Here is a 288,358-nt window from a genome sequence, read left to right as displayed (position 1 = left end):
CAACTGTTTCGTCCCCCCGCCTGTATTTTCAAGCTTGGGTCTTAGGTATCATATCTGCTTGTTTTCTACTTTTATAAAATAAGACTTCTTTTCAGTGATCAGTGAGAAAAAATTAAAATTCTAGTTTCAAAAGAATTATCTTCTTAGATAGTAAATGTCCTCTGAAACAGCTGTAGTTTTGTTTTCTATCACCCAGGTCTTAATGTTCTCAAAACATGGCTAGGATTTTTATTTTACCCACAGTTCCAAGTCAGAATTTCCACACTTTGTCCTTAAATCAGGCACACAGGAAACTTTCATTTAGTTCACAGGGATCTAAGCATTTTGTAAAGGTTCCCTGGCTCCAAAATGAGTTAAGATAAAATACTTTGTACTATCCTTTCCAAAATGCCTTTTGTGTAACATTCCAAATTAGACCTTGGAAATCTGCTGGGTAATTCTGAAAATGAAAATGTGCTTTGTGAGAGCAGAAACTGTAGATAAGGAACAATTATTACAATTCTAAGAAATCCTAAAAAGCTGAGAGTGTTTTTCTATTAACTTTTCTATTAAAAGCTAGAGTTGAAAAGGACATTTGCTGGCTAAACCTCCAAAGTCACTGTCCAAAACCTGAGCATGTGAACAAGGTGCTTTAATGTCCCCTGAGCAGCACTGAATACAGCGAACGCCCCACTGGGGGGCTCGAGAGAGAGTGAGCCTCAGCCACCCATAAGTTTGGAATAAGGCAGGGAAATGGTTTGGTTTGATCTGAGATTTTATTAAGGTCAACACAGTCTCTGAGTGCTGAGTTCAGAGTCTGGATATTATCTTTTAAGAATCCTTCCCTGAGCAATACAAAAATGTAATCATACACAAATGACTTTGCAGTACTCATAGTATCCAGGGCTTGTCTTGTTCCTTCGCAGTGTTGTAGGGAAGCGTGTTCAAAGACTTTTATGTGCATCACCTCTTCAATTTTCAAAGCTCTATGAGGTGGATAGGAAGGGGACTGTCACCTTTGCTTTACAGGTAAGGATGCTGAGATGCATGGGGTTGGGAAAGTAGCGCCAAGTGATGGGTAGACCCGCAAGCCCACCCAGGTCTCCTGTTCCCATCTCCAAACGCTCCTCACCCTGCTCCCCTGCTGCAGAACTTCTCAAAGGGGCCATCCTCATCTTCCTCAGCAAACAAAAAGCTCCAAAACAATCAAGTTCTCAAGTGGGACAAGATCTAAGACTCGGACATCCAAGAGTCTGACCCCCCCTCACATTCAAGCCGTTTGTCTAAGAAGTAACTTGGGCTGTCTTTCCATTGACCTGATTCCAAATAACAGGAGAATTGCAGCTCTGCTTCACAGCATCAGGGTTTATAATTTTTTCATTTTGAAAGCTTTTTTTTTTCCATGGTCAGGTACAAGCCATGGTGGTAAATACATTCTCTGTCTCTGTCTTCTTAAAGGGGGACCAATTCCATGCATTTCCCAGCGGCTCATGACCCAAGAGAGACTGGAGGGCTGGAGGCTGGTGTGACCTCATTTTCCAGATGCTCTGCAGTCGGGCTGACCCGTTAGCTATCTAAGCCACCTCATCATGAGACTAGCTCTGGGCACAGGGCGCGGGCAAGCCGGCTGTGCAGGTCACAAGGCCACCAGGTTGGCGCTGGGTGGGTCTGAGCAGATGGCACCTCCAGCAGAACCGAAGGCAGAAGCCTGGAACGTGCCTGGTAATTGTTTCCAGCAGGCTTTTCTGGGGTAGGTGTCTAAGGGTTGAAATAGCCAAGGCTTTCATTTTTCTGTGCTGGTTCCAGCAAGAGCCAGCACTGTCGGAATCAAAGCTTGCTCTGTTTCAAAGGATGCCCTGTCTTTTAGGAACTTATTTTTATCACTTGACATTAGTTTTCAAACAGCAGTTCCTTTCACCCTTAGCCTTCATATTCCTCCTTCGCTCTTGAAATCTGTTATGCTTTATACCTGAGGACAAAGCAGCTGGAAATACAAGTCCTTTCCACTCTCCCACATCCCTCCTTTTCAGGCATAAAACACAGAGAAAGAAGGCAGGCTCTGTGAGTGAATTGATGCTGCAGGAGTTTGAGGATGATGATTCCCTTGATCATAATTATAACCACACAAATAGGAATTTGATGGCAGGAAACTGTATACACACACACAACACACACAACTCCTGCAAATATATGTTACCTATAAGCAACTGTCCTCTAAAATCATTGCCAGTAGATCTTAGGTCACTTTTTCAAGGAGAAGAGGCTTTCTTAAACGGAGCCCTCTTCATAGCTGTTTGGCATCTCCGAAGCAGACGTTGTCAGAAATACAAGAGTCAGCCTGAAAGCCATACACACACACACACACACACACACACACACACACACACACACCCAAAGCCCAACTCGTTGTGTGGTGTTTATTCTCTTGCATATTCATAAAAAGCATTGTTGTCCTATTTCAGGGAATTTTGCTTGCTTCATCAAATCCCATATTCAGAGCTGAAAGGGGACAGAGTTACCATCTCGCTTTGCACACAGAAAACCACAGCCCGGGGGGTGGGGGCGTGACTTTGCCATGAAGGTGGCTTTGCATCTCAGCCCAGCCTATTCCTTGGGGAACAGAGTCCAAAATACTTCATTTCTTCCACAGAGAATTACTAGGAAATACTGTATGGCCCTAGACAAAGCCACGGGGAACATATAAAAAGAATAGGGTAAGAACTTGTCCTTGAAGATTGTTCAATTCTTAATGGTTTTTATAGTCAAAAAAGATACTCTAAGTACTATATATAAAATAGATATACAACAAGGTTCTTCTGTACAGCACAGGAAACTCTATCCAATATCTTGTAGTAACCTATAATGAAAAAGAATATGAAAAGGAATATATATCTGTATATGTATGACTGAAACATTATGCTATAAACCGGAAATTGACACAACATTGTATACTGACCATATTTCAATTAAAAAAAATTAAAATAGAGATACTAAGTAATAAATATGTTGTGTAAGATAAAAATGATAAGGTAATGTTTGTTCCTATGTTTGTTGATGTTAAATTAACATTTAATATCCATATAGATACTAGCCCTAGTGTAGACACTCTTGAAACAAAATCCATGTCTTTGAAGGCTAGAGAAGAGGTTGACAACCCCTTAGCGAGTTTTTCAGAAATTCAAAAAAGAATCATTGTATACATTCTATTTGTACACATTCATATAAATTTGATTCTAACACTAAATTTATAAACATTCAAACATCTTCCATTTTATAACCAAATTCCATCAGGAATATATGGACATAAAATATTCATGGGTTTAACTTCCCCAAGCTGCTTCCTGGTCTAATGTTTGGAAAGGCGGAGTGCATTGGGCCCATTCAGCTTTGGGGGAAAAAAATCTGTAGGTTACAAGTATCTGTCTCTCCCCTCTCCTTTTGCGTTTCTGAAGTCTGGTAGGAGTAGAGACATGCCTTTACCATTAGTGGGGACGCCCCGAGCCTTGAAAACAGAATCGTTTCCTCTCCTCCAGGTTTGAAAGACCCGTCTGATGACCTCCTCCCCTTTTCTTCTGTGTGCTCCACGTCTTGATCATCTGTAGTTTCAGCTTCACTTTTGAGTGGCCTCAGGTTCTGTGAGATAGACAGAGCATTAAATCCAGAACAGGAACAGAATCTGAATAGACCTTGGGTGACTGACACATCACCCGCAGATGCAATCTATTTCACTGCAAAAAAAAAAAAAAAAAAAAAAAAAAAAAATGCCACTTGCTCTGTCCCCAGGCTCTCTGAAGGTTTCCCCATGAATAAAATCTGGCTGCTGACTACCTGTGATAGCTGGTGACCCACAGCAAAAGCCAGCATCTAGATGCATTTTCCCCCAGACACACTTTGCTTTTTTTCTCCTGGTTATCATGGTCCTTTAACATCCCCACAGCTTTTCCTTTTTAATTAGAATAATAATAGTGACCAATTATGAAATATTTACTACAAGCCAGCACTCTGCTAACTGCTGCATTTCACTAAAACTGCACACCAGGTATACAAGGTAAATATTTGCATCCCAATTCAGACAAGTGCTTTAGGGACTTATCCAATGTTCCATAAATACCAAGCTGGAGGAGTCCAGATTCCAGTTTCTGTGCACATAATCACTATGCTCATCCAACAGTGATTGCTAAAGCTTTGTCTAGGTTTTTCACACCAATTTAAAATCCCAAGTTGGCTTTCCATGGTCACTGAGCTATGCCTGAAGGCGTCCTCATCCATCCAAGGGGCTCAGAGCACAGTCAAAAGGACTTTAGGAAAACCTGTTTAATTTTAGAGAAAATCCTGGGACACAGTTGTATTTGTTTGCCATTGCTGGGTAACAAATTACCACAAATGGGGCAGCTTACAACAATGCAGGTTTATTATCTCACCATCTCCAGGGGTCAGCAGCCTGGCACAACTTAGTTGTGTCCTCTGTTCAGGGGCTCATAAGGCTGAAATCAAGATGTCAGCTAGAACTATGGAGGATAGTATGGAGGTTCCTTAAAAAACCAGACATATTCTTACCATAGAATCCAGCAATCCCACTCCTGGGCATATATCCAGAGAAAACTCTAATTTGAAAAGACACATGCACCCCAATGTTCATAGCAGCACTATTTACAATAGCCAAGAAATGGAAGCAACCTAAATTGTCCATCAACAGATGACTGGATAAAGAAGTTGTAGTGCATATATATATAGGAATACTACTCAGCCATAAAAAATAATAAAATAATGCCATTTACTGCAGTATGGATGAACCTGGAGATCATCACTCTAAGTGAAGTTAGCCAGAAAGAGAAAGAAAAATGCCATATCACTTATATGTGGAATCTAAATTAAAAAAGACACAAATGAACCTATTTATAAAACAGACTCACAGAGAAAACAAAATTATGGTTACCAGAGGGAAAAGGGGGTAGGAAGGGATAAACTGGGAGTTTGAGATTTGCAAATACTAATTACTACATATAAAATAAATAAACCACAAGTTTCTACTGTATAGCACAGGGAACCATATTCAATATATTGGAATAATCTATAATGAAAAGGAACATATACATGCATATGTATGACTGAACACCAGAAATTGACACAACATTGTAAACTGACTATACTTCAATAAAAGAAAAAAGAAGCATCATCTCAAAAAAAAAAGTGTCACTTAGGACCTTTTAAAAAACAAAAGAAAATAAACAAAAAGATATCAGCTAGAGATGTCCTCATCTAGAGCCTGAAGTAGTTTCTTCCAAGCTCCCTCTGACTACTGGCAGAATTCGCTTCCTAGTGGCTGTAAGCCTGGGGTCCCAGTTGTCTGTTGGATGTCAACCAAGGAAGGCTCTCAGTTCTAGAGCTGCTCACAGGTCCCTGAATGTGCCTCCTCCATCTCAGCCATGGAGCACGTCCCTCCCAGAAATTCCATCTGCCATGGCAATCCCAGCTGACTCTTTTTAAAAAATTTTTTTAAATTAAAGTATTGTTGATTTACAATATTGTGTTAGTTTCTAGTGTACTGTATACTGATTCAGTTATATACATATATACACATATTCTTTTTCATATTCTTTTCCACTATGGTTTATTGTGGGATATTGAGTATGGTTCCTTGTGCTATACAGTGAGACCTTAATGTTGATTTATTTTATATATTGTTTTGTGTATCTGCTAATCCCAAACTCCTAATTTATCCCTCCCCTTTCCCTTTTAGTAACCATAAGTTTGTTTCCTATGTCTGTGAGTTTATTTCTGTTTTGTAAATAAGTTCATTTGTGCCATTTTCTTAGTCACTTTCTTATGGTAAGGATATTATATGATAATTGTCTTTGACTTACTTCACTTGGTATGATAATCTCTAGGTTCATCCAGGTTGCTGCAAATGGTACTATTTCACTCTTTTTTATGGCTGAGTAGTATTCCATTGTGTATATATATCACTACTTCTTTATCCAGTCATCTATCAGTGGACATTTAGGTTGCTTGCATGTCTTGGCTATTGTAAATAGACAAGCTTACTTCTTAACCTAATCTATTGTTCTTTTCCTTTATTTGAAGAGTTGATAAATATTAAAGATTGACATTCAGCTGAGTGGAACTTTTCACCCACAGACTGCAAAGAAAAGGATAGATTGGTGCCCATGCATGGTGGGGAGGGCCCTTCTCTCCTGGCTCTGTGGCCCTGGCCTCACTGTGTACCTCATCCAGCAGGATTTGATCTTGCTCTCTCTACCTCTAGACCCTCTACAAGGATCAGCCTCAGATGATGTTCCTGAATGTTCCTCGTGTGAAAGGCAATAAACTGTCTATGATGGGAACTCCATCAGGCCCCCCTCACTTGTCATCTGTCCGTGTTTTATATCAATCCCAGGACATACACACTGAGAAAGTCTTTATCAGTCACTCCCCTTTGTGGATAGAAGTGTTTTGTCAATGACCATACATGATTTTATAATAAAATAGCAAATTATTTTATCTATACTTAGTTATGGCTTTTATTTCAAGCTGAATTTCAAAGAATGAATTTTAGAGGGCTATCCTAGCAACGTACTTCATAAGTTTAAAGAAGGGGGCCATTGTCCTCTGATATATCTAAGACCCCAGTTATCCGAAAATCAATGCCAATGTATCATTTTTACTATTCTCCACAAGCTTCAAATATTGCATTTGTTTTTCTACATAGTATGAAATAAATTGGTAAGGTGTCCCTAAATAAATCTCTTTAAATAAGAAAAAATGGAAAATGCTTTGAAGACCTAAAGTCCCAAATGTATCTAGTGATCTAGATATATTCAGTTTGAGAACATGTTAGCAAAACTTAACTCAAAAATGCAAAGTGTATAGACAGGGAGGCAGGAAACCTGGATTTTCGTTCTGGTGCTTATTAGCTACCTCAGCTGTAAACTAAACAGGTTCATTTAGACATCCTCCAGGGGGTAAATGCAGGTTGTCTGTTTGGGGTGCACAGTGTGTGTGGTCCTGCTGGACACCAGATACCAGCCCCCAATACTCTTTCTAGTCTAGTCTTCTCTGTCAATGCGAATGATCTTCACTCAACAAAACAGAACAGTGTTAGGGGTTGGGGGCTTGAGGAAGGCGGAGAGACTGTCAAGATAGCTTCTATGTGCTCCAGATGGGTTTAAGCCTTGGGTCTTGATGAATTAGGTCCCAGAACATGAGAAGAATCTGCAGATGGGGTCCCTGACCCACTGCCTAGGCTGAATGCTTAAAGATGGGCAAACATTATTCTGTTTTTGTCCTAACTAGAAATTCTATAAACTGTGGACATTCATTCTATAAACTGAAGCTGGATTCTAAGATTAATTGTCAGAAGAATAGTTTGGGAAGGCTTAGGAAAGGATGCTGGGGTCACTAGGAACAAGTTTAGCATCACAATAAGGACATGTATTGACCAGGTGACCGTATTTCCTGTGCAGACCAGGTTACTAGACTGAGAAAGAAAGAAAGAAGATACAGTGCAAATCTTGCATCTGTGTAACCAGAGTCTTCAGAGAGAGGCGGGATAGTGGGCAGAGAGACAAAGGAAAAAACAGACTGAGAAAGACAGGGACAGGGAGGGGGAACCTCTGTAGAAGTAGAATAAGTGGAAGGTGAGAGGAGAGAAGCCTCAACCCTGGGGAAAGGGCAAAAGAGAAGCTCCCCTGGAGAAGAGACCCTGAGATGGTTCTCAGGCCCAGACCCAGAGGGTCTCAGTCGGGGAGACACAGGCAGAGTCCTCCTGGATGGAGGTGTCCATCCCGGGACCCTGGGTTCAGGGCATACAGGGCTGGGGGCCAGCCACGCTGCAGGGTCAGAGGATGCCAGGCACCTGGGCTTCCCAGGGATGACTCTGGGCACTAAGAGAAGAACACGGTGCCCTTTATTCTGTCAGTGTTAGGAAGACTGGCACCAGGAAGCCTGAAGCTACCCAGCAATGTGAGCAAAGATGAGGTTTTGGAAGTTTTCTGCCTGGGATTGAATCCCCCTCTTCCATGTGCTAGCTGACCTAGTGCGCCTTCCTCATCCCCACTGAGAGTGCCCCCTGCACGGGGATGCTTGGAGGAGTCAACGACCATTATCCAGGTAAAGTGCTTAATAAATATATAAATATATTTTTAGAAAGCATTACATGACTTTATTAACCTCACATATAATGTTGAATAAAAATGCAAAATTAAGTGGTGACCCTTAAATTTAAGTCTAATTCAAAGCATGGTCTCTTAGAATTAGGACAGTTACACATCATAAGAGGGAGGGGAACCAAAAAACCAAATCAAAAAAAAAAAAAAAACCACTGATTAATCTATGTATTGTAAAGTTCAAGTTGTAGCCCTTATATTCCTTTAAACGATATTTTCTTTTGACTTTCCATTCATCTCATCACTAATTGAATTTTCAACCAGACCCTCTAATCTATCAAGAGTCTTCCAACTATGAATTGAAAAGAAACACAGGCAGATATGCGCACCAGGTACTTCCTGAAATTTAGCACTCACAGCTGGACCCCACATACAAACTTCAAAAGTCAAAAGGCCTGTGGTATTCTTAAAACCCAAAGGCTAGATAAGGCCCACCCTTCCAATCTTCTCTACATTTTAAGAAGTGATCTAATCTAATGATGTTAATGTAGAAATAAATTCTATATTTTAATATCAATCAGATGACATTCAAGGGGAGAGCCAATAAACCTTTGCATTTCAAAACCAGAAGGAACATGTTTTGGACATCTTAAATTATAAAATTCAGTTCTAAGCAAGAATTGCTACTGTGTAACAAACACTGCTCGGATCAAAAGTGCTGGTGACTAAGGAGCCAATGTGCCCTCCTCACAGAATCTGTTCACACACACGCACATGTCCACAACTGTAATAAGTGCTTAATAAACAGTGGGTGTCGTTAATACATTCGCTCAAGCTGGTGGCGCTCAAGGAACCTCCAGCGAAGTCGCTCATGACCTATGGTGGACCAGATGGAAGAATAGGGAAGCGGCACCAACACCATTTTAGGGCTTGTAACTTGTTAAGTGACGAAGCAAAAGACTGCAAATTAATTCAAGAATATCAGTCTGGAGGACTGCTGTAAATTACGAAAGACCTCCTGAGAGTCTTCAAAGTGTTCCCAAACTGCAGGTCCCCGCGTTGACTCTTAGAGACAAATAAAATGACAGGTGATTCTGTAGCTCCCCCCCTTTTTATAATGAAGTCTCTAAAAAGTTCCTTACAGTAACTTGCTAAAGTAGTTATTGAAGGTTACTAAAATTTGATATTTGCGAACTAAAATTAGACCATTACTAGAATTACCAAGGAAGCGAATTCGCCAGTCTCTGGGAGACCTAGGCGCTGGCGAACACTAAGCTGGACTGAAGCACTGGTTACCCACCCCCACCCCACCCCACCTGCCAGACACATGTGCAAATCTCAGAAATGTTGCATCTTTATTCCTGCGGCATTCGGCGGATCCTGACTTGGTATAAGTTTTCAAGTGCTATTATATGTCGCATTCATTGACATACAACATCACATCACATCACTTACGAATAAATAGCCCTCCATCCACCATCACTCCATGAATGTGTTCTTTACGTCTTTATAGCCTGTCCCCCTGCCCCAGGAGAGCCCCCGAGTCCCAGGTGCTCACTTTCCATCCTCCCATGTACTGGGGGCGGTCAGAAGATAGGGTGGGCATTTTCTTTGCTCCAGGGTCTCTCCCAGACCATGGTTCATCCATCTTGAGTAAAGCTCCATGCAGATTCCATTGAGGTCTTGCCTTTTTGCTCTGCCACCTGGAACCCACTCCATCCTCCCAATCCCTACCTGCTACCTCCCTTCACTTCTCAGTAGCACCTGATTCTCAGTAATTCCTGCCATAACCCTGAGTTATTGCAATGACCATGTGCACAGCCCACCCAGAACCCTAGTCTCTCCCCTCCTTCAACTCCTCAACTCCACTTCAGAGCATCTTTGGTTACTGGGACCACACAGAGTGTCACCATTATGCTGCACGACTCAATCTCTGAAACTGAAACTCTCCTGAGCGCAACCATCTCTCCATCCAGATGTCTCACTCTTGCTCCCTGGTCCCCCAGGGACCCAGAAAGACCTCTGTTTCCTCCCTTTAAAGCATCTCTCCTCACCTGTGCCGTCTTCCCCACCTAAGCCAGGCTCCTTGTCCCCTACATTAACCACTCTCTCACCATCTCAGTTTCCCATGGCTGCTGTAACAATTTACCACAAAGTTGGAGGCGGAGAACAACAGGCATTTATTCCCTCACAGTTCTGGATGCAAAAGTCTGAAATCAAGACACCAGCAGGATCATGCTCCCTCCAAAGGCTCTGGGAGAGAGTAATTCAATGCCCCTCTCCTAGTTTCTGGCGGCTCCAGGCCTTCTTTGACTTGTAGCCACGTCCCTCCAATCTTTGCCTCGGTCTTCACCTGCCTCCTCTTCTGCATGTATCAGTCTCCTCGGCCCCTCTGCTAAGGATGCGTGTGAAGACACTTAAGGCCCACCTGGGTAATCCAGGATAAGTAACCCATTTCAAGACCCTTAACCACACCTTTTGCCATGTAAGGTAATATTCACAGATTTCAGGGATTGGGAAGTGAATGTATCTTTAGGGAACTATTTTTTTTTTCGGCCAACTACACTCCCTAATATCCTCAACCCCGTGGCCTCCCTGGTCATCCTCTGCTGTCCAGAAAAGCACCAGCCTTCTTCCCACCCACACCGGGGCTGCTGATTGCTGCTGGAGAAATCACACCCTCTTGTGGACAGCTGCCACTGCAAGTTCCCAGTCTCCAATCCGGGAAATCAGATTGGTCACCTCCCCTCCGGATTAGGCCACCCTGGGGGGTCAAGTTCAGGGTGGTAAATGGGCAAGAATGAGGACTTGGATTCAGTTTGATGTTATGTTTACTTTGATTTATTTCAACCAGTCGTGCAAAAGATACAGATAACGTCCACTGGTTGCGGGTGGACGTGGTCCCCATCGCCTTTCTTTTAGCTGGTGGGGGAATACCAGAAGTACCGTCGTCTTAACAGCTCACATTGAAGGGGAGGGCTAGATCACGGGGATACAGGACCAAAGAACTATGGGCTCAGGACCTTTCATATGCCAATTGAGGTCCACACCCAAAACGGCCTATGTTACCACGTAAAGCTGTGTAAAAGCTCCCCGGGAACCACGTCACTCAGGCCCAGTGTCTATGTTCTGGGTCTTGCAATGGCTGCACAAGGGTCCTGCAGTTTCCCATTTCTGCTCCGCTGGAGGCTTCCACACCTACTTAGGATAGTTCCCCTTATGCTCAGAATCAAATCTAACCCCCTTGGCATGACCACATTAGATCCTTTTCCAGCCGCTCCTTTCAGCACTCAGCACGCCCCACCCCAACACCTAAGTACTCGGAGTCCCAGGTGTTCATGTTCCTCTCTTGCCCCTGAGGCTTGGCATCTGCTAAACTTGCTGCCTGGACTGCCACGCCCCACCCCCACCCCCAGCCCGGTCCCCATCATCCATCAGGAATCAGGCCCAGCTCTGCATCTTCCCAGAAGCCTCGCCCTAGCCTCCTGGTTCTCCACCACTGCGGTCACCACAACGACTCCTGGCTGGTGTCTGTGTCCCTCCTCCGTGTGATCAAAGCCCTGAATTGTTCTCTGCCACAGCCCTTGTCATGCCGGTTTCTAATTAACCACATTTAGGGTCCTCTGACCTCTTATACCAGACTTTGTAGGCGGAAGGATACAGCCTCGGCAGCCGCCCAGCACCGGACACACAGCGAGTGCTCGATCGATATTGAACGAATAAATCAGTGCCATTTCATCAAATATAGGTCGCCTGTAGGGTTTAGAACTCTGAGTTGTTATCATTAACAACCCCGAGTTGTTAACCCTGAGTTGTGTGTCATTACCCACACGGAATGTAACATCAGGAACGGGGAAGGGGCCGGTGCCGCTGTACCCTGCGCTAGTGAGGTGACCACGACGTTCCTCGTGCCGGCATCGCCCTTCAAGACGGGAGCGGATCCCGGAGCACGTCTGGGGAGGCCCAGTCAAAACAGAGAAGGACGGGAAACCGTGACAGCCGAGGAACAGCTGGAGAAGCCAGGGGCTGTGTACCTGAAGGTGACCTTCAGATACTTGAGATGACGCCGGGTGGTTCCAACGGAGCTGAACCAGGTTTCAGAAATTCCTACCAGTCTGCGAGGAAAGGGTCTGCTTTCCTCAGAACAGGACGGGCTGCCCAGCGAGAGAGGGACTCAGAGGCCCGAGCGTGTGGGAATCCCTTGGAGTCGTAGCAGGGCTGTGAGCATCACAGGGGCAGTCAGACTCGGTTTTCGGCTGTCTCTCCAAGATTCAAGTTAATTAGCACATCAGGCAGTTTGCGCCGTAGCCGTTCTGGAACAGCCTCAGCTCTGTCGGGCTGCGCGGGTGCACCCGGCGCTGAGGCGGGCCCTCCCAGCCAGGCCCACCTCTGCTGGCAGAGGGGAGGCGATTCCAGCCAAATCTTTCAGCACGACTGAATTTCTTGTCCCTTCCAACTGTCTGTCAGTGATTACAAAATTGTATATTTTGCTTTGTAAGACTGTGACAAACTGCCTTAAAAGTGATGTACACACAGACACACACACACACACACACACAACCAGAACCCAAGAGCAACTGTTTGTTTTCCTTAGAATAAGCTTCTGGCCAATTCCTCAGCCTGTATCATGCATTCTTGTTTGTACATAACATTATCATTATTTTCCAGCTGACATGTTTGATTTATGGTTCTTAATATCTTTGAAGTAATGCACTCGGTAATGGTAGTCACTCTATTGATTTTCATAAAGCTGCTTTATTCACTGGGAAGCCACGTCTAAAGCCAGTGAGTCACAAACGCTGCATCTCCAGCTGCTTGGGTGGTCACATAAATACTCAAACAGGGCTTCCTGCCAGCTCTGGACACCATTCGCTCTGGGACTATATCTTTAAATTCCCTGGTGAATCTGCCCAGTAATAACTGTGTGTTGCCTACCATGCACACAGCCTTGCTTTGACTATCTCCAGTATCTTATGCGCCCAAATAAAAAAGTGATCCAATAAAAATGATCAACAGAGCAAAGAAGGAATTAGCTGACCTTCTGAAAAATGCATGCAGTTACTGACTATTATTTTATGAAAGGAAGGTCAAAACTGCCAAGAAAGGAAATGATAGAAACAGACTCGGACATTTAATCTCTGTCTGATAGAAGCCGTAGTCCTTGCTTGAGGTGAGTTTTCCTGGTGGCTTTCAAAGGCTGCGGGGTTGGTCTCCTTTTGTACATGCGTATGTTTCCTTGTAAAGCCCCTAAACAGCTCTTAGAAGTGCTCGTTCTCCCCGTGTTTAATGGGCCTGGGGTACTCGCTGCTCTCCACCCTGTGATTTACTTAGCTTGTCACCATCAATACTCAGAACACAGCTCTGAGGCCTGGGCTGTGCGGGTCATGATTGGTACCGCTAAAAAGAGGTGTCTGGACTCCCAAGCTGACGGTGAGGGAGTCCAGTCCAGGTCAGGCAGGTTCCAGTCTCCACAGTTTTGCTCCACACTTGCTGATCTGAACAGCCCTGCACCCAGAGTCAGAGGAACGGGTCTGCTTCCAGCTCTACCAGGGACCAGCTGGGTCATCGTAGTTAAGCCTCAACGTCTGCCTCCTTTCTCTAAACAAAGGAATGAGTCTTCTCTCTGCCTCACCAGACTGATCTGAGAATCCAGTAATACAGATAAGCAAGAGCACCTGATAAGTAATGTCACTGATTAAATGTAGGGTCATGGTGTTTATTGTCCAAGATGACTGTGGGGAGATATTTCATACTATGCATGGTAGGAAAAGGAGAATGATGGACAAGGAGGATGATATAAAGAGGGAACTGTCACATGTAAATAAGTAGAGGTCTGTGTTAGGTCTACAGGAATTTCATGTAAATTTCATGTAAAATTAAAAATGTGGAGCCTTCATGAGCCCAGAATTCGATGTCTCCTCCAGATTGTGCTAATGACAAACACAGGGACATGTACACAGCTACGTACAAGCAAAAACACTGAAGGGGCAGGTTTGAGATGGAACATTCTATAATATTCTAGAGATGGATGTACCAGCCTCATCTCGCTGCGGCAGGGACGATCTACTTGACCTTTTTCGCACTTGCAGTGGACTCTGCCAGGACAGTGACTGCGTCGGGCTTACTCATCCCCAGCCCCTCACGAGTGTAGTGTCCTGGGCTGGCTGTGAGCACAGCCACCTGCCACTGTGTCTCATGAACTAAGGAGTGTCCATAAGTCCAAGCTATCATCTCAAAGGAAGGGCGGCCAAATGCAGTGCAGGACAGACGGAGGGACAGGAAGATGCTGACAGACATCCAGGGACACGAAGATGGCAGAATCCTTTCTGCACCTCAGATGCTCTAAGAGTCCACATTTTAAAAGCTCCCTTGGTCATTCTTCTAGACCCGAGGGCTGAGCAGCATGGTGGAGAGTGTGTGTCAGAGGCTGTTGTGGTCAGTCTCCAAATGTCACAACAGTCAATTTAGAAAAGTGAGCACAGGAAAAAAAAGAAGACTTGGGTCTGAGAAGAGCTTTCACTTCTCACCAGTAGCATGACCTTGGGTGAGTCCTTTAGCTTAGATCTCATTCCTAAAGGGGGATGACAAAGCTCTGCTCATAGGGTTGTTAAAAGGGGCAAAGAGGAAAATGGACATCCAAGTGCTACATCAACCACAAGGGACACAGCCAACGTGGGTGGAGCTGCATTTCTCACTGTTGGCGTGGTGACTGCCTGAGCCCTCGACACTGGCTGGCAGAGAGGACCTCTGACTGCAGCACCAGGGCGCAGAGGGCCAGCCACAAGAGATGATCTATAGTCGCAGCTGTGAGGTGCCACCTGCAGGTCCTCCCACCCACACACTTTCTCTCCTAGGGTCTCAGCATCAAGAACTAGACCCTTCTTATTAGTATTTCATTATAAAGAAAGGATTCCTTCCTCCTACACTGTTGGTGAGAATGTAGTTTGGTGCAGCCACTATGAAGGACAGCATGCAGAGTCCTTAAAAAACTAAAAGTAGACTTAGCATATGATTCAGCAATCCCACTCCTGGGCACATACCCAGAGGGGACTCTAATTTGAAAAGACACATGCACCCCTATGTTCATAGCAGCACTATTTACAATAGCCGAGACATGGAAACAACCTAAATGTCCATCAACAGATGACTGTCTAAAGAAGATGTGGTACATATATACAATGGAATACTACTCTGCCATCAAAAATAATGAAATAGTGCCATTTGCAGCAACATGGATGGACCTAGACATGATCATACTAAGTGAAATAAGATGAGAAAGACAAATATCGTATGATATCACTTACATGTAGGATCTAAAAAAATGATACAGATGAACTTACTTACAAAACCGAAATAGACTCACTGACATAGAAAACAAATTTATGGTTATTGAAGGGGAAAGGGAGGGGGATAAATTAGGAATTTGAGATTAACAGACATTACTGTATAATATGGATAAACAGCAAGGACTTACTGTATAGCACAAGCAACTATATTCAATATCTTGTAATAACTTATAATGGGAAAGAATCTGAAAAAAAAAAAAATATATATATATATAACTGAATCACTATGCTGTGCACCAGAAACTAACACAACATTGTAAGTCTAATTATACTTCAATTAAAAAAAGATAGGATTCTGCCCTATCATAACATTAGTAAGATATATTTATTAAGTCCTACTTGCCAGACCCTTTGTGTACATTATCTGCTTTACTCCTCAAAAAACCTGCAGAGGGGCTGTTACTGCATCTTTAGCGCCTTTGACAGAAGAAGAAAGCAAGGCACAGAGAAATTAAGAACTTGCTCCAAATCACACTTTCCTTGGCGGCAGTGTCAGGGCTGGAATCCCGGCAGTCTGACCTCAGAGCCGGTGCTCAGAGCGCCGCATCACAGCTCATCATTCTGCAAAAAGCCTCCTGGCTGCCTCCCTCTCCCATCTCCTCTAAGACACACAGACAACCAAGGCACGGGGAAACGGGGGCTAGTCTCCTATCAGCCTGGCCAGCCTCCTTCCCACAGCACGGAGCTGACAGCTACAACGGTGCAACCCTTCTTCTATTTTTTTTTTCCTTTTAAAATGTAGACTGATTACATAAAAGAGTAATAAAATAAGGTCTTGATTGTCTTAGTCCCCATTTAGGAAACCACTGACACAAGAAAATGACTGGAGAACCCGTTACGAGTTCTGCCGTGAGAATGTCCTGCTTTGCCTGCAGGAAAGCACTGGAGGGTGAGCCTCCAGATGACGTGAGCTTGAAATCGAAAACCGATGGGACGTTTCTCAAGGATAAAGCCACAAGCTCTTCTATTGCTAGATATAAAAATACACAGCTTTCAGGTCCCATAGGAACAGTTTGGTATCTAATTAGTTTTCTCAAGAGTGACTGAAAGAACTGACACATTCTCTTTCCTTTAAAAGGGTAAGGCTTAGAGGGGAGGGTAGAGCTTAGTGGTAGAGTGTGCGATTAGCATGCACAAGGCCTGAGTTCAATCCCCAGTACCTCCGTTAAAATGAATAAATAAATAAATGAATAAAGAATAAACAAACCTAATTACCTCCCCACCCCAAAAGAAAACAAAAACAAAAAAAAAGTCATGAAAAAAAAGGGCAAGGTTTTATCCATCATCACTGATTAATACCGAGAGGCATCCTTCACAGCCCCATCCAGCAGGCAGTGTTGGCCACCCAGGTAGCAAGGGGCTGGGCGTGCCATCTTTCCTGAACCACAACAGTGGAGGCAAGCCTGAGAGGTGGGATGGAGCCGGAGACACAGACCCCAGATGAGACTGTTCCAACAACAAAGTTAGAAGCCCACAGAAAAGTTTTAAGTGGCCAAGTCAAAGTGGCAGCTTTTCTCTAAAATATCAACTCAAAGCCATAAGGAGTCTGAGAGACAGAAATGCAAATTCTGTCTTCAGTGAACCTGAGGTGTATCTAACCCCAAACTCTAGTATTGAAAGAGGAGCAGTTGGATGCAGTGACAGTCAGGATGGGCACTGGAAGACGCTCAGAGAGAATGCCTGTGGCTGCGAGCCCAAACCCAAGGAGAAAGCACAAGTAAGTGGCCCCATCTGAGGGGCAGAGTCAACGGGAAGGTGTGTATGGGAGCGCGACAGGCACTTACCGAGACCTGATTTGGCACAAAGGGAATGGGTAAAGAACCACACAGGGAGTCTGCGACTGTAGGACGCAGCGGGTCCGTGAGACAGGGCGGAGACAGATACCCCATCGGGAGGAGACTGCATCTGCCAATGTTTCTGCCAAGAGAAATCAGGACCAAAATAATCCACACAGAAGAATTTGCACTCTTGCTGGGTACTAAACCAATATTAAGAAGTCCACTGCTTTTTTATTCACCAGCCACAATTAGTCAGAAATGGGTTTTTAAAACACTATTTCTAATAGCAACAAAATATAAATTATCCAAGGAGAAATCTAAATATGTGAAAACCCATCATGAAAAATATTATGAATTTTAGTTTAAATCAGTAAAGAAAAAAAGCAGTACAGTAACAGACATACGTGTTACTGGGTAAGAAGACAATACTTTAATAATGATACCAGATCTTCCCCCCGTTGACTTATAGATTGATCGCAATTCCAGCCAAGACCCAAGGAGGATTTTTTGAAGCCTTGATAAACTCAAATTTATGTGAACGAGCAAAGCAGTGCAAGACGGATAAAGTGGAGGGACTGACTTCCCCTGAAATACGGAAACTTATGAAACTATAGTAATTAAGATAGTGTGGTACTGAGTTAGGTACAGACAAGTTGACCAGCAAGAAGGAATAGGGAGCCCAGAGCAAACCCGCACATGTACGATAACTTGTTTCACAATAGAAAGAAAACTGAAGAACAGTGGGAAAAGGAGGAACGATTCAATATGTTGCACAATCAAAAGTCATGGCCAATCGGTTATCCATAAAGTCAACACGAAATGGGATTCCTACCTCTCATTATGTAAAAATTTATTTTAAGTAGATTAAAGGCTTCAATATGAAAGACAGAACCATAAAACATTTAGACAATAGTGTAAGAGTCTACCTTTTTTATATTAAGGCAGAAAAGGATTTCATTAATCAGTATAAAAGATACAAGTCATAAAGTTCAGGATTGATACATTAAACAAATGTAAGATTAAGAACTTCAGTTCGTGGAAAGTTATCATAAGGAGAGTAGAAAGATAAGCCACAAAGTTAGGAATGATTTTTACAACACATGTAATTCACAAAGAGTTGGTATCAGAAGACTGAAAAAAATAAAAAGACAACCCAATAGAAATTGGACAAAAGACACAGCTGGCTTTTCACTGATGAAGAATGGCCCATGGGCACATGGAAACATAAAAAAGTTCAACATTATTAGCAATTAGGTAAATGCAAATTAAAACCACACTAACAGTTCTAAGCGTTGGCAAGGAGGAAGAAGCCCACCAAACAGATGGACACTACTTAGTGGATTCAGATAGGTCTGTGCTCCATGACCCTGCACATCCATGCATAGGAAAAGACCCAAGAAGAATTATCTGTTCCCCTGTTGGAGTGGCAAAGACATGCAGGGATATGCAGACTCCAGTGGCCAGCAGAGCACTTATGGCAAGGCGTCTTGAGGGGGAGGCAATCACCCAAAAAGTTACCAGCCATATCAAAGGAAGACATTGGAGAAAACAGGAGGAGACTGCTAAAGTAACTCATCTTGCAGGACAGCGTTGAAGACTGGTCTAAGGTGATAATTTTGTAAAAGACTTTTCAGGCTACCAGACAAAACTGTGCCCAACTGTTCATAGCCGCCAATTAGTTTTCTTTGTTTTTGCTTTGTCTTTTGCTATCTTTGTTATGACTCGATATGAATTTATGTTTATATATAAATTTTATTTGTATGGTTTCATGTTAAACCTCAAATAAATGCTTCCTTATGTGAAAAAAATCTAAAAACATTCACAAATGTGTGAAATCATGTGCAAGAAAGAAGTTCATTTTAGCATCGTCTGAAATATCAAAATAGTAGGAATAATCGAAATGTCTTTCAAAGAGGACAGTAAAACTACTGTGCGGCCCTTAAAAGGAATAATTGAGCCCAATATGTACTGATGTGGAAGAATCTCTAAGATTTATTCTTAGGTGAACAAATGGTGCATATGCTCCATTTATGGTTTTAAAAATATGAAAAGCATATATACGTGTGTGTGCTCATATTTACACACATGGGTATACGTGGCTACATGTGTACACACACACAGGCATAAAATGTCTCAATGTACGTATGAAAAGCCGATTAGAGAAACTGACTTCTGGGATTTATACAAGTGAGTCAGAGGCAAGGTTGAGAGGGAGTTCCACTTTTCACCGTGTACTCTTTTGCATCTTTTGAATTTTGTGCAAAGTGCATGTATGACCTATTCAAAAAATAATTATTAAAAATACAGCAGTCATTGGTTAAGGTGGACCTGGGGGTCTGGAATCAAGGGACCAGTCCAGAGGAGGAACGTGACTGCTTCTCAAGGTCAGACCCAGGAGGTAAGACAACAAAGGAGAAGACTCAGATAGCCCGCGTCAGAGCCCGCAGCCAGTTTACAACTGTGGGAGGCGACAAGGAAGGGGAACTCGAACTCCACCGCAGGGAGGAGTCAGAAGCCAGGTGATCTGACCCTGGGCCCCAGCATCATTCGAGTTCTTGATACTGAGCCAACATTTTGCCTTCATTGGGAAGCTTTCATGTGCTTTCAGGACTGCAGGGCAAGTCTCCATCTAGAGGTTGTCAAGATGAGCTGGTGGAGAAAGCTAGGAATGGCCAGCTGGAAAGGAAAGGGAAGGAGCGGGAAGCTGGCTGTTGCTAGTCAGCTGCGGAGATGGCTCCTCCCGACAGGGCCAGCTTCAGTTCGCAGAGCCCAGTGCAAAAGGAAAATGAGGCTCCTTGGTTCAAAAAGCAGGGAATGTGTGTCATGAAAGGTACTAAAACACAAAGCTTTTTCCTTCTGCACTCTCTGTCTTGATTTGTCATGCTGTTTTAGCTACGCCATGGAATGTCGTTCTAAGTAAAGAAAAATGAAAATTCTCGATTACATTTGTAGTGCATTACTACTACTACGTATTTTGTTCTCACCAGCTGTTTAATTTTGGATTTTTTAATTATTATTTTGGGGGGAGAGGTAATTAGATTTGTCTATTTATTTATTTTTAGTGGAGGTACCGGGGATTGAACCCAGGACCTTGTGCAGGCTAAGCACGTGCTCTACCCACTGAGCTATACCATTTGCCCCGTTTCGCTTTTTCATGTGCATATATCCTATCAAGGCTCTCAACCTTCAGCTTGTTGATGAGTAAAGATGCACTGAGAGGAGGGGAACGTGGGTTGCCCAGCATTTCCCTTTCCCTTAACATCACTGTAATGGTTAGTATGACTGTGAGTGATGAGCTGACACTGGAAGTGACCTGAGGCAAAGGGGCTGTTTGTTGGTCCTTCATGTACTTAGAATGCCCGTGCCTTCCTTCTGGGCTTGAAGCAAGTTCTGGTTCAACAAACTATGGCCACCATAGGAGAAAGAGTTGGGGGAGGGATAAATGAGGAATTTGGAACTTGCAGATACACACTACTGTACATAAAATAGATAAGCAACAAGGTCCTACTGTACAGCACAGGGAACTACATTCAATATCTCATAATAACCTATAATGGAAAAGAATCTGAAAAGAACATATATATGTATGTGTGTATGTATAACTGAATCACCTTGCTGTACACCAGAAACTAACACAAGATTGTAAATCAAATATACTTCAATTAAAAAAAAAAACATTTTTAAGTTCCTGTTCAAACGGAAAACTCAGCCTCTTGGGCCTGGCAGCACCCCGACATGCTCAGTCCTATACACACCACGCCCACCTGGTGTCCTTTTGAGACTCCCACAGTCCCAGGGACTCTGGGTCCCTGGAATTCCACGCTCCAGGGGGTCACCGGCACTGTGTACAGGTGGGCTCCGGAAATGTGAACATATACACTGGGCAGAGCTCCGCTCCACGCACGTCCCCATGTCCCATCGGACTTAACTGCCAAAAGGTAAGTTCAGAGATAAAATTATTAAGAAAATCCCTTGATGACAGCAGAGCTTTAAAGTGAATAGAGGGTCCTCCCTTGAGCAGGGCCAGGAGCAGCTGCACAGGTGGCAGGACCATGAAGCCAGCCCTCCATCCAGGAATTTGCTATTAAAGCAGAAAATTGGGAGAAGCGGAGCTGGCTCACTCTCACCGACATGCCTCTTGTCTGTTTAATATCATAATAAATGTTTAGGAGGTACATTATTAGAATCCTCATATTGAAAACACATCAGAATGACAAGTACTGTGTTGTAAATTTTCATTTCTCAAGGTCTTGTTTATCAGTTCATTATCAAGCTGTTTCTACGTGAGGAAACAGAATAATCTTCTAAGGGTTCTTCATGACAATGCTACTGAATTCTTATGATTATTAATGTAGGATGTGGAAATTTCCCCTAAAGCATTAAGAATGAATTCTTAAGTCTGGAGTTATTATTTGGGGAATAAATTCAAGCCTATCAGCTCTGGGCTGAGCCGGCAGTGGGACTGGAGGAGCGCTTGATCCTTGTCAATCTGCAGCTTGTGGGGAACATCTTTCTCTGCATCTTGTGTTTCGTCGTGTAACTGAGACCACACAGCTGCATGAAAATGCCTCCATCATTGTAATGTCTATTCTACTGGGAGCTTTTCAAAATACATGTGACTCCCAACTGCCCCAGAATCAATGTTGGCTCTATTATAGAAAGTGACCAGATGCCCAGGATAGGGAGGAGGGTCTCTTTGTTTCTGGTAAGCTGTATTGGGTGCAAGCATATCTGTAGAAAATACCTTTGTAAGTGACCTGAGGAGTGACTTAACTCCTCAAGTGTAGAGGGGCTGGTAGCAACAGTATTTAGTATGCGTGTGATTTAAAGAAGATATGAAATAGCAGCACTATTTACAATAGCTGAGACATGGAAACAACCTAAATGTCCATCAGCAGATGACTGGATAAGAAGTTATGGGGTGTGTGTATATATATATATATATAAAATATATAATGGAATACTACTCAGCCATAAAAAAGAATAAAATAATGCCATTTGTAGCAACATGGATGGACCTAGATATTATCATATTTAGTAAAGTAAGTCAGACAGAGAAAAACAAATATCATTTGATATTACTTATATGTGGAATCTAAAAAAATGATACAAATTTATTTACAACCCAAAAACAGACTCATGGACATAGAAAACAAACTATGGTTACCAAAGGGGAAAGGGCAGGAGGAGGGACAAATTAGGAGTTTGGGATTAACAGATACACATTGCTATGTATGAAATAGATAAACAGCAAGAACCTGCTGGATAGCACAGGGAGCTCTATTCAATATCTTATAATAACATTTAATGGAAAAGAATATGAAAAGAAATATATATGTATATATATAAAACTGAATTTCTTTGTTTTATATCTGAAACTAACATTGTAAATCAACTACACTTCAACAAAAAATGAAATTAAAATAAAGAAAGAAGATATGAAAGACTTAGCACAGTGCCTGTGCATCATAACTGTTCGCACTTACTATGAGCTGTCATTGCATTGGTAGTAAACTGCTCATGTTTGGCATGGTAGAGGACAAGATGATGACACAGCCCACGTGCTCCTCTTCTGCCACCCTCTGCTTTTATCCTGATGAGTTCCTAAGGGATATTTATAGCAGAATCCTCTAGGCAAGTCCCCCAGATGTTCACCAACATGTGTTCTCCACCCTTAGAGAAATGTCTCCTGGACTTTATCAGAAGGAGCAGATGACAGGGAGATTGAGCAGCCTGTCCTATGGCCTCTGGACCCACAACCTGTCCCCACCAGCAGAAATTCACTCTTCCAGTGGGACCAGTCCCACTGGTCCCTGTGGACTCCACATTGTCTTAAACCTGTATCAGAAGTTCTATACCTTAAGAGAAAGAAAGTAAAAATTTAGTCCCTCAAAATATCAGAATATACCTCACCCTACAGTAAAAATAATGCTAGAGATAAACAGTGTGTCAACAATATGGACCACAGAAATCCTTTCCCAGAGCATGATGCAGGTGCCTTCAGCCCTAGAAACTTGGAAACATTTACAATCAAGGAACCAGGAGCATCCTCTCTACCTCTAACTGTGATGCTAGTCCTGGAAGCTTTTGATAAGGAAGAAGATCACAACATTGAGCACATAGCAACTTCTAATCAATCATACTTCATCTGAATTGAAAAATCAGTCTAATCGTCATCCTCAAAGCATCAGCCTTGGCCTCATCTTTTCTTAAGATTTCAGTAAAGTTCTTTTTTATTTGGTATTTGTATATGTTGCAAAATGATAACCACACACACACACTAAGTCCAGTTAAAATCTGTCACCATACTTGGCTACAAAATTCTTTTTCTTGTGATGAGACCTCTCAAGATCCACCCTCTTAGCCATTTCAGATATGCACTACAATATGTTAACCATAGTCACCATGCTGTTTATTATATGCCCATGGCTTATTTGTTTTGCAGCTGGAAATCTGTACTTTTGACCCCCTCCACCCATTTCACCCACCCTACATCCCATCTCCTCTTATATAAATGCAAAAGGAACTGCAGAGGCAGAGGGGCCAGGAAGACAGCTTGAGGGGGGAGGCAAGGGCCTATAGGAAGAAAAATAATTGGAAATTAAGTAACACACTGTTAAATGACTCATAGATCAAAGAAATCATAAGATGTATTAGAAAATATTTTGAACTAAAAATACTTTGAGTAAAAATTAAAACACAACATATAAAAATGTGTGGGCTGCAGTTAAAACAGTGCTTAGAGGGAAATTTATAGCTTAATTTGCTTATATTTGAAACACAAAACGCCTAGACGTCAAAGATCTAAACTTCCAACTTAAACACTTAGAAAAAGAAAAGCTTAATATTAAACCCAAAGTAAAGAGAAGGAAGGAAATAATAAAGATAAAACAAGTATTACTACTTCAATGAAACAGATAAATAATAGAGAAAATCAACAAAGTAAAAATTTGTTTTTTTAAAGGTTAACAATACGTGTAAAGCCCTAACAAGGCCAATTAAGAAAAAAAAAAGAAGAAGAAAAGAAAAAATACCCCATAAATTACCAATACCCAGAATAAACAAGGGGCCTAACTACTATTTAAAAAAAAAAAAAAAAAAAATTAAGAAACCTCAATTAAATATAGTGGGAAGACCAGCAGGGGGAGCTCTCGCGCCCTGTGAAAATAGACGAGCCCAACAGGAAGGAGAAAGACTCCTCTTTCCTGGCAAGGACTCAGCCAATGAGAAGCCATGGACTCTTTTGTCACCGCAACTTTTCCACCCTCCTTTCCTCTCTGTAAAAGGGTTGTCCTCCCGTTACTGTGCGGGGACTTGCACCTGGCTCGCCATGATTGCAGACCCTGAGTTGCCCTTCTCTGCTGATCTCAAATAAACCCTTCTTTGCTAGAGAAATACCTGGCAGCCTATTTGTTTCAGGTCAACACTACAGAACCTATATACTTTTGAAAAGGCTGATAACCATTATAAAAATATTTATGCAAATAAATGTGACGTTGTGTTAAATGGAAAAAAAAAATCCTTGAAAGACTCAAATTAGCAAAATTGACAGAATAAGAAGTTTTTCTAACAAACATGAAGGGCCCAATATCTGTTAGAGAAATTGAACTTAAAATTAAAAACCTTCCCACAAAGAAAACACAGCCTCGTTAGTGAAGACTAGTCAAAACAACTTTGAAAAAGAACACTGGAGAATTTGTAATACCTGATTTCAAGACTTGATGCAAAGCTACAATAATCCAGATGGGATGGTATTGTTCTAAAAACAGACAAGTAAGTCAATAACATGAAAAGAGAATTCAGAAATAAACCTGCACTTCTATGATCAATCAACTTTTAACATACACTAAGCAGTTTAATATAATAATTTATTTCGTCCCCTGATGAGAAAGCTACTTGCTATTAGTATCTCCATTTGATAAATGAGGAAACAGAGAGGTTATATAACTAATCCAGGGTCACACAGCTGGCAAGTGGCAGGGCCAGGCTTCAAAGCCAGACAGTCTGGACCAAGATTTTGTCATCTTAACTCACTATGCTGTTCTGCTTCTATGACAAATGTTTCATTACTGAGTTCACATTATAAAACCCTGGGAAATTTTATAATGAAATGTATAAATGATGATATAAGTCAAACATATAGTATTAATATTTTGAGCTATGTTTAGGGGGAAAATGCATATTTGGTATTTTAATTATTTATACTATTTAATGACAGAGTAATCAATAGATAAGCCTAGAAGCAACTAGATTTGTTGTTTTTAATTGAAAAGTAAGAGAATTTGGCTAAGATTTTAAGTAGTTTTGGAACATTAGAGAGGAATTAAGATCAGGGCACAGACAGTAGGAGTGGCCCAGCCCAGCAGGGAGGAGTGTTTTATCAAGGTTATTGTTGGCATGTCTGTACATAGTGGTAATAAAAAGCAGACTAATAAACGTTTTATTGGTTTTATTATTGTTTTTAAATTCTCCTCACATAACGCGATGCACCTCTTTATTGTCTGTATGCAGAGCAGGCCACATTTATCAGTCCCATTGCTATGCCACTGCTTAGACTTTCTATGTTTGTAAGTCTAATGTTTTAGATTTATGGGAATTATTTAGGTACTTGATAGGGTTTGTTTTATAGACAGATGAATTCCTTAAAGAAAATAAGGAACGCTGGATTTATAAACACAATTTGGAGCATATAAGATAAAGTACGTTGTTGTGATATTGTGGTTATAATAAGAAATATATATTTGATCTTAGTCTCTATTTCTGGCAAGACCTCCTAAAGTCCTTGGAATTTCCTAAGTGAAGAGTGCTACAAAGCTGTCATTTTTCATCTTAGTGGCATAACTTCTGGAATGTCCCTAGGTCTCCTAAGGATGGGGTGCTGCTCACCAGAGGAACCATCCACAAGAGTAGAAGGTTGAAACTTTCAGTCCCACCCTGACCTCCTAGGAAAGGGATCATTGAGTTGGATTAGCAATGGCCAGTGATTTCATGAATCCTGCATGTGTAACAAATCCTCCATAAAAACCCAAAAGGATGGGGTTTGGAGAGCTTCTGGGTTGGTGAGCACGTGAAGGATTCTGGGAGAGTGACTCACCTGCAGAGAGCATGGAAGTTCCATGCCCCTCCCTGTGTCTTGTTCCAGGCCTCTCTTCCATCTGGCTGTTCCTGAGTTGTATTCTTTTATAATAAACAGGTGATCTAGTAAGTGAACTGTTTCTCTTAGTTCTGAGAGCCCTTGTAGCAAATTAATGGAAACCAAGGAGGGGGTCGTTGGAACCTCTGATCTATTAGTCACTGGTCAGAAGCACAGTGGGGAGGGGAGGGGGGTCTTGTGAAACTGAGCCTTTAACCTGAGGGGTTGGATGCTCCCTCCAGGTAGATGGTGTCAGGACGCGTGCTGGTGTAGGAGCATTGCTTGGCAGTTTGGGGAAATCTCTCACACGTCCTAATCAATGGTCAGAACCACCTTTAGTGGCAAATGCCACTTTACAAAAGGACTGCTAAAATTTGCTAAACTTATAAACAGAAAACAAAGACTTATCTATGAGTTGAACCCTGAGGCTTCACGAGCAGTGATAGTACACACTTTCTCACGTGCCAAGCCTTTTCTAAGTGCTTTTCACACATGAACTCACCTATTCCTGACAACCCCCTATTGGTATTCCCAGTTTAGTGAGGTGGAAAGTTGAGACCTCGCAGGTGGTAACCACGGCATTGCCTCAGGGTTGTTGTGAAGATCACGAGTTGACATACGCAAGGATAAGTCACTCGTCCAAGGCTGGAGTTAGTATGTGGTACAGCTGAGATTCAGACCAACATGAGCCTCCTGAGTCCAAGTGATCAAATTTTTGAAGTTGTAACTTTAGTTAAATTGAATATCAATGTTTAATACCAAAATGGCCCCTGAAAAATCTTCCCTGTGCATAAAAACCATCCTCAGAAACACCAAGGATGCCAGAAAGCACGTTGCTAATAGCAACCCCGTAAGTAAGATGTTATCGTAACAGAAGGAGAAACTTCGATGGAGGTGGAATAACTTAGCCAAGGTCAACCAGCCCCTAAATGACAGCCCAATATTCCGTCTCCAGTGCATGTAACTCTAAAGCCATTGTTTCAGCCAGTCTGACGGTGCCTTAGCAGCTTGCTGTCAGTGTGGTCCACAGCCCAGCAGCATGGAAGCATCTCTTGAGGACTTGCTAGAAATGCAGACTCCCAGGCCCCCAAGAGAATCAGAATCTGCCTTTTAACAAGGTCCTCAGGTGATTCCTGTGAACTTTGGACCTGAGAAGCTCTGCTTTCCTTAAGCTGACAGCCAGCTTCCACATGTTCAGAACGTCCTGGACTTCTGAACACAGCTGAGTTACATTCCAGTGCTATTTTCCAGTTATGCCCAGATGTACTAGCCAGAGGGCATAAGCAAAGGGGGAAAGAAAGCTGGTTGGTTGGTGTCAGAGAAAAGGGGCAGGGAATAAAGGAGGAGGAGAAGAGATTTCAAAGTTTCTGCAAATATTCTAAGTAGAAATCTCACCTTTATCTAAATCGCTCATTTGAAATGTACTTAAAGTCTCATTTCAGTTTCTTGTAATAACATATAATGGAAAAGAATCTGAAAAGAAAAAATATATATGTATGTGTATGTATAACTGAATTACTTTGGTACACCTGAAACTAACATAAATCAATTACACTTCAATAAAACATTAAAGAAAAAAAGAGAAAAAAGTCTGATTTTGTTATCATTTCAAGAGTCCTCATCTTATCTCCCCAGTCATATTCTAGGCATATCATAAATAGTGGGTATGTGAGCAGTGGCTTGAGTAATTTTTTTTCCAGTAGCCCTGAAGACATGAACTCTGGATCTCAATTGGCTCTGTTACAATAAAAGCAAAAGGGGAAACTGGAGTCCAACTTCTTAAGGCTCAATATTTAAAGGAGGAGGATACACTTCAGTCTCATCACCAATCCATGAGTTTCCTTCAATCTCATCACCAATCCATGAATTTCCTTCACTCTCATCACCAATCCATGAATTTCATTCTGTTTAACGTGAGGACTGTGTTACATTCATTCATTTCTCTTTTCTTTCTTTTTCTTTTTGCAATGCTTCAAATTTAATCTTTCCACAATTGGATTAGCCATTTTCCTTCCAAAATTCCCCTTATTGTACAGTATCTCTACTTATGCTAAGACTCTCCACTCAGGCAGCCAGCTCGTATTACATGCGCATTCCCTGTTCCTGCTCCTTCATCCTTTACACTCAGTCCTTTCCCTGCTGCCCTGGGTTGCAGTGGATTCTGCCCCCAAATCTTTCTCATTCACTCCCACCTTTCCATCTCCATCTAGGATGCTCAGAACCCTCTCCATCAGCCAGACTCCTAATGTTCATTGCATGTCCCTACACAGATGTCACAACCAGTGAAGTCTTTTTCCCTGCTCCTCTGCCTTCAAACGGGCAGTCCCCAGACAAACCAAATCAGCATGGAAACTTGGTAGAAAATGCAAATTCTCAGAACGCACTGCAGACCTGCTGAAGCAGAACGTCTGGCCACGGGGTGCACTGATCTGTAGTTTAACAAGGTGATTCAGATACATGTTCAAGTTTGGGATCTGCTCTAAGGCATCGTGTTCATACCACTGGCTCTCCTCACACTACGTTATAATTGCCCAGAGTTCTCTCTCCCCACTGCTTGGCAAGGAGTGCCTCTCATGCAGGGAAATTCACTCTGATTTTCTCAGCGTCTGGGACACAGAAGTCTATCAACCACTCCTGCAAATCAAACAAGAAATAAGTTCTCCTATTCCTGGATTTTTCTAGTCCAAACCATAACACTTTTTAAAAAGACCACTGTCACTTTTCTTCCTGCCACTTTTCAGTAAGAATGATCTCATTAAAGAGTGACATAGGAGAAAACTGTAACAGCTAAACAGAACGTGTTTGGTTATTGTTTCTCATTTAAGGCACACATCTTACACCACACTGGTATTTTAATGTCACTCTTAAGTGTGTTTATACGAAATGAGAGAAACACCGGCTCCCACCAGGGCGGCACCGCGGTGTCTGTATCGCACGACCCTTAGTATTAAATGCTAATAAGTAATCCAGGGCAGGGATTGTCGTGTCTGTTCCCTAGAGGAGCACCCAGACCTTGATAAATATTTGTTGATGACTGGTTTTTCCCTTGGTCCTAATAATTCCATTTGTATTGAAGTCAAAGAAGACACACGCCTTTACTGTGCAGTTTTCACCTTCTTTCTCTATAAAGAGAATTAATGACCAGCCTCCTTTTGGATGACAAGATGCAAATTCGTTTTGTGTTTTGTTTAGAATTCCTCAGGCGCCTCCGGCCATCACTCGGGAGACTTCACCATCTCCCATCTCTCAGGATCTGCTTGCTGAGGCCCCCGGGGGAATCGTTGCTCACGGGCAGCCGCCCAGCACCCTGGTTGTTCATAGTAACAGCCGATACACCGCTTCCTGGCTGGCTGGGAAATCAATAGTTCTTTGTTGATTAATAGCCGATTTCTCCACGGATCACGCCCGTTTGGCGGCAACCCACCCACCCCACCGTTTCGTGTCGCCAAAGCGCAGCAGCGGTGCCCGCCATCCTACTCAGACTACCACTGAGATTCTCCGCAAGGAGCAGGAAGCTTGGGCCCTCCCCAAAATACGGCTTGGGAATCTATGGCCTTTATCTGTGCCCTACCCCCCACTTCCTGCCCACCAGATGGCGCTGCAGACCCGTGTTTGTAACAGTTCGCTGGGCTTGAAGAGGAGTGAGAACACCGGTGAAAGGATGGGGCACGCTTACATTTAGGAAAACTAATCCGTTCAACATTCTGGTCTGTGCGTGTGTCTCGGCAGGCACCTGAACAAAAGGTCAGTCCGAATGAATGGAAATACACAACATGCCCATTTGTGTATTACACCCGCCAGCCCCGGCACACAGGTCTTCAGGACAAGTATCCCCTGGCACCTCTGTGTATAAAATAAAGCAGCTGTTTTCTTAGTGCATAACAACGTGCTCCCTAAAGAATATCACTCATGATGATGAATTTCTAAGAGAACGCTCTGTGATCTCCTGAGATGGGGAAAATCAACCGGTTGTCCTATCTCAGACTCATGAGTTGCTCCCGGATCCTAACACCCAGTAGAAAATTAGTAGGAATTTACTGAGAGGTGAGCCTTTGTATTTCCAAGAATCACCTTTTCCTTAGGACTGATGGTCAAATTCATGTTAGAACCCTAGCTATTCAAGGAAATCTCGGCATTTCTTTTGACTATGGTTGTTGTTGCTCACACTGCGCTGGGAGAGGAGGGGAAGGATAGCTGGTCAGTGCAGCTTATTTGGAGAGGAGTCTGAATGCTCCCCTGTAAAAAGGTTCATTTCTGTTGCTTGCTTTCCCTTTATGGCCCTGAGAACGTCTCTGTGATAACATAAATCAAGCAGATGTGGCTTGGAGGCAGCCATCAGCCTCCTGTCCACATGACAAAATGGACTGGACCTCGTTTGCAATTGACCACCCCGTTTCCAACGATTTTGAATTGTTTGGTTAACTCGCTTTGGGAAGGAGTATCAATAATTCAGCATTAGTGGGTTGGCATGTCAGCCTGACAGATGGAAACAGCGACAGGGCTATTGATCCCCTTACTCCCTCTTGGGGTGAGTAGAGAAACCCCTCCCCTCCCCATCTCTTTCTAGGGGATCCAGCACAGTCAGGAAAGCCTGTCCAGGACCCCCAGGCCACAGCCAAGTATGCAGATTTGCTGGGACGTGCTTTCACTTGCAGGAGAAGAAGAAGAGGAGATTAATGCACCTGAGGGCATGCATCAGTGCCTGAAGACCAGCCAGGGGCGCCCCCCAAAGAGCTCTGAGCCCAGGATCAGCCCTCTGCCTCGATCAGCCTCTCGCTGGCACCTGTGCAGTAAACAGCAGGAATGGGGTGGGGCTGTTGTTCCCCACTCCCCTGGTTTGCTCCTGCTGGGGAAGATGAGGAAGCAGTGGGCCCATCAGCCTCTCGCATCCCACTAGGGGCCAAAGACATTAGTCGAAAGATGCGCGCTACCATGCTTGCTTCCCGAATGTGGCTAAGATCACCCTTTTCCTACTTTTGGCTTTATGTCTCAGCCGTCTTTGGATTCACGCAAACTGACGACTCCACGAAGACTTTGATCAGACCCCCTAATGCTTCTATTCTTCATCATCCAAAATAGCGTCCTGGAAAGTGGTTAAAACAGATAAGGGTATGAATATATTTATGTTTCAAAAAAATCTAGATGGGGAGGGTATAGCTCAGTGGTAGAGCGTGTGCTTAACATGCATGAGGTCCTAGGTTCAATCCCCAGTACCTCCATTTAAAAAAGGTTCTAAAATAAATAAATAAAACTAATTACTTACCTCCCCCCCCCAAAAAAAAACCATTATTAGACCAAAGTGTCGTCCATTCTGTGCACCTGGAAACCCTTACCTTTGGTCAGCTCTTCCAGGTAACTGCTGCGTCCCCTCTGAATTCCTCCGGGAAGCACATCTCTTGTTTCTGTTATTGCTGGTGGGTCCTCCAGCATCCTGTCAATGAGCAGCGTGGCCCTATTGGTCAAGCCTTGATTCCACATGTCCCTTGCCCCTCCAGCCATCGTGCGTCCCAGCCTCCCCTCCCTCCAGACCTCCCTGTTGATTTAGGTAGCTGCCAGCATAACTTCACTCCCTGATGCCATTTCTCTCAGGTTATTGGGGACTTTACAGGTGGCACTGATAAAACTACTGTGGATGTGAGAACGAACAACAGTGCATCCATGTCTTGGGAGTGGGAACAAGAGGATATAATGAGTATTTAATCATTTCCTCTTAGCTGGAAACATCTCCTAGCCTCCTCCCAAACGATGTGATCAATTTCACTGACGATTTGCTCTGACAAACAGACTCACTAAACAGTCTTTGGCTTAATACTAATAACTAATTTTGGGCAGACTGTTTTTAAATTTGTAAGAACTCCTTGGTTAATGTTACTGCATTTATTCATCACAAAACCTTTTGATAACACATTGCCTTGAAAAATCAGGAAAACTGAGGTTCAGTGGAATTAGCAATTTGGCTAAAGTTTTAGGCTGATAAAATGCAGGGCCAGATCATTTAAGTCTAAGTCCCATATTCTTTTTCCTGCTTCTGTCTTAATAATGGAATTCACAGGCTTACTATTGCTAAGTTAATTACCTGCCTGTATTGGAATAATATTGGAAGTAAATTCCAAAAATGTTGCAAAAATATTGTACAACTCACAGCTCTGTGGACGTTCAGCAAGAATAAAGTGGCATGCTATTTACAACAACCAAGATGTGGAAGCAACCTAAATGTCCATCGACAGATGACTGGATAAAGAAGTTGCAGTATATTTATACAATGGAATGCTACTCAGCCATAAAAAAGAACAAAATAATGCCATTTGCTGCAACATGGGTGGACCTGGAGATCATCATTTAAGTGAAGTAAGCCAGACTATATGATACTATATGATATCACTTATATGTGGAATCTAAAAAAGAAAAAAGAGGACACTAATGAACTCATCTACAAAACAGATACTGACTAACAGACATAGAGAACAATCTTACAGTTATGGGGGAAGGGGGGTGAGATGAGATAAATTTGGGAGTTTGAGATTTACAAATGTTATCCACTATATATAAAAATAGATTAAAAATCAAGTTTCTTCTGTACAGCACAAGGAACTATATTCAATATCTTCTAATAACCTTTAATGAAAAAATATGAAAAAAATATGTATATGCATGACTGGAACATTGTGCTGTACACCAGAGAGTGACATGTTGTAACTGACTGTGCTTCAATTAAGAAAAAACAAGACAAGAGTGGGATGGTAGCAGAGTAGAAGTAGCGTGGGATTTAGGATACTGACAAGCCTAAGCTCCAATCCTCACCACCCATGGGTAGAGCATTCAGCAACCCTGGGCCGGTTTTTTCATATATAAAGTGGAGGTGGTCATTGCTACTGAATACATTTGTGAGGACTAGAAATTTTAATAAGTACAAAAGAATGCCTGTTATATGCATTGGCACCTAATAAATACTACCTTTTATTAGCCATTATGATTGTTTTTTTAACTTCAACATCATTATCATTGAAAATTAGGGACTTAATACAATTCCAGGATAATCGGTGAGCTTGGCATGGTGACTTTAGAAGGTGTGACTGCACAGAATAACAAGAAAACTAGCCTTTCATCTTTATGAGTGGTAAAGACTAGCTGATTGGATCTTAATTATGACTTAATGTTTTTCCACCCTCTGGACCCTGAAAACTATTTTATTTGTAAAGATAAGTTTGGCCAAGCTCTGCAACTAATTAGAGGTGTGACCTAAACGTTTCTGATCCTCAGTTTCTGTAGAACAAAGGGGCTGAGTTGGATGGAAAAGAAAAAAAGCTTTGCCCTAGAGACAATTATTTCCAGAAGTATGGAAACTCTGGAAGACACTGGGCAATTTGTTTTGTTAACCATCTGCCAGTGATACACGGAACTCTGGGTCTGCTTTCCCCCCCAGTCCCTGTCATTGTCAATTATCTTGTACTATGTCCGGATTTGGAAAACAGTTAATCAGGTTGGATCACTAGACAGCCTTGAGTCTGCCTTTGATTTAATCACAAACGCACGCGACTGCATTCATCAATTTTCCTGGTACGTCAGCCTCTTCATTATTGTGATGCCTTACCACTGTCTACCGCGACTGTGTTTGCTGATTTCCACGTCACAGAAAAGAAATGTGATATGAACAGAAGAACTCGTGGGAGAGGGCAGCCAAACTAAAGTGTGGGGCGCATTGAAAGATGTACCTCAGCAGGAAATCCAGCCAGTCCAGATCCATGACGTCTGTGTAAGAGACAGTGACCACAAAGCCAGCATTCCACCAGAGCAGAAGTGAGAGCACAAGGAAGCATCTCAAAGACGGGCTGAGGAAGTGGACCCAAATGCACAGCAAGACTTGCTTGGAGAACAGTAGATACTGTGCACTTGAAAATGTGTTCAGAGGGCCAATCTCATGTTGGGTGTCCTTACTGCAAAAAAAGGAAGGAGACAAGAGAACTTTTAGAGGTGATGGGTGTGTTTATGACCTTGACTGTGGTGATGGTAACATGAGGGTTACCTATGTCTAAACTCACCAAACTGTACACATTAATATGTGCAGTTTTTGTACAGCAGTTACATTTCAGTAACACTGGGGGAGGGGAGGACATTAATTGAGAACTGCAAAAAAAAAAAAAAGATTGCATGGAGACACTGAGGGTAAGAGGACCACGGCAATATTCTTTTATCGTGGCCTTATTTTTTAATTAAGGACTTCTGTTTTTTATAAGTGAATTTAATGATGGCAGCTTTGTAGAACATCTGTGTACAAACCAGGGAGACTCAGAGTCACTGACCCTTGCTGGCCGATGGCCACTTCCAGCTGGAAAAGTGGGAACATGAAGGCTGTGTCCCGTCTTCAGTGTAGCACTTATCTCTGGTGTTCATGAGGCTTTTCTAGGTCTCACTTTTTATGTTTACGGTGGCGCATTTAGACTTCTAAAGTCGTGTACAAATGTCGGAGCACTTTCTGTTAATTCCTTGGTGACCTCTTGTGATGCCCATTTAAGCTTTGGGAGGCAAGAGGGGAGAGTATAGCGATCTCTGTTTAGTCCAGGGAGGAATCACTTGCCGGAAGCCACTGCCAATCCGTTGCCCTAAATTGTGCTGCTAAACACTGCCCTGCTGGGCCAGTCACCCCGGTGAGGTGGACGGTGCTGCCCCAGCTCAGATGTTTTTTGCAAGAGTCTTGGGAAAAATTTTGCAAGACACACAAATCTTATCTCTTCATGGTCACACGGTGCACATAAAAGAGTGTGTCCATATGTGCCCGTGGCGGGTGGAGGGGGTGTGAGAGAGAGAGAGAGAGATGTCACTAACACACATTGACCCAAGCTTGAGCATTCCTCCCAGTCACAAGAATTGGCTCTGGGGGCTCATGGAAGTACCCAAAATCCAAACCCACCTTTAAAAGTAAAATCTGAGGTTATTCATGGGGAATGTGTTCAGTAGGTGCTACATGTCCAAACAGGGTTAATTGAAATAAATGTGAGAGGGGCTCAGGAGACAGTTACTAATTTCTCAATTCTCAGTCTCCCTCTCCCTCTTTCCCTTCTGCTCTTGCTGTTGTGTTTTGAGCCATTGCATCCTTACCCGGGAGAGGAGCAGAGAGCTGGTGTTTGCGGCATCCCAGAGGGTGCCTTAGGGCACGTCCACTTAGTCCTCGGTCCCCAAGAAGTAGGCATTATCATCACCACTAGTAATAATAATAACTAAGGCTGAGGTAGGCACTTTGGCTGGTGGTAAGTTGTGAAGCCAAAATAATGACCTACTGGTTTGGACTCAAAAGCCAGTAAGTATTCTTTTGATCCTGCCGCCACAATTCTGAAGGTGATAAAGCTCATTTTGGAAGTTTAAGTTCTGATACTGTTAGAACAGGCAGATAGCTAGATATGAGCGAGAAAGGGGGACAGGCCAAATGCAGGAAACCGCACATCATGTGAACAACGGGGGTCCCTGGGCAGACAAAGAAGAGCGGGAACCTCAGGACTGATATGAAACCACACATTTTGGGGTGACAGGTGTCCTGGAGGCCATCACAGAGAGGTAGGAGAAGTCAGGAATCTCCTGTGTCTGAACGTAACCTTTTGCTCATTATGCCCTAATTTCAATAAAATCAGCCTTGCAGATCAGAAGTACCCATCATGCATGGTCACCATGACACTTCTGATCCAGACAAAATAAGGGCAAAAATCCCTCCTCCCCTCAAGAAGGTGGAGCTGAGATGAAAATCAGGGAATGTGACCCCAAAACTTTCTCTCCCCAATGAATATTCCACCCATCCATTTTTACACCCTATGTAACCAACTTGCCAAAGAAACTCAGGGCAGCTGCTCACCTGAGCCTGCCCATCTCCCCTTGATAAATCCCCACTGTACTTTCTTAACCTCCATGTCTCATACCTGAATTCTTCCTGCAATGAGACAAGGACCTAATCGCCAGCAACAATACTATATATTTCTGAAATGAATGAAATTCCTCTATAATCATCCTTTCTATTTCAGAGATGTCATATTTATGGGGACTCTGGTGGGTATCTAGCTCTATTTCATTTCTTTTCACTGCAATACTTTCTTGGTTTCCATTTATCTTAAATGGTTTATGCAGTGTTATTTATATCCTTTCCTCTGAATTAGCTAACAGGAAAACCTCAAGTAATTCTTAGCGATCTAAGTGAGTTTTGTCATTTAAAAATGCAAGCTGTCAAATACTAGAGCCTATATCTGAGCAAACCCTGATAACTTCACAATTTCTCTAACTTCTGAGTTGCCACGATGCATTTATCCCATTAGGTTTTCCCAATGGGTGAGAAAAAAAGAGGGAGAACCTTTTTTTGCCTTTGCCATTATCAATGTTTCATTACATAAAAGGGAAAAATCAAACAGAGGTGGTAGGTTAGTAGCTTTTATAAAGGGAAGTAGGACATACAGTGTTTATCAGTCAGAACAGAGAACTTCTAACAAAGGTAGAGGATTTGGGGAACAAAGAGTTCATTCTGATTAAATACACATTATTCACCAGCTCGGCTCAAGTCTGTTATTAACCCCCGCCAAGGCCTTTCAAATGACACACCTGGAAAGGAGTGAAAAGAAACATTCTCCAAAGATGACATCAATTTTCTAAATCAAGGCAAATGCTTAAAACAAAATATTAAATTGTGCCAGGCATCAATCAGCGCTTTTTTTTTTTTTTTTAAGTGCTTTCCTACTCGATTTACTGTCTGCGCACGATGTGAACACTGTAACACCTCTTGGAGGGAAGCTGTGAAAAAAATGTTTCGGCGTGGTTTGATATGATTTGCTGCAAACACAGATGTGGTCACGGGTAATTGGCTCTAGAATTTACAGAATGTTAAGGCCTATTTTCACACATATTTGCTTCTTCCTTAAACATTAAAACAGTAATAAACAAGGAGGAATAAACAAGTAGTCAACATCTCAGTGGTGGAGCACGTGCCTAGCATGCACGAGGTCCTGGGTTCGATCCCCAGTACCTCCAGTAAAAAAATAAATAAGTAAAAATAAATAAACCTAATTACCTCCCCCTTCAAAAAAAAAAAAAAGACATAGTAGTAAACACTCTTTTCAGAGACTTAACCTCAGGTGTAGTAAACCTATCTTTTCCATACAGGCAGAAAAAAATTATACTCCTACAACACATGCACTATTTATCTTGGAAAATACCTAAATCCCGTGTATTTATTATCATTAGGTACGTTACGTTTGGGTAAATACAGTTTCAGGGAAACACAGATTACACCCGAGGTGATAAAACGTAAGCGCACACACAGCAGAGGCAGGCGCACTCAGTCCTGAAGGAGGTCTGCCCAGCAGGGACGTGCTGTCGTTAGAGACTTTGGTCTCGGTGTGTTGCCTTTGGGTCTCAGCAATGACCTGCAGAGCTGTCTCGTATCATTCCTGACTTTCTGTCTACTGGGATGTTTTGACATCTTAAAGAACCCATCTAGCTGGGGAGGGACTCAGAGACCAGGAAGGGTCCAGCTGCGAACTGGCCTTCGACATGCAAACTAACTAGTCCAGAGCCCACCTCCTCTCTCTGGCCCAAACATCCTCCCAGGGCCAGGTACCAGGCAACTTAGAGACACCCTTACAGCCCAAAGCCCACTCACATTATTCAAACTAGCCAGCCCTAGACTCTTTTCCTGCCCTGCCTCACCTTTCCCAAGGAAACTCCAATTAAGGTCCCTGGTCTAAGTGATCCCTTCTCCCGTCGTTGGCCTCCTGACCGCCCTGGTGTCCTTCCATGTGGCCCTGCCTGCGTGTGCCTCCTGCCTCTAGGATCCGTGCATATAATAAACTTAGTTTTCCTGAGCCTCTCTGTGTCTCTTCTTGGGGCCTCACCTGACTGATCATCTCATTAAAAAATTACAAAACAAGTGCTGATAAAGGATGTAAGTAAAGTCCCCTAAGTGACTCTATCTGTATAATTGAAGATTCTGCTCTTCTTGTGACTGAATGCGAGTTTGTGTGCCCAACACACTGTGAGGCCAAACAAACCAGAACATCAGGGTTTGGAGCAGAGAAAGATTTATTGTAGGGCCGAGCAAGGAGGACGGGGTGGCTCATGCCCCCAAAAAACCCCAACTCCCCAAAGGTTTCGGCTGCACATTTTTAAAGGCCAGTTGATGAAGGGGCGCCCCAGGGTCTGTGGTCAGCTGTGCACAATTCTCTGATTGGTGGATGGTGATCAATACTTAGGTGGCAGAAGGTCTAGGGGCTACGTGCTCATGATGATCAAGTAGTTAATTTCTTCCATTTGGTGGTGGTTTTTAGCATCTGAAAAACTCAGGAAATAAGCATAAGATACTGTTATCCAGGTACTTCAGAGAGGAGCTGAGGCAGTGGTTGTGGGGGAGGGGTCTGTCCCGGGAAGGCCCCACAGGTCCTGCTCAGTTACATCCTCTGTCACGAAGGTCACTATTTCTCAGTGTGTCGACTTCCCAGCCAAAGCCCCCCACACCACACCCTCCCACACGTGCCCACACCCGTGAGATCTCACACCCACACAACAAACGCATCATCCTCGTCCGTCTCACCCCTTTCTCTCTCCCTCATTAACAACTCATTCCCGGCCTTCTGAAACCCAGGAAGGATTGAAGATCGCCAGAGAAACCAATCAGGCTTGTTCAACCAAGTTTTGCATCACGCAAAGCGTATGGTGAGACAGCTTCCAATGCCTCCCACAGAAGGTCCTCGCTAATCAGAGGACCGTGTGGTGATGTGGCAAATCCTCAGGAATGTCGGGGGCTCAACCCCCAGAGAGAGGGAGTGTGACATTTTTACCTCCTTCCTGTAATTCAGTTGCAACGTCCTTCTTTATTAGAGATTAAGTATCACTGAGATCTAATTACCCTGTACATGGGCAAAACAGATTCCTCTTTTTTATTCTCTTTTGCACAATTGTAACATATCTTTTTAACTAAAAATACACGATTTGCTGAATTTAAAAATTCCCAAGCAGCATTTTACTGAATTTTCCAAATTTTGCTTTGGGGAGAGTCGTTCCAAGTTTTTCACTCCACTTTAGGAAATGGTGATCTCCTCCCTGGCTGTACCTCCACAGCCCCAAACTGCAAACAATACGATCTCCATCAAAGTAATTAATTAATCAGGTAAGTGACCTCAACAAGAAGGCTTTAATTAAACACTGTGTTTCTCTGTGAGGGGTCAGTGAGGGGGATTTGGTTTGCAATCAGTCATGACTGGGAAAAAGAAATGAATGACTGACAACCAAACTGAGAGAAGAAATTTAATTTTGTTTCAATCAACTTAGAGTCTGTCCTGGGGTCAGTACAAAGCCAGCCTCATCTCTTAAAACATGTTTATGGCCCCACCCACTGGATGCTCACAGAGGCATCCCCGGCCATTGTGAGAGCCTTCGTCACCTAAGAAACAGTCCACGATGCTCAGTACTTTCCATGAACTGGGTCAAACGGCAGTGAGATAACTTCGAGAAGCTTCTTAACAACTGTTGGGCTGCAGCAGTCTTCTGATTCGCTCTGACTTAACCCTGGGATGCACTTGGCCAGAATTGCCTCTTTGCCAAATTAGGATCAATCACAGCCTTATTATAGGTTTATTCCCTCCCCAAAAATATTTTCACATGGTTCTCAAATGTCAAATCTATCATATAGTTCTCAAATGTCCACTATATTATATTTGTGCTTTCTGAAATTTGTTTATATACACCCTACTGGGTACCAGAAAAGACTTGATTTCTTATGAGTCAAGTAATACAACCAAATATAATAAATTCAAAATAGGTTTAAAAAAACACAGGCAGAGATATAATAAAAGTAGGAAATTTAAGCAGGGACCAGGAGTCAGGTAGGCACAAAACTTTAGGCCATAAAGCCCTTCACATCTGAGAATACAGACTATAATTTTGTCTTTAGGCCTCTGGCTGCCAAGCATTTGCTCTGTAATTCTTCATTTCACAGAAAATCAAACAGACTTGTGCTCAAGGTAGTTAGCATCTACTAACACGGGCTAACAAACAGCCTCTGAGATTCCAACAGGCCAATTAAACAGACCAACAACTTTCCAATGATCTTCGTAGACCATAAAGTGCCAGAAGGCCCATGTAGGGATGGAGGGTGGGGTCTTACAGAAGGGAACTCGTGTCCCCAGAAGCCAGCCCGTTTCATCCACAAAGACACTAGTCTTAGCAAATCAGACACAAAGGGAAGTGACACCAACACCTGGCTTTGCCCACCAAGCACCATTTACCTTCCTCTGTCGCTGCAAAACCCTCTCATTGAGAAGATTCTATTTTGTCTGTTTTTCATAAAATCTAAGAAGGGGCCTAAGAGTGAAAACCCATCCAGCAGAAACTTAACTCGTGCAAAGTAAACAAATATCATAATAAGGCCCGTGGACGGAAATCAGCTTCACTTAGTTTTACTTAGAATATCATACGTACTGAGATAGTCATATTATTAATTTCAAAATTGATGGATGCCATTAATGTTATGTAGGCTATCACAGACATTTAGATTCCCTCCCTGATAAGCAGAGTCAGACTCTGGAGACCAGGGTGGGATCCTGGTGTGGCTGCCAGAAGGGGCTTCCGAAAAAAGTGACAGGTTGGATCCTGGCAGACAGTCTGAAATCTCATTCTGAACCTACGTGATGCAAGGCAGGGACTGGGGGGCAAAGCTTGGAGTCAGTCAAGTCAGCGACGGCGGAGAGGAGAGGACAGAAGTCTTGGAAGGCAGGAGAGCACTGTTCAGAGAGCAGCCTCTCTCTCCAGTTGGCCAAATGAGAGCCTTCAGGAGGAGCAAGCAATACGAGTGCTAAGAGGTTCTTGGTGCTACCTAGCACTCTCACACGCACACATCCAGCCACACGGAGTGGCCTCATAGCTACCATCTCGTCATGGTTTGGGGTTCCATACGTTTACATCAACTTCATGGGCACACAAGCTTCACTTTGTATCCAATCAACATTTTTGACCACCTTCTATGTGCAGACCCCTGGCCAAAATGCTCAAGACACGGCACTCCCCACCGGGAACTCATTGATGAGGAGGGACCTGGGAGCAGGCTGTGGGAAAGTGACAAATACAAATAAAGTGCAGAGGCAGCACAGGCCAATGCCCACTGCGCCCAAGTGCAGCCAGAAGGGGAAACCCTGCCACAGAGGAAGCAGAAAAGACCCCACAACTGTCCACACGGGATCCAGGGATCGAGTATTGGTTACGACTCCAACGGGAGGGTACAAGGTGGAGACAGAGGAAGGGCATTTCAAGGCAGTGAGCAAACTCGACAAGGCAGGAAGGTGACAGGTGTGTGCAGAACACAGTGATCTGATGTGTCTTGGTGGTTATCATGCAGTCAGGTGATCGCTGTTTTAACCAACTTAGTTTGTAAAAGACATATTCAATTGTCTTATAACTTACCCCCCAAAGATCAGTAAAACCTTAAGTAATTAGTTTTAATTTGTATGCTAAGGCCACCAAAGACTCAAGTGTTTCACACATAAATTTTCAGGGTTCTCAAGAACATTAAACTGGCAGAATTTGCAGCATTCGGTTGCTATGAATTTCTAGATACGCTGAGGACTGCCTAAGGGAAGAAACCACCCCAAAGCTGTTAAATGAATCCCTCCTATAGAAGAATCACATCTTAGCTTCCTGATGTAGGTGTGGCCAGCTGAGCAATGGCAGTCTCTGTTATGGTGAATTTTGCATTTAAATAGTTACAGCGGCTACCTTTTCATGAAATCATCAATTTCTGTACAGAGGAGTAAATTGGTTTTGCAGCCCAGAAGTAGTGCAGCAGGCAAATGAAGCAAAATGAAACTTGATTATAACAAAACTGATACAGTAGATGACATATTTAATAAAACTCATTGCTCTTCCTAGATAAAGGATCCCTTATACAGACATGTCAAATAAAGTATTAATTGTGCCATGGGAGGATTATATAATACCTCATCTTTAGTGGAAAAGATAGGAAGATGACATAATTGCTTCATTGAAAAATTAAGTAGTAGTATCTTCCTTGTAAAAAGTTCGGCCAAGGATCTTAATAAATTCTTAGCCTACCTTTTCAGAGAAAGTGTATTATTTTTAAGTAGTGCAATACAAAGCATTTGAAGTAGATGAAATAAGTTTCGCAGAACCATTTGATATATATATTTTTATATATATATATATATATATATATACAGTCAGTTTACAATGTGTCAATTTCTGGTGTACAGCATAATGTTTCAGTCATCCATATACATATATTCCTTTTAATATTCTTCTTCATTATAGGCTACTGTAAGATATTGAATATAGTTCCCTGTGCTATACACTAGGACCTTACTGTTTATCTATTTTATATATAGTAGTTGGTATCTGCAAATCTTGAACCCCCAATTTATCCCTTTCTATACCCTTTGCCCCCTGGTAACCATACATTTCCTTTCTATGTCTGTGAATCTGTTTCTATTTTGTAAATAAGTTCATTTGTGTCTTTTTTTTTTTTTTTTTTTTTTTTTAGATTCCACATACAAGTATTTTTCTTTCTCTTTCTGGCTTACTTCGCTTAGAATGACGGTCTCCAGGTCCATCCATGTTGCTGCAAATGGCATTATTTTATTCTTTTTTATCGCTGAATTGTATTCCGTTGTGTAAATATATCACAACTTCTTTATCCAGTCATCTCTCAATGGACATTCCATTTGAGATTCATATTTTCAAACTGCAGAACAGTTAAGAAATTAATTCACTTATTGAACATACTTTTCCAGTATGGTGAGTCAAAACCATTCCACTTGTAGGGATCAAACAATTGCTTTGAAAAGATGGATTACTCTCCTGGGTTTCCATTCTGAGTCAACGTTAAGTTGAGGTCAAAACTTAGATAACAGAGAGTATTTATTGGGATTTGATTCCTGAAATTCATGTTCTTATTTTCCAATTAATTTGGTACTTAGAAATATTTTTTTCTGGAGGTCCATTTTAGTTCATTTATATTTCAGTCTTCACTCAAAATTATTTGCAGTGATTTAGAAAGATACATAAAATGTTGCAAGATAAAGTAAAAGTTGATGAGGAGAATGAAGCAAAAGGAAATAAGGAGAGGAAAGCAGTATAAAAGAAAATTCATACTTTATGGCAAGACAAGAAAACCTTAAATGTAAAATTTTTCTCTGCCCTTTGGCCTCCTCTCTCCCCCTACTCTGCATTGTGTATCTTCCTTATGCATTGACCAAACCTCCCCATCGGCATAAATATCTGCTCAACCATAACAAGCAACATTCTCCTAGCATCAACAAGACAACTCTGTAGAAGACAACACTCCTTCTTGCTCTTGCAAAGGACCATGATGATGCTTAGATCTGGATTGTGTAAACTCTCAGTAACACATCATTTAATGTACAGCCCTCTGTCTCAAAAAACATATAACTGTGCCTTGACTTCTAAAGGGCAGAACAGTCCTTGGAGTCTTCTGAGATGTTGTTCCCAGGTTATAATCCTTAATTTGACTCAAATAAAATTTTCCATTTCTTTCTTAGATTCAGTGATTAATTTTTCATTGATAATAGTATGAAGCCAGAGTAAAGTGAGTATATATGATGCATGGCATGAAATCCTGGCCACAGATTTGCCTCTAGGGTTTCTAAGTAGTTAGTATATATGTTACCAAACTCAGGTTTGACTGCTCACTGTTCAAAAGCCAATAATTGAGAAGCAAGTGTCAGTAGAAAGGAAAGTTGCTTTATCAGAAAAGCCAGCAGTCTGGGGAGAAGGTGGACTCATGTCCCAAGACCGACTCTGAAGACTCTGCTCAGCTATGACAGTTTTTAAAGGGAAAAATAGGGGGAAGAATCTCAGTGAATCATCAAGGCAGGAGGTTGGTCTCTGCATTATTCCCCATTGTGAGTGGACTGGCTGATTCTCTCTTCAGAAGTTATCTTGTCCCCATGATCTGCCTGCAGGATTGCTCAGGGGGCTGTTGGGAGTAGAAAGCTAGTCATTCTTTAACTACTTAATTCTTCATTCTTCCTTCTTTTTATCTAGAAAAAGAATCAACAGGTTAGAAAAGGCATGGTGTGTATTCAGGAGAGCATAAGTTAGGTTAAATTGCTTAGTGATCTGATTCCTATAATTGGGTTCTTTTAAGGTTAGAGGGGGACAGAAATGGGCAAACAGAAAAGGGGCAAAAGAGCTGCTTTCACATAGAGTGGACCACGTGTCAGAGAGTCTTGTGGCCAATCATGCTTTCCCAAAGTGGACACAGCAACATTTCCCATCCCCCATGCTTCACTGGAAACTTGCTACACCCGATCAAGAGGTAGACCTTGTCTCCCTCCCCTTGAACCTATGGAATGACTCTGGCTGCCCTAACACCTAGAAAGCAATGGAGGTGATGCTATGTGATGTCCACGGCTAGGCCATAAAAGGTGATACAGCTCCTCCCCAGCTCTCTCTCTCTCTCCTTCCTCAATCTGGGGATGCTGTAACACTTGGAACCCAGCCACCAGGCCACACAGAGAGGCCACATGCAAGTGTCCCAGCCAACAGCACCAGCTAAGGTCTCAGCCAAAGCCAGCATCAGAGGGAATGACCTTAGAGAAGATTCTAACCCCCAGCCTTTGAGTGTTCCAGCTGGGACCCAGATATTGTGAAGTAGAGACAAGACACCCCACTGTGCCCTGTTGGAATTCCTGGCCTACAAAATTCATGAGCTTAATAAATGATCATTTTACACCACTGAGTTTTAGGGTAATTTCTTATGTGGCCATAGCAAGAGCAATAGTCCTTTAGATGCAAACAAATCTGGAGAAGTGCAACCATTCCCAGCTCTGAGAGACTAGACACACATTACTCTTGTGGGTCTTCACCCAGAGAACATGGTGAGGTAATGGATGAGGTTCTCAACAATATTTGTATGGAAAACGTGGTCATGGTTTCCTGGGTCTCACTTTGTAATAATTCTCTGATTATTAGGCTGATTGTGTCAGAGTAAAGGACAGAGTGGCAAAGCAAATACAGGAAGGAGCATAAATGCAGTTCACATTTAGAGCTCTCTGATGGGGCTGACCTGCTGCGAAGATAGGTTGTAATGGGTCAGATGTGATTCAAAGGCATTATTACCAGTGCTTAGTATGGAGGGGTGGAGATGCTAGCAGCTGGGGGAGGTAGGACAAAAGTGAAACAACAAGGAACTTTTTATTTCCTACTTCTTATTGTTTTTTGAAAAGTTTACCCTAATTATGTCCTTACTTTAAAAAAGATTTGAGAGCTAATGAGGTTTTGAGTCTTACATGAGAAATTCATAGTCTTCCAAATTTGTCCCTTTGGGGGGATTGTTTTAATAAGACTTACTAATATATTTTGCCCTTGTCATGTTCTCTCCCAAATACAGATATTTTGGGATGTATATAATCTTATTTTTTTTATTTGCCATAACCTTTTTAGTTGACCCATATCACTTATGTAGTGCTAAATTAATTGCCGCTATCCTTTGGTTACTGAATTCTGAGAGCTGGCATGACGAACAAGGGGGAGTCAGGGTATGTGGCGTTCTGACTGGTTCAATTCCCCAGTGTTCTAATTAGTACGAATCTCAATCTGTGATGCATGTTCCCAAACGAGCAGGTTGTGGTAACAGCACTTCCAGTGACACGATGTTGAGTTCATTTTCACTTCTATATGGCACATTAGAGTATTTCTTTGTTCTGAGTAGCTGGCTATATCTAGTTGCACAAATCCTAAAGATTAGTAACACAGTCTCTCCCTATAAGATAGCAGAGATGTATATTTTATAATGCATATATTTTATAATGTATGCACTCATGTGACTGAGACAGAAGTAGGCCATAGGAGGCCCCTGCCCATGCAACACCCCCAGGGGTGACACAGTTTGCTTCATGCTTTGTGTGAACCACACATCCATCTGACCACCCTTCATGCACATCCTTTCTCTCAGCAGAACTGTTGATTCATAGAAAATTTGGTCATAACCCTTGAGAAGTTACCTGAAATGCAATATCTCTCTCTTGCCAGTTAAGTTCAAAGACTAAGTTGGGGTGGTTTTGACATCTTCTCTGGGAAATTGGGATGGGATGAGGTGGGCAGGTGCCAACTATGTGTCTTGTCACTCCCAACACTGCCACTCCTGGTGGCAAACCATGACCCAGATGGAGAACTACAAAACATTGATTAAGGAAATTAAAGAAGACTTAAAAAATAGAAAGATACCCCATTCTCCTGGATTGGAGGAATCAATATTGTTAAAATGGCCATACTGCCCAAGGCAATCTACAGATTTAATGCAATCTCTATCAATTTACCCAGGACATACTTTACAGAACTAGAACAATACATATTAAAATCTATATGGAATTACAAAAGACCCAGAATTGCCAAAACATTACTGAAGAAAAAGAATGAGGCTGGAGGATTCACCCTCCCAGACTTCAGACAATACTACAGAGCTACAGTAATCAAAACAGCATGGTATTGGTACAAAAACAGACATATGGATCAATGGAACAGAATAGAGAGCCCAGAAATGAACCCACAAACTTTTGGTCAGTTAATCTTCGACAAAGGAGACAAGAACATACAAGACAGTCTCTTCAACAAATGGTGTTGGGAAAACTGGACAGCAGCATGCAAATCAATGACATTAGAATACTCTCACACACCATACACAAAAACAAACTCAAAATGGCTTAAAGACTTAAACAAAAGACAAGACACAATAAAACTCCTAGAAGAAAACATAGGCAAAACATTATCTCACATACATCTCAGCAATGTTCTCCAGGGGCAGTCTACCCAAGCAATAGAAATGAAAGCAAAAATAAACAAATGGGACCTAATTAAACTTACAAGCTTTTGCACAGCAAAGGAAACCATAAACAAAATTAAATGACAATCTAAGGAATAGGAGAAAACAGTTGCAAAAGATGAAACTGACAAGGGCTTGATCTCCAGAATATATAAAGAACTCATATGACTTAATAAGAAAAACAAAGAACCCAATCCAAAAGTGGGCAGAAGACCTAAACAAGTAATTCTCCAATGAAGTCATATAAATGACCAATAGGCACATGAAAAAAGTGCTCAATATCACTAATTATCAGATAAATGCAAATCAAAACTATGAGACCAGTTAGAATGGCCATCATTCAAAAATCCACAAATGATAAATGCTGGAGAAGATGTGGAGAAAAGGGAACCCTCCTACACTGTTAGTGGGAATGCAGTTTGGTGCAGCCACCGTGGAAAACAGTTTGGAGATTCCTCAAAAGACTAAAAACACACTTACCATATGACCCAGCAATCCCACTCCTGGGCATATATCCAGAGGGAACCCTAATTCAAAAAGACACCTGCACCCCAATGTTCATAGAAACACTATTTACAATAGCCAAGACATGGAAACAACCTAAATGTTCATTGACAGATGACTGGATAAAGAAGTTGTGGTATATTTATACAATGGAATACTACTCAGCAATAAAAAATGATAAAATAATGCCATTTGCAGCAATATGGATGTCCCTGGAGAATGTCATTCTAAGTGAAGTAAGCCAGAAAGAGAAAGAAAAATACCATATGAGATCGCTCATATGTGGAATCTAAAAAAAGACAAATGAACTTATATATAAAACAGATATATAGAATAGACATAGAATACAGACTTGTGGTTGCCAGGGGGCAGGGGGGTTGGAAGGGATAAACTGGGAGTTCAAGATTTGCAGATACTGACTGGCATGTGTAAAATAGATAAATAAGTTTATACTGTATAGCACAGGGAAATATATTCAATATCTTGTAGCAGCTCATGATGAAAAGGAATAAGAAAATGAATACATGTATATTCATGTATGACTGAAGCATTGTGCTGTACACCAGAAATTGACACAACATTGTAAACTAACTATACCTCAATAAAAAAAAAAATACCATGACCCAGATGGGTCTCAGTAACTGTGTTAGTAAAGGATTTAACTTTATCCAAGGATATGTTTGCCTTTGGACCTTGGAAGGTAATATGTAGACCCTTGGAATGTCCTCCCTGATGAACATGTCTTTGTTTACCTGTGGGCTTTGAGCCACACCAACAACTTGATGCTGGGGGGCCGGCAGAGGGATTTTGGTCACTGGTAGCAGCTCAACTTCCTGAGGGGCTGGAGGTGGAGCAGCCTTGACGGTGACCAACCAAGTATACATGATTGAGCCACTGTAAGATTCTGGACACAAAGACTTGAGTGAGTTTCCCTGTTGGCACTACTCTGGGTTTACTGTACCATGTCGACACTAGGAAAGGACTCCATGAGGAGAGGACAAGTGGAGAATCTGAATTTAAAATGTTCCAGACTCTGCCCTGTGAGCTTCCTCTCTGGCTAACTTTAACCTGTATCCTTTAGACCCTTCAGATCTAACAAACCAGGACCCTGAGTCTAATGGCTTTCAGAGAGTTTTGTGAATTCTTGTGAAATATTGGAACTAAGGGCAGTCTTGGGCACCACCCGCCACCGACATTTGCAGTTCACATGGGAAGTGGGGACAGTTCTGCGGACTGAGATCCTTCTAATGTTGCAACAACAGGGAATCCTGCAATCTTCTTGAATCACATCACTGGCACTGGGCAAATGGCAAAGATTATCAAGGATCATAGAGAAGATGAAAATAGAGAAGGAAATAGGAGGCAGCAATGGGCAAATATGAGCTGAAGAACAGTTCCTCAGTCAGAATTAATGGGACTTTCTGAGGCTGGGTGGGAGGTTTAAACAACCAGGTTAAACAGAAGGCAGTCAGACAGAACCCATCATTGGGAGGGTCTTGTGAAAGGACCCACAGATCTACTGGAAGAAAAATGGCCAAGTTGGAGACATGGTCTAATCTTAAAGGGACTTCGGGTGCTGTCAGCTTCAGTAGGCTGCCAAGGGTTGGGAAGACCCAGTCTCAGATGCCTCCCAGAATCCTAATGCATTTCCAAGAATTGCCGAGGCCCAAGGGTCAGAACTGCCTTGCCTTTCCACCATACCCCTAGTCTTCTGAGAAGGTCTGGGGAGGCCCAGTCTAGATCCTAAGTAGCTAAGCAAACCCCCGAGCAGAGAAGAGAACTGAGCTAGTCATTCAGATTTAACACCTGCTCAAGCCGTCTTCTCATGATGAGAAGAAACTGAGGGACCACATATCAAGAGCATCTGTTAATGATGACTCTGCCATTGCAGGAAGTGATCAGCGTGGAGGCAGGCCACTGTGGAAATAATGCCCAGAGTCAGGACCCACCGTAGTACCCAAGCCAGCCCTCCTCCATCTGTCCAGGTTCAAAATCAATTGGTCATCAAGGTCAGACCAGTCTGTGCATGGAAGTGTGACCTGTCCCCTGCCCATGTGGCCTTGAATTCTGGCTCATGACTTCAGTGACAGGATTTGTCCAGACTTCAGTAACTTTATGTACCAGAGACCAGGGGTTATTAAATACACAGTTGAGATGATTTTAGGAGCCATCACAGCTGCCTGAAAACAAAAGCCATCAATAGAGAGATGGGCACCTGTGGGTCTCCTGAGACTCGTGGGAGGCATTTTAGAGGACCTGCTCGGAGCATGGTGGGAACTCCACAGAGCAGTGCTTCCTGGACTGTGGCCCCTGGACAAGCAGCAGCAGCTTCACGTTGGAACCAGTTGGAAAAACCCCAGGCTACCCCTAGACCTGCTGAATTAGGAACTCTGGATGTGGGGACCAGCCACCTGCAGTTTAGCAAGCCATCCAGCCAGGTGGTTCTGATGCAAGCTCAAGTTTGAGCACTGCTGCACTGAGGGGACAGGAGGGCCAGTCCTGCAGTGAGGAAGGGGGGCTGGTGTGTGCCTTGACCACCGTCACCACATCTGTGTTTATACCACTGACCATTGTGAGTGAAAAATGTTGCCCACCATATCAGTAAACAAAGGGTGTTGCAGTTGTCAAACCATCAGCTACTGTAGGCACCCAGGATGGTGCACCCAGAGGGAACTCAGGCTGGGAAAGAAAAGGACACTGGCCCTAGAGAGCTAGGATGCATATCAAAGGAGTGATTTCAATGAGCCCAGACTTTTGCATCTTCACATACATAGAAAAGCACTAAACTCATTAACTTGAGATATCTGGCTTTCTTTAATTAACAGTAATCTTTTGATGTTCAAATGACCGGTTCTTCATTGCAAAATCTCCTATATAACCAGGCTCTTCCCCTACCTCTCTGGAGCAGTCTCTTAGAGCCATCTGAGAGGCTCTTCCTGGGCTTAAAAATCCTCAGAATGTCCCCTGAATAAAACCTATAACTCAACTTTTAGGTTGTGCTTTATTTTTCCCTCAGTCAATACCATTAAAGGCTACTTTTGTTCATTTTTGAACAAAAATGTAAGAGTAGGAGGAAGGGAAAATTTTAAATAAGCCAATAAAGAGAGGAGGTAAACTGAACAGAGAAATAAAGAATCAAGGACAAAGAGAAGGAAGGAGAAGAGAAAAGGAGTAAACATTTTAGAAAGGAAATGAAAGACGAGACGGAAGCAGGAAACTTGAGCTAGAAAGATACAGGCCAATTAAACAAGGTGCCGCTGCGAGAGCTTCAGATTGCGGGCAGAATTTAGGCAGCTTGTCCTCACAGCACTGCTCTGTTACTCACTGGGTTAATGACCTCTCTCGGCCTCAGTTTCTTTACCTGTAAAATGGGTAGCATTGTTGTGAGGAGCCAATGACATAAGACATGTTTGAAGTGCTTAGCATAGTGATCGATACATAATGAATACTGAATAAATCCTGATTCTTTTTTCTTAGAAATAAAAACCTATGGCTAAAACAATGGCATCCCTCAACTGCGGCAAATTCTGAGATATAGAAAAATGTATTTGTAATAAAACAAGTAAAAATCAGTAGGGAGGGGAAGAGGGAAAAACAAGAAGAGAAGTGAGGGGAAAATCAAACCCAGTTGAAACAAAAAATTGGGACCCTGATGAAGTCTTGGTTGGAGTTGGCCTTTGATACCCTGCTTGATCCAGACCCTTTTTTTTTTATCCTGTTTTTCTAAATTGAAGTATAATCAGTTTACAATGTTGTGTCAATTTCTGGTGTACAGCATCATGTTTTCGTTATCCATATACATACATATACCCCTTTTCATATTCTTTTTCATTGTAAGTTACTACAAGTTACTGAATATAGTTCCCTGTGCTCTACAGTAGAAACGTGTTATTTATCTATTTTATATATAGTAGTATCTGCAAATCTCGAACTCCCAATATATTTCTTCCCACCCCTTTTCCCCTCTAGTAACCGTAAGTTTGTTTTCTATGCCTGTGAGTCTGTTTCTGTTTTGTAAATATGTTCATTCGTGTCTTTTTTATAGATTCCATATATAAGTGATATCATATAGCATTTTTCTTTCTGTTTTTGGCTTACTTTGCTTAGAATGACATTCTTCAGGTCCATCCATATTGCTGCAAATGGCATTATTTCATTCTTTTTTATGCCTGAGTAGTATTCTGTATAAATATATCACATCTTCTTTATCCACTCATCTGTTGATGGACATTTAGATTGTTTCCACATCTTGGCTATTGTAAATAGTGCTGCTATGAATATTGGGGTGCATGTATCTTTATAAATTAGGGTTCCCTCTGGATTATGTGCCCAGGAGTGGGATTGCAGGATCCAGATCCTTTTCTGAGCACCTGAGGGGAGGCTGATAACCCCTCCAGCCATGTTTGGCTTCCTAGCTTGTTCCAGAAGAGAAACCTTATCTACTCTGCAGCACCTAGGGTGGCAGGTTTGGTCCAGCCCACCCTGTATGAGGGGCTCTGCTTTGATTGGTCTGAAACCGAAACATCATTGGGACCACCTTACTAATGATTACTACCACCAGAGCCCCTGCACCTCAGAGGCACAATTCAGCCCTGCCTCACCCCGTCTCTCCCGGTCCACTTCCTGCCCCAGAGGGAAATCCAGGTGGCCATCTCCCACTCTCTTGGGCACATAGCTGGTAGGGAAGGGACTAGATTCTTCTGGGAATACCACCTCTTTAGTCTTCTTCCTCCCTGCCTACCCTTCAACTGTGCCTGGGCTAACAGCCCTCAGATTTACATGGATGGGGTGAGGGTCCCTTCTCAAAACTCCCAACCTAGCTGTGTATCAGAGCTCAGCTCTGGAATATCAGTGGATGCCCGAGGCTCAACACGTGTGTGTTTTCATTCTGTGGCTTCTTATATGTACAATTCCCTTGGGAATCACTAAGGTAGGTGGGAGTCAAGCTTTCTTTTGGGGGGGGGGTCCCTTGACTTAACACTGACAACATTTCACCCTTAAGCCTAACTGCAGAGACTGGTCCTTTTTGAGGGACAGGGAGAGGGGATCTCTGTCAAGGAAGGTCCTGTCCCTTTCAGCAGACAGATCTCTACTGCAGCAGCCCAGGAATCAGAGCAGCGGGAGTCGGTCCTCTGTGTGCCTGTGAACTGGGGTTGTTCCTGAGTGCTTAGACTTTAGGGTTTAATTTTTTTTTACCATGATCCACTTTATCATTTTTTCTGTTCCTTGTGATTTTCTTTTTTTTAATTGAAGTATAGTTGATTTACAATGTTGTCTTAGTTTCTGGTATACAGCATAGTGATTCAGTTTTATATATATATATATATATATATATATATATATATATATGTATACACACACACACACATATATATATACACACACACACACATATACATATATATATATATATATTCCTTTTCACATCCTTTGTCATTATAGGTTATTACAAGGTATTGAATATAGTCCCCTGTGCTATACAGTAGGGCCTTCTTTATCTATTTTATATATAGTAATGAGTATAATAATCCCAACCTCCTAATTTATCCCTCCCCACTCCACTTTCCCCTTTGGTAACCATAAGTTTGTTTTCTGTGTCTGTGAGTCTGTTTTGTAAATGAGGTCATTTGTGCCATTTTTAGATTCCACATATAAATGATATCATGTATTTGTCTTTCTCTGAAGTAAGTCTGACTTACTTCACTTATTATGATAATCTCTAGATCCATTCATATTGCTCCAAGAGGCATTATTTTATTTTTTCATGTCTGAGTAGTATTCCACTATATAAATATATCACAGCTTCTTTATCCAGTTATTCTGTCAATGGACATTTAGATTGTTTCCACGTCTTGGCTATTGTAAATAGTGCGGCTATGAACACTGGGGTATATGTTAGGGTTTCATTTTCAATACTTACAGGATGCATTTATACAGTGGTTGAGTTAATCCTTGAATGTTTCCAAATATTCACTACTCAACAGACATTTATGGAGCACCGATAAAAGGTGCATAGTAGGCACAGGAAGCTGCCATCACAGTGATGAGTTGTGGAGACAGGAAACCAGTCATAGAGGGGCCTGATTCAAGACGACTTTGAGTGGATATAGCTTTGTTCACAGAGCCCTTGATGGCTTGAGTGGGGGTGTGGGGTAGATAACGAGAGAAGAACATAAGAATTTAGATTCAAATATTAGGAATTACTAGGAAGCTCTGATCTGTGGACGAGATCTGATGACCTGCTTTCATTTCAACCAGCTCCAGGCAGGCTGATGGCATTCCTGTTTACGGCCGCACTGGGGCTACAAAAAGACGCTCTATCATAAAACCTGGGCGCCTGGCTCCGGCTCCACGTGGATGTCCTGGGGATGGGTTCAGGTCTGGGGCTGTGACTCCATCCTCTCGTCCCACATCTGTTCATGCTCCCTTTCTACTTCCCTTTTTCTCTTGCCCAGTGCCATCCCGTAGCACTGTGATGCAAGCCATGTGTGTATTTTAAATTTTCTAGCAGATTAAAAAAGTAGAAAGGAACAAGTACGTTACATTTAAATGATACATTTTGTTTACCCCAGGATATCCAAAATGTCATCATTTCCACCCTTCACCAAGAAAAAATTAACGAGGTATTTTACTTTTTGTTTTTGTTTGTTTGTTTTTGCACTGAGACGTTACAATCCCGTGTGCGTTTTCCACTCACAGCCCATCTCAGTTCAGACGGGTGGCATTCTGGCGCCCAAGAGCCACGTGTGCTGGCCCGCGAACGCCCTGCTCGACTGCACCACCGTCTCCAGGTCTGTCCTTTCCTCCACCCCCTACTTTCTCTCTGCCCGGCCTTCTTCTCTTCCATAACTTACAAACATCTCTTCATAACTGTTCAAAACTTTAGGAAAGCATTGTTCTGGTTACTTGTGTCAGACACATACCATCTTCGTTCCCCAACACTATTTATAAAGCCTGTCTGCGGACATGTACAAGCATCGCCTTGCAACAGCCCTCTGGGGCCGGCAGAGCCGGCTGGGATGATTTGCTCCTGTCTCCATCCGCTCTGGCTGCTTTAACAAAGTACCGTAAAATGGTGGCTGACCAACCACAGACGGTTATTTCTCGCAGTTGCGGAGGCTGGAAGTGTAAGGCCAAGGGCAGGACGGTCGGACTGGTGAGGGCCCTCTGCAGGGCTGCAAACAGCTGGCTTCTCCTGGAATCTCTAAGTGTTGAAGCCAGCTCTTAGCCCTCGATCCCCTGGTAACAGCGCTAAGCCCCATCCTGAGGGCTCTCAGCCAAATCTCATCACTTCCCAAATCCCCTCCTCCAAATATCATCATGTTTGGGATTAGCTTTAACAGACGAGTTTGGAGGGGGACACAACATTCTGTCCATAGCGTCCCACTTGGTCAATTTCTCTAAAAACAGCAATAATAATACTGGCGAACACCTGGCACTTACCAATCGCAGGCACTATTTGAAGAACTCTGCTATATCAACAAAAAATACGCTAAATGAATTATTTTCATTTATATTATTGGTGACTTTTTTCTCCTGATAGTCAACTGCCCTTGTTAAGCGGGGGAAAGAAGTGCTATGTTTTGAACCCACGCTTTGTATGCCACATTACAAGAGTTAACAGACTGTTCCGTAAATATTGCTTCTTCTGTGGGCAGCAAGGAGAAAACAGAGTGTCAGTAAATCCTTACGCGCAAGGAGATTACCTTCTCTATATTGACATGCTTTTTTATAGTGTTGTGCTGATTTCTAGTAGAATCTCACACATTTGTAGTTACTCCTTATGAAAAGCCCAAGGTAGTTTTTCTTGTGAGGGACAAAAGAGGGGGGCAGAACTGGGACCCCAACCTTCTGACCTCAAATCCACATCTTTCTCCCATCAATTTGTGTTTTTGTGGAACAACGACTATTTGATTACTCATTTTTTTTTTAAATGTGTGTAATCAGTCCTATCTAACTGTCACTGATTCACTGCATATTCAGAGGCCCAAAGTGCACCGGACTGATGATCATCACGGTAAGAACATCAGCCAATGCTCACTGAGCGGTTAGCACGTTCTTGTTCTAAGGGTTTTATATCTCTCAACTCATTTAATCACAAGGGCATTAAATGCTCAAATAACTTACATTTACAAGTCTCCTATTGTCGGTTCAACTCTTACATTTGTGGAGAACAGCTATAGTGGAATAAAATGTTGGCTTTGGAATAAAAAAAAAAAAAGGAACTGGACTAAAATCTAGTCTCATACTGGCTGTACGACCTTAGAGAACTTTCTCACTCCGTGTTCTGGCTCTGCAGCATTGCCATGTTGAAGCAGGTTTAGTGCATTGAGCAGAATCTGGTTCGTGACAGTCCTGACATAGCATCTTAGTTTTAGGAGCAGCAGCAGGAGGCGAGTGTTGGTACCATATTCACCTGACAAGGGAGGACGAAGTTTGGTTGGGTAACCGGCGAGTGGATATCCAGGTTATGGACTCACATCTCATTCTGAGATAGCTCTTTTTTTCCCAGGTGCCATGTGTCACCTTCTTGACAAGGGTGACTTGGGTCTCAGGTCACTTGTAAGCACTGTAGCCACCAGAGCTACCAGTCAGCACTCCCATCCTTGGGTTTCTGCTCTTTATTTCTCCTGCCACCTTCTAAATAACCTAGTGCTGCAGAGTGACAGCACCTTGACCGCGACAGCACTTTGACACCGCACAGCTTGGAGATTACATTAGAACGTGGACTTCATCTGGAATTTGAGGGCTTTTGTTTTTGGCTAGTTGAAGTGAGATGCTAAGCAATTATACCATAGTTTGGGAATAATGATTGCACTGGCTTAATTGCCTTCTATTCTTGCCTTGGATAGAATTCCAAGCACTTTTTTTGAGAAATAATGGACTCAACTTTGCAACCCTTATGCTATTTCTGCTTCAGAACCAAGAGCTCTTAATGAGCTTCTTCTCTGACTAAATCTGTGTGGGTAAATTCATAGACTGAGGCTACAAACCCCTTATAGGCAGAGGACTACAGGCACAAACTCTGTTCATTTTGTCTAAAGGATTCACATTTCACTTAGCACCCTGAGTACATGTCCGAGCCGAATCATATTTAATTTGGCAGCCAAGAACCAGAAACTAATAAGTGTAGGCACTTGAGTTGTCTGACTACAGACTCACAAATTAATTTGTTATGAAAATAGAACAAACTAATTCCAGCCAATGGGCCACCATATTTAGGAGAAATTGCACTTAAAACATTGACAGTGTTCTGTTATTTTAATTCTTATATTTTGGAGAGGATATGCTCATATAGTGTGTTTTTACCCACAGGAACAAGATTTATCTTTGAGACAGACAAGAGATACTTTCTTATTTAAGAAGATACTGCAAATCCCCCTTGACCCTGTACAATGGATTAATGTTTGTGTCCCCCTAAAATTCATATGATGAAATCTAACCCCACAATGTGATGGTGTTAAGAAGTGGGGTCTTTGGGAGGTGACTAGGTCGTAAGAGTAGGGGTCTCAAGAAAGGGATGAGTTTAAATCTTGAAAGTTCTCGTTACAAGGGAAAAACTGGTAACTTTGTATAGGGATAGACATTCACTAAACTGATCATTTCACGATCTGTACAAATACCGAATCATGTTGTATACCTGAAACTAATTTAGTGTATATGTCAATTACACCTCAGCTAAAAGCAAAAAGAATGGGATTAGTGCCCTTATCAAAGGGACCCCAGAGAGCCCTCCCATCCTTTCTACCCTGTCAGGACACAGTGAGAAGTCAGCAGTCAGCAACCCAGAAGAAGTTTCTCACCAAACACCAAATCTGCTGGCACCTTGATCTTGGACTTCCCAGCCTCCAGAACTCTGACAAGTAAATGTTTGTTGTTTAAAACCACCCAGTGCCTACTACTTTGGTATAGTAACCTGAAGAGTGGCAGGGTACACTGCCCCAAAATGTACCACTTTGGTATAAAGATTATTTTGAGCTAAAGGCACTTGAAACACAAGGTAAAAGAAGGGCTCTCTGATCCTCCCATCTTCTTCTTAAAAGCAGAAGATAAAGTTCCCATGTGAAAGATGTCCTCCCCACACCAGAAGGAAGGAGAAACTGCCTACAGAGCAACTGACTCTGAGCATGACCTGAACACCAGCAGAAAAGATCTCCCACAACACAAGATGCAAAGGAGCCACGAGGCAGGTAGGAGGAGTAGAGACGTGGTTTGTCAGGCACCACATCCCTGGTTGGCAGCCCACACATGGAGGGAAAATCAAAATCACAGAAGTTCCCCCTGAGAGCGAGGGGTCTGAGCCCACATTGGGCTCCCCATCCTGGGGCTCCTGACCAGGAAAAGGAGCCCCAGAGAGTCAGGCTTTGAAAACAGGTAAGGCTCAGGTTCAGGAGAGCAGGAGGGCTACAGGAAACAGAGAGTCTGCTTTTAACGGGCATGTGCAAAATGTCACATGCTCTAAGTCCCAGCACAGAGGCAGTATTGAAAGGTGTCTGGGTCACACTCACTTGCTGATGTTGGAGAGCCTCCTGGAGAGGCAGGAGGCAGCTGGGACTCCCTTTGGGGAATGAGATGCTGGCAGAAGCCATTTGGGGGATCTCATTCTACCATGCTGACGTCAGTGCTGGCAAGAGCCATTTTAGAATTCTCCCTCTGGCCTATTGGTGCCAGGATCCTGATCAAATCACCAACCAGCCTGCAGCAGCTGTACATGACTGAACACAGCCAAGGACCAGCCTTGCTTACTGGTGTGACCATAGTAGTTGGCTGCAGCACAAAAGAAGGGCAGACACAGCCCACAAATGGGAGACTCAGAGCATCTAGCTTTAGTGGCCAGAGGGGAGTGAGCTGTGGGTCCCCTAGGATATCTCCTATACAAAGCCACTTCTCCAAAATTAAGAGATATAACAGACCCACCTAATACATAGAAACAAACACAGAGAATTAGGCAAAATGAGGAGACAGAGAAATGTGTTCCAAATGCAGGAACAAGACAAACCCTCAGAAAAAACTAAATGAAATGGAGATAAAGCTATCTACCTGGTAAAGAGCTCAAGGTAATGATTATAAAGATGCTCACCAATCTCGGGAGAAGAATAGAAGAACAAGAAAAGGATGCCCACTCTCCCGATTTTCATTCAACATAGTGTTAGAAGTCCTAGCCACAGCCATCAGACAAGAAAAAGAAATAGAATAAATCCAAATTGGAAAGGAAGAAGTAAAACTGTGACCGTTTGCAGATGACTTGATACTATACATAGAAAATCCTATAAGACACCATCAAAAAAGTTGGAATAAATGAATTCAGCAAAGTTGTAGCATACAAAATTAATATACAAAAAAATCTATTGTGTTTCTATACACTAACAATGAACTATCAGAAAGAGAAAGAATACAATCTCATTTACATCAAAGAGAATAAAGTATCTAGCAATTAATCTAACCAAGGAGATAAAAGACCTGTACTTGGAAAAATATAAGACACTGGTGAAAAGAAATTGAAGGCAATATAAATAAATGGAAAATTACACCATGCTCATGGATTAGAAGAATTAATATTGTTAAAATGTTCATACTACCCAAGGCAAGCTACAGATTCAGTGCAATCCCTATCAAAATACCAAAGACATTTTTCACAAAACTAGAAGAAGTAATTCTAAAATTTGCACAGAAACTCAAAAGGCCCTGAATAGCCAAACTAGTCTTGAAGAAGAAGTATAGAGCTGGAGCTATCACACTCCCTGGTTTCAAACTATGCTGCAAAGCTACAGGAGTCAAAAAAGTATGGGACAGGCACAAAAACAGACACGTAAATCAATGGAACAGAGTAGGGAGCCGGGAATAACCCCACACTTATATTAATCTTGAAAAAGAGATAAGCACATACAATGGGGTAAAGACTGCCTTTTCCAAAAATTGTGCTGGGGAAGCTGGACAGCTACATAAAAACCTGACTACCTTTTGACACCAAAGTAAATTCAATATGGATTAAAGACTAACTGTAAGAGCAGAAACCGTAAAATTCCTAGAAGAACACATAGACAGCGTGCTCTTTGATATTGGCCTTAGTAATAGGTTTTTGGATATTGGATATGTCTCCTTGGGCATGGGGAACAGTAGCAAAATAAACAAATGGGACCACATGAAAAGCTTTGCACTGTGGAAAAAAAACATCAAAAATATGAAAGGGCATCCTGCTGAATGGGAGAAGGTATTTGCACTGTATGTTCAATAAGGGGTTAATAGCCAAAATATGCAAAGAACTCATATGACTTAACATCAAAAAACAAACAACTCAGTTAAAAAATGGGCAGAGGACCTGAATAAATATTTTTCAAAGAAGACATATGAGTGGCCAAAAGGTCCAGGAAAAGATGCTCAACATCACCAATTACCAGGGAAATGCAAATCAAAACCACAGTGAGATGCCACCTCACACCTATCAGAATGGCTATCATCAAAAAGACAGCAAGCTACAATGAGGTATTACCTCACAGTAGTGAGAATGGCCATCATTTGAAAGTCCACAAGTGATAAATGCTGGAAAAGGTGTAGAGAAAAGGAAAATCTCCTACATTGTTGATGGGAATGTCATTTGGTGCAGCCACTATGGAAAACAGAATGGAGATTCCTTTAAAAACTAAAAATTGAGCTCCCATATGACCCAGCAATCCCATTCAGGGTGTATATAGCCAGAGAAAACTCTAATTCAAAAAGACATCCATCAACAGATGACTGGATAAAGAAGATGTGGCGTATTTATACAATGGAATACTATTCAGCCATAAAAACCCACAACATAACACCAATTGCAGCAACATGGATGTCCCTGGAGATTGTCATTCTAAGTGAAGTAAGTCAGAAAGAGAAAGAAAAATACCATATAAGATCGCTCATATGTGGAATCTAAAATAAATACATACATACATACATACATACATACATACATACATACATACATACATACATACAAAACAGAAACAGACTCATAGGCATAGAATACAAACTTGTGGTTGCCAGGGGGACAGGGGATGGGAAGGGACTGGGATTTCAAAATGTAGAATAGATAAACAAGATTGTACTGTGTAGCACAGGGAAATATATACAGGATCTTGTGGTGGCTCACAGCAAAAGAGAATGGGACAATGAATGTATGTATGTTCACGTATAACTGAAAAATTGTGCTCTACACTGGAATTTGACACATTGTAAAATGACTATAACTGAATAAAAAAAAAGTTAAAAAAAAAACAAAAACAAAGACACCTGCACCCCACCCCAATGTTCATAGCAGCACTATTTACAATAGCCAAGACATGGAAACAACGTAAATGTCCACCAACAGATGAATGAATAAAAAATTTTCATACACACACACACACACACACACACACACAAACACACACACACACACACACACACACACAATGGAATACTACTCAGCCATAAAAAGAATGAAATGTCATCTGCTACAACATGGATGGACCTAAAGATTATCATACTAAGTAAAGTCAGTCACACAAAGACAAATATCATATATCACTTATATGTGGAATCTAAAAAATGATACAAATGAACTTATTTACAAAACAGACCCACAGACATAAAAAACAAACTATGGTTATCAAAGGGGAAAGAATGGGGAGGGATAAATTTGCAGTTTGAGATTAGTAGATACGTATTACCATATGTAAAATAGATAAACAATAAGATCTTACTGTAGAGCACAGGGAAATAAATTATCTTATAATAACCTATAATGAAAAAGAATATGAAAAAGAATACATATATGTATATAACTGAATCACTATGCTGTACACCAGAAACTAACACATCATAAATCAACTACACTTCAATTATTTTTTTAAAAAGCCTGTATAAGTCAGTATACTTGTACTTATGTAGATAATCAAGCCAAGTTTCAAGAGAGTAGACTTGTTTTACAAACAAATTAGTCTTGCTTTGATTATCTTTGATAAAAATGGGGGTGATTTTTGGGAAAATTCTGTTTTTCCCCAACATTGTGGGTTGTTGAACAGTGCCATGTTCACGGACTGAGCTTTTTCCCCTCTTTGTAATCCAGCTCCTGCCATTTGGTGGATAATTAATGTTTTCAATTTTTCTCCCACCCTCCTGATTTGACATCGTGAAAAACTGAAACTGCCCTTTTCCCGAAGTTCTGCAAGCTGCAGCTGGATGGCTTGGTATGCATTTTGAAGACATCACCACAACAGATCATGCACAGACAACCTTCACGCCCGCTGTAGACCACTGAGAAGGTTCACTCTAACACACAACACCAGGTGCCGTCTTCAGAGACTGTCAAACCAACCAACAAACAAAAAATCGTTAGGTTTTCACTGTTGTTCTCACTCCACCATCTAGCAATGCTTCAAGTCCAACATCTAAAAATGTTTTTGAACCACTGCCCTCTGGACTCCAAAACTGAGTTTACAGTTTGTTCTGATCATTAACCTTTGCTTTTCTTTTGTTTCCACAGAAATGCCCCTTATTAGATGACTGTTACTTGTTCTACATAAAGCTCTAATTTAGATGCGCTCCCCTCACCCCAGCTTCCACCTGCACCACTGCCTCCTGAAATAGGACATAACAGTTTGACTGACCTCGTCTCAGGACTAAGAGATTGATTCAGTGAGACATGGGATAATCTACCCACCCAGCTTCTGGGTCCAGCAGTACCACTGTGGTAAACAAACAGTAGTATGTAATCACTTATGTAATTTAACCTTCAATTGTGGGACATTTGAAACATGTAAAAATAAGCCCAGTAAAATTATGAATCCCTATGTGTAATAGTGCAACTTCAACAATTACCGACTCATGGCCACTCTTGTCTCATGTCCCTCTTCTATTTTACACATGTAAACTACGTTACAGTGTTTAAAGTACTTTCATCTACAGTATTTTTTTGATTCTCATGATGACCGTGAAAGGTAGGTTATGTAGTTTTATGGTAAAATCCTATTTCTAATGAATGTCCATTTTAATGTAAATGCCAATATTTAAGACAGTGAGGAAAAAATTTTAAGGATGCTCATATGCATTCATGCATGTTTCATTGGGTTTTTTGGTGCCTCCTAATTCATTAATAAAGAGGAAAGGAGGAACAGTGGCATGCTTTATCTCCAGCTATTATTCAAATTAAATGAAATTATTTTTCAATAAAATTGTTAGAATAAATTGCCAATTTCTAATTTTCTAGGAAAACCACTTTCCCTGAACAAATCTGATCCCGACCCAACTGATAAAAGTAGGGTTTTACTGACAAACTACTTCTACTGCCACATTTTGTACACAATAGCTGCAAATGTCTAAAGTATTAAGGAAGCACTAAAATTTAGAACAATTCTAAAGCAAAAGTGATATTTGAAGAGGATCCAGATGCAGGAAAATAAAATAAACCAAATGAACCATTTAGTATGTGGTTTGGATGTCATTTTTCTGACAGTCATCAATGAAACTGTCATGTATCCCTGGAATTTGGGACTATTATAATTATTTATTTTGACATCATTCTTTTACATAATTGTATCTGATATTTTAACAGAAATGTTTATGTTCACATACAGGTAGGCATCGATTATCAATACCTTCACAGTACATTATTACTCCCACATGAATTAGCTGATTCTTTTTATAATCTGATTTACATGCCCATAATATTATCATATAGATATTTACAAACACTTAATTGTGTATAGTTTTTTTCTTGATCTCTTTCTTAGTGAAGAATATCAAAGATGTCTGTCCCCAAATGCTCACTTGAAGGCTGATTTCATCACATTAGCAGAACCGCAGGCTCAAGTGTCTAATGGGATCAGTTCTATATAGTACACTCATTGTATTGCAATCTTTCTCCTGCAGAAGTTACAGTTGCAAATTACGCATGGAGGCAAAATGTAAATGTTTAGTGATTATGCAATATGCTTTTTGTTGACTCTCCAGATGAGGGTTTTTTTTTAACCTTTGTTTATTTCAGAATAACAGCTGAATGCTGAAACATAGCGGCTGATGCCAGTAATCCAAAGCTTCATTAGTACAGATGAAGCAATGTTCACTTTGTTACACAAATAATTAGGGAGATTAAATGAAAATAAACACCAAGAGGATGTACAGAAGCTCTGAAGTCAGGTAATCATTTTAATTACTCTAGTAACTTGCATCAACCTTCATTATCAACTGCAGATCATTCTTAATTTGTTTTATGGAAGAATAGCATAAACAACATGGAAACGTACGACAGCTACTAGTGATGATCTTTATAAAAATGACATTTCCTTCAAGCTGCCATTTAAAGAAGCTGGTTCCATTCTAGCACCTGATAAATTCTCTAAATCTTTTAAAAGCAGGATGCATTGTTGTTGAAAGCATTTTACCCTGGTTTTGTGTTTCAAATGGACATTCTTAGTAATTTTTGTATCTTTATGGCTTTGCTCAGACTTGATCATGAAAGGTGGGGGCCCACATTTTTGAGTCACTGAAGGTAAAACAAGATGACATATCCAGTCACTTGAAATAAATGTCACTTGGAATCATGCCATCCTGATTGTGTGATAAGTGCACCTTGTATTTGGGGCAAATTGATTTCCTCTTTCTTCCCCTCTCTAGCCCAAGTTGGAAAGACTCTACCATGCACACTAACACCTCCTCCACAGGTGGGGGCCCTATTTCAATGCATCATCAGGAAGATCATACAGAGCCCCTAGGGTAAGACGTGCTTTTGAGGAAATATTACTTGTATTTAAACATCATTTAATGACTGCCTGCATAATGTCAACTCCTCTGCAAAAATACTTTACCTAACTTATCCTATTTAATCCTTACAAGATTTTGATGGAGTATGTATTATTAATTCCACTTCCCTGAAGAGGAAACTGAGGGATTGAAAAGCACATTGAGTTTCTAAAGTTGCCCAAGCAGCCCAGAGGGAATCAATGCTGGGAGTCAAGGCCATGTCTACCTGACTCCAAGAACCATGATGCTGCCAGCAGATGACTGGATGAGGTTAACCTGGGTGCAAGTGCTGACTAAGGATAGCAGAAAAGATACACTGACTTCCTTGATGGAGATATGCTAATTAAGTGTTGTGTTGTCCAAATGCTTGTGAATCCTGAGCACGAGTCAACACCTCAAATTAAATTCGAAAATTGGATTGCTTTTTTTTAAAAAGTGTCTCAAAAAACAAACAAACAAAAATTAAATAAATAGAAGAGTTTCATATCTGAAACGCCCCGGTTGCTGGAGAAGCAGCAATTGGGAAATGGGTTTTATGGTTTTTGAATAACCAAGAGCTCCCTACTAACCAGGATTAGTGATGCTTTTAAGTACAATTCTGTAACCACTCAAACTTTACTACAGCTGACACACAAGGCATTTCTGTTCGACTATATTAAAAAATTCGAGCAGGATGAAAGAGACTTCAGTAATCGTTGCCGGGGTGGGAAGATGTGTGCGCTGCTTTCCAGTATTTAAGAGAAGCCTCTACTGAATTCCCTCCCTCGTGGTCCTTCTGCCTCCCCCAAGATGGTGACCGTGACTTCCCAGGGCGCACCCCGAAGCCTGACCTGGACGCGTTTTCCCGAGGTTGTGTTGTTTTCAGAGGCCCCTTAGGCTATCCGCGAACATGGGAAAGGGTCTGACGGATTGTCTTCTATGTCTTGGAGGCACTGATCTGCCCATTTGAAGTATGAGTTATAGGTGAAACTGGGCGGTTGGCACAGAAGGCCAGCCCTTGCAAGGGTGGCGGGTGGGATTCTATCTATAAATTTCACTCTAAGGTTTCAGACTCTGAAAGGGAAGTTAGGGAAATCCACAGACGCGCCAAGGCCTAATGGATGATGGGCGGAGTCAGCCAGGGCAGGGCAGAGAAACTCAGAAGCATCAGAACAGCTGAGCAGAGGGCATCCACCCCAGAGCGCTCCTCTGCTCCCGCGCTCTGAACGCGCGATCAGAGGGATTTATTTGTGAACAAGACCGAGGAAGACAGACAGCTGAGGGAAGATGGGCTGAGAAATTATTTATCATAGGCTGGGGGTGGGGGGGGGGGGGTGGGGGAGGCTTTCCTGCTGCTTTGCAAGCACCTTCCTGGGACGTGACCCTGGAGCGTGGCCCTTCTTCGTTCATCCCAGTACATCACAGCCAGGGACGCAGCTAGTAGGTCCGCTAGATAGAAAGAAATCCAAACCAAGCGCCCATGTTTGCTCAAGTCTTCCAGACGCTGTCACGGCTCCACACGTCATCCTCCGCTCTGCTGGGTTCTGAGCGCACCATGTTTACATGCAGCTGGGCCGGCCTGCCCAGTGGGGTTGTGTCTGAGAGGTGTCTGCAGGTCGCGCAGTGAGGAGGCCGCTGGCTAGATTCGGGGGACCCATGTCCCATTTCCACTTAGCCGTTGCCACTGACCTCGGAGAAATCATTCCCAACTTTGAGCCCCAGTTTCCTCATCCGGAAAATGAAGGCGATTCTAATTTCCAGGCCTCCTTGAAAGAATAGTTGGGAGTGTCAAACGGCATGATTCTGATGGCAGCGAACGGTGAGGAAGCTTGACTTCAAATTACCGAAGGAAAATAAGTTAACCACACTCAGCTGGAGTTTTAGGAATTCTCGCGCAATGACCTAACTGCAGGCGGGCAGCAAACGCTCGGACTGATTCCTTCTCCGGGGCCATCTCACATGCCGAACACCCCTTACGGCCCCCCTCCGTCTCCCGGGGCTTCTATTGATTTCTGCCTTTCCATGAAAGCCCTTTCGGTTGGCGCTGTTCGGTCCACCCCCGGCACACGAACCCCGCGGCTCGGAGCCAAAGAAGGTATCCTTGGCCTCCCCACCCCCCTACCCCTACCACCAGGGTCTCCCGAGTTTTCCGCACGTGCATGGGTTTTCCAGGCTGATCGCCAAAGACCTTGCAGTATTTCAGAGAGCTGAGAGCAAGCGGGGATCGGCGAGCGAGCACCCACCCTGCCCGGGGGTCGCGGCGCCTGGCGGGGACCCTCTTCCCGCTCCTTCTGGTCTGTGCGGCAGCCGCCTCCAGAGCTGGCCCTCGGGGCCGTCAGCGCTAAACCCCGCGGAGGGCCGGGCCCCCTCCCCGCCTCGCCCTCCCAGCCCCTCCCCGCCAGTAGCAGCGTCGCTGTCTTCCCACCAGAGGACCAGGAAGACGCTGGAGTCTGCAGCGCCCCCGCCCCCTCGCTTTTTCTTTCTTTCCTGGCTTTGGGATCTTGCTGCCGGAGCCGGGAGAGGTTCCGAGAAGGAAGAGCAGAGCGAGGGACCGGAGTGCGGGTTTTCGCGGCGGCGCGCGAACGGAGCTGGGGTCACGGCATCCCCCGCGGCCCCTCCGGTCCTCGCTGCCCCGGCTGGGATGTGACGAAGGCAAGCCTGCCTCTCGCCCCTGAAGGTGCCTCCGAGAGCGCCTCGGGGGCGCACGGCTAGAGTCCCTTTGGCCGCATCGACGCGGGACGTCTCCCAGCTCCCGCTCTCCGGACAGAGCGCTGAGGGATCACCAGCTTCCCGGCGCTCGGCACCGCTCCGGGGCCAGCAGCACGCGGCTGGACCGAGTCCCGCTTCCCGCCGACTACCCGGAGAAGGGGCAACGCCTGCCCGCCCGCCTGCGCTCCGGAGAGCCCTAGCTCTTCGGCACCCGCGCTAAGCCCCGTGGCCCCGGCTTCCCCGCGCCCGCAGCGCCCCGCAACCCTATGGAGAGCGCACCGGCCACGGCTTTCTGAGCGCGGGCGCCGCCGCCGTCCAACCTGCGCGTTGGGGTCCCCCGGCTCGTCCCGGCCCGGGGCGTCCGAGAGGCAGGGGGAGCGCGCACCATGAAGTCCGCGCTGTGCAGCCGCTTCTTCATCCTCCTGCCCTGGATCCTGATCGTCATCATCATGCTCGACGTGGACACGCGCAGGCCCTCGCCCCCGCTCACCCCGCGTCCCTACTTCTCTCCCTATGCGCTGGGCCGCGGGGGCGCCCGACTCCCGCTGCGCCGGGCCGGCCTGGGGCGCGGCTGGGAGAAGCGCAACGCCTCTCGCCCGCCGCCGCCACCCGAGCTGCCCACCATCTATGCCATCACGCCCACCTACAGCCGCCCGGTGCAGAAAGCCGAGCTGACCCGCCTGGCCAACACGTTCCGCCAGGTGGCGCAGCTGCACTGGATCCTGGTGGAGGACGCGGCGGCGCGCAGCGAGCTGGTGAGCCGCTTCCTGGCGCGGGCCGGGCTGCCCTGCACGCACCTGCACGTGCCCACGCCGCGGCGCTACAAGCGGCCCGGGCTGCCGCGCGCCACCGAGCAGCGCAACGCCGGCTTGGCCTGGCTGCGCCAGCGGCACCGGCACCAGCACCAGCGCGCGCAGCCAGGCGTGCTCTTCTTCGCCGACGACGACAACACCTACAGTCTGGAGCTCTTCCAGGAGGTATCGGCTCTCGTGCCCCGGCTAGTTGGGGGGGGGGGGGGTGGGCAGAAGTGGGGGGTGGGCAGAAGGGAGGGGTCCCCCGGCCCGCCCCGACCCGACCCCGGACGCCCAGTCCCGCCGCCGCGGCTCTTTGGAGCGCTCGCTTCCCCGCGCGCCTTTTCAGATTCTCCGTGAAGCGCTCCGCAGCCCTCTGCGAGCCGGCGGGGATGGAGAGCGGGTGGGAGGACCACTGCAGCTCCAGGAGGGAGTCCACCCAACCCCGCGATGGGGCCCAGTCGGTGGCGCAGGTAGGGGGAGCGGGGATGATTTCTAGGAACTGGGCTTGGGCTGGCCTGAGGATGGAGCCCCGTGGGGCCCGGCTGCGAAAGGGGGGGCGGGGGCTTGGTGTTCTACGAGGCCTTTCAGCGCACACAGGTGTGTTTCTGAGGCTAGAACGGTATAGGGAGGGCAGTGAAAGTAGTGACTGAAAATCAGCCCAGACGCACATTTCCCTCGTACCGTCTTCTGGGACGGAACTGGTTCTTAGTGACAACACTGACTTCTAGGGGGTCTTCCCTCCACCTCTGCTTCCAGCAGGCCCTTTCTGACGCTAAAGATTACCCCCCTTTCAAGGAAACCCTCTGGCAACCGAGTTGCGACTGTCCGGCCGTGTGATTATGGCTTTTCGCAGCCCAAGGTTCCAGCTGGGACTGCCTGGCACTTTCCCTGACCCTTCTCTAGGCCTCTCTTTGGCTACTCGTGTCCAGGGTCCGTCGCAGCCCGGTCCTCGGTGCAGCCCGGTCCACCGCTGCTGAGGCGGCCGAATTGCCCTTGGAAGGCCGCAGGTGCGCCAGCCAGCCAGCACGGGGTTAGAGCAGGTGCTCGTGTTTGAGGCGGGTATTTTTGCAGTCTGAGTGTGGTGGGTGCATGCGCTGCTGCCAGTGAGACGGGGTTGCATGGTTTTGTCCGTTTTCTTGTTCCTCCTCCACAAACGTAGCAGAAAAGTCTTGGCTTTTTGGACATCCTGTGGGACTGTTGCCTTCCTCTCCCCCAAATTCCTGACATTCAGCCTCTGAGACTCTATTGTCCCTCCCCTCCTCCCTGCCCACCCTGTCCCCCCAAGTCAATTGAACAATCTGTATGTCTAGTAATCACAAACGCCCCGTGCTTTCGTCCTAACATCTCTGATTTGCTTTCTTAATCTTAGAACAGAGCTACTCTGCCCTTCCAGCTCAATGTTTCTGCCTCTGTGGCTTTAAAAATCCATTCCTTAAGGGCAATTGCTGCCCTCATTTCTATGCATCCTCTCCTGCTTCATGAATAAAAGGACCAGTCTTAATTGCTCCTCACCTTTTCTTTAACATGCTTTCAGATGGAGAGCTTTCTTTTCCTGTTTCTTCCAAAGAAATCAGTAAGCCTGTCGTTGCATCGTATGGTCTTCAGTAAAACCAAGATAAGAGGTGCCATCTGATTTTTTTTTTCAGTTGGGTTATTTTTGTGATCATGCTTGTGCACTCTTTCCCCCAAACATGTAGTTTGTATTCTGAAGCAAAGACATTTACATTTCAGCATACCAGCATTTTAAACCTTAGTCTCTTTTTTTTTTCCTTCTACAACTTGAACATTGCCTTACCCATGAAAATGTGTGGTCTTGTGTAACTAAAATAATGCACAACACTATTAATGAACCTTTTAGAGGGATGGGCTATGACGGGGAGTGATTTTCAGTTTCTTCCCAGCTTCTAGCCTGTTGGTGTAAGGAGTTGGATGGAGGGGAGGAGTTGGCACATTCAGGCAGTGAAACGGTCCAGAACACTGTCTTCCTTTAACGCTTCCCAGACTGAAAGGAAGGCTTGTTGGTGGTGGATATTAAGCAGCAAGAGAAGAATCCAGTAGGTTTTTTTCATCGGTCCCTAGGGGGAAAAAAGAAGATAAAAGCAAGAGGAGAGGGTGGGGTGAAAATGCAGCTTTGGCCCAAGGGAACTATATAGGGGAAAAAAATGCAAAACTTTCAAGGCACGAAAATGTTGTACAGTTGGAAGTAATGAAATATTCAAAATAAGCTTCAGAGCATGCGCAGCTGTTTTTCAAGGAGAGGCGCCAAGTCTAGAAAGTACACAACAGAAGGGATTTTTAAAAAGCATAATACACATGATACACTTAGAATTTAAGTCCTCTAGCTCCTAGAGGTTCCTCCCAGGCAGGAATTTTATGACCAGGCCTATTCTCACCCACCACCCCTTCCCCAGCACAGTGTTTTTGGGCAGAGCAGGTGTCTGTCTATCCACCGGGCATATATGTTGAGACATTGAATCTTCTTTTTTACATCACATTCGTTTCTTTGTACTGCAAGCAGTATTGAACTCTCTCAAGAGTCAGATTAGTGGAGTTTATGCATCCTGAGTCTTGTGCATTGGTGGGTTGGGGTCCCCTACACCATTTCTAGGATTAATGATTCCCTGTGCATTACAGACTAGACATTGCTTCTTGGAGGAAAGGGAGGACCAGTTTAAACGTCCAGAAACTACAGCTCATCCAGGGAAGGGAAGCTGCTGATCAGGAATGCTGTAGGACCCAGGCATCTTTCTGAGCCCTGAATACTGTGCACATGCAAATGAGATTTTAGGTAATTCACTGGACTTAAGGAAAGACTGTCCCAAGTCAGGCTTCATCTTTTATTCATAGTGCTTCTAATTTCCATGGTTGATGTTAACGTAGATAAGATAAAAGGGAGACAATGAACCAGGTACAAATTAGCTCACTAAGCATTGGCTGCAAATGAAGGAAAGGTCTCCAAATTAAATTAAGGGCGCCCTGTGTTCAATTATTCCTCCCTGGTCACTGGAGTGGGGCTTTCTTCTCCCATACAGCTAGCTAATTCCCAGGCTCCCCTTTCAACTGAGCTGTGTGCCAGGAAAGGAATAGTTGCACTGAAGAATCCTACATCTAATAACCAAATCCACTTGCAAATGAAGCTCAGTGTGAATTGTAGGCACAGAAGCTGAGCTGTCCACCGGAGATGGAGATGGTTGGAGTTTTTCAAGTTCCCAGTGTCTCAGGCTCTCCCTGTGACATTGATGGGGCTTTGCCCTGTAGCTCACAGGTAATCCTGCCTGCCTGCCACCCATGCGCCCTGTCAATCTAGCTCTCCGGAAAAGCTTATTTGCAAAGTATTGGCACTGCTCTCTTAAAAGCGACAACCACACACAAACGTAGCTGTTTCTACCCCATTTTCCATAACCCTATTGATCAGATTTCTGTTCTCTGCTAGAAAATCTGCCAGGCTTTCTTCAGTTTAAAGCTGACACTTTTCAGGGGAAGGTGCTTTCATCTTTGGAGATCAGTTAAATTGAAAGGTTATAAAAAAGCAGCACTTTCCAAGCAGGGAGGAAAAAAACTTTAAAAATTTTAACTTTAAATGTAACGAGGTGAGACTGGAAAACAAGCCGACTTTGAAACACTTAAGGGGCTCAGAAAGGGACTCAGTTAATTCACCTGCATTTGGAAGATATTCTTGGCAAGCAGAGAATTAGAGAGGCCCTTTGCTTGGATCTTCTGTTGGATGCTTTTCAGCTGTTCGTGTGCTGAGCGGGTAGAGGAGTGAGGGTTAGTTCTGTCCTGCCCCTTTTCTGATGCATTTATATTTTCCTCCCTTTCTGTGGGGCTCATTAGAGACACAATCCAAAGGCTATTCAAATTCACAGTGTTTGCCACTTTTCCCCCTGAGTAGTAAGTTCTGTGTTTCATTCATGTATATATATATACACTTTTTTTAAATTTAGCCTTTTTTTAAGCAATTCTTTTTTGTTTTTGTTTGTTGGGGGAGGTTTTATTTAGGTTTGTTTATTTATTTATTTAATGGAGGTACTGGAGATTGAACCCAGGGCCTCGTGCATGCTAAGCACTCGCTTTATCACTGAGCTCTACCCTCCCCCTTCTATATGTGTTTCCTGAAAGGAGACCAGAGACCTCCCTTTCCTTCTACCCTGGATACAGTTACTTGGTGGATGCTAAGCAATCTTTTTAAAGTGAAGAAACCTCGAAGGTTCTCTGAGGTGTAACATACCAAGACAATTTTACCTGAAATGTGGCCCCTTGTATTTTCTTCCTCCCCATCTAAAAACATTTTTTTGCAGAGGGGGAAGAAGGTAATTAGGTTTATTATTAATCTATTTTTAGTAGAGGTACCGGGGATTGAACCTGGGACATCATGCATACTAAACATGTGCCCTACCACTGAGCTATAAGCTATACCCCCCAAAAAAGCATATTAATCATCACACCATACATCTGATCAAATGTGAGAATTTTGTAAAATGTGTGTGTGAAAATGACAATCCATTTTCTCAGGCTATCAGTGTGAAATCTGTGCTTTCTCTTTACTCCACCTGAATTCAGAGAACTTGAATTATGGCTAATTTTTGACAGGGCTCCCCTTGGACCCCAGCAGTTTTCACTTGGATGTGGATATTTTAAGGGACCAGAGATCACTATTTGGGTTTCAAAGGCATTCTCCCATCTGCGTCTTCTTGTTGTCTTTTCGCCTTCCTCCTTCGACCTCCAATCTATTTTTTCACTGATTATTCTTTCTCATGAATAGACATGAAGCCACGTCCAGATTATCATTTGGCGCAACAAATGTGTGTCTTTTAAGCACTGAGACTGTTGTCTGCTGCTTCTTGGAAACGGTCATGCGTATCCATTTTCTCCTGTCTATTCTACTTGCCTCTAAATTACAGGCTGGTAAATTTTCTCTTGTGTGAACAGTAATGGAATAGTCATTGCTTTTAAGGCCCGCTACAAAAGCAGAGTAGAAGGACCAAAGTCAACACTCTTATTTATTACCTATTCCGGGGGCTGCTCAAATAGTGGGGGTTTTGGTACAGAATTCAGTAATGTTCAGATATGTCTAGTCAAACCTTTTTATTTTAAATAAATATGCCTTTATTTAGGGTGGTGGGGGTGATTAGGTTTATTTATTAACTTTTTAATGGAGGTACTGGGGATTGATCCCAGGACCTCGTGAATGCTAAGCACACACTCTGCCACTTGAGCTGTACCGCCCCCCCCCCACCATTCAAACCTTTTGGACTCTGGTGAAATATTTGCTTGGTCTGTATACATTAAGATAACATTGCTTATATTTGACTTGCCAAGCAGGGAATTTAAGTTTTGCAGGGTTCTCAAATTCTCCCCCCTCAAAACACAAATCAAATTGCTTTACCAGTCCATAGATTGGTAGGTAGGGTAGTTACGTAGGTTGGGAATAGATTTCCAATTCACAGAAATAAACTGAGATAATCCATTGTTAATACTAGGCAATTTTTGTGTACGACTTTAAATAAGTGTTTAAAATACCCTTTACCCCTGGCAGTGGGGGAAGGTATAGCTCAGTGGTAAGGGTATGTGCTTAGCATGCACAAGGTCCTGGGTCCCATCCCCAGTACCCCCATTAAAAAAAGTTAGCTAAAAAATAAATAAAAATAAATAAAATACCCTTTACCATGGATACAAGCTAAATGAGCACTTACTACAGGCCAGGAACCACGTTTAGGGTTTTAGATGTATTAACATACTTGATCCTCAGCGGCACCTGGGGGAGGTTCTGGTGCTGTCCCGCCACCCCCATCCTCATGCTGATGTTTAAGCATGAACACAGGTCTTTGATAAAGAGTGCAAGGATTTTTTAAATGAATCTAATATCGTTGTTACCCTGATCAATAGAATCACTGATCCCCATTTTACAGAAGAGCTAAAGCAGCAGGAAGTAACTGGAAAAGTCATGCAGCTGTTCAGGGATAGGATCTTAGACCCAGTGCGTGGTTCTGGGGCCTGCGCCCTGGGCGTCGTACCGCCCATCTCGCTTGGCACGTACGGTTGGATGGATGTACGTCATTGCCTTAAGCAAAGCATTCGACCAGCAGAGTCCTCTGATATTGTTCTAACTTCTGCCATACTTGAACTCAGGTCTGTCTTCTTTTTTTATTATTTTTATTGGAGTATAGTTGATTTACAACGTTGTGTTAGTTTCAGGTCTGCAGCACAGTGATTCAATTATACGTATAGGTCCGTCTTCTTGGCTCTGTCAACTTCTGCTTTTCTCTTCTGACCTTTTCTTCACGATGTAATTCTGTCTGATGAAAGTTCTCTCTTCCCTCACTATCTCACCAGTAGACCACTTGATTTTTAGATTATTTTTTCAAGTCAGGTGAAAACTCCCAAGTTCATATGCCAACTGCCATCTTATATTTTTTGAAACTGTATTCTTGTGAACAAGTAAGGACTGATCATTTCTGCAAGAAGATAAAACATTAATTCTTTTCCTTGGTTGATACGTGTCCATCAGCAACTGTAGCTGCCGGGCACATACCCTGTCAGGGCAGACAGATTGAATAGGAGAATAATTTTCTGGAGGGAATGGAAATGGGGAATGAGGACTGGATTGTTTCAGATGGGCTCGGTGGTTTACCATTGGGATGGAGGAGAGGAGCTGGGGACCTGAGCCAATTTGAGCTCAAGGTCACGTGGGTGACAGACCCCTGCCTGTTGCTTCTGTGGACAGGGAGCTGAGGCACCTCCTCCCTGGGGCTCAGCTCTTGCTTATAGGAACCTGTGAGCTGGCGATGCTGCCCATTGCTGGCCCTCACTGCTGGATTCACCAAGCTCCTCCCTCGTTGGTCGAAGCTTCGTTAATTTTCTTGTCTGATTCTTCTGGGACTAGAATTTTCCCTAGATGATTATTATTATTATTATTTTCCCCAAATAATTAAAAACTCAGTAGTTTTTGTTTTCTCCCATCTGTCTCCCCCATCCGTGAAAAGAGAACTCTAAACAGGAGGTAAGTTGCATGCAGAATCTCAGGCAGGTGGTTCCTGCAACCCAGGTGTTTATCCATCGTACCTTGATCTCTCCAGTGAAAGCCAAATGTGCTCAATGCTGGACATTCTCCACTAACTGGGATTTCCGTTACCTAAGATGATTGGATCTTAGCAGTAATAGTGTACCACTCTGCCCGATTCCTTCTGCCTTCGTGAGCTTTGAGCTGACACCTGAAGATCACGGAGCCTGGGGTGTGATGAGGGCAGGGGAAAGAGCTATCCCGGTGGAACAAGCCATGTTTGCAAACCTGAGAAGAGAGGACATGTGGATACCCAGAGAGCCAAACGATGTCCTCACTGCAGGAGGTCTCGATGGCCTAGGGGACAAGGTGCAAGATTAGGCAGGCACCTCACATCTTCCGCGGGTCAAATGTGCTTATCTCTGGGAGAAAAGTTAGCATCTCCCCCACACCTGACCTATAAAGAAAAGAAGTCTTCGGCTTCTTTGTGTTTGGAAGTGGTATTGAAATCACGCCCGTTAGTTAGATTCTTCTTCCTAGACGCTGACATGTCTTTATGTAAGTCTGTGTATTTGCACAGTGTGAGGGTTATGCTTTTACTTGCTTACATCTGCTTTTCAGATCACCTATTAGGCAAATCTTTTGTTAATTTTTTTGAGCTCTTTCTTGTTTTTTTTAATTGAAGTGTAGTTGGTTTACAGTGTTGTGTTGATTTCTAGTATATAGCATAGTGATTCAGATATATATATATATATATATATATATATATATATATACACACTCTTTTTCATAGTCTTTTTCATTATAGGCTATTACAAAATGTTGAAAATAGTTCCCTGTGCTCTACAGTAGAACCTTGTTGTTTATCTGTTTTATATATAGTAGTTAGTATCTGCAAATCTTGAACTCCCAGTTTATTCCTCCCCAGCCCTTTCCCCCTGGTAACCATAAGTTTGTTTTCTGTGTCTGGGGAGGGGGTCTGTCTTTGTATTGTAAATAAGTTTATTTGTGTCCTTTTTTTTTTAGATTCCACATATAAGTGATGTCCTGTGGTATTTTTATTTCTCTTTCTGGGTTACTTCACTTAGCATGATGATCTCCAGTTCCATCCATGTTGCTTCAAATGGCATTACTTTATTCTTTTTTATGACAGAGTAGTATTCCATTATATATACCACAACTTCTTTATCCATTCATCTGTCAATGGACATTTCGGTTGTTTCCATGTCTTCTACAACAGCTATTATAAATAGTGCTGCTGTGAACACTGGGGGGCATGTATCTTTTCCAATTAGAGTTTTCTCCAGATATATGCCCAGGAGTAGGATTGCTGGATCATATGGTAAGTCTAATTTTAGTTTTTTAAGGGATCTCTGTACTGTTCTCCACAGTGACTGTACCAAACTACATTCCCACCAACAGTGTAGGAGGCTTCCCTTTTCTCCACATTCTCTTCAGCATTTATTGTTTGTGGACTTTGTAAGGATGGCCATTCTGACTCGTGTGAGGTGATACCTCATTGTAGTTTTGATTTTGCATTTCTCTGATAATTAGTGATACTGTACATCTTTTCATGTGCCTGTTGGCCATCTGTGTGTCTTCATTGGAGAAATGTCTGTTTAGGGCTTCTGCCCATTTTGGATTGGGTTTTTGGGTTTTTGTTTAATTTTTAAAATAGAACCTGGATAAGGTGGGTAGTAAATTGATAGAAAAACTATAGGTCTGTATTTATCTGTCTAGTTGTCCCAAGGGATTGTTAATATGGACTGTTGGATGCATCACAGCACCTAGCATCAGCTTAGATAACATAGTACAGTATGTCTGTTTCAGTTCACTGCTTCTCCTGCTAGAATATAAACTGAGTAAGGGTAGGACTTTTCCCTTGTTCACTGTGATCTCTCTAGTGCCCAGCAGTTAGGAATGCTCACTAGTATCTGTGGAATGCATGAGCAGATTGCAAGCAGCTTCAAAGCTGGGCAACTGTTACTAAAGGAGGCTGCCCCTTTCAAAGGGATTGTCAGTCACACAGCGGTTGTGATGACCATGTTGTGTGTTTAGGGTAACGTTGAGACCTTTAGATAGTAACTTAAAGAAAAAGGTGACCCCTGCACTAACTCTAAGAGCTTTCAGTGCTAAAAGGAGGGAGGGGGACGGGAAAAGGGAGAGGCAGATAGATCTGTCCGTGGTGAATGCTGATGTCTGGAGCAAGGCATCCCTGCGAACGCCTATCAAGGGTGAGGGGAGGTGGCTGCGAGCTGACGGAGTGTGAGACTTCGGCACATGTGTGAGAGCCTGGAGGCGGATGGGAGCTGGGAAGTTAAACAGCCCCAGGTTCAAGTCCAGCCTCACGGCCTTACGCTTGTTTGAGATTAGCAAGGTTGCCTGCCTCATCTGATTGCTGTCAGTACTGAACCACGGGCAGGTTACAGACATTCTTTCCCCCACCCTCTCTGCGGGTGGCTGCCCCAGGTGACAGATCTACCAGAAAGCTACCCTGTTCCACTTGATTCAGTGCCTATGAATCTCTGCTCCTGAAATCTGGACTGTGTTTCTGGAGGAGGAGGTGAAGGAGCTTGACTTTCCCAAATTAGTCTGTGCCCAGGTGGAACTGGTAAATCGGGTGTCTTAATTGCACCTCTGGCTTACTGCAGTGATGAGAGACACCAGGGTTAACAGGGCTCATCTCTAAGGAGTCCTGGAAGAAAGTGAGGTGCAAGAAAGGAAAAGGCATCCAAAGGACACTTTGGGTTTGGAAGAGGCAGAAGGATGTTCCTCCAAGGGTTATGAGGTGCAAGGCTGGTTAATGCGTGTGCGATGCTGGCAGGTCAGCATGTGTGTCTCAGAGCAGGATGCGAAACTTCCTGCAGGTCTTGGGTGTGGTTTTTTTGTTACTATTGGCATGGACCTAGGGTGTATGACATGAATGAATGAATGTATCAAGGAGATAATATGTTACAAAGGAGAGGGCAACTCCATAGGAATGAAATTAACCTCTGTTTGAAACACACGATAGAAGCAGTAGCTAGATTTCGAAGGTACTTTTGCCGAAGTGGGAAGGTGAGGGGTCTGCCTCCCTGCAGCACCTGTCGGTGGAGGCAGGGAGGTTGTGATCTGACAGGCTGCTGTGGTACCCAGGCCCCTCCGGCCTTGACGGAGACACTGGGGGCCATCAGATGACTGGCACTTATTAGGAAGTCCTCCTTGAGCTTCTTATTTTTTCAGTTGCTTCAATTTTCATAAATAAAAACATTGTGGAGCTCGTTTCCTGTCAGCCTGGGGCCGATGTAGCAGTTGGAGTGGAGTGTGTGTGTGTGTCCATGTGTCCCTGGGTTCTCCTTGACTGTGTGGGTGCAGTAGGTCCTCACTCCTCCAGGTCTTCCTTCACAGGCTCTGTGCCCCTCACTTCAGTCTCTGCCCAGAAGTGTGGTTATAACCCAGGGGTCCTCAACATCTTCTTTCACATAACTCCCTCAGGAATTTGGTTAAATTACCTGCCCTCTAGGATAGCTTCAAATTGACGTCTACATTTAAAACATCATTTTAAATGGTCACAGATCATGTGATTTCCAGTGTGTTATTACAGACATTGACATTTGAAAATGAAACTTAATTATATCCAGTGAATATTTTAAATACTGTACGTTTTATACTTACCATCATCCATTTAATAAACATACTTCTCAATGGCATTTGGAAAATTTATATTTTTCTCTTTTCTATCTCTGCTCTCCCTCCGAATTTTCTCCTAGCATGACATTTTGAGGTTTAAGGTTATTTACTAACCCCCTTATCACGTCTGTCTGCAGTAACAAAAATATAGATGGAATTCAAATTTTTCAAATATTCTTGTGGCTGTAAACTTCTGTCTTAAAAACTCTTTGAGACTGTGAGATCTAAAAAATAAAACAAATGATTGTATTAACAAAACAGAAACAGACTTACAGACCTAGAGAAGAAACTTGTGGTTACCCCTGGGGAGAGGGGCAAGATTGGGGGATGGGGTTAAGAGAAACAAACTATCTGTATAAAGTAGATGAAATAGAAGAATATGTTATACACCGCAGGAAAATGTAGCCATTATTTTGTAATAACTTTAAAGGAAATGCAATCTATAAAGTATTGAATGATTCTGTTGTACACCTGGAACTAATATAATATTGTAAATCAACTGTGCTTCAATTTAAAAAAAAACCCTCTTTGGGATTGAGTTAACATTGCAATTAGTAGCAGGAACCAGGAAATCAAAGCAACATAAGTGTCACAAAGTTGGATAATTAACTGTTAAGCATAAAAGCTGTATTTCTTGGAAGTTGATTTCTTGATGATGTAGACAGAGCGTTTTGCTGCTGGTATATATACTCTGTGTCATTGATGAGTATGACTTACTGCTAGAAAAAGGTAGGGTTTAGCATAAATTTGGTTCCCCCCAGGTCCACCTTGTTCACGTAAAGAATTAAATAAGCTGGAATGCATTGCCTTATAGTAGTGTTCTTCAATGTTTTGGACTCTTAAGCTCTAAGCCAAAATTCCTATGTTGGTCTCATAGCAAAAACTATTCTAATAATCTATCGAGTATGACATGAGTTCTTCAATTTTGTTGAAAACAAATAATTAGAAACATTCTGTCTTTTAAAAGGACTTGTTACCCATTCATTAGAGACATTAACATTCTTAATGAAGATAGCAGTATTTCTGATTTGCTTAGTTTGGTCCTGGAGGTTTGGCCACAGTGGGGCAATGTATTTAGTATGATCTGGGATGGATGTGAAGCTGGAGAAGGAAATTGGGAGGAGGGTGGAGGAGAGGCAGGACCCGCCCCTCCATCGAGGAGGTCAGCTTTAGGGGAGCACTTGTCGAACGGCCTAGGGGCTGAGAATGTGCCCCCTTCAAGCTGTCTGTGGTCACATTTATTTCATGAGTCTTTTATACATTCAGGGACCAGGCACCCACAGTCTGAAAACTACTGTTTTTGGTAGAAAGAATACTGAGTTAGGAACTGAAAAGAGTGGACTCTAGTCCTGGCTGAACCCTCAGCCCTCATGACCTCAGGGAAGCTGACGGATGGTTTTTATCTTTTCCATTTTAATTTTTTTAAATTGAATTATAGTTGAAACAGAAACAGATTCACAAACATAGAAAACAAGCTTATGGTTACCAGAGGGGTGGAGTGGGGAGGGATAAATTGGGAGTACAGGATTTACAGAAAATGCTACTGTATATAAAATAGGTAAACAACAGGGAACTACCGTGTAGCACAGGGAGCTGTATTCCATATCTTGACTGTCGGTTTTTGAGCATTTACTGTGCGCCAGACCTCACACTAGGCATTCAGAAATTGAATTTTCATAATGTCTCTGAGGTCAGAACCACAATGTCCTTTTAACAAATGAGGAAAAGCCCTGACACCCAGCTTCCTCGTGGGGCCTGATGGTGACGTAGACGGCGGCTGTGAGAATCCGGTGAGGTGATACACAGGCAAAGGGGGTTAACAGGACAGCCGCCCATCCACTTGGATGTCCGCACTCTCAGAAGTCTGGCCGCAGGAGCCAAGGAGAGGCTTCAGGAGACAAGATGTCCCAAAGCCCCCTGGCGGCCATGGCTGCCCCCATCCCAACAGTCAGATATGGGAAGGAATTGAAGGATGGTGCACGTGTGGACATGTTATCATGTAAGTAAACTCAGCATTGCAAAGTGAAAATGCCAGTTTCATTTCTAAAGGTCAAATGACAGTTTGGGGATATTTCTGTAACTCTGGAAAGTTCCTCTGCTGCATCTGTTCCCATGGGCGAAAGTGCTGGAGATATCCTTGGGGAGTGTTCCCGTCAGGGGAGCTACAGCCTGCTCTGCAGGAAAGCTCTGGTGCTTGGGGCTCGTGCCCTGACCGTCTGCCTATGGCCTTTGATTTCTGCTGTGCACACAAGTTTTGTGATTTTTTTTTTTAACCTTTTCTGGTCTTGCTTTTCCCCTCTGTTTATGGATTTTTTTCAAATTTTAAAACAAAACCATTATGGAGTCAGATTGACAATGCTTGTGGTTTCTTTGGGCAGTGATTCGGGGTTTTTCAGCAAACCAGAATTTCCTCTGTAAGTCAGTTAATTATCCTGTAGATTAAAACCACTGTTCATTTTGTTGGCTCCTATAAATCTAGTGGGAACATTAGAAAATAAATGCCTATTCTCTATTTCTTGTTGTGTCTCTTCCCTACTTGTAAAGGGCATTGGGTGAGAAACAAAAATTGAGTATTCTAGGGGAGGGAGGAAGGTACAGCTCAGTGGCAGAGTGCATGCCTAGCATGCATGAGGTCCTGGGTTCAATCCCCAGTACCTCCATCAAATCAATCAATCAAATTACCCCCCCCAAAAAAATTAAAATGAGTATTCCTATTTTTTTATTGTGAAAAAATATATGACATGAAATTTACCATTTTAGCCATTTTTAAGTGTCCAGTTCAGTGGCATTTAGGTATGTTTACTCTGTTGAGTAACCATCTCCTCTGTCCCTCTCCAGGACTTTTTCACTGTCCAAACTGAACCCCTATACCCTTTAAACAATAACTCCTCATTTGCCCCTCCCTCCAGCCCATGATAACCTATAATCCACTGTCTGCTTCTGTGAATTGGACTATTCTAGGTACCTTATATAAGGTAGAATTGTGCAATATTTGTCCTTTTGGATCTGGCTTATTTCACTTAGCGTAATGTCTTAAGTGTTCATCCACATTGTAGTATGTATCAAAATTCTGTTCCTTTTTAAGGTGAATACCATTCCATTATGTATAGACCACAGTTTGTTTATCCATTCAGCCACCAACCAGTATTGGGTTATTTCCACCTTTGGGTATTTTGAATGCTGCTTTGAAGTTTGAAGTACAAATCTGTTTGAGTTTGCTTTCCATTCTTTCGTGTGCGCATATACAGAAGTGCGAATGCTGGATCACATGATAATTCTATGTTTAAATTTTTGAGGAACCGCCATACTGTCTTCCACAGCAGCTGTGCCATTTTACATTTCCACCAACAGAGCCTGAGGGTTTCAATTGCTCCATATCCTAGCCAATACTTGCTAGTTCCCTTTAAAAAAAAAAAAAAAAAGCAATTCGACTGGGCATGAAGTGATATATCATTGTAGTTTTGACTTGCATTTCCCTAATGACTAGTGATGCTGAACACCTTTTCATGTGCTTACATCATCTGTGTACCTTTTTTGGAGAAATGTCTATTCATGGCCTTTGCACATTTTTGAATTGGGTTGTTTGGGGTTTTTGGTTTTGTTTTTGTTGAGTTTTGGGAGTTTTTGTATATTCTAGATGTTAATCCTGTATCAGATATGTGATTTGTAAATATGTTCTGCCATTCTGAAGGGTGCTTTTTTATTCTGTTGTTACTGTCCTTTGATGTCCTAAAGTTTTAAATTTTGGTGAAATTCAGTTTCTTTATTTTTTTCTTGTGTTGCCTATGCTTTTGGTGTCATGTTCAAGAAATTGTTGCCAAGTTCAATGTCATGAAGCTTTCCTCCTGTGCTTCCTTCTAATAGTTACATAATTTTAGCCCTTTTGTTTTTAGGCAATTAATGTTGATCCATTTCGAGTTATTTTTTGTACTCAATATTACATAGTATCTTTTGCACATGGATATCTATTTTTCCACAGCACTATTTGTTGAAAAGACTGTCTCTTCCCCCATGGAATGGTCTTGGCATCTTTCTTAAAAAAATCATTTGACCAGATATGTGACAGTTAATCTCTAGGCTTTCTATTCTATTCCACTGGTCTGCACGTCTATCTTTATTCCAGTACCACACTGTTTTGATTACTGTTGCTTTGTAGTAAGTTTTAAAATCAGGAAGTGTGGATCCTTCAGCTTTGTTCTTTTTTGAGACTGGGCTATTTGGGATCCCTTAAGACTCCATATGAATTTCAGGATGGATTTTTCTATTTCTGGAAAAATCATTATGGTTTTGATAAGGATTGCATTGAATTTGCAGATTGCTTTGGGCAGTACTGGCATCTTGATAATATTGTCTTTCAATCCATGAACGTAAGATATCATTCCATTCGTTTATGTCTTCAATTTCTTTTAGCAGTGTTTTATAGTTTTCAGTGTACACCTATTTTGCTTCCTTGGTTAAATTTATTCTTAATTATTTTGTTCTTTTTGATGCCACCTGTTAGGTTTTAATAAGTTAGTTTTAGTCTCTGTCCCATATCTGAGAAATATTATCATATGCTACTTATAGAACTAAAAAACCCAAGGCTGAGGAAAACATTAGGTAAACAGAGCAACATAAATAGATCTTGAAAGTATGGTACAGCATAGAAAAATGGGGAAGAAAATCTATTCCACAATGCTATTTATAGGCATTTAAAATACCACACACAAAGTATTGCATATTTCACAAGAACACACACAAATAAAATTGTTCAGGATTTTCTGAATTGTGTTCCACAAAACAGTGGTATCTGGTGATGTTTCCAGGCATGGTTTTAAATGACTTGTTTCTTATTCATATTCATATCAAATGTTAACCTCAAACATGCGTCAGATATTAAACTTGTAAATCCTGAAGTACAGAAGGAAAGGCATCCCTCATTCCAGGCCTGGATTTATGGGATTTGCTTGGTGCAGCTTTTCCTAGAAAAGCAGTAGGTGTCTTGTTTCTTAACCATGTGAGAAGAGGGTTTGCTTTGTGACAGGTGCCAATGTCTAAGCCAAGGTTGGTGAATCTCTGCCCCTGAGCAACACGTGGTAACAGTGATGGTGACAATGATGTAGAACATATTTATGTACCTGACTTGTAAGTGCTTTACACGTTTAACTCATTTAATCTTCAAAACAGCCCTATGAGATGGTGCTGTAATGTTGTCATACCCATTTACATGTGTGGAAGCAGGCACAGAGAGCCTTACTAAGGTGCCTGAGACCACACAGCTAATTAGAGTTGAAACAGATTTGAATGCTGGGAGGAGGGCTCACAGATCCAACTTTTCATTTTGCTTGTTCTCTATTGCCTGACTCTGATTCATTATTTTTGTTTGTTTGCTTCATTTTGCTATTTTATTTCCTTCTTTAATTTTATTCAATTTTCTCTTCTTTTTGATATTGAAATGAAAACTTAGATCTTTAATTTTTCTACCTTTTTTCCTAATATATGCTGAAAGCTATACACTTCACTCTAAGCACTAATTCAGCTGCATCCCACAAATGTTTATTTACTTTTGGGGGGGAGGGGAGGTAATTAGGTTTGTTTAATTATTAATTTTGTGGAGGTGCTGGGGATTGAACCCAGGACCTTGTGCATGCTAAGCACGCACTCTACCACTGAGCTATACCCTCCTCCCTGCATCCCACAAATGTTGATGCTATACTTTCATATTGTCCACTTCAAACATTTCTTTTTATTGAATTATTTGTGTATCTTTCTGTAATATTACTAAGTAATTCAAAATATGCTGCTTAGTTTCTGAATATTTAAGTTTTAAAATTATCTTTGGTTCTGATTTCTAGTTTAATTCTTTGCAGGCTGAAAGCATAATCTAGTTTTGCTCTATGGAAATATGTTGAGGTTTGCTTTATATTCCAGTATATGGCTGTTTTTGGTGCATATTCCGGGTGTACCTTAAAAGACTGTTTATTCTAATGATGTTGGGCATGGAGTTTTATATAGGCCAATTAGCTGAGCGCTGCTTAAATTCTCTGCATCCCTGCTGATACTTAGTGTGCTTGCTGTATCAAATACAAAGAGAGCTCTGTTAAAATTTCTGACTGTGACAGTGAATTTTTCTTCCTCCTTTTAGATTTATTTTTTGCTTCATGTATTTTGAAGCTTTGTTGTTTGGTGCATACACCGTTAGACTTTTTTTTTTCCTGATAAATTGGCTTTTGTTTTTAACATTTTTTATTGATTTATAATCATTTTACATTGTGTCAAATTCCAGTGTTCAGCACAATTTTTCAGTTATTCATGGACATATACACACTCATTGTCACATTTTTTTCTCTGTGAGTTACCATAACATTTTGTGTATATTTCCCTGTGCTATACACTGTAGTCTATTCTACAATTTTGAAATCCCAGTCTATCCCTTCCTACCCTCCACGCCCCTGGTAACCACAAGTCTGTATTCTCTGTCTGTGAGTCTATTTCTGTCCTGTATTTACGCTTTGTTTTTGTTTGTTTGTTTGTTTTTGTTTTTGTTTTTTAGATTCCACATATAAGCGATCTCATATGGTATTTTTCTTTCTCTTTCTGGCTTACTTCACTTAGAATGACATTCTCCAGGAGCATCCATGTTGCTGCAAATGGCATTATGTTGTCGGTTTTTATGGCTGAGTAGTATTCCATTGTATAAATATACCACTGCTTCTTTATCCAGTCACCTGTTGATGGACATTTAGGCTGTTTCCATGTCTTGGCTATTGTAAATAGTGCTACTATGAACATTGGGGTGCAGGTGTCATCCTGAAGTAGATTTCCTTCTGGATACAAGCCCAGGAGTGGGATTCCTGGGTCATATGGTAAGTCTATTCCTAGTCTTTTGAGGAATCTCCACACTGTTTTCCATAGTGGCTGCACCAAACTGCATTCCCACCAGCAGTGTAGGAGGGTTCCCCTTTCTCCACAGCCTCTCCAGCATTTGTCATTTGTGGATTTTTGAATGACGGCCATTCTGACTGGTGTGAGATGATACCTCATTGTAGTTTTGATTTGCATTTCTCTGATAATTAGTGATATTGAGCATTTTTTCATGTGCTTTTTGATCATTTGTATGTCTTCCTTGGAGAATTGCTTGTTTAGGTCTTATGCCCATTTTTGGATTGGGTTGTTTATTTTTTTCTTATTGAGTCATATGAGCTGCTTATATATTCTGGAGATCAAGCCTTTGTCGGTTTCACTTGCAAAAATTTTCTCCCATTCCGTAGGTTTTCTTCTTGTTTTACTTCTGGTTTCCTTTGCTGTGCAGAAGCTTGTAAGTTTCATTAGGTCCCATTTGTTTATTCTTGCTTTTATTTCTTCTAGGAGAAAATTTTTGAGATGTATGTCAGATAATGTTTTGCCTATGTTTTCCTCTAGGAGGTTTATTGTATCTTGTCTTATGTTTAAGTCTTTAATCCATTTTGAGTTGATTTTTGTATATGGTGTAAGGGAGTGTTCTAGCTTCATTGTTTTACATGCTGCTGTCCAGTTTTCCCAACACCGTTTGCTGAAGAGACTGTCTTTATTCCAATGTATATTCTTGCCTCCTTTGTCAAAGATGAGTTGGCCAAAAGTTTGTGGGTTCATTTCTGGGCTCTCTATTCTGTTCCATTGGTCTATATGTCTGTTTTGGTACCAATACCATGCTGTCTTGATGACTGTAGCTCTATAGTATTGTCTGAAGTCTGGGAGAGTTATTCCTCCAGCCTCTTTCTTTCTCTTCAGTAATGCTTTGGCAATTCTAGGTCTTTGATGGTTCCATATGAATTTTATTATGATTTTTTCTAGTTGTGTGAAATATGTCCTGGGTAATTGGATAGGGATTGCATTAAATCTGTAGATTGCCTTGGGCAGTGTGACCATTTTAACAATATTGATTCTTCCAATCCAAGAGCATGGAATATCTTTCCATTTTTTTAAAGTCTTCTTTAATTTCCTTCATCAATGGTTTATAGTTTTCTGTGTATAATTCTTTCACCTCCTTGGTTAGATTTATTCCCAGATATTTTATTACTTTGGGTGCTATTTGAAAGGGGATTGTTTCTTTACTTTCTTCTTCTGTTGATTTATCGTTAGTGTAAAGAAATGCAACTGATTTTTGAACGTTAATTTTGTAATCTGCTACCTTGCTGAATTCTTCAATCAGCTCTAGTAGCTTTTGTGTGGACCTTTTAGGGTTTTCGATATATAGTAACATGTCATCAGCATATAATGACACTTTTACCTCTTCTTTTCCAATTTGGATCCCTTTTATTTCTTTCTCTTGCCTGACTGCTGTGGCTAGGACTTCCAGGACTATGTTGAATAGGAGTGGTGATAGTGGGCTTCCTTGTCTTGTCCCAGATTTTAGTGGGAAGCTTTTGAGTTTTTCACCATTGAGTACTATGCTGGCTGTAGGTTTGTCATATATAGCTTTTATTATGTTGAGATATGTTCCCTCTATACCCACTTTGGCGAGAGTTTTTATCATAAATGGGTGTTGAATTTTATCAAATGCTTTTTCTGCATCGATTAAGATGATCATGTGGTTTTTGTCCTTTCTCTTGTTGATGTGATGTATTACATTGATTGATTTGCATATGTTGAACCAGCCTTGTGTCCCTGGGATGAACCCCACTTGGTCATGATGTATAATCTTTTTTATGTGTTGTTGGATTCTATTTGCTAAAATTTTGGTGAGGATTTTGGCGTCTATGTTCATCAGTGATATTGGCCTATAATTCTCTTTTTTTGTAGTGTCTTTGCCTGGTTTTGGTATCAGGGTGATGGTGGCTTCATAGAATGAGTTTGGGAGTATTCCCTCCTTTTCAATCGTCTGGAAGAGTTTGAGAAGGACTGGTATGAGTTCTTCTTTGTATGTTTGGTAGAATTCCCCGGTGAAGCCGTCCGGTCCTGGACTTTTATTTGTAGGGAGGTTTTTAATTGCTATTTCTATTTCCTTTCTAGTGATCGGATTGTTCAAGTGTTCAGATTCTTCTTGATTCAGTTTTGGTGGACAGTATGTTTCCAGAACCTTGTCCATCTCCTCTAGGTTATCCAGTTTGGTTCCATATAGTTTTTCATAATATTCTTATATGATATTCTGTATTTCTATTTTGTTTGTTGTAATTTCTCCATTTTCCTTTCTTATTTTGCTAATTTGTGCTCTCTCTTTTTTCTTCTTTGTGAGTTTGGCCAGAGGTTTGTCGATTTTATTTACTTTTTCAAAAAACCAGCTTTTGGTTTGGTTGATTTTTTCTATGGTCTTGTTAATCTCTATTGTATTTAATTCCTCTCTGATCTTTATTATTTCCTTCCTTCTGCTGCTTTTTGGGGCTTTTTGTTCTTCTTTTTCTAATTCATTCAGGTGGTGGGTTAAATTGTTTATTTGAGATTGTTCTTCTTTTTTGAGGAAGGCCTGTATCGCTATAAACTTCCCTCTTAGCACTGCCTTTGCTGTGTCCCATAGGTTTCGAGTGGTTGTGCTTTCATTATCATTTGTCTCAAGGTATTTCTTAATTTCAGCTTTGATTTCCTCATTGATCCATTGTTTTTTCTATAACATATTGTTTAATCTCCATGCTTTCCTTTTTTTCTCCTTTGTTTCTCTGTTGTTGATTTCCAGTTTCATGGCATTGTGGTCAGTAAAGATGCTTGAGATAATTTCTATCTTCTTAAAATTGTTGAGGTTTCTTTTGTGCCCAAGTACATGATCGATCCTGGAAAATGTTCCATGTGCACTTGAAAAGAATGTATATCCTATTTTTGGGGGGTGTAATGCTCTGAAAATATCCACCAAATCTAGTTTTTCTATTGTAGTATTTAATTTCTCTGTTGCCTTGTTTATTTTCTGTCTGGAAGATCTGTCTAGTGATGTTAATGCAGTGTTAAAATCTCCAACTATGACTGTATTCCCATCAATATCCCCCTTTATCTCTGTTAGTAATTCTTGTATGTACTTAGGTGCTCCTATATTGGGTGCATATATATTAACGAGTGTAATATCCTCATCTTGTATCACTCCTTTAATCATCATAAAATGTCCTTCTTTATCTTTCTTGATGGCCTTTGTTTTAAAGTCTATTTTGTCTGAAATCAGTACTGCAACACCTGCTTTTTTGGCTTTTCCATTTGCATGGAATATCCTTTTCCATCCTTTCACTCTCAATCTATATGTGTCCTTCTCCCTAAAGTGGGTCTCTTGTATGCAGCATATTGAAGGTTCTTGCTTTATTATCCAGTCTGCCACTCTGTGTCTTTTGACTGGAGCATTTAGTCCATTAACATTTACAGTAATTAATGATAGATGTGTGTTTACTGCCATTTTGAACTTATCTTTGCAGTTGAATTGGTATATCCTCTTTGTTCCTTTCTTCTTCCTTTTGTGGTTTGGTAATTTCCCTTTGTATTAGCATGGATTTTATTTAATTTTTGTGACTCCTTTGTAAATTTTTGGCTTGTGGTTACCCTTTTTTGTAAATCTATCAACCCATTACTATAACTGTTTTTATTAAACTGATAGTAACATGATCTCAAACCCATCCTACTGTTAAAAAAATATAAAAAAGAAAGAAAAAAATATTCTATATTTCCCTGCCTCCCTCTCCCACTCTCAGTGATTTGTATGTCTTCTTTTATAATTTCATGTTTATTTGTAATTCATGAGTTGTCACCTTTCCAGTTGTGTGTTTCTCATTTCTGTAGCATCCTGCTGCTTTTCTATTTAGAATAGCCCTTTCAATATTTCTTTTAGCATGGGTTTAGTGTTGCTAAACTCCTGCAGCTTTTTTTTTGTCTGTGAAACTCTTTATTTCTCCTTGTATCCTCAAGGATAGCCTTGCTGGATAAAGGATCCTAGGCTGCATCTTTTTTTCATTCAGGGCTTTGAATATATCTTGCCACTCCCTTCTGGCCTGTAGTGTTTGTGTAGAGAAATCAGCTGAGAGCCTTATGGGGGTTCCCTTGTAACTTACTCTTTGCTTTTCTCTTGCTGCTTTTAGAATCATTTCTTTATCCTTGACTCTGGCCATGTTGATTATGATATGTCTTGGTGTGGGTCTATTTGGGTTCTTCCTGTTTGGGACCCTCTGAGCTTCCTGTACTTGGATATCTGATTCTTTCTTTAAGTTTGGGAAGTTTTCAGTCATGATTTCTTCAAAAACCTTTTCAATCCCCTTTGATCTTTCTTCTCCTTCTGGGACCCCTATTATGCGAAGATTGGGACGCTTTATATTATCCCATAGGTCCCTTATGCTATTTTCATTATTTTTTATTTGCTTCTCTTGTAGTTCTTCTGAATGGGTGCTTTCTATTGCCCTGTCTTCTAGATCACTAATTCGTTCCTCTGCATTATCTAGTCGGCTTTGCACAGCTATTAGATCATTCCTTATCTCTGTCAATGAGTTTACCCATTCTACTTGGCTCTTCTTTATAGCTTCAATTTCATTTTTGACATATTTTATATCTCTAAACACTATCTCTTTTAATTCCTTCAGCAATTCGATCACTCCTTTTTTGAAATCTTGATCTAGTAGGCTATCGATGTCTATTTTGTTGATCTTTCTTTCAGGGGATTTCTCTTGTTCTTGTAATTGGGAAAGGTTTTTCTGCTTCTTCATCTTGCTCATACCTCTTTGGCACTGTGGTTTATGGAGTATCAGTTGTTTATTTTGGTCCTTAAGGATTTTATCTATCTGATGCCTATTTAGGAATAGAACTTAGGAAAATAAGAAAAAAAAAATAAGAGAGAGAGAGAAAGAATTTTAAAAGAAGGGAGAAAGAGGGTTTGAAAACCGTGTATAATGAATAATAGAAGAGTGAGTTGAAGCAGAGTATTAATCGGGTTGAGACGTCCTTTTAAAACCTTTACAAAAATAAATAAATAAATAAATAAATAAATAAATAAATAAATAAATAAATAAATAAATAAATAAATAAAACCTTTACAAAAAAAGGGGGGGGGGGAGATGAATAGATGTATTTGAAACGTGTGTCTCATCAATAGCAGGACATCAAAACCGAAGAGAAATGGAAATGAATTAAGAAGTAAAGATTAAGAGAGTAATAGAAAATAGAATAGGTAAAAACAGATTTAAAAAAAAAGGGGGGGGGTTTGTCGGTGTTTTCCTGGAGTCTGTGTGCTTTTAATGTGGTCTTTCTGTCTTCGTCCTGTTTTGGAAGCTCAGCTTGCTGTTTTCAAAGGCCCTCCATTGGCGCCCTCTTCTGTGCTGCTCCCAGCACCTGTCAGCAAGCGGATCTCGCCTCCTCCTAACACTGGGTCAGGTGCAGCTCTCTGCTGTGGGCGGGCGGGTCGTTGCCCCTCCGGATGCCGCAGTCAGATGTTGCAGACTGGCCGGGTAGGAGGGCGGGTCGTGGCCCCTCCCAGCACCTCGGCCAGGGACTGTGTTCCTGCCCAAAAGGCGGGGGGGGGGGGGGGGCCGCTCTCGCTCTACCTGCGCCGCCGCCGGTAGCTCCGCTGCTCTGTGCGGCTGCGCGCTCCGCCCTGGTCGGCGCTCGGCGGGTGGGCTCGGGGAGACCGAGGGACAGCCCTGTCCCTGCTCCGAGCCAGAACCCAGCTCCTTGTTTGTCTTTGTGGAGCAAGTTCTCTGAGGGACCAGGACGGAAGGATCCTATCTGCCCCGGGCTGCAGGCCAGTCACAGTCTGGCCTTTGAGGCTGCCAAGCCCTTCGGTGAGGATGCAGGTTTCGCCCCCGCCCCCGCCTGGGTGCTCAGCACGGAGGATATGGCGGCTGTGCCTGAGCCCTGCCTCTCTTCCCCGGAAAAGTTTCCGCGGGTTTTCAGAGATGGGGGTGTGCACCCTTCCCCAGAGAGCACATCAACCTTGCTGTTTTATGGAGGGCCCAGGTTGTTCTGCCCTGTGCACCCACAGCCACGGCGCGCAGCCCCTTGCGTTCCCCCGGGGCTGCCTCCGTGGAGCCACTTCCGTCCTCCGCCCGGCTTGTGCAGCCTGGCCCTGCCCGCGGCTGCCGGCCCGCGTCTCAGGCTGGGTGTCGGGGGGACGCTCTGTGCCCGTTTAACTTAGTTCTGTTAGTCAAGGGCTGCTCTGTACAGATCCGAGCCTCGGAGGCTCCCCGTCCGGCCCGCTGGCCTCTCAGTTGGAGAGGGGAGACCCAGCGAGCGAGCGCCAGTCCTCCTTTGCCGCTCCCTCCCCGGGAGCGTTCTTTGTTCTTTGCCTTTTGTTCTTTCTTTTTTCCTTTGTTCTTTCTTTGCCTTTTGTTCTTTCTTTTTTCCTTTTCTCCTACCAGATTTTTGGCGTCTTTATCTTTTGAAGAGGGCGATGTTCTGTTGGAGTTCCACAGGTGCTCTGGTTGGCTGAGTCGGTCTGTAGATGTGGGTCTTGGTGTATTTGTGGGAGAGGGTGACCTGCGAGCGTCCTTCTACTCCGCCATCTTTTCCGTCTCCGAATTGGCTTTTTTATCATTATGAAATGTCCCTTATTATCTCTGGTAATCTCCCTGTTTTGAAAGCTACTTTGTCTGACACCAATATGGCCACAATAGCTTTCATATGCTTACTGTTTACATGGGATTCCTTTTCCCATCCTTTTACTTTCATCCTATCTCTGTTCTTATATGTAAAGTGTGTCTGTTGTAAATAGCATGATGCTGAGTCTTATTTCTTTATCCATTTTGCTTTTCTGATACTTTTCTCCCAAGCTAAGGACGAGCAGTCTGTAAACAAAGCCTCATTTAAATAACCCCTACTGTGAATCCTGTATGAGTAAACACCTTCTGTATTTTGTTGTGAATTGGACTTTCCAAATTAGGTTTCCTTTCAAGATTCATCTATATCTTTACTTTTGACCAAAGTGAAGTTGGTCATGATAACTGTATAAAATAACCTTTCACCGAGGCTACAGAGTCTACTTACTACTCTAGGGAATATTCTATAATATTCCTCCTTTTTAATATTTTCTGTAAGTGTTTAATTACTTCTATAATCTTAGAAGCTTTCCTCCCTGTTCTTCTCTTAGTCATTTGCCATGTATTCTGAATATGTCTTCCACCAGGAGAACCTGTATTTGTTATTCTTTTCCTTATGTTTCATGTACAAAGGTAGAGGTGATCATACTTCCCAGTCCTAATGTGCTGCCAACATCAACCTATGCAAGTTTCCTCCCTGCTGTTTATTTCCTTTTATCCTTATCTTCAGGCATCCATTCAAACATGCACGCTGTGGATTATTCATTTCTGTGTGTCCTTATGAAATAGTGTTTTGTGTGCAGTATTTTAAGTGTGTATAAATGGCATTAATGGAATATAGCTTTTTTTATTTTTCCATGCTGTACCAAATTTTCCAGATGTATTTTTTTATTGCTGTATGCATCTCTAATCCATTTCTTCTAAATGTGAGGCTTTTTAAAAATTGGAATTCTCATAAATGCTCTATTTATTTGGGAAATTAGAATTTGTCATGAAGTACTTTGCTGTATTGATCATCATAGCACTCTAGTGCTTTATTAATTGATTAAAAAAAATTAAAACTCCAAACCTGCTAAGAGACTACTTGGTCAAAGACTACCAAAATGGGAAGTTCCCACTTTCTCATGAATTAGGTCCCAGTAAATGGGTATCTTGCACAGAGATGACAGTACCTCCATCTCCTAGGACTGACTCCCCCAGGAAGATGTTCCTGATGCTCCTGCCCCTTCTCCACTCAGGTTTAGTCTTTGTTGGATGTCCTAAGTTTATCTTCATAGAATGATACCATGTTTTCAGGGAGGGAGTATAGCTCAGTGGTAGAGTGTGTGCATAGCATGCATGAGGTCCTGAGTTCAATCCCCAGTACCTCCATTTAAATGCATACATACATACATATATACCTAAATACCTAATTACCTTCCCTCCCAAAACAAACAAACAAAAAATATCATACCACAGTTTGTCCTGGTTCAACAGTGAAGGCGTTTATAATGCTGAACCAAACCAACAGCCCAAATAGCTAAATTCCATGGGGCTATGGTCAGAAAACATCACTTTGGGCATGAAACTGAAGAATCCAATATATTTTTGAGACTTCTGGTCCAAGAACATGGCAAGTGTAACAAACAGGAAACTTTTGGCTATTAGGTTAGAAAACTCCAACTGCAACAATAAAAAAAAAATTGACTCAAACAATAAGCAGATACATTGTCTCACTTTGTTAGGAGAATAATTAATGCTGGCCACTGCAGCAGGTAGACCCTGACATCTCAGAAGGTTGATACAGTAAATTGATGGTCCTGCAGAGTTTTTGGGGGGGTTGGCAACTCTCCTGGATCAAGTTGGTGACTCAGACATATGTCCCAGTGCTTCCAACTTGTCCCTGCACCATCTATGACACGTGGCCTGTAAACTCACCCTGGTGAGATTGAACAGGTTGTTTTTAAGGACCAAAGAGGGAACTGATTTATCTGATTTCTGCCCATGTTCCACAGCCCAAAGTTAGTCATATGGCTCCATTCTAACTGCAGGGGATGCTGAGACACAGAGTCTCCCTGTGAGCCTAGGAGGAGGAAGAGCTGTGATGAACAAGGAGCGACGTTCCCCTATCAGGATGTCCAGATGGGGAGCAGGCTTCAGAGTTGGCTGACTTACAGACTCAGTGATGTCATCCAGGGCCCAGAGTCCCATCTCAGACTGTCAGCTTTGTCCAGCTCTTCTCCTCTTGGTTGTGAAATGGCTGCTGCGGTTCCAGCCATCACATCCAGACATGGCTATGTGCCAAGGTGGAAAGGGACCTCAGTGGTTCCTTAGGAGTGAGGAAAACTTTCCTGGAAGCAGCCCAACACACTTCCTCTGATGACCAGAGCTGCCAACACTCACATGCCTTGCCGGACAATCAGAATTTACCCCTGCCCTTGGGAGAGGGTCACTCTCTCCTCAGTCATGTTTGGGGGAGGGGTGGAGACGGCTGATCCCCACTGAGCTAAACTGAAGCTCGGTAAGGGAGAGGAGAGAGTCGATGCTGAGCAGGTAGTCAACAGTATCCACCACAGACCCTCTCTCCCTCTTACGTCATTTCCAGTCCGTAGTAAAAGTTGTGGTTTTCTTTATGTGGTTCCTGCTCTGTGCTCAGTAAGTTTGCGCCTAGCATTACTGACTTGCTTTTGCTATGGAAATGCTGTTTTCCATGATATTTGCTGGTGTAGATGGAAGCTGCTAGTTATCAGTCGCCTCTGCTCAATTTTCTTGTATCCATGTATCTCTGTAAATTTCCTTATGTCTTTTCTGAAGTAACATTAGATCTTAATTAAATACTGGGAAAGAAACCCAGAGGTATAGGGATCTTAAAGGAAACAGGGGACAGGGTTGAAGAGCAAGAAAGCAAGGAATATTTTATTATATTCCATTTCTATGAAAAGAGAGTTTCTACCCCATTGCCTAGGGGAGAAGTGGGATTGCATGTCTTTTTCAAAACTTCCTTTACGACAACGCTGTGTGTGACAGAGGAAGTGTGGTTGTTCATGTCTCAGAACGTTATACCTAACACTGAAACTGGTTGGTCATAAGCAGCATCTTTTAAGAATATCTGAGTGTTTTAAGGACCTCTTTCCCCCACTCTTCTCTCTGAGAAAAACGAGATGGATCACTGATTTTCATATGGATAAATTAAGAAACAGAAATGAAAGAACTTGAACTTCCTCACACACTCAGAGACCAAGCCGACCAGAGCAAGGGGTTTAGGGCCAGTATTTATTCAGGAAAACAGATCGAGAGCAGCCAGGGCCGTTCCTGTAGTAAACTCTGCCACCTCTTATGCAGTGACTGATGGAAACGAGGTGAAAAAATCCAGATGTCCCCCCAGCGTCCCCCATTCTACACAGGCACACACATGCACACAGCACTAGAAGACGTTTTCTGAGACCATATTCATTTTTTTTTAATGCTTCCAAAGCAGTGGTGTTAATTGGTAACTTTCCTTGAAGTGTAGACTAGCTTCTTTGTATCTGACTGTGTCTGTTGCATGGAAGGGCTGGTAGACTAGCAAGACCAGCTATCAGACGTGGCTTGGAGCTCCAGATGCTCATCCCGAGTGCACTGTACGGCAGGAGAGGCACCCCCCTCTGTGCTGGACACACTGCCACAGAGCTGGGTGACATTCTCTCTGCCATGACAGAAATCAGGGCTCTGGAAAATTGTGGGGAATGTGGAGCTAACGGAGCAGATTTTAAAGGTGGGGACTACTTAGCATATTGAAATATGTTAGCATGCTAAGTTGTGGACGTTTTCTGCAAACCTATCTACACAGTTGATATGTTTTTCCTTTTTTGAATTACTATTGCCTTTTACATTTTTAAATACAACTTTAAAGTTTACACTCCATTTACAGTTATTACACAATACTGGCTATACTTCCCGTGTTGTGCAGGACATCCTTGAGCCCATCCAGTCTACACCCAATAGCTTGTGCCTCCCCTCCCCTCCCCTCCCTTGCCCCTTCCCTTCCCACTGGCGACCACTAGATTGGTCTCTATATCTGTGAGTCTGGTTCTTTTTTTGTTATATTCACTAGTTTTATTTTTAGATTCCACATATAAGTGATATCATACAGGATTTGTCTTTCTCTGTCTGACTTATTTCAGTTCGCATAATGCCCTCTAAGTCCATCCACATTGCTACAAATGGAAAATTTTTATTCTTTTTTATGGCTAAGTAGTATTCCATATTGTGTGTGTGTGTGTGTGTGTGTGTGTGTGTATACATATGCATACATGTGCCACATCTTCTTTATCCAGTCACCTATTGATGGACACTTAGATTGCTTCCATATCTTACACATTTGATTTTATGCAAAGTTTTCCTCTTTGATATCCAAATATGGATTACCATGATTTTTGGCAATTAGTTAATTATGTTCATCATTTCAATAAACATCAAATTTTACTGAAGTATATAGATCTATACAAGGAATAGTGGAATAGAGGAAGCTTATTTCAATTTTTTAGAAGGAACATATCTCAACATTGATGGCAGGGGAGAAGATGGCCTTATGTGGGGCGGAGGGACCTCCAAAGTAATAACCCTTTTCTCTTGTCCTTGTCCAATGTTGTCACAATAGCATAATACTCCTGGCTGGACTTCTTTTCTGCAACGTGCCTTTAAGAAAATAGAAATTTAACTAGTCATAGATTTGGCTGTGTTAAGTCCACATAGACTGAAAAAAAAAAAAAAAAAAGAAAAAAATCGCACTTGGATGTTTAGTCTCCATGACGGTCATCTGTTTTCTCATGCATATATTCAGGCCAAACCTTTTTTGCAAGGACACCACACAAGTGACGTTATCTTCTTCCTCCTGCATCCAGTGAGGTGGCACTGATGGTCAGGTCATCTCACGGGCGGTGATGGTCAACCACTTGGTCAAGGTAGTGACTGACAAATCTCTCCACTGTAAAGGCACATTTTTCTTTCATAATTAGTAAGTAGCGCATAGATTGATGCCCTAAGACTGTGAATACCTTGTTTCCCAATAGCTTTGACCCAAGAGTTCTAGCGTCCTGCAATGATTATTGTTGAATTAGTCATTACTGTACTTTGTGGGTAGCGAATGGTGCTTTTCTTATTGTGTCATTCCCTCTACATTTGTCAGCTGGCTTCTTCTTTCTTCTTCCCCCCCTGCCAAGAATATTCATTTCTTTTGTGGGGGAGGATTAGATTGATTGGTTGATTGATTTAATGGAGGTACTGGGGATTGAACCCAGGATCTCATGCAGGCTAAGCACATATCCCACTGCTGAGCTAAGCCCCTTCCCCCGGGTTCTTCTTAAAGAACAGCTTCTGCTGACCCTTGAACAATGCAGATTTGAACTTCATGGGTCCACTTATATGTGGATGTTTTTCAGTGGTAAATACTACAGTACTACATAGTCCATGGTTGGTTGACTCCATGGATGCAGAGGAACCATGGATACAAAGGACTGACTATAAGTTATATATGTATTAGCCCCCGCCTTGTTCAAGGGTCAACTGATTTTTATCCTTAAGAGGATAATCCTTGAGGGAACTGAGAAGATGCTAGAACATTCCTGTACACCCCACACCCAGTTTCCCCTATTGTTAACATCATACATTAGTATGTTGCATGTGTTATAAGGAACAAAGCAATAGTAACTAAAGTCTGTTCTTTACTCAGACGTCCTTAGGTGTCCTTTTTCTGTTCTGGGATCGTATTTTGGATACCACATGACGTTGAGTTGTCATATCCAGTTTTCTCCGTAGGTTCTTCTTTTACTGTGACAGTTTCTCAGAATTTCCTTGTTTTTGATGACCTTGACAGTTTTGTGGAGTCCTGGTTAAGTATATTGGAGCCTGCCACTCTCTTGGGATTTTTCTGTGGTTTGTCTCATGATTAGAATGCTGTTATGGGTTTAGGGGAGGAAAAAAGCCATTTTCATAAATCAGGGCAAGGGTACATACTATCAGCGTTATTTTATTGCTCAGATTCTTCCAGCTCTGGCCACTGGGCACTCTTACAGTTGGCTGTGTTCTTTCGACATAGCCCCCATCAATGTGGGTTTGTTTGGGGCTTCTGTTTATGTCTTAAACCACTTCCTTATTTTCTACTCTTGGCACTAAAAGATGCTTTAGGCTTTGTACAAATCTTGTATATTTCCCATTCTCTGTCCTAGAATCAGCCACTTCTCCAAGAAGCCCTGGTGCCTTTAATTAGGGAATGGTGTTAGAAAAGGCCACTGAGGTAAAGTACCATTCTCAGCGCGGCATTTCAAGGGTGCACACTGTCACTGTGACTTATCAGCGTGGGTGTTGACCTTGACCATCTGGCTGCAGTACGCTTATCAGGTTTCTTCTCTGTAAGGTTTCTTCCATAGTGTTCTCTTTAGAAGAAAGTGACTGTGCAGTCCGCACCCAAGGAGTAGAGAGCTCACTCTGCTCGCTAGGGTGGGAGGAGGGTTCCCTACAGACATTATTCGGAACTCTTCTGCACAGGACATTTGTATGTTCCCCGCCTGCTGATTCATTCAAACATCTGTTTATATATTTCAGTTGAATTAGTGTTTAGTATTTATTTCTTACATTAGTTTGTAATCTAATTTTGTTGCTCAGATTGTCCCAACTTTGGCCGTTTGGTAGACTCCTGTGGGCCTTTTTATATGTCCCCATCAGTGTGCACTGTTTTTGTTTGTTGGTTTTTGTGTGCTTGAGTGTTTCCTTACTTTCTGGCTCTAACGATACCCCCAGGATCATCTGGTATATTTTCTGCCCTACTCTTAGAATCAGCTACTTCTCTGAGTAGCTCTGGTTCCCTTTATTCAAGCGTGGTATTAGAAACCAAGGCCTGGTGCTTGGCGGGATCATTGCTCCCGGAGCATCACTGATTCTCCACCCTCTCAGCTGGCAGAACAAAGAAATGTGTGTATATGCTGACCAACATCTACACACATATCTATCTATACCCATCTCTATGTTAGGCTAAATGTGAGTTCATACTGATGTCTCCAACGCTAATCTGGAACCACATGGATCATCCTAGCCTTCTCTTTTGCTTATCTGTAAGTTCTCACTCCAAGGTGAGAAACCTGTCTCCCAGCAGCCACTGTCCGAAATGGATCTATTTTCCTTAAGGCATTCAGTGTCCAGGACCTCTAGCACCTGAGATCCTTTCTTCCTGGAAAGTCTGCGGTCTCCCTGTCCGCAGTGGTCCATGCCTTTCACACCTTAGGCGAAGCTCACATTGATGACCTCAAGGAAGCCTCGGCAGGACCCAGATCATGTCATATCACCTCACAGCTCCACCTGCTTCCCTAATAGCCCTTAACAGCCTAGATTCAAGTAACTAATTTTGCAGTGGGTTGTGTCGTTGCTTTTTCTTTCCCAGAACATTGGCTTTGTAGGAAAGGACCTTGTCTGCCTTGCTCAGGGGCTGGCAGCAGACACGCGTTAGGTGTGGGATCAATATTTACTGGAAAGACAGATGAGGTTTGGCAGAAATGTTCAACATGATATTCTACCCAATGCTATAGAAGGGTTGAGAATATAACATTAAGAACATTTCTGCTTTCTAGAAATCTTAGCTCTTTTAAGTAATTAGCTGATGCACCTCAGAAATTCATGCTATGGAAATGGTAGTGTATGGAAATCAAAATAGGACCCCCCCAAAAAAAACAGGGTGATGTAAAGTCATGTGAGGGATGCCGTATGGACTGAGTAGTGCTGAGCCACGACACAACTAGCTGAAGGAAACGGATGGTGACATCTTGAAGGGCTGATGCAAAAGAGAGCAGATGTGACGTTCATTTTCAGACTTGCCTCAGAGAAAACTTTCGGGTGGGTTGGATCATATAAATATAGCTTCCAGGTTGGAAAATGTCAGATGTTTATGCGCAAGAATTTTGGGAAGGATCCTCAGCTCCAAGTCATCACTTCTCTGTCCCTCCGTCATCGTTGCACTGCTCTGTCTTTTCTGGATTTTGTTCATGGGATCCTGCTGCGTTTAGGATGATTTTTTTTGTTTCTGGTTTGGGGTGTGTTGTGGGGGGTTTGGGGGGGCCATTTTTTCTGCCACTGAACAGATGAGTTTCAAAAGCAGGATATGGAATGTAAAATTCTTTATTATAATTCTACCCCTTGAGGGTGCCTATAGCATTTTCAGTTTCATAAGGTCAAGGAGTTTATTCATTTCCTCTTGGAAAAAATAAAACAAGATTTCTCCTAGTGGTGACTCTTAAAGGAAGCTAAAGTCATCTGTTTAGCTTTTTCTGCTTTACTTGGATGATCTCATAAGTGTGGTTTTCTGTAGTCTTCCAGTCCCTGGAGCTGGCCGCTAGCCATTTCCCAAAGAGGGACCAAAGTGATGCAGCTTAAAGCTGCAGGGAAAAAAAGTTGGCTAAAGAAGTAGGATGTGGTGGTAGGCAAGGGTCACCAGACACGGGCACACCCAGTAGTTACCTGCCACCCTCCTTTTCTGGAGGAGATGCGAACAACCAAGCACTGCCTGTCCTGGGGAGTTTAAAAGGCATTAGCCTAGGGGAGTGTAGAGTTAGACCAAACGTATCCTGTGGTCTTCTGTAGCCGTTGGGTCTCCCCTTGATTTTGGCTGGTTGCTCTGCAAGCCCTGTCTATTTCATTGGGGTCGTGGTAGAAGGAATAAGTGACGGAGTGTGACCCTGGTGTTGAATAAATAGGAAGAGAGTGCCTTTGGGGGCCAGACCATTTATCATTTTGTAACTCCTATGAATCTGGGAACTGCTTCCTCTTTGTCTTCACATCCAGTGCTTTATTGCTCGGTTTGAGGCTGGAGCTCACACCAGGCCTCTGAAGTTCTAGCAGTTATGTAACTGCTATTTTATGTTAAGAAAGTCATAAAGCTTTTATGTGCTGAGAGTCTTTTAGTTATATGAATGTGGTTTTACTTTTAATAGTAACAATCATTATTAACATCCCCCCACTCCTCAGAAAAGGAGGTAGAATCCTTAAGGAGCATAGATTGAGTGGAAAGGACACAGAACAAAGGATAGATCCCAGAGGTGGAGCGAAGACGTTCTGTAAATAGCTGTGCTATTTTCCTTTGAAATGTCTAGCACACCCTATGTAGTATCACGGTCGTGTGCTGAGGGGCTGTATGTCTAACTCTGTGATGAAGGATTTCACACTGAATTTCAGAGCAGTGCATACATGCCAAGGGCATCTGGACCTTTCTGAAGTTTTAAAGAGCAGTCATCCCCCTGTATCTGCGGGGTGTTGGTTCCAGGACCCACTGCGGATACCAAAATCTGCAGATGGGCAAGTCCCACAGTTGGCCCTCCGTATCTGCAGGTCCGGCATCTGTGGATTCAACCATCCACGAATGTGAAGGATGTGGATCTCGCGGATGCGATGGGCTGACTGTATTTAAATGACAGACTTTTTTTTTTTTAATTTGGCACACTTGGAAACATAATCCTGCCGAATCATCTGCATTTAGGTCTTCCTTGATTCCCCTATAGCACCCAAACTTCTGAAAAAAAATAAAACCTGGATAAGAGCTAACTCTGAGCTGCCCTCAGAAATTTGGAATGTGCTGAGCAAAACCTACATGTTAGCATGAAATGGGCACAGAAATGTGAGGTTTGGCTTCTTTGATTCATCTTATGACCTAGAATCCTGGGCCAGTGTAGTCTATGAACAAAAGCCCACCTGTCTTTCACGGCCCCACTTCAGTGAACAGCCACCCGGAGAACATGTCTGACCATGTTTGTTTGTCCCGTAGGAGTGCTCGCCCAGTTCCCATGTATTGTTCTCGTTAAGGTAATTTCTCTCTTCCTGTTTCCTCTCCTTCTGTCTGTCTTCCTCTTTGACTGTGAGCGGCCCCTTCACAGCACAGGCACAGCTGATGGCTTGTTACAGGTGGCCCACATGGCGCCTACCGCCCGGTGCTCACACAGTGTTTTCAGGGGGAGGGTGTAGCTCAGTGGTAGGGCGTGTGCTTAGCATGTGTGAGGTGCTGGGTTCATTCCATTAGTTTAAAATAAGTATGCTGAAGAGGACACACAAGTCTGAGATGGGCTCTGCTCACCAGTTTTTCAGGTTTGAAAATTTGGTGTTCTGAGCAAAAACAGTTTAGGGGCTGAAAAATCATGGGCTAAATTTTAAGGAAATAGCCAAAAGAAGAAAAAGCACTATTTTAGTGCCCTGTTAGATATAAGGCCATTCTGTCAACATGAGAAAAACATGTATTAAATTTAATTTGGTTTCTTAGTATGTTTGGCAGGTTTGAAATATAAGACAAAAAAAAAATGGAAATGTCTTCATTTTCTGCAGTGTGTGAGGGAACAGGAGTCTGAAGGTGGAGGGGATTGAGGAGAGGGCTCAATTTTTGTGAAAATTTTGGTAAATTTTCTGGCTGTTTTGTCCACCTGTGGAGAACACCTAGGACACAAAAGCGTTAGTGTTAATATTGCTTTGAAATTAAATCCCAAAAACATTGCTGAGAGAAATTAAAGATCTAAATACATGGAGGGAGAGAGATCATATTCATAGGTTAGAAGACTCGATGTTGTTAAGGTACTAAGTTCTCACCAAACTGATATATAGATACAATCAATCCCAGTCAAGATTTGCCAGAATTCACCAACTGACTCTGAAATCCATATGGAAATGAGATGCATTTAGAACAATCAAAACAACTTTGGTAAGACATAGAAAACAAACTTATGGTTATCAAGAGGGGGAGGGCTAAATTGGGAGTCAGGGATTTGCAGATACAAACTGCTATATATAAGAGGTAAACAACCAGGTCCTACCGTGTAGCACAGGGAACCATATTCAATAACTTGTAATAACCTATAATGGAAAAGAATATATATTTGCATGTATGACTGAATCACTATGCTGTACACCAGAAACTAGCACAGCATTGTGAATTAACTATACTTAAGTAAGAAAAAAACAACTTTACAGAGCTGGAGGACTAATGCTGCATAACTACAGCTGTTATCATAAAGCCACAGTAAATCAAGACAGACAGGTGGTGGCACCAAGATCACCAAGTAGACCAATGGATCAGAGGGGACTGTCCGGAAATAAACTCACACATATGTAGCCTCTGATTTTTGACAAAAGTACAAAAGCAGTTCAGTTGTTCTGGGACCATTAGATACAGCTGGAACAATTGGATATCCATAAGCAAGAAAAAAAAGAAAAAAGAATTTCAATCAGCCCTTAATATCATATATATAAATTAACTCAAAATAGATCATAATCTAAATATAAGACCTAAATCTATAATTACTTCTAGAAAAGAGGTGAAACCCTTAGGTTAAGCAGAAATATATTAGATATAAGCACCAAAAGCATGATTCATGAAAGAACAAATGGATGAATTAGACTTCAACATTAAAAGCTTCTGTCTCTCAAAAGACACTATTATGAGAATGAAAAGATGAGCTACAGACTAAGTGAAAAGATTAATAAGTCACATATTTGAGAAAGGACTTGTATGCAAAATATATAAATAACTCTCAAAACTTGATGATAAAGAAATAAACAATCAATTCAAAAAGTAGGCAAAAGATTTGAACAAATATTTCACCAAAGAAGCAAGACAAATGGCATATAAACAAACACATGAAAGGATCTCAGCATAATCAGTCATCAGAAAAATGCCACGTGAAACCACTGTGAAATATTGCTTGTACCTAGTAGAACGGCTGAAATGTAGATGAGCCACACTGAGTGTTGGTGAGGATGGGGAGTAACTGGAACCCTCGTATACAGCCAGTGGGCGTGGAAAATGGCGCAACCACTTTGGAAAACCATTTGTCAATTTCTTAAAAAGTTAAATGCACACCTCCCATGTGATCTGGGCATGCAACTCTTAGGTATTTATCCAAAAATAGTGATGTCCACATAGGCTTGTGCACAGATGTTTGTAGCAGCTTCATCTGTAATAGCCAAAAGCTGGAAACAATCCAAATGTCCATCAACAGGTAAACGGATTAAAAAAAAAAAACCTGGACATCCATACACTAGAATACTAGTCAGCAATATACGAAATGAACTACTGATGCACATGGAAACATGGCTGAATCTCCAGGTGGTTATGCGGAGTGAAAGAAGCCCAGATTAAAAAGCCAGTACGTACTGAGGGATTCCATTCATCTAAACTTCGATGAAATGCAAGCTAATGTACAGTGACAGAAAGGAGATCAGTGGTTGCCTGGGGGTAGGGGATGTGAGGACTGTGGGAGGGGTGGATTTGAAAAAGAGCACAAGGAAACTTTGGGGGTAATGGGTACGTTCATTATCTTCATTGTGGAGAAGGGTTCACAGCTATTTACACAGGTCAAAATGGATCAAATTTTACACTTGGAAAAGTGCATTGTACTCTTTCAGGGGTCCCTAAGACTACCTACGTGTTTGGTGATTTACTAGGACTCCAGGCACACAAAACATGGTTGTCCTTGGGGCTGAGATTGAGTACCGTGACGCAGGAAAGATGCGGAACCAGATCAGGGAGGGGAAAGAATCAGGCAGGGTCTGGAGGAATCCACGTGCCTCCCCCATGTCCCCCCGCTCCCGTGAGGAGTCACACAGGACACCTCCCCTCCAGCAGCAAAAATGTAACCCTGGCTGTGCCGTGGTTATGCCCACTGAAACCCATTTCAGGTTCTGCATTTTTCCTGGAGGCTGGTCACACAGGGACCTTTTGCCCACTGGTATTTCACATTCCCAAAAGAAAGACATGTTCAGTGGCCCCGGGCAGGCAGAACAACCACAACCTTATTAGCCTAAGAACTGCTTCCAAGCCAGGTTCCCATATGCCAGCCAAGGGCCAGCCTTGTAAGTGGGCCTTTCTGAAGATAACGGTCTCAGGGCTGTTAATGCTTCTCTGCAGTCAGTGAAACCTCAGTAGCACTTTTTTAAATTATTCTATACATTGTTATGAGCTAGCGCAAGGCAATGGTGGTTAATTTCTTGGAAAAGTTCTAGACTATAAAAATAGTAATTTCAGATTTGTGGGAGACCAATATAGTAAAACCTTCATTACTTGGATTGGTTCATACTCCAAAATCATCTTTTTGGAGCGAGGTGGGATGTTAATAAGTAAACAAAATTGGGATACTTGACAAATAGGAGCTTCAAGACATTTTCATCCTTTAATAATATGACTTTTCATTTGAGTTGTATTTGAAACTCTTTCCCACGTGTGAAATGTTTCTTCCTTTTCATTAAAAAAATTCCTTGATTGATAGTCATTTTCATCATTGGTCAACTGGTTATGACCTAGTTCTACAGCAAATAAAAAGTAAAGCATCAGTGTTCAAACTGTTAACAACTGCAACACTGGGTCCGCCAGCTGCCACTGTGTGTGTTTTGCGCTGCCCAGGGCACACCCAGCTGGGAGGGTGAGGAGAGCGGAAATCCAGCCTGTGCCTTGATGGCCAAGCCAGCCCCCTCGCCCCTCCTGGGTGTGTCTGCCCAAGAAAGGAGCACATCTTTCTAGTCTGCACAGAGACGCCACGTGGGCTGCCTCTGGCCCCAGCACACACCCTGGGAGGGGGGAGGGGAGGCGGGGGTTTGCTGCTGATGGTGGTAGCTTCCGCCTTCCCAGATGCTCCTTGCTGTCAGCAGGCTTTGTTGTGAACACGTCTTTCCCCTTAAAGAGATCCAGCAGGTAACTTCCAGTTGAGGGCTGTCCTTACTCAAAGCCCCACTGGGAACCGGCATGTGTCCCTTGTGCCAGGAGAGGGCCAGCTGTTCCAGCCAACGGGGTGAGGCATCTCCTCTCTAATTTGACCCAGCTGCCTTTGCAAGGCAGGTGAATTTAGCAATGCTTTTCTTTGTGTCAGCCTGAAGGATGCCAGGTGTCAGTTCTGTACCCGAATCCCCTTATTAATGTTCTCAGCCAAGACTTCTGTGTGTCCATAGCAAGAAAATAATCAGAGAAAGGCCACTCCAGCAGCTTCTCAGAGTGGAACTGTTGCTATCACTGAGGATTAAGGTTTCCCACAGGGGCAGCCAGCCTCCTCTCTTCTGAAGGTGCCAAATATTGTTTCAGATTCAGCTTTGAGAAAAATAGACAATATTTGGCCATTACAACTTCACTGCAGGTAAGTGAGGTTCATATACTGACCCCCTCCATCCCTCCCAGCTGTGAGCCTCCAGCTGCATCTGTCACAGAGACATACAGGGACCTGGGGAGCCGTGGGTCATCAGAAGGGCTCTGTTTGGATGCATTCACCTTTGGGAGATTTGCATTCCCTCCTCCCCTCACCCCCAGCCCCATTTCTTCTGTGGGGTACCCACGCCATCCTCCTTTCAAGTTCTTTTCCCTGAGGAATCTTAAACCGCATCTTTCTCCCCTTTTTGTAGATGCGAACCACGCGCAAGGTCTCCGTCTGGCCAGTGGGCCTGGTTGGCGGGCGACGCTATGAACGTCCGTTGGTGGAAAATGGCAAAGTCGTCGGCTGGTACACGGGCTGGAGGGCAGACCGACCTTTCGCCATTGACATGGCAGGTGAGGCATGTGGCTGGTGGGTTTGCTCCTGCCTGCCTGTCCCTGCTGGCTCCCCTGTTTGGCACATGCACTAGAGGAGAGAAGCTTTGACCTTGACCAGCTGCTTTGGTTAAAACCCTAGATTATGTTATCTTCAGCAGATAAATGGTTTAACTAAACCTTCAATGCAGGCTTTTGGTGAATTCAAGTAGAAATTGATGTTTTTGGAGGGACTGGAAAATGCTCAGTCCATTCCATTTTGTCACCAGTCCATGCAATGTTGGCATGCCAGGGGCTGGGCTGGGCAGTTGGGAGTTCGGTGCTGAGGATGCCACCTGACCCCTGCGTCACGGGGTCTGCACCCTGTACTTTTTGATGCCTCTCTGTCCAAGTCCAGATTGTTCTAAGACGTCACATGTGTATTGATAAATTTAGTAGTGATATGATATAGGCAAGCTGTTCATTTGCTTATTGATCCATTAGTGCTTATTGATATATTTAATGTCAATTATCAATATATTTAATAGGTAAAATTTAAACATTGGATTACTGGTTTTTCAAACATTTATTAACTGTGAGTTAATTGATAAAACAAACATATAGTAAAGGTAGTAGACCAACCACTCATAAAGCTGGTAGGAAAGTTAAAAGACAAAAGCAGTAAAATCATCTATATCCACAATAGGTAGTTAAGAGATACACAAACAAAAAGATGTTAAATAATTACTCTGAATGTAAATGGGCTAAATGCCCCAAAGGACATATAGTGACTAAATGAGTAAAAAACAAGACCTATGTATATGCTAACTACAAGAAATTCACTTCCATCCTAAAGATACATACAGACTGAATGTGAGGGGATGGAAAAAGGTATTCCATGTAAATGAAAATGAAAAGCAGGGATAGCAATACTTGTATCAGATAAAACAGACTTTAAACCAAAGACTATAATAAGAGAAAAAGAAGGATAGTATATAATAATAAAGGGATCAATCTAACAAGAAGATATAACAGTTGTAAACATATATGCACCCATTATAGGTGTCCCTAAATACATGAAGCAATTATTTAAAAACAGAAAGGGAAAAATTGTCAGTAATACAATATTAGTAGGGACTTTAATGCCCTACTTACAACAGTGGACAGCCCATCCAGACAGAAATTCAATAAGGAAAACTGGCTTTAAATGACCCATTAAAGCAGATGGAATGAAGGTATATAGAGAACATTTCATCCCAAAACAGCAGAATACACATTCTTTTCAAGTGCACGTGGGATATTCTCCAGGAGAGCTCACATGCTAGACCACAAAACAAGTTTCAATAAATTTAAGAAAATTGAAATCATATCAAGCATTTTTTCTGACCATGACAATATGAGATAAGAAATCAAGTACAGGAAAAAGTGCAAGAAACACAAACATGTAGGGCTAAATAACATGCTACTAAATAACCAATGGGTCTTGAAATCACAGTGGAAATTTAAAAAAAACAAAAAACCTGGAGACAAATGAAGATGGAAACACAAAATACCAAAATCTGTGGGACAGAGCAAAAGCAGTTCTAAGAGGGAAGATTGTAGGCATACAGGTTTACCTCAGGAAACAAGAAAAATCTCACATAAACAGTCGAACATGACACCTAAAGGAATTATAAAAAGAAGAACAAACAAAATCCAAAGTTAGTCAAAGGAAAGATATCATAAAGATCAGAACACAAGTAAATGAAATAGAGACTTAAACAAAATAGAAAAGATCAATAAAACTAAGAATGGTACTTTGAAAAGATAAACAAGTTGATAAAGCTTTAGCCAGACTCATCAGATTCATCAAGCTTTAGCCAAAAATAGAGGAGACCCTAGTCAATAAAATCTGAACTGAAAGAGGAGGCCTTACAACCAACACCACAGAAATACAAAGGATTAGAAGACATTACTACCAAAAATTATATGCCAACAAAATAAACAACCTAGAAGAAATGGATAAATTCCGAAAAAATATACAATCTCACAAGACTGAATCAGGAAGAAATAGGAAACATGAACAGACCAATTACCACTAATAAACTTGAATCAGTAGTTTAAAAACTCCCAACAAGCAAAAGTCCAGGACCAAACAGCTTTATAGGTGAATTCTACCAAAAATTTAAAAGGATTTAGTACCTATCCTTCTCAAACTATACCAAAATAATGATGAGGAAGTAATGCTTCCAAACTCATTCTATAAGGCCAGAACCATTCTGATACCAAAACCAGATAAAGGCACCACAGACACCACATACACAAAAAGAAATGTACAGGTCAATATTAGTGATGGACATAGATACAAAAATCCTCAAAGAAGTATTAGCAAACTGAATTCAACAATATATTAAAATGATCAAATGGGATTTACCCAGGGATGCAAGGATGGTCCAATACTTACAAATCAATCAACGTAGTACACCACATTAACAAACTGAAGAATAAAAATCATATCATCTCAATAGATGTAGAAAAATCTTGACAAAATTCAACATTCATTTATGATTAAAAACTCTCAAAAAAGTTGATATAGAGGGAGCATACCTACATATAGTAAAGGTCATATATGACAAAAACACAGCCATCATATTCAACAGAGAAAAGCTGAATGCATTTCTTCTAAGATCAGGAGTAAGACAAGGATGGCCACATTCATCAACATAGTATTAGAAGTCCTAGCCACAGCAGTTAGACAAGAAAAAAGAAATAAAGGGAATCCACATTAGAAAGGAAGAAATAAAATTGTCATTGTTTGTAGATGACATGATACTATATATAGAAAATCCTAGACTGCCATCAAGAAACTATTAGAAATAATAAATGAATTCAGTAAAGTTGGCAGTATACAAAATTAGTATACAGAAATCTGTTGCATTTCTAAACTTTAATAATGAACTATCAGAAAGAGAAATTAGGAAAATAATACCATTTATAAATGCATCAAAAAGAATTAAATGTCTTCTGCCCCTTTTTGATTGGGCTGCTTGTTTTGTTTTTTCTTTTAATATTAAGCTGTATGAGCTGTTTGTATGTTTTGGAAATTGGTCCCTTGTCAGTTGTGTCATTTGCAAATATTTTCTCCCATTCTGTACATTGTCTTTTCATTCTGTTTATTGTTTCCTTTGCTGTGCAAAAGCTTTTCAGTTTAATTAGATCCCATTTGTTTATTTTTGCTTTTATTTCCATTACTCTAGGAGCTAGTTTGAAAAAAATATTGCTGAAATTTATGTCAAAGAGTGCTCTGCCTATGTTTTCCTCTGGGAGTTTTGTAGTATCTGGTCTTACATTTAGGTCTTTAATCCATTTGGAGTTTATTTTTATATATGTGTTAGAGAATGTTCTAATTTCATTCTTTTACATGTAGCTATCCAGTTTTACCAGCACTTACTGAAGAGACTGTCTTGTCTCCATTTTATATTCTTGCCTCCTTTGTTGTAGATTAATTAGTTATAATTCTTCTTTGTCTTCTTTGGAGAAATAGACACTTCTCCAGAGAAGACATCTAGATGGCCAACAGGCACATGACAAAACATGAACGTGACAAGATGTTCAGCATTGCTAATTATTAGAGAAATGCAAATCAAAACTACAGTGAGGTATCACCTGACACCAGTCAGAATGGCCATCATGAAAGTGTCTACAAATAATAAATGTTGGAGAGGATGTGGAGAAAAAGGAACCCTCCTACACTGTTGGTGGAAATGTAAATTGGTGCAGCCACTATGGAGGACAGTATGGAGGTTCCTTAAAAGACTAAAAATAGATCCAGCAATCCTACTCCTGGGCATATATCTGGAGAAAAATATAATTCAAAAAGACACATGCCCCTCGATGTTCATAGCAGCACTATTTACAATAGCCAAGATGTGGAAATAACCTAAATGTCCATCAGCAGATGACTGAATAAAGAAGATGTGATTTATATATATATATATTTATATATATATATACATACAAACACACACACATACATATATATACATATTCATAAGTACACGCACATATATACATACATATACACATACAAACACATACATATACACATACAAACACACACATATACATATATATACACACACATAGACATACACACACACAATGGAATATTACTCAGCCATTAAGAATGAAATAATGCCATTTGCAGCAACATGGATGGACCTAGAGATTATCATATTAAGTGAAGCAAATCAGACAGAGAAAGAAATTTAGCATATGATAGCACTTATATGTGGAATCTAAGAAAAAATGATATAAATTCTGTTTACAAACCCAAAGCAGACTCACAGACATAGAAAACAAACTATGGTTACCAAAGGGGAAAGAGTGGATGGGATAAATTAGGGCTTGGGGATTAACAGACACATGTTACTATATATAAAATAAATAAATAACAAGGACCTACTTTATAGCATAGGGAACTATATTCAATAACTTGTAATAACCTATAGTGAAAAAGAATCTAAAAATATGTATTTATGTATGTATATGTATAACTGAATCACTTTGCTGTACACTTGAAATTAACATTGTAAATCAACTACACTTCAGTAAAAATAATTTTTTAAAAAAAGAATAAAATACCTAGGAGTAAATCTCACCAGAGGTAAGAGACATGTACTCTGAAAACTGTAAGACATTGATGATAGAAATTGAGGACAACAGAAACAAATGGAAAGAAATACCATGTTCATGGATTGGAGGAATTAATGTTGTTCAAATGACCACACTACCCACGACAGTCTACAGATTTAGTGTAATCTAAAAAATAAAAAAATCAATAGCATTTTTCACAGAATGAGATTAATTCTAAAATTTGTATGGAACCACAAAAGACCCTGAATAGCCAAAGCAATCTTGAGAAAGAACAACAAAGCAGGAGGCATCATGCTTCCTGATTTCTTACCATTCTGCAAAGCTTCAGTCATCCAAACAGTGTGGTACTGGCACAAAAACAGGCCTATACATCAGTGGAACATAATGCGGAGCCCAGAAATAAACCCATGCTGATATGGTTAATTAATAACAAAGGAAGGAATAATATACACTGAGGAAAAAGACAGCCTTTTCAATAAATGACATTGGGAAGACTGGACAGCTACATGTAAGAGAATCAAACTGGACTACTTTCTCACACCACATGCAGAAATAAACTCAAAGTAGATTAAGGACATAATTTTTTTTTTTACTTTAATGACAGAGTAGGAAGAGTTTTGAGACAAAACAGATATGTTGAAAGTCCCAAAGGAGAGTTTGAGATTTATAAATGTTAGCCACTATATATAAAAGTAGATTTTTGAAATGTTTCTGCTGTATAGCACAGCGAACTATGTTTAATATATTGTCATAACCTTTAAAGAAAAAAATATGAAAATGAATATATGTATGTGTATGCATGATTGGGACATCGTGCTGTACACCGGAAATTGACACATTGTAACTGATGGAACTTCAATTAAAAAAAAAAGTCTCAAAGGAGAGGAAATATGGGGAATCCAGACCTTAGATGGACAAATTCACCTCAGCAGAATCACCTCGTCCTCCAAGTGAGGAGGTGAGGTCACCAAGGAAACAGGACCTGGGAAAGGGGCGGAGGGGGTGATGGTTAGAGGCTGGCCATCTGCTGGGGGTTAACAGAGCAGAAGCGACACTGGACTGAGTTCCATGGACACATCCTGAGCACGTCCTGCAGGGCCTGGAGGGGATGTCCAGCCGCTCCCCCTAATGTGTATCCAGCACAGAGAAGGGGTGTAATCAGTACACAACTGACTCTACAGTGAGACAGGAGATGACATGTGGATGGGCTGTGTGAGTCTCCACTGAAGGGCGCCGTCCACATGGGCCAGGTCAGGGAAGCAGGGTCACAGTTGGGGTGGGACAGTGAACCCCAGGGACCGTGTCTCGAAGGGGAAAGTGAGCTGGGGTCTGATTGTGAGAACTGAGTGTCAGGGTAGGAATCTGTCCTTACCTCCATGGCTGTTGGAGAGTCTGTGGAATGTTTTGAGTAGAGGGCTGGTGATTCAGACCTGTGATTTGAAAACAGCATGGCAGCAGGGGTGAGCCTTGAGGCCAGTGTGCCATCCTCATACAGGATGCTGGGGCTGAGGTAGAGGAGTAGGAGGTGACGGGAAGCCTTCTAGGACAGCTGTCAGGAACTTGCAACATGGTAACAAGCCATTTCATGGATAAAGGAGATGCGGTGCATACATATACAATGGGTACTACTCAGTCATAGAAAAGAAAGAAATTTGCCATTTGCAGCAACATAGATGGACTTGGAAGGCATTATGCTAAGTGAAATGAGTCAGACAGAGAAAGACAAATACTGTATGACATCACTTATATGTGGAATCTAAAAAAGGGCAAACTAGTGAATAAAACAAAAAGAAGCCGACTCACAGATACAGAGAACAAAACAGTGGTCACCAGTGGGGAGAGGGAAGTGGGGAGGGGCAAGACAAGGATAGGGGAAAAAAAGAGTTTTTGTGGGATTAAACGGAATCACATGTGAAACTTTCAAAACTTGTAAAGCACTATAGAATTTAAAGAACCTTTTGTTCAATTAAAAAATTTGTAACAAGCCATTTCAGATTCCACTCAAAAGTCAGCAGAAATGTAGATCTTTCTAGCACAGGTATATGGTGACAACGGATATATTCAGTTTAATTTGGGGATGTTTTAACTGGTATGATCTGTTGTCTTATCCTTTGAGTTGTAATTTCTGTGTGGAAAATGTGAACCTTGGGTAATTATAATTTACCATTGCCCAGAATTCCAGTTGTTTTAAAATAGGAATCTGCATATTAGAAGGGGAAAAAATCACGTTCCTGGGCTAAAGTTTCCGGGCTCAGGATTCATCATGGGTGCGCCATCCTAGAGGGCCGTGGGGTTCGGAGGGGCTGCAGATTGAGGTGAGGGGAACACAGTGCCTGCCTGGGCTTCGTGTGGTCTCAAGGGGAGTCACTCAGGAGTGCAGAGCAGATTCCTGCAGCCCCTTCCTCCCGTGTTCAGAGGGTGAAGGACCCCGTCAACACCTCTTCAAAGTCCTACCTCCCCTCCCACCTTCCACGAGTCCTCCTCCACCCCTGTCCTCCCTTCGTTCTCAGCTTTTAAAGCTCACTGTCTCCAGGAAGGCTTTGCAGGCATCCAGATGAAGACAGCTCCCTGGCCTGGTTATTTCCTCCTGTCATTTGAAACCCCTGCACTTCTGCTCCCCAGAGCCTACCACAGTGCTGTTCCATCTTTAACTGTAATTGTCAAATGCAGCCTCCACGGAGGCAGAAGCCTTGGAAGTCGTGGCCTCCACCCCCATCCACAGTCTCGGGCCCCGTGTGTACCAAGCCCCAGCCTCCAGTGGGCTAAGGGATTGCCTCACAGCTGAGTCCCCACTGCCTGGCTTACCAGGTAGACCTTTTTTAAAAAAAAAAAAAAGTGATTGTGAGTGATGACTCTGAAATTGAAGGGAGCCAAGGATGACACAGACAGGTCCCTGAAGCTCTCTCGTGGGCGCTCTGGAGATGACAGGTGTGCACGGCTTTCTTTCTCTTGAGATTTGTTGACCAGGAGTCTCCTTGGGGTAATTTACTCAGCCAACCCTTCCCTGGTAGATAATGCGGAAGGGAACTGCAGCCCAGCCCAGCCCAGATGATCATTGAAGCCACCTGAGCCAAAGCTGATGACGTTTTCCTCTGCCTCATGACTGTAAATACCGCAAGACAGCGCTGAGAATGACCTTCTCACCATTTTGGGTCCATTTGTAATCTGTGTGCGGTTTTCAATACAGGACAGTTTTTTCTGCAAAAGACCAAGCCAGTGAATGTTCTCAGGAGAGTGACTTGATGTGTCATGTGGTTCCTTTGGGTGCAGGGTCCAGGGACCGAGGCGGGCCTTGGCCCTGAGGTTAGCACAACGTGACAGTCACAGGATTGGGGCTCAGGCTCTCTGGGAGGGGGCGGCGGCTGCCGGTCCTGACAAAACGCAGCACTGAGGAGCGCCGGTGGGGGCTGGGCAGGCGGAAGCCCGGCGCCCGTTCCTCGTCCAGCTCCAGGATGCCGTGCGTTCTAGAGACGTCGGGGCATCTGATGCCTCCAGCCCCTCATTCAGTCCTGTCCACGGGCGGCCGGCTCTGCTGGGCGGAGCTGGGCGTGGGGGTACGGCGCCCCTGAGCGTCTGGGGCTCGTAATCAGGGTACTTTCCTGGGGCGGGGCGGGTGTGCAGAGGCTGGGCGAGAGGGAGGGGGAGAAGGTCGTGTGTGCAGGGGAGGTGGGCAGAGGGGTTTCAGGGCCCCATCCCCCTTCACACAGAGCCGCTCTGCATTTACATAGTGTCATGTCCCTCCAGGTTTCAGTGGAACAAAGCTTTCATTTAGCACTCAGAGTTTTGAAAACCACAAGTTTTCCCTCAGAGCAGAGAAGTCTGACAGGCTTAATAACGACTGTTTACTGAGAATTTACCAGGCAGCAAGATTACTGAATCCTGACTCAGCTCTGCCTGCATGATTATCCTCTTTTAAATATAAGGAAACCGAGGCCCAGCCAGACTGAGTGACTTCTCCAAGGTTACACAGTGATTGATGGAACTGAGATCCAAACTCTGGTTCAGGGATGGGCCTCCCACCGGGCTTTGAATCCGAACTCACCCACTTACAGCCAAGGGAACAAGCCCTTGATCTCTGGGCCTACGTGCTCTCCATCTGCAGAGCAGAGGACACGGGATCCTTCACAGAATAAGGCGCCACCTATAAAGCACGGGGCGCAACACTGCAGCCACTCAATGACTGGGGTGTCTCGTAACCAAGAAGCAGGATCCGCCCAGTGTCGTGGGTGTGTTCAGGTGGAGTCGGATCCCCCCCGGGGGGCTGTGGAGGCAGGGTGCTGACCTCGGGGCCCCTTGGGCACAGGCAGGCTGCACTTCTTGCTTTCCTCACGTCTAAACGAGGGATCAGACCATCTGCCTCGGGGGTCATGGTGAGGCTGAAATGAAAAGAGCTGCAGGAGAAACCGTTCCTGCTGTCCTGTGAAGATTTGAATCTGCACAGGCATGTATGTTTCCGGTCCGCCTGGAAGAAGGTGACTTAAGAACATGCAACCTCCTTGCTCAAGGCTCTCGAACTTCTTTTCTCTCCTGGCTGGTGGAGCTGTGCTCATCATCATTCAGCGAATTAGCTCAGCGTGCAGGATGGCGTGTGGGCATAGACACCGGCCCTGACTTGAGCGAGAATACTCCCCAAAGGGAGTGGTCAACAGGAAAGAAACAAAGATCATTTAAGCATTTAGAAGCTGGTATGTGCTCATGTTTATAATTTCCCAGCGAAAAACAACACAGAAAAGCATTTGAGCTTTCAAAAGGCAGTGCCATCTGTAACATGGAGATTTGCAGGGTGTTTGGTGTCACCTCTCAGCTTGGGAAAGCGTGCTGCTGAGAGGGAGCCTGGTTCTCGGTACAAGTTACCGATGGCTCCTGGGGAAGGATTTACACGGATTCTCACATTTTCTTATCAGGTCACTGGGGGCGGGGGAACATCCTTTTTTACCACTTAGACTTTCCCAAGAGCCCCTAGGAGAGCATCCATAGAATTTTCGTTTGGAATGTGTTAAAGAGGTAGACAGCTAGTGGAAAGACTTAAGAGTTAGGCTAACCTGGGGGCGGGCACACAGGCTGCCTTCTGAGACCGGCTTCGGAAGTAAAGTTAGCTGGCGTCCTTCCTGGGCCCCGCAAACAGCCATATCACCCCTACCCCAGACACTCTGCGCTTCAGTCCCTGTTGTTTCAAATTTGCCAGCCACCAAGGTAAGGCGAGCATCGCCCTTAGCTGGTGGGCCTGAGGGTATCAGGAGTGGCCACACAGCATCCTGCAGCCCAGATTATGGAATGTCACAGCCTTCCCATGTGTGCCTGGCTGATTTCTAGTCACCCCTCAAGACCCACTAGTGGCGCAGGAGTCACTTTCTCCAGGAAGTTTTCCTTATGTTCCCTCCAGCATCGATGCCCGTCCCACGTGCTCCCGTAGAGCCCGGCAGTTCCGCGCCTGTCCTCCAGGGGGCGCTCCCGTCGGCGTCCTGCCTACTCTGCTCCCTCTGCCTACCGGGCGCTGAGCCGGGAGGGAGCTCAAGTCTCCCACCTGCCTCTCCAGGCTGGGCACCGTCCCTGGCAGTTGTAGCTTGAACAAATGTGTGCTGATTTCATGGATTTTACTTGTCTAACTTTTCTAGCTTGAGGATCACCAAAATTAAGTTTGACAGCTTCTAATTTCTGCTGAGACCACATTGCCATTATCTCTTTTTATAAGACAATTTTAAAATAATTTTTATTTTTAAGATTAGGCATCCTCAGTGACAATCCAGAAACAGTCCAAGCTCTTTGGATGCGCACACACACAAAATGGTCAGAAGTGATTCCCCAATTTTCAATGACAAGATAGGAAAAAACATGTCCATAGCTGCAGCTGAATTTCTCTGTCCTTTTTCTCCAGATATATATTTTTTAAAGTTCTGTGCTCCAGAGAGCTCCCTAGGGAGGGTCTCATTCAGTTGTTCACAGCCTGGCTGCACATCAGAATTACCGAGAGAGCTTTGAAGAAATGCACATTCCTAGGCTCCATCGCTGATCTGTTAAACGAACATCTCTGGGTGCAGGTCTGGTGTTGGGGTATGTGTATATCTATCTTAAGTCTTGAGGTGATTATAAAGTACAGCCAGAGATCAGAACGGCTGGTGTAGCTGGTCAGAAGCTACCTGTTTCTTCCTCTGGTTCATTCCAGTCCCTTGGTAGGCACGGCCCCTCCCAGGCCACCTGTGAGGCAGTCTGGGGGTTTGAGATAGGATGACCCCATGCTACAGAAGGTTTGAGAATATTTAATAAAATTATTTCCATAGAAGATACTCCCATTGGGCAAGCAAGGAGAGACCTTAAGCACAGGAGAGTATTTTTTATTTTTCCCCCCTTTGGGGTGGAGGGGAGGTAATTAGGTTTTTATTTATTTATCTGTTTTAATGGAAGTACTGGGGATTGAACCAAGACCTTGTGCACGCTAGGCAGGTACCCTACCGCTGGGCTATATGCTACTACCCCCCAAGAGTATTTTTTTAAATTGTAACAACTGAGGGGAGGCTATAGCTCAAGGGTAGAATGCGTGCCTAGCCCGTACAAGGTTCAATCCCAGGGGTTCAATCCCCAGGACCTCCATTAAAATATATACATGCATACATACATACCTACATACCTAATTCCCCCTCCAAAAATAAATAAAATTGTGAGAACTGAGAAGCACCACTAACAATATAAGAGACTGCCTATATTGACTGGGATTGAAGTTTAGTCTCTTTTTTTAAATTGTGGTATATATATATATATATATAATGTACCGTCTTAACTATGTTTAAGTATACAGAGGCATCAAGTGCATTCACACTGTTCTGCAGTGATCCCCACCGTCCATCCCAAGAACTTCTCATCATCACAAACTGAAACTCTGTCCCCATTTTGTCAACTGATTAAAATAAAAAGAGTTAAGTTTTATTTGAGGACATTACTGAGCACTGTAGCCTGGGAGTCAGCCTCTCAGATCGCTCTGAGGGACTGTTCCAAAGAGGTAAGGGAGGAGCCAGGGTATATTTAGGAGTTTTTACTTTTTAAAAAAGGCAGTAAAACATCAAAAGATTATGACTAATCACAAAAACCAGATGTCCTAAGTTAATGATTTTAGTGCTTCTCTATATACGGGAAGATGCAAGAGTCTGGGCTCATTGAAATCATTCCTTTGATGTGCATCTTAGCTGTCTAGGGCCAGTGTCCTGTTTTTCTCCATCCCAAATTCCCCTCAGCACACACTTTGGGTGGCTTCAGTGGCTATTGGCTTGGTGGAAGGCAACAGTTTTTTTTTTTTTGTCCACACATTAAACAATAACTCCCTACTCTCTCCTCCCTCCAGTCCCTGGTAAGCACCATTCTACTTTCTGTCTCTATGAATTGGGCTTTTTGAGGTGCCTCATGTAAGTCCCCTTTGTTGAGCCAGGACAGTCACTTTCCCCTCTAGAGAACCTTTGGTGTTAGTATGCCTTAGATCCTCACCACCAATTTACTAGAAAATCATTCATGGGTGTTTTTTAGTATTTGGTTCATTAAACCTCCTTAATGTTCCTTTCTTCTTAGGATCAAGTTTTCCACCCTTGGTCAGCAAGGATGTTTGTTCTGAATGTTTCCTCAGAAGATTTAGTTTCCTAAATGATGGTTTCTTGTTTTCAGAGTAGAGATTTAAATGAATTGGTTGAAGATTAGATAAAGGACACTTCTTAGAAATAAAGAATGTTTAATTTTTTCCACAAAGGACAATGGCTTCTAAATGGCTTTTGAGGAGTTTTAAAAACTATACAGTAATGAAAAAAAAAAAAAAGATTTACCCTGAAGCAATCATAAAGTTTCAGTTGGTGTTCTGGAGCAGATTAACAGACCAAGTTAACAGCCTAGCCATGCTTTTTCATTCCTATTCTGCACTAGAAAAAAATCACTCTATCAAGATTTGCAGATATATGTACTATATATAAAACAGATAAACATCAAGTTTCTTCTGTATAGCACAGGGAACTACATTCAGCATCTTGTAGTAACCTATAATGATTAAGAATATGAAAAGGAATATATGTATACGGATGACTGAAACGTTACGCTGTACACCAGAAATTGACACAACATTGTAAACTGACTATACTTCAATGAAAAAATAAAATTAAAAAAAGAAAATCACTCTAAAGTATAATTGGAAGTAAATGTAGAAAGCTATAGTTCTGCCTGCCCCTTAGGAAGCAGTAGATTAGGAAGGGATCTTTATCATGGTCGTTAAGAGCACATCCTGACGTGCAAGCATTCAGTCTTAGAATGATGAAAATCTATAGCATGAAACGGTGGTAATTTAGAGATGATAGTAAATAGATAAAAGACACATTCCCATTATACAGCCCTCTTTTTTGCTTTCTGTATCTGATTTAAATCTAGTGGAAATGATTCTTGAAACATGACTGTCAACATATTGGTTTTTCAGTTGGATTGTTTGTAGATGCCAAGGCTGGAAGGAAAAAGACTATAGAAGGGGGTTTCGGTATAGCTCAGTGGTAGGACACATGCTTAGCATGCATGAGGTCCAGGGTTCAATTCCCAGTACAGCCACTGAAATAAATAAACTAATAAACAAACAAATAGATAAATATATAATTACCTTCCCCTCCAAAAAATTATAAATAATTTTTTTGAAAGACTGAAAAAATGTACTCATCAGTTTTCTATCTTTTAATAGCGATACAGTTGACATATGACATGATGTTACTTTCAGGTGTACAGCATAATGACTCTTTGTATATATTACAAAATTATGTAAAAATTGTATATATTACAAAAAGTGATCACCACAATAAGTCTAGTTAATATCCATCACCGCACATACTTACAATTATTTTTTCTTCTTGTGATGAGAGCTTTTAAGATTAAGTTGCTACTGTCTCAGCAACTTCCAAATATACAGTGTGGTATTATTACCTGTAGTTACCAGGATGTACATTACATCCTCAGGACTTACTTATTTTATAACTGGAAGTTTATACCTTTTGACCACCTTTACCCATTTACTCCATCTCTCCACCTCCCACCACTGAATCACCAATCTATTCTCTGTTTCTATGAGTTTAATTTGGGGGGATTTTTTTTTAGAATGGAAATCATGAGATCGTGTGGTGTTTGTCTTTCTCAGACTGACTGCACTAGGCATAATGCCCTCAAGGTCTATCCATGTTGTTGCAAAAAGCAAGTTTCCTTCTCTTTAATGGTTGAATAATATTCCGTTATGTGTACATACATACACCATGTCTTCTTTATCCATTCATCTGTCAGTGAACACGTAGGTGGCTTCCATGTCTTAGCTGTTGTAAATAATGCTGCAGTGGACGTGGGGGTGCATGTATCTTTTCAAATTAGTGTTTTCATTTTCTTGTGATAACTATCCAGAGGTGGAATTGCTGGATCATATAGTAGTTCTGTTTTTAATTTTTTGAGGAACCTTCATACCATTTTCCATAGTGGCTGCACCAATTTACATTGCCATCAACAGTGCACGAGGGTTCCCTTTTCTCCACATCCTTGCGAACACTTTTTATTTCTTGTCATTTTGATAATAGCCATCCTGACAGGTATGAGGTGATGTCTTAGTGTGGTTTTGATGTGCATTTCCCTGATGATTAGTGATATTGAACACCATTCCATGTACCTGTTAGACATTTTGTATGTTTACTTTGGAAAAATATCTGTTCAGAGCCTCTGACCATATTTTAATCAGATTTTTTTTGCTTTCAGGGTTTTGAGTTCTTTCTATATTTTGGATACTAACCTCATATAGGACACATGATTTGCCTTTCCTTTGCTGATGCTTTCCTTTGCTCTGCGGAAGCTCATTAGTTTGATATAGTCCCACTTGTTTATTTTTGCTTTTGTTCCCTTTGCTTTTTGTGTCAAATTCGAAAAAAAAAAATCATTGCCAAGACTGATGGCAATGAACTTACCACCCATGTTTTTCATCTAGGAGTTTTATGGTTTCAGGACTTATGTTCAAGTCTTTAATCCACTTTGAGTTCATTTTTCTGTGTGATATAAGATAATGGTCTAGTTTCATCCTTTGATACATGGCTGTCCATTTTACCCAACACCATTTATTGAAGAGACTGTCCTCCCCTCATTGTATATTCTTGGCTCCTTTGTTGTAAATTAATTGAGCGTATATATGTTGATTTATTTGGGGGCCCCTTATTCTGTTTCATTGATCTGTGTGTCTGTTTTTATGCCAGTACACACTGTTTTGATGACTGTAGCTTTGTAGTATGGTTTGAAATCAGGGCATGTGATGCCTCCAGTTCATTCTTCTTTCTCAAGATTGCTTTGTCTATTCAGGGTTTTGGGTGGCTTTATATAAATTTTAGGACTATTCTGTTTCTGTGAAAAATGCCATTGAAATTTTGATAGGATTTGTACTAGATCTGTAAATTGTTTTGGGTACAATGGGAATTTTAATAATATTAATTATTTTAATGCATGAACATGAGATATCTTTCCATTTGTGTTGTTTTCAGTTTCTTTCATTAGTGTCTTATAGTTTCCAGTGTACAGCTCTTTTACTTTCTTGGTTGAGTTTCTTCCTAGGTATTTTATTCTTTTTGATGCAATTTTAAGTGGGATTGTTTTCTTAACTTGTGTATCTGATAGTTTGTTATCGGTGTATAGAAATGCAACATAAAAAAGAAATGCAACAGATTTCTGTATATTGACTTTTTATCCCCCAGTTTATTGACTGTTTATTATTTCTAACACGTTTTTGGTGAAGTCTTTTGGGTTTTCTATATATAATATCATGTCATATGCAAATAGTGACACTTTTCCTCATTCTTTTCCAGTTTGCATGCCTTTTATTTCTTTTTCTTACCTGATTGCTGTGTCTAGGACTTCCAGTACTATGTTGAATAAAAGTGGCATCCTTGTCTTGTTCCTGATCTTAGAAGAAAGCTTTTAGATTTTCCTCATTGAATTCAGTATTAGCTGTGGGCTTATGTTGAGGTACAATCTTTTTATAGACACTTTGTTGAGAGTTATCATAAATGGATGTTGAATTTTGTCAAATAGCTTTTTCTGCATCTCCTAAGATGAGCATATGATTTTTATCTTCCATTTTGTTAATGTGGTGGATCACACTGATTTTCAGATGTTGAGTCATCCTCGCATCCCTGGAATGAATCCCACCTGATTATGGTGTGTAATCCTTTTAATGCATTGTTGAATTCAATTCACTAATATTTTGCCAAGGATTTTTGCATATATGTACATCAAGGATGTTGGCCTGTAAACTTTCTTTTCTTGTGGTATCCTTGTCTGGTTATGATATCAGGGTAATATTGGCCTCATAAAATGAGGTTGGAAATGTGCCCTCCTCTGCTATTTTTTTGGAAGAGTTTGAGAAGGACTGGTATTAATTCTTTTAAAATGTTTGCTGGAAGTCACCAGTGAAACTTTCTGGTCCTGGACTTTTGTTCGACAAGAGGTGTTTGATTACCAATTCAGTCTTCTACTAGTAATCAGTCTGTTCAGAATTTTTTTTATTTCTTCATGATTCAGTCAGTAGATCATTTTTAGAATGTATCCATTTCTTCTAGGTTGACCACTTTGTTGGCATGTATCTATTCATAGTAGTCTCTTATGATCCTTCGTATTTCTATGGCATCAGTTGTAATATCTCCTCTTTCATTTTGATTTTATTTATTTGAATACCTTTTTTTTTTGTAAGTGTGGCTACAAAGGTTTGTCAATATTTTTTATTTTTTCAAAGAACCAGGTCTTAGTTTCATTTATCTCTTCTGGGTTTTTTTTTTTTTCAGTCTCTGTTTCATTTATTTCTGCTTTGATCTTTGTTATATCCTTCCCACTTCTAACTCTTGGTTTCATTCATTCTTTTTCTATTCTCCCTAGGTGTAAGGTGAGATTCTTTGAGGTCATTTTTGTTTCTTTATGTAGGCATTTATATCTATGAATTTCCCTCTTAGAACTTCTTTTGCTACATCTTAAAAGTTTTGGTATGTTTTATTTCCATTTTCCTTTGTCTCAAGGTAATTTTTTATTTCTCAGCGGTTGTCTGTTTTTAACCTTCATGCCCTACATTACTGTAACTACTTCTTCTATGATTATCTACATCAAAGGATTATAATGGGACTGGGGATTTGAAAAAGAGAAAGACAGTGGCATCATTGGTATTGGCAGAGTAAGGACTTTTCCATATCTTGTCCTATATAAAAGCAGTGAGAATACTGCAAGAATTGTCAAAATCAACTTTTTCAGAACTATGGAAATTAATCCAAGTGTGCATCAATCTAGAAAGTGTCTTTTCAAGAAAAATGGCTAAATCTTGGTAAGAACAGAGAGTATTGCATTGTTTTGACTTTCCGGATTCCCATCCACTCTCCCCAGCTCCACAGTAGCCTTGAAAAACAAGAGCCCTGCAGTCATGGCAAAAAATCAACAGCTACTGATCATAGTACCTACTGGGAGGAAAAAACAAGGTTGGAACTCATTCAAAGCTCTGCTCTAAGAGAATTCTCATTATTTGACACAATAGTTCTCTAGAAAATCCCATTCATAAAACTTGTCTTTTTCTGACCTCACTCAGAGCTCACCCAGGGTAACTAGCCTTTTCCCGGAGGCATTTTTTCAAGAACAAAAAACAAATACAAAACCCCCCAAACAAACAAAACCAAAATAAATACAGAAATGAAAACAAAATATTGATTGTTTACCATCACAGCTCCCTGAGGCAGTGATAATAGTTGTGGCAAACAGTAAGCTAAGTACAGAATTTAAAAGAAAAAGTTGGGTGAGTATTTTATTCTGTAGGAGGCTTTGAGAAGCTCTAACATATTGCTGAAATTCTAAAATCCCACATGTACGTATAGGTCTGTGTGCATGCCCACAGCCATACGTGTGCTTAAGAAAAACGTTATAAGCCCTGAGCTCTCACCTCTGTGCAGGCAGAAAGGGGTGAAGAGTTGTAGACTGCTTGGCTGAGTGTTGAACACAAGCTCAACATCCACACAGAGCCCCTTGGCAAAGACTGAGAGCCTCTGTGGTTCCAGGCATTTAAGAAAATGTGCCCAATATTTAACTGACTTCTAAGTTGAGCAGAGATTTCAGTGGCCACACACAGCAAAAAACACAGACTTTACAAAGTTAGTTCAAGAAAGTCACAAATAACAGTAACTACAACAAAAGCAACAACAACATATACTAGAAAGATAAGAATATCTGATTCTAGAGTTGCCACATTCCATTATTTAAAATGTTTGGTTTTCAACAAGAAATTATAAGACATGCAAAGAAACAAACATGGCCAATACGAAAGTCAATAGAAACTGTCCCTGAGAAAGTCCAGACATTGGTCTTAATAGATAGACTTTCAAGCTCCTGTTTTAAATATATCCAATCAACCAAAGGAAACCATGTCTATATAATGAAAGGAAAATAAGAGAATGATGTCTCATCAAACAGGGGATATAAAGCGGTATAAATTAAATTAATTATGTTTTAAAAATAAAAAAAAAAAAAAGACCAAGTAGAAATGCTGGAGTTGAAAAGTACAGTAACAGAAATGAAAAATTCACTAGGAGGGTCAGAGCAGGTTTGAGCAGACCAAGGAATCAGTGTACTTGAAAGATAGGTCAATTGAGATGATTGAATTTAAGGAACAGAAAGTAAAAAGTGAAAAAAAATGAGCAATCTCAGAGATCTATGGGTCAAGAGTAAAAATATATGCAAACCATGAGTCCCAGAAAAAGAGAAGGAAAGGAATAGAAAGAATATTCGAAGAAAAAATGGTCTTCACAGATTTGTATGAAAAACATTAATCTACATACCCAAGAAGCTCAATGGACTCTAAGTAGGATAAACTCAAAGAGATCCACTCCTAGATACATCATTAGCAAACAGTTGAAAGACAGTGATGAAGAGAATATTGGGAGCAGCAAAAGAGAAGTGACCTATCACAAATAATTGACCTTCAGTAAGATTAACAGCAGATTTCTCTACAAGAACCATGGAAACCACAAGAGAATGGTTTGACATATTCAAAATACTGGAGGGGAGAACTGTCAACCAAGAATTCTATATTGAGAATAATTATCCTTCAAAAATGAAGGAGAAATTAAGACATTCCCAGTGTACAAATGCCAAGAAAATTCATTGCTAGCAAAATGTCCTACAGGAAATACTAGAGGGAGTTTTATAGGACACAGTGAAAGGACACTGCACAGTAACTAATCCACATCAACAAGTAAGAGCATCAGTAAAAGTAAGTCTATAGTTAAATTCAAAAGACAATATAAAAGAGTTTTGGATTAGTAAACACAAACATATATATATATATATATATATATATATATATAAACAGATAACAACAAGATCTTACTATATAGCACAAGGAACTACATTCAATATCATGTTATAACCTATAGTGAAAAAGAATATGAAAAAGAATGTACATACATGTATAACCAGAAAGTAACACATTGTAAATCAACTATACTTCAATTTATAAAAATAAAATTTAAAACAAAGACTATAGAAATGTAATTTTTAAACACCTTTATTATGGTATGGTTCCTGTACAGTAAACCACACATATTCCAAACGTACAATCTGAAGAATTTTGATAAATGCGTATACCCGTGAAACCACTACCACGATCAAGAGAGCTAACATTTCCATCACTCCCCAAGAGGCATAATTTTCGAATCCTCAATTTATCCCTTTCCCACCCTTTTTACCCCCTGGTAACCATAAGTTTGTTCTCTATGTCTGTGAGTCTGTTTCTTTTTTGCAGACAAGTTCATTTGTGTGTTTTGTTTTTAGATTCCACATGTAAGTGATATCATATGGCATTTTTCTCTTTCTGGCTTACTTCACTTAGAATGACTAGCTCCAGGCATTATTTGGCATAATGAAAATGGCATTATTTTATTCTTTTTATGTCTAAGTAGTATTCCATTTTACACACACACACACACACACACACACACACACACACACACACACCCCTCCACACCCTCTCCAGCATTTATCATTTGTAAACTTTTTAATGATGACCATCCTGACTGGTGTGAGGTGATATCTTATTGTAGTTCTGATTTGCATTTCTCTAACAATTAGGGATGTTGAGCATCTTTTCATGTGCTTGTTGCCCAGCCATGTGTATGTCTTCTTTGGAGAGATGTCTATTTAGATCTTCTGCCCATTTTTTGATCAGTTTGCTTCTTTTGTTTTATATTAAAGTGTATGAGCTGTTTGTATATTTTAGATATTAGTCCTTTGCTGGTCACATTATTTGCAAATATTTTCTCCCAGTCTATAGGCTGTCTCTTCATTTTGTTAATGGTATCCTTAGCTGTGCAAAAACTTTGAAGTTTAATTAGCTCCTATTTGTTTATTTTTACTTTTATTTCTATTACTCTAGGAGCTGGTTCAAAAAATAAATTGCTGTGATTTATGTTTGGGAGTGTTCTGCCTATGTTTTCCTCTAGGAGTTTTATAGTATCTAGTCTTACATTTAATTCTTTAATTCGTTTTGAGTTTATTTTTATATATGGTGTTAGAGAATGTCCTAAATTCAGTCTTTTACATGTAGCTATCCAGTTTTCCCAGCACCAAGTATTGAAGAGGCTGTCTTTTCTCTATTATATATTCTTGCCTCCTTTGTCAAAGATTAATTGATCGTAAGTCTGTGGGTTTATTTCCGGACTTTGTATCCTGTTCCATTGATCTATGTGTTTATTTTTGGGCCAGTGCCATATTGTTTTGATTACTGTAGCTTTGTAGTATTGTCTGAAGTCAGGGAGTATGATTCACCTAGCTCTGTTCTTCTTTTTCAAGATTGTTCTGGCTATTCAGGGTCTTTTGTGTTTCCATACAAATTTTAACATTTTTGGTTCCAGCTCTGTGAAAAATGTCATTGGTAATTTGAATATAAATGTAATTTTTATCTTTAACTCTTTTTTTTTTAACTTCTCTGATTTAAAAGACAGCTGCATAGAGCAATAATTAGAAATTTGGATTGAGAGACATAATCTATATAGATGTATTTTGCATGACAATAATGGCACAAAGGAGGAGGAAAAAGAATGGAGTTATGTAGGAGCAAAAATTTTGTATACTGATAAAATTAAGTTTGTATTAATCTGAACTAGATTGTTAGAAGTTAAGATGCTAATTGTAATCCTCGAAGCAGTGTCTAAGACACTAATTGAAAAAAACATTGTACAAGAATGACAAATAGCAAAATTGTGCACTAGGAAATAACTACTTAATGCAAAAGAGGATGGTAATGGAGAAGTAGAGGAATGAAAAGATATTGGACACATGGAAAACAAATCACAAACCGGCAGATGTAAATCTTCAATTATCAGTAATTACATTACATGTGAATGGATTAAACAATCCTATCAAAAGGCAGACTGGATAGAAAAATATGATCCAACTATATGCTGTTTACAACACAAACATTTTAGATTCAAAGACACAAATAGGCTGCAAGCAAAAGAATGGAAGAAGGAATATCTAAACAGTAACAAACCAAAAAAAGAGCTGAAGTGGCTGTATGAATACCAGACAAAATAGATTTTAAGACAAAAAAAGTTGTTACCAGAGACAAAAAAAGTTGTTTTATAATGATAAAAGGGTCAATCTATCAAGAGGATGAAACCATTGCAGATGTGTGTACACCTTAAAATGGAGGCCCAAAATACATAGAGCAAAAACAGCAGAACTGAATGGAGAAGTAGTTCAAAGATGATAGTTGTAAACATCAACGTCCCACTTTCAGTGGTGGAACAATTAGGTAAAAGATCAACCGGAAGAGAAAACTTGAAAAGAACTGTAAAACAGCTAGACCTAGGGCATCTATAGAACACTTCACCTACCAGCAGAATACACGTTCTTTTCAAATGCACAATTGAATGTTCTCTAGTATAGACTACAAGACAAGTGTTATCTTAAGCCGTGAAACAAGTCTTAATAAACTTAAAATAACTGAAAGGATACAGAGTATGTTCTTGGGCCACAGTGTAATGAAATTAGAAATCAGTACCAGAAAAGAGTTGGTGGAATTCACAAGTAGGTGGAAATTAAACGGCACACTCCTAAATAACCAAGAAATCACAAGAGCAATTGGAAAATACTTTGAGATGAATTAAAATGGAAACAAACATGCTAAAACTTATGGGGTGTAGCTCAAGCAGTGTTTAGAGGCAAATGTATACCTGAAAATGCCCCTGTTAAAAAGAAGAAAGATCTTAAACCAATTATCTAATCATTTATAATAAGAAACTAGAAACAGAAGAGCAAACTAAACCCCAAACAAACACAGAAAGGAGATAAAATTAAAGAGAAAAAAAAATAGAGACTAGAAAAGCAATACAGCATAGTAACAACGCCAAAATTTGTTCTTTTTTTTAACATTTTTTATTGATTTATAATCATTTTACAATGTTGTGTCAAATTCCAGTGTTCAGCACAATTTTTCAGTTATTCATGGACATATACACACTCATTGGCACATTTTTTTCTCTGTGAGTTATCATAACATTTTGTGTATATTTCCCTGTGCTATACAGTGTAATCTTGTTTATCTATTCTACAATTTTGAAATCCCAGTCTATCCCTTCCCACCCTCCACCCCCCTGGTAACCACAAGTCTGTATTCTCTGTCTGTGAGTCTATTTCTGCCCTGTATTTACGCTTTGTTTTTGTTTGTTTGTTTTTGTTTTTGTTTTTTAGATTCCACATATGAGCGATCTCATATGGTATTTTTCTTTCTCTTTCTGGCTTACTTCACTTAGAATGACATTCTCCAGGAGCATCCATGTTGCTGCAAATGGCATTATGTTGTCGGTTTTTATGGCTGAGTAGTATTCCATTGTATAAATATACCACTGCTTCTTTATCCAGTCACCTGTTGATGGACATTTAGGCTGTTTCCATGTTTTGGCTATTGTAAATAGTGCTGCTATGAACATTGGGGTGCAGGTGTCATCCTGAAGTAGATTTCCTTCTGGATACAAGCCCAGGAGTGGGATTCCTGGGTCATATGGTAAGTCTATTCCTAGTCTTTTGAGGAATCTCCACACTGTTTTCCATAGTGGCTGCACCAAACTGCATTCCCACCAGCAGTGTAGGAGGGTTCCCCTTTCTCCACAGCCTCTCCAGCATTTGTCATTTGTGGATTTTTGAATGACGGCCATTCTGACTGGTGTGAGGTGATACCTCATTGTAGTTTTGATTTGCATTTCTCTGATAATTAGTGATATTGAGCATTTTTTCATGTGCTTTTTGATCATTTGTAATATAAGAGGAAACTATGAAAACCTGTATGCCAAAAAAACTAGATAACTTCAATGACATGGACAAATTCATCAAGAGGCTATTAAAACGGACTCAAAAGGAAAAGCAAATAAGAATAAACCTGTAAGAAATACATTGAATTAATCATCAAAACTTCCCACAGAGAAAAGCCTGGTTCCAGGTGGCCTCACTGGTAAATTCTACCAAACATTTAAAGAGGAGTTAAGAACAAATTTTCACAAACACTTCCAAAGAAATAGAAAGGCAGAAACACATTCGAAGTCATGCTATCAGGTCGATGTTACCCTGATTCAAAAAGCAGACAGTACAGATTAAAAGCTTATAGACTAATATCCGTTAGGAATATAGATGCAAAATTCCTAAACACAACATTAGTAAAGTTAAACAGCAACAGATAAAAACAATTGTGTACCATGACCAGGTGGAATTTATCCCTGGAGTGTAAGGTTAGTTCATATACAGAAGCCAGTAAGTGTAATATACCATGTCAGTAGAATAAAGCACATACTCAAGTCAGTATGTACAGAAAAATCATCTGGCAAAATTATTCATCATCCTTTCATTATAAGAACACGAGACAGAAGGTCACTAACTGAGAAATGGGACTTCCCCTACTTGATAAGGAGCATCTATGAAAAGCGCACAGCTAACATCATACTTAAGAGTTGAAAACTGAAAATGTTTCCCCTAAGATCAAGAACGGGACAAGGATGGCCCTTCTTGACGCTTGTAATCACTGTTGTCCTCTAGGTTTAGCGAGGGAATTAGGCAAGAAAAGTGAATAAAAGGCATCCAGGTTAGAAAGGAAGATCTTTTACATAACAAATCCTCAGGAATACACATACAGGCACACGTGCACACACACATACACTCACACACACACACACACATACACTCACACACACACACAGCTTCAGGTGCTATAAATGATTGAAGTTTGCAGGATGTAAGATCAATGTATGTACATCATTTGTATTTCTGTACAATAGCAATGAACAGTCTGAAATGAAATTAAACAATATCACTTACAACTGTGTCAGAAATAATAAAATACTTAGTAATAAATTTAACAAAAGAAGTATCAGACTTGCACACTAGAAACTTATAACATCATTGAGAGAAATTAATGAACCAAATAAGTGGATAGACATGTTATAGTCATGGATTAGAAGACATAATGTTATGGATTAGAAGATTTATTAATATTACTAAAATGGCAATATTCCACAAATTAATCTACAGATTCGATGCAATTCCTGTCAAAATTCTGGCTGCCCTTTTTGCAGAAATTGACAGCGTAATCCCAAAATTCACATGGGAAAGAAAGGGACTGAATAGCCAAAACGATCTTGAAAAAGAGCAGAGTTGGAAGACTTACAGTTTCTGATTTGGAAGGTTACTATAAAGCTAAAGTAATACAGTGTGGTACGGCATGAAGATAAGCATATGAATCAACTGAACAGAAGTGACAATCTAGAAATAAACCCTTACATTTATGGCCCAGGGTTTTTGCCAAGAGTGCCAAGATGATTCAAGAGAAAGAACAGTCTTTACGAAAAAAAAAAATCATGCCCAGAGTTATAAATATACCAAAAGCCACTTAACTGTATCCTTTGAAAAGGCAAATTTCAGTATATATGAATTATATCTCAATAAAGGGAAGGCGTAGGGAAGATTCTCTCTCTCTCACACACACACACATATACACACACACACACGAACACATGATACTCAAAAACGCAGTGTGTGCTTTGCTAGGAAAAGATATGACTGGAAACTCAACTCATATCAACAACTCTTATCTTTCTTTTTCCACTTTCCCTGACACTATTGTGTGTATGTGTTTTAAATGGGGACTTGAAATCTTTTTTTCTTATTGTTTAAAGTGGGGAGAGAGAGAGACTTTTGGAAGTCCCCGATAGCTACTGGCAACAGTAGAAGTGTTCAAGGGTCCAGCATTCCAGGACAACTAGCCAGAGCAACTGTGCAAGAAAAAGTTGTTAGTATTTTTTTGTGACCAGACAATAAAGGTATTGTTGCCAAAAACCATCTTTTGGGAACTGGAAATAGTTTTGACTTGAAACAGCCTCGCTGAAATTAGATTATGAATAGTTAGAAAAAAGAGACCGGTGCTAGTGAGACAGGTACGTGGAAGTGGGACCGTGTTGATGCGCGGTAGAAGGAACTGACAGGCACCACTGATGCTATTAAAACAGAAGAGGTTTACTGCACATTTCTTTTTCCTTTCCAATTTGTCTGCCTTTCCTTCCTTTATTTTCTTTTTATGCCTTATTGCAAAGGCTAGGACCTCCAGTTCTTTGCTGAATAAAGGTAGAGACAGACATCCTTGCATATTCCAGTCTTCGGTGGTTTGACACTCACTCTTTCGCCATTAAGGACAGTGTTGGCAATAGGTTGTTTGTAGACATACTTAATCAAGTTGAGGAAGTTCACTTTTTTCTTAGTTTGCTGAGAGGCTTTTCTAGAATCATGATTAGATGTTGGATTCTGTCAAGGGCATTTTCTTCACCTATTGAGATAATCAGATATTTTTTCTTTTTTAGTCTCTTAATTTGGTGAATTATATTACTTGATTTTGAAATGTTAAACCAACATGGCAGTCTTGGAATAAGCCTCACTTGGTTATGATTTAGTGTCCTTTTAATTGTTGGATTCAGTTTGCTAGAAGTTAAGTATTTTTCTGTGTTCATGAGGGTTGCTGCTCTGTAGTTCCCTTGTAATGTTTCCATCCGATTTTGGCGTCAGGGCAATGCTGGCCTCGTAGAATTTGAAAAATGTTCCTGCCTTTTCTATTTTCTGGAAAAGTTCTGTTATTTTTTTACTTAAACATTTGGTAAAAATCACTAGTGAAGCTTTCTGGATCTGGTGAGTCTTTTTAAATTTTGTTTTGTTGTTTTGGTGGTAAGATTTTAAATATAAACTTAATTTTTTTCATTGATTCAGGGCTATTCGGATTATCTGTTTCTTCATAAGTGAGATTGATGGCCTGTGTCTTTCATGGAATTTGTTCATTTTTATCTGTGTTGTCAAATTTACTTCCATAAAGTTGTTCATAATACTCCGTTATTATACAGGAGTTTTTAATATTTGTAGAATCTGCACTGATACGCCCCTCATTTCTGTTATTGGTAAATTGTATCTTCTGTTTTCTGATAAGTATAAGTAAAGGTTGATCAACTTTACTGACTATTTTTTCACCCAAAGAACACGGTTCTGATTTCACTGGCCTTCTCTATCATTTTCTATTTCTATTTCAGTAATTTCAGCTCATATTTATTAGAACCTTTTTATTTCTATTCACTTTGGGTTTTATTTTACTCTTTTTTCTACAGTATAAAGGTGAGTGGTGAGGTCACTGAGCTGAGACCTTTCTTCTTATGTAATAAAAATGTTTAGTGCCTGGCGTCAGCATGAGACACCCCCTTTGTCTCTCCCTTCAATCTACAACCAGTAATATATTCATAACTCAATGAAGTTCCCTCTGCCCAACATACTAGGTTTTCAGAGAGTTCTGTACATCTGTACGTCTACGGTGGGTGGACCTAGAGAAGGCAGAACCAGCGGAATAGTGGAGGCGGTGCTTGTGATCCTGGCCCCTTGGCTGTGGCAGGTGAGCCTGCAGCCCCGGAGAGCCCCGTAGCAGCAGGGGAGGCAGCACAGGAATGAGGACTCCTGGCACAGCGGGGCCCGGGGTCACAGGAAACCAGGCAGCAGTGGCAGCAGAGCCCGAGACCCTTCCCTCCAGCCACAGAGGCATCTGCGACTCCCGCCCTCCACCTGCAGCGGCAGCGCCCCAACAACCCCTTAAGAGGCGGCGGCACCCAGAGCCGCACCTCCCACACCACCCTCCATCTCCCCTCCTGGCTGTAGAGCCCATGACCCGGGCCACTCTGGGTGCCGTGGAGGCACCCTCCATCCCAGTGACAAGCAGTGACACTGGCAACAGCAAGGCACCGGCGACCCCAGAGACAAGGCAGCAGCACCGAGGGCACCAGGTGACACCTCTGGCAGAGGCAGTGGTGGGTGGAAAGTGCTGCCTCTCAAAGAGAACCACAGGATGCGCAGGTAAGAGAAACCAAAACTTGTGCTATAGCGCCACCTACTGAAAGGCAAAAGAAAAGCCTCTAATTTCTAACCTGTTGAATTGTTAGGATCAAGTTTAAAAAAACTTTACCTAAATAAGAAAGGTGTTCACTACTTTAAATGTGCCACCAAAAGAACAATTCATCAAGTACCATAAAAAAAAGAACATGGTAACTCAGCATCAGAAAAAGAAAATGACAAATCTCCAGAAACCCAACTTAGAGTCATGGAATATTGCAGTCTAACTGATAGGGAATTCAAAGTAGCTGTCATGAGGAAACTCAACGAGCTACAAGAAAACTCAGAAAGGCAGTTTGCTGAGCTAAGGAATAAAATCAGTGAACAGAAGGAATACTTTACCAAAGAGATTGAAACTCTAAAAAAGAACTAAACAAAAATTCTGGAGTTGAAGAACTAACTCAGTAAATGAGATGGAGAACACATTAGAAAGCATTGGAAACAGGGCAGACCATGCGGAAGAGAGAATTAGCAAATGGAAAGATATAAATCTAGAAATGATACAGGTGGAAGAACACAGACAACTAAGATCTGAAAAGAAATGAAATTCTATGCAGATAGAAACGTGTAACAGAGTATCTGACTCTATTAGGAAGGGCAACTTCAGGGTAATGGGTATCCCAGAAGGAAAAAAGAGGGGTAAGGTAGCAGCGAGTTTATTTAAAATAAAAATAGCTGAGAACTTCCCAAATCTGGGAAGAGAACTGGATATACAAGTCATGAAGTTAAGAGAACACCTGATTACCTCAGCACAAGAAGGTCATCTCCAAGACATGTTCTATTTAAACTGTCAAAAGTCAATGACCAAGAGTTTTAAAGGCAGCCAGGAAAAAGGGCGGTAACCTACAAAGGAACCCCCATTAGGCTATTAGCAGACTTCTCAGCAGGAAGTACAGACCAGGAAAGAGTGGAATGACGTAGTCAAAATATTGAAAGATTAAAACCTGTCAGCCAAGAATACTCTACTCAGCAGTGGAGAAATAAAGGCTTTCCCGGACAAACCAAAAGCTGATGGAGTTCCTCACTAGACATGTCTTATAAAAAATGTTGAGGTGGGAGAGTATATAGCTCAGTGGTAGAGCACATGCTTAGCGTGTAAGGGGTCCTGGATTCTATCCCCAGTACCTCTGTTAAAAAAATAAATAAAAAATAAATAAACCTAATTATCCTCCCCCGCCAAACTTTTTTTTTTTAATGTTGAAAAGGAGCTTTTCTACCTGAAACCAAAAGGCTTTGACTATGGTGATAAATAGAGTCAGAAAATTGCAACTCTGTATCCAAAGAGGTTGTTAGACAATTACAGCATAAAGGTCAAAGGTGAAAAGCAGTAAAATAATGTACGTATTTCAATTTGGTAATGAACTACAACATTAAAAGGGGTCATTTGAAACAACAAAAACATAAAAGGGGGGAGGAAAGGATGGAACCACTTAGGCAAATGAAGAAAAGACACTATCAGCAGAAAAAGAACTATTTTATATATGAGACTTTCTGTGTGTGTGGTTAACGATCCTGTATTGTATACTTGAAGTTTGCCAGTAAGGTAGATCTGAAATACACTTACCACACACAAAAAGAATGAAAAGAAAATAGTAACTATATGAGGCAATGGAGATGTTAAATATCTTGATTGCAGTGTTCATTTCACAATGTATATCAAAACATCAAGTTTTACAACTTAAAAGTATACAATTTTCATTTGTCAGTTATACCTCCATAAAGCTGTTATGTTAGAGGCAGAGAGAGATTCCAAGCCCTGCTCTCCACACCCCAGTCCTTGCCATCCCGTCTCCCAGTTGGTGATGGAGAGGTCCAGACTTGATGAGTATGAATCCTTGGGCTGGAGCAATTTCTAACAGACTTCTCTGCTTCTGCCATTCTTCTCAGATCTGTTATGGTAGGGATCTAGGTAAAATGAAACAATTGCCAAAGAAGAGGAGAAAAATGGAATAGCCCTAAAAGGAAACAACATCTCATTTAACCTAGAATATATAAAATAATATGTCATATCCATAGCTCTTTGTGATTTATTACTGATAACAGTTGACACTTGAAAGTTTCCAAAAGGTATTTTCCGTATGTTAGATTTATGGCTTCCCTATAATGTCACTTGAGCTCTCTTGATTCTGATATCTTTTTTTTTTAACACCTTTATTGTGGTATGGTTCCTGTACAATAAACTACACATATTTCAGATGTACAATGTGATGAATATTGACAGATGTACACACCCATGAAACCACCACCACAATCAAGATAGCTAACATTTCCATCACTCCCCAAAGGGGGCAATTTTTGAATTCCCAGTTTATCCCTTTCCAACCCTTTTAACCCTTGGTAACTGTAAATTTGTTCTCTGTGTCTGTGAGCCTGTTTCTGTTTTGTAGATAAGTTCATTTGTGTCCTTTTTTTTTTTTAAATTCCACATATAAGTGATATCATATGACATTTTTCTTTCTCTTTCTGGCTTCACTTAGAATGACAATCTCCAGGTCCATCCATATGGCTGCAAATGACATTATTTTTATTCTTTTTTATGGCTGAGTAGTATTCCATTGTGTATATATACCACATCTTCTTTATCCAGTCATCTGTCAATGGACATTTGAATTGTTTCCATGTCTTAGCTATTGTAAATGGTGCTGCTGTGAACATTGGGGTGTGTGGGTCTTTTTGAATTGTATTTTTCTCTGGATATAGGCCCAGGAGTGGGATTGCTGGATCATATGGTAAGACTATTTTTAGTTTTTTAAGGAACCCTCCATACTGTCCTCCATAGTGGCTGCACCAATTTACATTCCAACCAACAGTGTAGGGGGGTTCCTTTTTCTCCACACTCTCTCCAGAATTTATCATTTGTAGACTTTTTAATGATGGGCATTCTGACTGGTGTGAGGTGATATCTCATTGTAGTTGTGATTTGCATTTCTCTAACAATGAGGGATGTTGAGCATCTTTTCATGTGCTTGTTAGCTATCTGTCTGTCTTCTTTGGAGAGATGTCTATTTAGGTGTTCTGTCCATTTTTTGATTGGGTTACTTGGTTTGTTGTTGTTGTTGTTGTTTTGATATTAAGGTGTATGAGCTGTTTGTATATTTTGGAAATTAGTCCCTTGTTGGTCACATCATTTGCAAATATTTTTCCCAGTCTGTAGGCTCTTTTCATTTTGTCAATGATATCCTTAACTGTGCAAAACCTTTTAAGTTTAATTAGATCCCATTTATTTATTTTTGCTTTTATTTTGCTTTCCATTACTCTAGGAGCTGGTTCAAAAAATACAGTGCTGTGATTTATGTCCAAGAGTGTTCTCCTCTGTTTTCCTGTAGGAGTTTTATAGTATCTGGTCTTATATTTAGGTCTTTAATGCATTTTGAGTTTATTTTTGTATGTGGTTTTAGAATATATGAGATGTTTTATACAATTCTCATGGTAACCAAAGTATATAAATGTAGAGCAGAGACACAAAACATAAAAAAATGAGGAAGTGAGAAAAATCATAGAAAACCACCAAACTAAAATGGCCAATGAACACAAGGGAAAAGAAACAATGGCAATATAGAGTAGCCAGAAAACAAAAGATAAAATGGCAGAACGAAGTCCTCATTTATCAATTACTCTATATGTAAATGAAGTAAATTCGCCAGTCAAAAGACACAGAGCAGCTGGATGGGTTGAAAAATAAGACCCAAGTATATGCTGCCTCCAGGAGACATATCTCAGCTCTAAAGACAAACAAAAGTTCAAAGTGAAGGGATGAAAGATGATACTCCAAGTAAATGGCAGTCAAAAGAAAGCAGGTGTAGCCATCCTCATATCAGCCAAAATAGACTTCAGGTCATAAAAGAGTAACAAGATAAAGATGGACAGTATATAATGATAAAAGGGACAATTGAACAAGAGGACATAACAGTGATTAATATACACCTAACATAGGAGCATCAAAAGATATAAAGCAATTAACAAGCCTAAAGGGAGAAATTAACAATAACATAATAATATGTTTTGAGGGGACTTTAACACTCCACTTAGATCACTGGGTAGATCAGACAGAAAGGGGCCTTAAGTGAAACGTTAGACCAGACAGACATAATAGATTTGTACAAAACATTCCATCCAAATGCAGCAGAATACATATGCCCAACTACACATGGAGCATTCTCAAGGAGAGATCATGTGTTGGGACACAAAACAAGTTTCAATTATTTAAGAAGATTTAAATTGTAACAAGCATCTTTTCTGACCACCATGATATGAAACTAGAAATTGACTATAAGAAGAAAGCTGGAACAATCACAAATACGTGAAGACTGCACAACATGCTACTGAATAACCCTTGAGTCAACGAAGAAATCAAAAGAGAAGTAAACTAAAAAAAACTGAAGGCAAATGAAAATGAAAGTAGAACATACCAAGATTTATGGTATACATCAAAAACAGTACTAAGAGGGACGTTTATAGCAATATAGACCTACCTCAAGAAACAAGGAAAATCTCAAACAATCTAACCTTACACCTAAAGAAACTAGAAAAAGAAGAATAAATGAAGCCCAAAGTGAGTAGAAGGAAGGAAATAATAAAGATCAGAGTGGGATTAAATGAAATAGAGACCAAAAAGACAATAGAAGAGATCAATAAAATGAAGAGATGGTTCTTTGAAAATGTGAAAAAAAAAAAAAAAGTGACAGACCTTTAGCTAGACTCCCTAAGAAAAAAGAGAGAAGGCTCAGATAGATAAAATCGGAAGTGAAAGATGGGAATTTGCAATGGATATGACAGAAATACAAAGGATTGTAAATGAATACCATGATGGTTGTACATCAACAAATGGGACAACTTATAAGAAATGAATTCTTAGAATCGTACAAACTTCCAAGACTGAATCATGAAGAAATAAAATATATGAATAGACCAATCACTAGCAAGGAAATTGAGCCAGTAATCAAAAACGTCCCTAAAAACAAAAGGCCAGGACCAAATGGCTTATAGGAGAATTCCACCAAAAATTCAAAGATTTAATACCTATGCCTCTCAAGTTCTTCCAAAAAACTTGAAGAGGAAGGAATACTTCATAAGTCATTTTATGAGGCCAACATTATCCTGATACCAAAACTGGATAAGGAAACACAAAAAGAGAAAATTACAGGCCAGTATCTTTGATGAACATGGATGCAAAAATCCTCAAGAATATATTAGCAAACTGAATAAAATACAATACATTAAAAAGATCGTACACCATGATCAAGTGGGATTTATTCCAGGCATGCAAAAATGGTTCAGCATCTGCAAATCAATCCACATGATATACTACATTAACAAAATGAAAGATAAAAATCATGATCATCTCAATAGATGCAGAAAAAGCAGCTGACAAAATTCAACACCCATTCATGATAAAAACTCAATAAAATGGGTATAGAAGGAACGTATTTCAACATAATACAGGCTATATATGACAGACCCATTAACATCATATTCAACTGTGAAAAGCTGAAAGCATTCTCTCTAAGATCAGGAACAAGACGAGGATGCCCGCTCTCACCACTCTCATTAGTGTGGTACTGGAAGTCCTCGCCAGAGCTAGGAAGAAACAAAAGGCATACAAATTGGAACAGAAGAAGTAAAACTATCACTATTTACAGATGACAAGATACTATATATATAAAACCCTAAAGACTCCACCAAAAAGCTGTTAGAAATAATAAATGAATACAGTAAATTGGAGGGTACGGAAGTGGTAATACTCAGGTCTGTTTTGTTTCTTTCTATACACTAACAGTGAACTCTCAGGAAGAGAAATTAAGAAATGCCATTTATAACTTTAACAAAAAGAATAAAATACCTAGGAATAATTTAACTGTGGAGGTGAAAGACCTGTGTGCTGAAAACTGTAAGATATTGATGACAGAAACTGAAGAAGTGAAGAACTGGAGTTAATCTGTGCTCATGGATTGGAAAAATTGACATTGTTACAATGTCTGTGTCACCTAGAACAATTACAGATTCCATGCAATCCCTATCAAAATCCCAATGGCATTTTTCACAGAAATAGAACAAAAAATCCTAAAATTTATATGGAACCATAAAAGATCCCAAATAGCCAAAAAAAAAAAAAAAATCATGAGAACAAAAGAAGCTGGATATGTCACACTTCCTGATTTCAGATTATACTACAAAGCTACAGTAGTCAAAACAGCATAGTATCGGCAGAAAAGGAGATAAATGGAACAGAATTGAAAGCCCAGAAATAAACTCACATGTATGTGGACAATTAATTTATGACAAAGGAGCAAAGAGCATCCAGTGGAGAGAGGACTGTCTCTTCGTTAAATGGTGTTGAGAAAACTGGACAGTCATATGCAAGAGAATGAAACCAGGCCACTATCTTACCCCATACACAAAGTCAACCCAAAATGGATTAAAGACTTGAATGTAAGACCTGAAACCATAAAACTCCTCGATAAAAACATAGGCAGTGGATTTTTCACATTGGCCTTAGCAATATCTTAACTAGATATATTTCCTCAGACAAGGGAAACAAAAGCAAAAATAAACAATTGGGACTACATCAAACTAGAACTGTTCTGAACAGCAAAGGAAACCACTGACAAAACTAAAAGACTGCCTTCCAGATGGGAGAACATATTTGTAAATCATGTATCTGGTAAGGCACTAATATCCAAAATATATAAGGAATTCATACAACTCAAAAGCAAACAAACAAACAAAAAAGACAAGATCCTGATTTGAAAAAGCTGGGCAAAGGATTTGAATAGGTTCTTTTCCAAAGACATACAGATGGCCAATAGGCACATGAAAAGATGTTCGACATCATTACTTATTAGGGAAATGCAAATCAAGCCCCCAGTGAGATACCACCTCATGCCCATTAGGATGGCTATTTTCAGAAGGGCAAGAAATAAGTGTTGGTGAGGACGTGGAGAAAAGGGAACCCTCTTACTCTGTTGGTGGGAATGTAAATTGGTATGACCACTATGTAAAATGGTATGGAGATTCCTTAAAAAATTAAGAATAATTAATTTTCTAGCTATTCCAATTCTGGATACTTATCCAAAGAATATGAAAGCACTGATACAAAACGATATATGCACCCCTGGATTCACTGCAGGATTATTTATGATAGCTGAGATATGGAAACAGCTTCATTGGATGAATGGATAAAGGAGATGTGTATACACACACACACACACACACACACACATATACACACAATGAACTACTACTCAGCCATAAAAAAGATGAAGTCCTGCCATCTATGACAACATATATTGACCTTGAGGATTATTATGTGAAGTGAAATAAGTCAGAGAAATATGGTATGACTTCACTCGTGTGTGGAATCTAAAAATAAACAAATGAACCAAACCAAACAAAAACAAATAGCTACAGAGAACAGAGTAGTTACCAGAGGGGAAGGTAGTTGGGGGAAGGCCAAATGGGTAAAGAGGGTCCACTTTTGGTGGTGAGCAGACTCTAGTGTTTACAGAAGTTGAAATATAAGGTTGTACATGTGAAACTTACATAATGTTATAAACCAATGTTACTACAATAAAAAATTTTTTAAGTATTTAGTGCTTTAAAAAATAATTAATTTCACAAGACGAGGGTATAGCTCAGTGGTAGAGCGCGTGCTTAGCATGCATGAGGTCCTGGGTTCAATCCCCAGTACCTCCATTAAAATTAATAAATAAACCTAATTACCTCTCCCCCAAACAATAAAGTTGCTTAGTAAACATTAAAAAAGAAAAATATTTTAAAAACTGATTTTCCACATTAGTACTGCTTTAGATGCATCTCACAAATTTTAATGTCATTTTTGTTTTCATTCAGCTTACCATTTTTTCATTTACTTCTTTGATTCGTATCTTGTTTATAATTATTTGTTTAGTTTCTAAATATTTGGAGACTTTTCCAGATATTTTTATATTATTGTTTATATATGATTTATATATTTTATACATGTGATTTCTATATTATTGATTTTATTGCATTATAATTGATTTTAATTCCGTTGTGGTTAGTGAAATATTTTGTGCAGTTGGACTTCTTTTAAATTTATTGAGACTTGATTTATGGCCCAGATAATGGCTTATCTTGATGATGTCCCATGTGCACTTGAAAAGAATGTGTATTCTGCTGTTGGGTAGAGTGTTTGATAAATGCTAGGTCAAATTGGTTGGTAATGTTAAGTCTTTTTTTTTTTTTTTGATGAATCTTTTTGTTTGTTTGTTTGTTTGTTTTAATTTTATTTTATTGAGTTAAAGGTAATGTTAAGTCTTAAATACCCTTATTGATTTTTCAAATTTGGAAAAATTTCAGTTTCTATTTCCTCAAAAAAATTTTTCTTTCTCCTATCTTTCATTCTGTTTCCATGACTCCTGTGTGTATGTGTGTGTGTGTGTGTGTGTGTGTGTGTGTGTTTTCCCTTTTGTTTCCTTTGGTGGTTCTGTTGTTAGGTCTTCAAGTTTAGTTATGTTTTATTCTGCAGTGTCTTATCAGCTGTTAATCTCATCCACTGTATTTTTTATCTTAGACATATTTTTCATCACAGTGAGCTCACTTTGGGTCTTCGGTATATTTTCCATATTTCTACTTAGCATGCTCTATCTTTCCCTTACTTTTTTGAACATCTTAAGTGTATTAATAATGTCTTAATGCCCCTGACCTGTACTTCTATGATCTGTCATTTCTGTTGACTGAGTTTTCATTACAGGACTGTAATTTGTTTCTTTGTAAATTTGGTGTTTTTGGATCGTAGGCATTTAAAATTTTATGTGACTGGGTAGTAGAAAAAAATGTTTCATTATATTAGATTGTATTTCTATATACAAAATGTACAACATATTTATTTTAGACATATGCACATATATAATTATACACACATATGCATATATGGGTGTGTATGTATATGTGAGTATAACTGTGTGTTATATGTGCATTTATTTATTTACTTCGGGCTTTTTTCTGGGATACAGTTAAGTTGCTTAGACGCATTTTGATCCTTCCCAGGCTTAAGGTTTGTTAGGCAAGACCAGCGAAGCCTTCATTTTCGGGCTAGTGTCACCTCCCTGTGGAGCAGCAACCTCCGCCGTGTGTGTGCTTCCAGGGCCCCGGCTACTACTCCCAGCTGCAGTCTGTTGGGAACATGAACTTGCCCCGGGCCGGGCGAGCTCCAGCCATCGACCCACCCGTTTCTTTCCAGTGGTTCCTTCCTTGGCCTCAGGGAGCCTCCCAAGCATGTGCTGATCGCACTCAATTGGACTTGAGAGCAGCCAAGCTCCCTGCTTTCCAGGGCGATGCCCCGTGAACCCCAGTTGTCTTGGCCTCCCCGAATTCTCGACTCTTTCCTTGGCTCAAGGCGGCCACCCAGCGGTGTGCAGTCCGGACACGTGCTGCAGGCAGGAAGATGGGGCACCCAGGGGGCTCACCGTTGTTCCTTTTTCCGGAGCTCTCTGTCCCGCGTGCTTCTTTCCCAGCGTCTAGAAACTCTTCTTGCAAATATTTTGTCCGGTTTTTAGTTAAGAATGTAGGGAACACCTGGTGCTTGTGGCTTCATCCTGTCCTGAAGTGGAAATGGCCTGGTGGACTCTGAACAGTAATCAGTGAGCCCCGTCCTGACGGGAGGGACCAGACCCCCACCCGACCCCCTGCACTGGAGGAGGTCAGAAGTCCTGCCTGCACAGTGGATAATGAGCGTCCATTTGCATTTTATGTTTTACACAACTGACCAGAAGAGAGACTCCTGCCCCTGTGATTTTTGTAAGGCTCCTAGTATCTCAGAAGCTTCTGGAAACTTCTTTAAAGTTCAATTAATTTCAGTGAAAAAGAGGGAAGGGGACCTGTAATACTTGAGGCCTAAGTCCTTGGAAATGAAGAAAACTCAAGATACCCACCTTGGGTTGGAGGCAATGGTTTAGGAGCTGAAAATGCCTTGTCCCACTGCCCAGAGAATTCTGCCTCCCCAGTTTTGCAGCGGGTCAGATGGTTCCCCAGAAGGCATCCTAGGGTTTGGCCCAGTGAGCGAGCCATCCTTTAAAGAGCTCACTGAGCAAGGACTGGCAGGGAAAATGGAAGGAGGAGGTGGGGGAGCATCTGAACTACCCGTCTCCCTTCTGGATGAAAAAACAAAACCACTTTGCTCAGGCGGTGAGCCAGCCCACCAGCATCTCTCTCCAAGATGCTGGCCTCCCAGATGTACCTACCCCCTTCTCCAGCGAGGCTGGAAGGGGCCTTCAGCAAAGCAGTGTAGCTTCCCAGCCGGCTGTCAGCTTGGCCCACGTGGTGGATTTTGCCACATAACTAACTGCTTTAAGAGCTGGAAGGATATCCCTGAGCTCAGGAAAGAAAATCTCAATCTGAATCTTTCAGTGGTCACGCTGATGAATGTGTCAGTCTTAAGGGGAAAATGAAGGAAATCAGATCAGCGTGGCTTCATATAATTTCCTCAGTGACTTCTGCACAATTTGGACCCTTTTTGTTTTTTTATGAGAATAGGGAAATAAAATCAGTACCTTGAAGCCATGTGAAAAACATACCGAGAGCTTCAGTGGGACTGAGAAGGGCTGATTTGGAACTAGAAAAGGATGAAGCCTAGTTAAAAGCAAGTGAAAAAAAAGCAAGAACTCTTTTAATCCTAAAATCTGAGTTGACTTCTTAGAAGTCACTTTTTTGTGTTAATTTGAACCTCTGCTTTTTGTTGAGGCATGTGCTCCAGCCGTGCCTGAGGAAGGCTTCAGACCTGATAGCAAAGTGGGGTGACAGACGGGTGGTCTGGTCCTGCCACCCAGAACTTTTGCAAGCCTTTTCCTGTCAGTAGTTTTCCAGTCGTAAATGGTGGCTGATTTCGCCTCCCCTCCTAACTGTTTACAATGGTATTTGTATTTATATATTTTAGGGTCCTTTGAACAGAGCGCTTTGTTAATGGAGTCTTTCTATTCACTAATTTTACATCCGATGTGAGATGAGAAGGGGTCACACCTCTCTTGCAGATGAGGAAATGAAGTTTGAGAATCAAGAGACATTAAGTGACTTGGCCAGTTCACAGCTGTTAAGGACCCACAAAAAAACAAAAGGCTTCTAATTTCAAATTCTGCCCAGAGCTGCTGCCTTCCCCCAGGGCTGGTGGACGATACTGGGACCAGTCCTCAGGATAATGGTCCGTAACTGTTTCTTTATCCCACCTCACTCAGCACCCGATGTACCAGGCTGTTTGCCCGTAGCTTAGTGGTGCATTTTCCCATAGAGGCGGCGAGTCGAGCATGTGGGCCTGGCCCTGTCCAGCATCAGGAGGGGTTTTGAGGATGCTGGCTGTGGTTTTCTGACTGCTCCCCTGTTACTGACTGGTATCGTCTGATACCTCCTTGGCTAACTACATTTTTGCAAAAAGAAGCATAAATCCTGAGCTGATGTAGGGAAGGACAACGTTCTGGAGATTGGTCCTCATAACTCTGGAAGGGTGCCTGACGTTACAGCATCAGCTCAGTACATTTCGAGCAGAGGTCCGGGGCTCCCGACTTTTAAAACAATTACGATGGCTGTGACGACTGCCTGCAGAATGCTTAATGGCTAAGCCTTTAACACAGTCTGTTAAACTACAGATTAAATAAATAATTTTTCATAAGACCAAACCATTTAAGGAAATTGACACTGATTTGTTTCCTTGAGAAACAAGATACAAAAATCAAATTTAGCAAATGGCCTGGTATCTCCTGCACTGGTTTCCAAACCACCCACCCCACCATTTTCATATTCAATCAAATTGGGAATTTAAACTAGGCAACTGTATTCATTTTCTAGCTGACTGACTTCTGTTCTTCAGTCTTCTAAACTCAAAGGACACCGGGGCAGTGCTGGCTTTGCTACACAGCACACTCGGAGATGTTACAGGACAGGCAGGGAGGCGGGAGGGCTTTCATCCCCATCCCCAAGGACAGTAGGGTGAGTCTGTGTGCGTTTCAGCAACACTGTTCTTAGTCATTTGAGGGAAATGTGGGGGTGTGAAGGCCTCTATGAAACAGCAGCTTATAAAACGCACTACACTGTAATGCTGGGTGTTCCCCCTGAGGCTGTGATCCAGGTAATGAACAGAGTCCTGTTCAACTCTGAACCCAGACTTGGCACACAGTAGGTATCTGAAAAACTTTTTGATGTGACCAAAATTATATAGAAGAAAGAGAAGTACACGAGTATTTCACTTTAAAGACTTTTTTTTTTTTTTAACTTCTCACAAAGGATTCGCTGTAAGCCTTCAAGTCATCTTGTCCAACCCCAAAGCTGTGTTTAAGCGTCGTGGGTCCCAGCCAGGGATGCAAGAATCTGACTTTCTAAAGCAGATAACGACAGTTGAAGAGCTGGAACCGAAAGCGAGCAACTGCACCAAGGTACTCGTTTCTCTTGTGCTGCCTGACCTTGACCGTGCTGTGTCCGCGCTGGGCGTGCGGCCACCCACCAGCTTTCCTCCCCTCAGGTCCTCGTGTGGCACACTCGGACAGAGAAGGTCAACCTGGCCAACGAGCCCAAGTACCACCTGGACACAGTGAAGATTGAGGTATGAAGTGGTGCCGTCCAGCAGCCCTGGGCAAGGACGAGGAGGACGTGTGCGGTCAGGCTGCGGGCGCCCAGGTGTCAGTCACCTTCCTCGGGACAACGGCCGTCATCGCCACCCGCCGGACACCTGCTTCCGGAGAGCTGGTCAGTTCACAGATGCTGATTGGATGGCGTCACACGTGTGCTTTTGTCTTCATTTGTCCTGCATGTTCCCCCCACAACTAAACTGGAAGACCTCTGCACAGTACAGCTAATGGCTGCAGGGTACCATTCTGAGAATCTTATATACTTTCTTTTTTCCCCCCATTGGCCTTATAGTTAGTAGAAACGAACAGGCTTCAGAAACAGATGACAAGTATTTTGTCAACTAAACGTCCCCCATCCCTAACTTTGCAATGTTAAGTAATTTTTGTAAGGTTGGTGACAGTATATACATCATAGGAAATAAAACCCACAAAAAAAGGTCTATGGATTCATCTGTTTAATATCAAGATTTAACAGTTGTCAATACTAGGCACCATAAAATGTAAACACAAGGACCATCATAAACCTGGATATACCTTCAAGGACTGAAGTGGCTTTGTTGAGTTACTACCCTGTTTGCATACAGTGCAAGGCCATCGTGTTAGCACTATGTGTACATAAGAAGAGATCCAATTACGAGAGAGGCAGGTAAAATTTGACTTCTTTAAACATTTGTTCAACTAAGTTTTGGAGTAACATCCAGGTTTATCTTCCTTTCACTAACCACGTTCCCTGTTAAGCACGTCATTACAACAGCACGGTGAAGTGAATGATGAACTAAAAGAATTTTGTTACACTAGAAAACAGTGCTCCGTGATACATTTACATTCTATTTATATGATTAAACATTTGATCATACAGGACCTTCCTACAGGATTACTGGCTAATTTGGGGCTGGGGGTTATACTGTTAGAGGTATTACTAACATGATAACTACTTCCCTTATATGCAAACATTGGAGCTATAATTGTATCCAGAGTAAAACTGATCACGCAAGTTGACTGGGCAGCTCCTCTGCTAACGCGTCTATGAAATCGGGGGAAGCATGAGCGAAGCTGCCCTCGACGTGAAACGGTTCCTCAACCTGCTCTGCACCACATCAAATTTAATCAGCACAGACCAACACGGTCAATCAGATAAATTCTTAATATGAACAAATGGGGAAAAAAGAAAAAAATGTCTGTACATGAAAAAACAGGGAGACTGGATGCGTCTGAGCAGGAATGTCGGTGGGCGTCTGGGCGAGGCTGGGCCGTGGTCTCACTTCCACAGCTGTGTGCTGAGGGTCTGGCCCGACGCGCCCCCGGACCACCCGGCCGTGGTGCTGGGGGGCTGGCCGAAGCCCACCGCGGGGCTCCCGCCGCCCAGGCTCATGCCAGCCATCTGCTGATTCACCTGTGAACACACAAAAGGCCTCCTTCACTTCCCACTTCTGTTACGGATTTTTAACAGTTACCCCGGTTTATCAGAAGCTGCCTCTATTTGGAGTTGATTTGGTTGGCGAGGTGCTGAAGTGTAACAGCAAGTCTCACTGTTTTCCCTCCACGTGAGGAGGAGTCGGGCCCCGGGGTAGACACAGACCGCCACACCAGGCGTTCTCTACGGAATCGGGCAGCTGCTGGGTTCCCTTACTGGGCTTCAGTTCCTTCTACTTTTTCGCACTGTCCATAAAGTGATCTCAAAACATTTTATATTTATTCATTCTCTGGACTCAATTTCTGTCCCCCAAAGATTAACCACGCCTGAAAAAAGTACCAAAGTAATCTTTGAAGTCATTTCTGAGTCTGCCTTTAAGGTCTTAAATGGCTCTCTATGCTTTCTAAATATTAAAAAAGGTCATCAAATATTTCTTCTTTTGCTTTCGCCAACCACATAAACATCTAAAACGAATACAAGTGTAAGATGACATGTATTTTCCTTCCAGACTGGAGTCGTGTGCGTCTATCAGCATCCTAACCCTTCCCCTGTGGTCCTCTTACCTCTAAGACTGATGATAGTGAAGGAAAGACAAGAACACTTATCAAAGTAGAATGGATTCAAACCTGTGCTTAGGGCTGGGCTGTATTAATAAAGTTCACTTGTTTGCAGTTTTTCCAGGACACTAGCATTAACCCCATCACTGATGAGGTGTAAGTGTCCGGAGAGGCAGATCACTTCCTCATACCTACCAGAGGATGTCTGTGCCACTGTGTCACAGCCTGCAGACCCCACTGAGGGAGTGCTGGAGAACAGCGGGCCCGGAAGCAAGGCCAGTTCAGCCAGTGCCCTACCCTGAGCAGTGGGAGCTTTACATTCTGGCTACACAAAAGCTGTTCCTGACATTTGGTACTTACAATTTTTGAGATTCCCAGAGTAGAGACCAATGTCATATAGATATTCCTTTAAGTTGTGACAATAAAAATAGCTTGGAATATTCATGGAATATAATGGTGATTTTGCTGATGTTCATTAGAAAGCACCATATACTAGTCCCTGAATGCTGACCAGGCAGAAATCAAGGTCAGCGAAATACTAGAGGAACATCAAACAGGAAGAGCACAGGGAGAAGCATGGGCGCGTGCGCCCAGGTCTCAGAGCCTCCGTCTGTGCAGCCATTTCAGAACGGATCTGAAAGAGGTAATACTAAAATGTCACTGCCTGGCTCTAAACCAACCTGGGTAGAAACAGGATTTTGTAACATGAGGGGATGTCTGACAAAAAATATGGACTTGCTCATATCCTATGGGAATTCTTGAACTAGTGAGTATTCTTTTTCAACATAAATGTGATTATATATAAGTAAGAAGGAAATACAACTTTAAAAACGTTTCTGAACAAAAAGATTTTTTATAAATCTATGGGCAGCAGCCGTAGCAAACAGCCTAGATCTCTGAAATAATAGTGCTTTGAGAAGATGGGCTGCGTTTTTCTAATTTGTGAAAATTACCCAAAAAAACCCCCAAAATGATTAGTGAAAATAGTTTGTCTAAACAAACACCCCACCAGGGAGCTGGGTTAAAGCTTGGTGCTAATTTCAAAAGATGCCCAAGATAATTTCTAGCTCTTACAAACAAATTAGGGATATTCACCATTACAGCTGTGTTATAATCTGAAATGAAAAGAATGCCTCACACTTCTCTACAGAATATTCTAAACATAGGAGAAATGACAGTTCATTCATCTGCTGGGTTAGACAGTTTTGACCTTGTATAACATTATCCCTACTCAGTTCTTTCTGCCAGACTGTTAGCTTTAAATACAAATAAAACCACTTAGAAAACAAATCTGGTTTTTGTGATTCTGGAGAAGCTGGAGAGAGGCCGACTCTTACCTGCGAGAGGTTCCACTGGGGCTGCTGAGCTGGCGGCAGGCCAAACTTACTCTGGGGTGCAGGCATCGGTCCCACCATGGCTCCCTGGGGGCCAGCCACACTCTGAGGGAGGGGCATCACACCAGTCTGTGCACTTCCCATAAAGCCATTGGGCACGGGCATGCCCACCATCATGCTCGCGCTCTGTCCCATCACATTTCCAACGAGGCCGGGAGCTGCAGGAACAGGCACGCCCATGGCTGGGAAACCTTGAAATGCAGCCGGCGCTTGTGAGGTAAACGGTATATTTGTGGGTCCCATGAACATACCTGCATCGCAAGAACCACGCAAAGAAAATGAATGAGGAAAATAGGTCCACTGTAGACAGCTGCACTCACCTCTATAAGCACAGAATAGGGTTTACCATCTTTCTGAACCACCCACAGCAAAAATTAATTCCGGTCTGGCTGCTCCTACTGCCTAGACCAACTCACACCTACACCCGCAGAGCTGGTTACTCCCAGAATGCAGACAAATCAGTTACAAACCTGAGCAAATTTAATCAGGATAAATAAGTCTTATGCAACAGCTACATAAAATATCCATTGTGAAGACCAGACTACTTAGCATGAGATTGTGTTTCTGCTGATTTGCACCACTGGCCTCTCATTGACTTGTAACAAGTCAGAGTTGACTGTGTCTGGTTTTAAGGAAGCAGCTGGGATGTCATACAATTTCAGCTCATATGTGAAATGCAGCCCATTTTAGAGGAAATGGTCTGCCAGATTAAAACTAAATACAGTAAACCTCACTGTGCTAGTATTTCTTTATGAGCATTAAAAAACCTCAAAGCTTTTTTTGATTTCATGTGGTATTTCAGACTTATTTACTTGCAGAAAAATACTACACTGTACACAAAGTTATAAACTTCATGCAAATCAAATTTAAGTAATTCTTCAAAGATTATCCATGTCCCATAAAGCTTGTGAAACAATTTTTAAGTGATATGTGACCTGCCTCTCAACACTAAATGAATAAAGTTTTGTGCATCCTGTGCTTTTAATCCTAACACTTCATTCATTTTAATTCTATAGTTGTGTAAACTGCAGCAGCAGAAGTAGTCATCAGACAGGAAAGACAGGGAAGAGAGACAACTGATACTCCGTGACCACAAAGGACATGCTTCCAGCACTGTCACTGCGATTCACTGGGGGCAGGTCTCAGAGTGAGTTACCAGGAGCGCCCTGCTGCTGCACGGTCCCTGCGCCGTACAGAGAGAGGATGCAGTCCTTGGAGAGCTGCTTCTTGGCCACCTCTTCTGACTTAGTGGTTTGCTCAGTGAATAGGTCCAGATCCCCAGATGTCACTGTAGACAGAGTGGCAGCTGCTGGTACAGAGGACGTCCCCTGAGACAGACACCAAAACATAGCTCATCCATGACTTGAAATCCACATGAAGTTATGAAATTAGACAGAAATGGAACTGCTGTAGAAGGTAAAATGGTGGCATTAGAGTCCTTCACAAGCCCATGCAAAACCAACGTGTAGGATAAAGACACAACACTTCCTATTTTGAACCTGTTACTGTAAAGGAAGTAGTAGTAATAAACGGTGTCTGCCTGCTAGACAGACGCTGAGCTTGTGCCCATCACATCCTGACCACAGTGGGTTCAGCAGGAAGTATGTGGTGCTGCCTGAGGACCAGCACCCCTGGAGGTGCTCGGGCATCTCCTGCAGCAACTCCTGCTTCAGAGGAACTGGTGTCCCTTGGAATAAAGAACATCTCTACAACTACAGTGGACTGCAAGGGTCTTGCAATGGCTGATTTTGTCTTCTTTGGGGGAAAAAAAGCGTTTGTTTTTCAAAAGCTACATCATGGTATTTTTATGAACCTGGTCTAATTAGTTTTAACCACAACATTAGAATGTTTCTAGTCTGTCCTGAAATGAGGTACAGCAAACCTTCAACCACCTGCACTCTCACCGAGACCTCGCATTCCGCTTTTGGACAGGGGTCCATGAACACAGATACAAATAAATCTGTGGATATTTAATACAAAACAAAAATGTTCACTTCATCTCCTATATTGTGCACACACGTAGTGTTGGACAGTCACAACTGACACCTCACTTTAATCATCTCTGCAGGCATTAAATATTCGATCACATGTGTATATAAGGAAGTGACTTGGATATGCAGAGTTTCAAAGATTTCTAGGAAGACTAGTAAAAACTGGAGAAGTCTTCTCAAACTACAGAACAAGGTGAGCAGCAGGCAGGGAATACTTAGGCTCTGTGGGTCACATGTCTGTTGCAGCGACTTAACTTGCCCTTGCAGCGTGAAAGCACCCACAGACTACATGTATGTGAGCATGACTGGCCGTGCTCCAATAAAATTTTTTTGCAAAAACAAGCTGCAAACTTAGTTTGCCAACTCCTGGCCTAACGAACAGGAGGCTTTCAAATCAGCGACTGCTCAGAGACAATCCAAAATTGACACTCTGAAGCTTTCCAAAAAGAAAAACAGTGATCACATAAAATCACGTTCTAACTGCATACCTGAGCTGGGGGCATGACAGTTGCAGGTAAGGGATTAGAGATCATCGGTCCGAAGATGTCCAGATCATCATTCAGGGCTGGCACCATGGTTGTGTTCCCATTGGTCACTGGTGCCTCTGCAGGGCCATCTGAAAAGAACACAGGTTCTCGTCTTAAAGATTCTAGACTCTTAAATTACTTGAGATGTGGCATTATTTTAAAAATTAATACATAGTTAAAAGGCAAATTCAAAAAGTTCACAACAAAATATACACCCTCCTCCTACCCCAGGCTCTGTCCTCTTTCCCAAAGAAACCATTTCCAGTTTTGCTTGTTCTTACAGAAGTATTCTTCACCCACCGGTTTCTAAGTATATGTGCAAACCTCATTTTAACAAATGATATTACGCTATTCACATTATGCTGGGACCTGATGCTTCCTTCTACAAGGTATTATTCTGAGTGCTTTACATGTATTAACTCATGTAATCCCCATAACCTTATGAGACAGGCACTAGTTTTGAGATAATTGGCTAAGCTGGGATTTGATACCATGTTCTTACAAATAATGCTTCTCCATAAATGTGTATGAGCATTTCAGATACCACTTCATATCATGTTTATCTACCCTGGCAATAAATTGTAATGATTTAAAATGTCTGAAATGTTAAAATTTAGTTAACATAAGGAAAAAAACTGGACAGAAATAAAACAAATACATATCATACACTGGTTCTGTAGGAAGTATCCACAAAACACTGATATAACTCCTTTCTTTATTCAAGCACGGCCACCTTCAATGACGGCTGTACCCAGCTGCAGACAGCACTGGGAAAGGACTCTGAGGGAGTGCCGACCACCTGGCTCAGCCCCTCTTACCCTCACATTTTTATTTTTGTCCAGAATGTAGAAGGTGGAAGGGTTGGGAGCTGGAGGGGATGCAGTGGAGAGTTTGTGAGCATGGTATTTCAAGGAATGGAACCTCTGACACAGCTCAATTCTCTGTGGCCACAACCCAAGGAACAGTTCAGAACATCACAACTCCAATCTCCTGGGACTAACATCCTAATTGAGCTTCTATTTCAGTCTATCTGATCCCTCTTTGATGAATCATACACTCCTCGAAGGCAAACGAGGCATCGTTTAAAACTTCTTCAACAATGACTGGGATGGATGTCCTGCACAGAGCAGGTACTTAAAAATCTGACAAATTTAATGAAGACCTACATGTACTGGGTATTTCTATCACAACCCACAGAAACCTCACAGGTTTCTTGTCTTTTTTGAACTGCAACTACAGAAACTAGTAACCTTCTATTTCCCTGTTTTAAGCTTCACTAGAACAAATTATCATTAATTTCAATCAATAAATGGTCACAATGAAATATTCTTTACTACTTAACTTACAAAAGTGTGTGTGAAACCCACAAAAGGCTCGTTTGGAAAAGACTAACTGCAAATATTTTTCAATCATTTTCAGTGACATCATATCAGAACCATTAAAAAAGAAACGTATTCAGTACATATGTGTATGTTACACATGTCATACATAGCTCTACCAAGCACTGTGGACAATTTACAGGCGAAGCAATAAAACAATGCCTAGATTATTACTAACTTATAAAATATTTTAAGCTAACACACAACCATAGCATAAAAGAACTCAAATATGACTCACACATGAAAATAATTTTTTCCATTTCTAACCCCTTCAAAATGGCAACAATCATTCTGAAATCAGACCTTTTTAAAGGGCTATTTTATGTTTTCCAATCCATTCCAGCCTCCATCTACCTGCCATGTAGTACGTCATGTAAATACGAACCAGAAATAAAATATTTTAGAAGGACAAGGTATTCCAGATTAAAAACACAACTAAAGGAACACCTTCTTTATAGCATCCATGATTCAGTAAAGAGACTCAAATAACAACGACATGTAAGCCAGGGTGCTTTAACCTCTAAGCTGAGGAGTTGGGGACAGGAAAACCATCTCATCGAACAGACATGTTCAGTTCTGCCATATGAACAAGGAAGCACTTAATCAACAGAAAATATGACTACATTACGCGCAACTTAAATTCACAGACAGAAGCACATATCGTCCAAAACAAACTGCAACCAAGAGGAACAAAAGGAAAAAGAAAAAACTGGCGAGTAGAGTATAAGTAACTAATTCCAGTTTTTCCGTTAAAATGTTTTGCTGTTTCAAATAACAGCGTGTGCACAGCTCCCATCCTTCTCAATAAGGTAACACGACTTCTGTTTCTAACACTGCACTGTGAACAGTTCATTCTCTCCTTTCATTAAAAACTGTATATTTAAAACTAGCCTTTTGAAATCTCAGAAAGGCATTCCACACAAACAATGAGGCTAGGCTTTCTTTGTAACCACCCACCATGGTTAGAAGAGTGGCCATGAAAGTCAACTTCCAAGCCCAGGGGACTTTGGAATCCTTTAGAATGAAACTGAGGAAGCATCTGCTTAGGGACAGGGATCTCTGTGGCAAGACTGATTCTATTTTCAAGTGACTGGAGAAGATTTTCTCTTAGCTCCAAAAATCTAATAAGGTGGGGAGCTTTCTCTCAGACCTGACCAAGGTTTCCCTCTCTCCAGCCTCCGGATGGACACACATCTCAACATCCCTGCCCTCTCTTCTCTTTGCCTCACACTTCTCCCCAGATGATCCCCTCATATGATGGATTAAAACTCCCATCAATTTTCCTTGTTAGTAAAAAAGCTAGGCATTCACAGAACTGCTGAAGAACAAATCCTTTAACCTAAATGGAAAATTATCGGCCTTGCAAAATCGGTAAACACACCCTCCCAATGAGTTTTCCCACTGGATTTCACTGTTCGCTGACTTGACTTGCTGTATTTGGCTCACTAAACACACTCTCTAAAAATGACTGTTTCAATTCATCTCAAAACTTGTGGTTTTGCTTTTCAGTAGTTAAAAAGGACAAAGACTAGTTATCATTACCATACTTATGAAAATCACCTGCTTCCTGAACTTTTCCATGTTATTTCTGTCTCCATGAAAGATGGGAAGGACATCTCCTTCCACTATCTCAGGGACAGAGAGCAGGGCAGAGATTAAAGACTCGCTCGATGTCACCTCTCTAGTAGCAAAATTCATACTAGAACCAAGTCTTCTGACCCCTCGACTAGAAACTGCTCTCTACTTTCAGCCACATGTCCTCAAAAGTCATGTCATTACAACTGTGTGTAATTACAAGAAATCACTTAAAACTTTGAAAATGAAAAATCAATTTTTAAATAGTTTATCATTATTTGTACTAAGAGAAGCAGTGGCATAAACAGTTCAAAAACCATTCCACTGGGCCCTCACATTTCCCAACGCCCCCCTCCCCTCCCTGTCTTCCCACTAAGCCCCTTCATCTTCTGTTTCTAGTGAGGCATCCACGTGACAAGGTCATCAGTGAACACGGACTGAGTGAAGTAAGTGTGGAATTCAACCAGCCCCGGTGGTCAAGAGGATTCACAAGCCACTGCGAGTTCAGTGCATCCTTTTCACCAAGTGTCCCCTAACAGCACAATCTGCTGATTAAAAGCTCAGAGGCCACAAAAGCCATAGAATACCAAGATGTTAAAAAAGTCTTTCAGATAAATATTCAAAAACTTAGAATCAGTCTTATTCAAATTAAATGGTTTAAATAGTGTAGATCACTATAATTTAAGCAAAATAATTAAATCCACATGGGTTACACTTTGTGCGTACAGATACATGCGCGCAAGCGCGCTCACATCCGGCCCCCGCAACCCTCCCCCACCCCCAACCCGTGACAAATGGAAGCCTGTCTGTCTTCCAGGGTGGAGGGAACCAAGCACTAGCCTACACACGCCTCTAGGAGAGAAGTGGATGTCTGTGCAGACAAGGCTTCGGGATCCAGCGCGGCGCCGCTCTGTGTGAGTGCGCTGATCCTCGCGGGGCTGCAGAGCGGGCGGGGCGGCCGCAGCGGGAGGAGGCGGCAGCCCCCTTTAATCAGTATGCAGAAACGAGCTGGTGGACAGTAAAAATAACGGGAGACCCAGAGTACAAGAAAAGCCTAAGGCAAGTGGAAGATATGTGGCTGGGGACAACAACATAAAGAAGGATAATAAAGCACAAAGGACCTCTTGAAAAGGCAATGAGCAAACAGAAGAAATCAGGACAGTGCAGTAAAATGGAGAAGGAATTTCAATCTTAAAGGCAAGGCAGCAAGCCTACAGTTAGTTACTGTGGGTAACTATTTTCTTTCTACACTACCTTAAGATTTCAGACTAATGTTTTATCTGAAAACTGAGCTGATAGGTGACTGTTTCAGTGCTTCATACACATGGCAGAAATTTACAAGAAAAGGTTAAATGTTGTGAGCTAAAGAAAACAAGTTAAAAATCAGTGCTACATCTCACATGAACAGAAGGCACGCCCAGCATGCAGTTACTGGCCTACCGCACACCATGACACTGAGAGAGAGATGCTTAGTGAGAAGGTAACATTTCAAACATGACAAAAGTCATGAAGGCCTGTCTCCATCATCTAGACATCTTCGATGCAGCTGGGGATTCTATTAACTGTGGCTACACCAGAGCTCATGTGACACCAGAAACCCAAATGAGGACAGGTAAACAAGGTATTTAAAACAATATTTAGTGTCTTCTTGGGCCGTTCAAATGGCTCTGAATGATAATTTATGACAACAGTTTGGATTTTAATAATACATAGAGGAAGGAATTAGGTTTATTGATTTATTAAGAAAAAAAACTTTTTTAAATAGAGGTGCTGGGGATTGAACCCAGGACCTCGTGCATGCTAAGCACGCGCTCTACCACTGAGCTCCGCCCTCCCTACCCAGTAACACATTTCTACTACTAACATTTTTAAGTTCTATTGCCAGGTACTCTGACAATGCTTTAGATAAAGTGTCTCAGTTTAATCCTCACATGACCTCTAGAGAGTTTCACAAAAGAAGACAAGTCTGGTGATGAAAACCCAGCTGCTCTCCCCATTTTGAGAAGGTCTTCCTGGTTCACCCAGACAGAAACTGTGCCGTTTCCCCACCCTCATACAGCGGTTCACGGGGCCGCTGCCCTGCCTCCTAGAAAAGCGCACGCCCCCCAGCCCGGGCCCCATGCTCAGCCTCAGCCCCTCTGAGGCGGTGATGACCCCTGAGCCCGAGACCCAGCAGCTCGTCCACTGCAGCCACCCCGCCCACAGCTGGCCAGGCAGGCCTGCACTCCTCCCGCCCAAATCCAGGGGCTGCAAAGTGGTGGCCTTCCAAGGGCCTTAACAATTTTCTTTTCAGTTTTGGATGGTATCTCAGTACACTGAGTTTGCCGGGCACCCGCCAGAGTGCTCCAAGCCTCTTCACTGCACCCCAGAACCAGGCTTACAGCCTAGAACAACCCGTCATCCACTCCCTCCTGTCCTCTCCTCAGAAAGAGAGAATGCAGCTGCCTCCTTAAGTAATGCCTGGCACACAGCAAATGCCCCCCAAAAGACAGATGAATTGAGATGCTTTCCGACCATCGATTATGAGAGGATTTCTTGGTGATGGCAGCATCTTAGGGAAACACAACTATCAGGGAGGTGATCCTACCTCTGACGGGAGAAAACGTGAAATAAAGACACTGATTTTGAAAAGCACCAGTGGTCTGGTGGCAAGTCCCTTAGTCCTTGCCCTACTCTATACCCTGACATTTGGCCCCGGCTGATCCTTCCTTCCTGGAAGTCTGGTCCTGTGAGTCTGGGGCCACATTCTCCCCAAGACCCTGCAGCCACTGCTGCTGCCGCCCTCGCTGGCTCCCCTTCCTCTCTCACAGCAGCACCCCACACAGCTGTCTGCCTGGGATTCAACAACTGCTTCCTGACCTGAGTCCCTGCCCTGGGGTTCCTCTCTCCAGATCACAAAGAAGACAAAGCAGTTGGAATGCTCTCTAAATCAGAACTCCATCCTGCAGAGCTACTTGGCTCACGGCTGGGAGCATCACTGTCACCACAGTAGCACACACGCCGACTCCCACCCGCGGGTCAGTCCCCCGTCCCTGCCCAGTCCCTGCCCACCGCCCAGGGCCGGAACCGACCTCCCTCCCCTCCCTTTCCCTCCAGACCCGGGCCAGGCATGCGATCACAGCACCTGCCAGGCACTTGGAAGCTGTCTGCTCAGTAAGATGCAGATAGATGGGTTTTAAATCACAAGCTGCTCTACAAAGGAAAGGCCCTAGGAGCTGGTTTATCTGGGGAGGTGCTCATCTTCTCCAACTGTTATTCGCTCTAAGGATGACCTCCAGAACACATTAGACTTCGTTCAGCGTGGGTTTGCAGAGTATTAAAAAACTCATGTGCTCCTCCTCTGACTAGCAGCAGCAGGAAAACTAAGCTTTGAATTGAGGATAATAAAACTTGAGTTGTGAATTTTAGCATTAAGCCAGATTTCAAACTGAATTTTCACAACCAGTTTCCTGCATAACCCCACTCTTTTCCTGGGGACAGTTCTCTGTCTCTTCAGGCTGGGATTTGTACTCACCCCCCACCTTGCACGACTGTATACACACAGAGCTGCATTCTCTGGAATCTACTAGGATTCCGGGAACTCTGCTGGTGCCCAATAAATATTAATTGAATTCATCCTTTACTTGAATGTCAGAGGCATTAGCTGGTCATAATCTACTTGCACAAATAATAAAAAATGTCAAAGAGCAGCATGAGAGTCTGTGTAGTATCTAGTTTAAGGCAGATAAGAACATGATAAGTAAGTGGATGGTACGTTTTTCATTACTGCTTCTGACTGAGCATGAACACTCAGCCTTGAGTACACTCTTGCTACAATGAAAGCTGCCAAGTCTAAATTCTTCATCAGTAACTACTGAGGCATCATCCCCAGGGAGGAATGAATTTAAAGTGGAAACAGCGCTGACTGAAGAAGGCTGCTTCCGTGAGATGCAGGGATGCTCCCCTTAATGGCAAAACTCCTTCTTAAAGCTTTACAAATGTTCATGTCACTCAAGAACTTTTTATTTTCTATCAAGCGACCATTTCAAGCTTTTTCCTTAATAAAAATCTTACTTGGAATTCCTTTGTATTAAAACACACACCTGCTTTATGAAATGAAATAAACACCTGTGTGTGTTACTCTGCAAATTTAAGTCACAAAGGTTCATTTGAAGCATATTAAAATTTTCAAGGTTCATATTGTCTTCAAATGCTTAAAAAAAGATGTGTGAGAGATTAAGTGGAGTTATTTATTTTCAATTTTTTAGTTAATTTTTCTTACTGCTGAATAGGTGGCATTTAGGCTAATTTACTAAACCGACTGAAGTGATCTTAAAAGTTGCCCTTAACCCTCTTGCCCTGCTTCTCCCCCACTTTCCAAGCCCCTCCAGGCTGCACGGTCCTGCAGCGTGGTGGACTTTGGAGCGGGGATCCCCTCGGGGATGGGCGCACCGATGCTGTGAGAGGGGCTGTCCATCTTTCAGGGGACACACACACTGATTTACAGCTGTGGTCTGAAACTGCTGAGAAGGGGTTTAAGGAGAAAACTTTGTAGAACTGATTTTTTAAAAATTATACATATACATATATAACACATTATTTATATATGTATATAACATATATATACTTTATATATATATAAGAAATATGTATCTCAAATACTTCTGTACCATTTTTACAACCTTGAGAGACAAGAACTATATAACTATGAAACCAAACTGTACAAAACAAACTTCTTTTGAAATGTTTGACTAGTGGTGACCGACTCGATTTCTCTGCGGCCACCCAATTCCCTCAGTGTTTTCCTGGGGCTGCAGATCCTCCGGGGGCTTTGCAATCAGCTTCTGGCACAGCCCGAGCGCCTCCTCTGCACACCCCTTCAAAGGCACGCACTCCCTCCCTGGTCTCCTCTGACAGGGTTCGGGCCGCGGTCCCGGGGCACTCTGCGTGCAGGTTACTGTGCTCTGTGTTTCACACTCAGCCATTCCTTTATACTCTGGCCAACAATCAGGGAAAGGTTCTTATTTTCATCTCCCAGACGAAGATGCTCGAGCCCAAACTCCAGGTCCTGCCTCCAAGTCCAGTACCCATCATGACACAAAGCTGCCAGCTGTCTACAGGACACATGGCTCTAAGGTCCACTTTGTGTAGTTCCGTGTCACCTGGGAGTCTGAGAATTTCATTTTCTGTTAGAGCTCAACATGATGTAATGGTGAAGAATATGGGTCTGGCTCTGTAATCTACTAGCTGTGTGACTTTGGGCAAATTACTGAACCTCTCTGTGCCTCAGTTTCTTCATTTGGAAAATGGAAACAATGACAGTTCATCACCCTTAGGGTTGCTGCAAAGATCCAATAAATAAATACCCGTAAACACTCAAAACAGTGCCTGGCACACAGGATACACTATCTCAATGCTTCTTAAAGTAACCAGATAATATATAATTAATACTTGAGTCCAACATCTTGTTTCGGTCCATGGTAAGAGCTGAGACTGGACTTTGGTCAGACAGACTTAGGCTTGAACCCCAGTTCTATCATCCAGAAGTTGTGACTTGGAAGTTAACTTCTGTTAGCTTCAGTTTGCCTGTTTAAAACAATAACAACAAAAAAGAGAGCGAGAGAGAAGGAAAAGGGGTGTCTGTGTGTAAAATACCCTCCACCGTAAGGGTGATCACAAGGATGAAATGCACCTGCGCCAGCTGCCACACAGGCGCTCCTTGCTGAGGAGGCTGGCCTCCACTCCAGAGCCTCCACATTGTTTCCCAGCCTCTCCTGCAACAAGAAAGGCCGCAGAACCAATTCTGGCCAGAGGGACCCTGAGAACCCTGCTGGGGGGCATTTTCTGGGAAAGGCTTTGCTTCCTGAGAAGAGAAACTTGTGACAAGAAACCACCCTTGGGATGTGGTCCCATGAAGACAAGGTACTGGGAATGGCATCGCCCCTTTGTTGACCACGAGGGCACAAGCCTGAAGGTGGAAGCAGTGCTCTGGGGGTGACATACTGGACACAAGGGAAGAGGAGCCTGGCTCCTGACCTCACTGCTCCACCTGAACTGCTGCACTTCCACGTTTCAGTCCAGTCCAATCAGAAAACGTCCTGAGTTTCAGCCACTTTTAGGCTTTCAGTTACTTGTGATCTGAAGTAGCCTGGTCAAAACTCTAATTCAAAAAGATTCGTGCACCTCAATGTTCATAGCAGCACTATTTGCAATAGTCAAGACATAGAAGCAACATAAATGTCCATCAACAGGTGACTGGATAAAGAAGATGTGGTATATTTATACAATGGAATACTACTTAGCTAAAAAAAGAATGAAATAATGCCATTTGTAGCAACATGGATGGACCCAGAAATCACCATACTAAGTAAAGTAAGTCAGACAAAGAAAGACCAATATCATATGATGTCACTTATATGTGGAATCTAAAAAAAAAAAAAAAAGGACAGAAATGAACTTACTTATAAAACAGGGACTCACAGACACAGAAAATAAACTTACGGTTACCAGAGGGGAAAGGGGGAAGAGAGGGATAAGTTTGGGAACTGCAGATAGTACTACTGAATATAAAATAGATAAACAACAAGGCCCTACTATGTAGCACAAGAAACTGTATTCAATACCTTGTAATAGCCTATAATGAAAAAGAATATGAAAAGGAGCATATATATATATATATATATATATATATATATATATATATATATATGTATATGTATAACTGAATCACTATGCTGTACATCAGAAGTCAGGTGTGATCACAGAAAGAAAACCGACTCCAAGACCTCCTTTTTGAAAGAATAACTATAGTCTGTTATTATCCTTTGTTGAACATACTTTTTGGAGCAGAAATGATACAAGTTTTTGTTAGGTTCTAAGCCATATCTGAAAAACAGAACAGACCATAAAGTTACTTTGGGCCCTTGTCCTAGATGAGTATTCCTCTTCTTCAGCCCGCTCCCCACAGAAAAGGGGTGTGTGCGCAACTACACAATGCTCCCCGGACAGGCTCAGTGCACGGGACACAGTGGCGATCCAGGCTGCTGCCACGTCTGGCCTGCATTCAGTCAGCTCACTCACTAACTTGTTTCACTTTAGAGCATATGGACTTTGCAAAACAGACATATATTTCCCTGTAGGAACCTTCTGCTTTAAAGGTAACTAAAGTACTTTCTGTGGATGTTTTACCCTTTAGTATGTTTCTGTCCAGAAAATCTTCTAAAAGCAAAAAAAATTTTAGAGAAAAAAGATAATGAATTCCTCTTTATCATTATATAAAATTGGGATATATGTTACTACATAATTAAGGAGGTTTTATACTAATAACCATGTTTAACTAGCACTGTCAACCCACCTGAACTTGGCTATTGTGATAGGTTCAAGATTTTATTTCCTGAAACACACGCGTGAAATAATGCCCAATGTTGTATGCTCCTTTGAGCTTTTCAATTAAGAAAAAACTGAGGAGGTGTTGGGAAAACTTGACAGCAGCATGTAAAAACAATGAAGCTAGAACACTCCCTTACACCATACACAAAAATAAACTCAAAATGGATCAAAGACTTAAACATAAGACAAGATACAATAAATCTTCTAGAGGAAAATATAGGCAAAACACTATCTGACATACATCTCAAAAATTTTCTCCTAGAAGAAATAAAAGCAAGAATAAACAAATGGGACCTAATGAAACTTACAAGCTTCTGCACAGCAAAGGAAACCAGAAGTAAAACAGAAAGATAACCTATGGAATGGGAGAAAATTTTTGCAGATGAAACCGACAAAGGCTTGATCTCCAGAATATACAAGCAGCTTATAAAGCTCAATAAGAAAAAAACAAACAACCCAATCCAAAAATGGGCAGAAGACCTAAACAAGCAATTCTCCAAGGAAGACATACAAATGATCAATAGACACATGAAAAAATGCTCAATATCACTAATTATCAGAGAAATGCAAATCAAAACTACAATGAGGTATCACCTCACACCAGTCAGAATGGCCATCATTCAAAAATCCACAAATGACAAATGCTGGAGAGGCTGTGGAGAAAAGGGAACCCTCCTTCACTGCTGGTGGGAATGCAGTTTGGTGCAGCCACTGTAGAAAACAGTATGGAGATTCCTCAAAAGACTAGGAATAGACTTACCATATGACCCAGGAATCCTGCTCCTGGGCATATATCCAGAAGGAACCCTAATTCAGGATGACACCTGCACCCCAATGTTCATAGCAGCACTATTTACAATAGCCAAGACATGGAAACAGCCTAAATGTCCATCAACAGATGACTGGATAAAGATGTGGTATATTTATACAATGGAATACTATTCAGCGATAAAAACCGACAACATAACACCATTTGCAGCAACATGGATGCTCCTGGAGAATGTCATTCTAAGTGAAGTTAGCCAGAAAGAGAAAGAAAAATACCATATGAGATCGCTCATAGGTGGACTCTAACAAACAAACAAACAAACAAACAAAGCATAAATACAAAACAGAAATAGACTCACAGACATAGAATACAAACTTGTGGTTGCCAAGGGGGTGGGGGGTGGGAAAAGATAGACTGGGATTTCAAAATTGTAGAATAGATAAACAAGATTATACTGTATAGCACAGGGAAATATATACAAGATCTTATGGTAGCTCACAGAGAAAAAAATGTGACAATGAATATATATATGTTCATGGATAACTGAAAAATTGTGCTCTACACTGGAATTTGACACAACATTGTAAAATAATTATAAATCAATAAAAAATGTTAAAACAAAAACAGAAACAGAAATAAAAACTGAGGAAACCTCTGCCTCCAATCTGTACAGAGTTCTGTATTTTAGATAATTTAAAATAAAACATACGAAATGTTCAGGCAGAAACTTCCCTAGAGTAAAGTGAGCAAACCTAAGAATATTGCTATTTAAGCAGTGAACACATTCTGAGCTAGATTTTAGCTCACACTTGATTCTTCGTGAGGTCCTTGGAGAGGGGTAAGAGGGTGCGGTCCTCTGGAATGTTCTCTCAGGTCCCCCCAGTCACAGACACCTGTTTGTGCCCGACGGGCCTGCAGCTGAAGCCTCCTGACAAGAGACCGATGTCTGGGCAGGGCACTTGGGGCACACAGGGCGGCGGAGGTCTGGTGAGAAACTGACCTGAAACCTGCAAGGGCACATTTGACACCAGCAGTTTATGTCAGAGCAGGGGCTCACCCTTTCAGATTTTATTCTCAGATGGAGGCTTCTATAAAAAGGAAAAAGAAGCACTGCTGAATGAAAGTATTAAAGTCGTTCTTGCAGGTCTGATCAGGAGCACAGGGCAGCAAACTACAGCCCCTGCCTGTTTCGAAAGTTCAGCAGAGTCCAGCCACCCTCCCCGTCGGGTTCCAGACTTGCTTCTGGCCACGTGCTCATGACAGTGGGAGAGCTGAGCAGTCGCAGGACAGGCTACACGGCCTGCGTAGATAAAAACATCTGACCCTTTTCAGAAGAAATTTGCTGACCCTTGCTAAAAAGTATATAGAGAGCATTTTACGTTTAACCTTGGGGTGGGGAGTAGACCAGGAAAGTTGAGCTGAAGAAAATCGGTTTATCTTCAGTCACTAAGTTGAAAAAAAGAGACATATCAAAGTGCCATTTAAAGGGAAGATCTAATTTCTAAAAAAAGATTACTATTACCCTATGATGAGACTATTAAAAGTGATCCTGAATACAGACAGTAAACCTGGGATTCACAGTCCTCTGTGGCTGTGTAACTAAACTAACCTTGTGGAGTTTTGTTTGTATTTTCTGCAAATGTTTTAAGATAATGCCTCTTCTGGTCTCATTCATAAGGGGATATGCCGTCATTTTTGCATGACCATAAACCATCTTACAAGGCACCTGCTCCCTACTCCCCACCATGTTTTGGTTTACAGGGGAAAACCAGAGTGGCAGGCCCACCCTGGGCAGAAGAAAAATTGTCCACTGCCCAAAAGAGACACCAGTTATCAATCCTGATTTAGGACCACCGTTTGTTATGAGCTGAAAGGGACCTTGGATTCTCTGTGGCCTGCTCAACTTCCATGAACTCATCAAATCTCTTGCTTAACACAGTTTTAAAAAGTCTGAAAATATTTTTTAAAAGAGTTTAAGTTACTGATAACCAGCAGGAGTGAAAAGTGGGGTGTGCTCTGGGTTAGACACCCCATGTCCTGCTGCTAAATCTCCATCGGCAAGACTCCAAACTCCCTCTTCCTGACCCCATCCCCCACCCTGCCACCTCTGGAACTCGTCCAGTGTAGGACCTAAAACTGTCAGTCCCCAGCCAACTCCCCTGTACATCCCTAATCTCTTCTTCACACAGCCCTCACCTTCCCGCCCATGCAAACCTCAGTTCTCCCCTGATGACACTGTTCCTGAACTCTCCCATCGTCTAGAGACTCCTAGACCCACAAGTGGGGGAAATAAACATTAACTGACACCAGCCCCCGCTGACGATCACAGAAACAGACACCAGAAGAAGGCGAAGCCACCACCAAACCCTAAACCCAGTGACTGTGAGGCAGTGGGTGGGGAGACAGGGAAGCACTTATGGGAGCTTGAAAAGCAGAGACAAACAAGTGATGGTGAGACAGGCGTACCCAGCAATAACCTGGAAGGCAGAAAACGTACCAATGAGGTTCCGGCAGAGATGCCCCAGCTGACCATGCTCCCAAGAGTAAGAGAACTCAACGTTTATGATGTCAGCTGCTGAGCTCCAGGAGTTCCTGACTCTGCAACATCACTGTAGCAACAGTGGAGTATCTGAGGCCGGTCACCCTATCTGTGCAATGGATCCCATCAAGACATCAGTACAGCAACCTTTCTTGTCCCAACTGAGCAGATTCGCCTGTTCCACAGGCTCATTACCCAAGGGAAACATCCTATGATTTCAGTGGGTCAGCAAATCCTATTGGCTCTGTCTTTAAAATACACCCAGAACCTGACTGCTTCTGATAACTTCCAGTGCCATCCCCTACCCTAAGCCACACTCCCCTCACCTGTATGACCATCACAGCTTCCTCACTGTCTGCCTCCAGCCCTGGCCTGCTACAATCTACGCCTAACACGGTAGCTGTAAGAATTCTCTAAACACTCAAGTCAGATTATGTGCCTCTTTCCTCCAGTCCCTCCAACGCATTCCCAGGATGCTCAGAATAAAGTCCATGTCCTGACACAGCATGCCCGGCTCCCTCTCGGTCAGCACTCTCCCCCAGCCAGCCTCTCAGCTCCTCCTCGCTGGTCCCGCGGCTGCCGGGCCTTTACACTCGCTGTGTCACCTCCACGGGTCCAGGGAGCCACAACTTCTGCAGGTCTTCGCTCCCATGATGGCTCAGTGAGGCCCCTACCCCTCACCCTACTTGAAATGACGACCACTCTTTCCTGTTTTCTTTCACCTACAGCCCTTACCGTACGTGGCCCATGATGTATTTCACTTAACCGTTTCCCCAGACTGAGTGCAGACTCCAAAAGGTCAGATATTGTAACCTGTGTTCTCTGCCTAGTGCCTACAAGGGTGCCCAGCACACAGCAGACCCTTTATGAAGAGACGCTGGATCAGTGAGGGGGCTTCTGGGCTAAGAGTCAGGCCTGGTTTGTATCTTACATTTCTAAGTTATAAACTGATCAACCGGACTCTCGAACCTGAGAGAAAGTGCTGCAGTGAAGACAACAATCCTCATAGTCTTAGTAAGATGTTGTCTTACTTTGGTAATAAGCCTTTTTTCTTTTCTCTCATTTACAGCAAAGCTAATAAAACAATTACGAGGACTGGAATTCAACATAATTATATTCAGGGCCCCTGAAATGAGCCCTATTTTCAAAATTATAGTTATTGTTTATACTTCTAATACACCACTTATTTTCACCACCACAGACCATCATTACCTATAGGAAGTATGTGTGCATGATGTACCAGCCTCCTAGGAAACGAATGAAATATTCAACTGTAATTCGTAACACAGAAAACAATTTACTCAATAAGGATGAGGATCAGTTTTTGGAAAGCAGTGTATGAAGTTCAACTCTACCTTTCAGCTCTCTCATTCTTTTCCTTTAATTGTTAATCTCTCCCTAAACTGAAAAAATTTTTTCTAAATTAATTACTGCCAAAGGCTCCGACAGCACTAAAAAATAAGCATTTATCAAGCTATTTTGGAAGGAAGAGGAGACAGTGTAAGAGGAGCTGACAGTACTTGCAGACGGGGACAGGGAAGCATGCTCGCCCCCCAGGCAGGCAGCATCTGCCTGTCAGCAGGGGGCAGAGACCACGCAAGCGGCGGGGAGCACCTCCTGCCACCGTCAGACATACGAGGGAACCTAGCCGCCAGAGCTGCGTGTAAGGCGTGCCGCTCCAGGTAACCAAAATAAAGTTCACTTTAAAACCGCACATTTTACAGTAAGGCTACCCCAGAATTATTTTGCTAAGGGAAGCCCCCAACAGCAAAACGAAATAATGAGGGGCAGGCGGGTAGCAAGGGGGCGAGAAAAAAGAATCTACTCTTCGTTTTAAATGTTGAAATGTCACAGTCCACCAAGCCTTTGAAGGTACTCTGCCATCTCCTCTCTCCCCAGGGAACTCATTACTTGTGTTTCGGCGAAGGCACGGCTGACAGACACTAGCTCCCTTATTAAAGATTTCCCTTCTTGTGGGAACGCAGCAAACTAATGACACCATTTTCAAATTCAGTTACCAGGTATCTCTGGGGCATACTGACAATAAAGCCATTACATTCACTTCAAGTAAAGGTGTCAATTGTTTTGTAACTCATCTTGTGGCTGGTGGCTTTCATCACTTACCGAGTCCTAGAAGGTCCACCGTGGGCTCTGCAGCTTTCTTAGGGCTGGTGCTTTTTTTAGGCTCCAATTGCTGATCTTCTTTCTTCTGTAGCTTGAAAGTAAATAATGAGATTTATTATTTTTTTACATCAACCAAACAAGACTTTCAGGCCCCAATTAATTACACATCTTTACTGGTAAAGTTAGTGCAACAAATCACACGAAGCACAGTGTTATAGAGCCCAGGGCATTTATCATCATAAAAAAACTAGTAAACACCATCACTGACTTCAAATGATGAACTTTACATATTAGACCCCAAAACAGTGAATATACAAATGGAATCCTAGTGTAACGGTTCTCAGCCACTTCAGCCCTTCGTGTGAACAGCCCACATTTCACACCACTCACTTGCTGGCTGCTGCTGAGCAGAAGCGGGCGGCCCTGGGGTCACCGCGGGCGGGGAGGCAGCCCCGCACTGGTGGGACGTCACCGGATGTGCGACAGACCTCGTGTCACTGCCCTTCTCCTACTGTGCTCCACTGATTTTGCGTTCTTTCTGCGCTGAAGGTGGGTGGGGACCCTGCATGGAGCAAGGATACTGGTGCCATTTTTCCAACAGCGTTTGCTCACTTTGTGTCCCTGTGTCACACTCTGGCAATTATCGCAAAATTTCAAACTTGTCATTATATTTGTTATGGTGATCTGTGATCACTGATCGTCGATGTTACTCTGTAATTGTTTTGGGAGTCATGAACCAAGTCCGTACAAGACCACAAACTTAATAAATGTTGTGTATGTTCTGACTGCTCCTGGGTTCAATCCCCAGAACCTCGATTAAAAACAAATAAATAAATAAACCTAATTACCTCCCCCCAAAAAATACAATTAAAAAATAATTTAAAAAATTTTTAAAAATAACTGTCAAATTGTTCTTATGACTACTAGAATAACAATTCAGGTAATAGAAGCAGACCAGTTTTTGGTCTGGCATGTAAGCAACTCCATCTTAACACAAGTAAAAAGCTGAAACAACTAAAAAATCAATAGCTCTTCTTAGATCCATCAAAAAAGTAAGGTCACAGGGCAAACCATAGCCGCCCCAATTGGAGAAACAGAAGAATCCAAAGAATTATGATTTACTAGAGCAGAAACCAGCACCAGAGTAGTATTTGTCAATCCCTAAATGTGCCTCAAAAATGACGTATTGATTATTTTGAACTAAAGTTGCTGGAGAAACAGCCAGTGGGGGAAAAAAAAAGATATTAAGAAAAAACCCCAAACACTCTGACCCTCCTCTGAAAGCAGGAAAAAACCTCCCCTGTGATGGTGCCCTTCCTGTACTAGGACCCAGTGAGGGAACCAGGGCTAAGAAAGCTACGAGACAACTTCTTTATTACTTCTTCATTAGTCTACTACCCCAGGCACAAGCCCCTTTGTTATGTTAAATTTTCACAAGTAATTGTTTCTTTACCTAAAAATAACATAAACAGTCTGCTTTTGTTACTTTTGGGTCTCATTTCTATGAGACTTCCATGCATATGAATTTAGATGTTTTTTTCCCTCCAGTTCATCTATATTGCATCAATTTAATTTTTATTGGACCAACCAAAGGAACTCAAGAGGAGTAAGGTGGAAATCTCCCCTCCCTGACAGCAGAAAAACCTGAGCTGCAATTGACAAACTGCTGGAGACCTAGTATGCACAGTCTGAGAGTCCAAAACTAGTCCTATTTTTGTTTTACCTCCAGAAGCAACACCATGTTCTCATAGTGAAGACCAGAGGAAACCCCCCCTGGCTGTGGCCTAGGGAGGGGAGAAGGTACCATTTTGAAATATACCAGAGCATTCTGTTCAAAACCAAGCCTGCCCTCAAGAGAAACTATTTTACCTGGGGAAGGCAAACACCCAACTTTAGGCCCCTTGGTCATCCTGTCCCACCTTCGGTGTCCAGGGACACAGCCTCACCAGAACACGAGCGCTAATCACAGGACCCCTGACACTTCCCCTCTCCTGCATCCCTCACCACATTACTACAGGCCAACTAACTGGAGTTCCTGTCCCAGGACCTTAATTGCAGTTTTCAGCAAAAAATTACAGGGCATACAAAAGGCAGAAAACACAGTCTGAAGATGCAGATGGATGCAGACCAAGCATCCATCAGAGCCAGATTCAGATGCAGCAGGGATGCTGGAATTACCACACTGAACTTAAAACGACTATGTTTAATGTGCTAAGGGCTCTAATGGAAGAAGCAGACAGCATGCAAGAACAGACAAGCAATTAAGTAGAGAAACAGAAATTCTAAGAAAGAATTTAAAAAATGATACAGATCAAAAGCGTGTAACAGAAATGAAGCATGCCTTTGATGGGCTCATTAGCAGACTGAACATGGCTGAGGAAAGAATCTCTGAGCTTAAGGTATGTCAACAGAAATTTGCAGTGGGAAAAAGCAAAGAGAAAGAGACTGAAAAGAAAAACAAACAAACAATATCCAAGTGGGACAACTACAAAAGGTGTAACAAACACACACTAGGAATTATCAGCAGAAAAAGAGAAAAAGAAACAGAAAAAAGATTTGAAGTCACAAAGACTGAGAATTTCTACAAATTAATGTTGGACACCAAAACACAGATCCAGGGATCACCAAGCAAAATAAATGCTAAAAAACTACACCAAAGCGTATCATTTTCAAACTACACAAAATCAAGGATAAAGAAAAAATCTTGAAAGAAGCCAAAGGAGGAAAAAACCTTACCTACAGAGGAAGAAAGATAAGAATTACATGTACCTTCTCCTTAGAAACCATGTAAGCAAGAAGAGACAGGACCCAAACATCAAATATTTAAAGCATTAAAAGAAGAAAAAAACCCACAAACTTATAATTCTTTATTTTGGGAAATTATTCTTCAGAAGTAAAGGAAAAATACTTTCTCAGACAAACAAAAATTGAGGGAATTTGTTGCCAGTAGACATGCCTTGCAAGAAATGTTAAAAGAAATTCTTGCGAGAAGGAAAATGATACAGGTCAGAAACTCAGAACTACATAAAGAAAGGAAGAACACAGGAGATGAGTAAGTGAAGGTACAATAAGAAAAATATTACAATAGTGCTTTGTAAACTATAAAAAATAAAAAGCAACATAAACATTTGAGATTTTAATGTTACTATTATAACTGAACTCTACCTTCTCTCTTTCTGTACTATTATCTCAGAAGCTGATGGCTTTCTGTACCATCATATCATCAGGTACCACGAAGAGAACACAGTACTACAAGGCACACCTGAGCAGGACCACACCAACGTCAGCCTGCTCTATCAGACAGCTCACATTGTTTCAAGATTTCTTCTGCAGCCAGGTTGTGAAGGCTCTAGAAATTATAGCGCCTTACTACTAAATCACAAGAAACCTAGTAGAGGGTTTCATCCTTTCACTGTTTGCATTAAGATGATGCATTAGGTCTATAGTGGAAACAAATTTACTGCGTCAGCAACTGCCCACTCAATTTTCAAACACAGAGGATGCTTCTCCACTTAAAGTTTCTGATTTCAGTAAAGTAAAATGTCTGTTAATAAAACGAAATCACTGTTAGCAAAGAACAGAACTAGTATTTTATAGTTACTTTTTTCAGAATGTTATTTTATGTATTATTAGCAAGATACGATTTGATACATGTCTAATTCATGTTATAAGTAGTCTAGTAATTTGGTAAGAAATCCATCCAAAGATGTAATTTAATGTTACCACAACCAACACAACCGCTATTAAACAACTGCCATTTATGGAGTTCACGTGCAGTAAACCCATATTTTAATTTTTAAATTTTACTAGTTAACGATAAAATCTAAGAGTCACCTTGACACATAAAGGCTTGGAGACTGCTCTTTCAAAGAGCAGTGAGCTGAAACGCCGTCCTGCCGCGGCAGTTCCTACCATCACCACCGCCCCTACTGCACGCACTGCTACCAGCCTCTCCCCTTCCGCTCCCCGGCCCCACCCCACCTTTAGTTTCCAGCCCACCTCGGTCTGTTTCCTTTTCTCCCAAAGACTAGAAACCTGTCTCTTTGGCACTTAGTTGTGGCTACTTCAGAATAACACAACGCTGTCTCTGAACGCTGTACTTCCCGCTTCACGTCTTCTTTTCAAAATGGGGAAAGGTAGGGAACTCCAAGCTCCTACCGCGTGGTTCTGGCAGAGAAATACGGCCCTCGGCTCAGTGGTGCTAGGCGGGGAGGACAGTGAGGAAAAACCACTAAACCATTATCCAAGTCATCAGGTGTTCCACCAACAGCCAATGAACAGACGACCGTGTATGAAAAACTGCGGATTACTCTTCAAGCTTCAAAGAGACAAAAATGAAAGCTGCAAGTAATTCCTGCAAGGCTTGGGTAAGTACAAACAGCTGACCAACAGAGAAGGCTGCCTCCATCGTTGGACATGCACACTCCCTGCTGGTTCCAGGTGCATTATCACGGGTTAGAGACAGCTACCACGAACAACTTATCACGGGCAGAGATCCAGGGCAGGGGCTGTGGGCTTACAGACAGTCTCATCACACCCAGCTCCCATTTCTTCATCTGAAGGGTAGGGGGTTTGGCTGGATTGCCTCCGTCCTTACCAGCTCTAAAACATTTAGAGTCTGCAAATAAAATCTCATTTGACAGGCACTGCATGTAATCAGAACAGTTTTCCAACATTATCTGTATGAAATCTTCTCATATTTTGATGACTCAGCTGCAGTGATTGGGTAGTGAAATTTTTTCGATAAGGACATTCTACATAGGATGGCTGGTATGAGTCTCAAGTCATCAGAAAAGAGGGATGATAGGAAAGGGTCACTGAAAGATTAAGTAAAATTAAAGCAGATGGGCCAGAAAACAAATATACACATACATCCTCCTCTCCCCGCTTCAAGGAAAACCTGAGGGATCACCATGAGTCAGGGAGCGAGAATGGCTGGAGCAAAGGGACTTACACAAGGAAGCCTCGCCCCTCCCCGCCACCCCGCTTGTAGGTTCCCACTGCTTTCCATGGAAGGAAGGAAAGAGCAGAGGGAGGGCTTGGGGGGACCCCACAGGAGGAGACAAAACACTTCTTCTTCTTTCTCCCAGACTATAAGTTCCTGGTAGATATTTATTTTTTCCTGATACCATCTTTGTACCCTCAATGCTAGAACAGGATTCATCACATAAGAGATGCCTGTTAAGTGTGTAATGAACTTAAAGCACCCTTGTAAAGACACGGAGCATAGGTTTAGCTCAGAGGTAGAGTGTGTGCTTAGCATGCATGAGGTCCTGGGTTCGATCCTCAGTATCTCCATTAAAAAGAAAAAAAAAACTCAATGATATTATTTAAAAAAAAAAAAAGATACAGAAGGGTTGATGGTCCTGGAGAAAGCTAGCACAGATCCTGGAGGCCCTTAGAAATGACCTTTATCAGGCAGACCCCCCACCCACCCACCAGGCTGCCAGGAGAACAAGGAGATGGTATCAAGGAGATCACGGCTGCCCAAGAGCAAGTCACAGCTAAACACACCTGAGAGACTGTACGCTCTAGAGGGTGGAGTTTCTGTCTGATTTGTTCACTGCTGTGCCCCATGGCCCATCCCAGCGTCTGCCACAGAGCAGGCACTCGTTATACATCTGGTGAATAACGTGGGTGCATCTTCAGGACTGGGCAGACGAATGGCCCATCCAAAAATGCTTATCAACTATGACTTTGAATTATCATTTTTAAATTAAGTTTTAAAGGTATAATAATCAAAACAGTGTGGTAGTGGCATAAAGAAAGACATACAGACAATAGAATAGAGAGCCCAGAAATAAACCCTCTCCTATATGCTCATGCTGAGGCCTGACTGTTTGTGTCCCCTCCTGAATTCGTATGTTAAAAACCTGATGCCCAGGGTGATGTTATTAGGGGCTGGGACCTTTGGGAGGTGGAGCCCTCGAAAATGGAGTTAATGCCCTTATAAAAGAGATCCAGGAAAATTCCCTTGCCCTTTCTGCCATGTGATGTTACGGTGAAAAGACAGCCAGCTATGTGGAAGTGGGCTCTCATCAGACACTGAATCTATCAGTGCCATGACCTCGGACTTCACAGCCCACAGAACTGTTCAAAATAAATGTTTGTTGTTATAATCAAAAAAAATTTAAATTTTAATCATAAACACTGAGGTCTTTCCGACTTCAAAGTCCCTATTCTTTTCCATATACCACGTTGCTATTATTTAGCAGAGATGGTATGTTGAATCACTCCAGGATCGCTCGTATTAGAAAATTTGTGCTAAAGACCTAAACAGCTTGCTACTTCCCAATGAGTATCAGCAGTTGTTCAAATTAATCCAGGGCAGACATTCACGGGAAGACAATGACCTCCCTCCACTGACCTCCTTTTCAGACAGACCTGCTCTACCACTGCGTGACTCCGGGTAAGTTTCACCTCTAATCTTATGTTTCTCCTCTATCCAATGACTACATGGAAACGATCCAGGGTTTCTGCGAGAATCACCACAGAGAATGTGCTGCCCAACACACGGCCCTTAGTAGAAACTTGACTACTCCCTTGCCCTTTCTCCTTTCTTTCTCCGCTTTTGGCTGTAACAGTAACACACACTGAGAGGCTGCAGTTAAGACCACATCTCTGAAGGCAGGACGTTCAGATTCAAATCTCGGCTTGGCTACTCAATAGCCACGTGACACGGATAAACTACCAAACCTGTGTCTCTCGGGTCCTCATCAGTAAACAAGGCTAACAGCAGTGTCAAACTCCTGGAATCACTGTGAGGACTACAGAGCCACACACACAGAGGGCCCAGAACAGGGCCCGGCAGAGCAGGGTTAAGCACCCAGCAAGCACTGACTTGTTTATTACCTTCAAGGACCCATCACATCTAACTGTTGACCCTTCTACCTTGGCTGCAACATTCTTAAGCACAGGCTTCAACTTCATAAAACTACCTTCCACCAAAGCATGTACTGAGGAAATAGTTCTCTTATTGTCTGTTGAAGGAAATTTTTAATTTACTGTGAGGGACTGTAACACTTACATGCTTACTGACCAAAGTCTCCCCTTTTCTCATTAAATAGGAAATGAAAGCTCTGCACACAAAGTAATTTGCTTTCTTCCCCTTTTATTGCCTCACTTGCAATAAAACTTCAAATGACTGTAAAAAATATTTTAGAAATTCCATGAAGAAAAAAAAGTTTCCAATTTACTATAAACCTGTAATAGAACCTAAAATATGGTTTTCTGCCACAACTTACACACTCTTTATCACCCCTGTTACTTAATTCTTACTTAATAATAAGTAAGAATTAAAAAGCAGTTACACCTTCAGCTGGTTCCTTTTCTTTCAGGCTTTGAGGGCATCTGAGCATACAGTTATTTAACTAACAAAATAAGGTTACTATCACCTTGTTCTTGCTTTCTGTAAGAATTAATTCTTAGTTTAGCTACTCAATTATTTTTTAAACTAGGTAAAACAGTGAGAAGAGAGCAAACTGTCTTGGCTCTAAGAACTTTTACTAATAGTCACATTTGTTTCAGCTAGTTAAATTATTTATCTTTTAATCTCAACTGCCAGGACATTCTATATACTTAATTAGCACCAACCAATAAAAATACTAGTTTCTATACTCACCAGATTCCTTTCTGAAATGACAATACTCAATTTTGGTGAAAAATGAAAAGCAATTGTAACTATCATACAACACTGGAGGGAATATAAATTGGTACAATCACTTTGGAAAATTCTGTGGCCAAAAGACTAAAGCTGGACATATACATACCCTGTGACCCAGTATTTCCACTCTCAGGTACACAGCCGATAAGCTACACGTATGTAAACCAAAAGGCATGTACAAGGATGCTCACAGCAGCTTTATTCATCACAATCCTAACCCCCAAATTACTCCTGTCAGCCATCAGTAGAATGGAAAAACTAAGTATGGAACACCGATAACGGAACAACATTTAGCAGTAAGAAAGAACACACAATAACGTGGATGACTCTCACAGACAAATGACAAGCAAAAGAAACCGTAACGAAGCAGGACCCTGTGGGGCCTTACCAGGACAGACGCTAGCCCCGGTGTCCCCTGCTGGCCTCCTGTTTGTTGAAAAGCCGTAGTTTCCCAGGCCTTCCCAACTCACAAAAGCCAGGCTCAAGAATTAATGTTTGAAAGGACGAGAACATGTAATGACAAAAGCAGTAGTTCGGCCAGGAAAACTGGTAACAGTTCAGAGTAAATCAGCCACGTGGCAGTCACAGGATGTTTAGTTGCTCCCTCACATGCACAGATGACAGTATCTGAGGCACATTCCTGAGCTGTATTACAGATGCTAAGACCCCCACCAAATGGAAGTTAACTACCCAATGACCATGTAGCCCCAGACCTACCAGAGCCTGAGGACAGATAATGTTATTAACCCCTGTGACACCACCCTTTAGTTCATCATCAGCCAATCAGAGACCTGTGCACAAGCTGATCACAGACACTGCGACACCCACCCCCTCACTTTGCCTTTAAAAATGCTCCCCTGAAACCCATCAGGGAATTCAGGGTCTTTGAGCACTAGCCGCCTGGACTCCTCATGTGGTACGTGCAGTGAACGCTGCACTTTCCTCCACCACCACCCAGTGTCAGCAGACTGGCTTTACCAGGTGAGGGCAAGAAGAACCTTTGGTTTGGTGACAAAACCAGACATAAAAAAGTACGTTCCATATGATTTCACTTACATGAAATTTAAAAGCAAGCAAAACTTATCCATATCGATAGAAATCTGAGCACTGATGACCTATGGGAGATGCTGGGTAAGCGGACAAGAGAGTGCAGAGATGTTAGTAATGTGTTACATAGAGATCTGTGCACTGATCACACAGTGGATCGCAGCGTATGCATTTGTAAAAGCTCACTGAGCTATGAACTTAAGATCTCTATGTTATACTTCAATAAAAAGGTCAAGAAATTCTAAAAAACTAACTTCTAAAATAAAATCTCTATGAAGGTACAAAATATCACTTTCAGATAGATATACACTCCATATAACTATGAAAGCTTTTTCAAATTCTTAATTTTCTCTTTAAGAAATTGGACATCTTAAAAAAAAAAAAAGGGGGAGAAAAAATTCTGACAGCAATTCCAAGTCCTACGAAGAGAGTGACGCTGTGTAATACTGGTTTTACTGAGGACAAGGATAGATATGAAACCAGAGACTCCACGAGGACTAAACCCAGCAGCGATTAATCACTCCCCTAACCAGTTACTGGCTGCATTGATTAGCTCACCTGTGTGTGACTGGTTAGCCTATTTAATAAGAGGAATCTGGAGATACAAACGCAATTTAAGGATTCTTCCATAGTGGTGAAAAGTAGGCTTCTGAATAATGCCTATTTATAAGAAAGTAAACTAACTCATTCTGTATAATTAAGTGGGAAAAAAATTACAAAAAAGCTACAAGATTGTCATAGATGGAAATTCTCTCACTGGTTCAAAATTATCTTTAAAAATACTAACTACTATATATAAAATAGATAATCTTATACTATATAGCATAGGGAACTATATTCAATATATTGTAGTAACTTATGGAATATGAAAACGAGTATGACTGAAGTATTGTGCTGTACACCAGAAACTGACACAACATTGTAGACTGAGTATGCTTCAATAAAAATACATATATACAAAAAAAAATACAAGGTTTTCACAATTCGTCTCTGGTCTCTGTACCAAGACATACCATTCACATCCCCATCAAATCAAACTGTGTCCTTCTTTTCTCCTCTTTACAAACCTCTTAACATCAGTTATGACTGTTCCCTCACATTTTACTGTATAGAAACATAATATGAAAATCTATAAACAATATCCCTATCGATAAATCCAAGAGATATTGCTTATTTTTGGTAAATTACTATTTGGTGTGCATCTTAGCTCAAATTTACTTCATCAAAAGCGGTAGCTCTTTAAATAAGTCTTCTACGTTTTCACTCACTTCATCACATTCTGCAGCCAACACGGCCCCAGAATCTCACCCATAATCACATTCCTTCAGCATCAAACACATGACAAAATATTAAATTCAAAAACCTAAAGACTAGCCAGCTCAGAATTGAGGTAAACATCTTTCTGGAGCAGAAATCAAGCAAAAAGGCATAGCAGGCAGTGGAACTGAAGCCACTGTCGTACAGGGCCCTATGGGCTGGGAACAGAGAGCAACGGATTGAGTCCACCCGCTGCCTGAACCCAGGGGCTGACACAGCCTCTCCAAAACGACCTTACGTATACGTAGAGGCCCGTACTGCCAACTCCACAGAACGCTCCTTCCTTACTAAGTAACGATATATGTGCGCCCTATCTCAAAATCTTCTAAATGTTAATATTGTTCTGATGCGGCCTCAACATATGCTGTTCCAATAAAGACTGTATCGTGAACACTCATGGTTAGCAGCCAATTTAACCCTCAGTTTATCAGGATAAACAGTTCTCACCACTTACCATCTGGATTAAAGCAACTTTTCCAATTTTTTTTTGTTTTCAAGTCATTTTACGCTTACTTCAGAGAAGAATAAAGGGAGAGTGAGAAATTACATTAAAATTTTAAATATGAAAACAATATGGAGATTCCTCAAAAAACTAAAAACAGATTTACCATATGATTCAGCAATCCTACTCCTGGGCATATATTCGGAGGGAACTCTAACTCAAAAAGATGCACGCACCCCAAGGTTCATAGCAGCACCATTTACAATAGACAAGACATGGAAGCAAGCTAAATGTCCATGGACAGATGACTGGATACAGAAGCTGTAGTCTATTTATACAATGGGATACTACTTAGCCATTAAAAAGAATAAAATAATGCCATTTGCAGTAATATGGATGGACATGGAGCTCATCATTCTAAGTGAAGTAAGCCAGAAAGAGAAAGAAAAATACCATATGATATCACTCATATGTGGAATCTAAAAAAAGAAGACACTAATGAACTCACCTACAAGACAGAAACAGACTCAGACACAGTAAATAATCTGATAGTTACTAGAGGAAAGGGGGTGGGAAAGGATAAATTGGAAGTTTGAGATTTATGAATATGACCTAGTATATATAAAATAGCTAAACAAGTTTCTTCTGTATAGGGAGCTACATGTGATATCCTGTAGTAACTTATAATGAAAAAGAATATGAAAATGAATATATGTATGTATATGTACGACTGAAACATTATGCTGTACACAAGAAATAATTAATGCACTGTAAACTGACTTCAATAAAAAAATAAGTGGGAGAGCTCTTAAAAAAGTTTCAGTATGAATTGTAACATAAAAACCTCAAATTTTAATTTCATATGTTTCTGGTTTTGACAGTACACAGACCTAAAATGGGCAGGATTCTTTGAATGAATCATGTATCTGTCCTGTAAATGCTGATTCCAGATTTCAAATATCTCCCTAATAAATGGCTACTTCTGGTTCTTCTATTAAAATATGAAATTTTTTAAAACTCATAATCTTGTTGATGAGAGAACGACCATTTCTTTGTTCTGTAATTGCAACGACAACAAAAACATACTGGAAGAAAAGAATAAGGTATACAACATGGGTGAATCTCAGAAGCACTGTGCTAGTGAAAGCAGCCAGCCACAAACACCACGTTATACGTCCCCATTTATACGAAATGTCCAGAACAGGCAAATTCACACAGACAGAAAGACTGGTGGTTGCCATGGGGAAGGACTGCTAACAGCTCTGGGGTTTCTTTTGGGGGTGATGAAAGTGCCCTAAAATGGACAGTGGCGATGACTGTGCCACTCTGATAATGTACTACAAACCACTGACTTGTACACATTAGTATATGAACTGTATCTCAATAAAGCTGTTATTTAAAAAAATAACATGGTATAAAATTTTACAACTGGAAAATGTTATTAGTGTGGTTCTTCCACAAACTGGAAATAAAAAGATGACCGTGATTATAGTTCCAAGTAAATATTTCCACTCCAGTTAAAGGAAGGCCACATCTCCAGGCCAGTCTTTCATATCATAGATCTGGGTCCCCCAGCCCAGCTCCTTTTCCTCCCCTGAAAGGAAGACTGTTAGGATGCCAGTAAGGGAGAAGGAAGACTGAGGGAAGCAGGTCTGAAACAGACTCTCCATCCCAGCATCCCATCCCCAGAGCCCACAGGGTCTCCTGGATACCCAGTCCTAAGAGAAATCTCGATTAGAGCCCTTCTCTGTCGTTTTGTTTGCAAATACATCTGCATATGGCAAAACAATATGATGTGAAAGCCACAGCAACAGGCTTCCACTGTAAACCAGGTCGGAGTGTTCCCCACCCATGTTTAATGTACTAGCATATTTAAAATAGAGATGCCTGCTGCCTGTGGTTCTCCAGTTGCAGGGTCACAGATCTAACAGGCTGGGGGAGAGATGGAACTGGGAGGGTTTGTTAGATTCAATGCAATGACCCTCAATCACCAATATAACTGAAATAGACATTTGCTAAAATTACTCAAAAAATAAGTAAATGCATATTCATCATTAAAATCAAATGACTAAGTCCTTAAACTCTCTACCAATGCTGTAAGTTTAAAGTCTAGTGATCAGTTAAAATATCTTTCAGGAGATATAACATGGAGTTGACATATAATGTCATTTTAGGCTTTTGGCTAATATAAAGTTGATGGTAGCAATAACTAAATATCACACCATCTTTTATTGGTAAAGAACTTTATTGCATTTGAAATGATTTTACACACATTCTCATATGAAGGCAGCATTCTTGGTTTTGTTTATCACTGTATCCCTGGTGCTGTGTATACAGTGGTTGCTTAATAAATATTTGTTGAGTGAATAAATGACGGCATCTGAAACAACAGCTCCTTGGAGCTTGACAAGGCTATCTGTTAAAAAGCAAACTAAAATGTATTAAAACTAAAAGGTCTTTCATTCCTCTACAAGAAGCAGAGGATGACCAACATGTGTTATGGATAACACTGCGTCAAGTCTCAATTATCTCCTGCTTGGATTATAGCTTAGTGCCTCTCCTCCCTTCAACACATCTCACAGTCTGCAACCACTGCTCAAATCAATACACCTCCCTACGCAAAATCAGAAGTGATTTATCAGAAGCTTTTATCAGGAAATGAAGGCTCCCTCAAAATCATCTTTGTTGCCTTACGCATCATCACTGTCCTACGCTCCAGTTACAGTGAAGTATCCAGTATCGCCAAACACGCTTGACAACTCATCACTCTTCCACACTATTCCATCTGCCCATCGCCCTCCCTGCCTCCACCCCAACAGCCCTTCCAAGCTCATGTCGAATGTGACAGCCTCCATGAAGACCTTCTTAATAATCCCGACTGTTCGCTCTCATGGCTCTAAACGTCTGCTCTCTGCACCTCTCCAGCTGCCTTCACTGAAGCTATTTTTCATATCATCCCCTTTCAACCACTTGGTCTTTCTGAATTTCAATATTCTTAAGGGTAAGCTCTGTCCTCATCCTTTTTATGTTCCTTCCAATCCTTCAGGGCATCTTGTACAACTGCAGGCATCCTAACAGTTGCCATATTCAATACAAAAATTTCCTCCCAGAAATCTTTCAATGTATCTCTAAATCTCTCTCCGCACCCATCCCCAACACCTGGATATAAAATGGTAGGAGCGTTTAATACACTCAAAGGCAACCAGACTCTCGGACCAGATGCCTCTTACTGCTACTTTAATCAGCCTTACATTGAAATCACCCAGAGTACCACAGCAGCTAGAACAGCAACACCTAGAGTCCTGCAGCACGCTGTCGACTGTCACAAGAGGAGGGCTGGGAGTGGGTGGGGACTGAGACGTATACTCAGGTGGTACACGCAGGGAGCTGAGCTCAGGTGAACTGAAGCAACAGGATGCAGAACACAGGCCACACATGAAAACTCTAATGACATCCGATTAAAGCCATGCCACCTACAAAGCAAAAAGGAAAGGCATCGAATGATGAAAGGTCTGGAGAGTACGGGGCACAGAGGAGAAAACAAAGACAGCATGGTGGGCTCTAGCGGGTTATTCATATTCACTGCTTTCAGGGTCCTCACCAGATTCCAAGGACGTTCATACCAGGTGGGAAGTGAAGTGATGAAGTGTGTTTTCACAATTCACACACGAACACTATTCTGCATGCTTGTGGAGCAATGCCTCAGGACTGCTCATCACTACTACCAGAAAAGGGAGGCCCTCTCAATCTCTCCAGATCCACAGCTAAGGATGTGAAATGCAGCAGGAAGAATGAGGCCAGGCAGTAGCAGGAGGCCACAAACCTAGGCAAGCAAGAACGCTGAAAGACGGAGACCAGCAGAGAGAGCTGGAGCTCCCGAGGCCAGTGGGAGGGGGCCTTGGCTGGACACAGGTGGATGCTTTTTAAAAAGAGGACACAGATGCCTCCCTTGTGAGTGAAGAAGCACCTTGTCCTCTCATCACTGCATACTTTTTACTTTCTGGTCAGATTCTACTGCTTTTAAGTCAGATGCCACCAGATGAATTAAGGGACAAACACTGTAAAGAAAATATCTTCAAGTTAAATAGGAAATAGGTTTTGAAACTTCCCTTGGAATTTTGTGCATTTAGAAAAAGTTTTTTTAATTAAAAAAAACAGGTAAATAAATACATTAATACATCCAGGGCACTGTAAGTTTAGGACAAGTATAAGTCCTTCCCCACCAGTTTTTATTGGGGCAGGGGTATGGATAGGAAGGGAAATAGGGAAAGAGAAGGTAAAAAAAACGGATTTATCAATTTTCTGTATTTAGAAATTTTCTGTAACGAAGAAAACATAACATTAACCCGTAATTATTCTGAGCAGCCTGCCACACAGTGTGTAGATGGCAGGTGGAGAGAAGCACCTAGGAGTGTTAGCTGTGTTCTTTTAAACAAAGTATGTGATGCAAATATTTCTATAACCTAAGCCTATTTTGTTTTTAATTTACTATCGTTCTCACTGGTAAGGGTGGCATGGTAAGTGGGAAGATAAAATACCCTCCTTCGTGCCGGGTAACTGGTGGGCGAGCATCCCTCAGGTGGGCAAGCAGACCTTTTCTCAGTGTCCTCTAGATGCCAGGGACTTCCCTCCCCCAGCACCACAGCCAGTACCGCACGTCGCCATTACACGGAAAATCCACCAATGCCTGTTTTGCAAATTGAAATGTCATATTTAAAAATAATTTTTGAAACACCACAATTACAAGAGAAAAGGCTTTAACTCAGATAAACAGAATATTCGTCTAAGAGGCAGCCAAAATAAGTGTTATAATTGGTGAAATGTCTGAATATGCAATTCAAGAGAACAACATGACGACTTAAAATTGCTATACTATAAACCTACTAAAATTAGGTTACAAAGATAAAGTTGCGCAGATTTACCAAGGACCTTTAAATCTTTAGTAACTTTCAGTTGTGGTAATAACCATGCTTCTGTGCACAGTTCAGCAGCTGGAGGTACCTTTACACTGCTGTGCAGCCCCACGGCCAGCTTTTCATCCTGCAAAATGGAACCTCGGTTCCCATTAAACAGGAACTGCTCTCCCCCCACCCACCTTGCAGACCCTGGCAACCACCATTCTACTTTCTGCCTCTGTGAATCTGACTATTTTGAGGTACCTCACGCAGGTACCAAGAAGTGGAATCACACAGTATTTGTTCTTTTGTCCTTCCTTCACTTAGTATAACGTCCTCAAGGATCATCCATGTGGCAGCCTGTGCCAGAATTCCCTTCCTTCATAAGGCTGAGTATTCCACTGAGTACACACCACATGTTGTTCATCCATTTATCCACTGATGGACATTTAAGCTGTTTCTATTTCTTGGCTATTGTGAATAATGCTGCTAAGAACATGGATGTACAAGTGTCTGTATGAGTCCTTGTTTTCAATTCTTTGGGGTATATGCCCAGAAGTGGAACAGCTGGATCATACGGTAATTTCCATGTTTAATTAGCGGACTGTTTCTCACAACAGCCACACTGTTTTACATTCCCACCAACAGTGCACAAGGGTCCAAGTTCTCCACATCCTCACCAACACTTGTTATTTTCTGTTTTTTTCCAATAACGTCATCCTAATGAACGTGAGATACAAAACACCCTTTTGAAATCCTATAAAATTTTCTTTTGTACCTATCTATGAAAATGCTATATAGTGAGCTAGAAATTTAGAAAATATAAAAACGTATTAATGCAGTCCATACACTAAAGCTTATGGTAATACAAATGTTAACAGTAGTAAGAAATACTAATATTAATAAGAAAACGCTCATTATGTAATATTAAGTGGAGGACAGAGGAGAAAAATATATTAAAAAATGCAGTCAGTCTACAGAGAAAAAAGGAACTGAACGTAAAAACTAAAATGTTAACAGTGGTGAGACTCTGGATAGTAAGATGGAAGGTTTTTAACAATTTTTATACTTTCCATGGTTTTTATAATAATGGGGGAAATGGCTATAGAAAGAAATGAGGCTGATACCATGATCACAATGATAAAGACATAGGAGGAGATGCAGACCTGGTTGGGGACAAGAAGAGACATGGGGGGATTTGGGGGTGGGGGAGGTGCAGAACCAAATCAAAGTTGAGACAGAAATAAGCATGGCATGTTCGGAGGACAGCATGCACTCGGGCTCCCTGGAACCTGTCTGCATGGATTTGGGAAGGGAGTGAGTAAAACAAAAAGTGGGAGCTGGTGACGGCCAGACTCTGAAGGTTCAGATGCCTGTACTTTATTCTGTGAGCAATTCTGCCCTCAGGGGCATCAGCACTGTCTGAAGACATTTTCGATGGCTGGGACTGGCAGGATGCTGCTAAACATCCTACAAGACACAGAATACCCCACCACTCTATTCCTAGCATTTACAGTAATGCTTGGCACGTGGATGGTACAAAAATACTCGCTGAATTAACAGATTTACTGAGGACACTGAGGTTCAGAGTGGTCAGATATTTAGTCAATAGCAGAGAATGGAATTAAAAATCTTCTTACCAAGTCTAAGCTCTGTCATCTTTATCTTCCAGTAGTTTAACATTTTTCAAAAGAATTTTTAAAAGTCCATTTCATTTGGCTTAGCAATTCCAGCTTTAAAAATAGCTCCTAATAAGTTGCCATGTACACTGATTATATGTACACATTTTTATTATTCAAAAGAGAGATAAATTTTAAGAAGACTCTATATTCAGATGAAGATAAATTATGATATACCCATCCAGTGGAATGTTATTAAAGATAACAAAAGAACACGTGTATTTATCAACAAGAAAGGATACTCAAGATACTCTATTATAGGACAGAGGAGCAGAGTAGGCTACAAAATAACACGGATAGATGTTCCCACGTGGATACATACACTTCCCTGGGAAACAATCTGGAAGAGTGAACATCAAAATGTTAATGATAATTTTTCTACGTGGTTAAATCTGTGGTGATGTTATTTCTTTTTGTTTATACATGTTTTCTAACTTCTTAAAAATAGACATGGTTTGGGTATGACGAGGAGGTAGAAGGGAGAGGCTACTGAAAAATCCACTAGGTTTCTATCCACCCAGTCTTTTGGTTAAAGAATGAAAAACTCTCTAAATTTACTGGACAGGAATGATGATTTCTTTTTACTTAGAAGCAGCACTGTGATCTTTTCCTTTTCAGAGAGAAAAGATTTAATTCATAAAAAGAAAACTATAAGCAACAAAGTCCTACTGTATAGCGCAGGGAACCATATTCAGCACCTTGCAACAGCCTATAATGAAAAGGAATATATATGTGTGTATGTGTGTGTGTGTGTGTGTGTGTGTGTGTGTAAATCACTATGCTGTACACCAGAAATTAACACATTGTAAATTGACTATACTTCATTAAAAAAAATTTTTTTAATTACATAAAAAAAAGAAACCTAATAGCTAGAGAAAGAAGTTGTCAATAGCACTTGCAATCTATACCCTAATAAAACTTGGACAACAGAGAAGCAGGACCAAAATGCTTTCTAAGCCTAACGTATGATTCTGTTGAATCTAATTTTTAAATCGACAAACAAAAGATTATTATCAAACTAATCTCCAATGCCAGGTTTTAAGCTGGAAATGATTTGCGGAAAATACAAAGAATCTTCCAAACCCATGTGTAAAAATGCTCTGTAAGACACCTGCTGTGCTTACTCGTCTAGACAGCATGTTCCCATGATTTCTAGAAAAGCATTAATTATCGGAAATATCTTATTCTCAAATGTATGCACGCATTACATGAAATGTTTATTTAACCTAAATTATGCTGAGATCGCAGTGCCTGCGTACATGTCTCTGTCAGATGGCTCAACGCCATGACTATCAATACAGCATCTGGCAGTGAGCCCCGTAATTTATCTTTAATGGTTTACTAAGAATAATTGATTTGATTTACAACTGGTTGTTTACTTTTACATGGCTGTGTCAAAATTTCAAGTTCAAGAGATCTGTAATTGTACCTTTTGCTTATATTGGAAGGTCAGATCACTTATACTTATCAAGTAAGAAGGTATTTTTTAAAGTTTCAACATCAAAGGTCTGTTTAAAAGAGCAACTCTGCTGGCTGTTTTTGTTTCTTTCCTAACTAGTTAAAATATCATCTTCTTAAAGATTCGAATACTTGTCGTATCTTGAGGTAAGCTTTGACATGACAGTGAGCAGGATCACACGTAGGGGCCTTCTCTTTCCCACAGCATCATTGCTTCTCCACTTTCCTTCCTGGAATTTTTTTATTCTATACCGATACACGTTGTAAATTTTCTCTCATAAACTTCAAGAAGCTAGTGGCAAGTATCTGCACAAAAAGCACTTTAAAAAAATTTACATAAAAAAATTACAACACATACTTTAAGGACCACATGCCATTCACAGCAATCTCTTAAGAGTACTCACTCCACCAAGGCATCTACAAGAGGCAGGGAAGAGCACACACCACGTGCACACAAGCACAAAAAGGTGCACTACAAGTATCTAAAACAGCTATCCTCAGGTAGAGGGACTATGAGAAGTTAGATTTTTTTTAATGTTTTGCTTGTTTGTATATTTTATATTCTCCTACATAGAAAATGTAATACTTAATAAAAGTTTGAATATTAAAAGAATTTTAATTCATAAAAATACTAAAATATTCCAAGATAGGTACATAATTACGTCCTAAACTCTCATTATAATTATCTCAGAGAAACTTTAAGAAAGTCCATGAAAATATAAAATCTTTACTTTGATAGAATAACCTAAACTATTCTGTTAATACACCCATCGTGTATAAAAGCGCTGATGCATTAACACTTACATGGATAGATACCTAAATAGAAATACCTAATACCTTACAGTAAGCCAGTTTTTCTGAATTATACATACATACGCATATGTATTCTATGTAAATTCAGAAGTAGCTTGCATTAGGAATAACTGAATACTTTTTCCTATATTAGATTTTATGTTTTAATAGGAAAAATAGCTGATTAAAGAGAACAGCAATGAAGGTGGGTGAGAAATCAGCTTGAAATAATAGAATTCACTGAATAAATACCAACCCTGCAAAAGCCATCTTTAAGGATATATTCGGGTGGTTTTAGGAATCTGTCCCTCCGTTCAGTAGGTGGAAGAAGTAATGCTAAATTTAAAACTATTTATTACCACAAGGCTCTCTAGAGATCATCTAGGTAAAGCTTGTCATTTGATAAATGAAGAGAAGGCAGGTCCGGGCAGGTAGCTGACGTTGCCAAGGAGACGGTGAGCACCGACCCAGGGCTGGACCCAGCTTCCCTCCTGGCCCCGCTCCTCCCACCACCACCGACTCTTGGCTGTGGAAGCAGCGAGCAGAGGGCCCCATAAACCTAGCTGCCTGTTTTTGTAAATGAAATTTCATCAGACACATCTGTTTAGTGCTTTTGTGCCACAAAGAAAGAGCTGAGTAGCTGAAATCTTATGTCTACAGCCTCAAATATTAATGTTTTACAGTTTGTTGACCCCAACGGTAAAGGTTTCTTAACATACAATTCAGAAGTTTCAGAACTGAATGCATAATAATCCAGACTGTAATATACCATATTATAGTTAAGACCAGAACCACTACTGTGGTTATTATCTTAAATGACCTTAACTGGTTTAACTTTCCCATACCAAGAAATGACTATCTGTCCATTTTCCATGTTTTGCTGTGCACATCTTTAAGAAATGGAAAACAATAAAACTCAGAACCTTCCAAAGGAGAAATCAAGATGTGTTAATTTAAACTGGAAGAGAACTCACATACTTCCCTTTAACAGAGTACCTCTCCTCTGCGTGGACATATTCATATGTCACTGGCTACTTGAGAGATAGCCTAGGAGATAAATCTAAACTGAGAGAATTAGAAATGTCAAACGTATGACAGAATGTGCTAGAAAAAGTCAAATTTATATACCATTTTCCAACAGAATATCTAAAGCACAACAGAGAGATATCTATTCAAATGTCAAAAGCTTCTGCTTTTTTTTTTTTTTTTTTTTTTTTACTATCACTTGATTCAGTAAATTTTTAGGCTTTATCTTTCTTCTCCCAGTAAAGAAAGTAAGTCTGGTTCTGGCTAAGCCCGTTAGGAACAGATGCTTGCACAACACAAAAATGTCAACCTCGGTGAGACCTACATAGGTACAAAATACAATTTAAACACAAGAAGCAGGCTGCTCAGGGAAAACAAGTTCATTTACAGACGGAAGAAGTCCTTGTTAGAGGCGAACAAATCAGTAAAAATGATTAATTCACTACTTAGGACAGTACAGGTGGGGTTAAAGATACAGCTCTTTTTTAGGGAACCCTGGACTGTTCATTATAAAATGATGTACACAATTTACAACAGGACTAAAGATTGCAACAAGGAAGGAACCTGAAGACATACGTCAAAGTAAAACACACACACACACACACACACACACACACACACACACACACACAAACAACTTGGGACTTAATCAAAAGAAGACCTGGGCTCAAACCCCTGAGCTGCTACCAACTGTCAGCACTGAGCACGTCACTTCTTAGTGACTCGGGGTCCAGATGGGTTGGAGAGGACTTCTTTATAAAATAAGGGATTTGGACTAGAGAAGTACAGATCCTTCCAACTCCCCAAGTTAACATGCTTTTAAGTAACTGTTTCTTAACTCACTGCTGTGTGTTCACAAATCACGCTAATGGCTTTAATTACTTGTAGAAATAAGTGGACTCAGAAAAAGCAGTCTTAAAATAATAACCCCTATCAGGCACCATTCTTTTAAGCACATGAGGATACATGAGATGGAGTTTAATCTGTGCTGCCTTAAAAATAAATAAATAAATAAATAAATAAATAAATAAATAAATAAATAAATAAATAAATAAATAAATAAAATTCTGTTTTTCCAAACTAGACTCCATAAATTCTCTAAGTAAACTAGGTGACATTAGGCAAATCACATATTCTCTCTGGCTCTTGGCTCCTCCATCTGAAACAGTAACTGTAGTATTGTAAGGAATAATAATAACACATACAGGTAAAAAGTTGAACGCTTTCCCTCTGACGTCAGGAATAAGACAAGGAGGCCCTCTACCATTAATTCACAAACCAGAAATAAAAACAGCAATAAAATTAACCACAATATAGTCACCGAGATGAGACAAATACATAACTGGAAGGCATGAGTTTCCTCTATATATGTGTGTATGTGCATGTATAGATTGTTACAGATCAATGAGGAAAGGTAAGCAATCCAATTGAAAAATCCAGGCAAAAGATGTGACTCAGAACTCCAAAAGGGGAAATCCAAGTGGGCAATAAACATATGAAAAGGCACTGGGCCTCATTAGTAATATAGGAAATGGACATTAAAAATACAATGAACAGGGTACCGGATAGGCAGAAACAGCTCAGTGGTTAGAGCACGTGCTTATTAGCATGCATGAGGTCCTAAGTTCAATCCCCAGTGCCTTCATTCCAAAAAAAAAAAAAAAAAAATACAATGAAGTATAATTATATACCCACCAGACTGCCAATAATAAAACCTATGACAATACCAAATGTTGTAGAGAACATATTGTGACCAGAATACACTGATACACACTTTGGAAAATAGCTTGACATCATCTAATACAGTTGAAGACACAGATACTTTATGATTCAACAATTTCACTCCTAATTACCTTCTAAAGAATACATGCTTAGATACAAGAACAGAAGTGTCCAGAGCAGCACTATCTCTAAGAGCTAAAGCCTGGATATAATCCAAACATTTATCAACAATGGGATGGATAAAGTAAGAAACATATATAATGAAATACAACAAAATCGTTAACTGAATAAACGATAACTATATACAACATGATTGACCCTTACAAACAAAACGCTGACTAAGAAAGCAAAACACAACAGAATATTTATGGTATCATTTCATTTGTATGTTGGAAAAAGGGAGAAAAACAAACCACATTATTTAGAAATAATTGCAGAGAAAGGTTTCTAAACTGCAAGGAAATGGCCCTCTTTGTGTTGAAACGGGAAGGGGTTTTCAGTCGGGAAGAGTTATGGGGAGCTGGCCGCTTGTGTCTCCTGACGAAGTGGTGAGCACACGGACGGGCCCTCTGCCTGCTTGTGAACACGCACAAGTGCACGTGTGAGCTGCACACCAGCACGATCCCCAGACGGTGGGCGGCCGTAAGGCCAACTCTACTCCCTGACGATGACCGCCGCGTTGTCCCTGCTGCTACTACTAAGCTCTCCTCTGCAGATTATACCTGCCCGAGAGCAGCAGCTCCGCCAGGATGTGACGGAAAGGGCTCTGTGTGAGCGAAGGGGAGCTGGCCTGTGCTCCTGCCCCGGCAGTCCCCCCGCCACACCTCAAGATGTATCTTCCCCCTCAAGCGCTGCACATTATCCTGACCACCACATGTGACAGGAACTGAGCCTTTCCCTCTAGGGGATAAACCCTGCAGCACGGTTCCCAGCATCAGCAGCAGGAGGCCTGAGCATCTGCAGGCTGAGCAAGGACAGACAGGTGAGGTGTGGACTGATGGAGAGGTAAAGGGAAAGTGCTCGATTCCTCCCTGTTCCAGCCCCGGAACTGCCCCTGAACTGAGACTGGTTCTCAGGTAACTGTGGGGCCCTTCTCACAGCAGGCGACAGAAGGCAAATACTTACACACAAGGCTATGAAATGTACAAGGTCACTGCAACCAATGCTCACTGTACTTTGATGGTTAAGTATTTTTTTTAAAAGAGGAAAAAGTATATGATGTTTTTTAGTAGTCAAATTTCACATTTGCCAAGTACAACAATAAGGCATTACATAAACTCTTCCTTTTGATATTTCTGATTTTTGGAAATGAAAGATAAAACCTACTAGTGATTTCTAAATTCCTTTGTAACCAAGTAGAAAACTAAGCAATTTCACTTAATCACTCCTTTGAAAAAGTTTTATAATACTTGAAATCTAAATTTAATTCAGTAAGACTCTAAATCAGTAAATAATCATTAAAATAAATAGTGATATTCAAAGAAAATAACTGAAAAATATTTCCAAAAATATTTCAAAGAATTCTACTTAGCAAGAATCTTACAGTCTTTAGTATTTAATAAATTGATCAGTAATAAACTGCAGTTTATTAATTATTCTGCATGACCTTGGGATCAAAAATTTACAGGAATTAGATGAAAAACATCAACAAATCACTGTACATGTATTTATCTTAAACATCTAACACACACAAGAAACTGTTAGAAATACAAAGAAATGTAAGACTCATTCCCCACCTGATCGATGCATAATCTTAGGAAACAAAACACGTGTTAGAACTTTATCTAACAGTACAATTAAACAATAATATAAGGTAGGAAGTAGTAAAATCAAATGCGTGACAATGTCACCAGGATTCTGAGGAAGGAGAGAGCATATCTAGCTGGGATGTTCCAGGGACTTCATGGAAAGGGTGGAATGAGTAAGCTTAGGATGCAGGTGGTGCAACGGGAGGATACTCTTGGCAATTGAGAGAACAGAGACGGAAGGTACGCTCAGGTGGCAACAGACAAGTCTGCCTGGCATGAGGGATGGAGGGAGACTGCTAGGGAGGTGAAGAAAGGGTCAGATGGTGGATGGTTCTGACGCTACACAAAGGATCCTCAGCACATCTTTCATGCTCAAAGCATGTTTATAACTCTCTGAGGGGAGAGACTGTTCTAATAAATAGGACAGACTAAGAGCCAGTAAATACTGATCTGTATACAAAATGGATGCACTTTGTCGTATGTAATTTATGCCTTCATAAAGTCAATTATTAAAATTCCATCAACTAAAATCAAGGGTGCTCCCTTTACTAACAGTTCCCTTACTGCACTCCCAGTCTTGTATGACGAAACACACTCAAAGCTAAGCCGCCATAAGCATTTCACCAAGCCCTTTAGAAAAATGGAATGCTCTGTCTACCTCTGGTGGGCCTAATCACACGCGTCCTGCTTATCACTGCCGAACAATCTTCCATAAGAATCTTCTCAGTTAGACGTACCATCTGCTTCAGAAACCTTGAAATGCTGCCCACAGCCTTTCCTCCCAAAAACAATCAGTCTGGACTTTAGGTCCTCTACAATTTGAGCTCAATCTACCATTCTGGTCTCATTTTTCACTACTTTCTATACACAGACATGTATCTTCCTTCAAACTCTACTCCTGTTTTTTTAAACACACTTGGTGTATTACCAGTTTCCATGCCAGTCTTCAAGGCATTCTCTCCACCTGATATACTCCTGCCTCACACGTTAACCCCACCTACACTTCAAAATCTAGCTCAAGTGCTAACCTTAAACCTAGAATCTCTCCTGAAGGCCCTTCAGGTAAGATATCTCCGTTCTTTAAATTTTCGCTGATTTAAAAGTTAAAAATGCCATTTTTTTAAATGGTAGAAAACCTGTTTTTGTTTGTTTGTTTTTAATAATTCTCTTTTAATGGAGGCACTGGGGATTGAACCCAGGAACTCATGCGTACCAAGCACGCACTCTACCACTGAGCTATACCCCCATCCCCTAAAAACACCATTCTTCCCATCATTAATAATACTCGTCCTCAAGGAACTCACACGAATCTACCCCCTCACCTATGTAACTGACTACAGATCCCACAGGACAAGCCAGACGCACATGCACAGCACACAATCCTTGCTGAAAGAATATTTGTATATCATGAACATCCCAAAAGTCATTCATATCTAACTATACAAACAAGGTAGTAATCTTTGCAGACAAAAAAAAAAAGAAAAGAAAAGAAACGTTACCTTTTCAGTTGTAAGAGGTTTTACAGGCTTTTCTGGTTCCTTTTCTCTCTTTTTCTCTTCCTTTTTTTTTTCCTTTTCTTTCTGAAACATAGCCAAATGTTTTGATGCTTACTTAAAAAAAAAGCTCTTTACACAGTTTTACTTTATTAGTTTGAGTCATCATTTGAAAAAGGTACAGTGTGATGACAACGCCCAGCGATACTGCAACATAAAAGGAAGCAGAACAGATGCACACTCTCACTGAGGGAGGTACATGTTAATAACACGAAAAGGAATAACTTTTCCTAAAAAACAATTAAGACAGAGGTGAGACAATTTAGAACTTCTTTGATATTTTAGAGTTTGTTTAAAACAGATGAGACCTCTACTCAGTAAATCCTCACTGCATTTTTACATCAGGTTAGGCTTCCTAACAGCAATCATTAAGTTAAAATTTGAATAAAAAGAAGAAATAAACTGATGGAACAGAATTCTTTATCACACAGATGAAGACAGATCACAACATGTACACAAGGAGAAAAGGTTAAAATCACTTTAACTTTTAAAAATAACACAAAATATTTTCAGCCTGTTACCACAGTGTAGTGATTTTTAAAAGGGCAAATACAATAATTTTCTCGTGAAGAAAAGTGTTGGAGATAGTGCTTGGGGACTGCCTAGTGAGTGTGTTTAATCCAACTTAGTCTAAGTAAACCATAATGGTGTTATAATGTTCACAAGTTGCATTTCCAAGAAGGATGAAATAGGATATACTAATAAAAACTTAGGGGCCATTAAAAAAGGAAAATGAAATAAAGATTGAATAAAGAGCATTTGGCAAAGGGAGGGTATAGCTCAGTGGTAGAGTGTGTGCTTAGCACACACGAGTCCCAGATTCCTGCATGAAAAGGAAAGGAAAGGAAAGGAAAGGAAAGGAAAGGAAAGGAAAGGAAAGGAAAGGAAAGGAAAGGAAAGGAAAGGAAAGGAAAGGAAACACACACACACACACACACACACACACACACAGAGCCCTTGTAAGGCAGGTGGAGGGAAAAGGTGCCTAGACACTTAGAATCGGATGACACTGCAGCAGAGTGCTGACCTAGGCCTTAGATTCCTGGCAGCAAACATGCAAAGACAAACTGGTGAACTCGGGAAAGGCAGAATAGTAGACACACACAACTTGATCAAAATGCCCATAGGCTGCATTTGCACCTATGCCTTTAAAATGGTGTTTGACACAACCTCTCTCAGGAGTAAGATTTTCACCACTTGTAAATCAGGAAAGCCAATACTGGCAATTCTCAGGCTGTAACATAAGAGATACAATTAAAGTTCCCGTGGGCCAGGTACTGTGATAAGCACCTTATTGCCTAATTCAATTTTTATAATGACGTCTGAAAAAAGTGTCATCACGCACAAAGCTCATCAGCCGTTGGGCCGAGGGCCTCCGGAGCCCACACTCCCGGCTCTCACTGCCCCTGCCCCCCTGCCGTCCGGCAGAGAGGGATGCCATCACCCATCCCTCCTCCTCACAATGACAGCTCACATCTACTGACCCCTTCCCGTGCGTCGGATACCGTCTGACTCGTGCAAATCCTCACAACAGCTTTCCGAGGTAATCCATTTTATAAGTGAAAGGTGAAAATGAGGGGAACAAAAATCCTTCAAATGCTATAAAACGTTCTCTGGATATCATCAGCCAAGTCTGGGGTGGGGGAACAACATGAGTGAACACTCTCCCTAACACGCTGGGGATGAACTGTTCTGTCACCTCCCAAAGCTGCCTGGTATTTCCCAGGCAAGTCAGTCATGAGACTTCATAAGAAGCCAATCTTTCTAATTACCGTGACTGGAGGGGCGCATCTGAAGTCACCAAAAACAAATTAAATCAGTTAGCTACGTTTAACAGAGGGGGCACGAGCTAAGGCTCTTTAACATCGTTAACATCTTGGCTGTCAGAAGACGGCTGTAATCTACTCTGATCCCAGCAGCGGTGTGATGACACAGGCTCTGAAGTGACATTAAAACCACGGGCTCTAAACTCAGATCACACAGTGTGACCCACAGATGACTCTCGTCTTTAGACTCAAAAGCTGCTGAAAGATCAGAGAACTGTGAGAACCTCTGTTGTTTTAAACTATGTTCTTAGCAAGAATAAAACACAGCAGTGTCTGGTATGGTAAAATAGTAGTCCCCAAAACTTGGTTACTCTATGTCTGAGTGAGACACAGAAACAGGAGACCTCCTGCATAAGAAAGCTGGAATAAATGTTCAAGTCCTACAAGATAAAGTACGTACTGGGCTCACTATGATCAAACTACACGTGAGTGATTTAATTAAAGATACAGTCTCTATGATTTTTTTATTATGCATTCTTATCTTAAAAAGCTGTGAGCATATATACTGTACCATACATATGTATATATTTATAAAGTATGTATAGCACTATAGTATACAAGTTATAACGCATACCTAAAAGTAGACATTTTTAAAGGATTAAAAAAAAAGTATGAATAGACATTCTAAATGGACTACTCTGAGGTGCCCCCCAATGTCTAAATGCTGTTAGACATCATCATTAATGCTAGACTGGATCAGACCACTGCTTTCCAAGACCTGGTGGAGGCACCACACAGTACACACCTGTAATCTCAGAGTGGCCACTCTTGGTCCCAGCTTCAAGGCAAACAGTGAAAAGGCCACCCTAGCCTTTGACATCCTTGCACTTTCTCATGGCAACCCCCACACGCCCCCAGTGCTGATCCCGACACCTACAGCACTCTGCCACCCAAACTGTCCACCTCCGACCATGTACTCCAGGCTCAAAACTGTCCCCACTGTCTCCTGAGTGCCCCTCTAGCCGCTCTTAAGTCCAAGTGCACCCAGTTTTCCATCCGCAGGGCTCCCATTTCATCACTCCATACTCCCTCCTGGGCTGCCCCGTCTCCTTACCTGTCCGCCCCCTCCCCTGCTCCAACCTGGGCCTTTCCTCTGGCCTAGAGACCTGTGCATCCAACAGCTACCAGACACCCGGACATCCCACAGTCACCTCACGCCCCATGCATCCCTTTTTGTTCTCTCCTCAAACATGCTCCCCTCCTCAGCCTGTGCCCTTTTTTCACCGGACAGCACTATTGTCTACAGAGATGTCCAAGCCTGAGACTGGGAGTCACCACAGCTTCCCAAAGCACCCCCAAAAGCCCGTCAATGGGCTCCATCTTCTCCAGACCTCTTACCACCACACTCTCCTTTTCAGCCCTCTGCCTCCACCCCAGCACAAGCCCCCATCATTTCGCTCATGGATCAGAGTGACAGGTTGTCAAAGCCTTTCCACACCCAACAGCACAGAATTCACCCTCCAGAGCCAGGGGAGCAGAGCATCATGACATGAAGATTGGATCCTGATACTCCCCTACTTCTGTAACTCACTGAGGTGCCGGAGCCTTCAGGATGCAGCCCAGTCCCCTTCAGCAGGCCCATGGGAAGGCTCCTCCCCCACTCTCCCCTACCACAGGTTCCAGCCCTGCAAACCTAACCCAACTGGCAAACCTACCCCTTTCTATTGGCAAAGCCCGACATTCCACGGGGCCCCAAGCTTTTTTTCACAAAATACTTTCCCTACTTGGCACGCATCCTAATCCTTATAGCTAACGTTTATTACGAGTTTAAGATGCATCAAAAGTGTGCCCCCTGTATTGGCAGCAGCACAGGGGCACATGTCAATCACGGCACACGCTACGCTGCATTAGAAACCTTGGAAAAGTGCTCTGTTCTCCCCTGTGAGACTGTAAGCTTCTTCAGGGCAGGGGGATATGCCTTCTTTGTCTTTGTGTCCAGAAACAGAACAGAAACAGAAAAAATGGTAGTTGAAAATCAGATGTCTCAAACTGATTCATTAAGGTCATTATACCAAAAACAAAAACAAAAATAAAGAGTCAAAAAATTAAAACCCTCAAATATTTGTAGAGATGACTTTCAAAATCCATAATGGTAGCGCCATGCACCCCAACCACCTGTACCCCAAACCCACTCTAACAAGTGTCACCGATCATTCTACACTCATACACTGTCTCTATATGATGGTTAGTATTGCTTAAAGAGAAACTCGACCTTTACTTTCTTCAAGTGCTTATAATAACAGAATCATAGAAAGAAAACATTTTTAATCAACAACCTTCCCAATGAATCAAAGAATTCAAGAGCAACTATAAGAAAGTTCCTTCAAGTGTAAAGTAGTAATGGAAAAAACAACAAAAACTGCTTATTAAATGCTGAGATATATCTATGGTACTAGTAAATTCATCATTCTGAAATTACATACAGATTAAAGCCCTTTAATCTTACCTGTGACGTACAAAAGTGTTCTTAAAATTCTCGCATTTAACATATTTAACACTGGAGACTATTCAAAACATAAACAACCATGACAGCATCCCAAAGGAGGGTGCATGGTGAAAGGAAGTGCATTCACCACTGAGCAATGCATCATGTGGCTAGAACTCCACCATACCTCCAACTTGTTTTTCTCAGCAGCAGCAGCTTGTAGAGGAGAGGACACCAAAGGCTGAAGAGGAGCATCAGAGGAGGAAATCTGTGGAATGCAGATGAAAAGTCAGGAGAAAACAAAAAGAAAAGCAAACAACACAAGGTCACCAGAATTGACAGGCACAGGTAAGAAACATATTTCTGAGATTTAGAAGTATGTCAAAGGAAAATATTGTGTCAAGAAGAAAGCGTTGCTTTTTTAGTGTTTCCATGTAGAATTTCTAAAAGTATTTACTACACAATAGTGCATGATTTAAAATGGACTTCACTATGATATAAAATTTAAAGTGTACTCAGACAAAATCATACCAAAAGCATCTGAAAAATAATGACACTTCTCATGGTTCAGTCTCGGTCGGTGTCACCACTGAAATATTAATGCTCAGAGACATGAAGATACATTGCTTCAAGGAGCAGGAGAGTACAAATGAGTTTTTGTTTTTACTGACAATAACTGTTATAAGAGCGGAAAATAAAACAGCTGAAATAGTAAAAGTTAATTAAGGTTTTAATCAACTGTTTAAAAACCAGAAAGAAGGCTGGGAGAGAAAAAGAGGGGATTAATGCAGTGTAACAGCCAAGCAGCAGACAGGCTTGTCAGAAAGCAATTCATACACTTCCTTCTTCAGGATCTGTTTGCATCAACACCATTCTGAGAGCTGCACTCACTGAATTACCCCAGGGCATTAGGAGAGAGTTACACATGCAGCAAAGACCATTTAGACATGAAAACGATTTCATCTGAAAGTCTTTCCACACATCTTCCTACCCAATTTCTAAATGTGCAGTTGATCACTTTAATGGGAGCATTATCTTCCTGCTCTCCTCACTGTCAAAATGTAAGTGAGATACGCTCACAAAACGCTTAGTAGATCTCTGAAGCCATAAAACTGACATCTCTATATTGCCCTATCGTATCAACAGTGCCTATGAGGAATTTTTAAAAATAAAAGGTGCTATTACAGAAAGGTCATGATGTAATGTCAAAATAACACTGAGAGATGACAGGCCTCATTCAATCTGCCTGTTATTAATTTAGTTACGACTGTAATTCTTGACTTGCAACCCAAGACCAAAATCTTTGGGTTTTTTTTTTCCTGGAACACTGTTGTCTCTATAAAAATTATGCAAACTAGCCACTGAGTGACTACTAATGTAACTTGAACATAGAAGGAAATATTTAAAAAGACAAACTGTGCATTTTAAAGCCTGGCTTCAAAGCTGGTTTATCCCACTGGACATTTACCTATCTGAGATCTTTCATTGCCACTTCATTCAGAAAACAAGGGATTTTTAGAAGTACATAAAATCACTTAAGATAATAACCTGTATCATAAAGACCTTTTTGCCCGAACTCATGTAAAAGCTAAACACAAAAGTATAAGGGAGGAATAGGGGCATTCAGTATGTTAAGTATTACTAACTCAAGGTAAGTGTTTGCAAGTACAGTTCTCATTTTCAGAGGGTGATAAACTGATCTGACCACTTTTAAACCTCAAAAGGAGCAATATAAAACTATTCGGTAACTATGAGTCATTTAACAATGCATTTTAATGCAAAAAAAAAAAAAAAAAACCCTTTAATACTATGTTCCAGATAGGGAAAAAACAGACTTGTTCAGTAAGAAAGACACTTGAAAAGTCAATGAGCAAATCAACCACGAATGGGTAAACAAACTATACCTGTACCTCAAACTACTGTGTGCCAATAAAAAAGGACTGGTCTAACAGCACACATGGAAACAGGGATGAGTTTCAGAAACATGCTGAAAGAAAGACGTCAGGCACATTGAGTAAACAGTATGAGTCCATTCATATGAAACTCTAGCAAAGACAAATAGAACCCACAATGATAAAAGCAGGGCAGTGGCTCCCTGGGCTGGGGTGGGAGGCCAGAGACACAAAGGAAACTGCTGGAGTGAAGGAAACGTTCCACGTGCTAGTTACACAGGGGCAGACCGTTTCCAAAACTCACCGGACTGTGCCTTAAATTGTCTGCCTTTATTGTATGTCAAGTATACCTCAGTAAGATAGATTTTTAAAAAGCTGATGAGTAGGGTAAGGTCCGTTATGTGAGCGAGCAATGAAGAAATAGAAGTCTACATACTGACAATGGGAAGCACGGATACAGACGAGGGAAAAACGCAGAGGCAAGAAAAACTAATGCTCTTGATGTTCTTCTAAGCCTCTCTAGACCACTTCTCAGCAGCCCCACTAAGCACCCAAGCAGGAAATCATATCACCTGTCGCCAGGATGAGCCCTCCTCCCCAGTCTCCTCCCCCCGAGACGTGCTCTTCTCTGAACTATGACAAATCAAATACGAGTCTGCCCACTACATATTCCCACCTAGAAGGGCAGGGTCCAAACTCAACTAGGCCACAAGTGTCGTCTACCTGTCTCCCATCCTCCCCTGACCTGGCCACGCTGCCTCGAGCCGCACGTGACTCCTCTGGGTCTAGACTCTAGTCAGCCTCCCCTGGCTCTAGGGGTCTCCACTCCTGCTGTTTTCTTTGCAGGAGGTACCCACACTTCCAGTAGTTCCTACCCATCCTTTAATTCCCAGTGGACACTGCCCCCTCCAGGAAGTATCCTTTCCTTCCCCTAGTCTGTGTTAAGCAGCCACTTCATGGCTCCTAAAGCACCTTCTACAGCACTCCCCTACTGCATCCTCATCACGCCTGTCCAGTAAGGATGTGTGATTACTTAATCAATGTTCTTTGTTCAGCTGAAGTTGTCTGAGACACTGTTCTGGTCTGTTCATCATCTTTAGCATCTGGCATTCAGCAGGTCTCAATAAATATTTTTTTTATTTTTATTGTGGAACACAGGAGGATGAGTGCATCTCAGAGGCAGAACCAAAAGGAGGTTCCATCTCAACAGCAGTGCACTGGCTTGCTATCATACTTGTCTGAAATCTCATATAAGTTATCTACAGTTATTGTTACATTCAGAATTTATGTTGTTGGCTAGATGGTAATTCCATTTCACTGGATTTTAGTACTTTTAGAGAGAGAGAGGACAAGACTTTGACCTTGAAAACGGTGCTGGGAATTGGTGGTGTCAGTAAATCAATAGTCGTGTTTGAACATCCCCCTACTCCCCACCTTCTCCAGCCCTCCCCTCTATCCATGACAGGATACACAGGTGGAACCCGGAAAAGATTTCCCTCTGGAATAAACGAACTACAATCCTTCTCTCAATTATCCTTAAGCCCTGAGGTTCTTCACTAAGCCCCCACCAAAATAAACTGTATGTGAAGAAACTCTCAGAGCAATCCCATCATACAAACCCACCTACTGCAGAAGAAATCTAATCAGGCAAAACAGATTTCCCACTACCATGTACCAGGATAAGGTGAGCAAATAACTCTTTGAAAAAGTATCAAGTATTTAAAAAAATACCAGTATGATTATTTGAAGATCATAAGGCAAAATGTTCATCTATCTTTTCAAGAAAAGATTACATTACTTTCTTGATTTCTTTTTAATATCACCCTTTTTAACAGAATAATGGTATAATAAAAAATCATGCGCTCTGAAACACTGAAAAATACCCTATGGATTAATTGCTAGCAATACATTGCTTCACACCCATTTTCAAAATTCTTGGATATGTTTTCCAAGTGGAGATTTTATCACAGCAGTTCTCAGATGGCTGTCCCAGGAGCTCTCAGTATACTATGAAGCTCAAGTTTTTCAGGAGTCCAGAAATCATTTTAGAAACATGACTTCCAAAGTCAATTACCTTTCATGGCATATGTTAGATACAAAAGCTGAAAGTACATTTACTGAACTAATAAATCAATCATACAAAAGAAATCACCAATTAAACTCACTGGGAGAGTTAAGAGACTTCAACAAACTTAACTAAGGAATCACGGCCACGAACTATTATGAAGCAGCCTGAATTTTAATATACTAATTTAAAATCATTGGATAAATCACTAAGAAATGGAGAATTCTAGAAAACTTTCAAAATAGAATTCTTTAATGGCCACATCAGTCACCTGGCAGCCCATAATTAAAGGGTAAAATGTAGCAATATTAACCAAACAGAACTCATATCAAAATTGTGCCAATGATCTAAAGTCTTATGGTTAATTCTGAGTACTCACATCTCTAAATTGTCCACCTGCTGTGAGTCGTCTGCCCTGCCACCCTCCCCTCTTTCTCCAACATAATCATCCACAGGAGCTTACATTTACTAAGCTTGTATTTACTAGGTACTCTACAAAAAATGCAGCTTGCCTTATTTTATTTAACTCTTATAACACTATCAAATGTAGACACCAGAGCATTCTTATTCCACAGAAAAGGAAACCAAAACTGTAACAGAAGTAACAACAACAAAAAACACCCTGAAATTATGCTGTGTTACATTAATCTTAACTCACCACCTAGTTATTCATCACCTCAGTTTCTCATCCCCACCTCGAAGGGCATCTAAAATTCAATGCAATTCACACTGTCTTAAAACTATTGCTCATTTACCTTAAATAACAAATTATGCCAGCATTAGCTAACGACAAACAGAGCTCAATAAAATTAGGAGGACTAGCTCATTTTTATTGCAATACAGTATAGAAACGCTGCTTCCATAACAACTTTTAAGTTAAAACAAAGGATTTAATTTTACTTTTGTTGTACTAATTACTAGTTTTTAATACATATATGTGTGTATATACATACATACACAAATATGTAAGATGAGTGAAAATGCTGCTGTTTTTAAACCCTTAATATAATACTCAATTATAAGGCCATTGATGGGAAAAGTAATTTCGTGTGAAATTCAGTCTGGAGAAGTAAAACCTCTGTGTGCTGCAAACTCAAGTATTGAGTTCCAGAGGTTACTTCTGAGGTATGTGAAGTGATAAAGGAGGCAAGAAATGTGTAAGATCAACTGAAACAACAACAAGCGAGTGCTCATTTTAAAGTCACCAACGCCCAGTGATCATTAGCTGTTTTTCCAAGACAAATCCAAGGACGTTAGGGGTCAGGAGTAAATAGTTAGTTACCCGGACGTTCACCGCTCCAGCAGACTCGGTGTTTGATCATTCTGGTGGCAAATGAATCAAGTGAGAGTGGAAGTATGTGGTGGGGGGAGGAAGAAAGGGATGGGGGAGGGAAGAAGGGAGGAGAGGAGAGAAAAGCTGCTGATGGAAAAGAGCAGACAACGTGCCAGCACTCAGCCTCCTCACCTCAAGCCCGCTAGATCTCCCAAGAAATCACTGTTATCACTGTGTTTCCAGCTGTGATTCCCTGCTGCTTCAGAGGTTGCGGGGAGGTAAGGCAGGACAGATTTCTGTACTCAATGTTTTTCAAATGTCTCCCATCACTCGTTCCATCAAGGAACAGCCAGGGAGGGCAGATTCGCTCTGTATCACCATGACAGAATTTTAGGATGGCCACCAAAATTCTCATCCCCTAGTTTATACATCCTGTATTCTAAAATGATTTCTTAGAATTTCATATGAAAATATATTACTTGTGTTTTAAAGTAAGTCATTTTTCCCCATAATGCTATAACTAAACAATTTTATGGACATTATAAATACCATTCTCAATACTGTCCATTTTTGTCAATCTTTCAAAGGATTTCCTCTTCTACATCCACTGAAAATGCAGCCCAAAATAAACACAAGGGTACCTTTGCTCAAAAATATACATTAATCATACTTTAAACACTTTTCACCAAGATTTTTCAATGGTCAAACATAATATATTAAATTAAAATTTCCTTATTTTGTTAGAATTTGATCGTATGTTGCTTCTCCATATGGACTACAGGAAAATGAAAAGGAAAATCAGATTACATGCAAAAAGAGATGAAATTATTGCCTCTAAATTACTTGGCAGGTGACTTAAATACAAAATTAACTGGCTGGTAGCTTTATTGTTGAGCCAGGAATCAAAGACCAAAAAATGATTGAAATAATAAAGACAATTAGCTTTAAATGGTAATTACTGGGATGGGAAAATTTAATCAGGAAAAGAAAAAAAAAACCATATTTGATCACTATAGTAAGGTCTCAAAATTAGGTAACAAATGCTTGATAATAATCAATTAAAAAGCATGTTTTAATAAACTTATGTCTGGACAGATTCACCAAAGCCCTTATAAGACAATAAACTGGCCTTTTTCATTCATTTCCAGAATCCAGTAAAATAACTTTCTCTACCTTCCTTTTTCAGTTAGTGGCTTTATATTTTTGTAAATTTCATACAATTAACTTAATCAAATGTCATTTAAGCAATTACTAGACTCTTACTTGATTATGCTCCTTTTTGAACCAAGAGTTCTGCTTTGAGAGCTCATTAACATTAAGTGACAAAAAATTCCAATATTCAAATGTTTTACGGAATGTAACTAGTATATCTTTACAATAAATAAATTGAGCTGTATCAGATGTTAGAAGTTCAAGATCTACTCAACAAACATTAATTGGTGATAGAGATGAAGATTTTACTTACATTTGTAAGTGCTATAGCATTTTTATCGTAGTATTTCTTCTTTTCGTATTTGTCTCTGATGAAAAATTCCACTGCTCTGAAAACAGATAACTTAAGGAAAAACATGAGTTCAGTGACATGCACGTTCTCCTTTACTCCATCCTCTCCACAAAGCCAAGGCTCTAAATTCAATTTTCCCACTCCCCAGTCCGCTCTTTCCTCACATACTATTTCTACAACTAAATTCTGTAACCTAACTTTTCTTTCTGCCAAACCTACTTTCATTCTGTCTATCTCTTTCAGAAAACTTTCCCCATTCAACAAAACCACTCAACCCACTCTAAAAAGAAAGTAACCACACTTCTCAATTCTACCACACTCCTCAACCCTCCACTAAACTCTCAATTTAATTAAGGTTCATTTTGGATTTTCAGCGTAAGTGAAGAAACTAACACCCAGGCAGCACCCACAGTGCACCAGATACTCTGTGCTGTCCAGAGCTTTTTCCTTTTAATCCTTCCCCAAAGCAGTCATGTGCATATTACAATTTCCACCTCATAGGTGAAGAGTCAGCAACTTGGAAAGACTGAACAACCATGATTTCAACACTTCCGTTCATCCCACCATACATGGCTGCCTCTTATTGATTCCCCATGTATTAGAAGAATGGTGGTCAATTTTTTTTCTTTCACAGCTTCAAAAAATGGAGAAGTCAAGAAGCTTAAACTAAAGATAGCACTATTTAATTTTTTTGAGGCTAGGTGGACTAGCCTGACCTGTTGGCAGAGTGAGGGACTTCTAGTAGGATTCAAGAGTTTTGAGTTACCTGATACAGAAGACTTCCCTCACCAATCTCTGCTTTATCCTATTCCACTAAAATGGGACTTCTTCCATTAGGGATTCTTAACTTTTTTATTTTTTAGTACCATGAGTGCCTTTAGTAGTTAAAGAAGGCTTGTGGACTCCTTTCTGAGATAATGCTTTTTAATGCATAAAATAGAATACAGAGGACTATAAAGGACATGAATTACACGGAAATACAACCTCTCTGTGGATCCCAGGATAAGACATCCTTCTGTTCAAAGAAAAGTTACCTTAAGCAGTAAAACAATATATTTTCAGTCAATAACTCCTGATTAGAAGTTAATAAAAGACCTTTAAGTTGACAGCTGAGGCAAAAGGTAATACACAGAGTTAGTAGACCACTATACAGCAGGTATTAAAGGAAAAGCACTCAAAGGAGCCAGGGAAGGCAAGACAGACAGAAAATCTAAACACTCCATTTATTAAGTAAGCTGAATGACTGAAAGCTGTTTTGAAGACAGTTTTCTATGAATTGAGTATGTGAAAGGCACTTCAGATTATCTCCTTTTCTCCTCCTAACAACCTATAAGGAAGGTGCCATTTTACAACTAAAACTCGGGCACAGAAAGTTTAGGAAGTTCTCTGGCATTCTACAGTACAAGGGAGAACTGTGATCTGAAACCAGGGACGTCTGACATCGACCTCTGAGAATATTACCTCTGGTCACCACAGCTGCATCTGAGAACCAGTCATTGCATTTCTGCTAATAATAATACATGTCCTAAAATATAGCGAAGAACGTCAAATGCGGAAGACCTTCATTTCCAAGGTGCCCAGGGAGACCCTTTCAAGTGAGAGGTCCCCGAGCTGCCACCAGGCTGATTACTCAGATATCTGAACATTTTGGCAGCCAATACCAAAAAATCACCAAAACATGCCAAGGTTTTCATGAAATGCAATAATGTTATTTTATTTCGACAATTTCACATGTAAGTAAGCTAAGTATGAAGTTTGCACAGACTGTAAACCCATGTTCAATATGACATCTTTCTATATTTCTAACAAGAAAAAAATGAAACAATCAAAAAAGTTGATGCTTTGGATGAGTATGCATGAATATGGGTTGTACTGAGCAATATTCATTGTAGAAACAACTATTCACCACCACAAAAAGGGAAGAGAAAAATAAATTTACTTTGATGTCATTTTCACTCCAGATGATATATATTTGTTTTTAAAAACTGTATAAATGTTTTTAAAATAGTCATTATATTTACTTTTAAATATAAATATTATGTAACATATAATATGTATACAGTTATTTTTTAACCGAAGAAAATTATTAGAAATCTAAATTCAAGTATAATTTTTATGTTTAAATATTTGGGAGAATAACACTGATATATTTTCTCTTTAAAGACAGCAACAATAGTTTATTTTGGATACTGTTTCAAGTTTAAATGTTTATGACAAATAAAAGATCACTGTTTATGACGAAAAAATTACCATTAGAGAGAAAACTCATTAAGATTAAAAATACAGTATATAAAATAATTTAAACATCACTGTAAAACTAAAATATTGAAAACTATGATGTTTTTATAAATACTGAAGTTTGAAAAAGGCAAACATTTAAGTATGAATCTTCTGGAGTGAAAAACTATACTAACATCTGGTGAAATGAAATGTGTGAATTTTCAGAAATAACAGATATCTGTGAAATCCCAATTTATACTTAATATATTTTTTACAAGTAATTCAAGTATAGCTGAGTCTGGTTTCTGCTTCTGATAAGAAACCCTCTCAATATTATATAAGCAGTAGGCAACTTTAAAAAATTATATGAGATGAAAGGTGATCTGCTTTTCAAGGATATAAAAAAAAATAAAATAAAATAAAGCATTAAGGTAGGACAACACACTAGGATAGTCCTAATTATTAACATAAAACATTACTTTTTCAGAATTGCATGGAAGTCACCTGAGTGAGAATGGTGATTTACAGAACATGCTACATCCTTGGTTGCTCTCAGTTCCCACGTGCCTCTTCGACCAAGAATGTATTGCGTGGTCCTTATTTCTTTTTATACAAGGCCCCAGATGCCAGGCAATTCTTCATTGTTACCTCACCTACAGAAAAAATGATTTATTCCAGAGGGGCAGCAAACTTTTTCTTAAAGAGCCAGGCAGTAAATATTTTAGGTCCTGTGGGGCACTAGGGTCTACGGTGCAACTACTCACTGCTGCATTTGTAGCTCCAAAGTAGCCTCAGAAAATTTATAAATGAATGGGCATGGCTATGTTCTAATAAAACTTTATTTACAAAAACAGTAGCTGGCTCATGGGCCTGCATTCACTGATTTCTGAATTCTACTCCCAAAATTCTATTTGCTAGAGGGCAAAGTGTAGCCAAATTGGATTTATAGAGGTTCTCTGTGTCTGCAAACTGTCACTGTAGACAACGTAAGGGATTTTCAAGGGAAATTTGATGATAATTTTGCACTCCGTGCTGACTGTAGTACTAACTCCCAGAGGAGAATTAGTACTCCGATGTGCACCCTCATCTCGGGTACCAGCAGGCACTTGTTATTTAACTGGCAGTTATTGTGACCTTGAAGCTAGCTGATCTCTTGAACCCATACTCAGATACATAAAGAAGATAGTAATACTCCACCTCACAACATTGTTGAGAGTTCAGGGGGTAATACAGACAAAGCACCCATCACAGTACCTAGCAAACAGGAAGCCCTCAATAAATGACGTGGGCTTTTATTTCTGCCGAGCTGGGTGCCTGTTTCCGCTCTTTCACAATGGAGGTAACGCTGAGACTCATCTCACAGGATCGCCAGGGGATTTAAGAAGTAAGAGCGGTCTGTGGCACAGGGTAAATTTCACTCTTAGCTCTTACTATCGATAAATGCATTTTAATAGGCAAATGTTTTAGACACAGGGCCCCAGCGGAGGGGGAAGTAGATGGCAGCTACTGTGTTAAGGGCTGAGGCGGCCTGCACAGCGTCAAGTCTGAGCAAATATGAAACATCAACAAAAGAACCAACTAATCTGGAGATCAGGAAATATTTATCTTCATTTTCCAGTCTCCAGGTGCCTTTAGACACAAAAGGACTTAATTATACACTGACAGAGATCAATAATACACCCCCCCCCAAAAAAAAAACAGAAATAGAATAGTAATGATTTCAGCAAATCAAGGTAAGGAGTATACTGACAACAATTCACGTTTAAGTGGTTGATTTGGGAGTCAGTAAACAAATAACAAGATGCCCCAGAATATTCCCTGTGCCTGTGGTTATAGAACATTTAGTACCTTAATTGTCTCAATCCTCAAAATGAACAAATAATACTAACTAAATCCAGGAAAATTTTAACATTACGATGTGTTTTATATTTAAACATGTATTTATTTGTATTTCAAGATTTCTTCCTTTCTTTAAAGATACCATTTAAAAGACAATTAAATTAATATCTATTCCCAAGAACAAAATCTTCCAGCTCCAGACACACACCACTGACAGCAGTAAAATTTTCAAAAGCTCCAAGAAGAACTGCTGATTAGCTGTGGCACACAACAGATCTCATGGAACTGAAGTAATTAAAGTTTGTAGATAAGACGAAATATCCTAATAATGAAAAGCTTAATGTAAAGCTTTATCACTCGTCATGCACTAGCACACGCAGCCTATAATTAACCACATCCCACATGAGAAATTACACTTTCACAGCAGCTTCTGCCTAACTTTTGTAAACTGCAAAGCTTTTAAAAAGTGACAAATCTTGTTAAGAGTGCAGTGAGGTCCCCTATTGTGTGAGTTTCACTCAGTTTGGTTCCACTTGCCTCTAGGGATGAGACAACTATATTTAAATCAAATAAAAGTGCAGAGATGTTGGACTTTTCAAAGAGCACTGAGCTTTAGAGCGACTCATGAAATCAAGAAAGAAAGGGGACTGGTATTCTTACTAGTCTCCCCAACGAAAGCTCCAAATCACAGTGTTCATAGTTAAAAGAAGGGATAAAAATAATGCAGATGTAATAACTAAAGTTAAAAAAAAATTTTTAAGGCAATGGTATTGCTGCCCTAGGTAAACATAACTTAACCGAGCATCTTTCTATCACCTACACGGAAGTGATTGTCCAGTTTACATTTCCTGCTTTCTTTTAGGGTCCAGATGCCTGCTTCCAGCTTCCAAATGGGCATCTGTCTCCACATATGCGTCCAACAGACACCTCATCCTGCCCAAAGTAATGGCTCACTGTCTTCAACCTCTACCCCTTAAACCTTCATCTGGTACTGAATTCCTTCCTCCAGTAAGATTGCCTCACTCACTGAACCTAAGGCAAGCTAGAAAATCTGGGGTCATCTCTGTCTTCCCCGGAAACAAAGCCAATCTTCATCTCCTCCAACTGCTCCTGCCTTCCCAACTTCTTTATGATCGTCCCAGTTCGCCCCTGCTCATTCTCAGCTCTCTTCTGGAACTCACATCCCCATCACCTCTCACTTCTGAGCTGTACGGGTATTCTACACCGTCTCCCCGACTCCGCCATCTCCTCCAGCTCATCTTCCTGGCAGTGGAAGCTAATGTCTCTAATATTTCTCCTGCTTCAAAACCCTGCATGGCTTTTCAAATTCTTCAACCCTTTGGGCCAATGAAATGAGGTTCAAACTGCTCTCTATGGTACTAAAAACCCTTTAGAATCTGGAAAATGAGCTGCTTCTGCCGCCTGCCCCAAAGAAATTAACTCCTGTCACATCAAAACTGTAAAATGTCGTGTGTCCTCACACCATCATACTTCAGCTCACACGATCTTCTCTGCCTGAAGCGTACCGCCCACTCTCACCCTAGGATCTTGCTATAATAAAACTAGCCTTGGATATCAGATTGTTAATTTATGGGAAGGAGGTGGGGGGAGCAGAAACAGAAAAGGTCAAACACTAACTTTTTTAATGTAACTCAAAAAGTTTCCACACAATTATGAAAAAAATATATAATAGCCAGTATCTCCATGTAAGAAAAGATCAACTTTTTTCTTTGTCTGGTCACACAAACCATTTTAGTACACAATGGGGTAATATACAACCGATCTTTAAGAAGCTACATTCTAGTGCCAAAACCACAAAAATCACTTTTGGATAAAATCACAAATACCTACATTCAATTAGATAATCCTATTATGATTTTATAGGATTTCTCAAACTCAGACTGAAGTTTGAGAAATCCTATAAAGTCAAATGATTTACCTTTAACATGTGAAACACATCCTGACTAAAACGTCTTTGAGAAAATATTCTATTCATTCATTAGGGCAGATCTGAAGTAAATACCGCTGTGCACCCTGGGATGAAGACGGAGTGTCAGTGGTGAAGTGAGCCCAAATTACCCCAGCACTTCCACTAAACATGCCCCTTGCCTTGCAAACGCGTAAATGTCAAAGTGCTTCATATAAATTACTACATAAAGGTGATCAAAGAAAACCCCTCTAGAAAGGATTTTTTTTAAAAATACTCAAGATGTTCACAAATCAATTCTCAAATAATAGCCTAAAATAATAAACAACACATACTCTTCAATCAAGAATTAAGGAAGTCAATCAAGAAGAATCAGTTAAAATATTTTACACTTAACAATAATTACATAAAAATACTATATAGATTACGTGTTACCAGAATCGTATTAAAAACTTACTGCCTACAAAGCACAGCTCAAGGCAAATGAATTTCTATTTTTAATGAACAACAGTGTGACAAAGTTCACATCTTCCTAAATACAGTTAAAATATGAACCATAAAAATGAGCTAATTCTTTTAAAACCCATAATAAAGACATTTTAAAGGATACTGATCTGTCTGTGGTCTTCGAAAGTTCTCTGGAAGATGGGCTTCATACAGTAGTCGTGCTTTCGTGTTTCCCATATCCTGCATGCACTACAATTAAAAAAGAATCAAGTATTTTCATTACTCACATAAACATTAAAAAGTAATTCCTATAACACACACGTATACGCAGGTATACACACACTAGACATGTATCATTCCCAACATACAATCTTCTCTTTAGAAAAATAATTTAAATCACAACTATGAAATTAATTCAAGTTCAAAACAGAAGCATATTTTTAATACTCCACATTTTTTCAACATATGTGGATCCACGGTTTTCTCACGCTTTTTCTGTGTCTGTAATGTCATCTTTATTTATACTCACTACTTCTTAAAAGCAGCTTCCCTGGCTTTGTGGTGGTGTATTGTTTTAAATACACCACATGAACAACACTGCCACTTCTAAGGCTAACAACTCAAAATCAAATTTTCTTTGTTTTGAGCTTCAGAATACTGAGGTTTTCAGGATTTACAACCAAGATCACAACGGAGAGCGGGTCCAGAAACAGTGCTGACCCAGAACACTACAGACGTGGACTCATTTCTCTGGGATTATCAATCTCTTCAAGATTGTGCTAGAAGCCAAGGATCCTCTCCCTACCAAAAAGCTGTGCCTAACGGCCAAGTTTTACACACAAGTTTAGGAGTTCACAGGACTTCTCCCTAAAACCTATCAACCGCAGGAGCAAGAACCACTGCTGAGGAGGCGTAAGATAATTACACTGGTTGAAATGATTATTCAGTTAAGCTCCATCATCTGTGAACCAAACAGCACTTCCAGGATATTCTATCACATTAGAAACTGAACTAACGTTTACAAGCCAAACATTCTTCTATTACTATTTTACACCATTGACATGCAGCTTAAATTCCTTAAAATGCTTGAACTGGCTGAAAGATCTGCTTCTGTAATTCCTTTTTTTCCCCTCATTTCCAAAACACACAGCCCCACACCCCCAAGAAGACAACCCAGGCTTAAAAGACTACCAGACGTCAACCTTGAGTTGTAGCCCTCAAGTGTACACGAACCATCCTCCATCTTCCTTCAGGTAAAAGTACAGTGACTTTTCTCCCAACTGAGAGTTTTAAGGTATTCAAAATCCTAACATACACTTCATTTCCGGATATCTACACCACACTCCCTCAACATAAGCATTCCTCAGGGTAAACGAGATTTCTAGGTCATCTCTCTAGAGAGAATGAGAAAGTGAAGTAACGAAAGGCTGGGAAATATAAGGGCTAGTAAACCGAAAAAAATGAAAGGCTTTTTGTTATTTAGCTCTGGAGGGTACACGGCAGGCCACAGGGCTGGCGCGCTGGGAGGCACACTAGCGCCAAGGCGACAGCGCGAGCAAGGCTGGGAAGTGATTCTGTGCGGGGAGAAGGGTCGAGAAACGTTCAGTATAGCTCACCCTTCCCAAAAAGAGAAAAAATGTTTTCAAACATTCAAATGATGCTGCATCTCTGTGCTGTGGTAGGAATTTAGAAGCAGAGATGATCAAGTCATGTAATCACAAAGACATTAAACATTTGGAAAGAACTAGACCAAGAAAAAAATGTCTCTTAGTTCGCATAATATTTGCAAAGAAGCAAAAAGTAACTTAAATATGGCTCAGAGAAACTATGAAAAGAAGAAGATTTGAAGTTTCTAACAATAGGGATACATAAAAATTTACTAACACTAAAAACAGTAGCTGCTACCCATGCCATACCTCACTGATCCAAAGTTATATTTTTCTTCATATTTTAACATTTATGAAATAGAAATACATCTTACAATTGATGGTGTCTTATAATTGATCTTTTATCTTATTAGTCCATAAAATAGAGGTGGTTCTTATAATCAGTGACATTATCTTATATTCAACAAATATGACTCTATACATTATATACAAGTATTCTCTTTAATACAGATTATTAGTATTTTATTTTGGCAAAATAAAAAATAATTAGGAACAAGGCGTACATATACATTATACCAAATTATTTAATTTTGTTCTAGGGATGCTATCCATCAATTAGACAGAACAAAACAAAACAAAACAAAACAAAAAGAGGTATAAAAATCTGAAATGGAAAGGAATGTGAAATAATGGGCCATTTCTTCAGAAGACCACTGCCAAAAAGTGACTTAATGAAGGTACGTGTGTGTGTCTGTGTTAGCTGGGAATGGGCGAAACAAGGATTCAACGACACTAAAGATACAGAGAGATCATTTTGTAAAAAGAAGGGAGATGCTAGTAAGCTCAGATAATTTCTAAGTTTCTAAAAGGCAGAACAGAGTAGAGTGGAAAGAAAGTCTGCAATGGAAGGACCAGTGGAGATGAAGCCGGTTCAGCAAACTGGAGATGTTAGAGCAAGGGGAAGACAACAGGGGCTGGCACTCTGGGGAGGCGACAGAAATGTGGCACAAACTAGCTGCCCTCAAAGTTTCAAGACGATACTGGAAATGGCCCTACGGGACACGTGAAAATTTACTTTATTGACCCTAAGAAGCAAACTGTCTGGTAATCAGCAGAAAATAATGAAGTAGCCCAATAACTACAATAACAAGCATTAGGCTCAATACTTTAGTCATATATATAAACAATGCTATTATAAATTAGATGTATTGTATATAATACATAAATTGTATATCTATTACAAAATATAAATTGTATATGCCATTTTTAATTTCAAAAAGCCCTGATTTAGATGTTATTACCCTAATTTGACAAAAAAAAAAAAAAAAAAGGAACCTGAAGCTGCAAGATGTTAACAGGCCCAAGATCATTAGTCTCCACAAGTATTTAACTCTTGATAGAACCAACCAGCATCAGCCATCAGTAACTTAGGTATCTTAGCAGCATCCAGTGGAACTGGGACTACACCGTGCAGGGCTCATGAACACCAGGCTCTCTGTTTCACAGGCTGTTTTCAGTCCACAGATGAGGAAACAGGCACAAAGAGGTTCTCTAATGGGTAATTCAAGGAATCAGCTACAGAGCTGAGACCGGAATCAAGTTCCCTCAGTCCCAATCCTCACCACCATGCACCAGCTAGTTAAAACAAGTATCCAGGAAATTTCACCACAAAACAGAATACTGTAACTATTGCCTCCATTGTTAAAACCCCTTTCCTATTATTAAAATGTTATTCTTTTTCTTTTAGGTTTTCTAATCCAAAATGCTTTAGCAAAATGCACTGACTGTTAGAAAGGAGAATTTTAGTTGCTTATTCTTTGGCAATTTATGATTCAGTTTTCCAGAGCTGGGATGAGCAGACTAGTTACAAAAAAACAGGGATGATAAAGGGCAAATACTTGTTTTAAAAGAAAAAGTGAGCTTTACATATTTAATTATATTTAACTACAATGAGATTTAAGATATGGGTAATGAACTACCTAACTTCCTCCATCTCATTCCTACAACTCAAGCCAGATCCTAAGCACTATGCACCGTTCTGAAAATCTTAAATTTTATGAATCTGTTTTCACTTCTCTGAAAGGAGGGATATGTGTAAGACTATGAAAAATTAAAAGACCTTACCAATTTTGAAAATTCTTTGGCTTTATAGAAGTCATGTCATTTTCTGTCAATTTTTTTCTCTTCCACTCACACTTCAAATATAAAAAAGGAAGGAAGAGGACCCTTAATTACTCAAATCAAAGCTTTTATTAGGGTTTTTTTAATATTTTAAAATAGATATTTACTTACTTAACAAACTATAGTTGGTTTCAAAATTAGATTTTTAAAAAATAAGCCAAGCATCCAGAAAGCAGAAATGTATTGATATTCTTGACCAATGATTGTAAGAATATGTTAAATACAAATTCAACATTCATTTTTTACTTTAAGAAAAAATATATAATTATATATAATATGATATATATTTACATAAACTATATTGAGGAATAAGTGAGATGTGTACCTCACAGTTATGATAAATGCCATTTAGTTAGAACATATTTAAAAATGAATGTTACTTACTATTTCTATTAAATTCAATCTGTCCTCGTTTTACACAATATATGGTCCTAGAAAGATGAATTTTATATTATACTTCTTGACTGAACCACCTTCATCCAAAATCACCACGATTATAATGGAAAAGGAAGGCTTCACCTAGAAATGGTATAATAAAACACACTTACGAATCCCAGAACCTACTATTAAAAGTATTCATCCTCATCAGTCCATGATCTGTGTGTTTGTCTTGCCACATCGTCCAGTACATAGAATACCACCTGCCCAGAGCCTCACACATCACTTGAAATTGAATTTAAAAAAAACCTATTTGAACTGAAATGCTGAGAAGTGCCTACCGGCTAACACACTGTCCTCACAGTCTAACATACATAAAGCATCTCTATTTCTGAAACTTTCTAAGTAGAAAACATATCACCCAGTCCTAGTTTTTGCACTAAAAACAATATAACATATATTCTGAAAGAGTTCTAAATTTTTCATGTTTTACAGAGACTGAAGAGAATAGAGGCTGTCAATTTAAAGGTTTAATAGGCATTTATTTTTGTATTAGTGTAATTTAATAACCATACAGAAAAACTAAAAAAATAACAAAAAGTGGGAAGAGAGTAAACAAAAGCAGAATCAATAAGTAAGCAAACAAATGTAACCAGAAATTTTATTTTTATGTAACACTACTGGGTACATTAAAAAAAATCACTGTTTTATGTCAATGGGGCATCTCCAGTGGAAAAATACGGCAATTAAGCTGCACACAAGAACAGTTTTACTAAAAAAGGGGTCATGAAACACATGTAAAGAGAAAGGGCAACAGTAACAAACAGAAATCACATGTGCCCAAGCTTCAGGCATTGTCAATACTGGGAAACAGTAATAACCCGCAAGATGAGTAACAGGCCACCCGAGGTTCCAAGTTAATGATTCACTCTCTCGAGAATAAAACTCGTCCATTTCTTTCTTTTCTTTCATCTTCCCAAATCCTGAAAAGCAGAGCTCTTTGTGGAATTCAACCCAGTGACAGGATGACGCCAGGGCCTGGCTTGTCTTTGTCCTGGCCCAGCCAAAGCCAGCCCAGCCCAGCCTGGGTCAGCGTCCATGCGGAAGACTTAGGCCTTCTCAGGCCCCCTTCGTGTCGTGCGACCCCCTTTTCTCAGTGCCCGCCTCCTGCCTGCCCCTGGCACCACGTTTCCCGCACTTTTCCCTAAGAGTGTCTAAGGCAACAACCACTTACAGTTGAACAAAAATTCGCACTAATGTATCATTTCAGGATGGAGTTGCAGAGTCTTCATAAATTTCTATGCTACTGACTTGCCCTTCAGGGTTCACTGGCTATTTTTTTAAATGGAATAAGTGGAAAAAAGAGTAAGAGCTACAAAATAAAAGACAGAGAATACTAACTGATTTGCTGCAAATGATTAGGTTACAATGTGGCAAATAGACCTTCTAAATTCCCCATAGCAAAAATGCAAAACACTAAAATGACCAACAGAATCTGACACATTAATGTGTAAGGGAAGAATGTGAAAAGTCTATTAAATTTGGAGGAAAACAAGGCAAAAAAAAAAAAAAAAGGCAAATTAGAATACTTCCACCCATCTTCTGAGGAATAGATGGGGGGGAAAGAAGAATCTTACCCCAGGTCAAAAGATTACTGGGTAAGGATATGAAAACAGCTAAGAATGTGCACCACTCCTACGTCTGTATATAAGAACGAAATATTTCAGGAAGAATGTATAAGAAACTGAAAAACATGGCTGCTCCTACAGAGGGAAACTGGATGACTGAGGAACAAAAATATGAGAGAGAGGCCACTCATTTTACACCTTTTGTTCCATAAATTCCCCATTCCCCAAAACAATAAAATAATTAAAAGGGGCTACATTAATCCTACATTGTTTCCAAGTAAATTACTGTCCAGAGGGAGCTAAGCCAGGGTATCCAGGCAGCATATGAATCAAAGCAAGGAGACCTCCTCCTACGAGGACCTCCACCTCTACCAAGAGAACAAAGTCTTCTGAGGACCAAAGACGTTATGAATCAAATGAACTCAGTATTTTTAAAAATCCCATCCAAGTGCATCTTACACTCATAATACATTCAAAATGTAAGCGTGGCATTTATTTACCATGTGCTTTCCCAGTATCATTATCTCCAAAAAGAAACTGTACTGTTGCTGAATACTCATCATTGAAATTTCAGTGTATTTGTTTTTGCTTCTTAAAATTTCAATGTATTTGGTTTTGTGTGGGAGAGGGCATACTTCCTGCCCTACTATTTTCTGTTCATTAAAATTTTTAGAACACAAAGACTGAAATCTTAAACTGCCTTAGCTGACTGTGTATTTTTAAAAAACAAAAAAAAACCCTTACTTAAAAAGAGAAAATTAATATTTGTAAGTCCCTGGATAAATTCTTCATGTCAGTGACTCACCTCTACTACCACTTGAAATTTTCCAGAATACTTCTCTATCTTCCTCTCAAAAGCCACCAGGACTTCTTGCATAGGAGCAAGCTTTTCAGGACTGGTTTCAAGATCTTTTGGGTTCCAGCTGCTGGAAAAGAAGGGCCAGCGTTCTTGGTCTCAGGAACTCCTTGGAAATATCTAATACAGAGTCCACTCCTTCAGTTTTCATGAAACTGTGTTTTAGGGTAGTCGTTCTCTTTCTGTTTTAATTGTTTTTAAGAACAAAATAAGCCAACCACACATACGTAAAAGTTAAAATTTTTAAGTGAGGATGTAAAATTAGAGGTACCAGTTTTCTGATTTTTCACAATTTCTAGATATTCTCAGACCTTGATGCATATGTTGCAGCATTTGCTAGCTGGTACAAACTCAGAGAATGAATTCTTTATTTAAAGCAATAAAATCACAGTTATGACAAAATTGGGAAAGTCTCACATTACAGTCTTTTGTCATCACTACTTACTATGAAATTCATTCCATCTGAAGTCCAGGAAAAAAGCACTACTTTCATCCGAGGTGCCTGAGGCCCAGCTCAGGAGTCATCTGGACTCTTGTCTCTTTTGTCACAAATCTCAGTGATTCTAACTGTAATATTTTTTGTAGGCTTTCTCTGTTAATCAACCTCATTGCCATTACTTTAGTTCAAGATCTAGTCACCCACCGCCAGGGTCATTGCAGGAACAAGCCCATCAGATTTACGTTCTTAAAAGAAACATAGTATTAGATGTCACTCTTCACCTTGTAATGTGTTAAGAGCTCCCTCTGCTGTCCTTCCCCCCACCCCCAAGCCCCCATCACTCACAGGATCAAGGCCAAACCAGCCCCTGCCTGACAGTTTCACCTTCACCTCCTAAGACCCACAGGACTGCACCCAATACTCTGGTCACAGAAAACCACCCTACTCTCTCAAACACGACGTACTTTGTCCCTCTGTACACTGTTAGTGTGTGTTTAGAAATTAACAAAGGTCACTATCAAAACAGTAATGAGACATTAAAAAGATACATTTAGAACTTACCATATCACTAGATACTGCTAATTTTAAAATGTTCTAAAAAAGAAAGAAAGAAAAAGGAGCCACTGCTAAGTAAGTTGCTGAAGATCACCCATCATGTAGCTGACAAAGCCCAAACCAGAGCCCAGGTCTCTGGAGTCCCAGGCCAGTGCTACCCTCTGTCCCACACCTGCTCTCCTCTATCATTTTATATCCACGCAAAGCAGGAAGAGAAGCAAGGATACCTCTAAAATACTGTACACAATGGCATTAGTCATAATTGTGTTTCTAGATGAGCCATTCAAACAGGTACTCATTCATCGGTGCCCAACAATTTCCTACCAAAGAAAGTGCTCTCTAGGGTATAAGCCCTTGCCTTCAGCTCTACTAGACGAGGCAGTACAGAATTAACAGAGCTAAATGAGTGACCTCCATTAAGTAACACCTTACCATTTTGTTCACTGCTTTGACTCAAGAACTATAGCCAGTCACTAGGAAAAGAGAATTCTAAAACTAGTACTGATATTTTTAAAAGTTTAACCTTAAAAACGATTAACAATAGCAAAAGAAAGAGCACAATCTTGCACAATCAAATTCAAAATAAATGTAGCTTCTTCCCAAATGGCCTGTAAAAAGATGCAAACCTCCTACTAAGCCACACAGAGTCAGCGTTATAGACAGTACCACGTTTCTCTCTTCGCTTCCCTCTGCACATGCAGGTAGAACATAAACTCGACTCTCTGCTTCTTTGAGGACACATTTCATGGCCTGGGCAAGGAGTCAGGGTAAGAGGGATCCCAACCAACTTAAAAAGGTAAGTCTGTACACAAGGCTATAATTAGAGAAATGTCATCAGCTTGATGGATTTATAATGAGCATTCCTTCCACAAAATAAGGAAAGCCATTTGATCTGGGGTTTCTTAAAGAGGAGGGTACCAAGAATTGCGAACTGAAAGTTTATTATATGTATGGTTGTGTAAGTCACTAAGGAAATTTATCTAAGGGTCAAAACTTTTAGAGGTTAAACAATGTTCTAACACTTACAGGTCAAGTGCAGTTAAATCATATAGTGCTCCAAATTAGCTTTTTTACTGGGAATTTTATTCATTTAAATATTGCTTGTCACAGGACTTCTATAACAGCAATGACAGTTTTTGCAGCTTCCAGAAGCTCCTCACACAAAAAGTAGTACTAGATTCAAAAAACCACAACCCGTGCCCAATATTCACAAAGAAATCTGGTGATGGAGTACCCCCACAAACCCCAGGATGCCATCAGGTGGGAAGCACGTAACGGCACTAGGCCATGTGATGCCTGCAGCTCACAAGGCATCAGTGGATCTGAGAACAGAACCTGAGATGGTGAAGACATACACACTGGAGACTGCTGTGAACCAACGTGAAGAAAGCACACGAGGCGGGAAGGACTTTTACCCAATCCAACAGCAAGTCAGTGCAAGGAGCTGGGACTGGAGAGGAAGCAGTCTAGTTCTAGCTCAAGTTCCCCATAACTCTCACTAGGTAACCAGCACGTGTGCCTTCCAGGACAGGGCCCCACACTGAGTAGAAACTCCTGGGAAACAATTTAACATTGAGCACAACAGGAAGAATGGAGGTAAAGGAAGAGAAGGTCCAGATAAAAGTGGGAGAAGGGAACAGAGTAAGAAAATCTCAGAAAACAAGTGGCCTTAATGTTTAAACATCACATGAAAACAACTGAAGGGGGATCTGTGAGGTTGGAAAAGCTATCGTGAACATCAATTCCTTTTAAAGCTAATGAAAACCTAACGTCACATAACACAACCAAGGCGAAATCTCATACACAGTTATCAGAAGAGAATCAGAAGCGGAGTAACACCTCTGACAACGCAACCACCCAAGAACAGGTGTGCCGAGAACGAGCCACAAGACACAGAGGCAAGATAGGAAAACGTGTAAAACGAATTCAAGGGCATGTGACGTCATGAAAGAACAACTAAATCAGAATCAGGAATATTCAGGATTAGAATGAAAACTCAGGGAAGAATTAGAAATAAAAGGAAAAAGATTTCAGAAATGAGTATGAAATTAAACAGAACATGAGCACAAATAAACCCAGCAAGTAACGGTCTAAGAAAACTGGAGAGGCAAAAGAAGAAAAAAGTTTTAATGAGGAAAAAAAAAAGCCATGAAAAGAGAAAATGACAACTATTAGAGCCAGGCAATGAAGACCCAACAACCAGGTGAGACAGTCACTGAAAAAGGAAACTCAAACAAGGAAACAGGATACCAAGAAACGAATTTCTAAAAAGTCACTGAAGTAAAAAACCTGAAACTACATATTGAAAAAGGCATTTCCTGTCTAAAAGAAACCTCTTTATGTTTCAAGACAGAGACAGGTCAGACATAAAAGCATGAAAGAACGTGGGTCATGCAAACATTAAGCAAGAGGAACTGCAGAGGCTCCGGGCGAACACACAACGACCACGACACATTCACATCCCCACCGGGAAACACAGAGACAAGGAGCCAGCTGTGTTGTTTTAAATTTTCCAGTAGCCTCATTAAAAAGAAAACAGGTAAAACTAATTTTAGTAATGTTTTATTTAATGCGTCTTTCTCCTCTGCAGGACTTCCAGGGAAACATAATAACTTATCTCACCTGCACTGAAGGACTTAAAATGGTGTCACAATGCCATTTTTTTTTTGCAAGGAACTGATAACGTAATTAATTACTCCCCAGTAGCAAAGACCAGACCCGGGAGAAAGGATCAGTGCGATACGTCCTTGGATCCTGTTCCAGGTAAAACAAACCTGCACGGCTACAGGATTCAGGTAAAATTTAAGTTTCAACTGCCTAACAAGATTCTAGTTCCAGGTTTCCAGTTTTTAAAGATAGGGAAGTAGCTCACAGGAAGGCTGTACTTTCATCAACCGCAAGTCATTTTATTTCACAAAATTAATTTGCTTTTAAAAAATAAAATGTATCATAACTTTATCCAAAATATACTCCATCAGAAAGCGAAAGAAGAGGAAACTTCTTCAGTGCACGTGGCCACTTTCATCCCCCACATTTTAAATCCTTAACTTCCCAGCGCCACCACTGAAGAGGAACACCGTGTGAGCAGCCGTACAGAAGCACCTGTGATGTTAGTTGCTATTTCAGCTACAGAGAAGTAGCTGAAGTATTCCATCAACTCTCCTTTGCCTGTCCTCTCTGATTTGGCCCAATTAGGAGCACAAACTGAGGTGACAGAAGACAGCAGAGCTTACTGATGATCAGCAAAAACCCATGATTTTAGCTCCCTTAGGAAAACATCTTTTTCTAAGAAAGATCAAAAGTTTAAATTAAGACAAGCAAGTCACATCTATTGCTAAATTAAACTAAAGGCTATACCAAGTTACCTTATAGTAGCTTTTTCTGGGTTGTAACAGAAATCTACATCTATTTAGTTAGTGATTTTCTCCTAATGAAAGAAAATATGAAGAGCAGGAAAGTTTGTTCAAGACATTTTTAGAATCTGTAATTGACCCGAGAATCCTGTCACGTTTTTTTTTTTTTGAATTGTCCAAGAGTTCAGGAAATTTTTATCCTGAAGGTGAGATCTGACTTTCGGAAAAAGTTGAATCACATCTCTAATTGTGACATACCACTTTTATTCTAAAGCAAACAATGAAAATGTTTTTTGAACTGCTGAGGTAACCAAAGAGGACTGAGCTTACAGTCAAAGAATCTCAAGAGTGGAAGAGACTTCAGCATCATCTAAACTACTCCCCATCTGCCATCCAACGCCTGAATCCCAGCTACACATTTCCAGGTGGTCGGTGCAGCCTCTGCACAAACCTTCCAGTGAAGGTAAACTCACTGGTCTCTACGGCAATCAATCTCAGCTTTGCACAGTGTGAACTAGTGGGAAACACTACCTTTCTGGTACCTACAGATTTTGCCTTGGAACTTCCACACACTAGCTTCACTTACACCCCCTCTGGCAGCTGTATCTGTGAAATTTTAAAAGCATATAGGAACATGGGGAGAAGGGGAGACAGAATGGTAAGCAACACAAACAACAAAAAAATTAAGAACAGACAGAATACAGAGGCACAGGAAAGAAAGCCAGTCTAGACAACCAGAAAATTACTTAAATTTTAGGTCTGTCAAGTTGCAGGTAAACAGACATCTACTGATCTTAACATTTACAAATGCTATCCATTAATTATTGTGACTGTGGCCAAAATTTCCCACACTGAAACCTGTTTCCATATGAAACAGAGGTTTCACTGATGCCACTAAAGAGCAACGGCTAATTCTGATATCCTATTTCTCATTCCACTCAAGTGAGTAATGCTGTCTCACAAAAAAAAAAAAAAAAAAATTCATGCCTGGTCTTATCCATTTGTTCCCTTAACTTCTATCATTGCATTAAAGTTGCCTTTCTTTGCTTTATTGCAAAGCAAGTGTCACAAAGCAACAAGATTTTTAATTACTTCGTGAGAGTTACTGCATACACGAATAGGAGCAGATGATGGAAAGCCACGTCGAAATTCCAATGCCATGGAATCAACCTACCTGGCTAACTCCAGCCTCACAGAACACACTTGGGAAAATCACCAAATGCTGCATGCCAAGGATACCCCAAGTTTCTCACAGAATGTTAAACCCATGCGTACCCCAGGTCCCCAATAGACAAAAAGAACTGAAACTGTGAAAGTCTACATAAGTCACTACTGGAAAGAGAAGGGAAAACCATCTGCACAGAAAAATAACAGCTGAATCCATGCGAGGAACTGCGTTTCCCTGTGGAGAAAGAGAAAAGATCAAACGGGCTAAAGACAAAGCTGCGGAAAGTCTCCAGTCGGAGGGAAAAGCAGAAGAAACAGTAAGAAATACAGCGACTAAATAATGAGACAAAATGGAAGAGGGGGGACAGTCACTTGAGCCTCTCTTACAAAGAACAAGCTTCGGAAGACAGTGACTAGCGTCAGGGAGGCGGGGAGGCGGCAGGGGCGGAGGGGCGGGCGGGGGGCGGCCTCCCCAACCCAGCGGGACAGCGGGAGTCACCCTGAGCCGGGCGGGCACAAGTGAGGGAAAGAAATCAAACGGCAGGTGGAGACCTTGCTCAGGGAACTCAACTGCTAAAGGATGAGCTAGGCCCTAGGAGGCGGGCGCTGGCACACTGCGTCCTGAATAAACGCTCTCTGGCCGGACAGGCCAAGCAGTGGGTAAGGAGCGCGGCGGAGTCGGGAGCCTGCGGCGGGGCCGGAGGCCGTGGGAGCGGTTCATGGGAGAGGGGGTGAGGCAACATGTCTCACAGAAGAAGGAGTTTAAAGATGCCTCCACATGAATATACTTTTTATTTTTTTAATTAGGTGGAAAAGCAGGAAGGAAGGCTAAGAATGAAAATAAAGGCAGAGACACAAGCAAGGCCCAAGAGCAAGAGAAGAAGCTGGAAGTCAAAGCAGAAACAGGCAGAGGACGGGCAGTCGGTCGTGAAACGAGAGGGAAAAAAAGCTTCTGCTCTTTTGTTATAACAGTAAACAAAGACGCGAGGCCATCTGGGTTTAAAGGCCTTTCCTTCAAGTCCAAAGTGTAGTCAAAACTTACGTAAAAACAGCAAAGATATAAAGGGATGGAAGAAAAATGCCGACAAAATACTGAAGACAAGCTCACTATGCCTACAGAGACTGGGCAATCTCACACGCAAAGTATCCCAGGGTGTGTTTTATACATCAATGAATTTTAGTTGTATGGCCTTGGTGTTCCCCAAAATACTAAGTACCACACCAATAAATGACACAGTAGTAAAGAGTCTGCAAGGGAAGATTACTGAAGATTTATAAATAAGTAGTTATCAAGATAAATACCAAATATATTTTATTTCCATGCAAACAAAATAAAAATAAGTCTTGGTAAATAAATTATTTTCTTTTAAAAGTAAGCAGACAGCACAGTGGTTGCCTCCAGTAGACATGACTAGAAATCAGCACAAGGAAGCTTTTAGAGTGATGGAAATGCTCTGTGTATCTTTATGAGTGTTGGTGGCAGTACAGTCAGCCCTCCGCACCCGGAGGCCCGTTTCCACGGACCCCACCATGTCAGGTAAAGGACCTAAGCATCCACGGATTTTGGTATCTGCGGGGGTCCTGGAATCAGTCCTCCATGGACACAGATGGACAACTGTACGGACACTGGCCACGGTACATAAAACTCACTTGCATCTGTACATTATTCACTCTGTAATTATATCACTTTTCAAGTTAAAAAGAAAAACAATGCCAAAGTATAAACAGAGTTGGAGTACAAGGAACACACCTAACATTACAGAAAACAGGAAATACTTCACTCTGAATAAGAGGCCATCTCAAGAGACAATGATGTGATCACCTACCTACTCATTTCAGAATACCTTACCAGCCAGTTTTACCAAAATGAAGTAATTACTTCTTGCAAATATTCTCAGAAAGAAATTCATTTATACTCTGTAATACCACACAATGGATCTATTTATTTCCCCAGTAGTACATTTAGCAACCCATTCCTCACAGCAGGTTTACTAGGAAGCTAAATCCTGAAGATCAGAAAGATATTCAGAGCGGCAACACGGAGGGCTTGATGTATTGAACGGACTAATCCTCCCAGTACCTGACAAGCCCACGTTACTGAGTGTTTAAAACGTGCCGGTCTGAAACTAACACAATACTGTAAATCAATGATACTTTATTAAAAGAAAAATGTGCTCATACTGTTGTCAATGCCTGCCCAATACTAACGTCTGTGCTCCTCCCAGCACCCTGTAAGAGAGGTGCTCCTACCATTCCCAGCTCACAGGTGAAGAAACTGAGGCAGCCTGGGCGCAGGCGTCCTGTCGGCATCAGCTGGGTCGTTATAACGGCCACTCTGACTCCAGACACAACTGTCTTCATCACTGGACCTACTGCCTCTCTGGAACCATGTCTTTACATTTTCTCGGCTGAGATAAAGGTTGTCTCGACAGTGCGGAGCCCTGGGGTCTCACCCATTCCTTACTCACTTACCGCCCGGCAGTCCAAGATTGCGTCTTAAAGAACAGCTCTGGCTTTGCTTGTAAGTACTTACGAGGCCCCCATGAGAATACCAGATGGCTTAGGCTTCTCTGCTTTTTTTTTTCTTTAGAGTGAAACTTCACTGTCTACTCAATCGCAGTTTTGAGGGAATGCGTCCTAACCTCATTCTCCTCATGGCACACCTGGAGAGAAGACCCGTGGGGACAGGGCCACACAGGGCATTCCCTGGTGAGAAGTACCAACTGAAAGTCTTGCATTAAAAAATAACAACTCTGAATTAAAGAAGCTGACAGTTGGAACCACACAAAAAGTATTCAAATACAATTTCAAAGACTGTATATTACTTAATAATTGTTTTCAAAGCCCTTGCCTTTTTAATAATACAGTGTTCTTGCTGTGTACCTGTAACTTACCCCAAAGAAAACCAGTAAACTACAGCCCTCTGAGTGGGAAGTTCTGCTCTAAACTATTAGAAAAGAACAGCTGTCCACCTCAAGTAACCTGCTACTCAACCCCCTTCAACAGCCTAGTTGAGAAAAATAGTATTTCTGGAGAGTTTAATTGTCCAGGGATTTCACATTTTGTCCTTAGTTTGAAATGAACCATTAAAAAGGCAATACACTTTGTCCTGAATGCTTTGTACTTCCATACCCTTTACAAACACCGTGTTACATTTTCAAGCCACACTTCACATTGGCTGGAAGACAACATAAGAAATATCATGAAATTGGTCACCACAGTTACCACAGAGATGTTATTAAGAACGCCGCCCTATATAAAATGTTCAAAAATATACACCTGCCTTGATGTAACAAGTAAATTTTTTCCTCAAGGATCTCAAGAATACATAAAGTTTCACATTTCCTTTTACACTCTAACCAGTAGAAAGCTCAAAAATTAATTTAAGACTAAATTAAATAAATTATGTCTGACTTTATAGCCTGAAGATCTCAATTCTATTTTCTTGAGTATTTTTGAGGTTTAACTTTTTTAATATTTAAATCTTTGCTACATCTAAAATTTATGTTGGCATAAATGTCTTCAGTATAGAAGTTCTACTTTCTTTAATCAAGTCAATGTCTCTTTTTTAATGACCATTCCCCTCCAGCATTCTATTCTATTCTGTCCACCCTTACCTCATTCCATCCATGCCAATGTTTGTTATTTGTGTTCTTTTACATTTGTGAGGTATGTATGTGTATCACTGAAGTTCAACTACATACATCTGTGTATTTACACTTCATGCTGACTAAAGTAATTTGAAAAGAGCATAAGACAAAGTAGTGTAATTTCACTGTGAATCATAAAATATAACCGAAGAGTTTTGTAGAATCTGTATCATTCCTTAATTGCTCGGTGGATTTCCCTAGAGAAGCCATCTAGTCCTGGAGCTTTTTGTTGTTACTGGAAGGTTTTCAATTACAGAATCTATTTCTTTAGTAGATACTGAGCTATTCAGGTTATCTTTTCTTTCTGGAAAGATCTCATTTGTGTCTCTTGAGGAAATGGTAAACTTATTAGCATAAAGGTGTTCATAATATTCCCTTATTCCTATTATCTGTAGTCACTTCTCTCATTCCTGATACTGGTCATTTGGGTTTTCTCTTTCTCTTAATCAGTTGGGCTTTTTTTACATTAGCAATTAACCTTAGGGACTAAAAAGTATGATTTTGAGAATTTAAGACTGTTACGATGGAAAAATGGCAACCCTTAAAATGACAAATTTACCTCTAACAAAGCTGAACCACTCGAAACAAGCCCCGATCAGCCACGAGAACGTTTGCTGTGAGGCCCCAAATGAGAACCAAGAACAGCTCCCAGGCGGGAGGCGTCTGTTCTCTACCTTGACCCGGGCGCCCTCTGCTGACAGCACAGCAAAACAGACCGCGGAACTAGACTGGCAAAGTTCGTCCGCACACGGGAAATGAATTCATTTTTCAAATAATTCAAAATCAACATTTTAGATAAGAATAGATTAAATACTGACTCTAATACAGAACCAAGGAGAAATAAGCATCTGTGAATCGACGACTGAAATAACACAAATTTTATATACAGCACGTGCCATGTTTCAATATACTACTTTCCAATGTTAATCCTTAGGTACAAGGATTCGAGGTTTTAAACTCATTTTAAATATTCTTAATAATTTCTTGGTGGGGAAGTGTTTACCTGGATCTGTTCTGGTGTCCATTGGTCTAGGTTGACGGACTTGACCCTGGATATGTGAACCCCAAGATTTCTATGGATTCCAGCACATCTGATGCAAATAAACACACCAATATTCCAGGAAGCCCATCGAGGACCTAATTAAGGAGAAGTAAAGAAAACCAAATATTAAAAACTAAAACAAATACTGTAACAGCACATAAGCAGCATTCTGGTTCTTTATACAATTATCAGAGGGTTATAGAATTTCCACTCAAACTGTCAAACAGCACAGTGGCAGCTGGCTAAGACGTGTGTTTTGGTTGTGCTGAAAGGTTATAAATCAACCTTCAGGAACCTTAATGAGTTTACTAATTTTGCTTTCCTAGGAGCTTCTTCCCCCCAAATCTGTCTAATTTAAAACAAATTTATGTCAAGTTTTTTCACTCAGCATATTTGAACCAGAAGTGGTAATATCCCACAGGAAAAAGTAAGTTTTTTTATCAAATGTGTAAGGTATCGCTTTTATCAAATGTGTAAGATTGCTAACAAATAAAAATCAAAGAGATTTTTTAAAATGAAGCACAGAAACTAGTGAGAAACAGACAACAAATCTGGTAGAAAATGGACAAAATGACGAACAGACAATTCACAGAAGAAATGTATGGCCAATAAACACACAAAAAACGTGCACACCCTCACTGGCAATTAGGGGCAAATGCCCTGTAAAACTACAGCAACCTTCACTTTGCATTCAACACACTGGGAAAAAATTTGAATGGATTAATACTAAGTATAGGATGAGAAACAAGGACAGCCTCAAGAAGCCCCGTATCAACACTCATCTCAAATATAAGTCTCAAATATAACCCTGAGACGAGGAAAAGCTACAGATGAACTGAAGTGTGCTATAAAACGTTAGTTCTTTGGGTCACGGTCAAAAACTCCTGAAAGACACTACAGAGAAACTCACCATTTCTAAGTGCACATCTAACAAGCCTCAGCCCCACTACTCTTCATACCTTTGAATGCACCACCTCTGATACCTTTAAGTTTCCTTATGATTATCTTCATATACTGCCTGTCTCGTTACAGTAAAAATGCAAAAATAAAACATCTGCAAGTTATGTCAAATACTCAGAAGCTTACACATAACTGATTTCTAGAAATCGCCTAATTATGAAAAAATATGTATAGTAAGAGATATCAATGAAAACCAAGCTTTTTGAAAAATGGAGGCTTCTGTTTGGGTACATACTTTTTTATCTAAAGGTAAGAGTTAATCTACAAAATAACACTGAAACCAGTAATTACAATGTAGTGAGCCTGAACACATCCCCCCAAATCCCTTAGGAGGTAGGTTATACAGTTACAATTTATGCCAAAATATCCTTTTAAATTTGAGAAATGACACCTATAAATTGACAGCCATCTGGGACGCACTCTATTTAAACATGGGATCGTTAACAGTGTCATAGTGAATTTGGGCCAAAGCCCTATACCATGCATGTACTCTGCCACCTGTGGGCTGCAGAAATGACACTGGACTAGTTCCCAACTGAGCAGCGAGGTTCTCACCTGCTACAGTGGAGTCAGAACGGCTGCCCTCAATACTCAGGTGAGACTTGCATGGAGAAGAATTTGAAAGTTTTAAAGCACTACTTAAGTGCAAGTTATTGTCATGTTCAGAAATTTTGAAAATCAAAATGCAATACTTTTCTTTCTCTAGAGACGTTCCTACACTGGTCTGTAAAACAACTGTATCTTAACTTTCCTCAAAAGTAACTCCCAAAAGGACAGTGGGTCTAGAGCACGATGAGAAAACAAAAAGACTTTCAATGCACTCCAGGTGTGGCTTCATTTTTGTTCTTGAAATAGAATGAGTCCCCTCTAGACCCTCAGCCAAATAGAAATGGAGACTTCTCTACAGCATAATTTTCCTGATGCAGCAAAGACTATGACTGACTGAATAATTAGGAGGCACCATTTGCAGAACGGGAGAGGGATTGTCCACACAGGTAGGTACAAGCTGCAGCACGCAACTCAGTGGTGCATTTTTATAATAATCAACGATCATAAAGGGATTAAAATATATAAAAGCATTGTATAAGAATAATGCTAGCAGCAATAGGAAAAAAAAGGCCATGTTACTATTGAGCAAAAGCTAGATATAATTGTTAACTGATGTTTAGGTCTTACCAATTTAAGGCTATAAAAAACTATTTTATTGATTCCTGCAAGGAAAAAGAAAAAAGAAAACTGCTATCACTTACAGGGAAACTTCAGCCCCAACTACCTTTTACCAACTAAAATAATAATGTAATTTTGTCAATGCATCTTTCTTTGCAACATAGCTGTTGTAATTGAACAATACAGTTAGGAACTCCCAAAAATAGACTTTCAAAAGCCCAACCAAAATGCCAAATGGGTTATCCATTCTATAAAGTAGCACTGTAAGTTGACCTAACATTGCCTTGACAAAATTGTAGTTGTTAAACATGGTAGTCATCCAATTTTCAGTGGGAGAGCCTCATTTTCATTCACCAAACTATTCAGAGTACTCACCGATTCTGTGCCAAGCAAATGCTTTAAAACACCATGGTTACAATGATAAAAAGCTAAATTCCCAGATTCAGTAGGCCAAGTCAAGTATAAATAGATATAGCCATTTAAAAAACAATTTGGGGAAATCTAGTAAAGTTCTAGATGATAAATCTTTTCACCTGACAACCCATACACACACGTAGGTTTATTAATTTATACATGTACTACAGCATATTGATGTATACACACACACACACACACACACACACACACACACACATACAACAAACTCCACAGCAGAATTTTAAACAGCAGGTTAGAACTCATTAATTCAACCTCAACAAGTATTTATTTTTACAGGGAAAAAAGATATCAATGCATCACACAAAGGATAAATATTTTATTAAACTTTTTCTAAAAAATCAGCAACATACATATATGTATACAGACACACATACACACAAAAATCAAGTCATGCTATAAAATGTTTCTCTGGATCACAGTCCACTAAGGCTGAAAAACACTACAAAGACACTCACACATATATACAAGAAGCGGTGTGACTAGAATATTTACAGCAGCGTGCTTTCTAAAAAGACCGGAAACAACTTAAATGTTCACAGTATGATTATCTCACCAGACATTGAAATATTACACACCAGTGAAAATGAATAAACTGCATGTGTCAACATGGATGAACACTAAATACAGTCATCAATGTCAGCACAATGTGATATAGGTAAGAGGCAAGGGGTACCCTAACTGCAGAGACCAAGTCTGCTGGAAGGCACACACGTCTCAGAGGAGGCAAAGCTTGAGCGGAAGTCCCAAGGCTGACAAGTAGGCAACCAGCATAGAATAGGCCAAGACACACTGCTGGCAAAGGCTCAATGAGGTGAGCGATGGTGGGGGCTCTGGTATGGCTGAAGGGCAGAGCATGAGAGAAACTGGGAGATTTTCAGGGAGGACAGACGAGGCCATGTAATGAAAAGCGTCACTCACTGGCTAGGACCCTGGCCCCACAGAAAAGGCGATACTGCCTCTTCCAAGTTCATCACTGCACTCCCACGCACACATGCCTTGCTTCTTCTGCTCCAGATGCTCCATCCAGGCCTTGGGGTGCCCAGCTGACTCTGCCCCGTGGGCCTCAGGGCACATGCTGCCTACCCAGAGAGGGCATTGGGACCTCTCTGGCTAGACCTCCCTCCCCATCCCACCCCCACCCCCGCTATTCTCCATCCTTTGTAACTCTTACAACAATCTGCTCTGACATCTACATAAAAATCCAAGGTAAACAAACACAAGAAGATAAACAGCTGGAGGGTTTAATTATTTTAGCAACTAAGTCTCAAACTAAATAAAGTTAAAGAAATGCACAGTCAGCTCCAGATCGGCGCCTCTCAAACTCTGATGTGCGAGCACCTCCCTGGGGACACTGTGAAATGCGGATTCTAATTGGGTAGCCCCAGACGGTGCCTGAGACTCCGCCATCCCAACCAGCAACCCTGGCTGCCCATGCTGCTTTCCACAGACCACACTTAAGAGCAGCAAGATTCTCGATCATTCTCTGTACAAAAGGTCTCAGAGAGAAAACAGTCCTTGCTGCAGAGAGCATCCATCTTCATTTGCCTATGTGGGTTACATCCTTTTCCTCTTCTCCTTTTATGCTTCCGTTGTCTCAAATTATTCCTTTTTGTGTTGTGATTTTTTTGCCAAATCGAAGTTCCTATAGTTGGTTTTGGGGGTTTTGTTTTGTTTTTTTAATGCTTTCTTTCCTTTTAACCTTTATGATATAAGTGCTTAACAACCTATTCTGACAGAGTTGTAATTTTCTGATTCTATTTATCACTTTACTCAAAGTTTTGTGTGCTTTTGCCCTTTCATTAAAGAGCTCCTTCCAACACTTCTTGTAAGGCAGGTCTACTGGTGATGACCTTCCTCAGCTTTGTCTAAGAAAGCCTTTATTTCTCCTTCGGATCTGAAGGGTAATTTGGCTGGATAGCATATTCTTGGCTGACAGTTTTATTTTTCAGCATTTTGAGAATGTCATTCCACTCCCTCCTGGCCTCTGGAGTCTCTGCTGAGAAATCTACTAATAGTCTAATTGGGGTTCCTTTGTAGGTTACCATCCATTTTTTTCTTGGCTGCCTTTAAAATTCTTTGTCGTTGACTTTTCAGTTTTAAAATAATGTGTCCTAGAGAAGGTCTTTCTGCGATGTGGTAACTAGATGTTCTCTTCACTTCATGGACTTGTACAATTCTGTTCCTTTTCAGGTCTGGGAAGTTCTCAGCTACTGTTTCTTTAAATAAACTCTATGCTCTCCTCTTTCTTCTCCTTTTGGGAAACCTATTTTCGTAACGTTGCCCTTCTGAAAAGAGTTGGATAATTCTTGTGAAATCTGTTCATTTTTAAGAACTTAGTTCTCTTTTCTCTTTTACCTGTATCATTTCTATTTTGCTATCTTTGAGTTCACAAATTCTCTCTTTCATACAGTCTGCTCTATTTGCAGCGCCTTCAAATGCATTCTTCATCTCCTTTACTGAGTCCTTCAGCTCCAGAATTTGGTTCCTTTTCAGAGTCTCACGCTCCTCCGTAAGGTATTCCTTCCCCTCACTAATTTTATCCCTGAGCTCACGGAAGCACCTTTCTGGGTTTTCTCCGGCCCGCCGAGTTCCTCCACGACAGCGCCCATGCATTCTCTATCAGTCAGAGGCTGCACGAGTTCGTGACTTTAAGTGTGGTTTCTGGAGACTGTCATTTTCTCCCGACAACGACGAGCCCTGTTACCGAGGTTCCTCTCGGAACTGTCAGTGCATCTGAAGGAGTGAACACCTGCTTCCAGCAGGTGGCGCCGCAGCACCAGTTCCCGGTTCCCGAGGGTCCGCACTTCCCACCCCACCGCCTAGTGCCCTCGCCGCTGCGCTCACTACTCCAGGGTCGCTGCTGTCACTGGGTGACCACCTGGGACCCGGGAGAGCGGCGCCTCCTCTGGTTCGGGGTCTCCTGGGCGGCCAGCTCTGCTGCCTTGGGGAGGAGAGGGGAGCTAGGGGAGCCAGGGTCGCGGACACCGCCTTCCCTGCTGTACCCGGTCCTCCATCCGGCTGGGAGTCCAGGGCCGTCAGGTGTACAGATGGGTGGGGCTCTTGCGCGTCCTGGGGTGCTGGGCAGAGGAACCCACGTTGAGTTACGGAGTTTCACTGCTGGTGGGTGGAGGGGGAGAAGCACAGGGAGGTCTCACGCTGCCATGATGCTGACATCACCCCCCGCCCCGTTCTAGATTATACTGACAAAGCCTTCAAGTATTCAGCATACTTTATTCTTATTGAGTATGTGACTTAAACTGAAAATTGATTTCAACAAACTAAGAATTAAATCAGCTGAGGGAAAAAAAAGTCCACGTTTATCTAGAATTCAAACATGGGTAATTTTAAGTATCACCATCTCATTAAACACAACACAAATAAGCTAATATCAACAAAGTAATACTAGTCAGCTCATAATCACAACCACACTAAAGCAAAGCTCTAGGAACAGAAGGTATTATCTGGTCTCACTAATGTCACCACCTTGACTCATCCATCATTGGTGAACACTTAGGGAACACTAACAATCTAAACACGCTCTGTTACAAGACTGATAAATGTAGCCACAATAAGAATGGAAATGAACACGTGTGAGAACCACCAGCAAGAACTGACAAGCCGTACTGACTGGGAGACGCAGGGACAATGGAGAAGGGAGGACCAAAGATGTCTGTGAGTTCTGCTTTAAATCTGGGATTGAAAGCATCAAAGCCCTTGTACAGTCAGAAAGCTCTGCAGAAAATCTGTTGAGTGCTTTAAATAACAGTGACACACTGAGATGAAAATGTCCAGCAAGCAGTTAGGAATACAAGACTAAAGTTCAAACTGGAGACATATATGAGGATCTTCTTCAAGATGACAGTTGCGGCCTCAAGAACAAAAAGCAAAAAAAGACAGACTTGAGTCTCACAGAGAAAATGAAAAGCAGTGCAAAATAAGAGAAGGCCAGAGTTTTAAAGAAAAGATGGTCAACAGTGTCAAAAATTTCAGAGAAGTCAAGAAGAACGAAGCTAGGACAGCACATCTGGACACACGGGTAACTCACAGAGGTCAGGCAGAGAAGAGGGAGGGAGGGAATTCAATCACTCTGAAGTCCATCACCAGGTTAGGGGGAGGAAGGGGAGGAGAGAGGGGCTTTACCCATTCTGAATTCTATTACCCAGTTAAACTTGCACCATTTCAGTCTCCAAATCCAAACCTTTAACACATCTATAATCTTGATCCTTCTTAAGTCAACTTCATTTTGGACTACTCCAGTGGACACACTCGGGGAGACAATCGGTTACTAAGAAGTCAGAACAAGGCTCATTGCTTTCCCTTGAATACAACTCAGTTGTCCAGTCTTGAAACTTTCCTGAACACTGTTTCCCTTGCCTAGAATGTTCAGCCCGTGATACACAAGTCCTGCCTCATCTTTAAGGCCTAACTCGAGTCCCGTACCTCCATAAAGCCTTTCCATAGGACTTCATGCCTTCGTTCTCCTTTGCTTTACAGGAGCTGTCTGCAGCCCACAACAGCTTGTCTCACAGAATATGCCACAACAGGGACCTGCTATTTTTCGATCTAATAGTCATGTCTACAAAGGTAAATGGTAAAGCTTCCACCGGGAAGGCCCTATATGGCCCACGTCACCCACAGTAAGGGAACAGGTCTAGATAAGGGAACAGGCAACAAAAGAAAAAAATCAGCTAAGTCTGATGACTTAGTCAAACACACAGGTTCTTTGATACCTGAAGCAATCTATCTATTCATTTAAAAATAGAAACAAAAAAGTGTGACAATAAATATATGTATGTTCATGTATAACTGAAAACTTGTGCTCTACTCTAGAATTTGACCAAACATTGTAAAATGACTATAACTCAATAAAAAAGTTTTTTAAAAAAAATTAGTCTATAAAAAAAAATAGAAACAAAAGCAAAAAACATCAGGCAGAAACTGTTCTTTCTAATACGCATTTGCCATCCTTCCTTTCAATAAGAAAAGCCCCAAAGTTTTAGCTAGAAATGTGGCTACTCGGATAGAAACTACATTTCTCAGCCTCCCCTGCAGCGAAGCGTGGCCACGTGACCAATTCTAACCAATGGAAGGTGAGCTAAAATTACGTGTTCTGCCATTAACCATACCGAGCATGCATTTCCCTGGCCTCTTTCCCTCCCCATGAGCTGAGAAGATGAGAAGACATGAACGTGCTACCTTGGATCTGAAAGCCTCATGTTGAAGAGGGCAGAGCTACTCTATCCACAGTGGATGGTTCATCTGCAGACTACTGAGAAGGAGAAATAAACTTCCATCCTGCTTAAGCCACAGTACTTCCAGGTCTTTTTGTTACAGTAGCTAAACCTATAATCTACCTAATCCAATATGCATCATATCTGCATGTTGGCGGCAGTAATTAGAACATACCGGAGATTTATCCCTTATTTCAGGGCTAAAATTTTAAAAGACGTATTTAAGAATAATAAAGCACATTTTCATCAAACCTTAGTTTTCCAGATTCAATTTAAATCACCAAGTATGTATTATGTGTCTGTTTTCACCAAGGTATTAGATGAAAAAGACAAAACACAGGTCCTACCCTCAGGGAGCCTGCAATCCAGGAGGTCATTCAGTGGTTACAGTGTAAGTGCAAATGATGGGGGAACACACAAGAGAATGCAGGCCAGCGATATCAGAACAGGCTTTGCAGAGACGGCAGCACCTGAGGTGATTCTGAAGTGGAAGTCCAATTACAGCAGGTTGGGTCTGAACAAGGTGTAAGTGAACAGTAGGGCCCCTCCCACCTTGAAGAGTTTCAGCTATGCTGTAATGCTGGAGCCAAGAAATACAATACTGCAGCACCTGAGTACTGCTACGTTTCTTTTATTTAAATACTGACTTGACTTTTTTAAAGTTTTGATATATATACACATAAATTTGTAAAGTAACTACTAACTTTCAGATAAAGACACAGAAACTCCAAAGAAAGTAGAAAAAATGAGGTTTAGTGAATGATAAATTATAAATCTAAATAATGTAAAAATGTACTATATAACTAAAAAAGAACAGGAATTTTACCAAGAACTCATTAAACTTGCCTTGCAGACTTCATACCATTTGATGAAATTGTATGCTATTCTGAGAAGAAACTTCTTTTAAGTTTCTGATTACTATGACAGACTAGCAAACAGAACAACTTCTTTCAATTTTTTACAAATAGAAAATAACATACAATGAGGAACAGAGAAAATAATCACTAAGTGCTAACAGTAATTTCCTTTTAAGATTTAAAGCCTTCTCCAATTCCCCAACACTTTCTAAATAACATTTATCACAGTGATTTACAGTTCATTGTTTAAGCTATCTTTTCTGTGACACAGTGATCTCTTTGAGCAAAGGGACTTCATTTCATTGATCTCTGCGTGCTCTGCACCCAATACAACATCCGATATAAAAATGCAGGCAGTCTCCAGCTTACAAATGATAACTAGGCCCCTGAGTCACTGCTGCCAAAACGAGCAGGAAAGTACTTTTAGAGGGAACTAGCATCTTAATGAATCCGCAAGTATTTCCAGAAACACTGTCTAATTTAATCCTAACAAACACACGAAGTGGGTAATATTACTACACTGTTTCAAGACTAAGAAAATTAGGTTCAAAAACAAGGGAAAACTCTCTCCTCTTTCTAGCGAGGTAAGAGGATGCCACGGCCAGGTCCCAAAATGCAACTGTGAATACCCTGCATCTCCTACTGTGGTAATTCCATCCTTCCAAACAAAAGTCCCATGCATGGGCTGACTGTGTTTACTCTACAATGTCAATTTTTTGAAATGCCAAGTCACTTTCTACTGAAGCTAATAACAGATTTAAAGATGCAAATAACCTGTTCATCTTTCTAGAAGTACCATTTCTTCGCACATTATTATAAGTTCACTTTATCTCTTTCCTGATGATACACCAGAATAGAGGCAGTAAGAACTGGATTTGGTTTGGTTTGATTCGTTGAAGAAGGAAATTGCAAAGGATAGAGAATTCTGATCCAGGGGGAACAGAGAAGAGGGGGAGGGCAAAATCACCTGGGATGTAAAAGGTGACTCACAAGGCAGTACCACAGGAGCAGATTCCTAGGGAAAGGGAGACACACCGAACAGTAAAAGGATCCTAAAGAGAAACCACCTACACCAACACATGTCCATGACCAAGCATGTAACAAGGAAGGAGCCCCTTCCCTTCCGCTAACACAGGCCCTTTGTTCCTCACCCCAGAGCACTGACCAGCTTTTCACTGCTCACAGTCAGCAGAGGTTAGGGGCCAGTCTCCTCGGGGACGACCAAGATAGAAATGTCCTAAAACTTGATAGTGGTGATAACTGCAAAACTCTGTAAATATACTAAAAATCACTGAATTATACATTTAAAATAAGTGAATTTTATAGCATGTAAATTATATCTCAAAAGGCTGCTTAAAAAAATACATACATTTCTTTAAACGTGGACATGCAATATCATGCATTCCTTTTACTGCTTTTTACTTTACCAGAAAAGAAAGAATGGTGGCCAGGAGTAGAAGCAGCGGGCTGAAGTTCAGGAGATCCCAGAGGGGACCCCAGGATGTGGAGTCCTGGCACTCACAGAAGCGTCAGCCAAGATGACACAGATGCAGATCACATTAAAAAGGTTCCATAACTAAACCCAAAAGTTTAACTAGAAGTGCCATTAATACTATTTCAACAACAGCTGTTTTAAAACAGTTTCTTCCAGCAAACATACTCAAGAGAATGTTCAGTTTACTTTTTTTCTTTTTTTTTAATTATTTTTCCTACAACTTTTAAGGGTTACACTCCATTTATAGCCATTACAAAATACTGGCTATATTCTCTGTGTTGTACAACACATCCTTGAGCCTGCCTCACCCCCAATGGTTTGTACCTTCCACCCTTGACCCCTGTGTTGCACGTCCCCCCTCCCCACTGGTAATCTCTAGTTTGTTCTCTGTATCTAGTAATCTGCTTCTTTTCTGTTATATTCACTAGTTTGTTGTATTTTTAGATTCTACATATAAGTGATATCATACATTATTTGTCTTTATCTACAAATTGCAAACTTTCCTTCTTTTTATGGCTGAGTAGTATTCATATATATATTTTATATATATCTTACATCTTCTTTATCCAATCATCTGTTTATGAACACTCAGGTTGTTTCCACATCTTGGCTAGTGTAAATAGTGCTGCCATGAACACTGGGGTGCATGTATCTTCTCAAAATAGTGTTTTTGTTTTTTTCAGATATATATACCCAGAGTAGAATTGCTGGGTCTTATGGTAGTTCTATTTTTAGTTTTTTGAGAAACTTCCATACTGTTTTCCGCAGTGACTGCACCACCTTACATTCCTATCAACAGTGTACTAGCGTTCCCTTTTCTCCACATCCTCACCAACATTTGTTATTTGGGTTCTTCTTGATGATAGCCAATCTGACAGGTGTGAGGTGATATCTCATTATGCTTTTGCCCTGATGATTAGAAATGTTGAACATCTTCTCATGTGTCTATTGGCTAGCTGCATTTCCTCTTTGGAAAAATGTCTATTCAGTTCTTTTAAATTTTTTTGGATTTTTTTAAACTGGCTTTTTCTTGATGTTGAGTTGTGTGAACTGTTTACATATGTTAGATATTAATCCCATATCAGTCGCATCATTTGCAAATATTTTCTCCCACTCAGTCTGTTGTCTTTCCATTTTGTTGATGGTTTCTTTGCTGTGCAAAAGCGTTTCAGTTTAATTACATCCTATTGTTTATTTTTGCTTTTATTTCCTTTATTTTAGGAGACGGACCTAAAAAAATATTGCTGCGATTTATGTCAAAGAGTGTTCTGTTACAGTTTCCGTTTTAGTTCACTTTTTAAAACACTAAATATTTTAACATACAATATTTTACTAAGAAGGAAACAAAATGTTCTTTAAAATATCCCTTTTTAAAAATCAGAAAGTAACATATTTTGGCATGATCCACCTACCTGTCTACTGTTCATCTACCTCACATTCACGGGTCCTATAAAGCAGCATCAGTAGCAGTGAAACATGACAAGTGCGGATAACACCTGACAGTTTCTGCACAACTTTCCAACATTCAGAGTCATTACACTGCTGATGAGAGGAAAGGTTCCACGTGCTGTTTTAATCATTTCCTGGTGGCTAGAATATGAAGCATTCACACATTCAAGCAATTGTGGTCACTTGAAAAGGAACTCATAGACATGTCCTACCTTAAGTAATTAATTACTTCTCCTGAAATTTGTCTAAAACCAGACTAACATTAAATAATAAGAAAAGAATGTTTCTGTTTAAGTTTTTTAAAAGAATTTCCCTTTAACACACAGCAGTCATCACTCTTCAGTATCTTCATCCGGTAAGAATCTTATGCCAAACCAAACTAGTAACATAAAATAAAACTTCTGAAAGATTAGTTTTAGAATAAAGAAATTTAAAAACCTTTCTATTCCGAATGATGGCATTTAAGCTGTAATGTTTAAATAATTCCCTTGGAATTAGAATTGCTTTTTTTTTTTTTTTAAGTCTCTTGGACTCAGAAGAGCAGCACATGTATTTACCCACCAAGTATTTACTGAGTGCCCTCCATTTCAAGGTACTAGTGTTCGAGACTCTGGGGATTCAGTATGAACAAGACAGATAAACTCCTGCTCTCCTGGAGTTCATATTCCAGTGGGAAGCGGTACACAGTAAACAGACATGTAAAGGAACAGTGTGTCAGGGAGGGATGAATTAAGGGTTGGGGATTAAGACAAACATTACTATATATGAAATAGATAAACAACGGGGACCTACTGCATAGCTCAGGGAACCACATTCGGTTTCTTGTAATAACATGTAATGGAAAAGAATCTGAAAAGAAAATATGTATATATGTATGTATATGTACAACTGAATCACTTTGCTGTATACCTGAAACTGACACTGTAAATCAATTACACATCAATAAAAAGTATTTTTTTTAAAGTAACAGTGTGTGTCAATGGCAGTAAACATTACATAAGAAAATAAAGGGAAAATGGACAGGGAGAGTACAGGTGGAAACAGGCAAGGGAGAGGGAGCTGCTCTTTGGTCAGGAAAAGTTGTACTTGACTAGAGACCTGAGGCGGGAGGGGAACAGACCATGCAGCACCCGGGCAGGAGTAATGAGGGCAAGGGGACAGGCTGCACAGAGGACTGAGGAAGAGGAGATGCCTTCCTCCCTCAAGATTAAGGCACAAGAAATGTTTTAGGCATGTTTAAGAAATACCACAGAGGTTTTGTTTGCTTTTTACCCTGCCTGTGAAGGTGACTTTTACATCCTTACATCAAGTACTTGTCCTATGAAATATTCTTAAATGGCTGTTTTGGAAACAATCTACTGAGTCTCCAGGAATGGATCAGCATAATCAGTTCATAGAAACTTCCAGCATTTCAATTTATCTTTTCATTTTGTTAATTCTTCTGTTGCTTCCTAGTTTATGGCAGAATGAACTTTCTGAAAACCTCAAAAAGATTTATGTACACATTCCACAGCAGAGACAAAATTAGTAGATTCTCTAACTGGAAAACCTTGGGAGAGGAATACCATTGAGAACAGTGGATCACAGTTATCAGAAATACAAGTATAGTCTGGGTCTAGGGGCAAAAAGCAAATGAGGCATTGGGAACCAACTCAGACTCAAGAATCCCCTCAAGCTTAAAACTGAAGTAAGGCTATACATGCTACTCTGCCCCATTACCACTGAACAAAGAAATGTAAGCTGAAATGGGAGGAGACTGTGTATTCATTTACCCTATTAACACTGACCAAGGGAAAAACAGAAGCATTGGAAAGAGTCTGTGGAGAGAGGGGAGCAATAAAAGAAGTTCTCTGCTTTAGTCATTTCTTTTACGGAATCTGCTATGTGAAAATCAGCAAGCGGCAAGTCACTTTCTCTTTCCCAATAAACAGCACCAAAATAGATATGTTAGAGAAACTTCTTAAAATTTAGTATATTAGCTTCTAAAATTCTCAAGTATCTAATCTTTTAAGAGGATATGCCCAGGAAAAATGAGAATCAATACCGAAATATTTCTTCCTAGTATACTGAAAAAAAAAAAATCTTAGTTCTATTTAAATGATATAACTAGAAACAGTCAATACCTAAAAAAGTGACTTGAAAATGTATTAGATTTATACATCTTTAATGTTAGGTTTTAGATGTCTATTTTCAAGCTTTTTTATACGCCAGAACAGTGCACTTTTAAAAATAAGTGTTCTGTATTGTTTTCTTTTGGCCAAGGCAACAGTAAGAGGCTTTCAGAACTGACTTTCAAAACAATCAATATCACTTATCAAAAAACAAGCAAACTCACAGAAAAAGAGATCAGATTTGTAGTTACAGGGCTCATTAGATGAAAGGGGTCAAAAGGCACAAGCCTCCAGTTATAAGATGAATAAGACCTGGGCACGTAATGTACAGCATGACAACTATAGTTAACACTGCTGTATAATGTGAAGTTGTCAAAGAACAGATTCTAAGAGTTCTCATCACAAGGAAAAATACATACACATATATATGTATCTATGTGAGATGATGGATGTTAACTCAAAGTACCGTGGGACTCATTTCTCAACGTATGCACAACAAAACTTACGCTGTACCAGCTAAACTTACGCAGTGGTGTATGTCAATGACAGCTCAGTAAACCTGGAAAAAGTCACCTGTCATTCCTTTTAACTTAAAATATGTCTAATATAAATTTTTGTTTGGTGTTACTAATTTGAGTTCAACATCCTTTTGTTATCAAAATAGTAAATCATAAGTTCCATCACAGACAACTCATGAAAATTCTAGAGTGGTTACAACTAAACATGTTCAGAGATGAAATGAAGTTTACTCATTTTGTCAAATTAAAATTAATCTCAAAATGTTGCATGTTTATGTGATAAAAATACAACAAAATCTGGTAAATCTAAATTTCAGTATAGTATAACTAGAATAAAGTTACTTTAATACTATCAAAACTTAACTTATAACAAAAGAAATTATTAATGTCAAAAGTAGTTGATAATCAAAAGCCATCGATTAATTAATCACAGGAAAACTCAGAACAAAGAAAAACAAATATATTTGGCCAAATACAAACTGCTAGTTTCCTAATCCTAAATTTTACTCTAATATTATTCTAACTCCCAGTGATTAAATTCCAGAAACTATTCCTGAACACTGGTTTATTTAATACATCCTGGGCCTATATATTAGCAACTCAATTATTCCACTTTTTCTCTCATTCCTGAATTCTAGAGCCATTTATTATCCATTTATATATTCTTGCCAGAATTCTAACAATACTCTAACTTAAAATAATTCAGAAAACGATGTGGGCGTCATAATCTTGATTAATGATGGGCACCACCTGGCATTTTCTTTTCCATTTGTTCACTAATACAAAAGCATTCAAAATATAAGTAGGGTTATACAATTTAAAAAAATTTTAAGTATGAAAATATTTTAAGTGTACAGAAAAGCAAACAGAAAAACTGGCAGTACAACTGGCCCAGTCAGATGGACCCACTGATGTCTTTATTTTAAACAGAACCTACAATGATTTACTGGATCATCCACTGAGCAGCCAGACAGAAGTTTCTCTCAACAACACCTTAATATGGTTTGTGTGTTTGCCATGAAACCATGAGGAAAGGCAAGCTCAAAACATGTGTTCTCAGTAAATATGATCTTCACTAAAAACAAAGAATTCGTTCATTAGTTTTAACTTAAAATAAAAATCAGCTTGGGAAAATAACTTTTTTTTTTTTTTAACTATAAAGACTTAGGTTTTCTGTTTCTGCTGCCAGGATATATGTTGGAGTTATAATATAGCAGGTAAAGGCATGAAAGAACAAAGTAAAGAAGCCAAAAGTGGGTTACTGTTCTATAAAGTCAGGGAGTCACAGCAGAGATGTATCAGACTGCAGATAATGACCAGTAATGTGTCCTATCCATTCTGGGGTAAACACAGCAATCCAAAACAGGGCAGTGTGCACATCACAGTAAGAATAAAAACTATTCAAGAAACACTTCTTGCGGGAAGGGTATAGCTCAAGTGGTAGAGCGCATGCTTAGCATGCATGAGGTCCTGGATTCAATCCCCAGTACCTCCTCTAAAAATAAATAAACAAACCTAATTACCTCCCCCCTCAACAAAAAATAAATTAATTTTTTAAAAAAGAAACACTTCTTCAGTCACATGTAACATGTACTGATTCCCCACGTAAAAAAATTTTTTCTCAGTGTGTCTCAGAGACACAAGATGCAAGGCCATCATTGATGCCCCCACTTCACTGTGTGTCTGGACACACCCTCCCTAAGTTTAGCTTCCCTATCTGTGAAATGGTGTTGAAAACACAAATTTGACAATAATGGTTGCAGAAAACCTAGACAATCTGCATAAAACATAGTAACTGACACAGAGGAGGCTCTTAATAAGTATCACCTTTTAATTAACATATACCCTAATTAAACACGCTAGCTATTTACCCTCTGGAGAATGCCTAAATAGTTAAGATTTTTCATTTTAATTTTTAAGTAATATCCCTTGGATCATATAAAAACAAAAACTAAAGCAATAAACCCCAACAATAAATGTTTCTTAAATCAAAATAAAATCTACCAACTTTGTTGTCAACACCTTGACCTACCTACCAGATCACTATCTGAACAGAATGGTAACGTTTGGTGCTTTTGTTTCCCTCTTGGTGTTTCTAACCATACCATCATCCAAAACTTTCTAAACTTTTTTCTTTCCCTAACCAAGCGTGGTCACTCTGCCCCATTCAGGCCTTCAGCCCTTGGTAAAAATGCCAAATTCCACACTTCACACAATCATAAGGGGCCTTGAGGGGGGAGGGTGTAGCTCAGTGGTAGAGAGTGTGCTTAGCATGCTCGGGGTCCTGGGTTCAATCCCCAGTACCTCCATTTAAGTAAGGAAATAAGTAAACCAAACCCCCCCACCATCAAACCCCGCCAAAAAACAAGAAACTTTGAGTTCATGAAGTGGTTACTCATTGAAGGCAGCATAATGGCTCGTGGGTTAGAATTAGACACTGATGGCTCTGGAACTACAGACAAATTACGTAACCTCTCTAACGTCAGTTTCCACAACTACAGGGTAGGGCAACTTCATCTACACCTTTTAGGGTCCCTTGAAATTAAAGCATCTAGTACAAAGAGAACTATGAATGGTAATCCTAGTCCCCTTTACTGACAAGGCCATCCTTCACTACAGAAACATTTCAAGTAATAGAATGAAACCAACTTGCAGCTTACTCCAACCATGTGCAATTTTACCTATTAGAAAATTCTCTCCTATACTAATATGAAAATGCCACAGATTCAGAGGAGGAAAAAAGATCGGGATGAACTGAAGCAGTGGGGGGCGGCCTCAGTCAAAGGCAGCTTCGTGAAGGCAGTGTACCTGGAGGTGGGCCCGGGAAGATGGGTGAGCTTCAGATACAGAAAGGACTTCGAAGGTTAGTGGTTCATTCACTCACTTATTGACTCATTGTCATCAAAAATGTGCTGATTGCTCATTAAGTGCCAGGAACTTTCTAGACGCTGGGGATCACAGCATGGAAAAAGAAGAGATGAAAGTGCCCTCATGAACTATATAGTCCAGTGAGGAGAGAGAGACACACACACATAAACAAGTTATTAAATGTTTAGGATGTCAGGTTGTAATAAAGGCTATGGAGGAAAAAATATTAAGTATGTAAGGAGAACACAAAGTGCTGAGAAAAAAGTGGGGATGCTATTTTAAATACAACAGTCAGGGAACACAGCACATAAAACAGCATCTGGGCAGAGCCCTGAAGGAGACAGTTACGCAGATATATGTGGGGGAAGAGCCCCAGATGGAGAGTCTCAAGCGCAGCAGCCCGGAGTTAAGTCCAGGAGGATAAAAACCACACACACGCATAGCTCAAAGCACACAGATTCTTGGGCCGACAGCATCTAACAAAAAGTAATGGATGTAGCTTAAGTGAAAATAGAGGCTAAAGGCACCGCAGAGAGCTGGGACTCCCAAATTTTACTTCCTGCTGTTAGCAACACGGAGTCACTGAACAGTTATGAAAGGCCAGTGAAATGAATGAAATCACAGCTTAAGAAGAAACAAAATATTCAATTATTTAGAGTTTGCAACTGTTAACTACAACATTAACATGAAGTAACTTGCTTTTACTTCACCTTCTTCAGATGCTGGCTCAATTAATATTAACTTTCAGCTTTCAGTGGAAAAATCAATTTAAACAATTAGTGTCTTTATATTTTAGACATATACATTTTATATATTAAAACTATTGCTTTTAAAAAAAAGCCTTTAGATGGGAAAAGCAAAAACTGTTGGCTAAAATGATATTCTAAATTAGCTATGAAGTTCAACTACTGTCTTCTAAGTTCACAACTAATGGAGATGGTTGATTAAGCCCACTTAATGTCTTTGATATCAGTAATAAATCAGTGAAACACTGATATACCAAGATTTCAACAACTATCACTGTGGAATATATTAGTCTTGCTTACATTTTCAGTAGGAAGAATCACTGCAAAGAGCAAGCTAAATTCTGTACCAGTTTGAGAACAGCAAGCTGTAATTATATAAACAGATGTTTTCAATAGAACAAAATAGAATGAGATGATCTCTAAAACATGAAATATTTAACAATATGCTGCAGAGTATAATCAAATGTTTTCATGTGACTTGGAAAAAAATCAGTAATATCAGCAGTCGGCAAAGCAACATCAAATGTGTATCTGAAGCACACATCACGAGAGAGCTCCTCTACAAATGCAGTGAGCCTTCAGAGACCGGGGAGGACTGACCGGCGGACTAGCTCGTGCTGCATCACACACTCAGCCGCCGGGCTGGGAGCTGACGATGGCGCCGTGCTCCTGACCACACTGCAACCGGAGGGCAGCACCAACATCAACGGCTCTGTCATCTCTCTTGTGCTGCGGTAGTAGCTCTAAGTGTTACATGAAAACAAATGTTCCAAATAAATTCAATACAACTATTTTCGTCAAAGAGCCTAGGAAAAGTTATAAAGTTTCAGTTAAAAAAAAAAAAAAAAAGGTTTAAAAGCAATTTTCTTTTCGTGCCCTATTTCTACTAAAACACTATACTGAGTTCCACATCTAACCAATATGAAGGAATGGACACTGAATTTACCCTACTGACTAAAAACACCTTAAAAATCAAACCAATTACATAAAGTAACACTCCTGAAGAGCCTGGGAATCAACAGATGGAAGACAAACTAGGTGCGAGGCCCATAATGAATTCAGCTCACTGCCCGGGGGAGTTCAGGCCATGGTTCAGGGGAGAAAACCCCAGAGCAGGCCAGCAGCCCCCTAACTGAAGACTGGGAGCGAGGAGTCCAGAGCCCAGGGCAGCTGGGTTCACAAAGCAGAGCACGAGAGAGGAGAGGGATGCGCAGAGAACTCCTCGGGTCTGTGAAAGGCGCCTTCAAGTATCCACCAGAGCACTGATGGATGCACAAGTGTGAGAAACCCACAGAAGGCAGAGAACCACCCAAAACAATTGGAGGGAATAACCCTAAAGCTCAAAACAGTCAGGAGAAGTGTCCGTGCCGTGCCCATCAGCCAGACCAGAGAACCTCGTCATTCATGGAGCATCAGATGTGGGATTCAGAAGAATTGTTGTCTCACTTGTGGGGAAAATTAACTCCAGAGTAAGTGCTGCTCTGCTGTCCCCTAAAAAGGCTCAGGAGCAAGATCTGAAAGGGTCAGACTATTTCCAAATAACTGCAACAAAGGGGGGAAAAAACCTCATGATATTTATAGAAATATCAAAAAAAAATTCAGAACCAACAAGCAAAATTCACACTATCTAGCATCCAATAAGAAACTAGCAGGCATGCTAGAAGCAGGAAAATACCGCCTGTAAAGAGGGGAAAAGTCAGTCAATGGAAACTGACCCAAACAATTACATAGTGATAGGAGTAGCAGGCAAAGACATTAAAAACATATTTGTGACTGTCCAAGAAGCTACAGAAAAGACTGAGCAAGTTAAGTGGAGGTATGGAACGGATTAGAGAGAAAACAATGTGTGTGTATAAATATATATATATATATATATATATATAGTATGTATATATATATCAAACTGCTAGAGATGCAAACTACAACGTCTGAGATAAAAAATACACTGGAGAGAATTAACAGATTAGACATTACAGAAAAATAAAAATGAAAGACTCTGAAGACAGAGCAAAAGTAACTATCCAAAATGAAACACAAAGACCTAAAGAAAGCCACACGCGTGAGCTGAGCAACAATTTTAGCAGTCTAATTAATTTATCGTTAGAATCCCTAACTTAGGAGAGTAAGGTGACAGAAAAAAAAAATTTTAAAGAAATAACTGCAGAAATGTTTCTAAATTTTGTGAAAACTATAAACCTGTAGAACCAAGAACACCAAAGAACCCCAAACACAAGAAACTTGAAAAAATTCATCCAAAGGTACATCAAATATGCATATAATTAGGAATAAACAGAAAAATCTTAAACGCAGCTGAAGGGAAAAATACATATTCTGTACAAGGAAAAAATATACAATGACAAACAATATAAGTTAGAAGAAAATGAAACAACATTTCAAAAGTGCTGAAAGTAAAATACAGTCCACCAAGAACTGTTTACCATGATAAAACAGCTTTCAAAAAAAAAAGTGACATAAAGATCAGGACAGAAATCAGTGAAACAGAAAACAGAAAAACAACAAAGAAAGTCAATGAATAAAAAAGGTGATTATTTGAGAATAAAACTGATAAACCTCTAGCTCGACTGATCAGGAAAAAGAGAAAACCCAAATGACCAATATCAGGAATGAGAGAAGTGACTACAGATAATAGAAATAAGGCAATATTATGAACAACTTTACACTAATAAGTTCACCAATTCCTCAAGAGACACAAATGAGGTCTTTCCAGAAAGAAAAGATAATGTGAACAACTCAATATTTTAAAAAACTGAATCTGTAGTTGAAAACCTTCCAATAACAACAAAAAGCTCCAGGACTAGATGGCTTCTCTAGGGAAATCTACCAAACAATTTAAGAATGATACAAATTCTACACAAGCTCTTCAGGAAACTAAGGAAAAAGGGGGAAGGTGTAGTATTTCCCAGTTCATCCTATGAAGTCAACATAACCCTGACATCAACACCAGACAAGGACATCACAAGAAATAAAACCTGCAGATCAATATCCTGCATGAATATCTGCAAAAATTCTTAATAAACTTTTAGCAAATCAAATCCTGGAATATATGAAAAAGATAATACATTGTGACCAAGTGTGGTCTGTCCCAGGAATGCAAGGTTAGCTTAATGTGCAAAATCAATGTAATTCACTATGTTAAAGAACTATAAAAGAAAAATGTATGATTTCAATAAGCACAGAAAGAGCATTTGATAAAATCCAACATCTAATTTTTTTAAAAATCTCAGCAAATTAGAACTTCTTCAACTTGATAATGAGCATCTATGAAAAACATATGGCTAACAGCATATTTAAGGGTGAAAGTCTGAATGCTTTCTCTTTAACTTAACATCATGAACAAGATATGCAATCCATTCTCACCTCTTCTGTTCTACTAAAGGTTCTACGTAGTGAAATAAGGTAAGAAAAAGGAAATTAAGGCAACCAAATTGGAAAGGAAGTAAAAATTGTCTTTGAGGATGACAATCACCTAGGTAGAAGATTTGACAGAACCTACAAAAAAGCTACTAAAATAAACCCATGAGGAAAACAAATAGATTAATGGGGCATAATAAAATCCAGAAATATTCCCAGACATATATGGTCAATTAATTTCTGACAAAGATGCAAAGGCAAGTAAGGGTAGAAAAGATCTTTCAAAAAATGGTGCTGGAACAGTTGCATATTCATATGCAAAAAAAAAAAAAAAAAAGGACTTTGGTCCATATCTTACATCACATACAAAAAGCAACTGAAAATGGATCATGCCATAAATATAAAACCCTAAAACTTTTAGCAAACAACACAGGAGGCAGTCCTCAGTATTTGTGTTAGAAAAGAGTACCAGACTTAACAAAAACACACCCATAAAAGGAAAAATTAGTAGTAAGACCTTGTCAAAATTAAAAACTTTAGCTCTGTAAAAGACCATGTGAAGAGGGCGTAAAGACAAGCTATAGAGCAGAAGAAAACATCCACATATACCAGAAAAGGACTCGTATTTAGAACATATAAAGCACTTTCAAACTCAATAGTATGTTGATAACAGGGGAAGCTATCATGTGTAGGGGCAGGGGGTATATGGAAAAACCTCTGCACTTTCTATCCAGTTTTGTTGTGAACCTAAAACTGTTCTAAAAGTTTATTTTTAAAAAATCAACAGTAAAAAAACATTAATTAGAAAATGAAAGACATAACAGATATTTCACTGAAGAGGATATACAAATGGGAAGTAAGCACATGAAAAGATGTTCAACACCATCAGCCATTAGGGACATGCAAATGGAAACCAGTATCACTATCACTACACATCTAACAAAATTGGCTAAAATAAAAAACAGTGACAACACCAAATGCTGACAAAGATGTGGAGACACTGGATCACTCTTATACTGCTGGTGGAAACGTTAATTAATACAGAAAAGCTTAGCAGTTTTTTAATAATTCTAACATGCAGTTACCATACAACACAGCAACTACACCACTGGGCACTCACCAGAGAAAGGAAACTTACGTTCACCAGAAACCTATCCATAAACGTACAGTTTTATCTGTAATAGTCAAAAACTAGAAACAACCCAAAGGGCCTTCAACAGGTCAATGTACAAATTATGGTATATACACACCATAAAATTCTACTTAATGAAACAGAAAACTATTAATACATGCGACAACCTGGATGAACCTCCAAGAATTGCACTGAGCAAAGAAAGCCAATCACAAAGTATCAGACGTTTCCATTTATATAACATTTTTGAAATGAGAAAATTTTACAAGTGGAAAACAGATTAGTGGTTGCCAGATGTTAGGGATGGGGGAGGGGAACAGAAAGGTGTGTGCAGCTACAGAAGAGCAGCACAAGAGATCCTAGTGGTGATAGACTGGACACACACACGTGAATATAAGCAAAACTGTAGAAATCACAGTAAAATTGGTTATCGTGTCAATGTCAATATCCTAGTTGTGATACTGTAGATCTACAAGATGTTGCCGTTAGAGGAATCTGGGTAGACTGCCTACTTTTTTAACCAGCCAACACATATTAAACTATGGTTCACACTGTCACAAAGTCTTAGTTTATATATGTTCTGATTTATAGCTTTCATTCCACCCCAAACAGGCCACCAAAAGGAGAAAGACGCTATCACCTCAAATGAATGGCACACAGAAAATATAACCATTATTTTATGGTCAAGTTATATAAACTAACTTGACTCTTCAAAACAGAGAAAGAAAACACTAGAAATTCTTAATCCTCTACACTGAGAAAACTGTGCTACAATCATTTAGCAATAAATATCTATAAAGTGCAGTAAATTACATGGTACCGAAAAATCTTAATAAACTAAAATCCTACTAAACATACCCGAACAGTTAACTGGCATCCTTTCTGGATAAACTGTTTTTATGTGAAAAGGATACATACCAAACAAAGAAATTCACTGCAAACTTAAGAACAATGATTACTTTATGAAAATGATGATCCCTGTTAATTAAAATTTAAAACTAGAACAGCAATGTCAATTGAACTTTCTGAGGCAAGAAACATTCTTTACCCTGCGCTGTCCAACACAATGGCTACTGGCACACAGGCTTGACTCGTGGTGAGTGGGACTAAGGAACTGATCATTCAAATTTCACTGAACAGCAGGTGGCTGGTGGCTACCAGGCTGAACAGAGCAGATCTAGATCTTACAGCAAAGCTGAAGAAAAGAATATATAAACAAACACAATATAAAAATAACCATCAGCGTAGCTGACTAGGTCCTATTCTCTCTCACCCACGGCACTACCACTCTGGGGAAGAATAATTCATTGTGCAGGATTGCTCTAAGGAGAATACATTTCTTTCAAACAAGAAAGGTATTTTTTCCCCCAAATATGATTTTTTGGCCTTTCTCGATAGTACTGGGAACTAATTCAAGCTACTGAGCTGAGAGCAGTAATACCTTTTCACCAGCGGAGGGCAGATATATGTTATCAACACATTTTATGACAATTTTCAGTGTTTACGAAGTCTAATTCTTCTGCATCAAAAGACACTAGTATATTCACTGACACAAAAGGAATTGTACTTTTTGAAGTAAGAGAGAAAATATCCTAAAAGAAATATATATTTAAAAAAATAAACTGGCAAGTCTCCCCAGAAAAGTTTTTTACCAATTTTATCAGTTTATCCAAGAGTTAACTATAGTCCCTCAAACAAAACAAATTAAGCCAGACAAATACAATGTTAACCAAGTCTTATTTTCTAAGCAATTTACATATATATTAACAATATTCCTTGGGCTGCAAAATAAATTCTAAACAATTTTCCTCATGAAGTATAAAAGCTGTCAGAATCCACAGGAAAACAAAGCATTTATTTCAAAAGTAAATGCAGAAAACAAAGCAAACAATGAAATTTGGCAAAGGTGCTAAACATTGGCCCAGGTTAGCCTGAGGCTAAGCTGAGAAATGGAAGCACCAGACAAAGACGCACCTTCCTGCAGCACAGCACGTGCAGACTGCCCGGAGCAGTCTGGGTTCGGCTCCACCACACACTCCCACACAAGGGCTTCCAAAACAGCTCCCACATCCGCCAAGTTCAAGTGCCCTTTTCTAGCCTCTTGAGTGCCCACTTGCACTTACTGTTCCTTCTCAAGCCCCTCCCTGGAGGCCCCTCTGTCCCATCAGTTCCCTTTGTGATGTCACTTCCCATGGCCCCTGCCTCTCTGTCATCTAGATTATCCACCCACCAACCCCCCAATCTATAAGCCTCTAACCATTCACAGCTGGGGCGGGCCTCTCCAGGCAGACTCCACATCGCCCCCTGTATCTCCCCTTCCTAGATGTCCGCCTGGTACCCAGACACATTTCCAGGGCCATGACAGGCATGGGTACCAAGTTTACACACACAAAACTGTCCACCAGCCTCTCCCTTCCTAGGACTTGGCCACTCTTCTTTAATTTTGGTTCTACTCTTTCTGAAAAATGATCTTGTATTAAAAACCTTCTCCAACTCCCACTCTTGGTGATGTTCACTTTCTCTCAACTTCTCTTACACCTAACACTCGCACGACTCCTGGTGCTTCTGGCCTGCCCGTCCCCTAGAGGAGAGGCTCCTAGAGGGCAGGCAGGGCAGGGGTGTACACCTCTTCCTGATGTCTTCTCCAGGGAACCAGTAGGAAAAGGTCAACAATAAAGAAATAAAGAGAACTACTACCTTCTCGTCCTGAGCCTCTGTAAAGTACTCCTGTGTGGGGCAGATTCAGAATCTGCTCAACTACACTGTTTACCAGACAAAACATAATTTATAAATGCTCCCTTCAAAGGAGCAAAATGACCATGATGCAAAAACAAAAATAAAACACAAGACCTTGACAAAGTCACAAACCCTCAGTCATTTACCAAAGCCCTACTCTGTGCCAGACATGGCCTCATACGCTTGGTTATCCTCACAACCCTGTAACACGAGTATCACTATTTTACAGGTAGTGACACTGAGGCTTAAACATCTAAATACCACATTCCCACCACAAGGACGAAAGGAGAGAGAGAAGGGAGAAAGGAGAGGGAAGAAGGGAAGGAAGGACAGACGGAGGGAAAAAAGAAAAAGAAAAGAAAAAAACCGCAGAGGTAACAGGAGAGCTGAGACCTCAGCGCGGAGCACTAGCCTCCACAGCCTATGTCCTGAACTTGGGACGCTCCCAGGGGTAACATCAGAGCAAAAGTTAGGAAACAGATAACTACATTGTTTTTATTACATTTACCTCTAAAACTTGGGAAGAAGAAATCAATATGTAAATACATTCAAAATATCATAAAGACACTAAAAAACTAAGAAGATTCGTTAGGGAACTAATAAAATCTACAAACACAGAATTTCCATGCCATTTTTCAAATGCTGATTTCCTCTGGCAAAGAAGTTAAACTGTGGTGACCGTTTAAGGGTTCACCAGTCATCAGGATGGTACAAGGTCAAAGGAGAAAATGAAATGAAGCTTAATTTTAAGAATCAATAACCCTTGTATCACCTGACTGTCCTAAAGTTTACGCCCTGTCAAATCTATTTCTTACTTTGTTCAGGTGATTTAGCAGCATTCAAAAATTCACCTTAAAAGTTCAAAAGTTTGAGCAAGCATATTACAGCTTTCCTTATTTTGTTTACACTTTTACAAATATTCTAGTACTTTCTTTTTGCAAAATTTCTCTCTCAAGCACAAAGATACTCATTATTTACAAACACCTCTTTTAAACCACTCTTGACACCATTTGCAGATTTCATGAGATTACATTTGCTTTTAGTTAACACAGCATACACCAACAAACAGCATTCCAAGTTTTAAAGCATGTTTGCATTACTGCTGTTGCCAAATCAGTGTTTAAATAAACTGGTTAAGTAAATACTTAATATGTAATCATTCCTCACCCTGACTACCAATTTTTGCTAATACTGTGCCATGACATGGGTCCGATTTGAGTAAGCATAAAAATCCAGAATTTACCTCCGTTCTCATTGTGTACAGTGGCTGAATGCAAAGAGAATAAAAAAGAAACTGAAAAGCTGAGAGATACCTTTTATAAAGGTCAAGGGTAACACATTGCAGCTGTCTGGAAACCTATCTGTTGCTTTGGATTCACAAAGCAGAAACTGTGGTTGACTCTGGGTTCTCTTGCTGGAACAGCTCTGAATAACACATTTAACCTATTAATTAATCAACTGATCTCTAATAGGAGATTAGGCCAGATATCTGACAGGTCTCTCTATCACTAAACTTTCTATAATTTCATAGTTACAAAAAAATGTATGTCAGAGACTGAAAATCCGCTCAAAGTATTCATGGGCTTACAGACTCTGGGGTGAGTGGGGCAGCGCCCACCACTTAGCAGAATGAAAGTCACCTGGAATGGCCCAAGGACTGGCAAGGAGAAAACAGTGAAAATGAAAGCCAACCCCAGCCCCAAGATGAAAGAGCGAATCATAAAAGCACAGAAGTGACCGATAAGCCTATTGAAAACATTCAGTTTTATGAGTATCAAGAAAATGCAAACTAAAACGGTGTGATGCTGTTTTCACCAACCATATTTAAGGAAACGTTTCAAAAACATGATTAGCCAGTGCCAGGCTGGGAGCCAAGGGCCAGCCAGTCTTCACACAGCACGGGGAGAAAGGCAGACTGGCTCCAGCAGCCTGACGGCGCAGGCCCAGCACACTCTCAGGTACACCTCGCACACAGAGACGTGATGCTCGGGAATAACCATGTGCGCACAAAGCTTTGACAGCAGGACCCTGTAACCACAGAGGTCAGAAGGGAAACACCCATCAATGAGGGGACGGATCAGTTTAAAACATTTTTAAGTTGTTGTAAAATTTTGACTATCAGCGAGTATCCTGTGCAGAGAATAACCTGGCATCTCCCACAACATCCCCCTACCCTTGTTCTCAACAAGTGACTTGACCCACCTGTCCCCTCACGTCAGACCCTTCTCACTCTCCTTCCTCATAAACTGACCCACTCTCTTCCTCATCTTTACTCCAATGCAAAGCACTTGATCTGTGTTTTGCGTCAAATATTCCTCCGACGTGCATTAATACATTAACCGTATGTGCCACACTTCCTTCTCAGAGCACCTGCCCACTCAGTCACAGAAGAGGGACCCCTACAGGGAAGCTGTTCCTGCAATCCTCTGGCCTCCAAGCCACGGTATCTAGAAGTGAGCATGTGACCCACGCTGGACCCAGTCATCTCGCCCAGGAATACGGACTATGACCCAAAGGCCCAAAGGAAGAGACAACCACCTGTAGGAAGCCAAAGAGCAGGCCACGGAGACTTAGCAGTTGCTGAGGTAGAGGCAAAACCAGTGAGTAAGTAACGGAAGTCTCAGTGAAGGATGAGGCAGGCAGAGATACAGAGCGCCAAGGACAGACACAGAAAACTCGGCTGCCTGAGGACCTCCCAGGTCACGCTGTGCACGCTCTATCTATTCTGAAACCGCTAAGGCAGAAGCCACGTCGATATTACTGACTGGGTCACACGACCTTCCTTCTGCCCTATTTCTGGGGTGCCTGTCGGTGTCCAGAAGACAGCCAGCCAAAGAGGCCCTATATCTCAGACTGCTCCATCATTAGAGTTTCGAAAAAGAATGAGTTTCTACCAATTAGATGCCCCTGTGCAATATCTGAAAGCAAAAGTGAGGGGAAGTCTATGTTCCTGCCCTTTTTGGTTGTTTTCTGCAAGGAGACTGGCTCACAGAATGTCTAGTCTCCAGCTCCTTGGGTGTGAAGCCACAGTTCTGACACAGATGATGGAAAGACCCACATTCCAGTACCGGCTTCTAAGTGTTGAAGGCCTCTGTAGCATTCTAATTCCCAGCCCTAACTAACTGCTGTCTTCTTATACACAATGGTCTAGTGGCTCCCTGGAAGGTCAGTTCTGCGTGATCTGACGGTCATTCTGGGAGACTTTGCCTGGAATAGCTCTTCCACGCCTCCCAGGGCTTTCCTAAGCATATAATTTCTTGTATTAAAGTATTTCTGCCAATACATCTGGAGTGTTCAGGTTTCAGTGCTTAAGTTCTACTAAAACAACTTCAACTTAAACAGATAAAAACAATATATGATTATAATACCCAAAGTTAGTGGCTTTTATAAACCTGACTAAACAAAGTTTTACATATGCTAAAATAGAAGTTAGAAAAAGAGAAATATTGGGTGAGGCCTCATCTTTCAGAAAGAGAATCACCAAAGTCATAATGACCCTCATCAAATATTTAATATACTACATGAAATAGTTCTAGGACCACTGAGATAAGTTAGCTGTTCATACACTGCTTGTATCTTGATTATTCCTCTTTCACAGACAATGACTCAGACTGGCAGCATACAACATCCTCATGTCCAGTATGTTTCTCCCTGTCCTTGGTCATTTATTCATTCAACAAATCTCTACCTAGGCCTCGTGTGCCAGGAGGTATCCTAGGCAATGAACAAGAAAGACAAAAACCCCTGACTTCCTACATTCTAGAAAGGGAGACAAAATTAAGTATACATCTGAGTGAGGACCTAACCTAACCTAGGTGAGAAGGCTAAACCATAGGCACGTCTGAAGCAGAACGTTCCAGGGATGGAGGACAGAGTGTGAAGGCACTGAGGCAAGGCCTGACCAGTACCCACAGGAGCAAAGAGGGCAGTGCGGACCTCCCTAAGGGCCTTGGCTTTCACGCTGAAAGACAAAAATCATGGAGGGTTTTGGGTACAGCAATGACAGGATCTAACTTACCTGACTGTTTTAAAGATCATTCTGGCAGCTGGGTTAGAACGGACCATAGCAGGTAAGAATAAAGCTAGGAGACCAACTGGGAGACTACTGTGGTTAACATGGGAACAATTCCAAAGTTTGGGGACTGAGCAAAAGGGCACAGTAAGATAGGGGAGACTGCCCAAGGAGCAGGCCTGGAGGAGGAAGATGAAGAATCAAGGTAAGACAGGTTAATTGGGAGCCGCTGAATGAACAACGTGCAAGTGGACACACCAGTATGGAGTTCTGGGATGAGGTCTTTTGGGCCTGAAGATAGGTACTGGGGAGTCAGCAACTTACAGTCAATAATTAAAAGCAAGAGAGACTGGACGAGCTTGGCAAGGGAGTGAATACAAAGAGAAGTGAAGAGGTTCAAGAACTGAGTCATATGGGGGAAACCTCCCTCTTCTTCTGATTAAAAACTCCCAGTACTATTTTGCTTAAGTTAATTTCAGTTCTTTTTCTGTCCCCTGCGATGTAAAGTCTTAAATACAGAAAGCCCCATGGTCAGGATTCACACAGTGCCTTGTTACAGCTTCAATCTGTATGGCAATTAGCAGTTGTACCTTACACACAACAGGTGCTCAGAAAATATACATGGAATGAATACTTCTTGAAGTAAACCCTGGATAAAATCCAAGTTAGTGATTAGCACTAGAGGTTCTGGTGTATTTTCATGGTTTGCTGCAGTTCTTTTCAATGTGTTCTTGAAAAACAGCATGATGAAGAAGTAAAATTAGTAACACATTCATTCCTACATTTTCAAATGCTTTATTAACAACAGCTAGTCAGTGCTTAGACAGCTTTGTGACAATCTTTTTTCCCACCCAGCATTCTAAAATGACTAGGGGCTACCGTAACAAGCCAACAGCTCATTTAATTACTGCTTAATCACTTGGCCTTCGTAATAATAGTTTACTTGAAGATTTTTTCCCCAAAGTCTTTCATTCTCTTGGCTTATTTACAGACACTGAGCATGTTCGGAATAGTTGATATATGTTGAAAAAAAGTCATTCAGTACAAGGTTACATGAATGTCCAGATACACATTGCTAGTCAAGACTAGTTAACTAGTGTAGTTTTCTAACTGAAAAAAAAAAAATGCACACCAGGTTGAACTGAACACTTTTTAAGGCCAGAATGATCCTCCTTTTTTGTTGGTGGCTTGAGTTTATCCCTTAAGCACAAAAACTAAAATTTTTTCCCTTACTTTTATTATCAACATTTTTCAAATATAGAAATACATGAAGAATAGTACAGTGGATACACACATATCCACCGCCCAGATTCAACAAAATTGTTATTATTTTGCCATATGTTCATCTTTTGTATGAGAAGTATCTTAATTTCAGACAAAAGACATCATCCCTAAATACTTCAGTAAGAATCTTTAAAAAATATGAATTTTCTCCCCGTAACCACAATTACCACACCTACCACATTAACAATGAGTTCTAGACGTCACCTAATACTCAGTACACATTCTACTTTCCACAACAGTGCTTCCAAAAAAAAAAGTCTTTGTAAAGGTCTTTTTCAAAAAAGAATTCTCTCAAGGACCATGCACTGTGTTTGGTTATGTCTCTTGAGTGCTTTTTAATTTTAAAATGTCCCCACTCCCATATCACTGAGTTGGTAGAGAGATTATTAACCCCAGGTTTAATATAAAGAATAATTACAACCTCATTTTAAATATTTTCAGGAGATACATACATATATGAAATGTCTCTGGTCAGTATGATGCTCCTTACTTAGTATTATATCTAAAATTACCTTGAATATGAATATCCATGGCCTACCATAAAGATTAAAGCTCAGCTGAGTGGGACTTGTCTAAAGTTCTGTTCCTCAGCTGTGGCCTAACAGGAAGTACTATTTGGGACTGATACGCTCTATAAAAACTTCAGAACCCTTTAGACTAAAAGAATTTAGTACAGATCTGATGTGAATAAGTAAGTCTATTCAATCTGAATATATAGTAACTTTAGCCATTTATGTACTAAGTTATATATACACACGTGTTTTATACATTCATTTAAACATATGAAAATATTCTTCCTGTTTTTCCAATCACTCTTATATCTCACAAGGGGTGGGCTGGCAGCCTGTGAGACCATATTTCAAATATCTGATAACATTTTCACCATGAAATTTAAAAACCTCAACTACTGTTTTGCCTTTTAGTATGCCTTGTAATTCCTTCTTGATAGCTGGACGTGATGTTTTAGATAAAAGGAACTGCTGTAAACAGACCTTTAGTAACAGTGGTGCTAAGCTGTGGGGTGGGAGGGTGATCTGTAGTCCCGTGATTAGGTGTCCGCTTTCCAGGGAGCCTCCACCTCTGTTTGGGAGCTTCACAAATCTCAGTTTCCACCCCTGCACCTTTGGTGGGACAGGATGGCTAGATCAGGAGTCGGAATTTCCTCTCTCACTTGGCAGACTAGAGAAGGCTCAAGTCAGGTATTCCCCTTCCCTCAGGTCACCTAAGCTCTATTTAAACAGTTTCTCCTGAGAGCCTATCTCGCTAGAAAGAACAGAGTGCTCTGGTGTATTTCAAAATGGTTCTTTTCCCCTCTCCTGCCAGAAGCACCAGGAGCTTTTTCTCTCATATTACTATGTTGAGCTCCCGGAGGTAAAACTCACAAAAGTGTGGGACCCTCCCCATGAGTTAGCCCCCCTGGAGTGAGCAGCCAGCAATTCAATAGTAACCGTTTAGGTCCTCCTAGCCCAGTGACAGCACCCAGAGTTGTGATTAAACTTGTGACTCTCTATATTCACCTGCCTCTGCAATTTGGGGGAGAGCAGTCTGCCCTCTGACCTCAGTTCTCTGACAGATCAAAGAAGAGCTGATGGTTCAGTTTGCTCAGATCTGTACTTGTCAGGATGCATGGAGACCTGAAGCTCCTTCTAGTCTTGACCAGAATCCAGAATTCCCCTCAACCACTTTTCTGAAAACTAGAAAAACATTTGTCTTAAGTAAAAACCATTGTTTCCTGCTGTTTATAGGCATATTTTAACAAATAAGTTAAAAAGTCAAAAGTATAATTGCCTAAATGTGGTACGAGATAAAAGCCCCCCCCCCCAAAGGCAATCACCTGACAGCCTTGTCTTATGTACAGGGAGGAGATCATTGTCTCCACTAAAAACCAAATTCCACATAACAACTGATTTTCAGTAAACAAGCAAGAGGGAAAATTGCTTCTGTACAATAGTTGAGCAGAATTTCCACAAGGAGAAAACATTTATTTTAATCCAACAATATGGGTGAAGAAACAGCAGCAACAGACCAGTGACCTTTGTTTACAAAACTAGTAATTTAATGAAAACAGAGAAGGAAGTCATGTTACAAAGAGAAGAACATAACTGTATCAGGTATTTGGGTAGAATTTATCTTTCTTTAACTTCCTACAATAATCATATCAAAAAGTCAACCCTAATAAAGTCATCAATTACATCTAGAAGCTTAAAAGTTAAAAAAATAAAATTCAGAAAAATTTCCCAGTATTAAAACGTAGCCAAAATCAGGAGGAAGAAGCAGTTTTCTAACAACTGAAATCTTGGACAACTGTCTTAAAAAGTAATCAGGAATGAAAAAGAATATACATACACACACACACACACACATACATACATACATACATACATATATATATATATATAAACTGAGTCACTTTGCTGTACACCAGAAACTAACATAACACTGAGAACCAACTATACTTCAATAAAACTTTTTTAAAATAATAATTGGGAAGAAAAGAAAAGAAAAAAATTTTTTGCTTTATTTTTAAAATTCAGTTATCAAGGGCACTTTAAAAATGTGCTTATTTGACAACCTCTACAACAAGACCGCCATGTCTTTTTAAATGTGTGCAGCAAAACATCTCCCTCTGGCATCCAGGCCTTCATCCCCACGCATCTGAAATACTCTGAAATCCACCCAGTGGGAACGGAGCATCACTACAGCTTTCTCACTGAAATTCGAAGTAAGATGAAATGAGATAAAATAAAATGAATGAAACAAATATGGACTGTCGACCTTCCTTCCACTAGACTACTACCCCCCAGAATGCTTCCCCTCAAGATGGGCCCTTTAAGCCTTGCCTTGGCAGGCTGCTCAGAGGGGGAGCCCCTTCCTACCCTCCTTCCTTCCTTCCGCAGGTCCCAGGAAGGGTCCAACAGGAGAAAGGGAAGGCCACAGGAAAGCAGACATGGAAAGGGCTCAGGCCAGGAACATCTAAAGAAGTTTCCCAAAATTCCCCATGGTCCGCTCCAGCACACCAAGACAAAAGCCTGTATGAGAAGCAGCCCAAGGGCCTCTAGAGTCTTGTCCGGCAGAGTGCAGTGAGAATCCTGGCACCAAAGCACCTCTGACCAAGTTAAGTCTCAGGGCTCCCATCTCTATTGTGGGGATTTTTATTCCCTTGGGATTGCTGTGGAATTGCATGAAGTATTTATACAAAGGCAGGCCAAAACTCTGACTTCACAGGAGAGAGAACTAACACTGGCTAAGTGCTCTGGGCACACACAGTAACAGTACAATTTTGTGCCTTGAGAGAAGGCACCATCTCATTCCTCTTAAATACCTAGTAAAATGAGTGTGACTGAAACGTGCAGTAAAGTTGTACACAAGACTGCACCTGCTCCATCTTTATCTTCAAAACTCACTCTGGCAGATAGAATAAGAATTAAGAGATTTCAGGAACATGACTATAATTACATGTGTTTCGGTTTATCTCCAACCATGCTCTTCTACTGCTGTTCAAAAAGCAAGGTTGTTTGTGGGTCTAATCAAGCAAGACGCAGATTCATAACTGACCTTTACTGACTACTTACCATATACCAGACTCTGTACAAATGCTTCATATATGTTATGTCATGCAGCAATTATCATAAATAATCCTACCAACTTATCAACATTTATTACAATTATACAAGTTCAATATTAAAATCATACACAGGAAACCTCACCATGAAAGAGAAACAATTGAGGAATAGCTACCTATGCCCCATTCACCATTAGGGACATGATATTTAACTTGAGGTAGAAAAGTTTAAAATGTGTAAGTTTTCTGGGGGTAGGTATAGCTCAGTGGTAGAGTGCATGCTTAGCACGCACAAGGTCCTAGGTTCAATCCCAGTACCTCCACTAAAATAAACAAACAAACCAACCAACCTAGTTACCTAGCCCCCACCACAAAAAGAATATAATAAAATGCATACGTTTTCCTCTTTCTTTCCTTTAATGATGTGTAACTCTTCTAAGGTACTGAAAATTTAATTCTCATAAGAATAATCATATGACATAGACATCAATAGACATAAAAATCATACATACTGTTCTTTAAGGGGTTAAAGCACAGTTAGAGTGGATTTTATAATCTAACCACCTATGTAAGATGTGATTTCATATTCTTAAGACTAACAGGTACATTTCCTTATTACCAAGTTCATGTCCCAGGGTCTGCCATTGCATAATTTTGTTCTGAGTTACCTATTCAAATACCTGTCCTACTGTCATGAACCCATGGATTGGGGTAAGCTAATCTCAGGAAAAAGAACTGCTACTTCACTGAGATTTAAAAAAACAAAAAAAAAAAAACAGAATTTTACTCAACAATAGCAAAGAATTATTAAGAAGAGACATAAACATGAGAAAAATCCTCTATGATTATAAAGTCTAGATGCTGAAAGGCCATTATTAATAGAGCAATAACTCAATTTTTTGGCAAAAGAGAAAGCCATTAAAATCAGGGAGTCTTTCCAAATCAGGGGAACTCCTTCTATGTACAAACATATAACAAATTAATTTTAATTTTTTAACAATTTTCAAGACACTGCAATGCATGATTAATAAAGATATGATCCAACTTAACTACTTTCTGGAACAGGAAGAGACTTAAGTAGGCACAGTCCTGCCTTAAAGCAGTTCACTATGCTGGAAGAGAAGCTCAGAAACTGAAGACTCCCCATGGCAGGATCTCAGGTCACTTAATTATTTCAATTTCCCTCAAGCAATGATTTCTAAGTCTTAGGTAGGCCACTGGTCTCACAACAAAAAAATCCCAAAATCATAGGACCAAAAAAGTTGTACAGCTCCTTGGAGTTAAAAGTACTAAGTGGCATTCTTTTCATTAATGATATGACATTCTCATCTACAGACTATATTTTTCACGACATCTCTAGATTATTGTAGTGCCAGAAATCCTGCATCCTAGAGGCACCAAAAAACTGATGTTCTAAAGACACCAGGAGGAACTTCAGAGCTGTGTACAAATTTAACTCCTCAAGAAAAAAGTAAAAGGTTAAACCAGAGATTTCCATAGTTTTCAAAGCACTCATCGGTATTCTAACAGATTTGAGAGGAGACAAAAAGTGCATCATTCAAGAATTCTTCATCCTTTAAGCCAAGATCAAGAAGGGTATTACTTTTGTAAAATCTTTGCTCAGACCATGGAAGAGGAAAATAACTTTAGGACTGTACACGTTACACAGATTCAAATAAAGTAATTGAGAACCTGCTATATAATCTACAGCAATTGTTAATATCACCAAATGAATAAAACAATATACTGGCATGGCATTCTACTTTTGAAAAATTGCTACCCTCCCTCATCCCAATTCCCAATCTATGTTCTGTCCTTGTAAGGTTTACCCTTCTAGAATCCCACATAATTGGAATCATGTGTTATGTGGTCTGTGTATGGATTCCTCACTAACCATAATGCTTTTACGATTCATCCGCATCACTGATTGTATCACTAGTTTGTTCCTTCATATTGCAAACTATTATTTCACTGTATGAATGTACCATAGTGTGTTTATCCATTCACCAGCTGATGGACATATAGATTGTTCCCGGGGTTCAGCTATTATGTATAAAGCTGTTACGAACACTCAAGAACAAGTTCTATCTTCTCCTAGTCTTAAATTTTAATACTTCTTTACACATTCTGAACAAAAGTCCATATTGGATATATTTTCTCTGGTCTATGATTTTCCTTTTCTTTTTAACAGTGCCTTTTTAAAAAGCAAGAGTTTTTCATTTTTATGAAGTCCATTTCTTCAATTTTGTCCTTACGAATTGTGCTTTTGTATCCCATCCAAGAAATCTTTGCCTAACCCAAGATCCTAGCAATTTTCTCCTACGTTCTCTCTGGAAGTTTTACAGGTTTAGTTCTTAAATTTAGTGTTATTATTCCTTTCAAGTTAATTTTTGCTCATGGTAGGACGTAAGGTACATTCTGTTGTTGTTTAAAAGACTATCCTTTTCCTGAGTTACCCTTGCACTTGTTAAAAATTAGCTGACCTTATATGTGAGTCTACTTCTCGACTACTACGTTTCACTGATCTATGTCTGTCCTTACACTAATACCACACTGTCTTGATTACAGTAGCTTTATATTAACTGGTGAAATCAGTTGTGTGAAAAGCCTAATGTTCTTTTTTTTTTAAATTGTTTAGATTTGGGTGGGGCTTCTTTGCATTTCATTATAAATTTTAGAATCAACTTGTCAATTTCTACCCAAAAAACCTTCCGAGATTTTGACTGGGAACGTGGTGAATTTACACATTAAGATGGAGAGAACTGACATTTTTAAAAGACTGTATTTTCTACTCCATGTACATGATACATCCCTCCATTTCTTTAGGTATCTAATTTCTCTCAGCAATCTTTGGTAGTTTTCAGCATACAAGTCTTGCATATATTTTGTTAAATTTATCACTAAGTTTTCATATTTTTAATGCAGTTGCAAATGGTAATTTTTACTTCCACTTCCAACTGTTTGTTGCTGGTATATAGAAATACTTAATTTCTCTATAATCATTTTGATTCCTGCAACCCTGATAAACGCAACTATTGGTTCTAATACCTTTTTAAAAAAATAAATGTCTATATAAATGGTCATGTTGCAAAGAGTTTGTTAAATGACTCTTGCATGCATATATTTTTAAAATATTTTCTGTGAGAATGGCTAATTTAAACTGTACTCACTTCACCATCCTATGCCCTCTTAAGTATATCCCAGTACCTACTATAATAATAAGTAATCAGTACCTACTATAAAAATTCAGGTTCAATACACAACTTTTATCATAAATCCATTTATGGTAAGCAGAATGGCCCCCAAAGATGTCCAATACCTGGGTCTGTAAATATGCTACCTTCCATGGGAAAAGAGCCTTTTCAGGTACAATTAAGTTAAAGACACTGAGATGGTATTCTCCTGAATTATCCAGGTGAGCTCAACGGCATCGCAGCGGCAATGGAAGCAGAGAGACAGAGAGAGACAGATCTGAAGAAGACATGCTGAAGGGGGAGGGGCCTCGAGGCACACTCAGGTGACCTCTAGAAACTGGAAAAGATGAGAAAACAGATTCTCCCCTAGAACTTTCAGAAGGAACATCTTCGATTTTAGTTCAGTAAGACTTTTTTTAAAATTATTATTATTGAAGTATAGTCAATTTACAATCTTGTGTTAGTCTCTTGTGTACAGCAGAGTGATTCGGTTATATATGTATACACACACACACACACATTCCTTTTCACATTTTTTTCATTATAGACTACTACAAGATATTGAATATAGTTTCCTGTATTATACAGTAGGACTTTGTTGTTTAGCGCTGCTATGAATATTGGGGTCCATGTCCACGTTATCTTTTCAAATTAGAGTTCCCTCTGAATATATGCCCAGGAGTGGGATTGCTGGATCATATGGTAAGTTTTTTTCAGTTTTTTTAGGAACCTCCATACTGTCCTCCATAGTAGCTGCACCAATTTACATTCCCACCAACAGTGTAGAAGGGTTCCTTTTTCTCCACACCCTCTCCGTCATCTATTTGTAGACTTTTTAATGATGGCCATTCTGACTGGTGTGAGGTGATATTTCATAGCAGTTTTGATTTGCATTTCTCTAATAATTAGCAACATTGAACATCTTTTCATGTGTCTAGTGGCCACCTGTACATCTTCACTGGAGAAACGTCTGTTTAGGTCTTCTGCCCATTTTTTGATTGAGTTGTTTGTAAGATTCCTTTTGGACTCTCACCTCCAGAACTAAATGATGATAAATTTGTGTTGTTTTAAGAGACTAATTTGTGATAACTTGCAGTATCAGCAATAGGAAATAAATATAACAGTGATGATCATTTCACTTCAATAAACATATTTTTACTAGTTTTTTGACATCATGTACCATCACCACGCTATACCAAAAGCAACTTTCAAGATTAGAAATGCATGTATATCTGGAGGGAACTCTAATTTGAAAAGATACATGCACCCCAAGGTTCAGAGCAGCACTATTTACAATAGCCAAGACATGGAAGCAACCTTAATGTCCATTAACAGATGACTGACTAAAGAAGTTGTGGTATATTTATACAATGGAATACTACTCAGCCATAAAAAATAATAAAATAATGCCATTTGCTGCAACATGGATGTACCTGGAGATCATCATTCTAAGTGAAGTAATTCAGAAAGAGAAAGAAAAATACCATATGATATCACTTACATATGGAATCTAAAAAAAGAAACAAATGAACTTATTTACAAAACAGAAATAGACTCACAGACATAGAAAACAAACTTATGGTTACCAGGGGGGAAAAGAGGTGGGAAGGGATAAATTGGGAGCTTGAGATTTGCAAAGACTAACTACTATACATAAATTAGACAACAAGTTTATACTGTATAGCACATGGAACTATATTTAATATCTTATAGTAACCTATAATGAAAAAATATGAAAATGAATATATTAATATGACTAAAACACTATGCTGTATACCAGAAATTGATACATCGTAAACTGACTATATTTCACTAAAATAAATAAATTATTTTAAATAGCAGTAAAAAAAAGAGTAGAAATGCATAAACTAAAAAAGTCCATACTATGTATATACAATGAACTATTTGGCGATAAAAAAGAATGAAATAGTGCCACTTGCAGCAACATGAATTGATCTAGAGAATATTTTATTTAGTGAAGTCAGACAGAGAAAGACAAATATTATATGGTATCACTTATATGTGGAATCTAAAAAATAGTACAAATGAATCTGTGTACAAAACAGAAATGGACTCAGACATAGAAAACAAACTTATGGCTACCAAAGGGGGAAGAGGGAGGAAGGGGTAAGCTAGGAGTTTAGGATTAGCAGATACAAACTACTATACATAAGACAGATTTACTGTACAGCCTTGGAAATTATATTCAACAAAATAAAATATAAGGAAAAATAATCTGAAAAAAATATAACTGAATCACTTTGCTGTACACATGAAACTTACAATACTGTAAATCAATTATACTTCAATTAAAAAAAAAGTCCAGACTAAACCATAATTTTTTCAAATAAATGTTCTTATCTTGGAACATAAAGCCATCCTAAATATGATTTCCTAGGGAATTTTAAAATTTTCTTTTATTTTCTTTTTAGGTGTGGATTCAAGCTGATCACTGGTCCTTGAAATGCACTCTTTACAAAAGATCAATGGCAGACATCTGAAGGTCTGTCATCAATCTCTCTTAGAAGCAGTCACTTGGATCTCTTATAAAATGGAGGCCAAAAATTGTTGGGGGGGGGTGGCAAAGGGGCACAGAGAATGGAGGGTTACTAGAAAGTTTATAATTCACTCTCCTTTGGACCCTCAAAATACTGTTAACATGAAATTAGCACATATTTCCAACAGCACCTTATCTAAGCGCTGTTTTAAGTAAAATATTTTCCAAAAATTGTTTCTATATACTACAGCTAAATGCCGTTCAGAGTTAACGTAACTCCACCTAACACCTTAGGCAAAAAAATTCTGACATTGATAATATACAAGGGTGACTGAAAACGTAATGCAACTACAAGTCTTTTCTTTAAAATGATAAATAAAAGCAGATACTGGTTTTGTAGTTGAGTAGAAGAGGTGATTGATTTTACTCAACTCCACGAAAGCATTAAAATGAAAAAGTTTCAAAGAAAAGGACTTCTCAACCAGTGAGGAGTATTTCTGTTGGTTATATGATATGGCTTGAGATAACCAAAGATAATACCAGGGAAAATTGCTCAACAAGACTTAAGTCATCAGTGAAAAGCTTTAAAAAGTATAAATGACTGAAGATTTATTTAAAATTTTGGGGGTGGGGGTAATTAGGTTTGTTCATTTGTTGTTTTAATAGTGGTAGTGGGGATTGAACCCAGAACCTCGTGCATGCTAGGCATGCACTTTACCACTGAGCTACACCCTCCCCCACCAAAATTATATTTCTATACCCTCAATAGTAGAATTTTTTTAATTAACACTAATAGCAAATACTGACAATAGCAATAATAGAAGTGACAAGAGGTAGAGCTTCAGGAAAGAACACAGACCATGAGGGAGATGAAATAAACCTTTGCATAATAGTCAACGAAAACAGGGACAACTGGTCACCAAACAAGTTACACGCAAAGCTTAGACTCAAACCTAGCCTTACTAACTTAACCCAGCACACTGCTTTTCAATTCTGTCATGTTATTTCAACGGTTTAAAAAGTCCAGGTGATGACCAGTACCTGACCTAAGACATAACTGCAGAAATAGAAAACAAAAAGGCTATATGGAAGACTCCCTTTCAAACAAACAAATAAAAAAGCATGAAAGGACCCATCTATTGATTCAGTCAATTTGTAGAATAAAGTTTAGTAATCAGAAAAAAACAATTTTATTTTGTTTAAGCTGACATTTTAAAGTTATGGTGGTTCTGCTATTAAATGCAAAGAGATAAATAAAGCAAAACAACATTGTCAACATTTGAATACATTTGGCAAAAATCTGAAGAAATACCTTAAGTCAGCTTGAAATTGATAATCTCTTCCCCCAAAATAACCTCTTCTAACACAAATGTCAACTACAAAAGCATATGTTTTACCTTTCATGAATCAAACATGCGGTTAACCATGTACACTCTGGAGCTAGATCTCCTGGGTTCAGTCTTGACTTTACAGTCCAGATTCCCACCTCCGTCCCATCCCAGGAAAGCCAGAACTTCCTCTGATGCTCATACCTGCTCCTCTGGGCTGTACCCCTGCTAGGAGGCTGGGTTCCAGAGCTAGCTGAGATATTCTGAAATTCTGACATGATCTGTACACTATACTGGAGGGAGATATACACTATCGATTACACTGGGAGGTTCCCAAGACCTCCTTCAGGTCTGGTAATTCACTAAGAGGACTCACTAGAGTCAGCATACAGCTGCATTCATGGCTACGACTTGTTACAGCAGAAGGGTACCAAGTATACTGGCAAAAGGAAAAGGCACAAGGAGCAGCCCAGGAGAAGGCAGGTACAACTGCCCAAGTGTCCCTCACCAGGGGAGCTGCGCTGAAGATGCTGCTCAGTGGTAAGTTCTGACAACAAGTGTGAAATGCTGCCAACAGGGGAAGCTCTTGAGAGACTCGGTGCCCAGGGGTTTTACCAGGGGGCTGGTCACACAGGCAACCTTGCCCAGTACACAGGCAGATTCCAGACTCCTGAAAGGAGGGCAGGTGTCTGTACAGTTTGGGCATCGTGACCAACTCTTATTACTCAGGTTAGTGAGACCCCAAATAGCCAAGGGCCAACCCTACAAGTCAGTCCCGCTCCCAGCAGACTAGTCAATCCTTTACAGAATGGACCTTACCTGCCTGATGCCTGCTTCATTCCCAGAACCCAGGAAAGTGCCTAAGATGTACAGCAGCCGTCAAAACAAAACTATTTTAATGAAAAAATTTCTGGCTCCCCTATTCCCTAGCTGTATAACCTTGGGAAAGGTACTTAGTTTAAGCTCTGTGTGCCTCAGTTCCCTCATTTGTAAGACAGAACAATGTTACCTACCTCAAAAGACTGTTTTAAGAATTATATATGTAAATTAATATATGTAAAACATACGCTCACACCAGTGTATGGCAAGAAGAAAGCACTAATTTACTTGTATATATATAATGTTATTATTTGCTCTTTTTAAAATTCCATCCTTACAGTTCTACCTTCTCCAAGTCACTGAGCTCTCCCATTACTAAAATTTTAATGAATCTACAGTCTACACAGAGATTAGAATTTAAATGATCATTGTTTCATATTACTGAAATCCCTAACTAGTTTGTGGACCATACAGAAACCTTTTAGCTCACATGACAGTACCTGACATGATACTTAATTATTGTAGTGTTCAGAAAATACGGACTTACCAACAAAATTGTATGTCTGTTAAATCAACCCTTCACCACGGTCAGAACGTAAGGCAGTCAACTCTCTTGACAATAATTACAACTTAAACAAAATGGCCTCCAAGTTCCTTTGATCTTCCTCCATTGAGAAATGGAAAGAAAAATGAGTCGATTCTATCCAGTGGAAAGACCACTAGGAGTGCTAGTAGCAGTAGCAGCAGGAGGAGGAGAAGGCTTGCGTTTATAATGGATACAATCAGAACGCCAGACAGCTGACTTCGCCTTGAACACACGCGTTGCAGTCTGTATAGATCACTAAGGGTTTTGTGCGCACGCACACACACACACACACACACACATAATACACATATATCATAAAGCAAGAATTAAGGACATATAAATTTATTTAGTAAAATCCAGTAACAGAAGAACATTTCAATCTCTAAAAAAAAAAAAAAAGACAAGAATTGGGAGGAAAAAAGGATGGGACAACACGCAGCCAAAGTTAAACTGATGAGTCAGAGAGAGACCAGTGTTTTCCATCCCAGCTCTGACACCAGAGCTCTGCACACAATCATCAGGGCAAACCTCAGAATCAGCAGAATTATAAGAATAAACCCATCAGACTGAAGTTTCGCATTATGAGGGAACTTTTAGATTGGCAGGTCTCTTTAAAGAATTATAATCACAGACCTCTGTTTACATGAATTTCTCCTATTAGCATCAACATCATCATAAACACCACTTCCTCAAAGTCAACTTTACTCTTTAGTAAGAATTACTTTAAAATAGGTTTATACAAGAACTCTTATATATTTTGATATTGATAAAATATTGATTTAAAAAATGTCCATCACCGACTGCCCATAGTACTCGACTGGGTCTCACAATCTCCATTTCACATCTCTAATTTTTGAAGCGGTTACCATTCCTAAAGACTCCCATGAAGGAAAGGTCCTGGACATAAGTTAGGTCTGCCAGTCACGTGGAAGGCTCGAGTGCAGCAAAGGCCACTTTTCTACAGCCAGGGCAACTGACAAAGATGTCTAACAGACACTGAGTGGCTGCAGCCGCCACGGTCCTGTTCTCCGATCAGTTCATTAGTCCGGGGGTGAGAAGCAACCCAGGCGGCGGTTGGCAGTGGTGGCGGCAGTGGCAGTGGCAATGGTGTGGCCTTGAAACTGGAAGTCAGGAGAGGCTCCCTGATTCTGCTCCTCCAGCTCTTTCAATGATTCTGTGAGTAGCCTGTTCCTTAACAGAAATGGTATTATTACAGCTACACTGGTTGTTCCCCGCCCTGTCTGCTGATGTAGGATACACTGACACTAAGAGAGCTCAGGGCCTCCTGCTCTCTCGCTTGGACACTGCTGCAACGAGGTGACCTGCCCGCTCTCTCCATTCCAGTTCTTCCTCAGACCCGCCACCACCAAATCTGATCAAGCTTAAAGTTAGCTCACAAAAAAAGGGGCCGTACGGAAATCTCTCATGCTCTTTTATGTACCTGTCCCTCCGTCTGTGCAGCTTCTCCCTCGGGTGAAATCCCACGCCAACTTCAGAACCCAGCTCAGGGAGACTGCTTCTGCGCCTCTCCCCCAAAGGGTCGTTCCACATGCCCAGACGCACACTCGCGTCCACCCACCCTGCTGCCTGCCCTCAGCTCTGTGCTCATTCGCACCCATTCATTCAGCACACACTTGCTGGGTTACATTTACCTACGACATGTCAAACATTGTGCTGAGGGCTGGGGACACAAGCCAAAACAAGACAGACAAGATCTCATCCCTCTCACAGCTACAATCCAACAGGGATGTTGATTTCACAATAATTATCCAAATAACATTTAATTACAACTGTGGTCAGCATAATAAAAGATTCAGGGTGCGTCTCACATGTCTAATGCAAGCCTAACCTAATCTGGGAAGATCGGGGAGAATCGTTTCTCTTGTGGAGACACTGAAAGCAGAAACTGCAAAATAGGTAAAACTCATCAAGCAAGTATCTGTTAGCGAGCTTCCCAGGCAGAAGACACAGCATGTGCAAAGGCCGGGAGACAGCATTCTAGGAACTGTGATGACAATCGAGGGACAGAAGTCAGGGTGCAAGGAGACCATCAGCCCAAAATAGGTGCAGAGGGAGGTCCTTCTTACAACCACTAGTCTAACACTTCGCACATCATTTCAGAATTATTCATTTGCAAAAACGCAGTCCCCAGTAAGCAAACTCCTTTAGGTCTTTCAAACTTTTTTAGTCCCCTGATCCAATACAGTGCTTCACGGTGTGTCCTCAAGTCACCATCTGTGGAATGAAGAAATGAGTGTTTGATCTGAGCAAAGTGCTTAACCTCTCCATACCAGACAGGCAGAACAAAGCCATCTAGAGGGTTCACAAACCTTTTGTTTCTGACCCTCCCAAAACTTAACTGGGCAAGAGACACACTTTCATGCCAACTTACATGTGCTCAGAATCAAAGCCAGTATTAACCATGGGTGAAACTTTAAATACTAAAAACTAAACTTGAAGTCAGCAAGGGGCTCAAAATCCTCACTGCTCCATAAAGTGGCACCAACTAATAACCAATAGAACTGCTTTAAAACCCCCCTTCCCCCAGGGTCAGGAACGGGGCCAGGTAGAGGAAGAGCCGCTCCATCTGCCTGTTCCTAGTCTCCAGTCCCTCAAGAGATCTAAGAGTAGGATCAAGAGCAGGAAACAGGCACCTCTGCTGTCCTTCCTCCTCCCTTACCTTCCAAACACTATCAAATCAGGCAGGGTAAGAACATGTTAAAATCCAAAATACCTCTACCAACCATTAGAAGGCAAGAATGTTTCTGGGGAAACATTCTTAAATTGAGTTAACTAGGAAATAACTTCAAAATGCATGAAAAGCTTGATGCAATTTATTAAGAAGTGAAAAAAAATGTGTATATACACATACATACACACACAGAGTATGGAACTACTTTATAATAACTAAACTGTAAAGTAAGACCTTTAGCATGTCTTTTAAAAGTACATTTGATCAGAATTTCACTAGCTACATTTACTATGTTATCTGACATGCATAATAATAGAGCCAAAATATGTAATAAGCCAAGAATTCTACTAAGAGAGCGCCCCAATGGAGCTGAATCATACGAAAGACTCAAAAACTTTACAAAATACATTTAATCATCTCAACTGCCCAATCATGTCCATCTTTTTCAATTATTACAACTAAGAAATCAAACCTCATTAAACCAATAAATGATTTTGCCTGTGATTTCTTTTTCCTGAAAGATGAAGACAAAACAGTGAAATAATTTAGATCATTCTAACATTACTCGAGATTTAGTAGCAACAGGAAAAAACAAGGACCTTTCTAAATCCTGACTGTGGAGTTCACACATGCCCTTCACACCACATCCTTGAACTCCTGGTACTGTTCTCTCCCACTTCCTCCGCTTCTCAAAAACAAACAAAACCGCAAAAGACCAAGCAAAACCAAAATAAAAAAGACATTCATTCGTTATACATCTAATGATCCCAGTGGCAAGACAACTAGTGAGCAAAACTAACACAACTAATGTTCTCTATTCCTCAGGTCAGAAGAAGTAAAATTTCTGTCCTAATTTGAGAGGTACCTAATTCCTCTTTTTCACCTCAAAAAGAGTACATGGAAATGTCAAGGTGTGGTAAAGAATGGCTTTTTTTAACCTATAAGTTATTTTAGGGAGCATTAGTGAAAATCTGATTTTATAAAGTACTTTTTGGGGAGAAAGAAACTTGAAAATTATTTTTCAATGATTTCGATACATACAGGAAGATAATTACTGAAATTGCTATTCAATTTTTAATGAATAGATTTAATGCTTACTAGCATCTCTAGTTAACTGTATTAATTACTCAAAATGCACACTGTTTAACCTGAGTTCCTTTCTTTTTCTGGCCTTCTAAAGGCCCACTCTCCAGTGTTTCACTAGTGCAGTGATGAGTGAGCAACTGAGCCTCAATGCAGAACAGCAGTCCCAAACAGCCACACGCATAATCAATTTCAGGTAAACAAATACTACTCTAGCAATCAATCATTTTCACCTCATCACCTGAAAGGTTACGCAGAATAAATAAAAGATTGGCCCAATCAACTAACTATGATATTGAAAAGTGCTTCATAAAATGGTCTAGTTACAGTACTCCCACGGTATCTTCCAGTAATCAGTACCTGTTTTGGCAGTGAAGTAATTTGCCGATGGTGTGGCTTAGTTTAATCAAACATTACCAGCCTACTGAAACGTGACTCATGTATACAGTACTGAGGAAGAACAGTAAAGCCTCAGGAAAAGTTCAAGTCAAATAATGCAGAAATTTTAAACGACAGTCCCAAAGGCGGACTCCTGCCTCGGAGAGAGCTACCTATTTCTCATCTACTAAACAAATAAACCAATTTACAAAATAGCAAGATTTTTTTTTCCTACCATGTAAGAGGTTTTTTAAAAATGTGAAATTTTTCCCATGAGATTACTTATAAGACATTAAACATAAATCAGATCTCCAAAGCCAAAACGTATAAGCTAAAAATAGTGAATCTATTTCAAAGGCTCAGGCAGAAACTGCAACAAACTAAAATTAGGTTTTTCTCATTTCTGGAGCTTTAAAATGCACCTCTGACGTTTATGGGGCACACAGACCAGGGTTCACATACATATGCTCCCAAACTAGCTGGTCAGAAAGAATCTAATTATTAAATTTCCAGGAATAGAAGCCCACTGTGCAAGAGACTCATGTAAGGAGATTCTTCTTCATTCCGGCTAAAACCCAGCTGAAAACACACTACGAATGATGATAGTAACAATCCCTCCCCAGTTATTTTACTGAATAAAACTCCAACCCCACCAAAAAGGACCAGCACACTCTTTCTCAGGAAGCAAAGCGAGAGCCCAGGACAAAGCTGCCAGGTGGGCGGGCAGGTAGGGTTGCACCCGGGACACGGAGCATCCGATTCCCGACGGGGAAGACGCGGCCCCGGGTGGCCCCACCCACGGGGCACCTGCGAACGGCGGGAGGGGCGACCCTCTCACCCCTACCCCATCCGGCAGCGTCCCGCTCTGGCCCGGACCCGGGGAGGTCGGAGCATCGCGGGCACCGGCTCCGGCGAGGAGCCCCGCGCCCCCATCCGCCGAGCCGGCCGGGCGCCCCGAAGGTCACGGCCGCGGGAGCCCGGGGCGCCGTCCGCGCTACCTTTGGCCTCGCAGTCGGCGCAGTACTTGTTGTCCTCCTCCCTCAGCAGCTTGGACAGGATGAGCTGGTGCTGCTCGTTCAGCTTCTGTGCCTTCTCCCGGCAGGAGCGCGTCGCCATCTCGGCAGCGGGCGGCAGCGGCGGCTGAGACGCGGGCGAGGGCCGCGCGGGCTGGACGCACCTGCACCGCCCGGCCGCAGACTCGGCCGGGAAGCGGCAGCGGCAGCGGCAGCGGCAGCAGCGGATGGAACAGGAGGAGGAGCGGCGGCGGCGCCGACGTGTCCCGCCTCCTCGCCGGGCCGGCTCCGCAACAGCGCCCGAGCCGGCGAGGGGAGGGGGCGGAGCCGACGCTTCCGGGCGGCGCCGCCGGAAGGAACGCGGACGCCGGGTGCGCTGCGCATGTGCTGGACTTACCTCAGAACTAGCCCGCCGGATCCTTCCGCCCCGGCTCGGCCCGCGGTGGTTCCGGAAGGATGCGCGCCCTGCCCACGGCAGGCTTCCCTCCTTTTGAGAGGTGCTTATTCCTGGTGGCTTCAGGTCAAACCTGGTAAAGGAAGATCTTTCCAAGGAGGCTTCCTTGCCTTTGTTCTCGCTGGCAGACATTGCAAAGGCAGAAATAACCGTGATTGGAGGGACTTTTTAAATTCATTCATTGTTTATTCACCAGCAGTTTTGAAACAGGCGCTGGCCTAGGAGCTGGCGACGCTCATGGAATGAAGAAGGCAAAACAGTCCCATACAGTTTAAGGGAGGGAAATAGTCTGGTAGTGACACATATTGAGAGCTAACATTTATTGAGTGATTACTCCGGGCCATGAACTATTAACTCATTTAACCCTATCACAACCCTTGATACTGTTACCCTCACTATGCAGAGGAGGAAATGGAGGCATGGAGTTAGATCACTTGCCCACGTTACAGAGCTACTCAGGGCAGGAGATGCAAATGGAATCCAAAGCCGGCGGTTGGCAGTGGTGGCAGCAGTGTGGCAGAGTCTAAAATGTTTGGCAGTAGGGCCTTCTGATACAGGAAAAATGAATACGGGACAAGAGAAAGGCCGTTTCCCAGGTCTTGGTGGACTCCCTGGGACACACCCTTCCAAGTGTGGATCCTTGGCTTCACAAAGGAAAGAATTCAAGAGTGAGCCACAGTTGAGTAAAGGTAGATTTATTCAGAGAGGTACATACTCCATAGAGTGCAGGCTATTTCAAAAGGTAAGAGAAAGGCCATGAGGTGTGAGGGCTGAGTGCTCAGTAGATACACACTCCATAGACAAGAGTGCAGTCCATCTCTCTCAGAAGGGATAGTGGCCACCAGGTGTGGAGATTGTTAGTTTTTCTGGGCTCCATAGCTTCATACGTTAATAAGTGGGAGGATTATTTCTACTACTTTGGGGAAGGGGCTGGGATTCCCAGGAATTAGGCCACCACTCACTATTTAATCTTTTATGGTTAGCCTTGGAACTGTCATGTACCTGTGAGAGTGTCATTTACCATGCTAATGTATTACAGTGAGCATATAATGAAGCTCAAGTTCCACTAGAAGTAAAATCTCCCACCACCTTAGGCCTCAAGGCCTGTTGGAAGTTGAATTTTCCACTGCTTTGGCATTAATTGCTGTGTCATGTTTTGAATGGCTGTGCCCTGCCTCCTTCCTTCCTGCCTCACTTCCATAGGAGGGGAAGGAGTGTAGAGGGGGAACCACTGGCCCTGGGTGGTTTCACTTTAACAAGAATCTGTATCAACAGTTACTTTTAATGCAAAAAAGGAAACTAGGGAAAGGAGACACTCTTGACTGGAACTCAGAGTTTCCCAATCCAGTCCCATGGGATTTGAACCCTGGGTGAGGCAATCCGAATGTTTCTGCATGTTGTGGCTTATTAGCAATTTCTAATATAGGGCTTATGTAATCATAATAAACATGGCCCCTGCCTGTGGTGGGGCAGATGCTAAGGAAGGCACTGAGCAGGAATCTGTCTTATAGGGCCAATTCCTAGCCTAGGCCCTGCATGAAAGTGAATTCCACGCCCGCCTAGCCTGATTCTTGGCACAGGGTCTCAAAAACATTTGTGCAATTAAATTGAATGGTGATGGCAGTGTAGATGGTGAGTAAGTGAACTAATTAGCTTCAAGTAGCTTGGAAAACAGACTGAAGGGCAGAGGTGCTACTTAGGAAAAGTGAAAGACAATGCTGGAGAAGTCAAGTGCAACAGGATTAAAGAAGGCTTGGGAGACATGGAAACAACCCAAATGTCCATTGACAGATGACTGGATAAAGAAGATGTGAGATAGATAGATAGATAGATAGATAGATAGATAGATAGATACACATATACAACGGAATACTACTCAGCCATAAAAAAAGAACAAAATAATGTCATTTGCAGCAACATGGATGGACCTGGAGACTGTCATACTAAGTGAAGTAAGCCAGAGAGAGAAAGAAAAATACTGTATGTTAACACTTATGTGTGGAATCTTTAAAAATGACACAAGTGAACTTATTTACAAGACAAACAGACTCACAGACATAGAAAACAAACTTATGGTTACCAGGTGGAAAAAGGGTGGGAAGGGATAAACTGGGAGTCTGAGATTTACAGATACTAACTACTATATAGAAACTAGATAAACAACAAGTTTCTACTGTATAACACAGGGAACTACAGTCAGTCTCTTGTAGTAACCTATAATGAAAGAGAGTATGAAAAGGAATATATGTACGTATACGTATGACTGAAACATGCTGTACACCAGAAATTGACACAACACTGTAAACTGACTATACTTCAATTGAAAAAGAAAAAGAAGAAGAAGAAGAGAAAGAGGAGGAGAAGGCTTGGGATACCAGAAGAAGCAATCTTGCCTTGATGCAGCTGACAACAGAAAACTGTAGATTCTTCACCTAGGATAGTAGCATGGAAAAAAAAAAAAAAAAGATGTTTGGGAAAGTTAATCCACAGGAAGCACTTAACAAATATTATTTTTAGTGGCTTTTTTCCCTCAGTGCAAGAATTCAGAAAAAAAAAACAGAAGACAGACTTACCACCAAGAAATGATGTATTTGATGGATTGAAGAGGCACAGTAACATCTAATAGAAATTTACTATATGCCACATATGTTCTTTAAAATTTTTTAGTAGCCACGTTTAAAAATAGAAAAAGGGAGGGTATAACTCAGTGGGAGAATACATGCTCAGTATGCACAAGGGTTCCAATACCTCCATTTAAAAAATTGTAATAAAATAAGCAAAATTTTTTTTAAAAAATAGAAAAAGGAACAGGTGAAATTCATTTTAATGGTACATATTATTTAATCCAGTGTGTCCAAAATATTATCATTTCAACATGTGAGTAGTACCAAAAATTATTAGTGAGATGTTTTAAGTTCTTGTTTCCATATTGTCTTCAAAATCCAGTGTGTATTCTACACTTACAGCTCATTTCAACTTGGACCAGCTGCACTTCAAGTGTCCAATAGCAACAGTGACTACATTACTGAGAAGTGCTGTGCTAGGTGGTCAGCCTGAAGGCATTAAAAATCTAAGTTTGACAAAAAACAAACAACCCAATCCAAAAATGGGCAGAAGACCTACACGAGCAATTCTCCAATGAAGACATACAAATGGCCAATAGGCACATGAAAAAATGCTCAGTATCGCTAATTATCAGAGAAATGAAAAGCAAAACTTAAATGAGTTATCACCTAGCACCAGTCAGAGTGGCCATCATTCAAAACTCCACAACGATAAATGCTGAGAGGGTGTGGCGAAAAGGGAACCCTCCTACACTGCTGGTGGGAATGTAGTTAGGTGCAGCCATTATGGAAAACAGTATGGAGATTCTTTTTAAAAAGCTAAAAATAGAGTTACCATATGACCTAGCAATCCCATTCCTGAGCATATATCCAGAGGTAACTCTAATTCAAAAAGATACATGCACCCCAATGTTCGTAGCAGCACTATTTAAAATAGCCAAAACATGGAAACAACCTAAATGTCCATCGACAGATGACTGGATAAAGAAGTTGTGATATATTTATATGATGGAATACTACTCAGCCATAAAAAAGAATAAAATAATGCCATTTGCAGCAAAATGGATGGACCTGGAGATAAGCATTCTAAATGAAGTAAGTCAGAAAGAGAAAGAAAAGATATCACTCTTATGTGGATTCAAAAAAAGAGACACAAATGAACTTATTTACAAAACAGAAATAGACTCACAGACATAGAAAACAAACTTATGGTTACCAGTGGGGAAAAAGGTGGGAAGGGATAAATTGGGATTCTGAGATTTGCAGATACTAACTACTATATATAAAGTAGGTAAACAGGTTTCTACTGTATAGCACAGGGAACTATATTCAATATCTTGTAGTAACCTAAATGAAAAAGAATATGAAAAGGAATATATGTTAAAAAAAAAAAACCTAAGTTCAAAGTCGATTGTCTATTACAGATGGTAGAAGGAAGGACGAAAAAGAGATTGATACCAAAAACATCGTGGGAGGAAAACAACATTGTGTACCCTCATCGATATTTATTAGAACTTCTTTTCAGTTTTCTGATCATCAGAAGCTTGCAGTCTATCTAGTGTGAGATGCAAACATGTAAATAGAAAAATTAAGAGCCACATTGTAAAGTCTGCAGCAAATACAAAGTGCTCTGGGAGCAAAAGGTACAGAACATCAGTAGCCTGGAAGAAATGGGGAAGGCAGACCAAGTATGTGATGCTTAAACTTGGTTTTAACAGATGGAGGTATTTTTCAAGTGAATAGAGATGGAGAGGAACAGTTTGAAAAGGAACAGTTTGAAAAAAAATATGTATGGACTTCTGAAAATGTATGGTTATGTGCTGCAAAGCAGTGACACTATGAAGCGACAGGAACCTAGAATGTGCCTGGAGACCATGAAGGCAGGAAGGGAGTCTAAATGAAGAAGATTGGGCCAAGAGGTTAAGTGTTTTGTGGCCAAACTACATAGTTGGAATTTTTCCCTCTGGGCATAAAAACCAACAGAAGCTTTGTTTTCTGTAACTCTGGTGGCAAGCTGGAGAATTTGGATGGGGAAAAATGTTATCAGGAGAACAGATCACAGACAGGGTTGCAATAATAGTCCAAAGAAGATATGCTGAAAGCCTATTTTAAGCCAGTAGCATAGAGTTTGGAAGAGACAGAATCAAATGATGTTTTAAAATTAGAAGCAGCAAGATTTGGCAGCTGACTGTAGGGGTTGAGAGAAAGGAGGTGAGAACAACACCCAAGGTTTCTAAATTGGGAGACAGGTAAACAGTGATGCCATTTACCCAGATCAAAATAGAAGGGACAGTACAGATATGGGGAAAAGGTGTTTGTTTGAGGACATGTTAAGTTTAAGGTGTCCATAGGACGTCCAGCTCCACACATCTAATAGGACACTGAGTAGCTACCTCTAGAGCTCCAGAGAGGAGCTGGTGTGGGCAAAGTCACTGGGAGTCATCTGCATTTAAATGGTCGTAGGAGCCATGAGGGTGGAGGAGATGCCTTGGAAGAAAGCTTGTGGACAAAAAAAAAAAAAAAAAAGAGTCCCAAGGACAAAGCTCTGAGGACTGCCAGCTAAATGAGAAGTGGACAGAGTAAGGTGAACTGTTGAAAAGAGAGATGAAGTATGGCTGGGAAGAGAACCAGAGGCCGTGGGTGGAGAGGCTTCTGAGAAGTGAGGGTAAACACTAATGCCAGCTGCTCTGGGAAAGTCATGTACTTCAGTTTTAGGCAATGATACAGCACACAGTCATGGGTCTGCACTATCCACTGTCTTCCTTCATAACTAGGCCTCCGCCAGAAACAAGAGAAGAGCGGTCACCTGCTGGGGCTTCCCAGGGACTGCAGTTGTCTGGTGTTTCACTAAAATGTTGAGGGAGGGGTAGAGGAGGGAAGACGCCAGGGCACAACCATTAAAAGAATGACGCAGCAACTGAGGATAGGACATAAACTGGTTAGAACCAACTAGGCCCAAGATGGCGGAAAATTCAACACTCTGTAGACCTTGAGGCCCAAATGGCAGAATATTTGACTTCCAGTAGAACTTGAGCTTCATTTCATGCTCATTGTAATATATTAGCATGTTGAATGGCACTCCCACAGGTGCCATGACAGTTCCAAGGCTTGGTCTTAAAAGGCCAAAATGTGGGCAGTGGCCCAGTTCCTGGGAATCTCTGCCCCTTCCCCAAAGGAGCTGAAATTATTCTCCCACTTGTTAGCAAGTGAAATTACTGACCCCATAAAAACGGACCTCCCGCACCCACTGTGGCCAATCTCACTTTCCTAGACGACCCCATGCTCTGGGGCTGCTTCTCGCCTGCTGCCTCTCTCTCTCTTGCCTTTTGAGACACCTGCACCCTGTCTATGGCAGTGTGTATCTCCCTGAATAACTCGCTTTCACTTTACTATGGCTTGCTCTTGAAGTCTTTCCTGCTCAAAGCCAAGGCCCCTCACTTGATGGGGTGCATCCTGGGGACTCACTGGGGACCTGGGACATGGCCATCCTCTTGTGCCCCATTTTCCTGCAACAGTTAGAAGGAAACAAAGGAAGGAGACACAGGTAGATGAATAGGAAGCACTGCCAGAGTGGAGGGAAGGGAAGTGTCCCGGATGCACGTGGGAAGGGTGAAACAGGAGCCGCGAAATGACCACAGGCTCCTGTAAGGCCAGAGGTGAGTAGGTGTCCTTAGGAAATGGGTGCAAACAGCTGACAAAGTGCCTTCTGCTAGCTCTCAGAGGGGAGCAGTAACCTGTACTGCTAGGATCCAGGATGTCAAGGTGTCTACGGATGCTTGGTGACTGGGGATCCAGGCTGAAGATTTGTTTCTGCGGATTCTTAGAGAGGGGGGTCCCTTTCAACACTAAAATTCTGTTTCCCGTTAGAGGAAAAATGAGGAAGAGGTTTGGAGAGTTTGAACAGACGGAGGCAGTATTCCACAGAGGACACAGTAAAAGAGGCAAAGTGGGAGAGTTGGGAAATGAAGGAACAACATGGGGGGAGTGACATGGACCGGAGGGAGTCACGTGTGAGGTGTGGGCTGAATGTCTGCTAAGAGCGGTAGGTACGGACAGCCGTGAGGATGGTGATGATAGTAATCAGAGCCACCTTTTGAAATAAATCTTACTATACTCAGTATTCATGTTGGAAAACCTCAGCCAGGATGGGCTAGTTCCTGTGGAATAACAAATAACCCCCAAATCTTAACGGCTTCAAACAACAGAAGTTTATCCCTTGGTCATGCTCCATATGCACCGGGTCGGTGGGGCTTCTGCTCCCCGCTGCCCTCCCTTGGGAACCAGACTGTTACAGAATCTGTCATCTTTCAGGGTCAGGGCAAGAAGATGATCATCTCACAGGCCTCCCCCCAGGAGTGACACATGTCTGCTTCCCCTATCAATCCACTGGCCAAAGCAAGTGCGTGACCGTCCTGATATCAGGGACCAACAGCACCTTCCTACCGTGTACTCAGAAGGAAAAGTGGAAATATCACCGAACAGCCCAGGAACGGTGGCTCAGAGATGTTGAGTCTTTGTTGAAAGTTGCCCAGATGTTAAGTAGCATAATTGGCATTTGTGGTTCGGTGTTTTGGCATTAAGGCCCTGCTCCTTCCATAAGCTGGGTGCTCTACCCTCACCCTCCCACCCTGGGATGGATGGAAAACAGAGTAGAGTAAGTCAGATCCAGCAAAATGACATGAGCTGAAGAGAGGCCAAGTGTATTGCAGCAAGCGGAACACACAAATGTAGAGGTGCACAAACAAACATACACACGGCAAGGAGAGGAACCCAGGAAGGACCTAGATCTTATTTTTGTTCTGTTTTCAGCGTTCACACCAGTTACACCAGCGTGTTTCCCACCCAGTGTGTGGCGCACACTCTCCTTCCACGTTCAGGTACCAGAGGACTCGCCTTGGTGTGGGGAGAGGGTGGCCTGTGTTGCAGGTGTGTGACTTCCAGACACTTCTCCATCTTCCTCTGGAAGTGGGACTGAGCGAGTATCTATTATACAACACAGCACTGCTCAATGTGGGGAAACATAACTTCCAAAGTCTTAGTGCCTCATCTTCTCACCCCAGGAGAGAGACACTGATTTTTTTAGTGGTCATGTGAGTGACCAATGTCCCCAATCACAAAAAGCCTGATACAGGAGCCAGAAGGGCACATCCAACTCCTGCAGCCCCTGGTTAGAGCCGGTGTCATCAACCCCCATGTGCACCTGAAGGTAGATGCCTGGGGGAACCACAGAGTGAGGGTGGGGGGTAACCTTCATTCTTTTAAGCACTTTCTTGAAGCAAAATTAACAACTCTTAAGAAAACTGTCCTGAACCTACCCTTTCTCGTATCTCCTACACTCCCAATCCCCACCAGCCTCCTGACAGGAGAGCTGATTGCTTCCTCCATTCATTTCTTCATCCATCCAACAATGTGTTCTGTTTTGTTGTTTTGTTTTGTTTTTAAATGGAGGTACTGGGGATTGAACTCAGGACCTCGTGCATGCTAATCACATGCTCTCCCACTGAGCTATACCCACCTCCCTCAACAATGTATTTTGGAGTTCCATCTACATTTCAGGCACTCTGCTGGGTCCTAGGGATAAAAATTAGTGAGCGGTAAGTCGCAGCCTCATCCCCCACTCCTATGACAATTTACTGCTTGTCTGTATTCATAGATCAGAATCTCTCACAATGTCCTTGATGGCAGTTTCCGGAGCCCCCATCTCTAATGCATGCACGTGGCAAGCCCTTAATAAATGTTTGCTAAATGAATGCATGAGAATCTAAGATTGAGTGTAGGAGCTGGTGTGTGAAAACATACAGTTTCTAGAAGCAAAATTAAGAAACACAACTTCTCAAATAACTTTTGAAAAGGGAATCTAACACACAAAACTTGTTTCTATTACTCCTAATTCACTTCTGGTCTTGATCAACTTATGTTTTATTTAGGCTGTCCCTTTTCCCCACTGAACATTAGATTTTACAGACCTTCTGCATCTCATCTTATAAAAATGTTAAGTAATCAGGAATGCAGAGTCAACTTCAAGATTTAACACAGTCACAACAGCAGCAAAGCCGGTGTGGGATGAGCCGTAATCAGGCACACTCTGCTTTCACAGCTGGCCTTGGCTGTAATATAGTCTACCTCACCAAGCCTGGCTATTCAAGGGAAGACTCAAAGGTAGGTGAATAACAGTGTCATCTTGCTTAAGCAGGAGAGATAAACACAAGTTGAAAGCTATACATTCAGTCTTGGTAAAGGTGTGGGGGGCACTTATTATTTTTGCTTTCCCAGAATCCGGCCCCACCTCTTCCGGTAGCAGTGTCCCAGTTTTCCTTGGAGGAGCCATCCTCTTCCTCTGTTGAATCCAGTTTTGAAGGAGGGACTGCCAGCCCACGTCCCTGTACCTCCTGTGGGCATGTGACCAAATTAGGTCATTCAGATACTTTCCTCTTGTAAGTTGAGCTTGAGAGGAGTAACCCACTGGTAGGAACAGCTAGAGGCCCTTCATCCCTGTGGGGGTCTGTTCATCTCTTTGCTTCTGCTCCCTTGATCCTCATGGCTACTGTAGCCCTGGTCCTTTCTGAAGACTGGCTCTTTAGCTTTCCTATGGAGTCTTTGTCTACCCCAATAAGTCTTCTAATACATTCCTCTATTCTTTGTTAGGTGTAAAAAGTCAAACCAAAACTGATCTACATAGGGCACCCAAATTATGGGTAATCACCCATGTATCACTTGGTGGAAGTGGAAGGGGCATGTTCTTGAAGACCTCCACTTCTTTTCCTGTTCTTTAAAGGAGCCCACTCTTTTTTTTTTTTTTCCCAGGCCTTGAGGTTTGGTAACCTTGATGGTATAAAATATTTTATGCATGAAATTTTCTGTCATTCTCATTGTTGACCTTCTTACCAAAAATGGTGCATGTCATCTTAGTGATTTTAAACTAAAGGTAGCATCATTTTTTAGGAGCTAGAAGGAAAGGAAATAGGCATAGGTTTATTTTTAATTGTTTTAAAATATTATTTATCTTTTACCACCTTAGGATAGGCAGAGATATCTTGGAGACAAGATGGACTGACCATAAAAGAAAAAAATTGAAAATCAGAGTTCTTTAAAACTTAAAAGTTCTGCTCTTCAAAACACACCATTAAGAAAATGGAAAGACACTGTATATCTTAAACTTACACAATGTTTAAGGTAAACATTACATAATATGTCAGTTATATTTTTAAAAGCTGGAAAAAAGGAAATATAAAATTTGGAAAAGATATTTAAAAAAAAGAAAAAATCAAGCTATAGATTTGGAGAAAATATTTAAAACACATGATAAGTACAAAGGAATTATTTAGAGAATATGTAAGGAACTCCTGCAAATCAGTAGTAAAAAGACAATCAACCCATTAAAAATGGCAAAAGACTTAAAGAGATGTGTCAAAAAGAAGATACATGAATGACCGACAAACACGTGGAAAATGTTTGACAACATTAGTCATTAAGGGAATGAGATACCACTGTACACCCATTAAAATGAATAAAATTTAAAAGAATGACAATACCAAATACTAATAGGTTGTGAAGCAACTGGTACTCTACTGCTGGTGGGAATATGGAAGGTTATATCCATTTTTAAAACTACTCATCAGATAAAGTTAAACATACACTTCTGTGACTCAGCAATTTCACTCCAAGAGATATGAAAAAATATGTTTGTAAAAAAGACTTAGAAGAGTATTCATAATAGCTTCATTTATGATAATCCAACACCTGGAAACAACCTAAATGTCACTAAAAAAGGGAATGGATATACAAATAATGGAACATTTATACAATGGAATACTACACAGCAATTAAAAGGAACAAACCATTTGCAAGACAATATAGATGAATCTCAAAATTGTTAGGTAGAGAAAAAGAAGCCTGACACACAAGAGTACAAATTGTATGATTCCATTTCTATGAGGTTCTAGATCGGGCAAAATGAATATATGGCAATAGAAATCAGAACCATAACTGCTCAGGGACGGAGAGAGGGTGGGGTGCACAAGGAGAACTTTCTGGGGCCATACAAATGTTTTGTACCTTAACTGGGGTGGTATATATAGTTGTCAAAACTTATTAAACTATATATCCCTCAAGAGCTCTCCATTTTGTTACATATAAATTATATCTCAATAGAAAGAATATTGGAGAAAGGTATCGAAGGACATTGTATCATACAGGTCCTCTAGGAAACCGAGCATAATTTGGTTTCATTTGTTCACATTATACTTAATTCTCTGCTGAGAATTTCCCTTTCTCCTTCCTTGAAAGCCTACTCTCAGCACTTCTGTATGACTGCCTCCCAGCTCTCCTTGGAGCCTCATAAAACCCCTCTTCATCCCATTCCCTCATTGTTGGTGTTGGGTCCCAGCCCCGTGCTCCTCTCTCCTAAAGCACTCATGTGTTTTTCAGGGACTGTGCATTCTCATAGCTTCCACTGTCACTTCTGCTCTGAGGAACTAGCAAAAAAGGTCCCATTCTCACTCACGGCCAAAGCTACAGACCTTGACAGCCACTCTTCATGGGCTCAAAGAATTCTTCCAGGGTCTCCTTACCCTCACCTTCATCAACCTTCCATGTCTTCTGGAACCCTGTCTTCCACTCAGTCAGCCCCCGCCCAGATTCTACATCTCTGCCTTGACATTTGGCTCTGGGAGCTCCCATGACCATCTACTTGGCTGCTTAGATGCCAAATCAACATGTCCTTCTCTCCACAGTACTGCCTCTCACGTTATCTCCTATGCTCCCACTGTGTAGGTGAGGGCGAGCTGTCCCCACCTCCTCACCCAACCCAGACTGTCAGGACTCTGCAACCCAGTGGCCACGGCTGGCTTCTTGAAAGAGAAGACCCACAGTGGACTTCAGATTCTAACACTAGCTTCATTTCTACACCTCCAAGTGCCCCACTGACCATTTCCACTAGGATAGCCTGGCTTCATTCAGAAATCCATGTCTTCAAAACCAAACTCATCTTCCTCCTCATTCAGGCTCTCCCTTCTGTCTTCCCTGCCATGATCCCAATCACCTGACTCTAGACCTCAGAGTTACCTTTGATTCATTCTAAATAAATGAAATATCCAATAAATGAACTACTCACTTCATTTCTTCTTTTAAAATGTCTGCTGTAATTTGGTTCATCAGCTCCTTACATCCAGGTGGGCCTGTTTGTTTCCATTCTTCCCCTGACCCTAATTAACCCAATGCCATTTTCTTGAATCTGTAGCCCTCACATCAAAGAGCAGGGTCATGAACTTTTCATCAGCTCCAGGCAGAAAAAGCTACCGAACAGACCAAAAGTGCCCAAGGTACCAGCAGGTACATTGAGTATCTTTTCTTACATCCATCCATTCATTCATTCAACAAAACCACTGTGAACATGTCCTGTTGCTAGTCACTAGAGATCTAGCCCCAAGTAAAAAAGACACATTTTCTATTCATAAGTACCTCACAGTCTGGGGAAGAAGACAGACAATAAACAAATAACCACACAAATCATGTGATGAAAGAAAGGAACACAGTGCTATGAGAGCATAAAAAAAAGGGGAGATTAGACCCCAATTGTGGAAATCTCTAAACAAAGAGACACCTGAGCTGAAGACCAAAAGACTGACAGGCATAAACTGGTGTCTGTGTTGGGGAGGGAGTTGGAAACATGTAACAATCATTGTTTCAGGCAGTAACCAAAGACTTGTACAGAGAGTCTGAGACCATAAAGGGCAGCATGGTACCAGGGGAGGCTGGGGAAATAGGAAGGGGTCAAACCATATGGGGCTTTGTGGGGGTCATAAAAGTGCACGACTCCGAGCTCCTGCCACCAGGGAGCGGAGCTGATTGACAACGTGGGTCCACCACTGTGTTCACAATGAGGCCACCCTCCCCCTGGGCTGTTGCCAATGACTGAGCCCCAGCATGGGGTACGGGGGTGGGGGAAGGATGCCACCATGAGACAAGAGACCTTCAACGGCCAACATTGGGCTGGCCCAGACCTTCTCAGAACTTTGCTACAATCTGAGCATCTTCCTGCCCAGACCTCCTTCCTCGCACCCTTCTGCCCCCCATCATGGGTGTTAGACTTGCATCATAGTCTGAAAGCTCTCCCACATTCTCCATCACTCTCCCCTTTATTCTTTTCTTTTTTATTGAAGTATAGTTGATTTACCATGCTGTGTTAGTTTCAGATGTACAGCATAGTGATTCAGTTATACATATATATGTGTATATATTCTTTTTTAGATTCTTTTCCATTATAGGTTATTACAAGATATTGAATACAGTTCCCTGTACTGTACAGTAGGTCCTTGTTGTTTATCTATTTTATGTATGGTAGTGTGTATATGTTAATCCCAAACTCCTAATTTATCCCTACCCCCATCTTATCCTTTG

General features: G+C 40.9%; 2 protein-coding genes and 1 non-coding gene across 8 annotated transcripts; 1 reads left to right on the top strand and 2 right to left on the bottom strand.

Annotated features, from left to right (window-relative positions):
• Positions 1–67,492: 67,492 nt before the first annotated feature.
• B3GAT2 (beta-1,3-glucuronyltransferase 2) lies at positions 67,493–146,581 on the top strand. Its single transcript, XM_031455932.2, has 4 exons — positions 67,493–68,083; positions 106,382–106,526; positions 145,821–145,969; positions 146,056–146,581. The coding sequence occupies exons 1-4, from the start codon at positions 67,493–67,495 to the stop codon at positions 146,140–146,142; spliced, it is 972 nt and encodes a 323-aa protein (XP_031311792.2). The 3' UTR covers positions 146,143–146,581.
• Positions 146,582–146,601: 20 nt separating this feature from the next.
• On the bottom strand, positions 146,602–275,272 carry SMAP1 (small ArfGAP 1). Of its 6 annotated transcripts, none has more exons than XM_064486957.1 (11): positions 274,928–275,233; positions 227,376–227,509; positions 210,722–210,807; positions 204,087–204,162; positions 197,579–197,659; positions 193,087–193,167; positions 167,799–167,883; positions 152,006–152,133; positions 150,683–150,854; positions 149,470–149,777; positions 146,602–147,554 (listed from the first exon to the last, which is right to left on the bottom strand). In XM_064486957.1, the coding sequence occupies exons 1-11, from the start codon at positions 275,043–275,045 to the stop codon at positions 147,420–147,422; spliced, it is 1,404 nt and encodes a 467-aa protein (XP_064343027.1). In that variant the 5' UTR covers positions 275,046–275,233; the 3' UTR covers positions 146,602–147,419. The 6 variants fall into 6 exon arrangements, with proteins under 6 accessions (XP_064343027.1, XP_031311785.2, XP_031311786.2 ...); XM_031455925.2 differs by having other exon boundaries at positions 167,799–167,889; positions 274,928–275,231; XM_031455926.2 differs by lacking the exon at positions 197,579–197,659 and having other exon boundaries at positions 167,799–167,889; positions 274,928–275,272.
• TRNAT-GGU (transfer RNA threonine (anticodon GGU)) lies at positions 192,762–192,833 on the bottom strand. The gene has a single exon. It is a non-coding gene; the product is annotated as a tRNA-Thr (tRNA).
• Positions 275,273–288,358: the final 13,086 nt, after the last annotated feature.

This window comes from Camelus dromedarius, chromosome 6, assembly GCF_036321535.1.
Source record: "Camelus dromedarius isolate mCamDro1 chromosome 6, mCamDro1.pat, whole genome shotgun sequence".
Lineage (NCBI taxonomy): Eukaryota > Metazoa > Chordata > Mammalia > Artiodactyla > Camelidae > Camelus > Camelus dromedarius.
Note: the sequence above shows the minus strand (reverse complement) of the source record. Positions and strands in the feature narration are given on the sequence as shown.

Coding starts and splice junctions, on each gene's coding strand:
- B3GAT2 (XM_031455932.2), top strand. CDS start 67,493: ATGAAGTCCGCGCTGTGCAGCCGCTTCTTCATCCTCCTGCCCTGGATC. Junction 106,527..145,820: donor TTTCGCCATTGACATGGCAG/GTGAGGCATGTG, acceptor CTTCTCACAAAG/GATTCGCTGTAAGCCTTCAA. Junction 145,970..146,055: donor AAGCGAGCAACTGCACCAAG/GTACTCGTTTCT, acceptor TCCTCCCCTCAG/GTCCTCGTGTGGCACACTCG.
- SMAP1 (XM_031455925.2), bottom strand. CDS start 275,045: ATGGCGACGCGCTCCTGCCGGGAGAAGGCACAGAAGCTGAACGAGCAG. Junction 193,168..197,578: donor CTGAGAAAAACAAGTTGGAG/GTATGGTGGAGT, acceptor GCTATGTTTCAG/AAAGAAAAGGAAAAAAAAAA. Junction 167,890..193,086: donor AACCTCTTACAACTGAAAAG/GTAACGTTTCTT, acceptor TTTACTTTCAAG/CTACAGAAGAAAGAAGATCA.